The 252872-nt window shown below is 46.4% G+C and overlaps 1 protein-coding gene and 4 long non-coding RNA genes across 15 annotated transcripts; 3 read left to right on the top strand and 2 right to left on the bottom strand.

Annotated features, from left to right (window-relative positions):
• Positions 1 to 25984: 25984 nt before the first annotated feature.
• On the bottom strand, positions 25985 to 26249 carry LOC112425036 (large ribosomal subunit protein uL23-like). The gene is made up of 2 exons (XM_071095722.1): positions 26139 to 26249; positions 25985 to 26086 (listed from the first exon to the last, which is right to left on the bottom strand). Exons 1-2 carry the CDS (start codon positions 26247 to 26249, stop codon positions 25985 to 25987), a joined length of 213 nt encoding a protein of 70 aa, XP_070951823.1.
• A 37174-nt stretch (positions 26250 to 63423) lies between these two features.
• Positions 63424 to 160258, top strand: LOC105472629 (uncharacterized). 8 transcript variants are annotated; one of them, XR_011622836.1, is made up of 5 exons: positions 63424 to 71093; positions 72120 to 76504; positions 133055 to 133206; positions 133620 to 139733; positions 141996 to 151219. It is a non-coding gene; the product is annotated as an uncharacterized lncRNA (long non-coding RNA). The 8 variants fall into 8 exon arrangements; XR_011622832.1 differs by having other exon boundaries at positions 63425 to 72210; positions 73402 to 76504; XR_011622834.1 differs by having other exon boundaries at positions 63426 to 73592; positions 74064 to 76504.
• An 11074-nt stretch (positions 160259 to 171332) lies between these two features.
• Positions 171333 to 175003, top strand: LOC105472631 (uncharacterized). Its single transcript, XR_981680.3, has 3 exons — positions 171333 to 171742; positions 171886 to 172000; positions 173590 to 175003. It is a non-coding gene; the product is annotated as an uncharacterized lncRNA (long non-coding RNA).
• Positions 175004 to 182440: 7437 nt separating this feature from the next.
• LOC105472632 (uncharacterized) lies at positions 182441 to 220885 on the top strand. 4 transcript variants are annotated; one of them, XR_011622828.1, is made up of 4 exons: positions 182441 to 182598; positions 183813 to 183952; positions 184071 to 184210; positions 220010 to 220885. It is a non-coding gene; the product is annotated as an uncharacterized lncRNA (long non-coding RNA). The 4 variants fall into 4 exon arrangements; XR_011622829.1 differs by lacking the exon at positions 220010 to 220885 and adding an exon at positions 210629 to 210735; XR_011622830.1 differs by lacking the exon at positions 220010 to 220885 and adding an exon at positions 187408 to 187829.
• Positions 220886 to 236656: 15771 nt separating this feature from the next.
• On the bottom strand, positions 236657 to 240522 carry LOC139363006 (uncharacterized). Its single transcript, XR_011622827.1, has 2 exons — positions 239924 to 240522; positions 236657 to 239229 (listed from the first exon to the last, which is right to left on the bottom strand). It is a non-coding gene; the product is annotated as an uncharacterized lncRNA (long non-coding RNA).
• Positions 240523 to 252872: the final 12350 nt, after the last annotated feature.

Genomic DNA, 252872 nt, shown 5'->3' with positions numbered 1-252872 from the left:
TTGGGACGATTTGTGGTCATTTGAGTAGACACACACAGAACAGTGAAAATTCTGAGGTCCCCAATATGCATGTTCCCACCTGAGGTTGAAGCAGGCCATACTCTGCCCAGTTGTTTCAGCCTCATACGTAGATGGCCTGTTGCGGGAGATGGGAGGGAAGCTCCAGCTCTGGGCCAGTTGGACAGGGTTGAATCCTAACTCCGGCACCTGTTAGTGGGGCAGCTTCTGCTGAGTCACTTAACTCTTCTGAACCTCATTTTTTTTCTCTTGTAACATAAAATAGAATCTATTTGGGTGAGTTGTCTTAGGATTTAATCTTGACTCTATGTGAGATAGGTATATTCTGAATATATGCAAATATTTCCCCATGGAGCAGAGGTTCAGTGCTCCTAATTCAGTGTTTGTGGTGACTTCTACATGGTCACTACTATGAATAGTGAGAATCTACACTACCTGGCTTGGAAGTCTCCAGCCACAGAGACTCCTGTTGGGTGGACATCTCTCAGGGTGACGGTTCTGTTCTCTGAGGCCTCTGGGAGGCTGGGAGTTGTGTGGACAGCAGGATGGTGACGTGTCGAGGAGGAAGAACCATTGTACTGCAGGGCAAGCCTGGATATGAAGGTGTGGGGAGATTTCTGCAGTCAGGGAAGGATACATCCCGCATTCAGCACTTGCGGAGAGTGGGGAGGAAGATGCCGAGAGAGGGGGTGGGGGCTATACAGGATCCATGCTTCTGTGGTGTGGAGAGCAGTCCTTGGGGCTAACACGTCAACACATTGCAGGAGGGAAAGTCCAATCATATTTATAAGTTCCTCTTTCCTGGATTTAATATTGGGTTATTCTTTATTCTTTTTTTTTTTTTTTTTTTTTGAGACGGAGTCTCGCTGTGTCTCCCAGTCTGGAGTGCAGTGGCGTGATCTCGGCTCACTGCAAGCTCCGCCTCCCGGGTTCACGCCATTCTTCCGCTTCAGCCTCCCAAGTAGCTGAGACTACAGGCGCCCGCCACCACGCCCGGCTAGTTTTTTGTATTTTTAGTAGAGACGGGGTTTCACCATGTTAGCCAGGATCGTCTCGATCTCCTGACCTCGTGATCCACCCGCCTCGGCCTCCCAAAGTGCTGGGATTACAGGCTTGAGCCACCGCGCCCGGCCTATTCTTTATTCTTTACTTTTTGTTTTTTATAGACAGGGTCTCACTGCCACCCAAGCTGGAGTGCAGAGGTGCAATCATGTCTCACTGCAGCCTCGACCTCCTGAGCTAGAGCAATCCTGCCTCAGCCTCCCAAGTAGCTGAGACTACAGGCACATATCACTACACTTGGTTAATTTTTAAAATTTTTTGTAGAGAAGGGGGTCTTCCTATGTTACTCAGGATGGTCTGGAAACCCTGGCCTCATGTGAGCCTCCTGCCTCTGTACTGGGATTACAGGAGTAAGGCACTGCACCGGGTCTGGGTTATTTTTCAGACATGGTTTTATTTTTCATTTTCAATGACCATTTTTCCCTGCCTTTGGTTGCTTTGGAGCTTAAAAGCACAGTTCTTGGGATGCTGCCACTGCATTTACGTCATAGCACACAACCACTATCCTAATCCTTTCATTACCAGTGAGACATTTATTTTTCGAAGTCTTCCATCTCAGCGGAGTGGGATATATCATAGAACTTCTGGGGTGTGTGACTCTCCCTTCTTCCCTTTCCTGTCAGGGCCAGTGCAGAACCTTTGGGCTGGAGTTCAGTCTCATCACTGATCTTTCTGCAGCTCTGCTGGCTAGAGCTGAGGAGGGCAGGCAGTGGTGCAAAACCTTGTCCCCTTTCTGGTGTTATGGACTGAATTATGTCCCCCACCACACCCACTGTGACTGTATTTGAAGGAAAGGCCTGTAAGGAGGTAACGAAGGTTACATGAGGTCATAAGGGTGGGACCCTCATCCAACAGGACTGATATCCTTAGAAGAAGATGAAGAGACACCAGAGCTCTTTCTCTGCAGGCACACAGAGAAAACGCTATGTGAGGTCACAGGGAGAAGGTGCTGTCCACCCATGATGAGAGAGGCCTCACCATAAACCAGCCCTGTGGGCACCTCAATCCTGGAATTCTAGCCTCCAGAATTATGAGAAAATAATTTTCTGTTGTTTCAGCCACCCAGTGCTTGGAATTTCATTAGGTTAGCCCAAGCTGCCTGCTGCATTTAATAATGAAGAGTGAGATCAGGGCTCCTCCACTCTTGTGCCCTGGAGCAGGCTTCCCAGACCACCTCCTTAGCCTCCATGCAGCCGCTCCCACTTCCTAACAGGAATCAGATGTTCCTAGTTATGGGGCTTGAGTGGGCTCGATCCTGAGCAGTGAAAGCCAGTCTGCATATTGAATTCCTTGGGCCATGGTGATGAGTTCAGGAGTGAGCATATTGGTTCAACCAGAGGGAAGCCCAAGGCTTTTGTTCAATGGCCGAGGAAAGAGAAGTTCCCTCTCCTTGGATGTAAGTGAGGAAGCCTCTAGAGTCTAGAAGCTACTGACAGACCTCTCACTACCACAAGGGCTTGAGGACCAAGACAGCACAGTGAGACAGATCCAGTGGCACCCCAGAGCTACTGCTCTGAAGAATGTCATGAATATCTGGCCCAAGCTGCACAGGACTTTTCAGTTACTTGACAACATAACTCTTTCATTGCTTCCTGGGACCTGCCACTGAAAGCCTCCTAACTGGAACTCTTTCCTACCAACCGATGCTCCCACAGCAGGCACAGTGAGCGTACAGGAATAGAAAGCTGATTCCTGGTACTTTGCAGCTTGACTCCTTTTAGTGGCTTCCTGGTTTAGATGGAATAAAACCTGGGAGATCTACTTCTGGTACTGGTAGTATGAGAAAGTCAAGGGATTTCCTTTGGCAGAAAGTAAGTAAAAAATGGACAAAATGATTAAAGACAGTCATTTCAGGCCATTGGAAAATGATCAAAGACAAGGCAAAATTTGAGAAGAGTTTACTCATGAAACTGCTACAGCATTTGCTAAGAATGCTGATCTGTAAGCTTCCTGCCTGGAGGTATTCTGTGATTTTGGATATAATAAGAAATATATATTTAGTCTTCATCCCTGGGCTCCTGACACAGACCTCCTAAAACCTTTATGATTTCTTGAATAGTAAGCATGCTAGGAGCATCTTCTGTCCTAGCATTTCGTCTTTGACCCTAGTTCCTGACACAGAGCTCCTAAGTCCCTTCGATTTGCCTGGGTGATAGGAGCCTCTTTTGTTCTAATGAGGTGACTCTTGGTGGGCTCCTGGATAGCTTTAGGATTGGGAGTGGTCACCAGAAAGACCGAGCCATGATGAGAAGCTTTGAACTTTTAGCTTCAATCCCCATCCTTTGGGGAGGAGAGAGGGGTTGCAGATTGAGTTAATTGTTCATGCCTGTGTGATGAAGCTTCTATAAAAATATTAAAAAGATGGTATTTGGAGAGCTTCTTAGTTGGTGAACACATGGAGGTGCTGGGAGGGTGGTGCACCCATAGAGGGCACGGGTGCTCTGCACTGTTCCCCCACACTTTGCCTTTGGCATCTCTTCCATCTGGCTGTTCCTGACTTGTACCTTTCATAATAAACTGGTAAACATAGGCAAATGTTTCCTTTTTGTGAGCTTTGTGAACTGTTTTAGCAAATTAAGCCAAGGAAAGTGTTGTGGGAACCCCTGATTGATAGCTGGTTGGTCAGAAGTTTGGGCAGTTCAGACTTGTGACTGACATCTGAAATGGGGACAGTCTTGTGGGACGGAGCCCTAAAAGGGTCTATACTAACTCCAGGCTTCCCAAAATTCATGTCTTTCTCACAGGAAAAATGCATTCATTCCATCCCAGTAACCCCAAAAGTCTTAAATAATTCCAGCCTTAATTCAAAAGTCCGAAGTCCAAAGTCTCATCTAAATATCCTCTAAAGCAGATGTGGGTGAGACTCAAACTGTGATTCATCCTGAAGCACATGTGAGCCTATGAAATTCAACAAGTTATGTGTTCCCAAATACAATGGCAGGGCAGGCATAGGACAGACATTCCCACTCCAAAAGGGAGAAACAGGAAGAAAGGGATAACAAAGTCCTAAGTAAGTCCAAAACCTAACAAGGCAAACAACAAGTAGAAAATAGAATTTGTGGCCAGGCGCGGTGGCTCACACCTGTAATCTCAGCACTTTGGGAGGCCGAGGCGGGTGGATCACAAGGTCAACAGTTCAAGACCAGCCTGGCCTACATGGTGAAATCCTGTCTCTACTGAAAATACAAAAATTAGCCAGGCATGGTGGTGGGCGCCTGTAATCCCAGATACACGGGAGGCTGAGGCAGAAAATTGTTTGAACCTGGGAAGTGGAGGTTGCAGTGAGCCAAGATCGTGCCACTGCGCTCCAGCCTGGGCAACAGAGCAAAACACTGTCTCAAAAAAAAAAAAAAAATTCATGAGATAGAAATATGAATAGCTCTATACATTAAAAAATTGAATTCATATTTAAAAACTTTCCTGCAAAGAAAAGTTCAGGTTCAGATGGCTTTACTGGTGACTCCTGTCAAGCATAGCAAACATGTAAGGAACAACCAGTACTAAGTTCACCCAGAGTCTCTCAGAAAACAGGGGAAAGGAAAAATTCCCAACTCATTTTTTGTTAGTATTATCTTGAAAACAAAGTCAGACAAAGGCATCACAATAAAAGAAAACTACAACTCATTGTCCCTCTTGAACATTGCTATAGTCTGAATGTTCTTGTTTCTCCAAAGTTTGTGTTGAAATCTAATCCCCAATGTGTTGGTATGAAGAGATGGGGCCTTTGGGAGGTGACTAAGTCTTGAGATTAATGTCTCATCAAACAGGGTTGAGGGAGTGTTTTGCCCTTCTGCCATATGAGAATACATAGAAGACGCCATCTGTGAGGAATGGCTCCTCTCCAAACATGGAATCGGCTGGTGCCTTAGTCTTGAACTTTCCAGCCTCCAGAACTGTGAGCAATAAATTTCTGTTGTTTATAAATTCCCTAGTCTAAGGTATTTTGTTATAGCAGCTGAACAGACTAAGACAAATATGATAAAAAATTCTTAACAAAATATTAGCAACTTCAATCTAACAACATATGAAAAGTATAATATACAGTCACCAAGTGGTGTATATCCCAGAAATAAAATTAATGCAATACACCATATTAATAAAATAAAGGAGAAAAAACATGCAATCATCTTAATAGAGGCAGAGAATATATTTGATAAAATTCAACGTCTATTTATGACAAAAACCCTCAGCAAACAACCAATAGAAGATAAGTCCCTCAGAGGATTTGTAGATGATAAAAAGCATCTACAAAAAAGCTATGGCTAATACAAAACTTAAAGCCGAAAGGCTGAATGCTTTCCCCCTAAGATGAGTAACAAGACAAAGATGTCCACTGTTGCCACATCTGTGCAATATTGTACTAGATATCCTAGCCAGTGCAATAAGGAAAGAGAAATAAAGGACTTACACATTGGAAAGAAAGAAGTAAAATTATCTTATTAGTGGATAACATGATTATCTATGTAGAAATTCCTAATGTATCTACCAAACAGCTACCAGGACTAATGAGTGAATTTAGCCAGGTTATAGGATACAAGCTCAATATACACAAATTAATTGTATTTCTATGTATTGATAGTAAACACTCTTAAAATACAATAAAATCCATTTGCAGTAGCATTCAAACAAAAAATATTGAGGAATACATTTAACAAAAAGAAGTTCAAGATCTATGTTCTGAAATCTAAAACATGTTGATAAAAGAAATTTTAAAAGATCTAAATAAAATGGGGGATATATCATATTTATGAACTGGAATACTCAGTGTTATTAAGATGGCAGTCATCCTCAAATTTGTATGTAGATTCAGTATAATCCCAATACAAATCTCAGCAAGAATTCTTTAGAAATGATAAGTTGGTTCTAAAATTTATATGGAGAAGCAAAGAATAGCCAAAACAATTGCAAAAGAGAAAAACAAAGTCAGAGGATTTAAATTATCTGATTTTAAGGTTTACTCTAAACCTATTGTAAATAAGAAAGCATGGGATTGTCATAAGGGTAAACGTATAGATGAAAGGAACAGAATAGAACATCCAAAACTAGATCCATATATGGTCAATTGACTTTTGAAAAGGTGCCAAGGTAATTCAACAGGAAAAAGAATAATCTTTTCAATAAATGGTGCTGGAATAATAAAATATTCACATGGCAAAAATAAGCCTTTACCCATATCTCACACTATGCACAAGAATAAATTCAAAGTGGATTATGAAACTAAACAAATTGCCGGACACAGTGGCTCATGCCTGTGATCTCAGCACTTTGAGAGGCCGAGGCGGGTGGGTCACCTGAGGCCAGGAGTTTGAAACCAGCCTGGCCAACATGGTGAAACCCCCTCTCAATCAAAAATACAAAAATTATTTTTTTTTGTGGTGGTGCTCACCTGTAGTCCCTGCTACTCGGGGGCTGAGGCAGGAGAATCACTTGAACCCTGGAGGTGGAGGTTGCAGTGAGCTGTGATCACGCCACTGCATTCCAGCCTGGGTGACAGAGCAAGACTCCATCTCTAAATAAATAAATGAACTAAACAAATTATGCACAAGAGATACATCATAAACCTTTATGAAGAAAACATAGGATGAAAGCTATGATTTGGGGGATAAGATGAGTTTTTTTTTTTTTTTGACGTAAAAAGCATGTAGCCATAAAAAAGAACAAAATAATGTCCATTGCAGCAACATGGATGCAGGTAGAGGCCACTATCCTAAGTGAGTTCATGCGAAAAACAGAAAAACGGATACTGTATGTTCTCACTTATTAGTGGGAGCCAAATATTGGGTGCACACAGATGCAAAGATGGGAAAAATAAACACTGGGAATTCCAAAAGAGGAGGGGAGGGGGGGATATTTTGAAAAACTGCCTGTTGGATACTGTGTTCACTGCTTGGGCACTGGTATCATTAGAAGACCAAACCTCAGCAGCATGCAATGTATCTATGTAACAAACCTGCAAATGTAGCTCCTGGATCTAAAGTAAAAATAAAAAATAATGTAAAATAATGCAACAAAAAAACCACTGTAATCACCTTACAATAAAAAGTTAAGCTTTTTATAATTCAGTAAGAAAAATAACCCAGTAGAGTTGGAGAAATGATTTGAAGAGGCCCTTCACAAAACAAGATATGGGAATGTCCAGTAAACACATGAAAAAAAAATGTTCAACATCATTGGTCTTTAGAAAATGCAAATTACGACCACAAATGAGAAACTACTACAGACCTAGTAGAATAGCAACAATTAAAATGAATTAAAATATCAAGTTGTGACAAGAATTTGGGACGACTGGAACCCTCAAACATTGCTGCTAGGAATGCAAAATTGTCAGAAAAAAACAGTTTTGTAGTTTCTTACATAGTTAAACTTATCATATGACCCAGCAGTTCCACTTCTAGGTATCTATCCAAGAGAAATAAAAACATATATTCATAAAAAGACTTGTACATAAATGCATGTAGTAGCATTCCAAAAAGCAGAAACAATCCAAATGTCCATTAACTGGTGCATGAACAAACAAAATGTCGCATGTCCATATGATGGAATACTACTCAGCAATAGAAGGGGAAAAAATGCTGATACACACAACAACATGGATGAATCTAAACAGTTATTTTGCTGAGTAAAAGAGCCAGGCATAAAAACTACATGCTGTGTGAATTTATTTTATTAAATTCTAGAAAAGGCTGAATTAGAGAGGCAGAACAGACCTTTGTTTGCCTGGGGTCAGGTAGGGATCTGGACTGAATGCAAAAGAGCATGAAGGAAACTTTGAGGGTAGTTCAAACGTTCTAAAACTTGATTGTGTTGGTGGTTGCATGACAGCATACAGTTATCAAAACTCATTGAACTGTACACTTAAAGTGGGTAAACTTTTTTTAGCAAGTAGACTATACCTCAACAAAGCTGTTAAAACATAAATCTAACCTGGCCTACAGGGATCTATGTAACAGATCCTGTGTACTGCTTTCACCATCTTACCCCACTTCTTTCACACACCATGATCTGGCCATGCTGGTCTTCTGGTCGCTCTAACTCAGCAGCAGGCTCTTTACATTTCAGGGCCTTTGCCTAAGCTATTTCCCTTGCCTCAAAGCTTCTCTCACTCTACTGTTCACTAGCTCCCTACTGCCCTCCTTTCCTTCTCCCTCCTTCAGCTCTCAAGTGTTACTTCCTCAGAGATAACTTTTCTGATCCCCCTTTTATAGTGTTTCCTGGCTTCTTAAACTTTCCTTCACAGTTCGTATTGCCGTTTGTAATTAAATATTGACTTGTGCTTATGAATTCAGCAACAACTTATTAAACCCTTATTTTATGCCTTACACTGAGCAGAGGGCTGCAGATACAATTGTATGCAAAATAGATATGGCCTCCTGCTCCTCCTGGAGCCTGCAGTGGAATTATTTGTTCGGTGACTGTCCTCCCCTCCTTAGCCCGCTACTATACTACAAGTGCCTTAAGAACAGGGACTACTCTTGTCTTGGCTGCTGGCACCAGGTGATTGGCATTTCTTGGTAACTAGTATTTATTGAATAAATGTATGAAAAAGTGAACGAGAGTTACACAGAGGCTGCACAGAGTCAGAGTCTTGAGGATGAGGATTCTTCTTTGTTAGCTACCAGTGGCCATAGTCTGGGAATATGGGCCATTCCACAAGTGTGTTGGCAGATTTCAGTTTCTAGGAAGTGGGTAGTACATTAACCAAGTAGACCGACTGCTATAACAAAGTATCCTCAAATTTCAGGGCCTTGACACAATCCCCGTTATTCCTTGCTCATGTTCTGTTTCTGTGTGAGTTGGGGTGGGAGAGAAAAAGGGACACTCTGCTCCACACGGTCACTCAGGGACTAGGCTTTTTCTTTCTTTTTTTTTTTTTTTTTGTTTTGTTTTGTTTTTTTGAGACGGAGTCTCGCTCTGTCGCCCAGGCTGGAGTGCAGTGGCGCAATCTCGGCTCACTGCAAGCTCCGCCTCCCGGGTTCACACCATTCTCCTGCCTCAGCCTCCCGAGTAGCTGGGACTACAGGCGCCCGCCCCTGCGCCCGGCTAATTTTTTCTATTTTTAGTAGAGACGGGGTTTCACCATGGTCTCGATCTCCTGACCTTGTGATCCGCCCACCTCGGCCTCCCAAAGTGCTGGGATTACAGGCGTGAGCCACCACGCCCGGCCTCTAGGCTTTTTCATGTTTTAGCTCTTCCCTCCCCCAGATCTTCTGAGTTTTTTCTCTGCAGATGGGGAAGGAGCAAACAGAAGATTGTGCAGGAGGTTTTTATGGCTATTTTGCTGTTCATTAATCCACCCCGACTTGGTGGCTTAAAACAATAAATACTTAATGTTTCTCATAATTTTGTGGACTTCCTGGGTGATTGCCCTGGTTGGGCTGGCTGAGCTGAGGTTGGCTGGTCTAGAATGAATCTGCTCACTTATCCAGGGCTTCCCCAGAGATGGCTGGGCCTCTGTCCCTGTGCTTCTTCCTCCAGAATGCCAGCCTCCACTTGTTCACATGGAGGAGACTAATTCCAGCCACAGGAGAGGGCAAGCCCAAAGAAAAAAATTGGAAAATTTTTTCAATTTCTGCTTCTAAAATGGCCAAAACAAATCACATGGTTAAGCCAGGAACTGTGATTGGCCAAAACAAACAGGAACTGTGTGAGAGGAAACAGGAGGAGGAATTATGGAAGCCATTTTGCAAACAATCTGCCAAACACCCAAGCTGGGCAACACCGTACCTCACTTCCTCCCTCATTCCATTGGCCAGACATAGACACGTGCTCCCCCAGTGCAAAGGAGGATGGGAAACGCAGGCTTGTTCTATGCCCAGGAGGCAAAGGCAGTGGAGCTGATGGACTTGACAGTTCCTACCCCACTGGTACTTCTTTTTTTTTTTTTTTTTTTGAGACGGAGTCTCGCTCTGTCGCCCAGGCTGGAGTGCAGTGGCGCGATCTCGGCTCACTGCAAGCTCCGCCTCCCGGGTTCACGCCATTCTCCTGCCTCAGCCTCCCGAGTAGCTGGGACTACAGGCGCCCACAACCGCGCCCGGCTAATTTTTTGTATTTTTAGTAGAGACGGGGTTTCACCGTGGTCTCGATCTCCTGACCTTGTGATCCGCCCGCCTCGGCCTCCCAAAGTGCTGGGATTACAGGCATGAGCCACCGCGCCCGGCCCCCACTGGTACTTCTAAACAGTTTTTTTGTTGTTGTTTCTCGCCACATCCTGCAGTGGAGATATTAGACTCTACTTAGGATTTTAGAGTCCCTAGCTCTATCTGATTGCTTATTGTCCTCTCCATCCAGCAAATTGAATAATAACATCTCCTCCCCAAATGATGAAACAGTGTGTCTGACTCTCTCCTTTCTCCTGATTGGGGGAATCTTCACCAGAGCATTTCCTCTGGGCGGCTGTTCTTGGTGCTTGAGGAGACCCTTTGGGCACTGTGTGTGGTGTCTGCTGACAGCATCTGGTTCTCAGCATCTTCATGATCCTGCATTCACAATGAACAGCTCTCTCAGTACTATCTCATGTGCTTATCTGAGTCTTTTAGGCACATTCCTGGTCTTTCTCTGGTGCATTTGGAAGTTCCGTTTCTTAAACTTTTGGTGCTGGACACTAAAATGCAAGCATTTTATAAAGAAATCTAACCAAAGAGAACCACTGCTCAGGGCTACTCTTGTTTCTTTAGGCCCTTGGTGTGTTTTCCCTGATGGTGAGGAAGAACCGTGTTGCTCCTGCATAACTTACCATTCTGTCCCTGGGCACTGGGATGGGGAAGCAAATTGCCTTCAGGGGCTGGGCTGACAAACCACAAGCAAGGCTTACTGCTTTTACAGATCTGTTCTTAAGTTACCCCCAGGAGGTTAGGATCAGAAGCCAGCCTGACCTCTTCTATTCTTAGGTCCACAGCAAATTGATCTTCTCCTCTTCCCTACTATCTAAAAATATGTACTATCTAAAAAACTGTTAACACGCTGAATTGTGCCCTCTACAAAAAATTTGTATGTTGAAGTCTTGACCCCCCTAGTAGCTCAAACTGTAACAATATTTGGAGATATGTCTATAAAAGGGTGATTAAATTCAAATGAGGGCATTGGGGTAGGCCCTCACCCAGTATGACTGGGGTCCTTGTAAGAAGAGGAAGAAACACAGAGGGATGATCATGGAAACAACCAGCAAGGCTGTGGCCATCTGCCAGCCAAGGCATGAGTCCATTCTCACACTGCTGTAAAGAATTAGCTGAGACTGGGTAATTTATGAAGAAAAGAGGTTTGATTGACTCACAGTTCCACAGGCTGTATAGGAAGCATGACTGGGAGGCCTCAGGAAACGTACAATCCTGGCAGAAGGTGAAGGGGAAGCAAGCGTGTCTTACCATGGTGGAGCAGGAGAGAGAGAGAATGGGGAGGTGCCACACACTTTTAAATAATCAGATCTCATGAGAACACACTCACTATCATGAGACCAGCAAGGGGGAAATCTGGCCCCATGATCCAGTTATCTCCCACCAGGACCCCCCAATTGGAGATGAGATTTGGGTGGGGACACAGAGCCAAACCATATCAATATCACTATCAGCATTGTGGACAAAACCACTCAACAAGTCTCCAGGAAGTTCCAGACTTTCCCACATCTTTCTGCCTTCTTCTGAGCCCTCGACACTGTTCCAACCTCTGCCCGTTACCCAGTTCCAAAGTTGCTTCCACATTTTCAGGTATCTTTATAGCAGTACCCCACTCTCCTGGTACCAATTTTTTTTTTGGTATTAGTCCATTCTCACACTGCTATAAAGAACTAGCTGAGACTGGGTAATTTATGAAGAAAAGAGGTTTAATTGACTCACAGCCCCACAGGCTGTACAGGAAGCATGACTGGGAGGCCTCCAGAAACTTACAATCATGGTGGAGGGTGAAGGGGAAGCAAGCACGCTTACCACGGCAGAGCAGGAGAGAGAGACAGAATGGGGAGGTGCCACACACTTTTAAATGATCAACTATTGGGAGAACTCACTCACTATTATGAGACCAGCAAGGGGGAAGTCTGTCCCCATGATCCAATCACCTCCCACCGGGCCCCTCCTCCAATTCAACATGAGATTTAGGCAGGGACACAAATCCAAACCATATCATAAGGACAGAGGCCTCAGAGGACACCAGTCCTTCTAGCACCTTGATCTTCCCACCTGACCCAGTCATTCTCTGTCACACTTGCCCACTTTATCTTTCATTATAATCACCTCCTTGAATTCATTCTTTGTTTGCTTGTTTGTTGTCAGTCCCGCCCCTTACCCCAGGACAAAGGTTCACGAAAGTGGACACCCAGTCTGTGCCACTCGTCCTCAAGGCATTACTACCTGGAACAGTGACTGTGCCACTGCCTGGAATGATGCCTATACATGCTCAGTGCACAAGACATGCTGACTGCATCAATGACTCTTTGCTAAATGCAAAGAGAAGAGCCTTCTGCTTCATAGCTGGTAACCAGTTGTTTTTAAAGAAAGTCAAATCTTGCCATTGCTATAGTCCCTGAGAAGCAGATCCTGCCCTGGGCCAGCCCAGGAAGGCCGCACAGGCCATGGCTCTGATGAAGGATGCCATGCAGTCAGACTGTCCCCAAACTCTTCATCAATGAGCAAGTTTCTGTTTTTCAGCAGCTCCAAGCTGCAGTCCTCATGATAGCCAGCTGCAGAGCAGATGGCGGAGGCTGGAGCATCAAAGCACTGAGCGGGTAGGGTTCGACTCATGGAAGTGTGTTTGTGTGTGTGTGTGTGTGTGTGTGGGGTGGGCATGTGACATATGGAACAATGAAGAGAGAAACAAAAACATAGTTTAGGCACAATTACCTAATAAATCAGCTGTAACTTGGGTTGATGTCCAATCAGGGCTGTTTGCTTTATAAAAGTGTAAAAACAAATATTTGTCTTAACTCCATAATCCCGGCTAGGCATTGGCATCTCGTATGGAGGTCATTCTGGATACTACCCGTGTGATCTGGCAGCTCTTGATCTGCTTAATTTAATTAACATTGGGCTGTGCTTGCTTGGGATGAGTCAGATGCTTGCAATGAACCATGTGGTCTCTGAGACTGAGCTGTGCAGTACAGTAGCCATTGGTCATATGTGGCAATTATACTCAAATTACTTAGAATGAAAAGAAAATGTTAGTTCCTCCAGGCTCTTGCCATATTAATAGTACAAGTGCTTAGTAGCCCCACATGGCTTATTGGACAGTGAAGATACAGAACATTTCCAGGATTTCAGAAAGTTCTATTCGTTTTGGGACAGACAGCAGGCAAGGCTGGCAGAAATCCCTTCAGGCGTGTGGAACAGGTTGAGAGGGGAGTGGCCTGGGCTTGGAAAGATTCTGTAAGAGATGTCCTCACTCTCAGAAATGCTGGTTGGTTGTGTGCTCACTTTGTCATCAGCAAGTTGGGAAAAGCTCTGCTTTAATTGAGTTTCTACTATGGGCCAAGCTCTAGGCATTTTAGATACATTTAATACTCATAACAATTCTCCAAGCTAAGTATTACCTCCTTTTCATGATTGAGAAAACTGCAGATCAGGGAACTAATGTATCCATCACCAGCTAGTGAGTAATTGAGTCAGGATGTCAACTTGGATTTAGACAGTCCCGAGTCTTCCTGCCTTCCCGTGTCCCCAGGCTCTGGCAGAAAACCGAGAATGATGAGGATCCCTCTCTAGGCATTCCTGCCCTCCATCCCAAGAGATGTGTGAATCTCCTCCTACCTGGTTGGAAACCTGGAGGCTCTGAGGGGTCCATGCTGCTTTCCTGAGGGTTCTGGGTGTGAAACGTGGGCATTTTCCTGTATCTCCAGGCAGGTAGAAACAGACAAAGTCACCTATAGCATAATAGTACACAGCCACGTTTCAAGTAGAAAACCTTGAGCCAGCTCATCCAGCCCTGTGGTACTGCAGTTCCTCTAGATGAAGGGCTGTGCCCCTCCACCTGGGGCCACCTGCTGTGTCATTTTGGCTCACAAATATTATGGGGTTCTGCGGCTGGTGGCCACAGGCTGTGGTGACACCTGACCGTGGGTATGCATGGGAGACTTTGATGCCAGTGACTTGCAGGTAGTACTCAAATCCTGTTTTTTTTTTTTTTTTTGACCTCAGTTTTCCTACTCATAAAATGGGAATAGAAGTAGGTCACGCAGTGGCCTGATTTGCAGATTATATGTGAAGTCATTCTACATTTCAGTCAGTTTGTAAATTCTTTGCTAGAACTTTTATGGTATGTATGTCTCTTTAAGAAGACTTAATAAATAGGGATTTAAATTCTAATGTTACTAGAAACGTCTATGATTGATTTCTGGTGCTTTTCTGAGATTTGGGTAATTAATTACCATATGTTCCTGTCATGCGGATCCAGATCATCTTAATTAGGCACAGCCAGAAGAGCAGTAAGCACCAGACCCTTCAGGGGACCCCAGCAGAGAGATTTTAGGATTTAGAGACCGGAGGCCTTAGGTACAAAACAGATTCTGCTCTTTCACAAAGCACAAAACCTTTTAGCCATCTTGCAGAGGAGAATGTGGCTTGAGGCAGGAATCTCCAGAGTGTCCCACCCTCCCCAAGTCCCACTTACAGAAAAGAGCACAGATCATAAATAATATGGCTTGAATGGGTGTGGTGGCTCATGCCTGTAATCTCAGCACTTTGAGAGGCTGAGATGGGTGGATCACTTGAGGTCAGGAGTTCGAGACCAGCATGGGCAACATGGCAAAACCCCGTCTCTACTAAAAACACAAAAATTAGTCGAGTGTGGTGCCTGTAATCCCAGCTACTCGGGAGGTTGAGGCAGGAGAATAGCTTGAACCTGGGAAGCGGAGGTTGCAGTGAGCCGAGATCATGCCATTGCACTCCAGCCTGGGTGACAAGAGTGAAAAAATAAATAAATAAAAATAAATAATCTGTCTCAAAAATAAATAAACCCATATTGAATTGGATAAATGTTTGCTGAATATTAGGATTAAGACCCTGTGGGGACAGTGCCAATGATTACACATCCTAAACAGCACAAAAATGACCAACGCGAACTTCTTTTTTTTTTTTTTTGAGATGGAGTCTTGCTCTGTCGCCCAGGCTGGAGTGCAGTGGTGCGATCTCGGCTCACTGTAAGCTCTGCCTCCTGGGTTCACACCATTCTTCTGCCTCAGCCTCCCAAGTAGCTGGGACTATAGGCACCCACCACCACGCCTGGCTAATTTTTTGTATTTTTAGTAGAGATGGGGTTTCTCCATGTTAGCCAGGATGGTCTCGATCTCCTGACCTTGTAATCTGCCTGCTTTGGCCTCCCAAGTGCTGGGATTACAGGCATGAGCCACCGCACCTGGCCCAAACTTCTCTTTACAGATAGTCCTAAAACGTCACTGGAAATATTTTGAACAGCAGTCTTTTGTTACTGCAAAAATCCAGCAAGTCAATTATATGGACCGGGAGGGATTTACACTTTAACTCCCTTGCACATTTGCCGTTCACTTATTCGTGGGGAACAGTGAAAAAGCTGGGATGGAAGTCAGGCTTTCTTCACCACATCAGTGGCCCACATTTTCCCAAGTCCTGCTGTGAACTCCATCATGAATAGTTGAGGCCAATTTTCTTAAGTCACATTTCCCTTTACTTAGAATTGGTATTGTATACGCATGTTTCCTTCAGGAACGCAAGTGTGAAAGGGCTGCAAAATGTAGAAGTCGTTTATTACTGCAGAATGTCCCATCAAGCAGCTGTACTTAACTCAGGAAAGCGTTAAGTGAAGATCGGACACAAGGGGGCAGTATTGCTCAACAAAGGTTCTTCGCTGCTGCTCGTGAAGTTGGAGTTTTTAACCTGCCCTCTTCTAAATATATAAATTTATAAATAATGCTCTTTGCTCCTTTTTCTACAAAGACCCTTAAGCAATTAAAAACATATCAAAGAAATCAGTGTGCATGAGCTTTTTAGTGTGTCTGTTGATTGTTTTTTAAGTAAATATTTTTAAGGATTTTTTTTTTCCCTCCCAGTTTTTATGAGACTGGCTGGTTATTAGCAAAGATAAAAAACTGCTCCTTTTCCTGGAAGAGGCTGTTCTTTATCAGCAATGCTGGGACATTCAGCCCTGGAGATATTAATATTCCTAAGATTCAGGAGGTTCTGTTCTCTGAGGAGAAACTGATCTATGGGGAACCTATTGAATCAGGATCTCAAAATTGCCACCCGTTTCTTCTGGGTGGAAATTGTCACCACTTAACGGGGCCACTGAGTGGTTTCAGATCACGCTGCCAGTTTTTTTGTGTCCACACTGGTGTGCTCCACATTTAGGCCTCAGTGTTCTTGGCCCTGCCTCATCCTCCTCATGTTGCTCTGAGCCAGCCTCCTGTTGTGTTGTTGCGTTTATTAAAACCACAAGCGCGTGGATTTCTCCATTTTTTAAAGGTTTCTTATTAGAAGTTGTTGGAATGCTGAGTATTTTCCTGCTTCCACTGAGCTGTGTCTGCTGTGGGCCTCCCTTCAACAAGGCTTTCCTTCTTGTGTTCATGGCCGGACCCCCTGGTGTGGCCTCATTTCCAGATTCCCGCTCTCTCTCCCTCCCCAGAAATGGTTTCCATATGTGACCCCACGCACTCTGGCCAGGCACCTTTGGAGGGGCTGACCTCCCACCTCTCTTCTCTGCAATCATCAATTCACACCTCCTGGGCCTCCTTCCAGGCTGCAGAGCTGAGAGCTAAGAGCCCTCTCCAGGCAGCTTTTATCTGCAGCCTCTGCTGACTCAGGAGTGTGGGAGGTGATGGCCTCAGGGTTCTGTCTGGTGCTGTCCGTCTGATCTGCTGCGAGCTCTCTTCTTCCAGCCTAGGCCATGAGAGTTTCTGTGGATAGCTGGGAGCTAGATTCTAGGAGACTGGATGCTATCACAAAGAAAAGACCATTTGAGGCTGGGCGCTGTGGCTGAAGCCTGTAATCCTAGCACTTTGGAAGGCCAAGGAGTGTGGATCACTTGAGGTCAGGAGTTTGAGACCAGCCTGGGCAACACAGTGAGACCCCTTCTCTAAAAAGAAAAAGAAAAATGAAGAAAAAGAAACACTAAGGGGATTCCTATGTGGTGCCAGGTCCAGTGTGAAGCCCTAAGGCCCCACAGAGGGATGTGAGCAGCCTCCGCCTGCCCTCCAGGGCTGACCGTCACATAACTGACCTCGTTATGACTCAGTGAGCCAGGCCTGGCAGATGCCAGCGGCAGATGACTGATCCATCCTGCAGAGTTCAGGTTTCAGCTGAGAATTGAGCCCAGGGTCTCTTGGACTCATTGCACACACAGGACCTGAGTGGGGGCCATCCAGCCTGGGGCCAGCTGACTTCCAGGTCCATCAAACCCAAGTCCGTCCCAGGGCCACGAAGGCAATGTGGGGTGCACCAGAGGCAGTGGCATGCTCGTGGACTCAGGTGGTTTGTTTTCCAGATTTTCAACTTGGGAAGGAATTGGGATGTGTTCTGTGAGTTCACAATGGGCTGGAAGAGAAGTGGCAGGAAGGCACATGGTATCTGTTGGAAGTGCACGTGGTTGCAAGTACTGAAGAGGCAGAAACAAATAACATGAATAGTCATATATATAGGCATATATATTTTAAATTAATAGACTTTACTTTTTAGAGAAGATTTAGGTTCACAGCAAAATGGAGTGGAAGGTAGAGGTGTCCCAGCCCCTACACATGCACAGCCTCCGCCATTATCAACATCCTCCACCAGAGGGTACATTTGTTACAACGGATGAACCTGCATTGACGCATCACCATCACCCAGAGCCCAGAGTTTACACAGGGCTCACTCTTGGGGTTGTATGTTCTATGGGCTTGGACAAATGTATAATGACATGGATCCACCATTGTAGCATCATACGAAACAGTTTCACTGCCCTAAAAATCCTCTGTGCTCCCCGTTTATCCGTTCCTCCCCTTCACCCCTGACAACCACTGACTTTTCACTGTCTCCATAGTTTTGCCTTTTCCTGAATGTCACATGGTTGGACTTACACAGTGTGTAGCTTTTTCAGACTGGCCTCTTTCACTTAGCAGTGTGCATTTAAGGTTCCTCTACACCTCTTCGTGGCTCGACAGCTCATTTCTTTTCTAGCACTGAATAATTGAATAGTCATATTTGTCCAGAAGTCTGGAGTGGACGGTCCCGGGATGCTGCAGGGGCTCAACGAGGTTATCAAGGACCTGGTCCCACTGCTCTTTCCGTTCCACGCTCTCCATCGGGTCGCCTGATCCCCTCATAGCTGCAGAGGCAGCTGCACCTCCAGGAACCGAGACCTCCAAGACTGAGGCTGGAGGAAGGGGAAAGGTAGGGGAAAGGTGATGCCAGCCCAGGCTGACCCCTGTTGATGCAAAAGCAAGAGGTTTCCTAGAAGGCCCCTGCAGAGAGCGTCCACTTACATCTCACTAGCCAGACCTGGGTCATGTGGCCACCTCTGGACAGCACAGGGAAAACAAATGGCCACATCTGGTCTAGACCAATCATGGCTCACCACAATGCGGGGTAGGGGCGTCCTCTCCACTGCCTCGGAACACACTGGGGCTCTGTTAGTACAGAAGTGTGCGCGTGTACACGTGTGTATATGCGTATGTGAGTGTGTATGTGTGTGCGTGCGTGTATATGTGTGTATGTGCGTGTGCGCGCGTGTGTGTGTGTGCGCATGCGTGTGTGTGTGCGTGTGTGTGTGTGTTAGTGTGTATGTGTGTTAAGGGAGGAGACCACCCCTCATATTGTCTTATGCCCAATTTCGGCCTCCAAAGAAAGAAGAAGTAAAAACTAAAAGGCAGAAATGAAATCCACAAGCAGACAGCCCGGTGCCACACCCTGGGCCTGGTAGTTAAAGATCGACCCCTGACCTAATGGGTTCTGTTATCTATAGATTACAGACGTTGTATAGAAAAACACTGTGAAGATCCCTGTCCTGTTCTGCTTCATTCTAATTACCGGTGCATGCAGCCCCCAGTCACGTACCCCTGCTTGCTCAATCGATCACGACCCTCTCACGATCATGACCCGCTCACATGGACCCCCTTAGAGTTGTGAGCCTTTAAAAGGGACAGGAATTGCTCACCTGGGGAGCTCGGTTGTTGGAGACGTGAGTCTTGCCGAAGCTCCCGGCCGAATAAAGCCCTTCCTTAACTCTGAGGGTTTTTGTCTGCGGCTTGTCCTGCTACAGTGTGAGTGTGTTAGTGAATGTGCATGCATGTGTTAGTGTGTATGTGAATGTGTTAGTGTGCATGTGGGTTACTGAGTGTGCATGTGTGTACACGTGTGTTAGTGAATGTGTACATGTGTGTTAGTGTATACATGTGTTAGGTGTGCATGTGTGAATGTGTACATGTGAGCGTGTATGTGTGTTAGTGTACATGTTTGTATGTGAATGTATACGTGAGTCTGTGTGTGTGTTAGTTTGTACATATGTTAGTGCATGTTTGTATGTGTTAGTGAATGTATACATGTTTGTGTTAGTGAGTTTGTGTGTGTGACTGTGTGTGGGTGTGTGTGTATATGTGTACATGTGGGAGTGTCTGCGAGTGTGTACGTGTGTGTGCACGCTAGTGTGTGTTAATATGTGTGTATTGAACGAGTGCTGAGAAGTAATGGAAGGTGTCTGTCAGCCACAAAGTGCAATGCAAAGACCATTTTCACGGCGAGAAACTGAAGGAGCTAGTCAGGAAAGCGGAGCCCCCTTAGCGGAGGTGGGCGCTGTTACGCTGATGTAGAGGAGATTCAGGGGTCAGCCTGTGGGAGATAGGCCCTGCGAGAGTAATTATCACATGAATGGTACAGGTAAAGTTTGGAGAGGGAAGGAATCGCTGTTAGTTCAGAGAACTAACGGTGTTGGAGATATTGGACCCGGGCATTGGAGAATGGATAAAACTGTTTAAAAAGTAGCTGTTTTATTGTATGAGTGACAGATACTGCTCCTTGTCCTTTAATCTTTATTTGTTCCTTCTCTGTAGTTAACAGCAGCCACAGTTTTCGGCAACATAAGGGCTGCCTTTTCCATCTTCCCGTGCGGCTAGGAATGTCCCTGGGGAGGGAAGGAAAGCATTCAGGCACCTTTTGGACTGTGGCCCCCAGGTGAACAGGCCCCTTCCCTTTCCCCCTCCTATCTGCAGGCCTGCAGCCCAGCTGGCAGGACAGAGAGATAGGAGGGAACTGGACCTGTGCAGCTCTGCAAGAGAAAATAAAAGGTTTTCTTGTTTAAATCAGTATTATTTTGGATGTGTCTTTGTTAATATGAGCCTGTATTATAATTAAAGTCATAAGCTTGTAGTGTCTCCCGAGAGCTACTTTAATCATACTTATCTAAATCAAAGCTTACCTCGCCTTGCAGTGTTAAGGAGCAATTTACAGTTTCCTTTTTAAGAAGGCCTTTCCTGCACTGTGATCGGTTGATGGTCACTTTTGTCTTGGGTCTGAATCTTCCAGTTGCCCTCCAGCCTTGTGGACAGGCGCGGTGGGTATTACTTGGAAATGCCAACTGGTGCTTCCCTTTTTGTCCTGTAACCCTTCACTTGGGTAGGGTTGGGTTGTCTCAGGGAAGATGGGACAGCTGAAAGAGAATCAACTGGGGTCAGGTCTAGGCTTTCCATTTTCAGGGTGGTCAGAAGGAACAGCTGTGCACAGACACTGAGTGGGGAGGCAGATGTGAGGGACCCACTGCCAGCACATGCAGAGACAGTTCAGCCCTGTGGGGGCCTTGAATGGGGAGTGGGGGTGCCACGCCAGGATTGATAGCCATGAGGTCCCCTCAGAGGGGCAGGCATGGATATCAACCCCCTCGGTCCACCTCAGCCCCTCCCCAAGGTAAGGACGAGACAAGTCCCGTAAACCTCAGCTGCAGCTCGGCCAGTGGACTGAGCTTTGGCCTCTGCCATTGATGGGGTGAGGGGTCATGGTGGAAATTAAGCCATGCTATGGAGGAATGCACAGAGCTGAATTTCTCACACACCTGCATTCACTGACAGAGACTGGTGTCTGCTACACAGATACTTACGGAGATCTGTTATGAAGGGCCTGGCAAAACACTGGGTATTGCAGATTCGAAAAATGTGGCCAATACAGGGATGCGTGAGTCGGCCCCTCCCTTCTATCTGTTTTCTCTCTAGTCCAGTCACAAGGGCTCTAGGTGACCACACTGAAAGGTCTTGATGCTACTTGGTCATCTGAAGACTATTGGAATATTATCAGAAATGTAGAATCTGTAGAACTAAAATATGAGTTGCCTTTCCTGGTGGCAGTTTTGAAAGGGCATTTGTTTGTTTGTTTGTTTTGCCAGCAGCTACCCACTTTGCACAGAGTTCTTGGCCCAGAGTAGAGGGCACACTGAATATTTGCTGATGGAAAAGAAGAAACTCTGTGTTTCTTTGGGATTTCCCAATAATTTAGCCTTTGTTTGAGAGGCAGGTGATTGTAAGTAAATGGATCCTATTGGCACAATCATCGTTTTCTATTTGGAAGGAAACAGACAGCACCAGAGTGACCTCTGAGGGCAAACACCTGAGACCACAAAAACGTGTCCCCTGTAGAAGAAAGGTCGAAGAGAGCTGGAAAGAACTGTATCATTGACTATACATGAATAATGCTGATTTTGCATAAAAAAGCTTTCCATGAAATTTTATTGCTTATCTTAGAGCCGTACTAAGAATTGTAAACTAAAGGGTGAAAATAATTTGCTGAAATCCCACTTTTTTACCTTAAAAAGTCACTGATGAGCAAAACTGTGAACAAATAGCTTTCAAGCAAGTCAGCAGCAAAATAGTTTCTACAAACAAATTATCCTGGTAGTGAAGAAAATGTTCTGAAAAATGGGATGCTTGGCCATAATAATATGACTTATTTTAGGAGCCAACATGAATGGAATTTCACATAATCTTAGGGGAGGTCTTTCATGAAATGCCATAAATCATAACAAAATCCAGAAGCAGTAAAGGAAAATATTGATAAATTTGACTTCACACAAACTAAAAGCTTTTATAAGTCAAGAATTCCATAAGCAAATTTAAAATACCAACCACAAAATAACCATCAAATTAAAGTATAAACCCAATTTTCAACCTAGCACTTTTCTGAGCATTTTCCTTTGCTAAGAAAAATATTTGCAACACATTATGGTGGAAGCTGACAGCTAGATATCCACTGAAATCTATTTTCCTTCTTTAATTGTCATGGGATTCTAAGGAGGCCTACACAGCACTCTTGGGTGGCCCCCACAATCCCTAGTAGCTGGTGTTCATGTGCTTGTGTAGCCTCCTCCCCTTGAGTATGGGTAGGACATGTGACTTCTAATCAATAGTGCATGGAAAAGGTATCAGGATTGACATGATTATGTGTATGTAATTATATATATAGCATTGTCATATCCATTTTGCTGGATTTTCTCTCTCCCCATTGGCCTTGAGGAAACCCTACATGGCAAGGAACTGAGGGCTTCTAAGAGCTGAGGATACCAGGGCAAGGCTGATGGATAACAAGGCAAGACATTGAAGCCTCCAGTCCAACTGAGTTCTGCCAACCTGCCTGGACTTGAAAGTGTGTCCTTCCACAGTCAAACCTCAGATGAGACTACAGCCCAGCCAGTGCCTTGACTACCACCTTGCAAAGGACCCAGCTGAGCCAAACCAAACTCCTGACTCACAGACTCTGTGAGATAAGAAATGTTTAGTTTTAAGCCCTAAGTTATTAGTGGTAATATTGTTAGGCAGAATAGAGTAGATAGTTAATACACAGCCTAACTATACTGCATCTTTCAGCTGTCCTGGCAGTTAGATGTGGCCATATGACCAAATTCTAACCCATAGGATATGAACAGAGCAATGTGGGTCACTTCTGGGCTGGGAGTTTGAAAGAGTTGGCATGACTCTTGCCCATGTTCTTCCCCCTTCTCCATGGCTAGAACACAGGTGTGCCTGTACCCCAGTGTTGACATTGCAGAAGAGAACAACATCTTGAGTCACGGTGGAAAAATAAGATGGAAGGAACCTGAGTACCTGAATGTGATTTTAGTGTATCGTATGAGTGGCCATGTGCAGTAGAATGAGACATTCACCTCAGACTGTCATAGGTGAGAGATACAACCATTTATTAAATTTAAGACACTGAATTTTGTTGGCTCTTTTTGTTATAGCAGCTAGCCTAATAATTTCCATAAGAAATAAAACATACAATTCAAGAAGAAAAAGCAACAAAATAATAAAAACTGGGCAAAAGACAAAGATACTTCACTAGAAAATAAATATAAAAAGATGGAAAGTTGTTCCATCTTATTCTCCTCCCATCTCCTGGCTCCTAGAACATAAACTATATTATTCTTAAGAAAAGTAATATCTCTTTTCTCTGAGACATACTTTTTACCTATCTAAATGGCAATGTTAAAATGTTGATGGTTCCCCATGATGACATTGGTGTAAGGAAACTTTCCTTCTAACATACAATTCTGTTGGTAGAAATCTAATTATGTGTCACTTTTCCAGAAGACACACACACACATACAAAACAAGCAGAGTACTAGAATATATTTGGGATATATAGTAATGTCTATAGTCTGCCTACTCATGGAAATAAAAATATATAAGTATATATTTCTGAGTATATGCATAACCATTTTTTTCTGGAAGGAAATTGCAAGGAATTGTTAACCAGTGGGTAGAATGACTGGGGCTCAGGTGAAAATGTCTTCATTTTTCATTTAACGTCTCTCATGACTGCTTAAATTTTATTACAATTAATTTTTATTTAAAACACACAAGTGCATTATCTGGTGGTGGTTTGGATGATTCTACCTTTTCAGCCAGAGATTTTACTGCAAATAATTTATGCCAAGAATTTTACTGCTAAGAATTTATGTGTGTGTGTGTATACATGCAAACACACACACATCTGTACATAAAAAAAAAAATGTATACTCTACCATTTTCACAAAATCAACACAGTAGAAAGGAATTTAGGGCTTTAGCAGGGAACAGGTTGGAAAGGGATGGTACCTCTATATGATGGAATATGACTGAGCCATGAAAGAAATGAGGCAATTCTGTATGCACCCACATGGACAAATCAACAAGACAATAGGGAAAGAATGGTTTTTCAACAAATGGTGCTGGGAAAACTGGATCTCCACAAACGCAAGAATGGAGTTGGACCTTTTCTAACACCATATACAAAAACTAACTCAAATTGGATCAAAGACCTAAATGTAAAAGCTAAAAACTATAAAAGTCTTAGAAGAAAACAGGACAAAAGCTTCATGACATTGGATTTGGTGAGGATTTCTTGGATATGGCACAAAAGGCAAGAAAAACAAAAGAAGAAAATAGGCAAATTGGACTCAATGAGGGTGAGAAACTTTTGTGCTTCAAAAAGACACTTTCAGTAGAGCAGAAAGGCGACCCATAGAATGAGAGAAAATTTTTGCAAATCATGTATCTGAGACAGGATTAATATCCAGTATATATAGAGGACTAAAAATCAACAAAAAGACAGACAACCCAGTTGAAAAAGGGACAAAGGACTTGAATAGACATTTCTCTAAAGAAGATGTACAAATGGCCAGTAAGCACATGAAAAGATGTTCAACATCATTAATCACTAAGGAAATGCAAATCAAAACTATAATGAGATACCACCTCACACCCGTTAGGATGCCTCCTATAACAAAAACAGAAAATAACCAGTGTTGGTGAGGATGTGGAAAAATTGAAACTCTTGTGCATGGTTGATGGGAATGTAACTTGTTGGAGCTGCTGTGCCAAACAGTATGGCACTTTCTCAAAAAATTAGACATACAATTACCATATAATCAAGCAATTCCACTTCTAGATATAGATCCAAAAGAATTGGAAGCGGGGTCTTGAGATATTTGTACACCACATTTACAGCATTATTCACAACATCCAAAAAGTGGAAGCAACCCAAGTGTCCATCAGGGATGAATGGATAAGCGAAGTGTGCTACATATAACAATGGAATATTATCCAACCTCAAAAAGGAACATTCTGACACACGCTCCAATATGAACAAACCTTGAGGACATTAGGCTGAATGAAATAAGCCAGTCCCCAAAAGACAAACACTATGATTCCGCTTATATGAGGTATCTAGAGTAGTCAAATTCGTAGAGACTAAAAGAATGATGGTTGCCAGGGGCTGGAGGGAGAGATATATGGGAAGTTGTTGTTTAATGGGTACAGAGTTTCAATTTTGCAAGATGAAAAAAGTTCCAGAGATGGATAATGGTGATGGCTGTAAAAAGACGTGAATGTACTGAATACTGCTGAACTATACACTTAAAAATAGTTAAGAGGGTACATTTTATTTTATGTGCATTTTACCACAAGAAAAAAGGAAGAAAAAGCAACCAGCAAAACAATGTGTATGTAACACAACTATAATTTATCAAAATATATATTTTTGGTTGTATGTGTAAAGAATTTCTGAAAGAACACACAAAAAAACTGTTGACAGTAGGGTGATAGGGAAATCAGATGACAGGGAGACCTTTTTTATTGTATACCTTCTGATAGTGTTTGGAATTTTAGTTTATGATGTATGCATCTTTTTGAATTTAAAGCAAATTATTGATTACTTTTACTTTGATGTTGATTCCCTAAATTACTCTGGGGGCAACCAATGAGGATTGTACTGATTCCTTATGTTGGTTTCTGCTGAGATATTTTGAGTTGTTGGATTTTAGTTTCTTTTATCAAACTCTGTTTTCCAAAGGATAACACTTAATTCTTTAAGAAGAGAACAGTGAGACAAATTAAAAATTTAGTTGGATTGCATTTGAACAACTTGAATATATAAAACAGTAAAAGAGCCTTCAGCATTTCTTTTTTTTTTTTTTTTTAATAGTGAAAAGATATACATAGAATTAGCCAGCTGGACTCAGTTTAGATGATCCCAATTTTTTTGGCAACACCCAAAGCATTGTAATCAGGAGCTAGTTGAACATATGCCTTCTTCTCTCCATCAGACCGAATCAGGGTGTTGACCTTGATCACGTCAATGTCATAGAGCTTCTTCACATTCTATCAGGGTGTTGACCTTGATCACGTCAGTGTCATAGAGCTTCTTCACAACCTGTTTGATCTGGGGGTTGTTGGCTTGAACATCCACCATGAACACAAGTGTGTTGTTGTCTCCTATCTTTTTCATGGCTGACCCAGTGGTCAGTGGAAACTTGATGACAGCATGGTGGTCAAGCTTGTTTCTCCTGGGGGTGCTCTTCCAAGGACACTGCCTCCGGAGTTGCAGTGTCTTGGGCCGCCAGAAAGTGCGGGACATGCGGATCATCTTTTTTTGTGGCTGTGGACAACTTTCAAACTGCCTTCTTGGCCTTTAAAGCCTTCGCTTTGGGAACTTCCTTCTTCGCTTTCAGCACCATCTTGTGAAAAGGGTCAGCATTTCTTAAACAACAAATAGGGCAACAATCTAGAAAGCATTTGGTAAAAAAAAATATATATGTGTGTGTGTGTGTATATATATATATATATATATGATCAGTAATTTGTAGGGACTGTGCTTCTGTGATGTCTAGTAGAATCTAGGCTCTATGAAGGAAATGTGCAATACATCTATGCTGGGTAGTGAGTAGTTCCATAAACAATTTTCACAGCTAATGTCAATTATTGTAGATCATCTGGCTAGTTCATTTTGACTATGCCTTTAGTCATCAATGTAATAGTTAAAATAATTAAATTATCTATTTAGAGACAAGGAAGGATAAACAAGACATTACCTTTAGGGAAGAAAAGAATGAGTAGAAATGTATTTTTATCCCTTTGCGTGATCCAGCATAAAAACTCTGGATTTGAGTGCACTCACAGGTCCCTGGGGGAACAGTCGTTAGGTAGTAAGTGGTGGTCGCTGGAGAACGGAACAGCTTCCCGGGCTGAGAAGAAGATGCATCTAAAACCGGCGAAGTGCATGGTCTCACTCTTTGCCATTTTCATTAGGCAGCTTTGTTCTTTTAAAATACAAGATGAATGCATCTGCCTTAGAACAGAGTTCTCCTGTAATCGAATTTTTAAATTCTAAATCTTTAGCTGAAATGTCCAATTGTTTAAAAGTAGTAATAATTTACACCCACTGTTCCACCATTGAGATCTTAAGGCACAATATCTTGGCTTCATCGCTATTGTCGTTTGGAGGCGAATGCTCCTTCACTTGGGACTGCCCTTTGCACTGTAGGATGCTGCACAGAACCTCTGGCCTCTACCTGCCAGCTGCCAGTATATCCCCTTCCCCAGGTATGTCAAGCAAAAATGTCTCCAGATATTGCCAAATGTCCCCCATAGGGCAAAATTGTCCCTGGCTGAGAACTGCTGCTTCAGAGGGTGGGGACAGAGAGAGGGCAGGATGGAGGGGGCCATCCATACCTGCGATGCTACTGGGCCTGGGAGCAACATGGGTTCCCAGCTTCCTCCAGCCCCTTCCCTGCAAGGGGGAATGGCCCAGCTGAGGGGCTGGGATTTTCAGGGGTGTTATTTCAATGAGCTGGGGTGGGCAGGAGTTTTATGTGCACATATATGTTGGGTATAGATCAGGAGTGGGACTGCTATGCCGAGGGGCTGCGTATGCTCAACTTAAATAGATGTGGCCAGATAGTTTCCAGAAGTGATTGACCAGTTTGCACTCCGAGTAGAGGAGCAAAATTGCAAAGGGATACTGAGCACCTCAGGTCCTGGGGACCTGGCCAACAGCTCGGACAGGCAGCCCCAATCTCTCAAGTCCTCATGAGAAATATGAGTGCCTGCCTTGGACATTACGGGCTCATGGGACCCCCTCCTGTTTCATGAGGCCAATGGCTGGGCCTGCCTTTTCACTCAGAATTGAGAAATCATGCAACAGAGGAGCCTGTAGGTGGCACTGAATTCTGAGGCTTAGAGGACTCGGGCTATTCCCATCCATGCTGCAGGTTCATTGTGACTTGATGCTGGCCTGGTTGGCCAGCTGAGCCCTGCCTGCACTTGCGCTCAGAAATGGTGTGGGAGGGGTCTCAGGGGGTGGTGAAAGGCTCTTTCCTGACAAATGCATGTGTGTGTGTATGTGTCAGTGTGGTGTGTGTATGTGGTGTGTATGGCCTATGTGTGTGCATATATGTGTGCTGTGTGGGTGTGTGGCATGCATGTGTGTGAGTACCTGTGTTTTGGGGATGGGTGGGGAGGGGAGGGCATGGTGAGCTCCTAAAAAAGTTTTGGTCCCAGCTGGAGATTAGGAAGTCAAGCAGAAATTTTTTAGAAGATAACAGTTTACCTGCAGGACACATACACACAAATTAATTTTTTCAAGTACAAAATTCAAAGCCACAAAAAGGTACACAGTGTGAAAGCAAGTGACCCTTCCATCCTGCCACAGCCTCTATTTGTCCCTTTTCTGCAATGAAAATAGTGTAAGCACAGTGAAACAGAATATATATATCATCTCTCTATGATCACGATATGAAATTAATATATACATATGATATACAAATTATAATTATGATTAATGTATTATGTATATTATATATATATATATCATTTTATTTGGTATGTGGTGAGTGACAGAGTCTTACTTGGGCCCTCAGGAGTGACGTTTGCTACCTGGGCTCCTGTTGGTCTGCAGGCCCTTATGCTACAGAGTAGGTAGGCAGTAGCAGCGGCAGGACAAATGGCAGGAGGGAAGTTCTGGCAGGAGAAGGTGCCTCACCCCCATACACACTTAGATGCACTGATGTGCATGCGTGCACACGTGCAGACTCACACACACTCACACACATACTCTCTCTCTCTCTCGATCCTTTGGTGTTTATTCTATGATTGGTTATTAACAAATTTGGGTGGATTCCTTAAAAGGAATTCCCTTGTAGACTTGGGAGTCTCTATTTAGAGCTCTGTATACACGCAGGATGTGAGTTGAACAAGCTCTCCCAGGAGCACAGATCTGGAGTGTGTGTGTTTTAAAAGCTCGGCTACTATTTTTGGGAACGATGCTGAGGAAAGCGATCTTTGCAGGGAAGGGCAAGAGAGAAACTCCTCCTCCACCCCACTCCTTTGTTGACCACAACACTGAAGTGGTGCTAGCAGCATCCCTTGTGTAGTTCATGGAGGTGCATCACATCTTTTTGGCTGTAACTTTAGAGGAGTCTTAGGTTTCTCCAGCATCTTCAGTTTCAACAGATGGCTGACTGGAGTTCATTAAGAAATGTCCATGTGTGTTCAATTTGCTGGAAACACGTTGGTTCCATTTTCTTAAAATGGGACACGCAAGAGTGTTTGAAGATGATTCAGGTCTCTTCCCATCCGCAGTGAGACTTCCTGCTGGGGGACTGCACTCCCAGCCTTTCTCCAGCTTCTGTCACTGTCTCCAATGAGACTGATACCCCTAAGGACCTCGCAGATGTGTGACTTTCAGATGTAATGTTGTTTGAAGAGATGTCTGGGGGTCTCAGGAACCTCTTGAACTCGGTGGTACATCAAAGCCAAAGTGGTCCTGTTTCTGGTGGGATGGTGGTTGTATTTGAGGCCTGCAGAGCTGGGAGAGGGGCTTGACTCTGAGCTCCTCCACTTAAAAGCTTGAACCTCTGGGAAACTCAGTGACCCACCTTAAGCCACTCAGTCCTCTCCCTGACTATCATTTTATTAAAGTCTATCTCTCCCTTTAGATCTCGTAATATTTGCCTTATATATCTGGTGGTCCAATGTTGGATGCATATATGTTTAGAATTGTTGTAATTTCTTGCTGAATTGATCCCTTTATCATTATACAATGACTTTGTCTCTTTTTACTGTTTATGACTCAAAGTCTGTTTTATCAGATGTGAGTATAACTAATCCTGTTTGGTTTTGAGTTTCTGTTTGTGTGGGATATCTTTTTCATCACTTTACTTTCAGTCGACATGTGTCTAAATTTAGAGGTGAAATGAGTTTCATGTAAGCAGCATATAGTTGGATCATTTGAAAAATTCATTCAGTCAGTCTATATCTTTTAAGTGGAGTGGTTAATACATTTTCCTGTCATTTTATTGATTGCTGGTTGTTTGTATATCCATTGTTCCTTTCTCTCTTATTTATGATTGTGGTTTGGTAATTTTCTATAGTAGTAACATTTGAGTCTTCGCTCTTCCTTATTTGTATGTTTGCTTTTCCAATGGGTTTTTATATTTTTGTGTATTTTAATTATGATAGATACTGTCCTTTTGCTTCCAAATGTAGGACTGCCTTAAGCATTTCTTGTAGGAATGGTCTAGTGGTGATGAATTCCTTCAGCTTTTGCTTGTCTGGGAAATGCATTATTTCTCATTCATTTATAAAGAAAAACTTTACTGGGTATAGTATCATATCCTTGGTCCGCAGTTTCCTTTTCTTTCAGCTCTGCGAATATATTATTCCATTCTCTCCTGGTCTATAAAGTTTCTGCTGAGAAATCCACTGTTAGTCTGATGGAGGTTCCCTCATAAATGACTAGATGCTTTCCTCTTGTTTTTAGAATTCTTTTTGCCTTTGACTTTTGACAGTTTAATTATAATGTGACATAGAGAAGAGCTTTTTGCACTGTATTTATTTGGGGGTCACTGAGAGTCCTGTATCCAGATGTGTACATCTCTTGCTAAACTTGGGAAGTTTTTCAGCTCTTATTTTGTTAAATAAGTTTTCTATTCTTTTAGTTTTCTCTTTACCTTCTGGGACACCAAACATTAGAATATTTTGTCACTTTATAGTGTCCCATATGTCATATAAGCTTTGTTCATTTTCTTTCTTTTTTTTTTTTTTTTTGAGATGGAGTTTTGCTCTGTCACACAGGCTGGAGTGCAGTGGCGTGATCTCAGCTCACTGCAGCCTCCACCTCCCAGGTTCAAGCAATTCTCTGTCTCAGCCTCCCAAGTAGCTGGGATTACAGGCACCTACCACCATGCCTGGCTAATTTTTTTTTGTATTTTTAGTAGAGACAGTGTTTCACCATCTTGGCCAGGCTGATCTTGAACTCCTGACCTCATGATCCACCCACCTCAGCCTCCCAAAGTGCTGGGATTACAGGTATGAGCTACTGCTCCTGGCCTAGCTTTGTTCATTTTTATTCTTTTTTTTCTTATTTTTATCTGACTGGTTTATTTCAAAAGGCCTCTCTTCAAGTTCTGACATCCTTTTTCTGCTTTATCTAGTTTGTTGTTGAAGCTTTCAAATGTATTTTATATTTTATTTAATGCATTCCTTGGTACTAGAATTTTTATTTGGTCCTTTATTACGATACTCATTTCTTTGGTAATTTCTCTTTCGTATCTTGAATTTTGTTTCTGATTTCTTTGTACTATTTTTCTATATTCTCTTGTATCTCACTCTACTTCTTTAATATCATTATTTTGAATTTCTTTCCCTGAGATTTCATAAGTTCTTTTTGATTTGGATCTGTTGCTGGAGAATTATTGTGTTCCTTTGGTGGTGTTATATTTCCTTGCCTTTTCATGTTTCTTTCTCTCACATTGGTATCTGCACATCTAGTGTAACAGTCTCTTCTTCCAGTTTCTTGAATTTGCTTTCATGAGTGGGGCCTTTTTCCTGAAGATGTACCTGTAGTGTTGAGTAGGGCACTTTTGTTTTGATTGTGGGTACAGTAGCATAGTCTCTGTGTAATTTCTTTGGCCTTAAACAATGTCAGTGGTGTTTGATTTCCTCAGCGGCTTAGGGTGTGGTTATTAGTGGAGACTGTGGTCAAGTTTCGCTGGGGGCAGAGATGCCAGATTGGCCTGTCCTCAGGTCCCAGTGGTAGCAGCAGTGTGCCAAGTGTGCCTGTCCTTCAGCTTCAGGGATGTGTACGCTGGCACCAGTGTTAGCAGGTAAAAGAGGGCTGATTTTTGAAACTCCAGGCAGCTTACTCAGATACCAGTAGTGGTGGGCCAGGCATGTGGGCAGGTTCTTTGGCCCCTAGGCAACAAGCATGATGTGGGTGATGGCAGTAGCAGTGGCAGGACAAATCTCTGGCTCCCAAGCAGTTTGTGCTGGTGTTGGTGGTGGCTACAACATGCTAGGTGGGCCAGTTGCCAGGTCTGCAGGTGGCATGTGCAGGTGGGTGCCCACTGTGGTGGAAATGGCAGGTTGGATGGGCCTAACTTGAAGCCCCTCGGGGGAGGGCTCAGGTGTCAGTGGTGGGGACTAGGCTAGGCAGTCCTCAGTCCTCTGGATGGCATGCTTGGACACTGGGGGTGCAGAGCCAGGCTAGGTGGACCTGTCCTCAGGCCCCCAGTGGTGCTTGCAGGTGCTGGTTGTGGTGGCCAGGGGTGGGGTGATCCCCAGGCCCAAGATGTGCTGTAGCCCTGCTTCTGGGGAGGGCTCAGTAGCTTTCAGTGGCAGCAGCTGTATGCAGGTGGCTGAGGAGTGCACACTTTGCTTGTGCATTGGCACCTGTGACTGCTGTGGGCAGGGGAGTTTGCTTTTAAGGTGCATGAAAATGTGTGGCAGCATCATTGCAAGGGGCAGTGGGGTCTTTGCTACTGACTCACTTTAGCCCTGGGGCAGCTGTCAGTCGTGGTAGCATCTGTGGGCAGGGGATGTCAGTGGGGCTCCAGGGATGTGGAGAGGCAGGGGCTGTTGGGTCCACTGCAGTCTGGTGAGGGCTAGGCTCTTTTTGTGTGATACCCTGCGGTAGCTGCCTAGGATGGGGTGAGGTGGGACCTGGCATGAGTGCCCCTCTGGAGCAAAGCCATCACATGGTCTCTAGGCAGCATCCTAGGTAAGTCTTTGGGGCTGTGGGTGTCTAGGGCTTTTCCGTGGCTAGGATGCAGGAGTCTGCAGTGGAAGTGTGGACCTCCAGGGGTCACTCGCTCCCCCTTTCCCTACGCTGGGAGCCTCTCCAGGATCCCAGCTGACCCCTGTCAAGCAGGCTGCCTTGCTTTTCACTCCTTCCTGGCTTTAGGTGTTTCTTGTCTCTCTCTGTTGAATTCTAGTGTTCTCTTAGATGATCTGTTCAAAATGTGAGCATCTACGCACTACTTTGGGTCTTCGTTGTGGAGGGGGTGAGTCACAGAAGCCTGCAGTCAGCCTTGCTGAAGCCCCGCTGAGAACCTCATATTTTTGACTCCTTGCTAATTTTGACAATAAAACTTTCTTTTACTAACTTTATACTGATCCTTACTTATATCTTTTTGTTGGATTCGTTTTTTTTTTTTTTTTTCTTCTGCCAGAGGAAACTCTTTAAGAATTTTCTCAAATAGTGCTTTGTGGAACAAGTTCTTTGAAATCATCTATATATGAGGCTGGAGCTATTACTTTTTTTGTGTTAAATAATAATCTAACTAGATGCACTGTTCTAAGTTAAAATGCTTTTCTTTAAAATATTTAAGGTATGACTCCATAGTTTTCTGGTATCCTGTTGTTATCGCAAGGCCTGATAAAAATCTTATTTTTGTTCTTTCGTAGGTGTTGTGGGCTGAACCGGGTCCTCTAAAAGGATGTTGAAATCCTAATGCCTTTGGAACTAGGGTAATTGCAGTTGTAATTAGTTAAGAGATGAGGTCCTACTGGAGCAGGCTGGGTCCCTAATCCAACATATTGGTGTCCCTCTAAGAAGAGGGGAAGAGACACAGAGACACAAACACTCAGGGGGAAGGCTGCATGAGCAGGGAGGCAGCAACTGGGAGTGTTGTATCTACAAGTTGAGGACAGTGGCAAATCCAGAAGCTACGAGGGTCATAGAATGGAATCTCTCCTAGAGCTTTCCGAGGGAGCGTGGCCCTGCCGGCATCTTGATTTTGGACTCGTAGCCGCCAGAACCATGACAGAATACATTTCTGCTATTTTAAGTCACCCACGTGCAGTGCCACACTTGGTTCTGGCAGACCTAGGAGACGAATCCAGCAGGTCACCGACTTTTTCTCCTGGAAGATATAACATCTCATGTTTTTCTTTGCTCTTCCTTCCTGCTGCCTGGCTGGTGTGGGTTCAGCCTGTCCCGTTCAGTTCCCCATGAATCCTGTCAGTCTGAGGATTTATAAAGCATGTGACTTTTTCATTTTAGTTTTGGGAGACTTTCAGTCATTGTTTCTTGAGCGACATCTCACCTGTGCCCCTTTCCCGCTTTTCTTTCCCTTTAGGGAGCTGTTGCCGCCCCTCCTGTTCTCCACCTCACCTGACTGTTCTGCCCTTTCCACTTCTCCTTCCTTCCTGACCACGGGCCCCCAGTGCACTCTTTTTTTTTTGAGATGGAGTCTTCGTTGTCACCCAGGCTGGAGTGCAGTGGCTGCAGTGGCGCAATCTCAGCTCACTGTAACCTCCACCTCCCAGGTTCAAGCGAGTCTCCTGCCTTAGCCTCCCTAGTCGCTGGGATTATGGGTGCCACCACCATGCCCATTTTGTACTTTTAGTAGAGATGGGGTTTCACCATGTTGACCAGGCTGGTCTCAAACTCCTGACCTCAGATGATCCTTCCGCCTCGACCTCCCAAAGTGCTGGGATTACAGGGATGAGCCGCCAAGCCCGAACCCCCAGTGCACTCTTCAGTGGGTCTGTCGTGCTTCTTAGCCCATCCCTCCTGTGCTTCATTTCATCAATTCTGTTTCATATCTAGTATCAGCAAGTGTTTCTTCTTTCTGTTCGTTTTGGCTTTGTGTTTGCAAAGTCCTCTGTTACCGCACTGGGGCCGTTACTCGTGTTCACTGTGGATTTTCGCTGCCCCTAGCTTGGTTCTGTTTCCTCAGTAAAAGGTGATTCTGTGGCTCTTTCCTCTCACTAAGGACTGTGCTCCTCATCACCTCCCTACAGGCTTGACCATGATTCTGCTGGGATGATCGAGGGATGTAGCTGGAATTGTCTCACTGGGTATAGGGTAAAAGACTAGGCCTCATGTGGGGTCCCTCGGGTGAGTTTCAGGAAGACAGCAGGTTCTAGGGTGTACAGGGCCCACCAGCCCCTGTCCCCGAGTCCCCTTTCATTCCAGGCACTTCTCTCTGTGAGGAAGCCACCGTCCACCCATTTCCCTGGGTAGGGCCAGGGAGGGCAGCCTCTGCTCAGGGTCTACCAGGGCCTGGCTCCAGAGCTGCTGGGAGTCACCCTGGCCGGCACGGAAGCCCCTCCCCGTGGTGGGGCTGGCCCGGATGCTGGCCGAGGCCCCATCTGTGGGTGTGTGCAGAGGCTGTTTCCTCCTCCGCCGCCTCTTTTATGGGGTCCTGAGGACCCTGGGGTCCCTGCCCAGCCTGTGGTCTTTGACTGAGCAATGCGAGTGTAATGGGAACCAGGAGGTGTCTTCCAGGTCCCATCCAGGCCTGGTCTGTCCTGGCTACTCCTGGGGGAGAGAACGGGCCTTCCCAACCCCATCTGAGAGTCTGCTGGGGCCTCTGCATCCACACTGCCTTCCCTCCCTGCTATGCACACCACCGCCAGCAGTGTGGTTTGGATGTCATCTCCTGTAAATCTCGTATCGAATCGTAATCCCACTGCTGGAGGTGGGGCCTGGTGGGAGGTGGTTGGGTCATGTGGGCGGATTTCTCATGAGTGGTTTAGCGCCATCCCCTTGGCCCTGTCCTTGTGTCAGTGAGTGCTTGGGAGATCTGGTTGTTTAAAAGCGTGTGGCACCTCCCCTCCGTTCTCTGTCTCGCTCCTGTTCTGGCCATGTGACGTGCCTGCTCTCGCTTCGCCTTCTGCCCTGAGTGAAAGCACCCTGAGGCCTCCCAGAAGCTGAGCAGATGCCTGCGCCGTGTTTGTACAGCCCGCAGAACCCGGAACCAGTTAAACCTCTTTTCTTTGTAAATTACGCAGCCTTAGGTATTTCTTTACAGCAATGCAAGAATGGCCCAGTACACCCGGTGACACTCCTGGGCTCCTCAGAGCTATTTTGTCAGCCGATGAGGCTCGCAGGTCCGGCTGCTTCTGTTGTTGCTTGTTTTATCTCCATGGTGGGGGGCGGGTCCTGTCAGGGAGCTGGCAGCCTGTACTTGTTTTCCATTTTGTGTGGACATCACACAGCTCTTTGAACAAAGCAAGAGTCTCACTCATGGCTTCTTGTGTTCTGAGATGTACTGAGATCCTTAAGCAGCGTCCGTGTGGACGTGGCACAGCGAGAAGGCATTTGGACTCCTCTTCCGGGCCTTGTTTATTTTGTGGTGCTGAGGGGAGGGCAGGGCGAGAAGGGGGATGTTGTCTTTGACACGCAGCACAGGCCATGAGGCTGGCTCGTCCCACACTGTAGCGCTGGGACCAGGGCAGGGGAGGCCCTTTTATCTGTTGCTCCTGACTCCGTGGTTCTGTCCTAAGAGCAGCAGGGTGGGGACTGCTGAGGATTCAAGAAAAATCTGCGTTCAAAGCTCCAGGAAGGATCTGGGCTGTGTGAGGCCCAGCCAGGGGCTGTGTATTGAGAAACAAGGACCTTCAGGGACTGTCTGGTGGGGCGAGCTTTGCATGGTGAGGTCTTGGGGTGTGCTGGGGTTTTGATTGCCATCCAAAGTCTTCATGCATTTGAAGTTTTATAGCCCAGTAATCCGAGGGGGCTGTTTCCTCCCACACAGTCTGCCCATTTAGGGCTGCTGGGGGGAGCAGGCCTGCGGCAGAACGATGCCAGCCGCCTCCTCAGGGCCATGCATTACAAGGGAAAGGCTGAGCCGCCATCTGGGCACGATGCTTGGAAGGACTCCTTCTGCTCAGGGCTGCACTTCACTGTCCAAAATGAGCACCAGCCTTTCAGCATAACAGTGCACAGCCCAGGGTTCTGGCAGGTTCTGATTCTCACAAACCCCAGACCTTGTTCATGCCAAGTGAGCACTTCAAGATTTTTCCGTGGTGCCAACCAGGCCCTTGACCTTGCAGAGTGTGAGTCCCAGAAGCCGACGGGGTCACTGCATGTAGACCAGTGACTTCTCCTTGCAGACCACACGTGCAGGGCCCAGCACCTAGGCTGCAAACTCAAGGAGGCCCTCACATTCAGGGTGTGCACGTCTGCACTTCCCTGCTTCCTACACCTCACCCCTTCCCAGCCTAGACCATGTGCTGTCCACTCAGCATGCATTTATTGAGGGTCCATTCTGTGGCTGGCTATCTGCTGGGGTCACAGAGGTTGAGGAAACTCAGTTTCTGCCTCTGCATGACTTACAATTCACTTGGGGAGGCCATATGTCTACCAGTATGTTAGGGTGCTCCAGAGAAACAGAACAGATAGGATATCTCTCTCCTTTCTCTCTCTCTCTCTTTTAAGGAATTGGATCATGCAATTATGAGAGCTGGCAAGTCTGAATTCTTCAGGGCAGGCCCATTGGCTGGAGAGCCAGGGAAGAGTTGATGTCTAAAGACGATTGCCTGGCAGAATTCTGTCTTCCTCCAGGGACCTCCATCTTTTCTCTTATGACCTTCAATGGATTGAATGAGGCCCACTCTCATTATGGAGGGTAATGTAATTTGCTTTACTCAAAGCCTGTTGACTTAAACGTTAATCCCATCTAAAACATATCTTCATAGTAACATCTAGACTGGTGTTTGACCTAACAACTAGTCACCATGGCCTAGCCAAGTTGACGTATAAAATCAACCATTGCAACCAGTAACTACTAAAAAAACTCAAATAAATGCATGATTGCACTGGAAGTGTGCAGTGGCCCAAGGACCAGCGTCTGTGGGGACTGGGAAAAACTGCATGGAAGAGAAGATAACTTGGAGAAGGAGGAGGAGATGCCATTAGGCCTAAGGTGGTGTGTGGTGGGGAGGCGCTCCTGGCCTCTGTCCTTCATCCCCAGCCCTTGTCTTTGGCATGGGCCACCAAGAGAATTGGGGATAGGAAAGACCCTGGGTGGGCTGTTGTGTGTGAGGGGCCCAGAGGTCCTCGTGAGGCTGTGCTGTGCATGAAAAATCCACAGGGCCCAGAGGTCCTCGTGAGGCTGTGCTGTGCATGAAAAATCCACAGGGCCCAGAGGTCCTCGTGAGGCTGTGCTGTGCATGAAAAATCCACAGGGCCCAGAGGTCCTCGTGAGGTTGTGCTATGCATGAAAAATCCACAGGGCCCAGAGGTCCTCGTGAGGCTGTGCTATGCATGAAAAATCCACAGTCGGCTCCAGTGCTGGGCTTTTGAGCCTGGACCTGGAGGGTTGAGATCGCAGCATCTTGAGCCCGGGTCAAGCTCCTTGCAGGAGAAGCCCGGAGCTCTTCTGAGACATCCTCAGGAAACATGCAGTGCAGCCCTGCTGGAGGCCAGAGTTGGGGTAAGGCTCGTGGAAAGCTGCTGCAGCTCCCCACAAAGCCTGGCCATGTTCTAACAGCTCTGCTGCCTCCCCAGGGGCTGGAATGCACCACTCCCGGTGGGGGTGGAGACTTAGGAATAATATTCACGTTGATTGATGGCATAGTGGCCTGCGTGGGTGGCTCATTCCTGCTGCACTGTCCTCAGCGAGCAAGGCACCAGGGGGATCATCTCCAGATGCCCAAAACCAGGGAGATGGAAAACATATCCCTGGGCGAAGCGTGATGTGGGTTTCTCACTTCCCCTGGGAGTTGGCTGTGGGTCACACGATGTGTGCACAGAAAACACTCTGGCTGTCTGGGCAGGTCCGGCCGTGTTATTTGGAGGCCGTTCAATACCTTCACAGCGAGGTTTCATTTTCCACTCACGAAGGGCCCAGAGCTCCCCAGGCTGCAGGGTAACATATCTGCTGTCGTTGAAGGGACCAGACACTCACTGAACACTCAACCCTTGGGTGGAAACTACCTCACAGGCTGCGGGTGGAGCGCAGGGGCAGGCCCCAGCAGGAGGTCCCGTCCCAAGCATGGGGTTTAGAATGACAGCTCCCTGGCAGGGGGCTGCGCTGAGGTCGGCAAGCTTGACTGTGGCACTCACTGACTTGGAATGTCAACCCCCCAAGGGGGGCTGTGCCTCCCAACACACACAGGGGGGTCAGCAGTGTGGGCAGGGGAGGAGAGACCTGTGGAAATGACCACATGGCTGAGCTGGCCTGGTGTGTCTTGGGTTCAGGGTTCACTCGTGGGGGCTTCTGACATCTGCACTGTTTTTCCACCTGGGGGTGCCTTTGGCAGCTAAAAAAACACTACCTGAATGGTCTTCTCGTGTTCAGGTCTTATGGTTTGCAGAGGGCAGTTTAATCCGTGAAGCAATAGTGACTCATGAGAATGCATTCAATATCACTGAACGCATTCAATGTCCAAGCCCAACGTCTGGTCTCACCATGTCCTGGGTTAAGTGCAAACCTTGGGATGCAGGTGGTTAAGTGGTCTGTGATGGACCCCGTCTGTGCTGGAGGAATGTTTGCCTTATTCTGGGAACTTCTTGAATCTGCAATGACCCTTAATGATCCCCTACAGAAGAAATCATTGTTCCCCTGAGAGCTGTGTTCTACGGTCTTTGTGAATGACTTTCATTTTTGATGAATTGTAGCTGAGTATACAGAGTATTTGCCATGACATTTTCCTTGGAGTGGGGTAAACTTGTCCTAAGCCATCTCTGGTAGACTCATCTGTTCCTTCCTGTGCCTGTCATAGTGCGTCCAAGGTGGTTTATGTAAGTCTCTTACTGACTCTTAATGTCCCTCTCAGAAATTAGCCAGGTCAATATGACTGTTCTCAGGAGAACACTCTTTTATTTACCCCGGGCCCTTATCTAGAAATCTAAAGTAGCACAGAGTGGTTTCCTGTGTCCAGTTCAGCCCCCCAGTGCAGTGCCTGGCCTGGGTGCTACTGGCAGAATGCACTTCAGTTTCTGTAACCAGGCGTTCCTCTTTCAAGGAACACACTGAAATTCAGGGCACATTCTGGATCATTTTGAGAGAGGGAAAAAAAACTACCTGAATGAGGAGACCTGGTTTGAGTCCTGCTGCTGCTATAGAAGACCTCAGAGAAGTTAGTTTTTTGCCTTCCCTGTGCCTCAGTTTCCTCACTATAAAGGAGTGACCAGTGCCTGTACCATGAGGTCATTGTGAGAATTGGACAAAAGGATATATAAGAAATAATATCAACTGGTAGAAATGTTGTAAGGTTACTATTATTCTCATGGTCTTATCTCCTCTGATGGCACAACTTTTTTTTCTGGAAAACTTTTTCTTGGCTGGGTGTGGTGGCTCACGCCTGTAATCCCAGCACTTTGGGAGGCTAAGGTGGGTGGATCATTTGAGGTCAGGGGTTCGAGACCAGCCTGGCCAACATGGTGAAACCCCACTTCTACTAAAAATACAAAAATTAGCCGAGCATGGTGGTGGGTGGCTGTAATTCCAGCTACTTGGGAGGCTGAAGCAGGAGAATCACTTGAACCCGGGAGGCGGAGGTTGCAGTGAGCCGAGATGGCGCCATTGCACTCCAGCCTGGGCAACAGAGCGAGACTCTGTCTCAAAACAAAAAAAACAAAAACATTTTTCTTATGTTGAGCAGAAATCAGCTTCCTTATGTCTTATATGCATTAGACCTAGTTGTTAGCTTTGGAGCAGAAAAAGTAACTCCTAACTCTTATTCTGGACATTCTTCCAGATCCATGAGAGCTTTCCCGTCCATCCACATCACCTCTGTCCATACTAACGCCTGACCCCCTCTGCTATCCCAGTGCCATTTCAATGCCTGGCATTATCTGGGCTGCCCAGAAGAAAGGAGAATTCTCCAAGCAGATGTAGTATGTGCAGCTGTGTTCTTAGAGGCCTTTACTGTATATTTTCCCTGCCTGTTAAATTGTAGGATTCTGAATGGCGGAGCTCCTTTCTGTCATTTATCTTTTCTCTTGCATTCCAATGCCAGGTAAAATTATTTTTAATATTGGATAAATAAAACGTGTCATGGGCAATAATAATGATTCGCTTCAAGAGAGTGGTAAGTTGAAGCTAGTTTCTGAGAAAGGATTGTTGAATATTTGGAAATTTTGAGATCTGGTTGTTAAATGACTGAGAACTTCAAATTAGCCATGCTGGGAATATTTACACTTTGGAAATTGGCAAATGCTACAAATGAGGATTTTGTTTTTCCTCCCAGAGAGCTGGTTTGCCAGCACAGCACTGCTTTAAGATGAGAAAACCTCCTATCAATCATTCCTAGAGAAAAATGACATTGACTCTCCCCTACCCCTTGTTCAGAGGATAAAATTTAACTATGTTTTTTTTTTTTTTTTTGCTTCTTGGAATATTGTTTTCTCAAGAAAGAATAAAAAGTAACCCTGGGCTAAAGATGGGCAACTGGAAAGAATGATAATGTTTCCAGGCACATGGAACCCATCCTCCTCCTCCTTTTCTCAGGAAAGCTTTGGTTCAGCCAGAAAATCTGGCTGAGAAAAATGTAAGACTTTGCAGACACTCCTCAGAATTTTAAACCATAAGTTTTACTGTCATCATTTTAGACACTTATTTGCTTTAAAGAAACTGTGGAGCAAGAATGTGAAATTCAGTTAACATTTAGGTCTTTTTTTTAAAATTTTATTTTTAAAATAACTTGCCATTTGGGAAGGCGATAAAGAGTGTTAATCTCAATTGCTTGGCTGAATGTCTTAGCAAAGTTTTAACTCTGCCAGTTCCAAGATTAGGTGCAGTGTTTCTCAAGGCATAATTTATTTTTGAAATGCTCCTTGGGTTCTGAAATTTCAGCATGCCAATGCTAAACTATTCCTTGAGGGAGAACCACTCTCCCTGAAGAGTCTCCAAGGCCTAATGTTGCTGAGCTTGACTGATAGGCAAAACATCGACAGCCTTAATTTTTTCTTTTCAAAACATGTTTAACTTCAGTAAACCTTAAGCCAAGCCTCTTGCAGATGGCAGACAGCTTAATTGCTGTGGTAACCTTGTCTGACGTTTTTTGGAAAACTTTGGGTGTTATAATAATCCATCGAACCCAGAGAAAATAGATTTCAACCCACACAAAGACATGCATATGGCTCAGAATCTCAACTTGGCTGCTGAGGTTTTGTCCAAGCGTGTTTCTTTTTTTCCCTTCCCTTTCGAGCCTTTCTGGTACAGCTTGCAAGTCCAGCATGTATTGTTTGGACAGCAAATCAAGAGAGGCCCAAGATGAAATGAATCAGCATTACTGTTTCTTCCCCTAACCCATCTGCCTTCCCGGAAAGTCTGAGATGTGGATGGTAAGAACAGCTGACTGTATTAATGTATTATCTTTATTTTTTGGCCTGTTTTTGGCCCATTTTGAAAAGCTTTATTGATATATAATTGATACACACAAATCGTATATAATGTGTACATTTGGAAGAGTTTGGACAAATGCATGTAACCAAGGTATCATCACCACAATCAAGGTACTAAGCATATCTATCACCTCCAGAAATCTCTTTGTGGTGGTGTGTGTGTGTGTGTGTGTGTGTGTGTGAACACTTAACCTGAGGTCTGTCCTTTTAATATATGGTAAAGTGTGCAATACAGTATTGTTAACTCTAGGTTCTATGTTGTGGAGCAGGTCTCCAGAATATGTTCATCTTGTATAACTGAAACTTTTACCTGTTGGGGTTGCCTATTTTTGCAGTTGGGTTTTACATCCTTTTCTTATTTGTTTGCAAGATAGCTTTACATTTTCTGAATATGTCCTGTCTTAGATACATGAATTTCAAAATCTTCCAGTTTGTGGCTTCCCTTTTGTTTCTCTTAACAGCTTTTTTTATGTCTATATCATCTCTCTCTATTTATGTCTTCTTTGATTTTTCTCAGCAATGTTTATGAGTTTATTTAGGAGGTTTTACACATCTTTTATTAGATTTATTCCTAGACATTTGATAGTTTGCTTATTTTTAAATTTAACAGATGGTTTGTGCCTCTAGGTTAATGTACACTGTCAATCCTTGGGGCGGCACCAGTTGTGTACTGCATGCAATAATGCATTAGCGGTGCATTACAATAGGGCACTGGCTGTGTATCACAATTGCAATCTACATCTTCCTTGATCATGATCCATGTGCCAGGCACCCACAGACACGTTTTCTTGGGCAATGCATTTTTTCTTCCATATCCCTGTATAATATATAGGATATTTTCTGAATGAATGATTTCTGGTTCAACACAGAATTTGTAATTTTGGGGATATGAGAAAAAATTCATCACGAAAGCTGCAATTAGTTCTTGCAGCTAAGATCACTGCCATCTTAAGGGCAAAGTTAAAAGTAAAACTCAGTGGAGAGTATCCTTGTTTATGTCAATGACCATGGGCTATGAAGTTTGATGACTTTTTCTCAGCTGTGTTTATAAACACTGGCAAACACACTGTAGCATGGAGAGTAGCCAACTGAAACATGTTTGTACTTCAAATGGATTTATTTTCACCGTTCCCCACACATGTGACATGTGACACAGGACCTCCTGAAGGGTTCTGTTTAGACCAGAGCTTCTCAACTTTGAACAGACAGCAGCCACTGGAGAGCTCACAAGAATCTATAGTCCTGGGCCCCTTATCCAGAGGTGGACTGATCAGTATTCATGGGACCAGTTAATCTACTTTTTGAACATGTATCCCGAATGATTGTGAGGGAGGCAGTATGGGGACCGCACACTGTGAACTCCTGGCATTATTATGGAAGCTCAGTTTTGTCACATACTAGCTGTGTGACCTTGAGCAAGTCACTCTATTTCACTAAGCCCTAGTTTCTAAATTTTCAAGAGGTGACAATAGTGTATGAATTGGGTTGCTTTCAGCTGCAACTAACAGAAAACCTGATTTCATCTGGCTTCAACAATAACGGGACTTTACTGGTCTTGGCAATTTAGGAGCCCGATTTTAGAAGAACAGTAGATGTAGTAATCAGCATCGTGAGCACTAGAAGCATGGAGGCATAACGCCACGATGTACGCCTCTTGCTCACCGACAATTCAATGCAGCTAGCTGGGGTCCTCCTCCATTCCTGATGCAGAGATGCAGGTTCCTGCCCTCTTGTTTTCCCCATCTCAGCACCTGGCTACTAAGAGCATCGTGGGAGGGGGAGACCTGCCTTAGCCAAGAAGTGACACATACCACTGTCATTTACAATTTAGTGGCCAGACCTAGTCATATGGCTCCAATCTAACTGCAAGGACATCTGGTCTCCAGAACTGAGACAATAACCCACCCAATCTGGGGCACTTTGGTATGGCACCCCTAGTGGCTTAAGGCACGTGGCAAGCACATGGGATATTTGATGAGTACTAACTGCTTCTGCCAAGCTGAGCTTGAGGTATAATGGCACCAGGCTCTGGTTCTGTCTCTCTGTGGTTCTTTTGCCTCTGCCCTGCCCTGCATCATGAATTGGCTTTGTTGGATGAATTGGCTCAGGTTGGCTTCCCTCCTGGTTGCAAGAGGATGTCCAAGGGCATCCAGGCTTCACATCCTCCTATTAATATTTGGGGAGAGAGGTGGTGTTTCCTCCTCTATCCAAAACAGCTCTTGAGCTCTTGAGACTGACTTAGGACACACGCTGTCCACCCTGGATGCAGTTGGGGTCTATCTTTGGTGCTAAGGATAGGGCCAACCTCATCCTAATCAGAATGCAATGCTTGGGAAGGAAAGGAATGGATGTGGGGAGGCTGCAACAATCCCCACACCACATACCGACATCCCGGGGGTGGTCGTGAGCTCTAAAAAAGCAGATCCTGCCAAAGCACTTGGCTAGTGACTGGAAACTTGTAAGGTCTCAGTAAACATCAGCTGTGATGATGATTATTTAACGAGAAGTCTTGTTAGACATTGGGGCACAAACAAGATTGTCCTTAAACCTGAGTTGGTGAAGGTGATGCCAGCTGCTAGAAAACGTAGTTCCCACATTTGGGATCTTTCATGCTGAGAGGTGGAACTGAGAGAGTGGCTGAGGGACCCAGGGGCCCATGTCATTCATCCTGTGGTCCACTGTGGTGCCCCGGGCTCCCTTGCTTCCTGCTGGGTGGTGGAGGAAGGGAGGACGAAGGGTTCTATAGCAGCTTCTTATGGGCCAGTGTGGAGATGGCTTCCTTGCTTTCACCCCATTCCGTCAAGAGACACCTGCCCTCAACTTCCAGGAAGGCTGGGAGATGAAGTCCGGCCTGTGCCCAGGAAGTAGAGGGCAGAGTTTGAGGACACAAGGTAGCGGAGAGATTCTCTCTTGACTGCAGACCTGGAGCTTCCAAAGCCCCACCTTCACTCATTCAGCAAGGGCTTAGCGAGAGGATGAGCACGGCCCGCCTTTGGGGAGCTCCCGTTCTCAGCCCACCCCTGGTTAGGGCCCCCAGGGGAGCCGGGGCCTTGTTGGGCAGACACGGGTCTCCCCGCTACCTTGCACACCCCATGGGAACAGAAGAATCTATGGAAGGTGGCGCCTGCTGGGCGTAGGGGTAGGAGGAGCCAAGGAAGGAACCAGCTCATGCCAAGAGGTAGAGATTGGACCTTTGACCAGACTTGGGCCCGATATGAGCCAAGACAGCCCTGGAGCTGAAGCCTCAGGTTGGGGAAGGCCGTGAGTGGGGTCGTACCTCAGTGGGCAGGGTGGGCTATGAGGGAGTGCACGGCTGGAGCGGGCGCCCGAGGAGGCATTTATTAATGACTTCCATCCTCCATCCTGTTTCTCATCCAAGTGGTTTTGTGCTTCCACACCCCATGGCCGTTGGGTCACTAGATTGGGATTGATGGTGTGGACTCTAAATTAGTAGTTCCATATCCGTAGGCTCTAAGAAAAGCTTTTCTTTTTGTCGTGTATTTACTCACATGCTGTAGACAGCACCAGTTGAACACAGATGGAACCCCGAGGCTCCGAGCTTGCTGGACTTGCTTCGGCCTCCGCAGTACCTTGGTGCCAGGATTCTGAAGGAAAACCACGCCACCAACAGCACTTGCCCCTGGGGCTGGGTCTCCACGGGCAGCCCCACGTTCATCCTCTTTGTTTCTTAACCACCCATCTCTCGCTGCCTCCATCAAAGCCATGTGTAACCAGATGTCCTTTAATTCCTTAAATACTCTCAAGTATTTGTTCTCGTTCAGGAGAACCGTCCCTGCAGAAATCACTTCTCCCAGGGCACAGTGGTGGGTGTTGGCGACCTGCTTGCCTTCCCACTGCCTTCTCCAGGAAAGGCAAGGACGTGGAGTCCCTTCGCAGAAAACAGACTCTCCACGTAGGAGCAGGAAAAGGCTCATTTTCATTCGGAAGCTTTGGACTGAGAGCCAGGTAGAGTCCCAGGAACAAAGACTTAAGTAGCAAGAAACCAGATTTTAAAGCATAGAGGCAGCCTTTCTGGGGTTCAGGAGCCCAGAGGCATCTTCCAGCACCAGGCTGCCTTCCCTCTCTCTGCTTGGCCACCTCTGTGGAGTGGGTGCTTTCTAGGCATATCTTCTGCTGGTTGAAAGAAGGCTGCTGCTGCTCCATTCATCACCTCCACACTCAGCCTGTTTAGAGTCAGACCTATTTCTCCTCACCTGCCTCTCTTTATCAGGGAAGAAAACTTTTCTAGATATCACTGCCACTCCCCAGGTTTCTTCCAGCACACCCACCATGCTCACCCAATCCACACCCCCTCGACTCGACTCCCTGCGCGCTATACACAGGCCACGGTGGGCTCTTCCTCAGGCTCGCCCAGGTTCCCATCTGCTAGGTGCCTTCCTCTTCCTCTTCCGCCTTTTCTGAGCTGAAGGCTGGGACTCTCCTTGGGGCTTGCAATTTCCTCTACTCTATGCCGGGAAAGCAGGCTACAGGCCCGGATGCTCCAGGGCTCCAGGTATCTCTCTGGATGTTGTTAAAGGTTCTGCGCTCTAACCATCGAGGTGTGGGGAGGGGTCAGGTTTTCACTTGCTCCTGCTCTCCATTCTCCTGGGATTAGCCAAAACAGAGGCTGAGTTTCTAACATCCTTTGACCTTCTGGCGTCCTACCTGCGGCTGGGCCTTTCCCGTGGGAGGAAGTCCTCCTACCCCAGGGAAGAACCTCGCTGAGCTGGTGCTTCTCTGCTTGCTCTCAGTGTGCTAAGGAACTTAGAAAATTCTCCTCCTTGGTGAGAACTGGCTTTCACGTGACAGTCATGCCGAGATGCAAACAGATTCCCGCTTGACAGCCCCAGTTGAGGCAAGACTTCGTTATTAAGTAAAATAAGAGCGAGGCACGTAGAAGAGTGGCTGGCATGCAGGATCACTCGACACACAGTTGCTGCTGTCACTGTGATGATTATTAGTGAGCTAACTGAGCTTCAGGTCAGAATCAGTCCTGTCCTGAGGTCTGGACAAGAAGGGCCTCACCTTGGCCTCCCATGGGGCCAGGAGCCTGTGGGGCTCAGAGGACATACCCCACCCTCACTTCCCTTCTAGACTGTGCTCCTGGTACTTGGGACTCTGGAATTCCCATTCAAATGGTCCAAAGACAGCTTCTTCCCAGGATCCATCCTCCCAAGAGCGAACTTGCAGCTGGTTGTGCACTGTTAGGCCCAAGGGGTAGCCAAGGAGTGGCCAAAGGGTAGCAATGAAGCGGAGATGGCTGTGTGTGTGTGGAGAGCGTTTGGAGTCTGGCCATGTGAGCTGCACAACCACAGGTGCCTATTTCTTAGGAGGTGAGACAGAACTGGGCAGGGGGAAAAGAAAGGGAGAAAGGAGGGGTTGGGATGCCAGCTAGTGGACAGAGCCGCCTCGTCCCAAACCACCATATTCCAGCATTGTCTTGGGAGCCCAAGACCTCTAAATTCAAACCAGGTTTTCCAGGTTGTTATAAGGCATATTGATCCAGGCAGGCGGCTAGAACACAACTGGACAGCTTGTTAACTTGATGTATTACTTTTCAGTGTTTAGCCATGTGGTTTGTGGGCCTCCATTTTTATACGTGCCTTGGGCCTCACCAGTGCTAGGATGGGTCTGACCAGAAGGGTGTGTGTAACTTGCTGATATAGCACCTTAACCACTGACAAAGCAGTTTTTATTTATATTATCTCGTTCCATTCCCCCACTTAACTTTCAAAACAACCACAGACTGGGGTATTACTATTATTCCCAGCTGACAGCGTTGAGTGCTCTGAAGCTAATATACCATGTAATTCAATCGTGTAGTTTACATTTCTTTCCTGAAAGAAAAATGATCAAGACACTGTATACTTAAAAGCCAGTGTTCACTCAATGCTGTTTTTTTTTTTTTTTTTCTTCCATGCAGCAGACCCGTCCTTGCTTGTTCTAAGTAACACAGAGTGGCTTTGTTTCCCCAGGAGATATTTTCTCAAAGCTACCATTCTCCACGTGCCTCCCAGTGACCTTCTTTGAAAAGTGTCGCCTCCCAGTGAATACCTAATGCTTGGCACGAAAGCCACTACAGAGGTGTTTGAGCACTGTCCTTGTGCTCAGCACCATGCCAAATTCTGCCAAAAACGGAAAATTATAGGGCATGGTTCCTGCTTGCAGAGTAGTGAATAGAGCTGAGGAAATGTGTTAACAGTGAAGAAATACAGAATGACAATGCATATTTTAATGCTATGTTGTGTGGGAAGTCTAGAGCAGGGGTCGGCAAACTTTTCTGTAAAGAGCCAGATTGTAAATATTTTAGGCTTTGAGGGACAAACGGTCTCTGCTGCAAGCTACTCAGCTCTGCTGTTGTAGCTCAAAAATGACCACGGATGATACGTAAGTAAATGAGCATGGCTGTCGCTGTGGACTCAGTGTGTCCCCCTCAAATCCAGGTATTGAAGCCCTTTGAGAGGTAATTAGGTATAGATGAGATCATGCGGGTGGAGCTCCCCATGGTGGGATTAGTGACTTTGTAAGAAGATGAAGAGACCAGAGCTCTCTTTTTCATCATAGCAAGAAGGCAGCCACCTGCAAACCAGGAAGCAAGCTCTCACCAGAACCCCAACCATGCTGGCACCCTAGACTCAAATTTCCAACCTCTAGAACTGTAAGAAATAAATATTTGTTGTTTAAGTCACCTAGCTGATGGTATTTTGTTATATTAGCCTGAGCTGACGAAGACAGTATTCCAATAAAAATAAAGGGTCACTGAAATCTGAACTTTATATAATTTTCATCTGCCATGAAGTTTTGTTTTTCTTTTTAAATTTTTCCAACAATTTAAAAATGTTGCAAGTATTCTTAGCTTTCTGGCAATACAAAAACAAGTGGCAGGCTGACGTTAGCCTTTGGGCTATAGTTGTTGACCTGGGGTCTACAGCAATGTCTCCTGGATTGTTCAGCAGGGCAAAATTACTCATGAGCTATTAATAAGCATTCGGAGACAATAAGTCAGGGAATGGCTACGTCCTCTGCATCCTGGTGTGAGAGTCATATTGTGCAATAGCATATTAAAGGCCCTGAGGAGTCCCGCAGTAAGGAAACATGTTCAACATGTGCATGTTGTTTATTGCAGCATTTCCCAGACTTGGTCATGAGAATCCTCCTGCTCCTCCATCTTCCTTTCTTCTGCTGTCCCTTCCTCCCCCTCCTCTTAGACTTCTTTACTTTCATGGTCTTCTTCCCCTTCTTCTTTTTCCTCCTCCCTTTCTCTCTTCTTTCTCTTCTCCTTTTCCTCCTTCTTTCTGTTTCTCCTTTCCTCCTTTTCTCTCTTCCTCCTTCTCTTCCTTTTCTCTCACTTCTTTTCCTTCCTTCCTTCTTCCCTCCCTCCCTCCCTCCCTTTCTCTCCTTCCTTTTCTCCTTCCTCCCTTCCTCCCTCCTTCCCTCCCTTTTCCCCCCCTTCCTCCCTCCTGTTTTCCCTTTCTCTCTTTCCTTCTCTCTTTCCTTCTCTCCTTCCTTCCTTCCTTCTCTCCTTCCTTCCTTCCTTCCTTCCTTCCTTCCTTCCTTCCTTCCTTCCTTCCTTCCTTCCTTCCTTCCTTCCTTCCTTCCTTCCTCCCATCCATCTTTCTTTCCTTTCTCTTTTTCTTTCTTCATCCTCGCTTTCTGGCTTCTCCTTCTCCTTCTCTCTTCTCCTCCTCCTCTGCCACAGGATAGGTATTAACTTGTAGATTGGATATTCTGAAGAGCCCAGATTGGGAAACGTCCAGATGCACTAAAGCTGTTGCTAGCACAGTTTGGAAGTGGTGGGAATGAGGAAGGTTTATGGAAGAGCTGGAATTTAAATTTATACAACTTTCTTATGAGTTCAACTTCAGTTGGAGAGAAGTGATTTTTTTTTCCTTGATAAACAATCCTGCCCTCTTGAGGGACACATGTCCTCTGCTGTGTCCCTGGGAAGTTCCATCCCTGGAATGGAAGGGATCTTTGTGGGGAAAAGCTGCTACTGACTTGGATTTCAGGGTCTGTAACATGCCAGTGTGGACCACAGACTCTTGATCCCCAGTGCAGCCTGATCCTTTCCATCTCAGTCAATGGCCAGAAATGTATGATTCACCCTTGACTCCTCTCTTGCTTTTATACGTGCATCCAATTCATCAGCAAACCTTTTGAACTCCACCTTCAAAATAAATTCTGAATTAAACACTTCTTATCACCTCTAGCCCAGTCCACCTGCCCCACAATAATTAGCCCTCCAGCCCCCCAAGTGTTCCTAGACCAGAGGTCTTCAGAGTGTGGAGGTACAGAAACCATTAAACATTTTATTTATATTTACTCATTCCCCATCCTTCTATCTTTTAATAATGTGCACATTGTACATTTTCTGGGGTACATATTATATTATTAAAACAGAACATGTTTACAATTTATAATGTAGTGTTGAAGAGGGAAGCTTTTCCTCTGCCCTTTGACGATTCACTGATATGAACTAATAACAGATAGATTAACAGGAGGAAAGGCAGGCATATTTATTAACATGCGTAAGCATGGGAGCCATACAAAATATGAGGACCAATGGAAGGCCAGATGGTTGAAGCTTTGATATCCTCATCGTAGCAAGGAGGGAAGTGGGGAGCTGCAGGCAATTTTAGAGGGTAGTCAGTGATTTTTAGGGTGCACGAATGGGTCTGAAGACCAGACAATGGTTTGTAAATTATTTTCTTTGGATGCTGAATGGGACCAAAGGACAAACTAGCTTGGGGACAAGTTATAGGAAATTGAGGGGTGGAACTGAAGTGTGAGCAAAGGCCACCTTGTTATGTATGTACATATCCTCAAGTAATCTCTCAGAGCTGCCCTTAGAAGAATAGATGGAAAGTCTGTCCAGATGTAGAGACTTTGAGTCTCTTCTCTAGGGGTTAATCTTTCTTGGTTGTTCGATAAGATTCCTAGGGAGGGGGTTTAAGACAACTGAATTCCTTTTTTTTTTCTTTTTGAGACGGAGTCTCACTCTGTCGTTCAAGCTGCGGGGGCATGATCTTGGCTCACTGCAACCTCTACCTCCCAGGTTCGAACAATTCTCCTGCCTCAACCTCACAAGTAGCTGGGATTACAGAAATGCACCACCATGCCCAGCTAATTTTTGTAATTTTGGTAGAGACAGGGTTTCGCCATGTTGGCCAGGCTGGTCTCGAACTCCTGACCTCAAGTGTTCCACCTGCCTCGGCCTCCCAAAATGCTGGGGTTACAGGTGTGATCTACCGTGCCCTGCTGACAATTGAATTTCTTTTAGCAAGAAGTTTCCTCAATCGAATAAGAAAATTCCAGAGAGAGCCCCTCCCTGCATTTGGTTGTTGTGGGGAGGGGACAAATGTGGAGAGAAACAAGAGAAGGTTAGAAAGTCCATGGTTCTGCGGTAGTTTTTGAGGCTTTCCAATTTCCTTTAATTAAGATGTGCTCAGCATATAAAGCACCATACTTTGGGGTATTGTCCTCTGAGCCCCAGCAATAAATAATGTGTGTGTGCATGTGTGTGCATATGTGTGTGTGTGTGTGTGTGTGTGTGTAGAAGGAGGGGTGGAGAATTTGGGTTATTTTTGCAAGCTATTTGTTCTGCACACATAAAATAAAAGCCAGTCCTTCTCCTGAGAATAGCTAGAAAAGAAGAAAATATTAAAAATATCTGAAGGCACTAGACAGTTCACAAAGCAGTGAAGAATTTTAGGGACAAGATCTGGGAGAGAAATAAAATACGGAAAGGTGAGCCAGCATTTGTGACCACTTTCCCCTAGGTATCCTTTTTCCAGAAGAGGTGGCTGAGAGAGAGAGAGAGAAGCTAACAGAGCTGTTGATAGACAACAGGGATAGGAGAACAGACATGGGCATTCAGAGTCTGCAAGGAACTTGAGACCCAGAGTCCCCTCCCCCACAATTATCTCAGTATTTGGGTTGGGAAAACCACATGAGGGTACAGCCTAGGAGTAAATATTGACCTGAAATAGTCTGACCTTTGCAATACATTAAGCCTAGGTTTGAATTCGTTCAACCTCAGATTGGATTAAGGAGGTTAGGGATTGTTAGGGGCTGTAGATTTCAGACCTAAGTAAATGTAATTTCTCTCTGGAAAAGGTAACGTTCTTCCATATCTCCATGTATTTCATATACAATGTCTGGCACTCAACGAAAATAACCTGGTGCGTGAAGAGACAAGACAATGTTGAGAGAGAGACATATATCTAAATTTGTGGATTTAAAATAACCATGCTTAATATGGTCAAGGGAATAAATACAAATTGGGGATTTTGACAGAGAACTAGAAAGTATAAAACGGTATCAAAAGAAAATTTTAGAAAAGAAAAAATTACCGAATTCAGGCTCCGAAGTTTAATACAGATTAGACACGGCTGAGGAGAAAATTAGTGAACTGGAATAAGAAAAATATCTAGAAGAAGCACAGAGTGAAGAAATCAGAAAAGAGCCAGAGACATAAGAAAGCAAAGTAAAAGTCTAACAAGGAGAAGAAAGGAGAAAATGAGACAGAGGTCATATCTGAAGAGATAATAATGAAAAATTTTCCAAGACAGATGACAGGCTTTAAACCACTTATTCCAAAAGGACTCTGAACCCCAAGCAAGACAGATATGAGGAAAACCACACTTAAGTGCATTATAGTAAAGCTGCTATCCACCAGAGACAGATGGAAAACCTCATTAAAAAAAGATCAAATCCAATTTCCTGAGAATGGCTGGCAAAAACTACATGACCTGGCCTTATCTTCTCAGCTTCATTTCTCACCACCTGCTACCTTGTTTCTTTAACCTTCTTTATTGGATGCTCCTTGAACACAGCAAACTTATTTCCTGGTCAGGACTGCTGTTTCCTTGGTCTAGAAAAATCTTCCCAGATATTTATTTGGCTTCCTCCCTTGCTTCACTCAGATCTCTGCTCAAATTCAGGGTCCTCAGAAAGATTTCTTTGCTGACCCTCAACCTGCCTAGAGCTCTTATCTGTCTCCTTCCATGGCATTATTTTTCTTCCCTACCTGATGTGATATTCCATGTGTATTTATGCAGTGGTTCCCCAACCTTCTTGGCACCAGAGAGCAGTTTCATGGAAGACAATTTTTCCATGGCGCGGGGGATGGTTTTGGAATGATTCAAGGGAATTCCATTTCTTGTGCTCTTTATTTCTATTATTATTACATTTTAATATATAATAAAACAATTATACAACTCACCATAATGTAGAATCAGTGGGATCCCTGAGCTTGTTTTCCTGCAACGAGCTGGTCCCATGTGGGGGTAATGGAGACAGTAACAGCTGAAGTGTGCTGCTTATGTCCAGTCTACTTTGTGATCTCGTTTTGGTTGCTGTCACTGCAGAAAACTCTGCTTCACAAAGATAGAATGTTGGAAATGGAAGCAGGCTTTCCAGTGCTTTTCTGGCAACCACAGGATATTCTGCCTTGACTTTAATCCAGAATGTATGGAGATGGGAAGTTGTCTCAGACGTACTTTTATTGCCACTGGATGCAGCTGTACAGTTGAAGTTCACTTGCCACCATGAAGCCTGCAGCTTAATTGTCTCTTGCCACTCACTGAGAGGGTTTTGATACGAGTCTGAAAGCAGTTAACTTATTATGGTCACTGTGCAGTTAAATCTCTCGGCTCACAAGAATCTGTATTGGCAGCTGCTCCCCAGCACTAGCATCACTGCCTCAGCTCCATCTCAGATCATCAGGCATTAGATTCTCATAAGGAACGTGCAGCCTAGATCCTGCACATGCGCAGTTCACAGTGGGGTTTGCGCTCCTGTGAGAACCGAATGCTGCTGATCTGCCAGGAGGCTGAGCTTACGCAGTAATGCTCGCTTACCTGCTGCTCACCTCCTCCTGTGTGGCCCTGTTCCTACCAGGCCACAGACCAGTACCAGGCTGTGGCCCAGTGGGTGGGGACCCCTGTACTTATGTATTATTTGGTTTGTGTCACTAGCACGTGAGCTCCACGAGGGCAGGGACTTGGTGGAGGCCACTACTGTATTCAGAGCATCTAGCATAGTGCTAGGCAAAGATAAGCCCTCAATAAATCTTGCTGGATGCACCAATGAACAAAAGAATGAAAGAGGGAAAGCCTGGACTTGCTAGGTGCTCTAGGCAGGCAAAAGAATTCTATGTCATCCTGCACACTGAGACAGGGCACTTCCTTCCGATGGATCCACCGAGGGGCAGATGCATCCGCAGGTTACCAAGGAAAGCAGTTCTTTGCAGGTGGTAGAAGACTTGTTGCTTCCCCTCCCTATAAAAGCAACAAAGTGTAATGGCAAATTCTGAGAGCCTCTGAGAAAGTCAGGCACCTTTCCAGAAGGCCACCATTTGCTCTGGCTAGGATTACATGTTCTGTGAGTTTTGAGTCTAACTGAAAAATTTATCATAGCCAATTAATCTGTTTAAAAAGACCTAGTCAATGCATTAGATACCTTTTTTTTCCCCTAAGACAATTGAGATGAAACCTAAAAGAGATTAATAAAAAAAAATTTAAAGCCCTTTTATTTACTGAGCACTTAAAGATGAAGCCGTCTGTTACCATAATGATAGTCTTTAGGGAAAAGCCGTGAAGACGCCAACAAGTAAATATGCCCATAAAATGTCCACTGAGATCCTGAAAAACTGTTCCTTCATTCCTGTTTTCTCTTTTAGATACCCTTGGGTAACCTAGGAGTAAATGGCTGTTTGCTGGTGTTGTTTGATAAGTTCAGAGGTTAAGCGGCACTCAGGGTTCATGGTGCTAATATCTGATTTGTTAGATGAGAGTTTCCTGGAGACAGAGAGAGGAGGCCTTGGGTGCTGGGGCCAGATTTCCTCTTGGGATGACTTTTGACCCTGTCCTTTTCCTAGGGGTAACTGACACACAAAGCCTTCCTGTGTGGGGCTGGGTCAGTTTACACCAAGCATCATTAGCAGGGGCTGCTGCTGGAAACCCCAAGGACAATTTGGGGCGAATGTGTGCTGTGTTGGCTTCTAATCAGTGACTCTAGTCTCCATCATCTACCAGCATTGACAGATTTCTGAGAACCCAAGGTGGGAACAGCAATGTGAGGATGTTATAACATGGATCGAGAGTTAGGCTTTGTAGAGAAGACACGCCAAATTGGGACTTAAAAATTCTACGCCACACTGTGCCTGTGCTGGCCATCTGGCTGCCTCTCCCTGAGAAGCTCTCCTTTACCTCCATAGGACTTTGGGGAACCTTCAGGCTGTCGTCCTGCCTCTTTTGATCTTTCTCGCAGGTTGCAGATGGAGACAGGTTGTGTACTGGGGATCATTTTCACTTTGCAAATCAGTGTGCAGGAGATGGGACAGGAGCATAATGTCAGAGCCACTTTTAATTCCTGCACCCTGGCTTAGGTGAATGTGGAAGATCTCCAGACAGTGTTATATTAGATTTTCACCCCAGTTATGCGGGGACCATCCTGGAGCGGTTAGCACGGATGCTGTAATTAGGAGGAAAGATTGCTGGGTGTCCCTGATGGCTCTGTTCCCAGGCAAAGTGACCTGCTGGCCCCAGTGGAAAAGGGCTGACACTCTGCCTCTGATGAAAAACAGATGCAAATGAGACGCTGTGATTGCAGGAACGCTCCTTGATGGGAAGGGCTCTGCAAGGGAGGGCACCAAGGGCAAAAAGCAGGTTTTATTGGTTTTGTTTTTCAATAAGGGTGATTCCTTCATGGACACTTTGAAATGCTGACAATGACCTGCAGTCCATGGTTGGAGCAATGCCACGAGCAATCTCTGTGTGTGTGAGGCTTCCTCACTCGGCAGAAGAAGAGCAGCATCGGAGGGGGCTGACTTTGCGGAGGGGGCTGTCTTTGTGGAGGGGCTGACTTTGCGGAGGGGGCTGTCTTTGTGGAGGGGCTGACTTTGCGGAGGGGGCTGTCTTTGTGGAGGGGCTGTCTTTGTGGAGGGGGCTGACTTTGCTTTGGAACAAGTGTCTAATGGTGGCCATTGCGACGCGGGTCGTGTGTGGACTGGGGACCGCCACCGCCACCAGGGGACATAGCTTCCTGTCCTCAAAGGCACGCAGCCCACAGGCAGGACCAGGCCACCATTGCCAGGGAGGAAGGCGCCCTGTCACGTTCACTGCTTATGATGTGAGCCTTCTAAGTCTTGCTCAGTCCCCCTCAACGTTTACTTCCACTTCATTGCCCAGCTGTGTTTCTCACTTCCCTAATATCTTGCTAAGGCCAAAGGAAAAGGAACAAATTGTTTTTTTGCCAAAGGTCATCTTCTGAAAAAGCATGTGTGGCTTTCAAAGGCAGCAGGAGTTCTGGCCTCAGTGGAGGAATGAACTGATCTGATGAACTTTGAGTTGAAAGATACAGGCAGAGGAAACAGATTCTGTCGAGGCCTTGGGAAGTGGGACAGGCCTGGGTGTCGGGGAGGCAGTGCAGAGGTGATGGGAGGCAGGGGTCAGCAGGAGGGCCCCACGCAGGCCTGGGGCAGGGAGGCCGTGGGGAGGAAGAGGCTGAAGTTAGGAAATGGGAGAAAGGACCTACCTTGGCAGACTTCAGTTATCTTGGTGTTTGACATGATGGCATCGGTGCCCCCTTTTCTAACTGCTGCAGGGAGGGGATGAACTGATCCATGACAGCGGTCCCCGTTCTGATTGGAGCATGACATCCTCAGGCCAATACTTATCCTGACTTTTAAGCAATTCCTTTTCACAGCCCAGGGCCTCCATGGGGAGGGTGGGTGCAGCTCCCATGGCTTGTAAACAGGCTCGGAGGGTACGGGCTCCCAGCACTTACCCTGGGTGGGACTCACCCCCTTGGCCTGGTACGTGCAGCCTGAGGTCTGCCCATGGGCTCCTGTGCACCCTCTCCCACTCCCTCCTCCATGGTTCCCATGCTCCAGGGGCCCTGGGACTTTGTGGACACATGTGTCTCTCGCTGCCCCCCGGTGGAATGCCTGTTACCTGGAGGGATGAGTGGCTTTTGTGGTGGGATTCTCTTCCAGATTTTCAAGAATCTGAAAACAAAAGTTCACTTTCAAAGAACAGTAGGTGAAGGCTGTGTCAAAAAAGAAGTATCTGGGAGTTTCAGCTGTCACATCAGAAGCAGCAGGTGACCCGTACCCTGGTTGGTGAGACCTGGGTGGGCTTTGCTGCTGGCTGGACCTCTCTGGACCCCCTGGCATGGTCTCTGCTTGCCAGAAGCCTGGAGAGGAGCCCAAAGACTTCAAGTCAGCCGCTGTCTCCTCACCTTGTGGGCCACACACCCCTCGAGTTTCCTCCTCTGGGGAAAAGGATGAAAAGGCCTGTTTATAAACATTAATTGAACTGTTTGCCTATTTCCATTGACTGAATCATACTTTCCTTGGCTGATATTAGCTCATGGTGTTTATCTGGGCTTAAAATCCTTTGCAATTTAATATTATTCAATGTCACAACTTCTCTGTGGGTACTTTTCACCATGTGTCTCTTGAATCTCTCATTTTATCCACTGTCCTTCCCTTGCGGGTGGTTCTGTGCATTAAATTACCTCCCCTCTGAAGTTTGTGCCATAATTCGAGGGGACACATTTTTGTTGGCAGTCTCTGCATAGAGTAAGATTTTGAGGGCTCTTGACAAGCTCCAAGGGATTCGAATGTGGTTCTGCTGCTTGGAAAAGACAGTGACTTCTCTGGCAACCAAGGTCTGCAGTTACCTCTTTGCAGTTGGCTCAAACCTCAACACCCTCAGATCTGGCCAATGAAAGCTTTCAGGGTGGCTTTTCCAGGAGAGCAGGTCCCCTCCATTGCAAACTGTCCCATCTGGAGTGTGCTTTTGGCTCTTGTGCAGTGACCGGGCCTTGGGAAGCATCTGCTTTTGGGTGGGCCTCCTCCAGCCTTTTCCTGGGCCAAGGTTAGTCCTCAGCATGGCTGCAACCCATGTTTAGAGTTCTGACCTGGGCCGGAAAGCACGGTCAGTGCTTTATATGCATTTATCTCCTTAATCTCAGCAGCCCAGATGAGAAAACAGAGGAAATACTCAGGAAGGGGTGGGTCTGCCTGGCTCCCAGGCCTTCCTTCACCCTTCACCTCTTTGCTAGCCCACTGCTGCCCCTCACTCTGCCTGTTACTGCATCACACAAGAGATCCCTACATCCTGAGTTCATATACTGTTGGTTTTTAAAGAGAAGGACAGCAAGGAAAGTAGCAGTGGAAAATTACTTGCCAGAGAAGCTCTGGTGGTCAGAGTAGAAGTTCCCAGCTTTTGGATTGAAAAGAAGAATTGGGGGACATGGGAATAGTCAACATGAAATGTGCCTTTTCCAACAGAGAGCAAGAGGTTGGGAACATGTCCAAATGGGACAGATTTTAAAATACAGTTACTTTAAGCTCACAAAGACTCAGTGAGAATGGATTAGAGCTTGGCATCATTCTTGAAAAAGAAGGTAACTGACACCAGGAGGCTCGTTTGTGGTTCTGGGTGAAATTGTGATCTACTCCCTCGTAGGCTGTGTGGCCATGGAGTGTGGAATTCCATCAGCCAAAGCTCTCTGGGAAATTACTGTCTTATCTGCACCCACACTATGATTGTGTACACGGCCCTTGCACTGCTTCTGTTTGCATATCTAGGCCTGGGAAGAAATCTGTGTCATCATTTGCATCTGATGACTTGCATTTGTTTTTTTTTTTTTTTTTTTTTTTTTTTTGCTAAATATGTTCTTACTGATCTATTTTTGAATCATGTTGAGATGCTGTAAATGAATACATCAGATGTGGTCCTCTTCATAGGGAGGATCCATCATTCACGCCAAAGCCTTCGGAAAGTTCGGAATCCTACCAGGGGCAGAGAAAGCACAGGGCTAAGATGGTGGCACTGACCTCTTGTCAGTCGGCTGCGTTCCAGGCTGATGGGGACTTGGATGTCCTCCTTCTGCCATTGACTAGTGACTTCCTGTTCTTCAGCTTTCCATGTCCTTAGGATAAGCCTTGGGATTTCTTCCAGGTGACAAAGCCCCCAAGGGACCTCTTCCCTGTCTCTGTTATGTGCTGCCTGCCTCATGGGCATGTCTTTAGAGACTGGCTCTCATTCTGGGGACATGCTAGACAATAATGGGGGAGCAACAATGACAGGCCATGGCTTCCCAAATCTCATAGCAGGTACATGTCATCACCCAATGGAGCCAGCCTCTTATTCTTCACTTTTCATGTACTCATACTTGAACTGACGCACTTCTAATACCAGGAAAAAGGGAACTCATGTACTTAGTATCCCCAAAGAGGAAGTGAAACAAATGAACAAAACAATTCCATTCAAGAAAAAAACAGACACTGCTTCGAGAAATGACTTGCACCCACAGTTAGCCAGCCTTCTAAAATGAGAGCAGCACTCCGCCGGAACCTGGGAGAAGTACTTTTTAAGAATGAAATGGGGAAATAAGGAGTCATCCTGGGTTCCTTGGGGGTAGGGTTTGCCTTGTTCTTTGGGTTTGAAGATGACTCCCCAACAAACGGATTCTCTATACATGAGCTGTGGCCCGTGGTTGCATGGCCTACTCGCCAACGGGCTTTAAAGGGAAGCTGAGAAAAGTTAGCATATGAGTGATGTGCCTTGTGTGGGACTCAGATGAGGTCGTGACTTTGCTTATTCAGTTTAAACTAAGGCAGGCAACCTGCCATCTGTATTACTCTTGGCTCCTTCCAAAATGATTTTGTCCCTTCTAGTGGCCTCCTCCGCAGGACAGGGCCCCTCCCAGCTAGGGAAACAGGGCTTCCTAAATGGATGTTGGCCACTTTCTACACCTGGGCTATGCCATGTGGGGAATGAGGAGCAGTATCCCTTCATTCTCTCTATATGAGCACCTTCTTCCTCCTGAGGCTTTTCTTGGGGTTACAGGGAAAGGGGGCCGATTCATTTTGTGGCAGGTGTGGGGTGAAGGCAGCAGGCTACACCTGCTGGGAAGCCCCAACTGGCCGAGGGTCTATCCTGCCTCAGCTGGAGTTGGCTGCGGAGGATGCATGTGGTGGAAATCTTTGCAAAAGATACTGACTGCACGGAGCCACTGTCCAGTCACCGTCATCCCATAGTGACTGTTTTACAGAAGATGTGGCTGAAGATGTGTCTCTGCAGCCGGACAGCCCCTCGGTGACTGCGGTCTCCCCCAGGCCTGTGTGTGTGCTCAGCCAGGCCCGCAGAGGAAACGCAAGGCAGCCAGGAGGATGCGAAGGTGGGGAGAGGAGGTGAGGACGCACAGCCCGGCCTCTCGCTCTGTTCCTGGATGAGCTGTTCTTAACCACGGACAAATTCAAGGGTCCTTGTGCCTGGACAGGAACAAACTGCATCTTCCTTTTCACTGACCTCTAACGCATAACGGAATTTAGCATCTCTTTCCACTGTGGGGCGAGCATCAGACAGCAGTGGCAGCAGCTCCTGCCACATGGTCACGACAGAAACCCCAGATACTGGCACACAGTGTTACAGCTATCCAGAAATACTGCTATGCTCATCGCTGCTGCTTCCAAGTGCCCAGTTCACTAGACTTGCTGCTAGCTCTTGCTATTTAATATGTTAAAGTAGCCCATCTATTCTTATAACAGAAGCATAAGAACTGTTTTGATAATTCTGTATGTTTTAGTATCATTGGTTTCCTTCGGAAGTCTCCCCACCTCATGCTTTATTTAATGCATTTAAAAACATTCTTCTGAGAAGGAGAAGGAGTTCATAGCTTGCCACACAGACACAGAAGATTAGGAGTTTTTTTTTTTTTTTTTTTTTTGAGAGGGAATCTTGTGCTGTCCTCCAGGCTGGAGTGCAGTGGTGTAATCTCGGCCCACTGCAACCTCCACCTCCCGGGTTCAAGCGGTTCTCCTGCCTCAGCCTCCCGAGTAGCTGGGATTATAGGTGCCCATCACCACGCCTGGCTAATTTTTGTGTTTTAGTAAAGACGGGGTTTCATCATGTTTGTCAGGCTGGTCTCGAACTCCTGACCTCGTGATCCATCCACCTCAGCCTCCCAAAGTGCTGGGATTACAGGCGTGAGCCATTGTGCTGGCCTTTATTGCTTTTTTTTTTTTTAGACATTTGATTTTTCATTTTTTTAGAGATGGGATCTCACTCTGTTGCCCAGGGTGGAGTGCAGCATCTTGATCATAGCTCACTGCAGCTTTGACTTCCTGGGCTCAATCGATCTTCCTGCCTCAGCCTCCTGAGTAGCTGGTACTACAGGTGCTTGCCACCATGTCCAGCTACTTTTTTGCTGTCGTTTTGTAGAAATTGGGTCTTGCTATGTTGCCCAGGTGGGTCTCAACCTCCTGGCCTCAAGAGATCCTCCTGCCTTAGCCTCTCAGATAACAGATTATAGCCATGAGCCACTACACCTTGCTTAATTTTATTTAAATAAAGTTATTTTGTTTTGAAAGTCCTATTGTTTGCTCATTGTAGGAAATACAGATCAATTAAAAGGTAAAACATCCACATTACTCTCTGCACTCAAATACACTGCTAAGGATTTGGGGTAGATCTTTCCTAACTTGAGGGGCCTAGTATACGTAGTGTTTGTCGCCAATTTATTATGAGCATCTTCCCATGTTAAAGAGTTTCTGCTTTGCTGTTACTTCAAAATGACCTAGGCCATGTAATCCCAGCACTTTGGGAGGCCGAGACGGACGGATCACGAGATCAGGAGATCGAGACCATCCTGGCTAATGCAGTGAAACCCCGTCTCTACTAAAAAATACAAAAAAACTAGCCGGGCGAGGTGGCGGCGCCTGTAGTCCCAGCTACTTGGGAGGCTGAGGCAGGAGAATGGCGTGAACCCGGGAGGCGGAGCTTGCAGTGAGCCGAGATCGTGCCACTGCACTCCAGCCTGGGCGACAGAGCGAGACTCCGTCTCAAAAAAAAAAAAAAAAAAAAAAAAATTGTCCTAGGCTGGAGTGCTGTGGCACGATCTTGGCTCACTGCAAGCTCCACCTCCCGGGTTCAAACGATTCTCCTACCTCAGCCTCCCGAGTAGCTGGGACCACAGGCACATGCCACTATGCCTGGCTAATTTTTTGTATTTTTAGTAGAGACAGGGTTTCACTGTGTTAGTCAGGATGGTCTCAATCTCCTGACCTCGTGATCCACCCGCCTCAGCCTCCCAAAGTGTTGGGATTACAGGCGTGAGCCACCGCGCCCGGCCCAAATGACCTACTTTTTCAACGCAGGGAGTTAGCTCGCATCTCCAATGTATATGTTCAACCTCTTGTTGTTCATACAGTGCTCTTACTAAGTGGTATTTATCTTGTGTTCATGAGTCAATATTTATTGAGCCATGGAGAAGATTTGTTTTTTAATCTATAAATCAGGCTTTTGTTTCTTACTGGCAATACTAACTATGAGACATAGAAATTAAAAAATCAAAATTGAACCTTCAGAGTCATCAGAGTAATCAGGGTAGTTGCTCATTCATGAAATCACTCAACCGACACTTAGGAGCCAGCTGAATGCTAGGGAACTGCCCTGCCTTCCCCACCATGGGGCTGGTGGGAGGAGGAGCAGAGTGGGGAGTGGTCAGTGTCCAGGGGCTGGGCCTGAGAGAGGAGAGGGGACAGGGGAGTGTGACCATCTGAGTTGGGCTGTTTTTGAATTTATGAATCAACTTCCTAAAAAAGGCAGGGTGCAGAGAGTGTTGTGCTGAGTACAGAAGGTTCTAGAATCCAGGGGGCTTGGTCCTGGCTTTGTCTCTAATTAGTGCTAAGACCTTGGGCACAACATTGTCATGCATGGCCTTTAACTGAACACTTACTTGGTGACTGCTGTGCCTGTCATTTGGGTCCATTGCCTCATTTTGTCTTCCCCACAGCCCGGGAGGCCGGGGCACTGTTTTGCAGAGACGAAGCTGAGGCAGAGAGCACAGCCATTTCTTCAGTGACTTGATCTCGGCTCACTGTAACCTCCACCCGCCAGGTTCAGGCAATTCTCCTGCCTCAGCCTCCTAAGTAGCTGGGACTACAGGTGCCCACCACCACGCCTGCCTAATTTTTGTATTTTTAGTAGAGATGGGGTTTCACCATGTTGGCTAGGCTGGTCTCAAACCCCTGACCTCAGGTGATCCACCCGCCTCGGCCTCCCAAAGTGCTGGGATTACAGACGTGAGCCACCGCACCCTCCCAAACACAGACGTTTCTGAGCCTGAGATTTTCTTGTAAAATGGAGGGATTCTTCCTTTACTTATTTTGCTGGTGTGTTTTGGGGATCAAGTTAGCTACTCTGGGTAAAATACTGAAAAACAGCCTATTTCTTTTTTTTTTTTTTTTTTTTTTTTGAGACGGAGTCTCGCTCTGTCGCCCAGGCTGGAGTGCAGTGGCCGGATCTCAGCTCACTGCAAGCTCCGCCTCCCGGGTTCGGGCCATTCTCTTGTCTCAGCCTCCTGAGTAGCTGGGACTACAGGCGCCCGCCACCTCGCCCGGCTAGTTTTTTTTTGTATTTTTTAGTAGAGACGGGGTTTCACCGTGTTAGCCAGGATGGTCTCGATCTCCTGACCTAGTGATCCGCCCGTCTCGGCCTCCCAAAGTGCTGGGATTACAGGCTTGAGCCACCGCGCCCGGCCTAAACAGCCTATTTCAATATAGAATATGGGCAGTGCTTATTGAAGGGAACTAGATCTCGTTCCTGTTTTAAGTGAATGCATCTTTTCTTCATAGAAAAGTATCGTTCCCCCCCCAGGCTGCTGATGGAAAGTGCACCTTCTGGAGGTTTTCTTGCCCCCGGATGTTCACTGAGGACCCCAACTGTGGCCTTGGGGGCTCCTCCTTCCTCTTACCCTCAACCTGGGACTAAACAGCCCTGAGACGATGTGAGACACGTGCAAAGCCCTCTGTTCTAGGCCCGAGGGTGGCAAAGCAGTGAGCATCACCGGCTATAGACTGCCCGCTGGGAGGGAGCACTTCCCAGCCTCTAAGGCCCCTGCGTCCGGGGGTGCCACCCAGAACCAGGGACCCTGGCGCCAGCTGTGACCTGAGATAGGCCATGTTGGATCCTGGCTCTGACATTTACCATATATGTGAGTTTGGATGGGCCACTTAACCTTTTATATTTATTTTCCTCATTTGCAAAAAGGGAATAATAATAAAACAACAACTTCCTTTTTTTTTTTTTTTTTTTTAGAGATGGGGTCCTGTTTTGTTGTCCAGGCTACTGGAGTGCAGTGGCACCATCACCGCTCACTGCAGCCTCGAACTCATGCGCTTAAGTGATCCTTCCACCTCAGCCTCTTGAGTAGCTGGGACTATAGGCATGTGCCATCACATCTGGCTACTTTTTAATTTTTCAGAGATTGAGTCTCACTATGTAGTCCAGGCTGGTCTCGAACTCCTGGCTCCAGGACTACAGGGCCTAAACACAACTTACAAAATTGCCATAAGGATCAGGTAAAATAACATACATCAAGTACCTAGTGTATGAGTCTGCGAGGGCCCCCTAACAAAACACCATGGACTGGTGGCTTAAGCAATAGACGTTTGTTTCCTCCCAGTTCTGGAGGCTGGAGCCCTGGATCAAGGTGTGGGCAGGGTTGATTCCTCCTGAGGCCTCTCTCCTTGGCTTGTAGAAGGCCTCTTCTCCCTGAACCCTCACAGCATTATCCGCCTGTGTGTGTCTGTGTCCTAATCCCCTCTTCTTATAAGGACATCAGTCTTATTAGATTAGGGCCACCCAAATCCACCTGCTGAATGAGTTTCCTGGGACTGCTGTAACAAACCTGGGTGACTTAGAACAGGGGTCCCCAACCCCAGGCCATGGACCAGTACTGGACAAGAGGTGAGTGTAGGCAAGTGACCATTACCGCCTGAGCGCCACCTCCTGTCAGATCAGTGGTGGCATTAGATTCTTAAAGGAGCTTGAAGCTTATCGTGAACTGCGAGGGATCTAGGCGGTGTGCTCCTTATGAGAATCTAATGCCTGATGATCTGTCACTGTCTCCATCTCCCTAGGATGGGACTGCCTAGTTCCTGGAAAACAGGCTCAGGTCTCCCACTGATTCTTCGTTCTGGTGAGTTGTGTAATGATTTCATTACATATTACAGTGTAATAATAATAGAAATAAAGTGCATGATACACGTCATGCCCTTGAGTCATCCTAAAACCATCCCCTCTGTGTGTGGAAAAATTGTCTCCCGCAAAACTGGTCCCTGGTGCCAAAAAAGTTGAGGACCGCTGGCTTAGAACACAGAAATTTGCTCCCTCACAGTTCTGAAGGCCAAAGTCAAGGTGTGGGCAGGGTGGCCCCTGCTGGCAGCTACACAGGAGCATGTGTTCCAGGCCTCCCTCCTGTTCCTGGTGACCCCCATCCTTGGCCTTCCTTGTATGGAACCAGCATCACTCCAGTCTCTGCCTCTGTCTTCACACGGCCTTGTTTGCAGGGTCTCCTTTTCTGTCTCCTATGAGGACACAAGTCATTGGATTTAGGACCTGCCCTCGTCCAGGATGATCTCATCTAGAGATCTTTACCTTCACCCTTTTCTTGTTTAGAAAATAAAGTGCAGCTTGCTGCCAGTACTCATTTTTTACATAAACGTGCTCTTTGAGGCTGAAGCAAGTCTGATGGATTTTTAATGTGAAAATAAAATACAGAAACTGTTCTTGGAGTTATTTCTACACAGAACTAACATCAGAATCGTCTAAATCATCAGAATCATCTGTTTCAGAAGAATCGGATTCATCAAATGAATCTCTGGCCAATAATGGCTCAAGAACGATGTTAACATCACGTGTAGGAAGGCTGCATTTTCTAGGGTGTGACATTTTCAGCACCCGAGAGTTACTATAGTTTTGTAAATGGAAATACCACTACTAAAACCAGAATGCTATAAATGGAATGATGTGTTTTGTTTCCAAAGTCAATATACTAGAGCGATTTGAAAATAATAATAAAACCAAGGCATTTTGTAGCAAAATTATCTTCCAGTAAATGCTGCCGGGGAGCATTCTTGGGCAAGTGGGAAAAGGGTTACTGACATCTACAAAGACCCTTATTCCAGTCAAGTCACATTTGGAGGTTCTGGGTGGACATATCTTCTGGTGGGGGACACCATCCAACCCACGACACCCAGGCAGCTCCTACAAATGCTGACGTCAGGCTGCACCCAGGTCAATTACATTACATCCCTGGGGCTGGGATCCTGGCATGGAGCGTGTTTGAAGCTCTGGGTGATTCCCGAGTGCAGCCTGGAGTGCAGAGGCGAAGGGATATACCCATCCTGATACAGGCTCAGTGGAGACCCTCTTGGGGGAGGGGCTCAGTGTGCTTTGTACCCAGCCTTCCAGTCTTGTCTGGTTCTGATCAGATTGGGGTGGGATATGTGTGTCCTTTTCTGTAAATGAAGCACACGAGCGAGCAGTCGTGGCCACACCGTGCCCCAGCTTCAGTGTAATGTGTTATTTCTGGCTTTCCTACACCGAGACAGCCTTGACTTCAGCCAGGCGCTGTTTGTTGCAGCCGGGCAGGGCCGCTTTGTAATCCGAATCTCTGGTGCTCCCACGAAGGTCTGGAACAAAGCGCTTCTTCAGTCCTCGATGTATTCACAGTTTTCTCATAAGAAACCATGAAGTCAGTTTTGTTGGAGTTGTCAGCTGGGTTTCCAACAGAGTGCTTTTGATCCACAAAAGGGTTATTCAGTGCTCCCTTCAGTCTTAATTAGCTGCAGACCCTCCGGATGGCCGGCCCGGTGGGCCTGGAGAGCCCCTGTCTGGTTTCCATTCCGCCCGCAGGCTGCGCCCTCTGCGGCGATGCCCGCTGGCAGCAGACCCCCGGCGGCAGCTCTGTCCCTGCTGCCCCGGCTCAGACCCCAGCTGGCTCCTCGTGGGGTTGAATCAGAGAGAATTTGAGCCTCAGATGTCAACTTGGGGATCAGCTTCCCAGAGTGCTGTCTCCAGCTGTTGGTCCTGGATCTGGTTCACTTTTAAGGAAAGGGGTGAGAGCCTGGCTGGAGCCGTGCATGGGGAGGGGCTGGCCCTGCCTAAAGACAGGACAGGAGTGTCTGAGAGCACCCACCTGGCACCAGCATGAACTCCAATTTGGGCTTTGCCTTGGCCAGCTGTGGGGCCTGGGGCAACCTCTTGTCTGCCTGACTGTCCCCACCTGCAAGGTCATTATTGACAGCAGTACCTGTCTCGGGGCCAATTGCGTGGGATGTAGTTAGCTCCAGGGCCAGGAAAGGCTCCTCATCATCATTGTAACCGCATTGCAGCCGTGACTGTCTCTGAGAATCATGTTTAGTTTAAGAAGCACAGTTTGATCATCGAAGATCAATGTAAAGGAAATCCCATCATTTATTTGCACTTCTGGAAGTACATTAAAGGGGATCCAACTTATCCCCAGCACCTCTTCTCATTTCATTTCTCCTTCTTCCAGCATTCCAATTTTCCCACATTCTCTGACCGCATTCTTCTGCCCTACTTTCCAGTGCGTCTCTCCGGCCATGACTGAAGCTCTTCCTGTCTTCTCTTCCCAGTTCTCCTTCATCTCCAAACTCAAATGCCCCCCAACACAGGGCAGAGGCAGCGTCTTCCTGGGAGGGTGCAGGCAGGGCAGAAATCCAGGGTGCAGAGCCGATCCCTCCGGAGTGGGCCAGCGGAGAGCAGTGGCGGAGGTCAGCTGAAGGCTAACTTTTATTCTGATATTAATAATACGTAGTGATTAATTTGAACACAGGTCTGATGAAGCCTATTCCAAGGTCCTTCTCCCTGCTTTTTTTTTCTTTTTCTTTTTTTCTGAGACGGAGTCTCGCTCTGTTGTCCAGGCTGGAGTGCAGTGGCGTGATCTCGGCTCACTGCAACCTCTGTCTCCCTGGTTCAAGTGATTCTCCTGCCTAAGCCTCCTGAGTAGCTGGGAATTACATGTGTGCATCACCACGCCCGGCTAATTTTTGTATTTTTAGTACAGATGGGGTTTCACCATGTTGGCCAGGCTGGTCTCGAATTCCTGACCTCACACTTGAGCAGATTGGAAGGGCCTGTACTTTAGAGGCAGGTTAACTGTAGGGCAGCATAGTTCTCAAGGGGTGCTACTGCCTTCTTGTTTTTGTAAAGGATCCAAAGCCCACTCCTAGGCTGCTGGACAGATGCCCAGTTGATCTGGAACCATTCTAAGGGTGTGGGCACATCCAGAGACACTCATCCGCAGCAGTGGCCATGTGGTTTCTTGCTTTTGTGCTTGACCTCTATGCTGCCGTCCAACACTTACTGAGCACCTTCATGATCAAAACTCTCTGGGGTGCTGAGTAATTTGATGGAATGAAAATAAAACAATAAATATTGACCCTGCCCTGATCAGACTGTCATTTTTAGTGGGGAAATAAGACAAAGGTTCAAGAGAGCCCCAAAGTGCCAAATACTCATGGAAGGCAACGGCTTCTTCACCTTTGGAGAGCAGGTGGATCAGCCAGGGCTGGAAAGGGCTAGAGAAGTTTCCCGGATGAGGGGTGCTGAGCTGGTCTGGGAAGGGTGAGGGAAGAGTGGAATAGGACTGGAAAGGGGTGGCAAGGGCTTGGAGGGCTCCATGTGTTGTCTGTAAATGAGAAGGACTAGAACAGAAATGCAAACGTTCAAGCCAACTTAAAGGGGGCCCCTGGCTTTGTTCAGAGCCATCACTAGAATGAGCAGTTCATGTTCATATAGGAGCAGAGGCATATTTGTTCTGTGCTGTAAGCAAGTAGAGAAAGCACACCCCACATTGGACATTGCACTCGTGGGACTCTGAGGCGAAATGCATAAGGCACGGGGCAATTCCTTTGCAGCTGCAGAGAAAGATAGATTAAATTGGAGCTGTAAGGAGTTAGCCAGACTGAGGGCAAGGCCTGCTCTCTCCCCATACAGCAGCCTTCCCCGCAAATACAGGTACCCAAGGAGCTGTGTTCTGGCACCTGGGAGAGGGAGACAGCAGGCAGCTCCTTCTGGCCCAGGTGGGGTCTCCTGGGCAGTCAGTGGTGAGCAAAACTCATTCACTTCTCTTAGAAGCCAGGGAGAGCCCCAGTGCTGACTCAGCACCAAGTCCCACACTCTAAGCTGTGACCAGGACAAGTCCCTGGCCTTGGGAAGCTCACAGTCTACTCCAGTGGCTCTCACCTGGAGGGCGGGGCCCCGTCCCAAGTTTCTGACTCCGGAGGTCTGGGGTGGGGCCCCAGAATGTGCATGTCTAACAAGCACCCAGGTGACACAGGTGCTGCTTGTCTGGGGACTACACTTTGAAAATCACTCATCCAAAGTAGGATCTCAAACTTTAGATGCCTGAGAATCATCTGGCCTGGTTTCTGGAGATGCTGATTCATAGACTGGGGTAAATGGAAAGGCGTGGATTTTAACAAGTGTCTGGAGATTCTGATGCCCATCAGTATTCGGGAACCATGGGCATAGGGGGGTGCTTGTTGAACTGCAGCTCCCCAGAGTGGGAAGCTGGCTTCTGTAGCTGTGGGACAGGGTCTGGAACCTGTATCTTTAGCAAGCACCCCAGGTGTTGAGCATGTTAGAGACACTGGCCAGAAGGTGGAGAGAAGGTGGGAGTGGCAGCTCCTCCTTCACTGTGGAGGAAGTATCTGTTCTCTCTTTGTGAAGCCCTGGTTATCTCCTACCTCCCACTGCCAGGACTGGCCACACAGCAGTACAGCCACTAGCGTGGGTCCAGTAAGTGCCCAGCTGTCCATCATGTTGTACTTGGCACCCAGCAACCTGCCCACACCATTTAGCATTCTCAACTGTGGAAATACCCAGAAGATGTCAGGAAAATTTTGACCTTGCTCAAGCTCAACAGGGCTAGGTCCTGAACTTCACCATCCCCTGCCCCGCAACTTTCAGCTGCTGTTGACTCTTTTTTTTTTTTTTTTTTTTTTTTTTTTTGAGACGGAGTCTCGCTGTGTCTCCCAGGCTGGAGTGCAGTGGCGTGATCTCGGCTCACTGCAAGCTCCGCCTCCCAGGTTCACGCCATTCTCCCGCCTCAGCCTCCCAAGTAGCTGAGACTACAGGCGCCCGCCACCACACCCGGCTAGTTTTTTGTATTTTTAGTAGAGACGGGGTTTCACCATGTTAGCCAGGATAGTCTCGATCTCCTGACCTCGTGATCCACCCGCCTCGGCCTCCCAAAGTGCTGGGATTACAGGCTTGAGCCACCGTGCCCGGCCTGTTGACTCTTTTCTTGCTTGGAGACTCGGTGAGTCTCTGCAGCATTTTGTATCCTTACCTCCAATCTCCCAAGAAAGTAGAGATGCTATCCAAGGGCTGATGATATGCAGGTGGTCATTCAAATATGTGCACCTGAATACTCACCCATCTTGCACCAACAAGGTTTATATGCAACCTACTGCAGTGAGTCACGCCACTCCCACCCCTGCCCACCCCCACAAGCCCAGGAGACAGAGAGAGGCTAAACACCAGAGTTTTGAAACAGAGTGCAGTTTAAACAGGATCTTGCATCCTAAGCAAAAATGTTCCAGCTCCACCCCATGTAATACTGTGACGAGTAGTTTAGGGAGATTCCCTTCAAAGAAGTTCCAGAAGCTGGAGGGAAGTTTAAGAGGTCAGAAGACAGGGGAAGAGGACAAAGAGCTGTTTTTGCCAGAAAGTCCTTTTGTGGGGGGATCTTGACTGTAAAACAGAGAGGAAGGATAATTCAGTCTCATGCAGCAGGCATGGAGCCCATGAGCCCTTGTTGTCCTACACTGAACCAAGAGGGGAGGGTGGGGACTCAGGTGCCAACCCGGCTTGCACACACACTGGTGGGCTCTGTTTTTGAATCCGTAAAATGGGAGGAAAAGTGTCCTTCCTACTCCCTGCACGGGGAGATGAGAGGACTGGTGTGCATGAAGCTAGCTCCCCCGGCATCGCCAGGCCACCATCCAGGCCAGCCCAGTGACAGGGGCCAGGAGCCAGAACCCTCCCTCTCCAGGCCTTGGATTTTATTGGGAGACCCAGCTGGAGAAGAAGCAGGAGGACTGTAAGTGCAGCAGCGGGTCGGGAAATGGAAGTGGCGTACTACCTTTGGCATGCATTTTTGCAGATATTCTGGGGAAAGTGGACCGTCCCGCCTAGTGACCATTAGTTACTGCTATTGTTTACCTTTGCATGGCTTGTCATGGCACTGGGACAATGGGGGTGCGCAGCGCTTCAAGCTTATGAGAAGCCAAGGGACTCCCAGGACAATAAACAAGTGCATACTTGTCCTAATGATCATCGTCACAGGGTGTCCCATGAACCTAAGTTCATACCAAGGGGCTGGGCACGGGTGTGGAAGGCGGGGCCAGAGGGGCGGGGCCAGCACAAGGCGCGTGCGCAGTATATGCCCGCAGGTGCAAGGTATGCCCGCACCTGGAGCGGCAGCCCAGCCAGGTACCGGGACTTGGCGTCAGAAGACAGCTGCGAGGCTTCGCTCTGCCACCAGCAGATGGATTCAATGACTCTGAACAAAGCATTACATTCCTTTGCGTCTCAGCTTCTTTATTTAAGAAATGACAATATACCCAGCTTGCCAGCCTAGCAGTTGTGGGGTTCTAGTGCAATGGTTTGCATACCGTCCGTAAACTGTTATGTGAGAAAAAAAAATTACCGTCAGCCATTTCTGCTCCACAAAACGCTTTGAGTCAGTTTAGTTATTATAAAGTGTGAATATGGCGAAGATGCTGCTGGATGACCGAGGAGCAACCATCTCCCCGCAGCCTCTCTCAGAGTCTGCACCCATCTGGCCCACAGCCTTGGTTAGGGGTCTCCTGTGTGTGTCGGCCCCGTGAGCTGAGTTTTTGGTGAGGGCAGGGGGTTCCTTCCTCTTTGGGTGCCATGACCTCTATGGGCCCCTTAATAGGAGAATGCTTTTGAATGTATAAAATAAAACACTCTGGGTTACAAAGGAAATCAATTACACTGATACATATTTACCCAAATATTTGTTTTAATTTGTGCTCTTTAAAAAATTAATGTTTTCATAGATCTATCAACAGTTCTGATAACTACTCTCATTTCCATGTAGTGATGGGCACAAACGCTATTCTGAGACTCATGGAACAGATGTAGTGTCATATGAAAGTAGCTGTGATTTCTAAATGGTGACCAAGTGCCAGGTACTGTTCTTGCTTCTGTGACTTGTTGTGTATGTTCATGATGGAAGGAAATACTAATGTTCAGCTAGAGATTAGTGGGGAAAAAAAAAGTCGTTTTTTCTCTATGCAAGTTCCAGACTGCTGGAATTCTGTCCACAGACAGGACACTTTGGGGGTCTGTGATTAGACCCCTTGAATGAGAGCTTTCCTACTAGGAATGTCTGCCTGGCACCTGTCCTCTTGTTCTTCTCCTTCACTTTCTCCTTCTCCTTCTCCTTCACTTTCTCCTTCTCCTTCACTTTCTCCTTCTCCTTCACTTTCTCCTTCTTCTCCTCCTCCTCCTCCTTCTCTGCCTCCTTCTTCTCCTTCTTCTTCTCCTCCTTCTTATTCTCCTCCTCCTCCTCCTTTTTCTCCTCCTCCTCCTTGTCCTCATAGTCCTCCTCCTCCTCCTCCTTTTTTTTTTTTTTTCTGAGATGGGGTCTTACTCTGTTACCAGGCTGGAGTGCAGTGGCGCCATCTCGGCTCACTGCAACCTCTGCCTCCCAGGTTGGATCGATTCTCCTGCCTCGGCCTCCCAAGTAGCTGGGACTACGGGCATGCGCCACCATGCCCAGCTAATTTTTGTATTTTTAGTAGAGATGGGGTTTCAGCATGTTGGCCAGGATGGTCTCGATCTCTTGATGTCATGATCTGCTCACCTCGGCCTCCCAAAGTGCTGGGATTCCAGACGTGAGCCACCACACCTGGCCCTCCTTTCGGAGGGGGAAGGAGAGGGAGGGGCTGGTGCTGAGGGGCGGAGGCCTCGCCCTGACCTTCAGCGGGACATGGAGCCCTGGGGGTTTTGATGTACTTAGCTGGTAACCTAGAAGGATGCCACCCTTTTTGACTTGGGGAAAAATCGAACACTTCAAGAAAAGGAAGACATAGAGACCCAAACCACAGAGCTCCCAGCAGGATAAATGGACAGGGATTGAGAGGGGAGCCTCTCAACTGAGTGGGGCACCACCCTCACCAGACCCCGTTTTCCTAATCACACACAGGCTGGTGATGGCATCTGCCTAGGAGTCTGGGGCTCAGATATTTTGCTGTAACAACAGGCTGGTGACTAAAATTGCTTTTTATAATGTTATTTATTTTAAAAATAAACCTTAGGGGATCTCTTTGTAAGTGTTGTAAAATAAAGATTGTGTTCTCTGGGCTGATATTTCACAGGATTTGTTGCCGTTTATAACCCCCCGGGTGCTATCAGATGTGCTGAATGCTGGAAGAATCAATACTCTAATCTTTGGTTCCTGAGAATCCGACTCAGGTTCATGAAAAATCGGAACTTTCTCTGGTGCTAGCTTTGCTTATAACTTTGACGTAGGGGACCCGGAAGTTCTCATGGATGCAGAGAGACGTTGGTTGGTACCTATTAGAGACTTTCACATTTAAAATTGAGTTTTAATTGGAATTTAATTGTTACATTTAGAATTAATGTTATGCCCTGGCCTCTTCGGGAAATAAATGAACATCCCATTGCTCCCCCTGCCCTGCCCGCGCTCCCTGGCAGCACAGTGGGGCCACAGGATAGAACTGCCAGGGGCTCCAAGCAGTTTTCCCTCTCGGGCTCGCGGAGCCCTGGGAGCCACTCCTGAAGGGTGCTTTAGACAGTGGCTTCGATCTCCCCGACCGTAACTCACAGCGAGAAGCCCGTGTTCTATTGTGTGTGTGCATATACATATGTGTAAAACCAAGAACAATTTAACAAGATATGTATATATGTGTGAATATATGGATATATACATTGCGAATACATATATATAATAATAGGAAAGGTTTATCTGAATAATACTCTTTTTTTTCACCTTTTTTTTTTTGTTTTTTTGAGACAGAGTCTCACTATATTGGCCAGGCTGGTCTTGAACTCCTGTTCTCATCAAATCCTCCCACCTTGGCCTCAAAATGCTGGGATTACAGGCACGAGCCACCGCGCCCGACCAGTACTTACTCTTACCATACATTATGCACACTGCACGCTGACAGTGTTGATTCTAGTCTGTGTAAGTGTGCCTATATCCTTATGTAGATGACACGAGCAGGTCTACATATGTGCATATTACTGAAAAGGTTTAACACAATACAGTACTTCCCCTAGATGTGCTAAGCACTCTGACCTATTCTAGTTTCACGTTTATCCATTGCTGGCTGCAGACATTGGAATGGATTTTGTAACTGTTTCGTGGGTTGCGACTCCGCACAGACTGCAGCTTGAGAACAGGATCTTGCAGGCATGTGGGCAGGAAGAGGTGAAGCCTGTGATGCAGCCAAGTATTTCTTGGAGGCTCTTGCAGGGGTGGGGTTGGGGCGCCGCTTCTAGTGGCTTCTGCATTTGGATGCCTCAGTTGTGCTTCTTCCCCTTTTCTCCTGTCCCTGACCTCTGCCTGCCTCCATTTCCTCCAGACTTTATTTTTTTCTTTTAATTGAATCCGTAGCCCCTCCATGGCACTTATGAGCCATCTCTGCGGTGTTTCTGCACCTTCTTCTGTTTAGCCACAAGAGATTGGCCAGGTGGGAAGGCCTGCTGACTTAGTAATAGCTCGTGGCTCCGTGTGGCCACTACAGATGGCGTGTCTCATTCCATCCCACGGCCATCCTATGCAGTTGGTACTATTCTAACCTGGTTTTACAGTTGAGGAAACTCTGCCTCCTCTAAGAAATGACGTGCCCCAGGTCCCCCAGCTAAAGGGAAAAAGAGCAGCCTTCAAACCCAGACCTGCCAGGCCCCAAGGTCTGCGTTTTTCATCTCTGTGCTGTCCAGCCTCTCATTTGCCTTTTCTGGAGACGAGGTTATTTGTTTTTGTTTTTTGAGACAGGGTGTCACTCTGTTCTGTTGCCCAGGCTGGAGTGCAGTGGTACAGTCATGGCTCACTGCAGGCTTGACCCCCTGGGCTCAAGCAATCCTTCCTCCTTAGCCTTCTGAGTAGCTGCTGGTACCACAGGTTCACCCCACCATGCCCAGCTAAGTGTTTAAGTTTTTGTAGAGATCGGATCTCAGTGCACTGCCCAGGCTGCTCTTTAACTCCTGGGCTCAAGCAATCTGCCCGTTTCAGCCCCACAAAGTTCTGGGATTATAGGCCTGAGTCACCATGCCTGACTGAGACCATGGTTTAAACAAAAAGTTCTGATAATTTTCTTTCCTAATGTCTTCTTCTTAATGGGAAGCAGTTCCTTAGAATTCAGTTGTCAACTTTGCCCAAGTTTGGGAACATTTCAAGATGTCTTGGGTGTGAAATTGATTTCGTTCTGCTTTTTAGAAATACCAGGAGTGAGAAGAGCGGCAGTCAGTGTTTTTTTGTTGGTTTGCTTGCTATTTCCTCATTTTCTCACCTGTTCTCTGTGTACCTGTTTATGGTGGGGGTGCCTGTTGATATTTGACTGGTGGGAGGGAGGTGTGTAAGCATACTGGTGAGGTTTAGGTACTTCTGAGGAGCAAAGAACTGCCCAGCCATGGGGTAGGATGCCCTGTGTAGGTAGCGAGCACCCCATTACTAGAGGTATCCAAGCCAACTTGCCAAAGAAAGCCTCCAGGAATGCATCATTTTAAATACTTAAGATTTAGCATAGTGCCTGCACACAGTAAAGGCTCAGTAAATGCTTCTTGGGTGAATGAGCTTTTGAGCATGAGCGGCCCTTTTTCCCCTGATAAATCTCAGAAAGGGTGAATGTTAGAAAGGACACCAAGAGATTGGTCAAAGTACTCAACAAACTTTTATTCTCAAAAACCACCTGAAAGATGGCAGCCTGACTCTTACATCAACAGAGAGCACAATGCCACTGTTCATAGCAGAAGCACATCCCAAGATTTCATATATTTCATAATCAGCTTCAAAGGAAGTTCCTCAACTCTCTTCTGCCACAGGCTAGGTCCATCTCCTTTGCTCATCCTCACTGGCAATAGAAAGCTGGATTGGAGGAGGTGCCTCTCCTGTGAAATGGGGCGCTTGGAAGAGGCTGCATCCACTTGGGCTTGTCCTAGAGCTGGGGTTGGCAAACCACAGCCTGAGGCCCAAATCTGGCCCTTTGTCTGTTTTTGTCAATAAACTTTTATTGAAGAGCCATAAACTTTTTACGGATTGTCTGTGGTTGCTTCATGCTACAAAGGCAGAGTTGAGTAGTTGCATCAGAGACCATCTGGCTTGCAAAGCCTAAAATATTTACTATCTGCTTATTTACAGGAAAAGTTGGCTTTCCTTGGCCTCTAAAAAGATTCAGAATAAAGGCTGGAAAAACGAGAGGATATCATGATGAAGATGCACAGCAATTCCATTCCTAGGTAAATACCCAAGAGAGCCTAAAACAGCGCTCAATAAATAGTTCTACACAAATGTTTGTAGCAGCATTATTCATGATAGCTAAAAAGTAGAAGCAACCCAGATGTCCATTATTGGAGGCATGGATAAACAAAATGTGGTCTCTCCACATATTGGACCATTATTCAGTCATAAAAAAGAGTGGAAGACTGACACATGTTACAACCTGGATGAACCTCGAAAACATTATGTTAAGTCGAAGGCAGATACAAAAGGTCACATGTTGTACGATTCCATTTATATCAAATGCCCAGAATAGGGGCATTCAAAGAGACAGAAAGCAGATTAGTGGTTGCCAAGGGTCAGGGTGAGAGATGGGGGAGGGAGAATGGGGAGTCGCTGCTTAATGGGTATGGGACTTTCTTTTGGGGTGGTGGAATGTTCTGGAACTAGATTGGGGTGGTGGTTGCTCAACATTGTGAATGTACTGAATGCCACTGAATTGTTCATTTTAAAATGATTAATTTTATATTATGTTAATTTCATTTTAATTAAAAAGAATAATGGGGATGCTAAGTGGTATGATGACATCCCAGGGGGTCACCTACAGCCTGGGAGTCCTTAATGCACCAGCCACTTGTGACCCTCCATCCTCACTTTTATGCTGTATCTGTACATGATGCATTTATGATGGTTCTAAGCCCCTTATGGGAACACTGTATACATTTCCACCTCAGAGTATATTTCCATGAAGGAGGCAGGCAGAGTCTTATTATCCCTCTTTGGAATTTCTCCATCAGGTATGCCCCATCTGCTGCTGATAAACTTCCCCATTCCAGCCTTCACAGTGCTGGATTCCTGCACCTGCAGTAGTTCTTAGGTAAAAGACTTGTTTGCACAACATGTCAGTGTGAGGATGTGCATTCTTTTCTTGGCAGAGAGGGGTTGGGGGTTAGCAGGCAGGGCAGTCAGAGAATGGAATGGAAATGCATTAACAAACAGGGTCTTGTTACAGGGTTCTGAAAAGGACAGGATGGTGATGGCTTTGGGGAATGGTCAGAGAAAAAGTCCATGGTCAGAGAGAAGGGGGCAATTAATATGATGACAGGGGTCTTAGGTTGGGGAGGAGTGAATTTGTTGAAGCCATGGTTGCTGTGCTGTGCAGTTTTGGAGGCATGCTCACATCATGGCTATGCACATGGAGTTCTTGAGGTGGTATAGTGCACAGCCTGTGCAACTGTACATGGTGGTCTTGGGTTAAAATCTATTCACCAGGCCAATCAATTAGCTTATTTTTTTTTTTTTTGTCTCTTAGATGTTAGCATAATATAAACAACTTAAATGCTAGATACTACAATTTTGGTTACTGATGATAAAATGTGTTTTTCGATATATTTATTAACTGAAACCAAATTCTTGTTAATGTTGTTAAAACATTTCTGTTAAAGTTCTTAAGCGATCCTATAAAACACTGCAGTCTGTTAGTTTGGCCAATTTAGCATCTTGGTTATTTGGTCAAGTGGTATTAATTGAACAGATTTGTGGCCAGTGCCCTAGGCCCTGGGCAAAGCCGTTGTCTGGCAAACGTCGACAATTGAGATTCTAGATGTACTGCAGTTTGCACAAGCCTAACCCTTCTTGATCAAAGACAAATCAAAATCCCAAGGAGACAAACAGATCCAACGGGACTCCGCAATGAGAGAACCAAGAACAAGGTCAGGACTCCCTGTCTTCAAGGCTCATGTGTGTTTTTGGAGCATGCTGGGGCTATATAGAGACATCCTTGGATGGGTTTGGACCAAATCAGATCTCTGGCACATCAGACCTCCCGCCCACTGTGGCTATTCTGGGAGCCAGTGTGCTCCCCCTGGCCTTTTCACTGAAGCCAAAGTAACCATGACTCATGGGAATGGTGAGCTGCGCTGATGGATCATGGATCCTCCTTCAGAATCTAATAAACATCAGGGGCCCTCTCCCCAGACAAATGTACACATGATAGTGTGTTAGTTTCCCAGGGCTGTCAAAACAAAGTACCACAAACTGGGCGGCTTAAACAACAGAAATCTCAGCACTCAGTTCTGAGGCCAAAAGTCAGAGATCAAGCTGTTGGTGAAGTTGGTTCCTTCTGAGGGCTGCGAAGGAAGGCCCTGCCCCAGGACTCTCCTTGGCTTGCCGATGGTCTTCTCATTGTCTTCTCTCTATGCATATCTCTGTGCCCATGTTTTCCCTGCTTATGAGGACACTGGTTATATAGGATTAGGGCCCACCCTAATGACCTGACTTTACCTCGATGATCGTCTCTCCAAATAAGGTCACATTCCGAGATACTGGGCAATGTTAGAACTCTAACATATCTCTTTTTGGGGGACACAGTTGAATTCATAACAACCAACAATATAAATTTGCCTGCAATGTAGAGGACTCAGAGAGCCTAGTAGTTGCTTTTTTCCGTAATTCTTCCTTTCCTTCCAGCCCTTGCCATGGCTTTCCTGGGCTATTTTTTCCAACCCCATAGATATTAGACTTGGCCACATGACTTGCTTTGGCTATTGGCAAGTGAGCTTAGGTGATGTAGGCAGGTGGAGCCCATGCATATGCTTGTGTAGCTTGGCCTAGCTTCTTGGGCCCCTGCCATTTCCCATGAGAAAAACATGCCCCAAACAGATGCTGGTAGGTGAGCCTGGTCCCAGAATGAGAGACAGGTGGAGCCCACCTGAACCCGATCTGCAGCCCAGAGCAGAGCTGTGCCAGCCAATCTGCAAAAATGGAGTTGAGCAAGAAATACACGTTTGTTGTTCTAAGCCAGAAGAGTTGGGATTGTTACATAGCATTATCACAGCAACTGCTGACTAATACAGTGGATCGCGAGCCTCAGATTTAGAAAATTCCTGCTGTGCTGTGTAGGATAATTAATGGTTATAACTTTGGCATGCAAATTATAGGTTTCTATGAGATCATTATGGAGTTGAGCACTCTTATTTTGTAGATGAGGAAACCAAGATCTTGAGAGTTTCAGTGTCTTAGCCAAAGTCACAGAGCAGTGACTTTGAGCCAGAATTCAATGCTCCTTTCCTGATGCTCCTCGCATGGTGGCATCACTGAAGACATAGGTGAAGAACTGGGATGGAACTGGAAAGCCAAGTTTTGAAATTTCCTCCCCTAGGCATTGGCTTCATCACCCTTGTCAAGACCTTTAAAAGGGACATTAATGAGCAGCACGATGAATTTGAATCTCATCTTTTGGTTCTTCTCCCCTGGAGAAAGACCTGGGCAAAAAGTGGGTCAGCTAGAGGCATGTGGAATAGTGGATGGGTTCCAAACAGGGAGAGGACAAGGAAAGGGATAAGGGGAATTTGGAAGGAAAACCTTAGAGGAGGGGAAAGAAAGCTGAACCCTGTACATGAGAAGGGAGGAAAAAAGTGGAGATTAGAAAATAAATGTGGCTGATGGCAGAGAGATTTGGTTCCACACGAGCACACCTTTGGAATCAGCTACTGGTGGGAAATTAAATAGCCCCAAATCTGCTGCTTCATGGGGCTTCAGGCAAGTCTCCATCCAGCCTTCAAGTTGCTATGAGCAACAATTGTCCTTTAAAAACCACAGTCTTACAGAGCCAAAGACAGCAGATTCGACACTGGGTGTTGCCAAGGCCAAGTTGGAAGAGGATCCAGACAACAGCTCATACAGCACACACAGAATCAAAAACAATCTTTTGAACCAGCCAGACACTAATTAAATGAAAGCAGTGCTGGAAACAGCAGCACGTGGCAGAGGAGAGGTGCCAGGCCAAAGGGCTCTAGTCGCTTAGAAGTGAGTTCAGGAAAGAGTAGACCAAGGCATCTGTCACTTTTCAGTGATGGAAGCATTTGGTGCAGCAGCTTATGTGTTATGAGGTACACCTGTCCTTGGACCGGTGACAGCATTTGTGAGGCCCCGTGCAAAATAAAAATGCAGGACCCCGTGCTCAAAATGTATTAAGAATTTTAATACAGTGACTGCAGATTTTTGAATCAAGTGTGGGGTCCTGAGCACAAGGCCCTGTGTGGCTGCCTGGGTCATGCACCCCTGAAGCTTGCCTGTCTGTTATGAATAGTTTAGGGTTAGGGTGATTACATTCATTTCAGGTGGAACAGTTCAGTTGCGGGCATGCATTAAGATGATACTACATTTTGAACCACAAATTAGGCACATTGCAATAACAGAAATTTGTGACCTACGCAGGAAATGCAAGAATCAAGCTTTCTACTCCAATTAATTGTTCCTTGGAGCAATTAAGTTTCTGCTTCTCACTGTGGAAGCAGAAGTGAGCTGATGCCAAACAATGAACCCTGTCTTTTGGCCCAGCCTCATGGAAATTCTCCCAGCCCGCCTCGTGGCACCAAGCACATGTCTTTTCCAGGGAGTTTAGAGTATTTCAAAGATGCTTATTATTTAGGTTGCCAGATAAAATACGGGACATCCAGTTTCAACATGAATTTCAGATAAACAACAGAAAAGTTTTTAGTATAAGTATGTCCGAAGGACATTACTTATAGTAAATACTTATACTAAACACTTATAAATAGCGTACTAAATACTTGCACTAAAAATTATCTGTTGTTTATCTGAAATTCAACTTGAACTAGGCATCCTCTATGTGTATTTGTTAAATCTGGCAACCTATAGAATGCATTTTTAAGATGCTGAGACTACATATGGTCACCCCCAGATCACTGACGTGTACTAGGGGATCCAGGTGGGATGGTATGTGGGAATGATGGCAAAAAAAACCCCAAAAGTCATGGGAACTGTTAGAATTCAAGTCTGCATGAGTCCTGGGGATGCTGTAATAAAATGCCACCAACTGGGTGGCTGAAAACATGAGAGATTTATTCTCTTGCAGTTCTAGAGGAGAGAAGACCAAATCCAAGGTCTGCAGAGCCGTGGGGAGAGATCTGTTCCAGGCCTCTCTCCCAGCTTCTGGTAGCCCCAGTCATTCCTTGGCTGTGACAGCCTAAGTCCAATCTTCTCGTGGTTCTCAGTGTCTCCTCATGTCGTTCTTCCTTTGTATCTGTGTCCACATTCCCCCCTTTAACAAGGACATCAGTAATACTAGGTTAGAGCCCACTCTTTTAATACCCTCATTTTAACTCGATTACCTCTGTAAAGACCTTACTTCCAAAGTTTGGTCACATTCTGAGATATCAGGGGTTAGGGATTCAATACATCTTTTTGGGGGACACAATTTAAGCTATAACATTGTCCCAGGACTGTCCAGGGCTTTCCTATTCTTCAACTTCGTGGGATGGCCTGCATTTACTGAGCTGGAGAACCCGTATGTACCTGGTCTTTGTGTAATCAGTCTTAACTGAAGACAATTCAAAGAGGCGACAGCCACAGTGAACCAAGAGGTGTCAAATTCCAGAAGGGCATCTCATCAGAGGACACAGGCGTGGAGAGTTCCATGGCCATCCATGGAGTGTCTGTTCCACACTCCACCCATTGAGCTGCCATGTGGAAGTTTTCAAACAGAGCGGCAGACACGCAGCGTTACTCCTGCGGAGTAAATATTTCTGGCAATGCTCGCTTCATGAGAGCAGCCCACACATTTTGCACAAATGTTACACAAGCAGCCTGTGGCTTTGGAAATCATGGATGGAAATTATTTGCAAATTCTTTTGGAGCCTTATAACAAATGTTTGCTTCGGTCTTGAAGTGTTAAGCAAACAACTCCTCTACTTCAAAAATGTCTGCTAATGAGAAAGACATTTCAGCTGAAAGAAAAGAAGTGATCATTAGGGAAAAAAATGGACTGGATTATGTTGATCAAGCAAAAGATCAACTTGGGACTCTAACCACATTTGTTGCTTTTATCAGAAATTGGAGTGATAGTCGATCTTCAGATAATATTATGTTGAATGGACTTAATAGTCATTTTAACAAGGACGGGCCTCTCTTATCTGGAATTGGCTATGTAAAATCAAAAGCCACCAAGATACTATTCAAAGGAAGCCTTGGCCATTGTGTGGGACAGGTTATCTGGCTTTGATCAGCCCTTTCTCTTGCTACTTCCTAGTGTGAAGAGGTGGATGGATAAGACCTTTTTGGCAGGCTGGTAAATTGTGTATATTTCGAAGGAGAAGGCAAGCATATAAAACTATTTCTAAGAGCACTTTCGAGAATTTTAGCTTTAAAGCTTGCAGAGTCTTGTAGATCAGTGCTGATCAATAGAAATATGGGGTGTTTTTATAATGGAAAGTTTTCTTTTAGTCACTTGTTAAAAACTAAAAAAAAATAGTGAACTTCCAGCTTCATTCATGTCTTTTGACTAACACAGGAACAGAAAACCAAACACACTGCATGTTCTCACTTTTAAGTGGGAGTTGAACAATGAGAACACATGGACACAGGAAAGGGAACATCACACACCGGGGCCTGTTGGAGGTGGGGGAGGGCAAGAGCTGAAAACCTAGATGATGGGCTGATAGATGCAGCAAACCACCATGGCACGTGTATACCTATGTGACAAACCTGCATGTTCTGCACAGGTATCCCAGTATTTAAAGTTAAAAAATAAATAGTGAAGTTAATTTTGATACCATAGCTAATTTAACCCAACGTATCCATAATATCTCATCATATATTTGATATAAAAATGATTAGTGAACGATTTTATCTTCTTTGTCTCATTCTATCTTTGAAATCTTGTGTGTATTTTTTTTAAATTACACTTTAAGTTCTGGGATACATGTGCAGAACGTGCAGGTTTGTTAAATAGGTATACACGTGCCATAGTTGTTTGCTGCACACATCAACCCGTCATCTGCATTAGGTATTTCTCCTAATGCGAACCCTCCCCTAGTCCCCTATCCCCTAACAGGCCCTGGTATGTGATGTTCCCTTCCCTGTGTCCATGTGTTCTCATTGTTCAACTGCCACTTAGGAGTGAGAACCTGCAGTGTTTGGTTTTCTGTTCCTGTGTTAGTTTGCTGAGAATGATGGTTTCCAGCTTCATCCATGTCCCTGCAAAGGATATGAACTCAACCTTTTTTTATGGCTGCATAGTATTCCATGGTGTATATGTGCCACATTTTCTTTATCCAGTCTATCGTTGATGGGCATTTGGGTTGGTTCCCAGTATTTGCTATTGTGAACAGTGCTGCAGTAAACATACATGTGCATGTGTCTTTATAGTATACTGATTTCTAATCCTTTGGTTATATACCTAGTTATGGGATTGCTGGGTCAAATGGTATTTCTGGTTCTAGATCCTTGAGGAATCACCACACTGTCTTCCACAGTGGTTGAACTAATTTACATTCCCACTAACAGTGTAAAAGCGTTTCTATTTCTCCACACCCTCTCCAGCATCTGTTGTTTCCTGACTTTTTAATGATGGCCATTCAAACTGGCGTGAGATGATACCTCATTGTGGTTTTGATTTGCATTTCTCTAACGATCAGTGATGATGAGCTTTTTTTCATGTTTGTTGCCTGCCTAAATTTCTTCTTTTGAGAAGTGTCTGTTCATATCCTTTGCCCACTTTTTGATGTTTTTTTTTTCATGTAAATTTGTTTAACTTCTTTGTAGATTCTGGATATCATCCCTTTGTCAAATGGTAGATTGCAAAAATTTTCTCCCATTCTGTAGGTTGCCTGTTCACTCTGATGATAGTTTCTTTTGCTCTGTGGAAACTTTTTAGTTTAATTAGATCCCGTTTGTCAATTTTGGCTTTTGTTGCCATTGCTTTTGGTGTTTTAATCATGAAGGCTTTGCCCATGCCTATGTCCTGAATGGTATTGCCTAGGTTTTCTTCTAGGGTTTTTATGGTTTTAGTTCTTACATTTATGTCTTTAATCCATCTTGGGTTAATTTTTGTATAAGGTGTAAGGAAGGGGTCCACTTTCAGTTTTCTGCATATGGCTAGCCAGTTTTCCCAACACCATTTATTAAATCGGGAATCCTATCCCCATTGCTTGTTTTTGTCAGGTTTGTCAAAGGTCAGGTGGTTGTAGATGTGTGGCATTATTTCTGAGGCCTCTGTTCTGTTCCTTTGGTCCGTATACCTGTTTTGGTACCAGTACCATGCTGTTTTGGTTACTGTAGCCTTGTAGTATAGTTTGAAGTCAGGTAGTGTGATGCCTCCTCAAGCTTTGTTCTGTTTGTTTAGGATTGTCTTCATTATACAGGCTCTTTTTTGGTTCCATATGAAATTTAAAGTAGTTTTTTTTCCTAATTCTGTGAAGAAAGTCAGTGGTAGCTTGATGGAGATAGCATTAAATCTATAAATTACTTTGGGCAGTATGGCCGTTTTCATGATATTGATTCTTCCTATCCATGAGCATGGAATGTTTTTCCATTTGTTTGTGTCCTCTCTTATTTCCTTGCGAAGTGGTTTGTAGTTCTCCTTGAAAGAGATCCTTCACGTCCCTTGTAAGTTGTATTCCTAGGTATTTTATTCCTCTTGTAGCAATTGTGAATGGAAGTTCACTCATGATTTGATTCTCTGTTTGTCTATTATTGGTGTATAGGAATGCTTATGATTTTTGTACATTGATGTTGTATCCTGAGACTTTGCTGAAGTTGCTTATCAGCTTAAGGAGATTTTGGGCTGAGAAGATGAGGTGTTCTAAATATACAATCATGTCATCTGCAAACAGAGACAATTTGACTTCCTCTCTCCCTATTTTAATATTCTTTATTTCTTTCTCTTGCCTGATTGCCCTGGCCAGAACTTCCAATACTATGTTGAATAGGAGTGGTGAGAGAGGGCATCCTTGTCTTTTGCTGGTTTTCTTTTTTTTTTTTTTTTTGAGATGGAATCTCGCTCTGTCGCCCGGGCTGGAGTGCAGTGGCCGGATCTCAGCTCACTGCAAGCTCCGCCTCCCAGGTTTACGCCATTCTCCTGCCTCAGCCTCCCGAGTAGCTGGGACTACAGGCGCCCGCCACCTCGCCCGGCTAGTTTTTTGTATTTTTTTAGTAGAGACGGGGTTTCACCGTGTTAGCCAGATGATCTCGATCTCCTGACCTCGTGATCTGCCCGTCTCGGCCTCCCAAAGTGCTGGGATTACAGGCTTGAGCCACCACGCCTGGCTGTCTTTTGCTGGTTTTCAAAGGGAATGCTTTCAGCTTTTGCCCATTCAGTATGATATTGGCTGTGAGTTTGTCATAAATAGCTCTTATTATTTTGAGATACGTCCATCAATACCTAGTTTATTGAGAGTTTTTAGCGTGAAGGGTGTTGAATTTTATCAAAGACCTTTTCTGCATCTATTGAGATAATCATGTGGTTTTTGTCATTGGTTCTGTTTATGTGATGGATTACCTTTGTTGATTTGCATATGTTGAACCAACCTTGCATCCCAGGGATGAAGCTGACTTGATCTTGGTGGATAAGCGTTTTGATGTGCTGCTGGATTCAGTTTGCCAGTATTTTATTGAGGATTTTTGCATCAAAGTTCATCAGGGATATTGGCCTGAAATTTTCTTTTTCTTTTTTTTTTTGTTGGTGTCTCTGCCAGGTTTTGATATCAGGATGATGATGACCTCATAAAATGAGTTAGGGAAGAGTCCTTCTTTATTGTTTGGAATAGTTTCAGAATCTTGTGTGTATTTTATACTCGCAGCATATTTTAATTATAACTTGCAGCATTTCAGGGGCTCAACAGCCACAGTAGGTAGTGGCCATCGTATTGGGCAGCTCAGCTCTAAATCTTTGCTACTTAAAGTGTGGACCAGCAGCATCTGCATCAACTGGGGGCTATTAACATGCAGAATGTCAGGCCGTGCCAGACCTGCTGAATCTGCATCTGGATTTTAATCCGGTGAGAGGCTGTGATCTAGGGAGCTTCTTTTCAGACCTTTCAGCCTGACGAAGGATGCATCCATTCCATCTGGGTGCACTCTGGGAGACGGTGGGTTATTTAAGTTCTTCTACTTTCCCAAAGAGTGATTTCCTGAAGCTTTCCTGCCTTTATGGGTAAGTTTAGATTCCCTTATACGGGACTCCTATAAATGGCAGTTCCATCCTGTGAAATCTACATGGAGGTCAGTCTGTGCATTGCACCTCTGGCTCATTTGCCTGCTGATGCAGGGGTAGATGCGGTCACGGCAGACACACCTGTGGTTAAAGAAGGACGCCTGGTAAGGAGGAGGGTGGGTTAATGCAGCCTCCGCCTCCTTAGGTGTCTGAGTGGAGCACTGGGCCTGTGTGTGTGGGTGCCCCTCGCTGAGGCTGGCCAGCGTAACTGGAGCGGGGTCCAGGCAAGGGTGGCCTCACTCCTCGCCAAGTCCTCTTGGTGTCTCTATTTTCCCATTGATAAAAATGGAGCTTACAGCCCCAGAGGGTGGTTTGTTGAGTTTGGAGAAGACATTTGAGAGCCACCAGGGAGTGAAGGAATGAAGTACAAATGCTGGAAACCACACATATGTGCAGATGCGATATGGAGATGTTGGAGTGATAATCTTCAGGCAGGAAATCCAAGAAATTCCCAAGTTAAGATTTTACCAGAAAGGTCAAATCATCCTCAGGGAGGATAGCAAGAAGAGGGAAAAGAAAATAAAACAAAACCACCAAGAAATCTAAGAGATTAGGGACAGAACTATCCAGCCAGATCTCCCAGTGTGCCAATGACTCCATGGGAGAGGAAAAGGCCTGATGATGGCTGTATTAATATTCTGAATGCTTCTGGAACTTTCTAGGCTTGTGGGTTATATAGGATTTGCTCAGATCTCTCTCTGCATTTCTTTCATATGATTTTAAAGAAAGGTTCCTAAGAGGACACTGGCATAAAAATTCCTTTTACACAAACACTCCACTGGAAAGCAAGGCTCTGCTTATGGGAGGTGCTGGGGCTTTGGGCCTCTGAGGAAATGTCTGCTGAGAGAGCCCCCAACCTGGCATGCTGTACCCTGCTGAGGGACTAACGGTCTGCTTTCCTGTGGAGAAAGGCAGGAGAGGAGTGCGTGTACTCCTCTGGATCACGTCTTGCAACAGAACAAAAACAGTAAAGTGCCCAAGTTGTCTCTGGCACGGAAGTTTCTAGAACAGTGATTACTTAGAGATAGTCATTTACCAAGCTGTGCTCCTTTGGGGACATCTGAGGAGTCAAATATGTGAGATTATTAGACTCTTTTCCTTCCTTTGGTCATACGGAGTGGAAGCATAAATGTATCAATCCTTTGCTTATGGCGCCTTAGAAATGGAGTGGCACACTTGCCACCTTACACCAGATGTGACTTTTAGGTGCTAAGAGGCACCCTGGGGTGGTGCCAGCTCTCTCTGAAAGGATGTTACCTAAACATATCACTCAAGACTCAAGACTCGAGAGTATTATTTCAAATGGCTCATAGTTCACCAACTCTTAAAAACTGAAGTAACTATCTGTTTTTCCTAATTCGCCACGTCATACATGCCCATTGTATTAACAGAAAGTTGGAAAATTAGTGTAAAGAATGACATTTATCCGTAATAATCCCACCACCCAAAATAGCCACTGCAAACATTTGGACATTGAACATATTTATTTGCATAGCTTGGATCTTACTATATTGATATTTTTTCCTGCCTTTTCCCACTTAATATTGTATCATATGCATTTTCTATATTACTGAAAATTATTTGTCAGCATGGTTTTTAAAAAACTTCTTACGAAAAATTTAAAAACCTATACCAAGTTAGAGAGCCGTTTATCATGAAGCGAATGTACTGACCGCTTAGCCTCAAAAATTATCAATTTAGCCAATCTTGTTTTTTCTAACCTCTTTAATCTCTGCCTTTCCCCAATTGTTTTGAAGCAGTTTCCAAGAAGCATATAATTTTATCTCTAAATATTTCAGCGTGTATCTGAAAGATAAGGAATAGACAAAGAACTTAAAAACAAATAACCACTATGCCGTTATCTCATGTACAAACAATCTTTTAAAATATCAGCAAATACCTAGTCAGTGCTTACAGTTCCTCAATTGTCTTAAAATTTTTTTTGGATGATTTGTTTGAATTGGAATCCAAACAAGGTTAGTCTGTTTAAATTGGTTCGTAAGTCCCTCTATGGTTGTATGGTAATTTATTAATTGAAAAAATCAGTGCATCTGCCTTGTAACTTCCTATAGTGCCATGCTTTTGTCCAACATGTTTCTCTATGCTTTGCTTTTCCTAAACTTTAGTAGTTAGAGCTAGAGGTTTGATCAGATTCAAGTTTAAATTCTTCAGTGTTAAGATGACTTCATAGACATTGTTGGGCTCTTCCATCAGGAAGTATTTAATGCCAGCATCTCTCGGGTTTTCTTGTAATTTCCATTGCCTGGATCCATGAATTCATTAGGAGTTTCAAAATGTGACATTAGATAATCCCTTCTTTGTTTACTAATTGGAATCCTTTCCCCCGTCAATTCTTTTGTTATCCTGCAGTTTGTATTGTGAAGGCAAAGATTAGTAAATGCCTGATCTTTTCTCTTTAGCAATTTCAAAGTAACGATGTGGTTCATGACCATCTTCCAGTTGTGAGCAGTGAGCTTTTTAATATTATTATGAACCTATGGATTCGGCCTATTGTAGTTATTATTCTTATTATTCTTACTGATGCTTAAATTATATCTTTTTTTTTTTTTGAGACAGAGTCTGCCTCTGTTGTCCAGGCTATAGTGCAGTGGCACGATCTAGGCTCATTTCAACCTCTGCCTCCCGGGATCAAGTGATTCTTTTGCCTCAGCCTCCCAAGTAGCTGGAATTACAGGTGTGCTCCATTATGCCTGGGTAATTTTTGTATTTGTAGTAGAGACGGGGGTTTCACCATTTTGGTCAGGCTAGTCTCAAACTCCTGGCCTCAAGTGATCCACCTGCCTCAACCTATTGAAGTGCTGGGATTACACGTATGAGTCACGGTGTCTGGCCTTTATTTTTGATGAATAGGATTTTATTCAGATGAACTCCTGATTTCTTTTGGCATGCCCCTAGTAATGTTTGGTAGCTTCTTTGATTTCTGAATGGCACAATTTTAGATTCATTGTGTGTATTTTCAGTTCGGATCTGGAATCAGCCATTCCTGCAGGCAGCCGCAGTTCTTTTTGTTAGGAAATGGTATTTAGAGACCACAGTGCAGCACGACAGTGCTCATTGCTGCTGGGTTGATGCTATATTTCTAGGCCTTTTCAGGGGACAGTATCTTCTTAAAGATGGTTTATATTTCCTTTGAGGTCAAATGCATCATGAACTCATACTGGATAGATGATTTTGTGAGCCAGGCAATTGAGCAGGGACTGGTGGGGTGATTCTTCTGTTTCAGGAGTCCTGGACAGAAGTCACTTAATTATATTCAGCTGTGAATGGGTTGGTTTAGAGTATTTGAGTGGCTGGTGACTTCCATGTCTGGTGACTTGAAGTGGATGCCAGAAGGTGAGCCCTAGCTGAGGCTCAGGCCGAGCACCTGCAGAGTGCTTGGACCTCTCACCTGGCCTCAGGGCTCCTAGAGAGTGTGTTCAAAGGGGCCAGGTAGAAGCTGCAAGAGTTCTAATGGCCTACCCTGACAAGTCTCAGAATGTCACTTCACTTCTACCATGTTCTTTCTTCTTTTTTCTTTTTAAGAGACAGGGTCAGGCTGAAGTGCAGTGGCATAGCTCACTACAGCCTGGAACTCCTTGGCTCAAACAATTCTCCTACCTCAGCCTCCCGAGTAGTTGTGACTATAGAGTTGCCTTTAATGCCTACCTATTTTCTTTTCTTTTCTTTTTTTTTTTATTTTAGCAAAGATGGGATCTTGGTACATGGTGCAGGATGGTCTCAAACTCCTAGCCTTGGGTGATCCTCCTGCCTTGGCTTCCCAAAGTGCTGGGATTACAGGAGTGAGCCACAGCACCCAGCAAAGAAGTAGCAAAGAATATATATATATATATATATATATACACATATATATATGTATATATTTATATATATATATAAATATATATATATATATATTTTTTTTTTAGAGACAGGGTCTGTAAATCATCCAGACTGGAGTGCAGTGGCACAATCATAGTTCACTGTAGCCTCTAACTCCTGGGCTCATGTGATCCTCCCACCTCAGCCTCCTTAGCAGCTGGGACTACAAGTGTCTACTGTCACGGCTGCCTAATTTAAAATGTTTTTTGTATAGAGAGGGTCTCACTATGTTGCCCAGCTTGTCTTAAACTCCTGACCTCAGGTGATCCTCCAAAACGGAGATCATTTGATCCATAAGGAAAGTGACAAGGAACTCTCTTTGGCATAAGTCCCCAAAACAGAGTTCACAGACGCTGAATTCTCAGTATCCATGAGGAGGGTCGATATTTCCAGGGTCTCATCTTGCTGATAATCTAAGCCTCCTCAACTATGCAGCATTTTGTGGTATTTTTCCACAAGCAAGAGTGGTCACTTTTATAATTTATAAAACTTTATAACTTATATAACTTTAATAACTTGCTAAAAATAACAGCAATTATAATGCTTGAATCTGGGACATTTCTCAGTGCATGAGAGGAGCTTGCAAGAATTAAGAGAAGATTAAGCATGATCGTAGGTGGTGGCTGTGTCCTGGCGTTTCTGTCTATGTGACTTCTGTGTCATTGATCTATGTGTATGTATTTGTGTGTGTGTGTGTGTGTGTGTGTGTGTGTGTGTGAGAGAGAGAGACAAACTTGAGATCCACATACTGAAACTGTTTGAGTTAGTCAGCATAGGCTAACCTCTGTAACACACAACCCCAATTTTTCAGTGGCTCAGTACAATGGAGTTTCTTTCTTACTCATGTAAAGTCCAGGTGATGGCGGAAACTTGCGGGGGAGAAAGTCTACTCCACAGTGTCATTCAGGGACCCAGGCTCCTGCCTTATGGTGGTTCCATTCTCCAGGGCCTTTCCATCTCCTCCATTCAGCAGGTGGATGTGGGAGGAGAGTGCGTGCATGAAGGACCACACAGAAGCCTTTTTTTTTGAGATGGAGTTTCACTCTTGTTGCCCAGGCTGGAGTGCAGTGGCACAATCTCCGCTCACCACAACCTCCGCATCCCAGGTTTAAGCAATTCTCCTGCCTTAGCCTCCTGAGTAGCTGGGATTACAGGCATGCACCACCATGCTGGCTAATGTTTTTGTATTTTTAGTAGAGACAGGGTTTCTCCATGTTGAGGCTGCTGTTGAACTCCTGACCCCAGGTGATCCGCCCACCTCAGCCTCCCCAAGTGCTGGGATTACAGGCGTGAGCCACTGCGCCCGGCCCACACAGAAGCTTTTTGTGAGCCAGATCAGGAAGGGGCATAAGTTCCTTCTGCACCTATTCCATTGGCCAGAATGGTCACACCCTCACCCATCTGCAAAAGACACTGGGAAATTTGGTCTGGCCATGTGTCTAGGAAGCAGAGGAGCAGGTGACAAGAACAGATGTGAACACAAGACATTCTGTGTCATCCTGGCCAACCTGAGAATGGGTGTAGCAAATGATCCCAGAAATGGCAAATCAGCTTTCCATAGAATCAGAGGATAGTAAGTTAGCATCTGCTATGTTTCCTTGGGATTGCATTGCTTTTCAACTCAGTGAGAAGGTGTGTAAAATTAATATTTTGTTCTTAAAGTCTTTCCCAGTGTTTAGGCAGACTCCATAGACCAAATTTAACTTGTTTATATAAAGGCCTTAAGATACACACTTTTAAAAAGCACTGTGAAGAATTGTGAGCTGTCTGAGGTTTTACCTTACTTGCAAACTAACAAGTGGGCCTGCCATAGTTTCATGGATTCTGGCAGAAGAGTCCCAGGTCAGAGATTTCACCTGTCTTGTTCACTGTTGTCTACATAGTGCCTGGAAAACACTGCCTGGCACACAGAACCCTCAATCAGTATTTATGAATGAGTGAATAGGTAAATGCTAGCTATTATTATTTTTCTTTCTTTTTTTTTTTTTTTTTTTGAGATGGAGTCTCGCTCTGTCGCCTGGCTAGAGTGCAATGGCATGATCTTGGCTCACTGTAACCTCTGCCTCCCAGGGTTCAAGCGATTCTCCTGCCTTAGCCGCCCGAGTAGCTGGGATTACAGGTGCCTGCCACCACACCTGGCTAATTTTTTGTATTTTTAGTAGAGATGGGGTTTCACTGTGTTGGCCAGGCTCGTCTGAAACTCCTGACCTCAAGTCATCCACCCACCTCAGCCTCCCAAAGGGCCAGGATTACAGGTGTAAGCCACTGCGCCCAGCCAATGCTAGCTATTGTTATGACCCACTCTCATCAGGTCCCTTTCTCTCCCTGTATCCCCTGTCTCACATCTTTATTCTCAGTTGCCTAAATCAAAAATTAAGGGCTACTGTCAACTCTCTCTACCATGTGAAAGCCATCACATGCATGAAAACACCTACCACCTGAAAATGATTCTTGCATGTGCCAGCTCATGTTGACATGATTCTGTCGTTGCTGGCTTTGAAGGAGGAGGAAGGAGCCATGGAATGCAGGCAGCCTTGTCTAGAAAACCAGTCAAGGTAAAGAAACAGATTCTCCCCTGGAAGTTCCAGAAGGAACCAGCCCTGCTGACCCTTCAATTTTAGCCCAGGGTTTCCCATTGCAGATATCTGGCCTCCAGAACTGCAAGATAATCCATCTGTGTTGTTGTAAGCCACTGTGTTTGTGGGAACTTGTTATGGCAGCAGCAGGAAGGCAATATACCTGACAAGGAGAGAGGGCGCTCACCAGGAGCCCTCCCTCCTGGTGGCAACTGGCTAGTGCTGCTGGCCATGCTCCTGAAGCATTTTGTTTGTAAGATGAGCACAGAGGGGAGAGGAGTGTCCAGTGGCGGGGTATGGGCAGGGATTGCAGAGTCTCTGAGGAGGTTTCCAGGCGAGGCTGGAAAAGGAGCGAGGAGGGAGTGTATGGGCTCCTCCTTCATCTTACTGTGTCTTCAACACGTTTGTTCCTAGGGGCATGGGGGCAGGAGGGAAAGGAGTGGTTAAAATTAGCACACAGGTGCACCATGGCTCCATAACACCAAACTCCTCTCTATGTTGTGAGAAGAGAATTTTGCTTTCCTTTGCAGGAATTCTGTGACTTTCCAATTTGCCTCACATTGGTGCAGTTAAGATCCAGGAAGCTTACATGAGCTTGATTTTCTATATTCTGGTTGTTGTGAGAGTGGCGTTTTCTCTTTCCATGTCCTTTTTAATATTCTTGTCGTCTGCCACTTGTTCCTCTCTCCTGGTTTTCCAGTGGAACTTGGAACTTAATGAGGAGGAAAAAAATTGCAGATAAGACTTCAAAGGCGAATGTTCTAAGTTTCTAAAAGGAGAATACTGAAAAGGAAAAATGTTCCAAGCAGCATCTCAAAGGGAAGGAAGAGAAAAAAAGTGAGAGCAAATTAAAAATGGGATTAGGCAATAGGCGTGAATGGTCAGGGGTGAGATGGGAAGTAAAGAGAAGAAAGTGAAGGGGTCCCAAAGAAAAGCATAGCACCTGCCGGTGATCCTGTCTCCCAAAGAAGGGGACATGGGTGGAAGTACAACAAGGAAAGAGAGGCTGGGTATTGCCCAAAATGTTAAAAAGATCTAAGAAGGGAGGCATGCTTGACAAACGACGATTGTTTGATTTTTCTCTTCTGATCTTTTCTATTAGATGTCTTTCCTCAAAGCTCCATCACGTCAGAGGGAACAAATGGCTTTCAGAATTAATGCACTTTCTTTCACAAACTCTTTGAATAGTAATGCCGTTAATATAGAGATTGCAGAGTCTGGGAGCACAGATTCCATTTTCTTTCACCTGTGGCATCTTGGTGCTCTTTTCTTCCTTGTGAATTTGTATACAGTAAATTTTTCACCTGATTCCAGATACAAAGATGATCCTGATGATTGAGAGGAACAGTATTGAATGATTTGTGCAGGTATCTGTGAAAAATGCAGAATGCTTTGTTTTCCCCAACATTATGGAATTTGTATGTCCTTGTTGGGTGATTTTGTGGATTTTTCAGTAATCATTCTCTCTGCAACTGCTTAGATGTTGGAAAATGTCTCTTGATATTGGCAGGTAGCTGTGCCTCTGAGCTGACAAATCGTCTCAATACAAAGGTGTTGCTAAAGACATGTAGACACATTCTCTTGCACGTAGACACGTTCTCTGGTGCCTTTCCTTTCTGGTTAGAGCTTTGATTTGCAGCTGTTTCTCAGTCACGTTTCTGTTGGGTTAATTATGCTTTGTTAATTTGTTAAAGTTTCGTGTTTGCTGTCATGTGTAATCATAACATTGTAATAAAAGCCAATAATTTGTAGGTGATGGCAGATGGTGAGGACCCAAATGAATGCCAAAAGAAAGAAATGAATTTATAGATCACATCACAATATTTTTGTCTTCAAAGTTCCTTCCTGTTTCTTCTGTAAAATCCTTGCGTGTGTGTTGGGGGTGTGAGTGGAGGACATGAGCCTTTGAGGTAATTTTTCTCCAGGAAGTCCTTATGATGCCAGCTCTCCATGACAACTATTGAAAACACACTGAGATGTTTTCCAAAACAACCAACACAATAATAATAACGAAATTACTGGAAGCAAGGGTAGAGAGCGGTCAAGGCAATTAAGAAGTTTCTGAGCAGCAGATCAGTCATTTCAGTCATGTTAGAAATTGTCATTGTCTTGAATTCCTTTGACGACAAATCTCTCTGGATCCTTGGTTTTTTTTTTTTGTTTTTTGTTTTTTTGTTTTTTGTTTTTTGTTTTTTGTTTTTTCTTTTTTTTTGAGACGGAGTCTTGCTCTGTCGCCCAGGCTGGAGTGCAGTGGCTGGATCTCAGCTCACTGCAAGCTCCGCCTCCTGGGTTTACGCCATTCTCCTGCCTCAGCCTCCCGAGTAGCTGGGACTACAGGCGCCGCCACCTCGCCTGGCTAGTTTTTTGTATTTTTTAGTAGAGATGGGGTTTCACCGTGTTAGCCAAGATGGTCTTGATCTCCTGACCTCGTGATCCGCCCGTCTCGGCCTCCCAAAGTGCTGGGATTACAGGCTTGAGCCACCGCGCCCGGCCCACTCTCTGGATCCTTTGTAAGTCCTTTGGAGTGAGTGTCTTGGAAAAAACAAGTGTCATTTCTCGTTTCTCTTGGGGAAGAGGAAGATGGAATATTTTTTCCCACTCTTGAGCAGTGTGTGATTTTGCCAGATTCCCTTGTGTGAACCTTGGGAGCAGATGGCATTGATGTGACAAATTCCACATGGTTCTGCAAATCATTTGGAATCCTGGGAAATTTTTCTGAATTGACTGGAAGATGAGGACTGTGCCACTTCCCAGGGAAGTAAATACTTGATAATGAATGGAGTTTCCACCATGGTATACAGCTATTTCATGCCAGTTGCCCACCTAGAGAGGGCAGACCAACCTGTGCATGTCTAAGCTGGGAATATTGACCAGCCTCAGCCCTTGGGGTGGCTGAGCTCTCTGAGACCTGCCCACAGCCGGTGTAGCTGTGTCCCACAACTGGAACTTCAAGTCAGCATTTAGCTACGGTTACGCTGGAGTGGCATCCAAATGAAGATCTCCCCTGGGGCTCTTGTTCCGACTGCCATTATGAGAGTAATTCACTAATCTGGAAAGCAGAGGCCCTTCCAATGGGGAAAATGACATTGGAATGGGTCTTTGTATGGATTCTGGCTACTGTCACTGCACACTTGCGGGCTCTTTGGAGAGGACAACCCCACTCATGGGCCTCTGGTTACAAAGACGTAGCCAACCCCAGGTCTTGCTGTCTCCACCCCAGAGATCTGGGTATCTGAAGATGGGAGAGGAAGAAGGAGTTTGTCCCTTTCTTCCTTGACCCTCCAGGGCCTGATTTTTCCTTGAGGAGTGAAATCATGGTCTCCCCTTCTCCATAACCTCTAGCACCATGAAATGGTCACATGTTCCAGTTCATCATCGGAGTTTTGAGAATCTCAAAGTCTTTGAGAAAGATCCTCTAATTCACTGGAGTCTTCCCTGGAGTTTTCTTGAGGCCCTCAATTTAATAAGAGCGGAGCCAGCAGTTAAGCCATGTTTGCATAGATTCATAGAAACATTGGAAGCTCCCTGATCCAAGACTCTGCCTCCAGGGCCTTTTCCGTGCAGCACTTACTCCTTCTTGTGCCAAGCCAGGGTTAGTGAAATCTTCACGAGCAGTCCCGGAAACCTACAGCTATTATAACTCCCTCAGTGCAAGGAACTCCAGACCCAAAGAGCGTGCTGCCATTCCTGCCGTTCCTGACAGGGCGACATTCCCAGCTTCAGCATGTGCATGTGGGTCTGCCCTCTCTAGGTGAGCAACTGTCATGAAATAACTGTGTACCGTGGTGGAAATCCCATTCATTATCAAGTATCTACTTCCCTGGGAAGTGGCACAGCCCTCATCTTCCAGGTATCACCTTCTCACTGATGAGTCCATAGCAGGGATTGGTGAACTTTCTCTATAAAGAGCCAGACAGTGGATATTTTAGGTTTTGCTGGCTATCTAGGCAAGTATTCACTTCTGCCATTCTAGCCTGAGAACAGTTATGGACTATATATAAGTGAATGGGTGTGATCGTGTGCCAATAAAACTTTATTTAAAAAAACAGGTAGGGGGCCAGATTTGGCTTGTGGGCTCTAGTTTGCTGACTCCCTGGCTATAGTAGCTCTCATTCCATAAAAGAGGAAAGGGCATGAATTACTTTTCTTATGATCTTAGCTTATTGACTATAAAGGCATAGTTCTATCACACTGTGGTAAGAACAGAACAGGCAGAGGAATGTCGGACAGATGGAGGGATATAGCTAGTGGAGCACAAAGGAGGGCCCCTCACCTGCCCAAATGGGGGCTAAGTTCAGGTGAAGAGACTTCTAGGTGGAGAGGGTGTGGGGGCTTCTCAGGTGTAGAGGTGATTAAGGTGGGTTTTGAGGATAATATGAGTTCCATATCAAAACCAGAAGAGTGGTCAAGGGAAATTCACACAGCATGTGCAAAGGCGCTGGGATGCGGCAGAGCTGGGGTGTGGGGGACCCTGCATGTTCTCTGGAGTGTAACTGCTTGGTCAGGGGGGCTAGCCTTAGCAGCAGAGGGGGCTGGGAAAGGCGGCCAAGACCAAGTCTGAGTGGTCTCATATCTTAGGCAAAGGAATTTGGGTTGAGAATTTTTAAGCAGGTGGCAGACATGATCAGAACTGGGAGGGTGGTGAGAAGAGGAGACCTGAAGTGGGTGGGATTTGGCGTGTGGGAACCGATGCTTGGCCTTGGCCTGAGGACCTTTAGGTGAGCTCTGAGTTCTCTGCAAGCTTGGTCCAGGGCTCTGGTTCATAATTCCTTCAAGTCTTCCAAGTTCAGCCTTTCATGTCTGCGTTACCTTGGGTCACTTAGCGGGTTCCGCACCCTGTGTGTGTCTCAGCTGCTTCATCTAAACCGTGCACCCGTGCACCTTATCCAACAACAGAGAAGCATTTCTGATGCCGTGGCTGGTTCTGTATGTCAAGGTGTCCAGACTGCAATACCCAGTTGTTTAATCAAACCCTGGTCTAGGCATTGCTGTGAAGGCATTGGGTCGATGTGGCTAACAGCTACAGTCGGTTGACTTTAAAGGAGGTTATCCTTGATAATTTGGGTGGGCCTCATCCAAAGAGTGGAAAGGCCTTAAGAGGCAAACTGAGGTTTCCTTGTGGAAGAAGAAATTCCATCTGCTGACTGCAGCGTTAGCTCCTGCCTGGGAGTGCCCAGCCCGCTGGCCTGCCCTGCAGAGTTCAGACTTGCTTGGCCTGGGCCCACAATCATGTAAACCAAGTCCTTGAAATTAGTCTTTCTCTTCTCTGTCTCTACATACATTTTATACACACACACACACACACACACTCTTAATATATATTTATAAAATATACATTATATATTTATATACATAATAGTAATATATATTCATATAAAAAAGTAATCCATAGATATACATATTTAATATATATTTATAAACATAATAGTAATATATATTCATGTGTATGTGTGTGTATGTATGTGTGTTTATATGTGTGTATGTATGTATTTGTATGATGTGTATGTATGATCAGAATGTGTATATGTACACACACATATATTTATAAAGTATATATTATATATTTATATACATAATAGTAATAGATATATTTGTATGTACGTATGGTTATGTGTGTATGTATATATGTGTATGTGTGTGTGTGATGTGTGTACACATGATCAGAATGTGTGTATATACACACATTTAATATGTATTTATAAAACATACTTTATATATTTATATACATATAGTAATATACATATTTGTGTGTATGTATGTGTGTTTATGTGTGTGCGTGTACATATGTGTTGTGTGTGTATGTGTGCATATATATATGATGTGTATATACATGATCAGAATGTGTGTATACACACACACACACACACACACACACGAAACTGATCTGTTTTTCTGGTAGAACCTGACTGATACACATAGTAAAGGTAAACTTGATGATACATTTCATTAATAAAGTGAAAATTTAATAGTATGTTTCCCACTATGAAGGTAGGAAAAAAATAATCATTCTTTAATGGAGGAGGTTGGTCTATTTTTGCTTCTTCTGCCTTCATCCCCGAGGGTCATTAAGAGACACCAAGGCTTCTGTTGACACAAATTCTTTGGAATGTGTAGCTGTCCCTCCCCACCCCTCGAGTTTTGGATGGGCCTGGACTGCATGTTCAGCCATGATTCCCAGGGATGAATCAAAGACTCAAGGCATTGTGGGTGATTGTCTGACTCCAGCTCTGCAGGCAGGATTATTCCTTGTTCTCCATACCCTAGCAGGGCTTTGGGGAAGATCCAGTGATGTGTTTAGGCATTATTCACCCTTGCTAATGGATAAGTCATCTTGCACAGATGACAGAGCTGGTCTGGGGAAGTAACTTCATGGGCTCAGAAGAAAGTTATGAGCCATGTCAAGTCCGAGCCTTAAAGTAAATTGCCCGGTTGGCTTTCAGGCTTGATGCCAGGCAGGGGACAGCATAGGCAATAGGCGCCGGGTCTTTTCACAGACGTTCTGTTGAGCCGCCTCAACACCAGCTTGTAGGAACAAAGTCCAACAAGTGTTTCTCTAAGTTCTCACAGGCAGAATCCACTGTGCAGTTTGGCTGACAGCCTAGGGGACCGGAAGAGGATTTCTGTGAACCAAGGTGGCAGAGGACAGGAAGAGCAGCCACTGGCTCGGTTCAGAGGCCCTGAACAGAGGGAGCCTTCTGTTGCCTGTTATCATGGCCAAGAGCACAACTTAAAAGAGAATGGAGGAGATATAGGAGACCTGGACCAGGGGCCTTGGTTCCAGGAAGAAGAAACATTCATAAATTTTAGTTGCTGTTGCAGGATTTAGGCTCCAAACTTGAAGTAGAGTGGAAGATTAGTCCAGATAGTTGAGCCCATTGGAACCAAGAGCTGGTTCCAATGAAGTCCACGTCAATATTATAAAATTAACAACTGCACCACTGTCATCACATGCTGCCAGAGGCTGGGCCCAGTGGTCTCTCCTCTGCAGCCCCCACATAGTGTTTAAGGCCAAGCACTGAAGGAGGCTGTGGATTCATGCTGAGAGGAAAGAAGAGAATGAACGTTTTCCTGGAAGAGATCAACCCTAACCCACTGGTGCTCACAGCGGCCCTATACTTGTTCCAGTTGCTAAACCTCTGCCTAGGGTTGCCAGATTTAGCAGATGAAAATACAGGATGCCAGAAAAAAATGGTGCTGGCACAATCAGACACCCACATGCAAAAGCATGAAGTTGGGCCTGTTCCCTACACTGTATACCAAAATCAATCATTGGCCTAAGTGTAAGAGCTAAAACTATAAAACTCTTAGAAGAAGACATAGGAGTAAATCTTCATAACCTTGGGTCATGAAAAGCCTTCTTAGCTATGACACCAAAAGCACAAACAACAACAATAAGAGGCCAGGTGTGGTGGCTCATCCCTGTATTCCCAGCACTTTGGGAGGCTGAGGTGGGTGGATCACTTGAGGTCAGGAGTTCGAGACCAGCCTGGCCAACATGGCAAAACCCCGTCTCTACTAAAAATACAAACATTAGCTGGGCACGATGGCATGCCTGTAATCCCAGCTACTTGGAAGGCTGAGGCAGGAGAATCTCTTGAACCTGGGAGGCTGAGGTTGCTGGAGTGTGCCTTTGCACTCCAGCCTGGGCAACAGAGCGAGACTGTGTCTCAAAACAACAACAACAACAACAATAACAACAGCAACAACAACAAGAAATAGATAAATTGGACTTTATCAAAATTAAAGAGTTTTGCGTTTCAAAGGAGACCATCAAGATAGTGAGAAGACAGCCCACAGAATGGGAGGAAAGATTTGCAAGTCATGTATCTGATAAGGTCTAGTATCCAGAACATATAAAGAACCCTTAAAAATCAATAACAGAAAGATGAACAACTCAATTAAGAAACAAGCAAGGGATCTGAATAGATTTTTTTTTTTTTTTTCAAAAAAGATACACAGGCCAGGTGTGGTGGCTCATGCCTATAATCTGAGCACTTTGGGAGGCCAAGGCAGGTGGATCACCTGAGGTTAGGAGTTCAAGACCAGGCTGACCAACCATGGCAAAACCTGGTCTCTACTAAAAATACAAAAAAATTAGCTGGGCATGATGGTGCGTGCCTGTACTCCCAGTTACTCAGGATGCTGAGGCAGGAGAATCGCTTGAACCTGGGAGGTGGAGGTTGCAGTGAGCTGAGATCGTGCCACTGCACTCCAGCCTGGGTGACAGAGCAAGACTATGTCTGAAGTTAAAAAAAAAAAAAAAAGGAAGATACATAAATGGCCAATAAGCACATGAAAAGATGTTCATTAGCCGTTAGGAAAATGTAAATCAAAATCACAATGAGATACCACTTCACACCATCAGGATGTCTATCATAAAAAAACCGGAAACCAATAAATGTAGTGAGGATGTGAAGAAATGAGAACTCTTGTACATTGCTAATGAGAATATATATATATGTGTGTGTGTGTGTGTATATATATATTTATGTGTGTGTGGATATATATTTGAGATGGAGTCTCTCTCACCCAGGCTGGAGTGCAAGCTCCGCCTCCCAGGTTCACGCCATTCTCCTGCTGCCTCAGCCTCCCGAGTAGCTGGGACTACAGACGCCCACCACCATGCCCGGCTAATTTTTTTGTATTTTAGTAGAGACGGGGTTTCACTGTGTTAGCCAGGATGGTCTCAATCTCCTGACCTCGTGATCCGCCCGCCTTGGCCTCCCAAAGTGCTGGGATTATAGGCGTGAGCCAACGCATCTGGCTGAATATATATATCTTTTTAAAAAGTGCAGCTGCTGTGGGAAACAGTTTGTAAATTTCTCAAAATGTTAAACATAGAGTTACCATATGACTCGGCAATTGTATTCGTGTGTGTGTGTGTGTGTGTGTGTGTGTGTGTGTGTGTATATATATATATACCCAAGAGAAATGAAAACATATGTCTACAAAAACTTAAACACAAATGTTTACAACAGATATAATAGCCAAAAAAGTGGAGACAACCCAAACGTGCATCAACTGATGATTGGATAAATAAAATCTGTTGTATCCATACAGTGGAATATTATTTGGCAGTAAAAAAGAATGAAGTACTGATACATATTACAACATGGATGAACCTTGAAAAAACAAGCTAAATCAAAGAAACCACTCCTGAAGACCACATGTTGTGTGCTTTCATTTATACAAAATGTCCAGAATAGGCCAATCTATAGAGACAGAAAGTAGATTAGTGGATGTCAGGGCCTGGGGCTGGGGCTGGCATAGGGAGTGGGGAGGGCCTACTAATGGGTGTGGATTCCTTTGGAGCTGATGAAAATGTACTGAAATTGATTGTGGCGATGGTTGCACAACCTTGTGAATATATTAAAAAGCATTGAATTGTACACTTTAAATGGGAGGGTTGGATAGTATGTAAATTATAACTCAGTAAAACTGTAAAAATATAGGATGACTCATTAAATTAAATTTCAGATAACCAATGACTAATTTTTTATGGGTATATTTCTTGCAATATTTGGGACATACTTATACTAAAAAATTAGTCATTGTTTATCTATAATTCAACTTTAACTGGGTGTCCTGTATTTTATCAGGCAACCTCATGCATGTTGGCTGCGTGTGAGAACGATTTTAAGAATCATCCCGCCGGGCGCGGTGGCTCAAGCCTGTAATCCCAGCACTTTGGGAGGCCGAGGCGGGCGGATCACAAGGTCAGGAGATCGAGACCACAGTGAAACCCCGTCTCTACTAAAAATACAAAAAATTAGCCGGGCGCGGTGGCGGGCGCCTGTAGTCCCAGCTACTCGGGAGGCTGAGGCAGGAGAATGGCGGGAACCCGGGAGGCGGAGCTTGCAGTGAGCCGAGATCGCGCCACTGCACTCCAGCCTGGGCAACAGCGTGAGACTCCGTCTCAAAAAAAAAAAAAGAATCATCCCTTCCAGGGCTCCTATCTTTTTATCCCTTTAGGACATTTACTATCAGAGGCTGAATCACGGCTGTGGCTCCTGAGCTCAGAGGCCTTGTTGTGGCTCCTGTTCTCTGAAAGCCCCACCTCGAAGAGTTTCCCTAGTAACCTCCAAGCAACTCGTCAACCAGCCTGCAGGCCAGGGAGGTTTTTTGCAGAACAGTCAATGACAGGACTTATAGGCTACAGAGAAACAACTGGATTCTTTTCTGCATGTTGTCCCATGAGATGAGCTCTTCTTCCATGGCACCTTGATCGAAATCAAGGCAGGTTCCTTAGTTCCTCTGGTGACTTTCTCATCGTCAAAAATGCTCTGGGCATTTCATTCTCCATAAAGCCTCTCTCTGCTCAGTAATTAGTATGTCCAGCCCCATCTACTCATGAAAACTCCTCACCTCACTCAAAGTGGAAGATTCTTTTCTTCCAGGAACAGCTGCAGACAGAAAATATGCCTTGGGAATGGGTGGTTGGTTCTTGTTTTTTTTACTTAGGATAGCTCTGATAAGGTTTGGCTGTGTCCCCACCCAAATCTCATCTTGAATTGTAGCTCCCATAATTACTGTGTGTTGTGGGAGGGACCTGATGGGAGGTAATTGAATCATGGGGGCAGGTCTTTCCCATTTTTTGCTGTTCTTGTGATAGTGAATACGTCTCATGAAACATGATGGTTTTATAAATGGGAGTTCCCCTGCACAAGTCCTCTTGTTTGCCGCCATGTAAGACATGCCTTTGCTTCTCCTTTGCTTTCTGCCATGATTTTGAGACCTTCCAAGCCATGTGGAATTGTGAGTTCATTTAACTTCTTTCTTTTATAAATTACTCAGTCTCAGGTATGTCTTATATTAGCAGCATGAAAACAGACTAATATAAGCTCCTTCCTCCTCTCCCCTCCCCCTACCTGTCTCCAGGGAAGGGAGGGGCCAGGAGAGGAAGGAATAAAGGAGCAGGACCGTTCCTTCTTTCTGGTACCAGTATGGCACTGTCCTTGGAGGCTGTTTAAACAGATAGATACTTTCTCATGTTTTGCACAAATTCATGAGAATTTTTGTATTCCACCTCATACTCTAGTTGTTTGTTCTTAATATGTGTGTATTGATCACCAATTAACACTCTTCTTCCCTCCATCGGGATTCCACCCCTACCCCTAGATCTTCAAGTTGAATTCCTGCTCCAAGTATCAATGGCACAGTCATCCTGGCTCATCCCAGGGGTGGGTAGGAATTGTCCAGTTAGGGGAACATTGAGCTTGCTCTTGGGATGCATGATCCCTAGAGAGTCATTCTTGTGGCCTGGTGGCCCAGGGTGCATGGAGGTCTTTTGCTGTTGGGTGCCAGTCTACATCACATGTACACACACACACACACACACACACACACTCTTTATAGAGTGCAATGCTGTTATCTGATGTTTGCATTGCACTGAGCCTGCTGATAACCTCCAGGGAAAAATGCTGTTCCCTGCTCATGGAGGTCCCAAAAATATTGCCTGGCAATGGCTTCTCTGGGACATTCAGGAAGTGGGTTGGCACTGTGTCATCTGACCTTCCCTCCTTGAAATGCACGCTTGCTCAGGAAGAGAAGACTCAGATGTCCTTCCCAGCTGCCAGGGCCTGAGGCATTCTGCAGAGAATTGTTCTGGAGCATTTCCTGGAATAGTCACCTCCTCAGATGAGTATCTGCGGAAGGGAGTATCCCTCAGATGAGTATCCCCTCAGAGGGGCTGCGGAAGAGGCACAAAATCAGCATTGCTACCACTGAGACCGAAGGGTGAATGTCTAGGAACCAGCATGATCAGAGACACCACACAAATGCAGGGGAGAGCCCTGGGGCCGAGGTCAGGGGTAGGCACTATCAGGAGTGGCGGGGATGTGGGCAGGCATGGGTCCACTGCTGTGCACAGCCATGTCATTCACAGCAGTCGAGAGGTGGAGGCAACCCAAGTTTACTTTGACAGATGAATGGAGAAGCAAGATGTGATCTATCCACATAATGGAATATGATTCAGCCTTGAAAAAGAAGGAAATGCTGACACATGCTAAAACATGCATGAACCTTGAGGACATTATGATAAGTGAAATAAACCAATCATAGAAAACCAAACATGATTCCACTTATATGAGGTTCCTAGAACAGTCAAATCCATAGAAATAGAAAGTAGAATGGTGGGTGCCAGGGGCTGGGGGGAAAGGGGAGTGGTTAATGGATACAAGTTTCAGTTTGGGATGAATAAAAAGTTCTGTGGATGGATGGTGGTGATGGCTGCCCATCAGCCTGAATGTGTTTAATGCTACTGAACCGTGCACTTAAAATACTTAAGATATAAATTTTACGTTAAGTATAATTTACCACAATACAAAAGGTAAAATAAAAAGTAGGAAAAAACCTTGAAAATATTAATAAAAAAGACAGTGTGAGGCACAACCTCCTCACCCCACACATGGAAAGTTCTGGAAGCTGGACTGCACTGTGTCCGTCTGTTCCAAGGCCCACAGGCAGGACTGCTCTTCTTTGTTGTCTTTCATTTTTCAAAACCTAGCTCAGATTTCCCTTCCCTCTGAAAGCATCTTTGGGTCTCTTGACTGGGAGCTGCTGCCTTTTGTATGTTCTCATGGCTCCTTGTTTCTCCAGGGTGAAGTCTGCTATGTTTCATTTACTTGTTTGTCCTCCTGCCTCCCCCATGAGACCCAGGGACCCTCCGAAGCAGGCTGGGTCTTGTTCACCTTTGTGTGTGGCTCCATGCTCTGCATAGAACTGAGTGCACCTGTCATATCGGTGCTGCTTCCTGGGTTCCTCTTGAACCGTATCTAAAAATCAGGCCCTTTGGGAGGCCGAGGTGGGTGGATCTTGAGGTCAGGAGTTGGAGACCATCCTGGCCAACATGGTGAAATTCCGTCTCTACTAAAAATACAAAAAATAGCTGGGCGTGGTGGCGGGTGCTGGTAATCCCAGCTCCTTGGGAGGCTGAGGCAGGAGAATCATTTGAACCCAGGAGGCCGAGGTTGCAGTGAGCCGAGATCATGCCATTGCACTCCAGCCTAGGTGACAGGGCGAGACTCCATCTGAAAAAAAAAAAAAAAATCAGGCCCTGCCTATCTGTGAATCCCAGGAGCTTTTGCATGAAATCACATGGCTGTGTGAAGTCCCACCGCTTGCATTTCAAATTTTCTCCCGTGGTGAGAACCCCCATGACTGTGATGAACTGAGAAAAATGATTTCTGCTTTGCAAGAGAACCAATACATTAGAAGATTATGTCTTTCACAGCTGGGAGCGAGTCTTATTTTCCTCTTGTTCCTATCTTTCATTGATTTGAAGTCTCAATATTCTTTTGGGAATATTTTAAGTCTACAGTGTTCTGAATGTGGAATAGATTTACTGGGCACGGCTGGCACTGTGGGGGTTAGCCTAGCGAAGGAATATTGCAAGTTGTTCTTCGTCCTTCCAAATGTATCTGTCCTGATCACATCAGTATCCTATCGATCACGTTAAAACGAAGAATTTCTGTCCAAGATAGGGAATCTTAGATAAAGGGAAGAGGCAAGTGTCAGACTGGGAGAAAATATTTGTAATATCTAAAACTGATAGAGGATTGAAAGAGAGGTTCAGTGGCACCAAGAATTCTTGGAAATCAAGCAAACAATTGGCTCTATCTTCCTAACTTGGATTCCTGCATCTGAGTGTTTCCAATATCTCTTTTTCATAAATAAGAAAAAGTTAAACAAAAAAGTTTGAACGAAAAACTATTTAGGTCAGTGAAGACCTGAGTCTCAGTTTACGATGTTGTGACTGAAAATACCTAAAATATTAATGTCACTTTTGCACATTGATATATTGGTGCAGAGAGGTAGCATGAAGTGGTAAAAGACCATGTTATGGATTGAACGTTTGTGCCCCACAAATGCATTTGTTAAACCCCCAATAACCACTGTGGCTCTATTTGGAGCCTCTAAGGAGGTACTTACAGTTAAACAAGGTCTTAAGTGTGAGACCCTAATCTTTTAGGATTAGTATCTTTAGGAGAAGAGATGCCATTGTGAATAATATTCACAGTAGCTAAGATACAGAAACAACCCAAGTGTTTGTCAATGGATGAAGGGATACAGAAACATCATATATATATGTATATATATGTATGTATATATGTATATATATTATATACATTTGATTTTTTTGAGTTCCATGTATAAGTAAGATCGTGCAATATTCTCTCTGTGTCTGGCTTATCAGGCTCATCCATGTTGTGGCAAATTGTAAGATCTTGTTCTTTTTTAGGGCTGAATAATATTCCATTATATATTATATATATAGTTATATACATAGTTATATATAGTTAGTTATATATAGTTATATATATAGTGATATATATAGTTACATATAGTTTTTTATATATGTATATTTATGGGTTGTGTGTTCCAGCCAGGCCAGCTCAACATAGATGGAGACAGAGACAGTGCATACCCGAGTACGTGTCCAGGCACTGGGACTCTGAGGCTGTAACCTCAGGAACCATCGGAGATGATGGAAAGGGCCTGGTATTGCCACAGTCCACATGGAGTTGGGAGTTTAGGCCCAATTCATCTAGGCCTGAGGGGAGGGGGGAACTCCACCTGACATCTGGCTACAGCTTTAATAGTGAGAGTCTCTGACAGTGGGTCTGACTTTGTCTCAGTTGAATTTAAAGAAGTCAAGGTGTCACCATTTTCCCCAGCAAAGGCTGGGCTCCAAGTCACACAAGAATGTCTTTTTGAAGCCCGTGCTGGAAGGAAATTAGGCCAATGACCTTTGGGAGGCTTCTGGAGGTGTGAGGTGTGCCTCCGTGTTCACTGTTCGTGTCTCAGCACTTCCAGGAGTGTCTCCATTGAGGCTTGAATGGGAACTTAGGCCAGCAATGAGACCACAGGATGAAGTGCGCAGAACGCTCACCCAGGTCCCAGTGACTGCAGGCGCCGGTTATTGAAACACAGATGTGTTTCACACACTTCCCAGGTGACACCCATTCCTAACACGTATGAACCTGCATTCGTTTTTATTGGAAACTATGGACCCAAATGAGCTCAAAGATGGTGGTGTTCAGTGGGACTGTTCATGGTAAGACAACAATGTTCTTCCAGGTGGTCTGAATGGAACAGCTCTGTTAAAGTATCCTCTCTGGTGCCACCAGCCAGAAGTGCGAATATCATCTTCACTAGTGCCATCCGCCACTGGAATTTTGAATATACCCACTGTATTAGGGATCTCCAGGGAAAGAGGACAAATTCTCTGTGTGTGTGTGTGCACGTGTGTGTGTGTATAAATATTTATTATAAGGAGTTGGCTCATGTGGTTATGGAGGTTTGCAGCAGGCAAGCTGGAGACCCAGGGGAACAAAGGATGTGGTTCCAGCCGGAGTCTGAAGGCTGGACACAACTGGTGCTCCAGCTCGAAGACAGCCAGCAGAGAAGAGTTCCTCCATATTCTTGCAAAGTCAGCCTTTCTGTTCTATGCAGGCCTTTGGCTGATGGGATGAGGCCCACTGGCATGACGGAGCCGTTTGCTTTACTCAGTCTACTGAATCCAACGTTCATCTCATTCAAAACATCCGCACAGACACAGCTAGAATCATGTTTAACCAAATATCTGAACTCCCCATGGCCCAGGCACGTTGACATGTGAAGCTAGCCACCACACCTGCAGAGCAGTCCCCAGAGGTACCGGCTCAAAACCATGACCCTCTGCCTGTCATGACTGCTGAGGAAATGCCTAGATTTTATAATTGGCTACTGCTCTGTTTGTCTTGTAATTAAAAAATGCTTCATTAGAAACTTTGACTTCAGCTGGACCAAAGACCTAAAAGTGAAAGGTAAAATCACACATTCAGTAGGAAAAAATGTAGAATGATATGTTTGGTCCTAGGAATGGGAAAGGATCAGTGAACAAAATGCAAAAGATATTGTAAAACATGTTGTTAAAATGTTGTTGTCCATCTGACAAAGTTAGGGAAAGATGATGGATTTGGAGAGGGTGTCAACTTGCAGAAGGCTATGTCCATAACTAAAACCAATCAAGAATATCTGAGAAATACCTAAACATTGATAAAAGAAAACAGGAATTCTAATGGGAAAATGGGTGAAGGATATAAATGGTAATTTACAAGAGAGGTAACCTTCTCCAAATACCCAAGCGTGTGAGGAGAGTCTCATTAGGAATGAGAGAGGTGCAAAGCCAAGAAGAAGATATCAAATCCATTAGGCCACACAAGAAAGCCATCTGTACTCGGCATTGGTGGGTGAGTGGATAGAGCAGCCCCCAGGCCTTGCTTTGGGGGTACAGATGGGGCAGAAGACAGAGAGCACATGGTGACACTTAATCCAAGTTGGCACAGGCTCTCCATTCTGCAGCTGTGGTGCTGCTGGGCAGGGATTCAGTGTTTGGGACATGGGTGAGGATGTGTGTGTGGTGTGAAGGGTGGTCCTGGGAAGCTGCACACACTTGGGTGCCCAGTGCTGGGGGTAGTGGTGGGTGATGTGGGGAGGCTCTTTGTAGAGCAGTGAACGGGAAGACAGGTGGGCCAGATGTGCTGGGCAATCCCTGCTGGTTGTGCACATTCCATTCACATGCACCGCTCTCTCCTCTTCCCCATCTATCCCCACACCTCTTTCCATTTGTCTGTTTTCCTCACTGGTGAGCAAGGCACCCAGAATAACCTGCCATTTACTTTCAGAGAGTTTTCCTCTATTTGACTTAGTTGTGCTATTCAATAATAATCAATGGAAAGGTCTTCCTGCCTTCCTTACCCCGTCCCGTCCCATGCCATGCATGGAACTCCCACCCCGTGCAGGCACTGTGCTGTGAGCTAGGGAAGTGAAGAAGGGAAGAGTGACCTGAGGAAGCAGGCTCACTGACCCCCTGGCACTTCACAGTCACGAGCTGGTCATCAGCATGCCTTCATTTCCTGTAGAGGCGGTGGTTCTCCACTTTTTGTTTTTGGGACCCCTTTACATTTTCAAAAATTATTGAAGACACCAAAGAGCTTTGTGTGTCTGTGTGTGTGTGTGTATTATGGTAAGCTGAGCATGTGCTTTTTACTGTATTAGAAAGTGGAATTGAGGCATTTAAAAACATTTATTAATTCATTTAACATAATAGACTTATTACATGTTGATATAAATAACATTTTTATTAAAAAAACCCTAAAATTTTAAGGACAAAATGGTCTAATAAGAAGAGCAGTAAGCTCGGGCACGGTGGTTCACGCCTGTAATCCCAGCACTTTGGGAGGCCGAGACAGGCGGATCACAAGGTCAGGAGATCGAGACCATCCTGGCTAACATGGTGAAACCCCGTCTCTACTAAAAAATACAAAAAACTAGCCGGGCGAGGTAGCGGGCACCTGTAGTCCCAGCTACTCGGGAGGCTGAGGCAGGAGAATGGCGTGAACCCGGGAGACGGAGCTTGCAGTGAGCTGAGATCCGGTCACTGTACTCCAGCCTGGGTGACAGAGCGAGACTCCATCTCAAAAAAAAAAAAAAAAAAAAAAAAGTATTATTTTACATTTTTCAAGTCTCTTTAACAGCTGGCTTAGTGGAAGATGGCTGGGTTCTCATATCTGCCTCTGTACTCAATCTATTGCACTACCACACATCACAAAGCTTCTGGAAAACTCCACTGCACACTGAGAGAGTAAGGGTGGAAAGGGTAGATGACATCTTAGTACGATCATAAAAATCATTTTGATCTTACGGGGGCCCTGAAAGGGTCTGGGGACTCCCAGGGGTCCCTGGCCTGACCACACTTTGAGAACCATGGGTGTTGGCCTTTCTGAAGGTTTGACGTAGTGCCTCAATTCTAGAAGCCACTCAGTGCTTGATTCTAGAAGCAACATCTAGTGCTATGGTGAGGCCTGGGGCTGAAGTCTGGCTGTGACCTTGGAGCATTAGTCTAGAAATTGGGGACTGAGGGAAACTGAGGTGGGCTACAGGCATTGGACTTTCCTTTTAGTGTTTCTTTGTGTCTTTTGAGGGATTTTTTAGTGCTGTTTTTACTGACTATAGGAAGTAGGATATGGGTGGTGTATTATCGGAAGCTATCATTTCCTGAGCACTTCCTCCCGGATAGGCATGTTGCTTGTGCTGTCTGTGGCTAAAATTAGTTTATTCTTTGGAATTTGCTGTCTCTTAACGTAACAAAGGGTTTGGAGTAAAAATAATAGAGTATTAGTGGAAATTTAAAGGTGCTGGCGGGCCCTTTAATTGTTCTGGTAACATTGATCTTACTTTAATCTGTGGTGCCCCTCCATGCTTGTATATTGGGAACAAGGGGTTTCATGTGCTTAGACTGGAGGCAAATTCTCAGAAACATTTCTGGCAGAAGTCAGGTGGAGAGGGGAACGTCTTTAGCTCCATCTAAAGTGTAAGAGGGAGTACAGATGTGTGCTGCCTGAAGAAGATCTGCTTTTACAACTGAGACACAGCCTTTGAGGGTCCTCCCGCATGTGATCTGTCTACCATTTCCAAGCCCTCCTCTGGCACCGTGCTAGTTGCTAGTGAACAGATACCATTTGACACATAGATTTGCATCGTTTTATAATCGCGAAGTGTTGGCAACCACGTAATTGTCCCCTAAGAAAAGACTAGTTAAGTATGTTGTGGGATGTCTATATAAATGGAATATAATGGGGCTGAAACAAACAAGCATGCATTTTCTTGTACCAATGGGGAAAAATTTCCAAGAGGTAGTGTTAAATCAAGAATGAAGACACGGAGCACGTTTTATAGAGTACCAGTCTTTGTGGTGGGGGTGGGAGTATACCTTTGCTTGTATATGTATAGTAACCTTTGAAGACTATAAAACCTCCTATTAAGAATGGAAACTCATAGGCCATGGTGGGAATAGCATGACTGTGAGAGAGGAAAGGGAAGGAATTGCTCATATGTTCACCTTCTTATACTTTTTGATACCATGTAGATGCATTACCCATTCAAACATTAAATATGCTTAAAAGTAATAGAAAAGCAAAATAAAATCCAGATGGCAAGCAACTCAAATCCTTTTAACTAACGTCCCTTCACTTTTCTAGACAGGGAATAGCCCCACTGTGAACCGGGGCAGTCCTGCCCCTGGGGTTAATGACTTTTCAGTTTTAACAAATGTCACCCTTAATGACCACGTAACCATGATAAATGCAGAAAGGCACCAACCCGGGTCCTCACTAGTTGGCTCAGCAAAGCAAACCTGTATTGAGCCACGGTTCGTCTCTTTAGCTTGGTTTTTCGCAGGGAGACATAGAGACCAAGTCTTTAGAAACTTGTTGGATAGAGGGTGGGATTTTAGAATTGTAATAGTTGTCTTTGGACAGGTTTCCTGTGCTGTGAACATGCCTTGAGAGAGTGCCTGAGTGTGCAAATCTATCAGGTTGGAGCCCGAGGCACCCCTAAAGGAGCTCCTACAAGAAGGAGGTGCTGTTTAGCTTCTGAGGGGTGGCATGGTTGGCTTACTTCTCTGGGGAGGCTCTGAAGAAACAAAGGGTGAAGATTGGACAGTAGTGGCTTTTTAAATGCAGGTGAGGAGTGTATATGGGCTTTGTAGATAGCGCAAGCATAAGAGGAAAGAAAAGGGTTGTGTACTGACAGAAAAGCATCACTTTCAAAATGTTTCAGAAGCACATGTTTCTCATTCTATTACATAGACATGTGTCAAAGTTTCAGTTTAGTTAACGAGACAAAAGTTGGAAACGTTACTTCATGCATTTTCCTTTCCTCAAATATGGTAGCCCCCTTTATCCATGGGGATCTGTTCTAAGACCCCCGGGGGATCCCTGAGACCTCGGAGAGTACTGGACCCTATACATTGTATTTTTTTTCCTATATGCACATAGCTATGATAAAGTTTCATTTGTCAATTAGGCACAATAAGAGATTGACAATAATAAATAATGAAATAGAAGGATTATAACAATATACTGTACTGAAGGTTATGTAAATATGATCTCTGTATACTGTACTAAAGGTTATATAAATATGATCTCTCCCTCTCTCTCTCAAAATATCTTAATATTTTTGGACTACAGTTAGTTGATGGCGGGTAACTGAAACCTCAGAAAGTGAAGCTGAGGATAAGACGGAACGATTGTGTTAACAATGATGTTAACAATTTTAAGAAATTGGTGGAAGTAGGCAAAGTTTATGTGGGTCATTTCTGTATTATTTTTGCTACTCTTACAGTAAATTTGAAATTATTTCAAAATGCCAACTTGAAAAAAGTTACCTAAAAGAACAATAATAATGATACGGAGGATTTTATTTACAAAGCTGGGTTCTTAAGAGAGAAAAGCTTCCTTTTCGTATTGGGAGCCAGCCTTCTAGGCTGGGCATTGCAGGCACTTCTCTAGAAGAATGTGAAGCCCAGGGGCTTTGGCTACCACGGCCCAGCCAAGACAGAAGTTCTGCAGAGCAGGACATGCCATTTGCACCTTTCAGAGGAGTCGGGATGTTGTCAGAGACAGGCCCCAGAGCCAGGCCTCCCGTTCAGACATCACAGATTCTCCATAAAGCAGAGAGGATGCAGGAAATGATGTAGGAATCATTTCCCAATGAGTCAACCTGCAGACTGAAAGTGGGGCAGCTAGAGAGGAAACCAGGGCATAGATGAATGTCCTCAGGAGGCCCCTCCAGGCCCCTGGCTGAGGTTGAGACCCTGGAACGTGGACAGGACAGAAGGACCGAGGTAGAAGGGCCTGATCCTTGCCCACCTGGAACCAGGAGGGGGCGCCATCTTGAGAACCCTGCACCAGAAGGAGAGACCCTGGGTTGGCCTAGGAAGAGCGGGCCTGGGGCGGGCAGAGGGCTTCAAGGTGGCCTGACTTGCTGAGTAAATGAATGTTAGCCTTTCCGATCACCATTCGATGTTGGCATTGACTCTCCTTGCTGTACTGGGAATCTTTTCTTCCCAGTGTATATACCACATGCTCCCTAGAGCATTTCATGTTCCTTAGTGAACTGGAGCCAAGGGAGGCCCCAGTGAGCTTGTTCAACCTCTGATCTGTAGGTGACAACTCAGTCCCCAAATGCCCTCCTATTGTTCTTTGTGCAGATCTTAGAGGAGCTGTCCCCTGCTCCCGGCCCCCTGCCCCATAGGAGTGAGCAGGCTGGGAGGACACCATCCAGTGACAAAGGGCTGAGATCCATGTCTTGTGGCTTTCTTTGCTCTTGTTGGCTCCCAGAGGCTAGGTTAGCTCTGAAGTAAGGGCACCTCTTATGGTGGCTTGGGGTTACTCGTGGATGGCTTTATCCTTCTTTGAGGTGTGTGGTTGTGAAAGGACCCTGCATGGCCGGTAAGATCAGTTCCTCTTCTTTGCCTGTGCTGGGTGGGGCATAGCTCACCATACTAGATCCCACGCAATGGGGAGCCTGGGAGTGGGCGTGATGGGAGGATGCTTTCCACCAAGAACTCTCTGCAGTGTTTCTTTTTTTCTTTTCTTTTTTTTTTTTGAGATGGAGTCTTGCTCAGTCACCCAGGCTGGAGTGCAGTGGCATGATCTCAGCTCACTGCAACCTCTGCTTCCTGGGTTTAGTGACAAGTACTCTTCCATCTTGCTGTAGAAGAGCTGATTGATTCTACAAGCCACACGGGGAATGTGCAGGGAAATATAGTAGATACGATCACTATTGCCATGCTTGTCATTAAACTTAATAGAACAAAAACTAGAAAGCATTAGCTTTCAAAGCTGGATGTCAGTTGGATAAAGTTAAATGAAGGGTGGCTGAGGAGGAAGATGGAGAGTTCATGTAGATTCTGAAAGGGTTTTCTGGTCCTTTCCAATTCTTTAGGAGTTTGTTTATTATTACATTCATTGATTGAACAGATATTGATTAGCCATGTGACCTGCCAGGCTCATCAAGACAAAGAAGTTGCTCTCAAAGCCCTTCGGTCCCAGTGCGGGGAGACAGCTGATAAAAATAAGCACAGTTAGGCAGAAATGACAGCACGTGCCAGCAGCGGTACCTGCACGAGGACAAAGAAGTGGCAGAGACTGGCAGGAAGACGTGGGGCTATTGGGATGGAAGGGGTGTGACAGGCTTCGATGTTCAATAGGACAGTGGACTTGGGTCCTAGGGCTGCCCTGATAAAGCACCACACACTGTGTGACTTAAACCAACAGAAATCTATCCTCTCGCACTGTCAGGTTGGGAAAGAAGGAGACCTGGAAATTGAAAATCAAGTTGCTGGCAGGGCTGCATTCCCTCTGGAGGCTCTAGGGAAGATCCTTCCCTACCTCCTCCACCTTCGAGTGACTCCAGGCTTCCCTGGCTTGTGGCCCCATTACCCCAGTCTCTTTCCCCATCTTCACATGGCCTTGTCTCTGTATCTCTGTGTGTATTCTCCTCTTTTTATAAGAACACCGATCATTGGATTTAAGGCTCACCCTAAAACTAGGATATCTCATCACAAAGTCTTTAACTTAATTACATCTGCAAAGACCCTATTTCAAATAAAGTCACAATGACAGTCTCCCCATGGACATGAATACTGGGGAGGACATGATTCAACCCACTGCAGGTGGTCAGGGTAGGTCCTGGGGGGAAAAGAAGGTGGAACATGAGCTTAGAGGAGGTGTCGGGAAGCCAAACAGCTCCCCGCAGTAGGTGAGTTCCAGGGCAAAGGAGCAGCTAGGACAAAGCCCCTGAGCTGGGACAATGAGGCCACCATGATGGGGGTAGGAGGCATGGATGGAAGAGGGAAGATGTGGGCGAGGCATCACACAGGGTCTCGGAGACCATGGTGAGGCCCCTGCAGTTAGCGCTGAGTGATATGGCAGCCACGCAGGAGGCTGAGGAGAAGACAGACGCCACTTGACCTTAGGAGACTGTTGGGAAGCTGGTTCAGGAATCCAGGAGCAAGCAGAGTGGGAGGATAATAAGTGGTTGGCTCCTGGGCTTACTTTGAAGGAAGGGCCAGCAGGACTTCCTGACCAATTGGAAGAGGGGAAGGAGAGAGTGAGAGCTAGAAGAGAATGGACAGGCACTCCAGGGCTTTTGGCTGGCGCAGCCAAAAGGATGGTGTCACTGGGGATGGGGAGGTCTTTGCAGGCAGCAAGTTGAGTATGAAGAGCAGGAGTTTAGTCTTGGGCGAAGGGAGTATGAGATGCTGAGGCTGAGGTGTGGAGTTGGCTGTTGCACATGCACGTTGGGAATCTGGGAGAGAGGTCTGGGCTGGAGGCACAAATTGGTGGGTGGATGACTTTTTTCATGATTGACTTTTCCTAGATGTTGGGGTTTTTGGCTTACAGATGGGAAAGAGAGTGGGGAAAGGAGACAGAAAAAGATAGTGAAGAAGGTAAGGAGTTAGACAATTTCATACTGGGGCCCCCACTGGGTGTTATTGGTGGAGGCAAAGTGAAGATGAGAAAGAAGGAGCCCTGGAATCAGACTGACCTGAGCCTCTGTTTCCACTGCTGCGAAATGGGGATAATAATAATCATGATGATGATGACGATGACTCAACCATCAAAACAAGACAATAACAGCTGCCAACCTTTGTGACACTCAGGATGCGCCCCACTCTGAGTACTTCATGGATGTGCTCTCATTTAACCCTGACAATAGCTGTGAGGCAGGTTGGTAATTCGTTCTGTGTGGGAGCTGTGTAGTCTGAAGCACAGAGAGGTTGAGTCTCCTACCTGAGGTCACACAGCTGGTGGGAGATGGTGCTGATTCACTTAGGCCTGAGCTCTTTGTCCTGCCTCCACCTATGCTGCTTCTCCACTGTGTGCTTGGCACATCTTTAAATACTCAAAAGGTACCCATATGTAAAATCGGGGCTTACAACTTGGGAGTACTGAGAATTATAAATAAAGGAGTCTTTCACCTTCTGTCATGAGACCTGGGTCAGCCAGCCACAGGGGCGGCCCCCCGGCTTTCCCCATCTCCCCCGGAGTTCCAGGTTATATGTGAAGCTGGGAGCGACGAGGGTGAATTTCAGGCCAGGAGATTATAAAGAGGCCTCTCTTCTGCTGTTACCTAAATGCTCCAGTGGACCAGCCTGGGGGCACTTCTCTTCATATCCTGTTACCTTGAAGAATAATCCCCTTTATTCTTGTTTTCCTGACTTGCCCATCTCTCTCTGGGTTTTAATCTTTTTTTGTGGAGAATGGTATCATCTAATATTTATTAAGTAATTAAATGTTGAACAAAGCTGGGGCATTTCTTCCAAGCGGCCTGGCTGGAAGGCAGGTTTGGGGGCTCACTTTCCCTTGGCTCTGTGTCACTGGGGGTCCCAGGGCTGTGCACTGCCTGATCGGGAGGCGGCAGCCCTGGCTGTCACACCTGGCTATGGGCAGAAGGCCTGGAGGCGGGGACAGGAGAGGGTGCAGACGTGAGGTATGGCAGGCACCGTCAACGCTGGGCAGACAGCAGATTCGACCTTTGTGTGTGTGATGATTTCCCAACCAGGAACCGGCTTTGAAGAGCCACGTCACACACATGATCACACACTGCCCTGTGAGTGATCCATTTTGGACATGAAACTGATCAAACAGTTGGAGCAGACAACTATGACCCCAAGTCAACCCCGAGAATGTCGCCTGGGGCTGGAGAGGGACACGCCTCCCATGCTGGGATGCACCAGACATTGACCAGCTATTTCCAACCTACAGGCCGGTGAAGGTATTAAAATTGATGTAAAAATATTCACGTGTCTCTATCCCTAACATGCAGACAAGGCATGAAGGGGCCCCATTCCCAGGCGTCTCCCCGAGGCCCTCTACACGAACAGCGCTGCTCCCTCCGCTCCACTTCTCTTTCAAAAACAAAGCGAGCTGCCAAACCAAACAGCAGCCACAAACCCCACACTTTCTTCTTCTGAGTAGAAAATCATAAAGTCACTGTGGAGCAAATGGAAGTTCAGAAAAGTATCAAGGAGAAAATAACCGCCTTCAGCTGTTCTGCCACTGGTAACCTTTTGGCCAACTGCCTGCTCGATATTTTTTCTAATATGTTCTCATGGTCACATTAGATTTTGAAAAAAGTGATTGTAACTAAAATTATTTTCGTGGAAACAGTTTCAATGGACCCTGTTCATCATGTGAGATCATATCATAATTGATAGAGCCAATTTGCTACTGTTGGATATTGAGATTGTTTCCATTTTTTTGCACAATTATGCTGCAGTGAACATTGTAAATAAATAAATCTTGGTGCATATCTCAGATCTGTTGGTGTGGATAGTGACTCTCCAATATCCTGCCAAAGGGTATCCCCCAAAGAGAAGCTTTGAGGTTTTCAATCTTTTTCTTAGAATTTTAGGAGAATGTAGCTTTCTTCTTGAAAGTGATCTAATTTGTTGTAATGTTAAAATAACATCTTCAATTACTAATCCGTTAAATGAGTCGTTAATTTAGCCCTACCTGCAGAGGCTTTCAGTACAATGGATGTCCAGGGAGATGAGCCCTGGGGACCCTGAGGCCTCACCTGCTACTTCTCGTGTTATGCCTCAGGGGTGACCGGATGAGAAACAGGTCTTCCCAGAGGGTTGCAGAAACGGAATTGCTGGGTTAACGGTGGGAACTTTTTAAAGATTCTTGGTGTATATGGCTCTTCTATATAACAATTTCACAAGTATAAAAGTCATCACTTACAAGTAAAAGTTTTCATCTTCTATACTCTTGTGTTATAAAAACAGTTACAAAAAGGATAAATACTGATCTATTTTTAGAGTTAAGACATTTCTAGATATAGAAGCAAAAAGAACAGCATAAAAAAAGAATTTGACTACATATCTAAAGATGACGTTAAAATGAAAAGGTAAATAATAAACCAGAAATTTCTATTTGCTATATATGCTATATATTTGTATCACATGTGTATATAAATGTGTACGTAAGCATCAATGTCTTAAAAAAGAACAACTTAACGAACCGCAAACATCCAGTGGAAAAATGGGCAATGAACATAATTACCGATAACTATAAGAATGAATAGAAATGATTAATATATACCTGTGAAAAACAGCCAACCTCACTAGCAATCAAAGAAGTGTTAATTAATCAAAAATGCCACTGTCACCTAATATAATTGGTAAGCTTTAAAGACGATCATGAGGGTCAGCAAGGGCACAGGGAAGCATCACGCTTCCTCATTGCTGCCTGAGCAAATGAATTCCGTCCTGTGTCCTGCCCCAGCCCAGGGACTACGTAGCTACACACCTTGGCTTCCATTCTACTCTGACCCCCCCTCACGCCCAGGTAGAAAAGATTTCCTTTATTTAAACCCCGTAACACTGTCTGTGGGTCTCTTGTAGTAGGTGGTACAAACGATCTTACTTGATAATATCAATACTCAAAATAAATATCGTTTCCTAATAATTTATTTTATTTTATTTATTATTTTATTTTATTTTATTTTAGAGACGGAGTGAGTGCAATGGCTCTGTCTTGGCTCACTGCAACCTCTGCCTCCTGGGTTCAAGCGATTCTCTTGCCTCAGCCTCCCAAGTAGCTGGAACTACAGGCACCCACCACCCTGCCTGGCTAATTTTTGTATTTTTAGTAGAGACGGGGTTTCGCCATGTTGGCCAGGCTGGTCTTGAACTCCTGACCTCAGGTGATCCACCCTCCTTGGCCTCCCAAACTGTTGGGATTACAGGCATGAGCCACCGCGCCCGGCCTGGTTTTCTAATAATTTAGACGTAAATGGTGCTACGTCATTGGATCTATTTAGCACTATGTGCCAGGCACTGTCCCGGGCACTGAGATACTGCAGTGGACAAAACCAGACCTGGTCCCTGCTCTCGCGGAGCTGACGTGCTGTGTGGGAGACAGACTCTAAACAACCACATATGTTAGTGAACAAATGTATGAGTTCAGGATGAGTGGTGCCAAGAGAAAAGGAAGAAGGCCAGACAGGAGAGCAGTGGGCCAGGGGAGGGAGGCATTTTAGCCCAGCATGTGAGAGAAGGTGGCTTCTGAGATGAGGCCTGATGGAGTGAGGGAGCCGTGAGAAGACCCAGAGAAGATGCTTCCAGCAAAGGGAATGGCTTGTGCCAAGGCCCCGCATCAGCGGTGTATTCGTGCAGTTCAGGGTTCAGCCAGGAAGCCAGCATGGCTGAAGAGTGTGGGGGCAGAACAGTGGAGGTAGGAGGTGCCAGGGAAGTGGCCAGGCGTGAGAGCACACTGGGAGAACCTCATAGGTCATGGTGAGGCTTTAGGGTGAGATAGGGGAGCCTCTGGTCTGGTGGGTTTTAGGCTAAGTGATGTCATGTTCTGACTTGCTTAAAAAAAAATTGGTGCTCATGCCTGCAATCCAAGCACTTTGGGAGGTTGAGGTGGGAGGATCGTTTAAGGACAGGAGTTTGAGAGCAACCTGGGCAACATAGAGAGACCCCGTCTCTACAAAGAATAAAATAATTAGCCAGGCATGGTGGCGTACGCCTGTGGTCCCAGCTACTCAGGGGGCTGACGTGGGAGAATCGCTGGAGCGCAGGAGGTCAGTGCTGCCATGAGCTGTGATCACGCCACTGCACTCCAGCCTGGGCAGCAAAGTCAGACCCTGTCTCAAAAAAGTAATAAAAATTGGTATAAAAGGCACATAAGATAAAATTCACCATTTTAGTGATGTTAGAGTGTTGAATTCAGTAGATTCACAATGTTGTGCAGCCATCACCACTTTCTAATTCCGGAACACTTTCATCACCCCCAAAGCAGGCTCACTTTCATCAACCCGAAAAGAGACTCAGTCTATGAGGAGTCATGCCGCATCCTCCCTCCCCCCAGCCCCTGACAACCACTTTCTGTGTCTGTGGATTCGCCTATTCTGGTATTTCATATATATGGAATCCTACAAGCCTTTTGTGATAGTTGCTTTCCCTCAGCAGAATGTTTTCAGTTCATCCATGTCGGAGCGTGGGCCAGCACTTCTTCCCTTGCCATGGCCAAGGAATAGTTCATCACGTGGATAGACAGCAGTTTATTTCTCCATGCATCAGGTGATGGACATTTGGGTGGTTCCCACCTGATTCACTTCGTGAAAGAATCTCTCTGGGCCCTGTGTGGAAGCTCAAAAGAGCAGAGCTGAGAGACCAGGGAGGATGTAGCTGCAGGAATCCCAGGGATGCAGGTGAGGGCTGGAGGCAATTGCCCTGCACGTGAGTGATGGGAGATGCTGGAGGGGCCGCCAGCGAGGTGTGGGTCTGGAGCCAGCAGAGCATATTTTCTGTTGGTCCTTCCTCCACGAGGATGTACTCTTTAGGAGCCGAGCGATGATGACCTGTGGATGAGCAGCCTGGGATGCCCCTGTCCCCAGCCTCTTCAACCTGAAGCAAGTTTGCGTTCTGTGCTCTCTTTCTTTGGAACAAGGATTGACTCCTAAGTGGCATCTGGAGAAGGCCGAGCTTCCTGCGGGGACCTGAAGAGGGTATTAATAGCAACTTTCCTCTCTGGGGTGCGGGACCAGCAGGTCAGGACAATGGGCCCCAGCCAGGAACGGATCCAGAAGTGACACCGGCTGCCGCTGAGTGGAGCCCACCAGGCCGGCTCTCCTCTCGGCCACAGCAGGGATTGCTTTCTGCATACTCCTGAGAAAAAAACTGCATAGAACAATTTCTGCAAGTAAGGGCCATCCACTGGGTTATTTTAAACCAAAGAGCTGAAGCCTTCTTCAGTAGACATAAGAAAATTGATTAGAGTCTGAGCTTTGAGGGCCCTGAAAGCACTTTATGTCAACGTCCTTCCTGCGATAGTGCTTCTGTATTTTAATAGTAAAGCCTGCATGAGTTTACTAAGAAGGAAAACCTTAAGTGTTTTGCAGGTAAAATGCCTGTCATCCAGGCAATGAACTTAGCAGTATGGTTTGGCAATTACTGTCCTCAAGGCTCCTTTCTTTTATTATCTCCTTAAAAAAATTTGTTAAAGATTTTTTCTTATTTCAAATGGTGCACAATCTTATACAAGATTTTAAAAATTACGAAATTAACTAGCAAAAAGTTAAAATCCTTCCTGATGCAGATGGCAAGGGGCTATGGCTTCCTTCCTGTGTGCACCAACATTCTTATTGGTACGTTATGTTTGTATCAGCTGCTTTGGAATCTGAGGCTGATTGGTTCCATCTGCATTTCTGTTTGACTTTCAGCTCTGAGATCACCCTAATTATAGCTCACTATCTAGAAAAAGCGCAGAGACTGCTACAGAAGCTGCAGGCTTGTAGTTGATAATACAACCTAGTAACATACTGAGCTGGTCTGGAACCACTCACACAGACCCCTCTAGTCACTGAGAGCCCAGGGCTGATGGAGCAAATAGAAGATACCACAACGCAAGGAAGGCTCCTAAAAGAAGTCTTAGACAAGGAGTCTGCATCTGCCAAACTCCATTTTTCTGGAATCCCAGCTGAATGGTGACCTATTCATGCTTCCACATTGCATTCTAACACCCAGAGCTGCCCCAGTTCTAATCTGTGATTCACAGTTACCCTGGTCGTCATGCGTATGGATGGCCTTGCCCATAGACACATCCATTCTCTCTTCCAGGCTGGCAGGTTTTCTCCAGGTTTGTTCACTTTTTTTGTAATTATTTCCGCATTTGCTCCCAGAAGGTTTTTAGAAACCGAAACAGAGTCATCAAATTGCTCACAATGGGCAAATCTTGCCCTAAAGTCAAAGCTCTGAAGCACTGCACTAAAGCACTCTTGGAACACCCATGGATTCCCAAGGAAAGGAATGGATGAAGTTGTGAGCAACAGAGGTGGTGGCCCTGAGGGCGGGTGCCCAGGGGAGGAGGCAGCCATTTCCTTTGTCTTTCCTCCATTCTTCCTGGATGCAGTTCTATGCCCAGGTTTTCTCTGTCGGGTGAACTCTCTGCCCAAGGAGGGGGCTGCAGCTCTCCCTGACCCAGTGCAGGCAGCTCACCATTCCTCTGCCAACAGGGCCTGGCAGCAAAAGCTGCTCACACAGCCAAGGAGGGCATCTTTGTAGGGTTCTGAGATGGAGGCCGTATTTCTTAGAGCAAATCCCCTTGCTCTGTCTCTTCCAGAAGCCATGATGACCCTGTTGAATCCAGCCATTCTGCAAGTGCCTCCATTTTGACTTTAGGGATGGAAGTCCTTCCAGGCATGCCAAGAGGGAAGGTGACATGGCAGGTGCACTGGCTTTGAAGTTGCCATGGTGGTTGCAATCCTGCATCTGTCTCTTCCTAATGGGGTGACCTCAGGCAAGTTGCTTGGCCTCCCTGAACCCCAGTTTTCTAGTGTGCAAGATGGGGGCCATATTGCCTTGGGGCTGACTTTGAAGACTGAGAGAAGTATTTTTTTTTTTTTTCTTATTTGAGACAAAGGCCTTTCTCTGTCACCCAAACTGGATGGCAGTGGTGCAATCACAGCTCACTGCAGCCTCAACCTCTTGGGCTCAAGGGATCCTCTCACTTCAGCCTCCTGAGTAGCTGGGACTGCAGGCTTGAGCACCATGCCTGGGTAATTTCGTAGAGTTGGAGTCTCACTGTATTACCCAGTCTAGAGGAAGATAAATTCTAAGCGTAGTACAGCGCCTGGCTTATATGAAGAACTCAGTAATCAGTGATATTTACTTTATGTATTTATAGTTCCTAACATGGGTGTTTAGTCAGCCTCCGTTTTGTCACATCTTCCAACTGTTCAGATATCCTACTTGTCTGCCTCCTCCTCCATGAACCCTCCCCCAATCCTCAATGATTTCCATCTCCTCTGTTGTCAGTTTGCCCCATTCCATAGCACTCCAATGAGCTCTCCACATTCCTGCCACTAGGACTCTGTGAGTGTTTCTTGTGCATTAACCTTGTTTCATTAAGAAGGGGGAGGTGGGCTCAGAAGTGGTTCAGTGGTAGTTTAAGATGCTAGGTAAGAGCACAGATTCTGCAGCCACACTGCCTGGGTTCAAATCCTGACCGGGCCACTTAACACCCATGCGATTTAGTTTCCTTGTCTGTAAAATGGATTCAATAACAGTTCCTCTCTCATAGAGCTGTGAAAAAGGATTAAGTGAGATCCATTTAGATCCATGCCTGAGCTTATATGTGCCGTGTAAGTGTTAGCTATTATTATGCCCACCTGTATAATTTTGATAAGTTGGCGTATCTTTGTGAACCTCAGTTTTCTCATCTGCAAACCAGTAGTAATAAAGTGTAATCCTCTGGGCCGTGGAATTAGATGAAGTGCTGAACATGTGGGCACAGTGCTGGGTGCATGGTAAGCACTCAGTCTTGGTAGTGGTTGTTTCTGTCAGTTCCTGGGGACAGGAGCTCTGTCTTGGTCAAGCTGGGAATATATTTTCCAGAGTCTCCTTTTTTGGGGAGTTCTGATAGAACTTGGCTCATTTAACAAACAAAATAACAGAACGTCTATTTAAAGTTGAATTGCAGATCAATCATAGCAAATTTTTAGTGTAAGCATATCCCACATATTGCATAGGACATACTTATGCCTAAAAAATTATCCACTGTTGATCTGCAATTCAAATTTAGTGGGACATCCTGTATTTTACATGACAACCCCTCAAGAGGAACTAGTGTGAGTCTCAGAGAATCAATGGATGGAGGCAGAGGTGCTGATGGATCCCAGTGTGTCTTCCCTCTCCTCTGCTCTGGCCCTGCTGTGGCTCCCCTGGGGTCCTGCCTCCAAAGGTGGACATACTGGGATTGTTGAATCCTGGCATGCTCTGTGCAAATCCCTCAACAATTGTCCAGAGTCTGCCCCCTCTCAGCAACCCCACAGCTATTGCCCTTGTCCCTGCCTCACTCTGGGTACCATCCTCCAGCTGTTCTCTACACAGCACCCAGAGAGATCCCTTTAAAGGTGACACTGCTGGTTGGTTGCGGTGGCTCATACATGTAATCCCAGCACTTTGGGAAGCCGAGGCTGGAGGGTCAACTGAAGTCAGGAGTTTGAGACTGGCCTGGCCAACATGGTGAAACCCTGTCTCTACTAAAAATACAAAAATTAGCCAGGCATGGTGGCGTGAAGCTGTGGTCCTAGCTACTTGGGAGGCTGAGGCAGGGGAATCACTTGAACCCAGGAGTCGGAGGTTGCAGGGAGCTGAGATCATGCCACTGCACTCCAGCCTGGGTGACAAAGCAAGACTCTATTAAAAAAAAAAAAAAAGTGACATTGCCTTCTCAAAACTCTGCAGTGGCCCCCTTCTCACGAAGAATAAAATCTAGAGTCTGGACCTTTGCTTCCAGGCCCTGAGTGTTCTGGCCCTGGCCTCCCTCTGGCCTCTTTCCTCCTCTCTCTTGCTCACTTGCTCTGCCCCAGATGCACCTGCTTCTTGATGTTCCTGGAAGCACCTGCTGGTCCCTTTTGGATGACACATTCTGTCCCCTGAGTATAGGAATGCTTGCTCCCCCTCAATTCACAGCATCTTTGTGCAAACGTCCCATCCCCGAGAGCTTGACCCTGGGCTGGGTTCCCCTCTCACCTTGTCTTTTCCTCTGGGCGATCATCGCCTCCCGACACTCCCAGCACTTTTCTGTTTGTGGAGTGTCCCCTTCACAATCCCAGGAGCCCATGAGGGCAGGGACTCCGAGCTGTCCTCTGCTCCATCCTGGCCACAGCTACACGTCTCCCTGGATGGACGCCCCACAGGCCAGTGTGGAATGAATGGGTCACATAGTGGTGACGAGATGGGGAGGCTCTGCAGGTTCCCATGCTATAGAACTTGGCAAATGAGTGAAATTGTGCCAGGAAACAATTATTGGAGTTCTTGTAGCAGCTCAAAGCCTTAAGGTTGAGCCTGAGGTAGGTAATGTTGAACCAAGCTTCTGGAAGTTTCTGCCAATGACACCCATGTCCAGTGGTTGGACTCACTTTGACTTTGTGCTCTTCATAACGTGAATTCTTCCTTCTCTTCCTCTTCCTGTTGTCAGTAGTACTGATTGGTCACTGGGCTTGCTTAAGCATTTAAAAGGACAATGATGGAAATGCAGCCTTGCCCTGTAATAACATGAAGGGCAAAAGGTTTCATTAGAATGCCATAGAGTTCTCTGGGGGGTGGGGGGGTTGTATCCTTAGGCCATTGCTACTGTTTGTATGTTCGTCCCTTCCAACTCTCATGCTGAAATTCGATCCCCAATGTTGGAGGTGGGGCCTGATGGGAGGTGTTGGGTCATGGGGGTGGATCCTCATGAATGACTTAGCACCATCCCCTTGGTGATGAGTGAGTTCTCACTCAGTTCACATGAGATCTGATTGTTTAAAAGAGTCTGGGACCTCCTGTTTTCTTTCATGCTCTGGCTCTTGAGTGTGATGTGCATATCCTACCCCCTTGCTTTCCACCATGAGTGAAAGCTCCCTGCGGCCTCCCCAGAAGCTGAGCAGATGCTGGCACCACGCTTCCTGTACAGCCTGCAGAACTGTGAGCTAAATAAACCTCTTTTAAAAAAAATTATCCAGCCCCAGGTATTTCTTTATGGCAATGCAAAAATGGCCTAACACTTTCATTTCAGCTGTGTCAGTACCCCAGATGCCCTCAGAGGTAGAAGGGACATATGTTTTGCCCAATGTGCACTTAGAAAACTAAGTGCAGGCTGAGTGTGGTGGCTCACACCTGTAATCCCAGCGCTTTGGGAGGCCGAGGTGGGCGGACCACCCCACCAACCTGCCTGGCCAACATGGTGAAACCCTGTCTCTATTAAAAATACAAAAAAATTAACCAGGCATAGTGGTGCATGCCTGTAACCCCAGCTACTCGGAAAGCTGAGGCAGGAGAATCATTTTGCATCCGGGAGGTGGAGGAAGTTGCAGTGAGCCGAAAGCATGCCACTGCACTCCAGCCTGGGTGACAGAGTGAGACTCCGTCTCAAAAAAACAAAGCAAAACAAAACAAAACAAAAGAACAACTGAGTGCAGAGGTTAATGCCTTCCCAAATCCTATAGTTGCTGAGTATAAGCTGAAGCTCACCTTTTCCCCTTTCTTTTTAATTTTAAAATATTTAAATGCAAATATACACTTAAATAATTAATATTAAGAAAAAAATAAATATTAAATACAAAGAAGTTTAAGATAAAAAATATAATGAGAAAAATTGTCCATAATCTCCCATCTCCCCCACAGCGATTTCTTTCATCTCGCCGCCCCGGCCTCATTATTCACATGACGTGTTTTCACATCATCATCACCATAGGTATCGCTTAAGATGGTTAGAAATATATTGTCACCTCATCCCATTGTCTCTCAATAATAGTTTTCAGTGACCGCATAATAGTCCAACAAATGAAAGCTCCAGATGATGTATCTTCAGGCTATTTCTCTATATTTTTAAACAATAATGCTTATTTTATAAACATTTTTGAGCTGTAAAATTTTTCTTTCTTTTGAGCCCAAGCGTTAGGATTCTGTTGTGGGTCAAATTGTGTCCCTCAGAAAGATGTGTTTAAGTTCCAGCCCCTGGTGTTTGGAAATGGGCCCTTATTTGGAGATAGGGTCTTTGCAGATGTCACCAAGTTGAGGTGGTCATTAGGGGGCATCCCAATCTAATATGGCTTGTCCTTATAAGTAGAGGAAAATGTGACGTGGAGACAGACACGCATGGATTGTGACGACGAAGGCAGAGATTGGAGTGATGCTGAGATAGGGTCTTTGCAGATGTGGTCAAGTAAAGAGGAGGTTATTAGGGTGGGATCCCAGTGTAATATGGCTGGTCCTTATAGGTAGAGGAAGATGTGATTTGGAGACATAGACACGCATGGAGTGTGACAATGGAGGCAGAGGTTGGAGCGATGCAGCTGCCAGCCGAGGAGTGCCAAGGGTTGATCATCACCATCGGAAGCTAGAGGAGGCAAGGGGGGCTCTATCTGGAGTTTCAGAGGGACAGCAGTCTTGATTTTGGACTTCTTGTCTCCAGAAAGGTGAGACAATATGTTACCATTCTTTTAAGCCTCCTGGTTCGTGGTACTTTGTTGTGGCAGCCCCAGGCACTCTGAGTCTGATATTCTGTCAGGTACACAACGTAATTTCGCCTCTCCTGATCACATCACACCGATTCCAGGACGAAGCAGGCTGTCCCAGGCAGGGGTCAAGCCAGGCTTGAGAAGATGGGCCGGGCTGGGCCTCAGGCTCACATGGGCTTCTGCGGGCCATGGCCTTGGCGATCCTCCAGCCTGGGCTAATGCAGTCTCCTATGGAGGAATGGCATCCAGGCCTTCACCCCTCCAGGTCAGCTGTGGCTGCCAGCCAAGGTGACCGCGTGGGCAGCCTCACATTCCTTCTCAGGTTTTGGCCCCATGTCCTTGGCACTCAGGTCTGGAGTTCAGCCCAAGTGTTGAGACTCAGGTATGCAGCTCAGGGTGGCCTTAATTAACCCTCCCATGGACCGGGGCACTGCCTGCGCCTCATTCACTCTGGGCTGCTGGTTTTGTTCCTGACGCTGCAGCCTGACACTGTGGGCGGGTGTGCGGTTTGTGATGGAAGGCCCCCTCTGAATCGAGGAAGCCTTGACCTTGGGAGGGGCCTGCCTTTTTGCTGGGCTTGCCTTTCTCTGGGCAGCGTTTCAGTACGGCCGATTCCCCTGGGACTGAGTTCACACCAGCCATGACGGCTTCCCGGCTGCTTCACGTTCTCTATGTTTGCAGCTGTCCTTTGGTGGCAGAAAAAGATGATTTTTCTTCCCCCCACTCCCATTCCCTTTTGTTAGTTTCTCTCCCTGAACTACATTTTGAGCTAAGTGAAGGTCGCAGGTTGGCCTTTAGAGGGAGTAAATCCTCTGATAGCATCAGGTATCGGAGAGGCGGAAATGAGGCGTTAGGCCCTGGAGAGCAGGTGCCACCAGCTTGCCTCCCACTGGGAAAGACATTTCTGTATCTTTGGCCCATGAATTATATTCTCTTCTCAAGCAGCTCCAAATGAGCATTGAGGGCTTTATCTATCTCGCATGTGCATGATTGACTGGGATGCAGGACGGTGGCCCTGGGTGGGGTCTTGGCTCACCTGCTCACCAGCTGGGTGACTCGGCCTCACTGCCACCCAACACTCACCCAGCCCCCTCCTGAGGCACTGGGGAGATTAGGGGTGGAGACAAGGGTAAGAGAGTGAGCATGCAGGTGCCCGGGGAAGCAGTGTCTGAAGGCACACAGTTTGTCCTTGCCATCTCTTTGATTTTACAGTTGACACCAATAATCTTCATTTTCCCTCCAAATGGAAGGGTTTCCCGCGGCTGGCCAGCCCGCCGTGCTGCAGACTGCGTTTCTCTTCTGTGAGTGCCACATGAGAGACACTCAGTGGATGCCGACAGGCAAGTTGGAAGGTACAAGGCAGTCCTGGGGTTATGTTTTTGGAGGCATTTTAAAGGGTAGATGGCTTCCTTTCTGCTCTGTGCCTGTCCCCAGCTCAGCCCTCCCCAGGGGGCCCCAGGCCTGTCCCCTTTCCTCCTCCCTTCCTCCCCACAGCTTGTGTTCAGGGCTCCCTCCCGGAGCACCTCACCCCCTTTGCACCCACGTCCAGCTCCTACCGCGCTTCTCTCCTGAAGGGTTCTGTCAATGGGGTGGCCCACCACCTTGCTCCCCATGTCCACCAGCCCTGCCTGCCCACCCAGCCTTCCTCAGTCCCAGTCTGCCTGGATTTCCCTGTAGAGCCAAAAGCCAGAACAAGTTGAGGCCACTGCTATTGCCCAACACACACCGTTGTCCCCAGCTCCACCCCAGAACAGCCCAAATTCCCCAGATTGCTGTGAAGAGAGTCAGCCTGTGCTCAGAGGCATTGAGCAATGTGGAGCCTCCCAGGGTCCCTGCCCCTGCACCCGAAAACAGCCAAGAGGCCTGAGCATCCGGGCTCAGATCGGAAGGCGTTTCAGGGAGGACAGCTCTTTCCTTTTGGTGTGTAGTCGGAAAATGTTGTTGGTGGGCAAAGGTCCCTCCACATTGCCCATCCTTCGGGGGGTTTCAGCTTGAGCTCACGATGTGGTTGCTGTTTTGTTTAGGGTGTGGGAGTCAAAGGCTGGAGGGTGGCGTTTGCAGGATGGTGCGAACCTTTCACCTCTGAGTTGAAGGGAAGAGGGAAGCAGCTGCCCTCGCAGCAGGAAACAGAGTCCGGCCTCGAGCTGACACCTCCGGCTGGCTTGGGAGGATGTCACCAGGCAGTTGCTATGTCTTTGATGTTGGGGCTGCCTTTTCTCCTCTCCCTGTCCACCAGACAGCTGGGTGGGCTGAGAAGGAGGCGCCCAGCACACACGTCCGTTTCCTGGAAAGGCGTGGCCACAAAGGTCACACCATGGACTCTAAGCAGGGGCCGCGGGGGCTCCTGAGCCCTTCTGGATGGAGACCTGGGATTTGGTCCCATGTTGCATCCCCAGACTTTGGTGGATATTCCCAACCGCTCTGAGTGAATTCCAGGGAGGCATCCCCTGAAGCAGGAGTCCCACCCCGATGACATGCTTGTCAATTCACCACAAACCCAAGCACAGGTGGCCCAGGAGAAGAGGGCTGCCGAGTGAACATCCTGCATGCATTTAAAGAGTTAATAAGGGAGGACCAAGGAGCCTGATGTAAAACAGAATAGGACAGTCTTTTAAACTATCTTTTTTAAGAAAAATTAAAATACCTTTAAAAATCTTTAAAACATATATCTTTTTTTCTTATAAAAGATTAAATGATTGTTGTAGGAAATCTGGAAATGACAGAAAAGTATAGAAAACATGAAAAATCATCTTGAATCACACAAGAAACTGCGAACCCTTGTTAACATTATGGTCTAGTCTTGATACACACACACACAAACACACACCAGCACGCGTGTTTTCACACTAGACCGAGACCGTCCTACAGATACAGCACATATCTTTCTTAATTTCCCTTAAAATTCCATAACAAGCATTTTGCCATGTCTTCGAAACATGAATTTTTACAACCACATATCATTCTTTGAAACAGCTAAGCAATGTATTTAACAAACTCCTTCTAGATGATGTATAGCATTTAATTTAAACCAATGAAAATGTAGACGTGTGCCTTATGGAATAAAATAAGAAACCTGCCACCCTGAGCCTCAGTTTTCCCCATCTCAAAAGTGGGAGAACTCTGCCTTCGCTCAGGTGGCTGGTGTGCTCTTTAATTAAGATTTACGAGGCCGGGCGCGGTGGCTCAAGCCTGTAATCCCAGCACTTTGGGAGGCCGAGACGGGGGGATCACGAGGTCAGGAGATCGAGACCATCCTGGCTAACACGGTGAAACCCCGTCTCTACTAAAAAATACAAAAAACTAGCCGGGCGAGGTGGCGACGCCTGTAGTCCCAGCTACTTGGGAGGCTGAGGCAGGAGAATGGCGTAAACCTGGGAGGCGGAGCTTGCAGTGAGCTGAGATCAGGCCACTGCACCCCAGCCTGGGCGACAGAGTGAGACTCTGTCTCAAAAAAAAAAAAAAAAAAAAAAAAGATTTAGGAAAGGCCTTGCAATTTGTGGGTGAAGGATTGCTACCTCAGTCAAAGGTTTTGCATAGTCATCCTTAGTTGTTATAATGTGCTCATTATGGGCAATTAGCACATTTCAGGACAACAGAGAGGAATTTATTTGGGAGTTGATCTGTGTCATTGTCCTGTGTGAGCCAGGGTGCTGGAGGTTCAGGAGGCCTGTGTTGGCTCCTGACTGGAGAGACAAAAATCAGCCAGTAGCATCCAGCCCTCAATGGGCCAAGATAATCGCTGATGCTGGGCTGATCCTGAGGGCGGGAGGGAGAAATGCCGACTGGCAGGGCAGGGAGACTGGGTCTTTCATGGGTGCCAAGTGCCAGCTCTCCATTTTCCTTTGCCTTCCTGATTTTAATCTTCTGGAATACATATATGATTCACCAGGATTTCTATCTTCATATTGGTTCATTGAGTGTTTGCACAGATTGTCTTAATGGCCCGTGAGCTATGGTGTTTGTCTTTGGACTCCCCAGAAGTTTTCACATATGACCTTTTTTTTCCTTTGAGGTGGGGTTTCACTCTGTAACCCAGGCTGGAGTGCAGTGGTGTGATCACAGCTCACTGCAGCCTCGACCTCCTGGGCTCAAGCAATCCTCCTGTCTCAGCCTCCTGAGTAGCTGGAACCACAGGAGTACACCGCCATGCGTGGCTAATTTTTGTATTTTTTGTAGAGACAGGGTCTTGCCGTGTTGCCCAGGCTGGTCTCAAATTCCTAAACTCAAACGATCCACCCACCTGGGCCTCCCAAAGTGCTGGGATTGCAGGTGTGAGTTGCCCCACCCAGCCGTGATTAATCTGGGCTCTCAACACCCTAAAATGGGAGAAGGAGGTGGCATAGAGTCTGTATGGCTGATGAATTGTATGTATGTTTGTTGCAATTTGAAGAAATATGGTTAAAAGTCCATCTGCAGAGAGATTATGACCATCGCTTCTGTCTGACCAAGGTCTGTTTTCCTGATCGGTGAGTACAGTTATGTAAAAGGTAAAGGGATAGACTGTTTGCAGTGCTGATACTCCTGGGCTCAAGTGAGCCACCTGTCTCTGCCTCCCAAAGTGCTGGGATTACAGGTGTGAGCCACTGCGCCTGGCTCCTAGCACTCTTCACTGTGGAGGTACAGGTTAGTGGGGGAAGAATTGTTTAGTGCATTCTTGTGTCAACCCCTAGTTCTCAGCTAGTCTGGGGAAAGATTTACATCCAGGAAGCTGAGGGTTCAGATTGTTGACTGGTCCAGATGTAGGCTGCAGAAGATAGCCAAGGAGGCATCCCCCATAGACAATTTCCATGGCATCTAGGAATGGCTCATTCCAAGGCTAGGAGGACCCACTGAGTTACTGTCAGACTTTGGAAAAAAATAAATTGGTATGGTTTCAAACCTCCAGGAAAAAAGGGAAGGGAGGATGGAGGGCATCCCACATCCTCTGTCTCGATCGAGATAAAATACTTGAACTTTTGACCCCATTGCACAGTTTTAACTGGTCCAAGTGCTTCTGCAGATTTTGAGCTGAGTGATACAAGCACAGCGCTACTCAGATTTGAACTACTGAGATCTTTTCTATTTCTCACCTCTAGGTGTATTTGTGAATACATGTATTTGTGAATACATGCGGACATGCCTTCATTTTACCAGAACATCTCAGATTGAGATGTTGAATGCACCATAGTTATTATTATTATTATTATCATCTCTGGAGACAGTGGGCTAACAGAAAACTCAAATCTACAGGAGTTTCTCATCTCCTTTTCTAGGTCAGGTGCCTCAGCGTGGATTCCCAGGACTTTATAAGATGATGCACTGAAGGATTTCAGCAAGAAAATTCTGGAGTGTCAACTGATACGTTTTTCAGTCTCACCTTGCTCACTGTTTGAGTATTGTCACATACACATGCGTATTATTAGAGGTGAATGCATGAAGTTTTTGTTACTGAGAGAGTGGCCCTAGACCAGATGCCAGTGAACTGTAGCCCATGGCCCAAATCTAGCCTGCTGCCTCTTTTCATATGGCTCACAAGCTAGTCCTAGTATTATATTTTAATAGTGTGGGAAAACATCAAAAGAAGAACAAATTTTGTGGCACATGAAAATGATATGTTTAAATTTTAGTATCCATAAACGTGGTTTCATTAGAACACACTTCTGTGGTTTGAATGTCCCCTCCAAAACTCATGTTGAAACTTAGTTCCCAGCGTCACTATATTGAGAGATAGGGCCTTTAACAGGTGATTGGGGTATGGGAAATCTGCCCTCATGAATGGATTAATCTATTCATGGGTTAATGGATTAATGCATTAATGGATTGGTGGGTTATCAACAGCTTTGTAAGAAAAGGAAGGGAGACCTGAGCCCTCTCACCACGGGTTGCCCTGCACCACCACAGGACTCTGCAGAGGGTCCCCGCCAGCAAGAGGATCTTCACCAGATGTGGCCTCTTGACGTGAGACTTCTCAGCCTCCATAACTGTAAGAAATAAATTCCTTTTCCTTATAAATGACCCAGTTTTAGGCATTCTGTTTTAAGCAACAGAAAATGAACTAAGACAATGCTCATGCCCATTCACTACATATTATCCACGGCTGTTGCCTGCATTTTGATGGCAGAGTTGAGCAGTTGCAACAAAGACCAAATGGGCCAGTAAAAGCTGAAAATATTTACTATCTGGCTCTTACGGAAAACACTCGCCAACCCCTGCCCTAATCATTGGCTTCATTTCCTGGGACGATAGTTTTGTACTTATCCAACTTTGTGGATAGCATTTCTTTTTTTTTTTTTTTTTTTTTTGAGAGGGAGTCTCGCTCAGTCGCCCAGCCGGGAATGCAGTGGCACTATCTCGGCTCACTGCAACCTCCGCCTCCCAGGTTGAAGCAATTCTCTGCTCAGCTTGCCGAGTAGCTGGAATTACAGGCGCTCACTACCATGCCCTGCTAATTTTTGTACTTTTAGTAGAACGGGGTTTTACCATCTTGGCCAGGCTGGTCTTGAACTCCTGACCTTGTGATCCACCCACCTCAGCCTCCGAAAGTGCTGGAATTACAGGCGTGAGCCACTGTGCCTTAATAAACTTTCTCAAATAACTTACATATATATTGAATGAGTACCGCCCCCCTCAATAATTTTACCTGGGATTGGGGAGGAGGCATTAGAAGAAGGCCAGGAAAAACATCTTGAAGCCAGCAGACTGTGAAAAGTCAAGAAGCTGCACGAAGAGTTGATTTGGAGGGCTATGAATGAGCTTGAGGGCAGGCCATGCGTGTCCTCTTTAATCTGCTGCTGTCTTTGTTTGGATGTTGATACTGTAGTCAGCCGGTGGTTACAGCGTCACCTGCAGCCTCATGTTAGTGTCATGCTGCCTTGTACTACACTTACTGAGCGCTTCCTTCCCCGGGAACCCACAGATCTATGCTCAAATTTATTTCTCCCCTTAACATTGCTGGGAGACGTTCTTTCATGGGATACAATCTCCTGTGATCAATTCACTTTTTAGGTGCTTTTTTAAATGAAATTTTAAAAAGAGACAAACCCTCGTCAGAAATGGGAGAACCTTCCAGCAAAGCCCAGGTGGCTGTTCACAGGTATTTGCTGTTTTTTGTTTGTCTGTTTTTGACAGAGTCTTGTTCTGTTGCCCAGGCTGGAGTACAATGGTGCGATGACTCACTGCAACCTCTGCCTCCCGGGTTCAAGTGATTTGCCTGCCTCAGCCTCCTGAGTAGCTGGGATTACAGGGGTGCACCACCTCGCCTGGCTAATTTTTGTATTTTTAGTAGAGACAGGGTTTCACCATGTTGGTCAGGCTGGTCTCGAACTCCTGACCTCATGATTCTGCCTGTCTGCGCCTCCGAAAGTACTGGGATAACAGGTGTGAGCCACTGTACCCAGCCTATTTGCTGTTTGAATGTAAGTGAATAACTGGGTCCGGCCCCATTTATTGATTCCAAAGCTGAACCTTACTTGTCTGACTCTTATTTGATCAGCTATTCTGCTATTTTGTGTAGGAAGATTTAGATTCCAGGAACCCTGGTTATCTCAAAGTTTTGATGAGCATGACAGGCTTCTGCCAGCAGGTAAGACGTTCGTCTTACTTAACAAGATTTTTTTTTTTGGTGGATGTCCAAAATAGAAGTTCTTGAGAACCCAGGTGAGAGGGGGCATGTGGGTTTAGGCAACTGGTCAGCCACCCAAAACAAGATCCAGTAAAGGCATGACAGACAGAGGCTCTGGTGCAGGAAGTAGCTTATTCCAGATGTTAGGAGGAAACAAAAGAAGTGGCTGGGTTGTGAATCTGTGTAATTTACCAGTGGATACTACGGTTGGATGACAAGTAGAAAACCTCAGAGTGCTGAGTAAGAAAAGAAATGGTTCTGATGAAGGCGGCCTAACTCAGAGAAGGTGGAAGATTTTATTCTGGGAGGAAGAATAGACTTAGTAACATGTGGTGGACTTTACTAGCTCGGAAGTCCTCTGGAGTTGTGAGTCAACTGCTTATTAATACAGTGTTATGTAATGACAGAAGGATGCACAAAGTAAACTTTCCAGAAAAGCAAAAACCACAAAAGTGGGCAGAACCTTAATTTCCCCTTTGTTTGCATATTAGTGGAGGCTCACGTGATTTCTTTTAAGGCTGGTACAGTCCCTCCACTGGCATCCAAGAAACGGAAATCTCCCAATGTTAGTAATCCCATCAGAAGATTCGGTTTTCTTGGAAAACATGCCTGGTGGCCTACTGGGGGCCTCCAGGCCACACACCTCCACTGCTTGAAGCTGTCTCTCTCAGGGTGCATGGGTGACATTGTGTTCAGATGGATGCTTTGAATCCAGGGCCCCAGCCCCCAGCTGCTGAGATGTGACACCAGTACTGTGATTGCCTGAAAAAGATAATTGGCTCATCCTTCTCTCAATATGAAAAGTTTAAAAAATATGTGAAATGATCATGCTAGAGAAATAAATTCAGTAAGTCCAAATCCAAAATAATCTAATCTGATTATTATTTTCAGTTTTGAATATTTATAGAAGTCTTAAAATACTGCCAATCATGGTGCTCACATGATTTTTGCACATAGACTGCCTCACAATGAATGAAGTGAACGGCTCCTTCTTTCACTAGGGGCACAAAGTCACAACCTGGCTTGTCCCTGGGATTTGCCTGCTGTGTATTCCCTCCTTGTCTTCATGAGAGGGGTCCAGGCAGAGCATCCTGCCTGGATTCCCACGTCTGTACAGTGCCAGGAACCTGATAGTGGAGGGCTGTGATGTGGTTTGGCTGTGTCCTCCTCCAAATCTCACCTTGAATTGTAGCTCCCATAATTCCCGTGTGTTGTGGGAGGGACCCAGTGGGAGATAATTGAATTATGGGCACAGTTTCCCCCATACTGTCTTCATGGTAATGAATAAGTCTCATGAGATCTCATGGTTTTACAAGGGGAAACCAGGCCGGGTGCGGTGGCTCACGCCTGTAATCCCAGTACTTTGGGAGGCCGAGGTGGGCGGATCACAAGGTCAGGAGATTGAGACCATCCTAGCTAACACGGTGAAACCCCATCTCTACTAAAAAAAAATACAAAAAAAAAAAAAATTTTGCTGGTGTGGTGGCAGGCGCCTGTAGTCCCAGCTACTCGGGTGGCCGAGGCAGGAGAATGGTGTGAACCCGGGAGGTGGAGTTTGCAGTGAGCTGAGATCGTGCCACTCACTGCACTCCAGACTGGGCAACAGAGCGAGACTCCATCCCAAAAAAAACAAAGGGGGGAAACCCCTTTCACTTGGTTCTCATTCTTTCCTGCCTGCCGCCATGTAAGATGTGACTTGCCTTCTGCCATGATTGTGAGGCCTCCCCAGCCACGTGGAACTGTGAGTCCGTTAAACCTCTTTTCTGGTTCTCCTGGTTCTCAGGCCTTTGGACTCAGATGGGACTGTACCCTCAGCTCTCCTGGGTCTCCAGCTTGCTGACTGCAGATCTTGGAACTTCTTTGCCTCCATAATCACACAAGCCAATTCCTTGTAATACATCTCTATCTATCTATGTCCCCTATGGTTAAGTTTCCTGGGGAATCCTGAAGGATACACCCCCTTCCTCTCCCTCAGCACAGAGTTGTTCTGTGTATTTGGATAAGCCTCCACAGCTTCCCTCAGGACAGGGCATCCATCACCATCTCCCACCCGGACAGCAGCAGACACTGCCCCTGTGGCTTCCTGGTGCCATCCTTGGCTCCTTCCCGTCCATTCTCCAGCGGCTGCCAGAGTGAGCTTGAAGAACCTGTGACATGTCCTTCAGACGTTCTACTTCCTGTTCCAGAAGGACAGCCCCTCATACTTTCCCGCGGGCCACACGCCACCCCTTCCTCAGCGCCCCAGGCTGGCATCCTCTCCCTGCATTCAGCCTTCTTTTCCGAGGTAGCGCTGATACCAGATGTCGCTAAATAGCAACGTGCAGAACTGTTCAGTTTCTCTCTAGTAGAGGAGATCATAAGCCTCATGAGATCCCAGAGTCTCTGGCTTCTTCAGAACCCCCCAGCACCCACCCCAGGGCAGGGCCACACAGAGTTGTGGGGTGCCCAAGTGGTGGATGAACATGGAATGCAAAGGCTGAGGGTGCATTGACCAGGAGCACGGGGGGCAGCAACTTGTGGAACAGCCGCAGCACAGATGAAGTGGCCAGGCTCCTAGGGAAGCCTGACTAGGGAGCTGGAGGGAGGCCCGGGGATGGCGGGAGAGAGGGAGAGGGTGTGTGTGGTCATGGCCTGGGAGGCCAGCAGACCAGAGCTGGGAGGGCTTTGCACATCTCTCTGGAGCTTGGTCCATCCTGGAAGCCATGGGGAGCAAGGATTGAAACTGGGAGCGGGCTCTGGCTGTTGGAGGTAAAGCTGCTGGTGCCACTGAGCCTTAACACTCAGGAAAGTGGTCCTGGCTGGAAGGTCAGGGAGCCAACGGAAGCCAGTGCCTGATCCGGGTTGGGTTTTCTCAACTGTCCCCCAGGAAGCGGCTGCATCGGGAATGAGGGCACAGAAGCTGGCTAGGATGGCTTCTCATTCCAGTAGGGCCTCTCAGGAGCCCTGACAGCCAGCCTCTTGGTCTGACTAATTCAGAAGAATATTCTTGTTTTACAGGAGTGGGGCAAGCTTTCCTTATCTTAGAGGTCAGCAGTGGAGATGCACTGTTTTATTTATAGAATCAATATGTTTTCACAGCAACAAGAATGACTTGAATCCTGCCAGCATGTTGGCATTGTTTGTGCAAAGGTACGTCTGTCTGTCGGCATTTTAGGTGATCCAGCTTCCTCTCCAAATCCCTGCCTCCCACCTCAAAACACATTGCAAGCTCCACGGAGCAAGTGTCTTTTCGTTAGTGGAGGCGCTGGCCTGACAGGGCTGAGGCGGAACACACAGCCAGTGCCTTGGGCCAGCGTCAGCCTTGGCTCTGGGGGCTGTATTTCCAGCTGACTCTTGGCTGGCCAGGAGGGGAGTGAGCCAGGTGCTGGAGGCTATGAAGAGGAAGCTGTGTTCAGAGAGGTTCAGCTGTTGCCCACTCAAGCAGCCCTGAACAAACACCCTTTTCTGACCTCCAGCTGCTAGTAAGAAAGTGCAGGGAGGACAGAACAAAAGCTGAGGTCGGACCGTTTCTTCCCCCACAGCTCTGCAGTCTCTTCCCTTTTGGGGAATGTGGGCCCTGCCCACTTACCGCCCACTTACCTAAGTCCCACTGCCACTCCACTGCCTGCACAAAAGCAGGTGAGAAGCTCCTCCCCACAAAGAGCCTTTCCCCAGGCCCTGCTGAGGTGACCCCCCCACACCTTCACCTCCCAGGACACAGACTGCTTGGATCATGGATTCCCAGTGTTTTGGAATGAGGGTCCTTTGTAATGTCAACACTTCTTAAAGATTCAAGGGATCGGTTGGTATTTGTTAGTTGAGAAAATAACTATTGTCAAGTAGGTGTTATAAATAAATTATTGACCCTTTTAAGGCAATTGGGGTTTGCTAGTCTCAATAGCACCTACATATTTATTGCAAAACAGTCCATCAATTTGTTCAGATTTCAGACAATGCTTGTTGGACACCTGAGTTCCTAGACACCTTGTTGTAATTCTGTGCTTTCTCACCCCCGGTCTGTGGCTCCCCCAAGATGGGGATTACTGAAGTGACTGAATGATGCATTATGGTCCTGAATTCAGTGCTGGGTGAACATGTCTTGTCTTCCCAGGGAGTTTAAAAGGCCTCTTGGAGGGCTGGGACGATGGCTGGTGGCCCCATGCCTTGTGCGGAAGTGGACACGAGGCAGGCATATTGCTACCGATGACCCCACAGCAGAACCAGAGGGGTTTTATCCCAGAGGCTGTTTTAGGACAGACAAATCTGCAATGAAAGCTACACTGTAATCACACGAGAAGAAACTGTCACTCAAGAGGCCAAGGTGGTGGCACAATAAGGCCATTTATTCAAAGGTATATTTTGTTAGGGAAAAACAGTCAAGGCTGTGGAAATGGTTAGGGCTCGAGCACCAGTTCCATACACAGGGAGCGGCTGGACACTAATCGCGTTTGAGCATCACAGAAGAAACAGTGGAAACTCACCCTTTGTAAAAGCAGAAGAGACACAGATGGGAGCAGGGTTGGGGGGATGGGAGCAGGGTCGGGGGGACGGGAGCAGGGTCGGGGGGACGGGAGCAGGGTTGGGGGGACGGGAGCAGGGTCAGGGGGCCGAGAGCAGCTGAAAACAAAAGCAACAGGGTGGCAGAGGAAGAAAAAGAAAAAGAGACAGGTTTCCACCAGCACGGTTTGGCTTCTCTGCCTCGGAGGAACCAGAAACAGGCTCAAACAGCTTACAGCAGAAATCCTCTCTGAGGTGACAAGGCGGGAAAAGTCGTGACTTCCTTAGAAAAAGCTGATCTATTAGCATTGGAGTTATTCGTGTTAAAGATGCTCCTCCAAAGAAGAGAATTATGTGACTCATTATCCATTAGAATTCAAAAATTCTTTCGTTCACATCGGGTCAGGCCTCTAGTTCTTGCTTTTTGGGAACCGCGAGAGCTTTTGAAGCAGAGCCAAGTGCTTGTGGACATGTGACCTAAGCCCTGTCCTCTCCATCTGTCACTCAGGGCCTGTGGCTTTTCTAAGTGAAAAGTACAATATGGTAGACCTCAGGGTTGCCCTGGTTCTGCTGCAGCCGGCTGGAGGACCCTGTACCATTTCCCTGTGAGACCCGTGGGCCTTAGTATGTTCATCTGTGAAATGGGGGAGTGGACTGCATTGCGTCTGAAGTCCCTTGAGGTTTAGGTGTCTATCCTGTTCTAGAAAGTGTTCCAGATAATTTTTCTTTGGGGACCAGGCGACGTGAGCTCCAGCTCTAACTCTGTCCCAATCAGCTGTGTGACCTTGGGCAAGTTGCTTAACTTCTCTAGGCCTCAGTTTTATCATCTGTGAAATGAAGTTAATAGAGTGTTTGTTGTTGTTGTTGTTGTTTTTAGTTTGTTATTTTAAATCTTATCAGTTGTTGGGAGGATTAAATGAATTTGTGCAGTGCCTGGTGTCTGGTACCTGCTCAGCGAATGATGCAAACCCTGTGAATAATAGTTGCTCCATCACACAGCAGCCCCAGGAGTCGTGCTGAAATCTCTCTTGGGATCTGAGGCATCATATAATTGGCCAAAGGAACCCATTACAAAGTGAAATAGGTGGCAGGTGAAAATATGTGCAGAAACGCCCTGGGTTCAATTAAAAATATGTGGTAAGAGATGCTAGAATTCCAGGTTCTAGCATAACAATTTGAATATTCATTAGATTGCAACAGCGGTTCTCAGGTTTAGTTTGTGTCGGAATTCCCTGGAGGGCGTGTTAAAACATGGATTTCAGAGTTCTGATTCAGAAAATCTGGGTGAGGCCCAGGAGTTTGCATTTCTAACAAGCTCCCAGGTGATGCTGACACTGCTGGCCCTGAGAGCACACCTTGAGGACTACTGGATTACCCATTGGATTCTAACGCTGCTTTTTTTCTCTCTTCCAAATTTGAGTAATGCTTAGATCCCATTTAAAGGGGAAAAAACAATGGATTCTCTCTCATTTGTAAAACACTGTGTTAGTCTTATTCTACAAAACTGTCTTTTAACTGTGAATTTATGAAAGAATAATTTTTAAAATTTATATTGTCAACTGAATGGAAATATAACATGGAAACATTTTTCTAGAAAGTTCACACCATGTGGAATACAACCTAAGAAACATTATTCTAAAACAGAAACATTCGTGTTCTCTCTATACCTGTAAGGGTAACGAGGAAGTAAATGCAGGAAGGGGATTGTGAGTGGCCAGATTTGGATTTTGAGTCCTTTTCTGCCTGGGATCCCCCTCTGTGAGGGGCTGTGGGCTGTGCACGGCTCTCTGGACCCTGTTCCTTTGCTGGAAGAAGATTCAGTGTGAGGCTCTGAGTCTTTGCCATCAGCTGCTGGGAAATACAGGACCTTCTGCAGGCAGGGTCAGGCTGTCAGGGTTCTTGGCTGAGGAAAGAGGAAGCTGGAAGCTGGGCGGGACAGGGTGGGAGGTGCCAGGGCTTTGGCGTGAGTTTTCCTGTTATTCTATTCTGTTGGCTAGTTCCTAAATTTAGTTTAGGTTAAAAAAAGAAATGTTTCTTGAGCAGTCCCCTGGGGCAGCTAGCTGTGCCGTGGAGATGCACACTGCTTGCACTGACTCGATATTCTTTTTTTTCATCAGGGGTCATCTTGCTGGAGGGCAGAAGGATTCCTTGGAGCCTGGGGGCCAGCAGGACAGAGGAAACAAAGTACATGGCCGATGATGTCTTTCGACCACAGAAAGGGCTGGAAGAAGCAGGGGACCCACTGTTTGAATAAACCCAGTGGAAAAACAGAAGCCCCATTTCATACTTGACTCAGCTCTTCAAGTTTAAATCTTGAATCTCCTCAACTACATGGAACAGTGTTTCTCCCAAGTCATCTGACACCCACTCTGTTCTCTGGATCATTCCTTCCTAGAGAACCTTGCTCTTGGAGGGCTGTGATCTGCTCTCACCCACTTGCCTTTCTGATCCACTGAGTGCATCTCAACAGTCATTTGGGGCGTTCTGATCACTCATGACCAGGAAGGGTTGGGTGGTTCGTGGAACTTGGGAAGCACTCTCACTGTGGTGGTCCCTATCGGTGGTCATGGGGTTGCCACATTGAGCCACGTTTCTGCCCTCATCTCTCTATATGTTACCGTGGAATCTCTGACTGAGGACCCGTGGACTCACCCAATGTGATAAAGTCCTGAAGCCCAGCCAGGACTTCCGACCCCAGCTGCAGGGCTTTCCGATATACAGACGCATAGAACTTGAGAGGAAATCGACTTAGAAACCTGAAGCTGGAAAACTGGTTGCTTGACATTCTGTGCAAGGCTGAATATCTGAGGAACGAGGGCTGTGTAACTTTGGGAACATGTCTTTTCCGGCCTATGTAGACCCCAGGAAACTTTGCAGTTCTTCCCCAAGTATGGATGGAGTCAAACTTGATGTCCTTTCATCCCCCCATCCCATCCCCTAATCTATATCCTTTGGAAATTTTAGAGTGCCAGGCCTCACATAAATACACTGAAAACAATTTAAGTCATTTATGTTCCACTAAGCCAAGAGTTCTTAGTGGTGGAAGAAGATGGGGTCTTACATGAATGAAAGGGTCTTGGCTATTTGCATGGATATCAACAGAAGGACTAGATGCTTGCACTAAAAGAAAAAGCTGAGAGACGGGGGCAGGAAGTGGGGAGCTGGGACCCAAGCCCCACCTTCCTGAGTCTGCCTGTCACCAGGAAGGCTGGAGATGCCAGACGCTGTCCTGATGCTCCTCTGGGTGGTGTCTCCACCTGCTTGTTTTCAGGAGAGGCCTGGCAGAGGAGGTACAGGACATTGCTAAGTGGATTGAATAATGTTCCCCCAAATTCATGTCTAACCAGAACCTCAGAATGTGACTTTATTTAGAAGCAGGGTCTTCGCAGATGTGAAGTCAAGATAAGGTCATAGTGAATTAGAGTGACCCCAAATCCAATGCCTGCTCTCCTTCTAGGAAGGGGAGACACAGGAAGAAGGCTGCGTGAAGCTGGAGGCAGAGACGGGGGCGGTGCAGCCATGGCCAGGGAATGGTGGCTGGGACAGGCAGGGAAGGTTCCTCCCTGAGCCTTCAGGGGAGCGTGGCCCTTCCACCGCCTTGTTGCCAGACTTCTGCCCTCCAGAATTATGAGACGATAAATTTCTGTTGTTTTAAGAACAAAAGAATTAACACCTAGTTTGTGGTCGTTTTTATGGCAGCCCGAGGAAATGCATACAGCTGAGGAGACCTTCTTCCAGGGACCTGCCTCTGAAAGCATAAAAGCAAGTGCCTTCCAGCTTCTGGCAGGGCGGTGGCCCCAGCCTTGGTGCTCCCCCTACCCTCCCACCCCCACCCTGCCACTCCGCTCTCTCCCTCCTCACTGCTTCCTGCTCAAGGCTCTGTGGCTGCCGGCAAGGCTCTGTGGGGAAGGGGTTCAAGAGGAGGCCTGGCGTCGGCTCATGGTCCATTCTGGACAGACAGCTTGGCTTGCTGCGGTGGTCCTTTTCCTCTTTGTGAGCATGTGCTGGAGAGATAAAGGCGAGGGAGGAAGTGGAGGAGGCTGGGGCTGCAGAGCCGAGGAAACCGATGGAAACCCTCTGAGAAGCAGCAACCCAGCGGGTGTGAAGGTTGGCCTCACTGCCGCGGACAGGACTCTACGGAGGGGGCTGGAGTGGGAGAACTTCGTCGTCACAGCTCTGCCCCTCACTCATTATGTGACCCAAGCAGGACACACTTCCCAGCTGCCTCAGTCTCCTCATCTGAGGAATGGGCTGATTCACACAGTATCACATGCTAGGGTGTGCTGAGGATGTCACACACATATCCCTGGCAAGGCTGCTGGGAGGACCGAGCGAGTGAGCAGGTGCAAGACCATTGTCTCCCCGGGTCAGTGCTGTAAACAGTAGCTGCTAGAGGATTACAGTGATACTGTCGTTTCCTTAGTAACAGACGTCGCTGTTTGGGAAATTCCTATAGCCAACGGCCAAGCTCCTGGCATTTAATGCTGGTGTCTCCAAAGATTGGTTCATCTCTCGAGGGCTTGTTTTTCATAAGGGCACACTCTTGCCCCCACAGCATGCAGGCTGACGTCACACGCCGCCCTGAATCACACCGTGGTACCACCTGTTTCCCTGACGTAAAGCTAGGAGAGGAATGATGTGACCATCCCAAATGTTCCAGTCACCCTGACGTTTAACCCTGGCTTCTAAGAAGGCTCCAGATGTTTCTTGTGGTTAGAGCTCCCAGAAAATGACTCCTTCCTCTATGAGACATTATCTGATGACAAGAAGATTCTGAGCGATGTGAGGGAGTGAGAATATTTTCATAATATCTGCCATTAGAATGACTTAGAAATGGAAGGCCCAGGTTGAGAAATTAGGATCCCATGCACGCTGCACTCTTGTGAGGAGGTGCGGAAGTTACCTCTTCCCTTGGAAATTCTCTTTCTTAGAACTCGGGTGTTTATCAACCACCTAACTGGCTGCTTGAAGGATGGTCACCTTTTTCTGTATTGGTTTGCAAAGAAAGGAAGTTGCAAAAGGTCACGAAGCAACTCCATATCCTTTGGAAATGTTAGCGTGCCGGGCCTCATGTAGATAAACTGAAAACAATTCAAGTCTTTTATGTTGTACTAAGTCAAGAGTTCTTTAGCAGTGGAAGAAGATGGGGTCTTGCATGAATGGAAGGGTCTTGGCTATTTGCATTGGTATTGAGGGAAGGACTAGATGCTTGCACTAAACGAAAAAGCTGAGGGATGGGAACAGGAAGTGGGGAGCAAATCTGAGACTGAATAAATGTGAATAACAGAGCTAAGATTGTTGAGCAGGTACTAGGAGCTGGGTCAGCTTTTATTCCCAAGAAATCTTAGTTATTCTGCCTCCTCCTAGATAGGGAATGTGTTGCTTACCTTTGCGTCCACACCTGGCTCATACCAACCATGCAACCAATAATTGTTCATCAGAGGAAGGTTGTCAAAGGCTCGAACAACCCTTCAGTAACTCTTTCAGGGAAGCCACCCACCCATTTCATCTTATCTGCTTGGCTTTCAGTGTTTATCATGTCAGTGACTCTTTGTCCCAGACCGGAGGTTGATTTCGGTCACCTGCCAGGGTCATTAGAGCGGTGATGTCATCACACATCTGGCCCAGCTGGTTGGGACTGGGACTTCGATGCTGTGTCTGTGACCAGGCTTGTTAGGCTTAGCAGAGAGCTGGCATCCTGGCCACCGGCCGGGGTCAGGGTTTCCCAGCAGGGTGTCTCCTTCCTGGAAACACCCTCTTCTCCCAGCCTTTGGTCTCCTCTCCTGCGTCTGGCGCCCAGAACCTCCCTGGGCCTCCTCTATCCCTCCAACCACCTGCCTGGATTAGCTAGCTTCCAGATTCAGCAAGGAGAGGGGTGAGGGGCTGGAAGGCAGGGCCCGGCCTGGGGTCTTCTGATGCCCTATGCTGTGGCTTGGCTCCTTGTAGCTGCTGCTCTGTCTCTGGGCTGGATCAGTGGGAGGTGGAGGCTCTGGAAGGATGCACGGCGGCTCCAGGGTTCTACCTGGCAACAGCGTGAGTCTAGCTCATCGTTATCAAAGGAAATACTTACAGGTCAGAGGTACAGTTCCTTATGGCTTGATTTGGGCCATGACATCTCCCAGAAAGCGTCTTCTGAGGTGAGAGATTTTGGCAACCTCCAGGGCAACAGGTTTCCTCTTTGCACCTCATGACCATCTTTCCTGGCTTAGAAATGAATGTCAGCCCCGGTCAATGTACACTGTGTGTCATTTAAGAATTACTAATATATGGGTAGAATTACACTAACATGTCCTCACCGCGATGGTTCCTTCTGGGTTCCATAAGGGATACAAAGGTGAACTGAGCACACATCTTGTCTTCAAGAACTCTGGCGTAGCAGGGATACAAGTGCACACGTGTGTATGCAGACACATACACACGCACACGCTGTATTAGGTCTGCTGCTGCTCTAACAACTGATCACAAACACGGTGGCTTAAAACAATGCAAACTTACTATCTTACACTCCTGGTGGCCAGCCGCCTGACCCAGGTCTCCTGGGTCTAACGTGAAGGTGGCGGCATTGCTCTCCTTTCTGGAGATTCTGTTCTCCTGTGCTTTCCGGCTTCTTCTGGCCCCGGGCTGGTGGCCCCTTCCTCTGTTTCTGACCCTTCCGTTCTTACACCTGTCCGTCCCACATCGGGGAAAGGATCCCCACTTTAAGGGCTCGTGTGATGAGATTGGGCTCACCTGGATAGTCCAGAAGAATTTTCTCGTCTCAACCTTGATCACACCTGCAAAGTCCCTTTTGCCATGGAAAGTAACATACTCATGGGTTTCGGGGATTGGGAAATGGCCCTATTTTGCCATATTTTGCTGGGGGCGGGGAGGATATTATTCTGCCTACCATAAACATGTACACACAAATAGTAACAATAAGTATAAATTTATGTTTATATATGTATAAACAATTACTATAATACAACATAGATGAGTGATTCGGAGTTTATTGGAGCTCCTGCCTGGGGATGTACTCCAGATCTGGGTTGGAGTCGGGGGGCAGTGTTGTGTAGGGGATGAGTTTGCAAAAGCATACATTCAATAACAATGAAGTATGACATACATTGCTATGTCATACCTTCATATCTGTCAATCATCTATCTACCTATTTTTATTTTGTGTATTTTTTTTTTTTTTTTTTTTTTTAGTGACAGGGTTTCAATCTGCAGTGGCACCATCTCTGCAACCTTGAACTCCTGGGCTCAAGCGATCCTCCTGCTGTAGCATCCGGAGTAGCCAGGACTATAAGCACACGCCACCACATTCAGCTAATTCTTAATTTTTAAAGGTTTTTGGTAGAGACAGGAATCTATCTGTGTTTTCAGTGTTACTCATAAGAAGTCATAGCTGAGAAACAGTGACTGCTCTGTGGGCACCAGGGAAGAAAGAGGTACTTTTAATGCTTGGGAGTTGGAAAGTCTTAAAGAGGAGAGTCCTTGGAGGATGTGAAGCTGGGCATCCAAGGATGGGAGGGTTTCGCAGATGGGAGGTCAGTCTGGGTAGGAAAAGACATCACAGGCAGGTAAGAGGATCCCTGAGTCTGTCAGTCAGATTGCAGGTGGGGGCTTTATAAGGAGCAGGTAACTGGCAAGTCACGGAGGTCAGGGCCCCTCCCTGCCAAGGGTGTAGGCCCAGGCAGCTTTCAGAGATGCAGAGCAGGACAGGGACCCAGGACTGTCCGAGGAGCACAGCACAGCAGTGGCAGAGATGGGGTGGCTGGTGGGTGTGGGGAGGACTCAGCCCTGCTGGGGGGGCACGAAGGTGGGGATGGAGGTGGGTGGGCACCAAGGCTGGTCCTGAGGCAGTGGAGGGTGGGTGGGTCCCTTCCAGAAACAACCATCACGGGGCATCTTGATCCAATCGCAGATCAGCAGGCTCAGCGCCACCCTGGACTCATTGGAAATGCAGATTCTCAGGCCCTGCCTGGCCCTCCTGAATCAGAAATGCTGGGGAGGGGCCCCGACATCTGTGTTCTCACAAGCCCCAGGGGATTTTGTGGCGCTCAAGTTGCAGAGCCACTGCCCTATTGCGTTTTCCTCCCTCCCAGTCACCTCTTCCTTCTCCTGAGCTTGTCCTCCCCAGTGGTGGTCAAGGCTGGGTCTCCATGCGTCTCACACTCAGCTGTCTTCCCATTGTGACAGGTCATGGTGAGCCTCTACGGCTTCTGAGAAGTCACCCAGATGACTCAAAGTTAAATCACCTGCTTTGCAGCAGAGCCAGGGGGTGGTGGGGGCATCAGTCCTTGACAACAGGAAGGGCTGTTAAACAAAGGCTGGTGGCCAGGAGTTCCCCTACTTCCCAAGAGTTCGAGGAAATAGCTTCCTTGCAGTGTCAGGGATTCAGGGCGAGGAAACAGGACTCCCTTCTAGCGTGTGATGTCAACACAGGAGTAACAATGGACTTCCCACCTCCAATGTCCCTAAAAGCGGGCGCTCATCCACTGCGACCCTGTTTCAGGGTGGGGACATGGACAGGTGGCTTCATGCAGCCCTGCACCCTTCCAAGGATCTCGTAGTTCCATTCCTGTCTGGAATATTTCAGGAAGAACCTTATAAGATAGAGAATGAGGGTCTTCTTGTAAACCTCACTCACGCTACAGCAGAAACCTACGGGGAGGCCAAATAAACTGGGGGCTCTGTGGATTGCACGTCTCCCCCCGCTTGTCCAAGTAAGGGACAGTTTCACTCCTGGGTGGTGCCGCCTGGTGCCAAGGGTGAGCTGGGCCAGGAAGGTAACAATGATGGGACGAGAATAGGGAAATGAAGCTGATTTTCTGTAGAAAGTGTATCACCTATCAGGTCTTTCACTTTATTTTCTAATTTGCAAAGATACCTCTGATTTTCCTGCTGTCAGCCATCGATATCTTTCTCAGATGTTCTTTTTCCAGCGTGAGAGAACCAAGGGCATTTGAGGCAAATACTGAACTCATGAACAGAGAGGAAGGTATGGTGGTGCCTGATCTGCCAGGGCCTGAGCAGACGGACCTCGGCACAGTGGGGGAGACTGGGTTGTGGGCAGAAACAGCAGAAGGTGGATAAGGACGAGGGTCTCTGGGTTGGATGCTGGTTCCACCACTTACCTGCATGTCATCCCCAGCGAGAGAGAGAGCAGGAGGGAATGAGGCTGCCTCTGCCTCCCAGGCCCATCCCCACCTGAAACCACTGTCCCCTGTGACTCGACACAGGCAGCCTCCCTGGCCTATCCCTGCTCTGATGGGAAGACTTGGTGCAAAAAGGGGTGCTGGCTCCTGATTTTTTTTTTTAAGCGAACTTAAAAAAAACATGGTAAAATATCTAACATAAAATTTACCATTTTATCCCTTTTTGAGTGTACAATTCAGCGGCACTAAAGACATTCATACTACTGCATAGCTACCACCATTATCCATCTCCAGAACTTTTTTTTTTATCTTGCAGAACTGAAACTCTGTACCCACGACACACCAACTCCCTCCCTCCCTCCTCCTCTCATCTCCTGGTAACCACGGTTCCATTTTCCGTCTCTATGATTTGATTATTCTCAGTAACTCATATAAATGGAATTATACAGTATTGGTCCTTTTGTATCTGGCTTATTTCATTTAGCATAATATCCTCAAGGTTCATCTGTGTTGCAGCATGAGTCAGAACTTCGTTTCTTTTTAAGGCTGAATAATATTTCATTCCATGCATGTATCACATTTTACTCATCTATTGATGGACATTTGGGTTGTCTCTACCTTTTGGCTATTGTGAATAATGAACATTGTTGTGCAAATATCTGTTCGAGTCTTTGTTTTCAGTTTTCTAATGTAGATATCCACAAGTGGAATTGCTGTATGATGTAGTAATTCCATGTTTAATTTTTCAAGGAATTACCGTGCCACAGACACCGTACCACTTTATATTCCTACCAGCAATGCATGAGTGTTCTGATGTTTCCAAATCCTTGACAACGCTTCTTCTTTTCTCTCTTTCTTTTAAAAAAATATTTGGTATCCTATCCTGTACATAGCAGTGGGCAAAGATTTTATGACAAAGACACCAAAAGCAATCGCAGCAAAAGCAAAAGTTGATAAGTGGGATCTAATTAAAACTAAGAGCCTCTGCACAGCAAAAGAAACTATCAACAGAGTAAACAGACAACCTACAGAATGAGAAAATATTTGCGAACTATGCATCTGACAAAGGTCTAATATCCAGGACCTATAAGGAATTTAAACAAATATACAGAAGAAAAACAACCCCATTAAAAAGTGGGGCAAAGGACATGAACAGACACTTCTCAAAAGAAGACATACATGCGGCCAATAAGCATATGAACAAAAGCTCAACATCACTGATCACTAGAGAAATGCAAATCCAAACCACAATGAGATCCCATTTCACACCAGTCAGAGAGGCTATGACTAAAAAGTAAAAAAAATTAATAACAGATGCTGGCAAGGTTGCAGAGAAAAGGGAACTCCTATACTCTTTTGGTGAGAGTGTAAATTAGTTCAACCATTGTAAAAAGCAATATGGCGATTCCTCAAAGAGCTAAAAACAGAACTACCATTGGACCCAGCAATCCCATTACTGGGTATATACCCAGAGGAATATAAATCATTCTACCTTAAAGACACATGCACATAAATGTTCACTGCAGCACTGTTCACAATAGCAAACACATGGAATCAACCTAAACGCCCATTAATGACAGATTGGATAAAGAAAATGTGGTGCATATACACATGCAATACTATGCAGCTATATAAAAGGATGAGATCATGTCCTTTGTGGGAACATGGATGGAGCTAGAGGCTATTATCCTTAGCAAACTGACACAGGAACAGAAAACCAAGTACCACGTGTGCTCACTTATAAGTGGGAGGTAAATGATGAGAACTCATGAACACAGAAGGAAACAACAGACACTGGGGTCTACTTGAGGGTGGAGGATGGGAGGAAGGAGGAGCAGAAAAGATAACTATTGGGTACTGGGCTTAATATCTGGGTGATGAAATAATCTATACAACAAATCCCCATGACACAGCAGTTTATTTATGTAACAGACCTCCACAGGTACCCCCGAACCTAAAATACAAGTTTGTTTTTTTTTTTTTTTTAAAGAAAGGAATGGAAAAAAAAAAACCCACTAGGTATCCTGATGGTTGAAAAGTGGTAGTAAATGGTGGTTTTGCTTTGCGTTTCCCTAATGGTTAGTGATGTTGAAGGTCTTCTCAGGTCCTCACCGGCTGTCTGTATGCCTTCTTTGGAGACACATCTATTCAAGTCCTTCGCCCATTTTTGAGGCTGGCCTCTGATTTTAGTTCCAGATGCAAGACCGGCTAGTTGAGCCAAAAGATCCCAGTTTCCTTTAAATTTTTTTTCTTTTTAACTTTTACTTTGAGATGAAGCCACTTACTCCTGTAACTGGCTGGACGATGTTATGCTTAGACAAAGATGTTTCTGCAGTGTGAGTGAATGGCAGTCCACTGTAACTCTGTCTCTGTAGGGATGGAGGCATTCAGCTATTGGTTTCATTGCCTCCCACATACACCCACAGAGACTACAAGTTGCTTTAGCCAATGCCTCCCCCTTGCAACTGGAGCAAAAGGAAGATTTCGTAGGCTTGGAAAGCAAGTGGTTGCAACTGCTGAAGTACACGGCTGTGGTGATCAAGACAGAACGGCCAAGGCAGAGGGAGGAGGCTGGATGTCTGCTGTAGGCCTAAGTCTTGGCTTTGAGAACAATACGGAAGAAAATCTTCAACCGCTTTGTTCTCACTCCCGGCCAGTAGGCACGTATTCATGCTGTTTGTTGTCAGGAAGATTTTGGGAACATTCTATGGTTGCTTAAATGAGTCGAAGCATATTTTAAAACTGGACATTATGGTGTGGGATACTGACCGTGAGGGAGGCTTGTGTGGGGTGGCCGGGACAGGGAGTACATGGGAACTTTCTGTGCTTTTTTGCTTGGTTTTGCTGTGAACTTAAAACTGCTTTAAAAATAAAGTCTATTAAAAAAGAAAGGGCTTTGATACCAAAATAGCAAAAATATAAAGATTGTATCATAAATTAACGAGTAATATTAAAACATATCTTTGGAGAGGTGTGACTTTCATCAATAAGGCTTTATTGTCAAAGCTAGATTAATATTTATATGTATTGCTCAGCCTTGCATTCTGAGAGTTAGATATCTGTCTATTATATATAGTAATTGAATAAAGCCCCGTATCACAGGTCATTCGTTTGTGTACGTGTCCATACATGCATGCGCACACACACAACACACACGCACACACAGTCACGCGTGTCCTGCACACAGGACTGGAGAGTCATGAGGGCTTCAAGGCAACAAGTGCTTGTTGAATGTGGACTGTGGCATGGATAAGGTTGTTGCGTGTTTTCTGACTGTGAAATCTGCCCTTACTTTTCCTTAACTAAGTGTATTTTGCTTTGATGAGCATCCTGCCTTCCACTGCCCCAACCACCGGGGTTGCCTGGGCCCCGCATCTTCCTACGTACATGGCCTCTCTTCAAGTTCTTAACCTCTGCAACTCTTATCATAAGATCATGCCCCACTTCTTGAAATGATGTTGGCCTCTGGGACACCATTTTTTTCTTGATTTCCTTTTTATTCCTCTGATTCTTCCTGTCTGATCCCCCTGTATTGGTCGGATGGCCCACTAAGATGCGGCAATTTAAGAGTAGAGTTACTATTTAACTCTACTATTTAAGAGTAAAGGTACTATTACAAAGCTGGGGGCAGGATTTAGGTTGTTGCAACATCCCAGGTCTAGAAACAGTGGGGAGCCCTTACCAGTGCTCTGTCTCAAGGGCCGGGGGAGGCAGCAGTTATCATCAACAGAACCTGGGGAGAGAGCTGGATGGAGCAGGTGCATCTCCTAAGAGCTGCTGTTACCTCAGGGTAGAGGGATGCGGCCTGCCTGAAGCAAGCAAGCAGGGAGGGGCCTGGAATAAACAGCCTCCTCCTTCCTCGCCATGTCTTCATGTGCTCCCGCTTCATGGGGCCGGGAGTCATAAATGCATTTTGTGGGTCGGTGTCCTGGGGCAAAGGGCAGAGAGGAAAAGCAGGAAGGGTGGGTCTGTGGGTCCACACAGAAAGTGTCCGGCTTGCACCACACCTGTTATGGGCTGAATCGTGTCCCCCAAAATCCATAGGCTGAAGTCTCAAACCTCAGCACCTCCGAATGTGACTGAATTTGGAGATAGGGCCTTCCCAGATGTAATTAAGATAAAAGAAGGTCATGGGGTGGGCCTTAATCCAATCCGACTGGTGTCCCTATAAGAAGAGATTAGGACACACAAAGAGGGAAGACGGTCTGAAGACCTGGGGAGGAGAAGAGACCACCTGTAAGCCAAGGAGAGAGGCCTCAGGAGAAACCAGTCTCGCGGGCACCTTGATCTCAGACTCAGCCTGCAGAGTGTGAAAAACTAAATGTGTATTGTTCAAGCCGCCCAGTCTGCGGACTTGGTGATGGCAGCCCTAGTGGATGAATCCACTGCTTAAGTTTGCAGCCACCCCCTACGCTTTCTTCACTCACCTTGCTTCGTTCTTCTGCTGCATGTATTACCGCTGGCTGTGCCCAGTGCTACATTCCTGTCTTTCGTCTGTCTCCCGAGGCTGTTCCCTTCCAGTCAGCCTCCTGTGGGTGTGCAGTCCCATCCTTCCTGCCGCAGGCCCGGTGACGAGAACAGCACCTCACACACAAAAGGTGCTTGGCCATGGCAGGCATTTGTTGAAGGAAAGAAAGTTTTCCAAATCTCTCCTTTCTAATGTTCTTCTCTGGTTTCTTCTCTGCTCACCTCTTAACCCCAAGTACCCGAGATGCCACTCGCTGACCTTGACCTCTCTAGACTAGTTCCTCCTCCTGGTTCCTCACTTGGGTGAACAGCTTCGCAACCCAACCGCTGCCTGCAGCCAGGGACCCAGAATCAACCCCTCTCTCCCACGCCGTGCACATCCTCTACCACGTCCGTGCCGTCTGCACTGCTGTGGCCTCATCTCCGCTACACGTGGGGATATTATCCACTCACTGCTTGGACCCAGCGTCAGGCTGAGGTCATGTGGCGAGGTCAGGTATTCTGAGAGTTAATGCGTCCCCATTTTTGAGTGCCCCTTGGGGGTGGACCATTCCAGGAGGGGCTTATAGGAAGTGTGAGGGACGCACAGTGGGGGATGCGTGTGTGAGGGAGAGAGGGAGGGAGGGGGGGAGACAGAGAGACACACAGAGAGACAGAGACACAGAGACAGAGAGAGACAGAAAGACAGAGACAGGGAAACACAGGCAGAGAAAGACAGAGCTACAGAGAGAGACAGACACACACAAAGAGAGACAGAGACAGAGCACTGAGACAGGTCGGCAGAGACAGAGCTAGAGAGAGCGTGCACGGTGCACATGTATATAAAGCCTGTTGGGCGTCTTTTCTTTTCACATAGTGTGATGCAGTCCTGTCAATTACTAGGATATTGGCATTTGTGATCAATGTGTCGTCTGGAATTTTTTCCTGGAAAAAGGAGGAAACACAGCCATCTGCCCAGAGCCATCCAGAATGTGTCCCAGAGGCCTGTCTGTGTGTACGCACACTCAGAAGCCTGGGGGCCTTTCCTTGTCTAAATGCAGCTCCCCCGCTGTGCCCCACCCCTGCACAGGACCGAGGCCTGTGTCGACTTCAGCAGAGCTAGGATGAGGACAGGCCCGGGGCAGGGAACTGGACGAAGGGAGTTGGAGGCCTTCTCTTGGGAACAGGTGGACCATTGCCCTGCATGGGGACAGGGACAGCACTGGTGGAGGAAGGAAGTCTTGAGCTGGCTTCAGCCTTGACCCTCAGCAGCTGGCCCCGGGGGCTCTCGGTCTCTGGACACCAGGGCCTTGGGTTCCTTGGACGAGGTGAGCATGAGCCTGTGCGGTAAGTGTTCATGTTTGTGCATGTGTGTGTCTGTATGAAAGAGAGAGCGAGAATATGAGAACACGCCTGTCCTGACGCACAGAGTTGGTGAAATAAAATCAAAGACCCAATGAAAAAACTCTTGAAAAGGTAAGAGGTCTGCCCAGAGCCAAGGCTTGTTGCCGATCCCGGGATTAGCTGACCTCTGGGCATTTGGAGTCCGCAGCCGTCTGGACATGATTTGGGGACAAGTGGAGGCCAAGAACTGAATATCAGAGAGAGTTGCAGAGAGAAGGAATGTGGACAATGGCGGGTTGCCAGGGATCACTAATGCACACGGATGTTTTGTTTCATTTTTTAGAAACTTCGGGAAAGGGAAATAAGGGGGAGAAAATGTAGAATATGTTGCATTTCAGAACTTAGGATGCTAATAACAAATTGCAAAACTACTGAAGCTTATTATGGGGGTTCATTAGTATGTGAACTTAAATGCAGCAATCCTGTCCCTTGCCTCCATTCATTTATTCATTTAACTGTTTAATAAGTAGATGTTGAATGCCTATGATTGATTGATTGATTAATTCAGCCAATCACAGATATTATCACCCTCTTGCTGTATACAGAGCATTGTGCTAGAGTTGATATAATGTCTGACATGTTTGAGGAATAATTTCATTCTGGAAATTATTCTTTTCACCTCTTCAGCATCCTAGGAGAACTCCAAATAAACCTTAGCATCTTACTTCAATATTTTTACATCACTTGTTTAAAATTTCTTAAAACCAAACCGGGTTTATTTATGTCAAAGTATACGCAAAATGTATGTGCACGAGAGATGCCATCTGCAAATACAAAAGTCTGTAAACCAGGTCCCTGCCCATGACGGGGTGACACAGGGTGGAAAGCGTGTACAGGCTTGCATTCTTATAAATGCGGATGAAATGCACATTCAAGAGTGGTTTGGAAATGATTATTTCCTCCATTTGTTGGCCAAATGTCCCAAATCCTTATCTTGGCTTCTTCCTTCTTTTGTTTGGAAAGCCCCACATTGTCCTTGTCAACTTCCTCACTCATGCTGTTCTCTGGAATGAATTGTTCCACCTCTCCCTGGGCTATTCACTGCAACCAAAGACATCCTAGCAATGTGATGTATTTTTCCCCTCTCCGAAGTCAAATAGATGTTTTCTATCCAGTGGGCCAGGTTGTACAGGAGCTTGTCTTCACCCCCACAGGCCACAGGCTGGAGCCTTCCTGGAGCAGAGGCTATACTGGCTGTCTTTTGACAAAGGTGACTGGCTGGGTCCTGGCACTTCTTTGGTTCGGAGTTCAGGGAGCTGTGTGTCTGGCTGCTGACGTAGCACAATGTTCCCATCTTGGCCCTCTCCTTTCAGGGGAGCAAGTTCCCCTGATGATGGAAGGAAAGAGGCCCCAGAGAGGAGAGGGCAGAGACAAATGATACGGCAGATCAGATGAGGCTTCCAAGACAGAAGGAGGCTTTCAGGTGCTACAGGAGTCTCCGCTGGGCTCAGTGCCGCTGAAGCCTCACTGAGGGGTGGATGGAGAACCTTGGAGGCCAATCTTCTCATCCGTGGACATCCTTAGGGGCAGAATACCATGGGTGGGGGTTATGGGATTTGAAGACTCCTGGCCATTGGGGGCCAGAGGGCTTGCAACCTGCAGAGAACCCCTAGGGTCATTCCCTTCTCAGTAGATAGCCCTGAACTGCTCACAGGGTCCTTGGTGGCCTAGCCCTTCCCAACCTCTGCAGCCCCCTCTGAAGCCCTCCTCATCTCCTCCTGCTGTTTTCCACAACCCTCCTGAACTTCTCCAGCCACTGGAGCTGCTGCGGCTCACCTCTGGGTGAACAGCACACACGCTCTTCACTCTGCCAAGACACATTTCCTCCTCCGTTCAGTAGCATCCGGACCCCCCGGCAGGCTTCAGTGCCCGTGCTACTGCTCCCTCCAGCATCCAGATGTCATGGCCAGTGGACAGCTGTTAAATATAAGAACCCTGCTCATCCAGGGCCAGGTGCTGAGTGAGGAGGAGAAACACAGGGATAAGGAAAGGAAGAAACGTGCACCAGAACAAGGATCTCCTGGGGCTGGGCTCTGGGAGCCGGGAAGTCAGCACATGGTGTGGCAAATGCTCCGATACATGGGACTCCGGGGTTCTTTGAGAGCCTGGAGGAGTAGTGCAGGGTACCTGGCTCAGAGGAGGGTGGCTGCAGTCAGAGAGGGCTGCCTGGAGGAGGTGATCCCAAAGCCCTGAACGGCTCATTCCAGTGACTATTCTTCTTATTGCCTCGTGCTGCCCACTTGACCTCTGGATGAACGGAGCTGTGGTTGTGAGCTGGTGTCCAGGAGCCAGGGGTGGGCTTGGTGCACCCAGGACCCCAGGGATGGGGCGTGTTGCCTAAGGCACCCAGGCCAGTGGGAGCCCCGTGGCCTCTGGCTGTCTTTGTAATGGTTTGTTGGGACTGTCATGGCAAAGGACCACAGACTGGAGGTTTAAACAGCAGGAGTTTATTTTTCACAGTTCACAGACGTTTTCTCAACGTCACAAGTTCAAGGTCAAGGCACCTGTGGGTTTGCTTTCTCCTGAGTCCCCTCCTCAGCTTGCAGAGGCCCCTCCTCTGTGCATCCTGGGGTCTCTGTGTCTTTCTATAAGGACATCAGTCAGATTGGATTAAGGCCCCAGAAACGGCCTCGTCTTAATCACCTCTTTAATCATCTGCTTCCAAATACAGTCACCCCTAACTGGGAGTTAGGCTTCAACATATTAATTTTGTGGGGGGCATAGTATTGCCCATGACAGTAGGTGAGCCACACGATATTTGCATAATTTGTGTAACTTTTACCAACCTCTACAGAGTATGTAAACTGCACCTGAAACATTTTAAAATGTGAATATGTCTGCTGTTGCTTTTCTTTGCTGGTTCTTGAGTTCCCCCTGGTCACCCACTGGGTTTCCTAACCCCAGCTTCCCCCAGCAGGTGCATCCCAGCACAGAAGGGTGGCACAGAGGCAGCCTCAGAAGGCTCTGTCGCTACCAGGTCACCAGGACCTCTGGACCACAGCTGGGTCGCGCTGTTTTCCAGTTTGTTAAACTAGGACTCTGGGGAACATCCTGTGAATTGGTTTAATTTTTATTTTCATAGAGGATTTTCGAGGTCAGCGTGACTGCTGTCACTGTAAGTGTGGGCTGTGCTTTCCCACAAGAAGCATCCTGCATCTGTGGGAAGGTGGGGACTTCCCAGTCTGGGGGCCTGAGGGTCCCTTCCAGGGACCTGCAGTGACCGAGCCACCTGGGTCTTGTCCTCATTAAGGAAAGCATGCTGCAGGTAATGGTGGACAAGCGGCACTTTGTTGCCGCCTTCCCCTCAAGGGACTCAGGGCTATTCAAAGGCAGCTCCCTTTGATTGCCCCACCCCCACGTTAGGGGACTGTCCCTAGCTTTTCATTCCGTGGTTTTGCTTCCCAGGCAGTGACTGTTCTAAGGAACCTATTGGTCCACAGCCCCACTTTTGCCCCCAAAAGAAACAGGGCTGGAATGGCTCCGTACAGCCCTCCTGCAAGGCCCTTGACTGAATCCGATACAGAGACCTTTATAGGCACTAATTATACCCAAGGACTCCATGCTGTGTTTTATAGGCAAGTCTTCCCCGCTCTGTTTAACGTCCTAGCAGAAACCTCATAACAAATTCACATTTATATGGGCCCGTTAATCTTCAAAGCGTTTCACTGACTCGAGTCCATTCCCGTGACCCTCGTGGGCAGTAATAAGCCTTTCAGGATTCCTATCCTTTTCCCTTCTCCTTCTATTTCTTTGTAGATAAAGAAAAAACAAACCCAGAGAAACGTGTCGTGCTCTGTGCGAGCCCCCGCATCAGAGTTGCGGGTGGGTTTGGCTGGGCAGTGTTCCAGGCGTCTGGTTCCATGCTCTGACCAACACACGCCTCCCCTCAAAGCTGCTGTGGAAAGGCTCAAAGCCATGTTTCATTCCCAAAGCCTTTGACTAACTGAACAAGCTGCTTTTCATTAAGCACGCACACACGCCTGTACACGCACGTGCATCCATTCATGCACGCACCTCTCTCAAACTGGGTAAGAGGTGTCTCTGTGAGGAGTGGGGGACAGAGGGAGTTGGAATTCTCTGCAGAGCCCATGCCAGCTGAGCAGGGTGTGGACTGGCCGCTGGGTTCAGCGTGTGTTGACCAGGGGCCAGCCCCCTTCCCGCTCTAGTCCAGCTCAGATGTCAGTTGACAGCTTGTGTGTGCGGAGCCAGGCTGAGTTATAGAGCCTCATACTTTATTTCTAAATCTGCAATTCCACCCGCGTTTTTGTCAGTTAATTACATACAGAGCCCCTGTATTTGCAGGAAAATATGTGAGAGGAGTTCTTTCTTTGTGGGTGTGGACGAGGCAGCTCTCTCTCCTGCGAGGCGCGTCCAGCTCCTTGAGGAGTACGGTGGCGGGGAAGGGGGCAGCGCTGTCACGGAGTCAGATCTGAAGCACGTCCACGGAGCGGTTTCCTTTGGGAATTACCTGGTATACATTTGAAATTCCATGTTGGCCCCCATCTGCTACTCTTTCAGAACTAAAAACAGAATCTGAAGTTCCCCAAGTGACTGAACAGACCCCTTCTTGGCCAGGGGGACCCCAGAGAAACCTGAAAACTGAGTTCCCAGCCATGACGGGACGGGCAACCGGACATGCCTCGTCACAGTCCCTCCCTTTTGTGGTTTAGACGACAATGACTGGCAGTCATGCTAAAATAGAGACCACGAGACCAACAGCACAGACTCTTGATGGCAATAAGACACCAAATTATAAGCAGCACCTGAGGCCACGCCAGGCAAGAGTCGAGCCGTGCACTCTACACTTAGCGAACGGACTCTGCGCTCACGCCACAGCGTCTTCTTTTTTCCAGCAACTAAACACGCACTGGCTCCGAGGTGAGCAAGACTGAGGCGACTGCAGCTCATCCACCTGCAGACACCGGCCGACCCCGTTCCACAGCCGTGACTATAGCTTTGATTGGACAAGAGGCTGATTTCGGTCTCCTGATAAGAACCCACCAACCAGAGACCCGGTTCAGGCCGGTTTACAGAAGTTGCACACTTGTACGCCTTTGACTCCCTGCTTCCCCTTTTGACGTGTAGGGACTCATTGTAATGCCTTTAAATGTGAAGCCTCCACCCCAAAGTGAACATGGGACCCAGGTATGTTCAGTGGGCCTGGCTCAGGACTCTCTTTGTGAATATTCATAGCTCCTCCTGGAACCTGAATATGTATGTTTGGCCAATTCAGTTCAGCATGAGGCTGCTTCCCCAACGCTCCCTCCTTCCAGATGCCTGCCAGCTGTTTCTGCCAGAGGCTGTCTCCCAGCCTGTCAGAAAGGCCACCCTGCAGGCTGTAATCCTTTAGAGGAAATAAAGATCCCCTTTGCAAATGTATAGACCTTGTGATTTTTTCCATTCACATCCTTGTATCTTGTAATGCCCTGTCCCCATGGGGGTTACATAGAGAGCCCTCAGCCTCTTGGGCAGATGGAGCCAGGACTGAGGGTGGGGGTGGTGGAGGATCAGGAGACTCACTTTAAGGACTTTCTGGTGCCAGCAGCGTAGGCTTGCCGGATGAAATACAGGACAGCCGGCAACATGAACTTTCATAATTTTTACAGTTTAAGTGTGTTCCAAATATTGCATGGGACATGCTTATCCTGAAGAATTATTCATTGTTTATCTGAAATTCAAATTTAACAGAGGTGTCCTGTATTTTTATTTGCTAAATCTGGTGACCCTTCACTGGGGAGATGCTTTTAAACAGCCTCAACTTAGAAATCCTTCTCTTCCTGCCAAAAGCGCTAGGGTCTATATATGGGTGCATGGAAACACGAAATTATTGTCGCAAGACTGAAGCGCATGTAAGACTTCTAGTAACCACCAGCTGTGGCAGGGGCCTGTGCGTGGGATACCTTGGCAGGGAGGGAGCTGCCTTAATTTTCAACCTCGGACAGAAAAGCGCATCCGTTAGACACAGCAGAAAGCAGACCTACATGTATGGTTAATGAGGACTATGCATTTGACTGTCGTGGGTTAAACTGTGTCCCCGTGAGAGATACATTGAAGTCCTAACCCCTGCTGCTACGGCATTTGGCTTTATTTGGAAACAGGATCACTGCCGATGCAGTTAGCTGAGATGAACTCATACTCCTGTCTGGTGGGCCCTTATTCCAGTATGACTGGTGATGTCACAAGAAGAGGAGGACAGACACAGAGACACACTCCAGAGGGAGAAGGCCATGTGACAGTCAGGGGCTGCTGGAAGCAGCGGAATCTAAAGGCAAGGGAGGAAACAGATCCTCCCTCCCAGTCCTTGGAGAGAACCAACCCTGCCGACACCTTGATTTCACAATTATGGTTTCCAGAACGATGAGAGAACAAATTCCTGTTGTTTTAAGCCTCCCGTTTGTGGTGCTCTGTTATGGCAGCCCCAGGGACTAATGCAGTCACCATCACTTGATTGCAGACAAAAGGACTGAGGGTTCTCTGCAATTAACTTCAAGTTCTGAATGGAAAGAGGCTTCAGAGCCTGAAGAAAGAGGCAATGCCAGCACTCTTTGGAGTGGGATCCGCAGAAGCAGAGACAGTCCATGGGATGAGCAAACCCAGAACCCAAACCCCCCGGATCAGGCCAGACCCAGAACGGGGCTACCTTGCACACCCGTCACAGGCTTGGGGACACTAGAACTGCATTGTCGGATATTTCGGACTTCACATGTGTGTGTTTGTGTGTGTGTAGCTGAAGCCATAGGATTTGCTTGCCGCACTCTGAACGATGCTGTGTAGATAAAGCTATATTATCTATTTGCTACACTCTGAATAATGCCTTCCTCAGTGATGATCATAATCAAGTGAGCTTTGGATTGTCATTATGAAGTCTCAAATTAAAACAATTGCTTGAGATACTGTCAGCAAGGCAACTAGATCGGGGATTGCAGCTGCTGATGCCAGTGTAGTATTTAGGTAAGAGGATGCCTCCACCCTCTTAGAGCATGTGGCTTGCACATCCCTTCTTTCAGCGCAGGAAAGGTTGGAGTGTCCACTCCCTATTCCCAACCCATCAGTTATTGTATGGTCCAAAATGCATAGTAATTTTAATGTGATCCAAGATGCATACAAAAACATTTTAAAAACAGATGTGTTACGCATTGCTTAGAATAATGCACCGTCCACTTCATCAACAAGCGAGAACTAACTCTATCATTGACTTCATCCACAAATAATAGAGGTGATGAGCTTGAGGTCAAAGCTCCCAAGTCAGACAGCATGGGTTTATTCATCACCCACTATGTGCAAATCCTGGATGTCACCAGGCTCTGCTCACTTGGTGTCTTGGCCACTCTGGGTGATATTTACACAAGGCTTGGTGGCTTTGAGATGGGTTGCAAACAAGAGAGATCAGTTGTTGGACCTTTGCTTATAGCTTGGGGTTGGACATCCTCTATCCCTCGATACCTCCTTGCACCCATAAGCTGTTATCTTTGAAGGAAACTTTTTCCCTGAGTCTGGTTTCTTGTCTTCAGGTTCTAACCACATGGTTTTGGATCCTTGTCCCTATGGTTGTGATCCTCCCCGTCCTTGGCTCTAGTGCTCTTTTTTTTTTTTTTCCCCTATTTCTTTCCTCTACCTGTGCACATCACCTCTTTGAAGAGTTCACCTCCTCCAGGAAGCCTCCCTGGAATCACCCTTTTGCCTTCCGTTCTCCTCGTTTATACAGTCTATCTGATTATATCCTAATTGGATTATCGCGGTGTGCTGATTTCACCAAAACCCTCTACCGTCTCTAGTCCGGAGTACTCAATTTCATGTGAAGTTCAGTGATGTGCTCCTCCCTCCTCCTCTTGCACGCATGAGCAGGTACTCAACACTTTCTGGTCCAGCTACACGTGACATGAGGCCACTCACGCTCTTTTTAATTAACCCTTATGACAATCATGTGCGTTATGGAGAAAATTAACGGAGGAAGAATTCCAGAGTCACCCGAAGCAGTTGCACTGCTTATCACCCGGTGTTTGAGCCTATTTCCCCCTGTAATTAGATTACACGTGACGCAGCACCAGCTAGTTGTCTGTGCCACCCACCGGGGAACTCCAGCTCTATCTGTGAACACCCGGGCCTTCTCGCCGCAGGACAGATGTTGGGTGAGGCTTGCCTCCCACGCAAACATCTGCTCTGTTGTTCCGAGCTAGTCACGAGAGCCAGCCGGCTTAGACAAGCAGGGGATGAATTCCTGGGCGAGATGCTGGATCCTGCCAAGTTTCTGAGCACCAGGCTTGGACCTCTTGAACAGTTCCATGCATCTTCCATGATCGGCCAGTGCCTCTGCTTCTGCATTCAGAAACCCGAGTTCACTTCTGGTGGCCTCAAGCCAAAATGAGTCTAAGAACCAGGAGTCTCTTGACATTGACACTGATAAACTTTGACATGGAAACATTTTTATTTTTGGCAACCATCCTTTTTGTTTTTTTTGTCTTTCCTCAAACACATGCGTGGACGATGTGAGAACTGGTACCTGGAAACTGAGAGACTGCCGTGTGTGTATCGGGCTCCTAGCTCTATCCATAACTGTCTTCTGGGGCTTCCTAGGCAACCTGGGTTTTGACCCTGCTGCCTCCTGGTCTAAGAACTCTGCCCTGTGGCCTGGCAGGAGGCCTGGCCCAGCCAGGGACCGCGGGGGCAGCCTGTGGTGGCGGTTGATTTTTTTTAAGCACATAATAATTTGCAGATGTTGGCAGTTACCAGCGAAGCCAGAGCAAAGCTGCAAATGCCAAACCGCAAAAATATATCATTTTAACCGTCTGATTCCTGGAAATGAGACAGCGTCACAGTAAAACAATTCACAAAGACGAATATGCCTGCTGCCTTTGGGCAGCCTACTGCTGCCAATTTGGTGGAGATTATCGGCCATTTATCAATTGTGTTGCTCTACAGAGAAAGAGAGAAATCGCTTTGCTTCTATTTGTGCCGCAGGAAGATCACCTGTCTTCCTCAAGTGACAGTGCATCTTTAAAACACTCCAATTGCACAGAGCTCATCTCAAAAGTGATGCAACAGCATTGGTGTAGGTTTCTATTGTCCATGCCAGTGGCTCTTACCTGTTCTGTGTCATGAACCCCTGTGGCAGCCTGGGGAAGCCTATGGACCCTTTCTCAGAATTCAGACTTCAAATGCATGAAATAAAGTACATGGGCTTCCCAAGGAAACCAGCATGTTAAAATACAGCTAACAAAATGTAACAAAGCGTAACAATCCCCACCCCCAACCCCCAAACTGTGATATGATAGTGCATGTGCTTTTTAATTAATAGCTTAAGACAAGACTGAGCTGTCCACCTTATAACTACCATCATTACAAAGCAGAGATAAGGATGAAAGTTATTGACGATACCTGCAACAGCTGCAATGCAGTATGAAAATATCCGTGATTTCGACAATCACAGGTGTGTCCCCCACGGTGTGTTTCGTTGCTGTGCTCCTAATGGAAGAAAAGGCCAATTAGTAGTTAGAAGTCAGGGAAAATAAAAACGGAATTTCTTTCCTATCTAAGTTCACAGACCTCCTCCTGACTCCTCACCCAGGTTAAGACCCCGTGTTCGGTGATACAGTGGTGGCAGCTCCAGGCATGCACTGGCCCTGCCCTGCCCCAGACAACCTCGTGTGCAGAGTCCAGCCTGGTCCTGGCAACTCGGGTGGTGCTGTAGCTCTGGTCATTTCCAGGTCCTGTTTTACCTTCCCTCAACTCTGCTCGCTGAACCAGGTCCTCATGATGAGGCTAAGGAATGTAACCCCTTTCAAACTTTTACGCTGTTGGTGGGAGTGTAAATTAGTTCAGCCATTGTGGAAGACAGTGTGGAGATTCCTCAAAGACCTAAAGACAGAAATACCATTCAACCCAGCAATCTCATTACTTGGTATATACTCAAAGGAATATAAATCATTCTATTATAAAGACGCATGTCAGTGAATGTTCATTGCAGCACCATTCACAATAGCAAACACAGCATCAACCTAAGTGCCCATCAATGGTAGACTGGATAAAGAAAATGTGGTGCATACACAGCATGGAATACTATGCAGCCATAAAAGTGAATGAGATCATGTCTTTTGCAGGGACATGGATGGAGCTGGAGGCCATTATCCTTCGCACACTAGCGCAGAAACAGAAAACCAAACACCACAGGTTCTCACTTATAAGTGGGAGCTAAATAATGAGAACACATGGACACATAGAGGGGAACAACACACACTGGGGCCTTTTGGAGGGTGGGAGGAAAAAGAGGATCAGGAAAAACAACGAATGGGTTCTAGGCTTAATACCTGGGTGAGGAAATCATCTGTACAACAAACCCCCACGACACAAGTTTGCCTATATAATAAACCCGCACTTGTACTCTTGAACTTAAAAGTTACAAATAAAGAAATTTAACTCCTTTCAAGGAGTCAAACACAATGGAATGTTGAGGTTCTCTTTTTTTTTTTTTTGAGACGGAGTTTTGCCCTGTCGCCCAGGCTGGAGTGCAGAGGCGCGATCTCGGCTCACTGCAACCTCTTGAGGTTCTTTTTAGATGGACCTATCCTCATATAATGGGTCCATTCCATTCTAAATATTTTCCCAAAGAAGCAAGACACCAAATAAGGAAGTCTGGTTTTCAGCGAAGGGAACTCACGGCACCTGTCTTAGCTTCCTAGGGCTGCCATAACGAATTATTAATAGCACAAGCTAGGAGGCTTGGACAGCTGAAAGGGATTTTTGAACAGTGCTGGAGTCCAGAGTTTGAAACCAACGAGTCAGCAGAGCCATGTTCCCTCCGAAGCTTCTAGGGAGAATTCGTTCATGGCTCCCCCTCACTCTGGTGGCTCCAAGCGTGCCTTGGTGTCCCCAGGCCTGTAGGTGCATCATTCCAATCTTGTCCCTTACTTCACCTGACATTCTCTGTATCTCCCCGTGTATCCTCTCTTCTCGAAAGCACCCAGTCATTGCATGGAGGGCCCACCCTCAATCCAGGATGATTTCATCTCAAGACCTTTAATCACATCTGCAAAAACCCTATTTCAAAACGAGGTCATATTCACAGGTACCATGGGTTAGGACTTAAACATATCCTTTTTGAGGACACAAGCCAGCCTGCTACAATGCCTGAGTTAGGAAGAGCCTGAAGGAGCGTGGAAACCAGGGGGATGACAGAAGCTGAAGCTGGCCTAATCTAGCCCCCAAACCTTGGGTTCCATCAGAACAACACAGCCTTGTTTTCCTGAGAATTCACACTGTGCCCCACACGGAGCGTGGGGCTCCCTCTAAGTCGTCTCAGTGAATTCCCACAACCACACGTGGACAGCACAGGGCTGCTGTATTTGAATCCAGACAGCCTCCTGCCCAGCGCTCCCGTGAGCTGCCTATCATTGTTCTTCTCGCTCCATCCAGGAAGCTAGCCACAAAGAACGTGTGGTTATTCAGATTTAAAATAATTAAAGTTGCCATGCGCGGTGGCGGAAGCCTGTAATCCTAGCACTTTGGGAGGCCAAGGCAGGTGGATTGCCTGAGCTCAGGAGTTTGAGACCAGCCTGGGCAACATGGCGAAACCCCGTCTCTACTAAAAAATACAAAAAACTAGCCGGCCGAGGTGGCGGGCGCCTGTAGTCCCAGCTACTCGGGAGGCTGAGGCAGGAGAATGGCGTAAACCCGGGAGGCGGAGCTTGCAGTGAGCTGAGATGCGGCCACTGCACTCCAGCCTGGGCGACAGAGCGAGACTCCGTCTCAAAAAAAAAAAAAAAAAAAAAAAATTATATATAAAAAATTAGCCGGGTGTGGTGGCTTGTGCGGTGATGCGCACCTTTAGTCCCAGCTACTCTGGAGGCTGAGGCACGAGAATCGCTTAAACCCGGGAGGTGGAGGTTTGAGTAAGCCAAGATCGTGCCACTGTACTCCAGCCTGAGGCACAGAGCAAGACTCTGTCTCGAAACTAATAAAATAAAATAAAATAAAGTTAAATAAAATTTAAAATCCAATTCCTCCATTGCCATTGGGGTGAGGGGCTACCATTCGCAGCATAGCACGGAGGGGGTGCATCATGAACATCAGCACAGGAAGCTCCACCGGGCGGCGCTGCTCTAGACCAATGTTCACGTGTTTTGTATAATTACACCTGCATTAATTGCAGAACAGCTAACCAGAATCCTCAGTTAACTCAACTTTTTTTTTTTTTTTTTTTTTTTTTTGGACAAATAATTTTGTGGAGAAAGAAGCAAAGGAGAGGCAGACAAGTGGACAAAGGAATTTAGAAAATGCAGCCGCATTCCAATGAACACCAGGGAGCAGCCGACTATAGCACCATCTCGGGGTCTTGTGGAATTGCCATAGAAACGTGACTCCCAGGTACACACCTGTAATCCGAACTACTCAGGAGGCTGAGGCAGGAGAATTCCTTGAACCCAAGAGGCGGGCTTGCAGTGAGCTGATATCGCGCCACTGCACTCCAGCCTGGTGACAGAGTGAGACCCTGTCTCAAAAGAAAAAAAAAAAGAGAGAGAGAAATGTGACCCCCAGGTACAGACCTCCGCATTCGAACAAGCAAGATAAAATTATATACACTCTACTGCCCTTGCTAAGGCAAGAAGATAGACTGTGATTTTCTCCACTGATGTGCAGAGATTGCAATGGCTTCCTTGAACCAGCTGGGAAAATGAGCTTATACTCTTCATTTTTGAGCATTGCACTTGATTAACTGTGTTCAAAGACTGGGGGAAGGGCAATTGCTGGCCATTGAACCCCAATTCCTTCATTTCCTCATGGTTGGGGGATTTCTTGAACATTGATCTGTGTTTTATGATGATGCTAGTGAAAAAAATTTCCAAAGGGAGGTTGACTCTCACGTTCCAACCATGACAGCCTGAGCAAGGCTTGTTAGGGAGTGGGTGCTGGGGGAAACTGGCTGGGCACACTTGGTTCCTCAACAGGGAGCTGCTGGAAGAACAGGGCGTGGAGAGGGGCTACAGAAGGCACCAGTAGGCGGAGGGATTCACTGTGGCTGGCATGCATTGAAAAGAGAGACAGTGTTGGCTCTGTCCCAGGGTTGCTTAGCACTTTTGATTGGGGCTGGGGCTTGGCAGGTACACAGGTGACTTCCATAACCTGTGCCCTTTTAGGTGAGGCAGGTTTAAGCTGTAGGCAAATCTCAGAGGCCATAGTAATCACCTGTGTGCATACCTTGGTCCAGACAAGAATCACCCACTCTGTGTTCTTACTGACAGCTGGGGAAACTGAGGAAGCCCGTGATCAAGGTCCAGAACGCACCCACAGGAAAGCGTGGGAGTCACAGGATGAGAGTGCGCTGAAGTCCATCCCTGGGCTACTGTCCTCAGGGGCACCAGAGCCACAAGGCAGCTGGAGGCCTGCGGGGCCATTCTAGGTACCTTCCCCTGCCCTTTGTGCCTTGGGTTCCCTGGTTGGCTTTCTCACCAAGTTGCTGCTTTGGAATTTATATTGTGGCATAAGCCAAACTGCAGTGGCAGGTGGCCTTTTTTTAAGGGAGGGCTCGATGGATGCTCCCATCTCTCCCATGAAGGGCTGGGGACCCCGGGGTCTGGGGACATCCTTCTCCACACCTGTCATCCTGACTCATTCATGAAAGAGTGACTTCAATGCCTCTCTGTCGAGTTGTACCGTTTTCCTGAAAACATGGGGACATGCCCGGGTCACTCAGCATGCCTGGTTCCTCTAGCCTGGCATGGCAGAGACCATTGGAGGCTGAGTGTATGTGTGCGGGAGATGGGGAGGTGCTGTCAGATTCCTTCTGAAAACACCCCCACACTCCAAGAAGTCCTGGGAAGTCTTTAGGGAAGAAGAGGCAGCAGTGAACCAAGTTGAGATTTGCCAAAATGCCAATAAATCATTTTGGGGATGGCGGAGAGGCAGGAACCCTGAACGTATAAAACCGCCCCTTGCACCCACCCAGATCAGCCGGCCCTCTGAGGTCACCTGGCTAAATCCACAAACAGAGCCTGGGGTGGGGTGGGGAAATGCTTTCTTCAGCCTCTTGGGGGCTCAGTGCAGGCAGCCCTGTCCCCTGACCCAGTGGGGCATCTTCCATCACCCAGGTGCCCAGACACATGGACAATGGGCAGAGGCACCCCCCCGCGCCCTGGGACAAGGCCTGAGTATCCTTTCCCATCCACATTCTGCACTCAGTATGGTTCCCTGCACCAAGGTGCATCCATGTCCCATAGGCTGACGCTGGGATGTGCTTGTCTAATCCAGCAGGAAAAGCTCACAGGTGACCTTGCCTATGCATTTTCAGCCTGTGTCTGCTGAAGCCCATCAGGAAACAGAGAAAAAAAATTGGCATTTGCTTCTCGATTCCCTTTTAATTGTTTTTCTATTCTTCCTGCATGGCTTCAGTAACTTAGGGATCTGCAAATGTTCACTGGGGATGCTGGGGTGGGGAGGTGGGAGGAACCAGCTCTCTTGAAATCTAGGAAGGCTTCTTGCAGGAGGTGAAACGTTTTTCTTTATAATGGCTAATTGCCAAGGGAAAGGAGACACGCCACAATTAGCTGAAGGAATGTGGTGTGAGGGAACACAGGAAGGAATAAAGAGCTGATTGCAAAGGTTGGCGAGCGGATTATCTGAAGCCCACTGAGGGCTGCTCCCAGGGATGGGTGGACGGTGCCTCAGGAATGGCCCCACTGGAGGCCACCCTTCTGGTTATGAAATGCAGTTTTGAAAAGATAATTATACCATAGTGCTGCTTACATGTATTTCAAGAACTTGTAAACCTGCTCACTCACTGACTGTGGGGTCAGGGTCACTGCAGACACAAGTAACAGGTCCTTTTTTTTTTTTTTTTCCCCAGAAACTTTATTAGTCACATATATGGTCTTGCCTGCCTCTCTTCCTGGTTTACTTTGGTTTTGCTGCCTCTGCAGTTGTTGGTAGCTGGGATGGTTTCACCACTGAAAGACGTCAAAGGGTGGTCCTGGGAGAGGTGGCTGTGTCCCCTGGGCACCACATTCCCCAGAGGGAGCTGTCACAGGTGATAGGCATGCTGCTTGAAGAAGTCAGTGCTAGCTCACAAGTGTTAGCATTCTACTTGATTCATCTGAGGAACTTTCAGACATGCAGATTCCCTGCGACTCAAAATCATAATGAGATACTATCTCACACCGGTCAGCATGGCTAAAACAACAGATGCTGGCGAGGCTGGGGAGAAAGGAGGAGGCTTATACACTGTTGGCGGAAGTGTAAATTTGTTCAGCCACTGAGGAAAGCAACTTGGAGATTACTCAAAGAACTTGACATGGATACTAGGCTTAATACCTGAGTAATGAAATCATCTGTACAACAAACCCCCATGACACAAGTTTACCTATGTAACAAACCTGCTCATGTACCCCTGAACTTAAAAGTTAAATAAAAAACTAAACAAAAGCCATGTTTTCCAATATATTTCAGATTTTCAAAAAAGAGAAGAGAGTATAATGGGATTGTTTGTAACACAAAGGATCAATGCTTGAGTGGATGGATACCCGTTTTTCATGATGTGGTTACTGCGCATTGTGTGTTGGTACCAAAATATCTCATGTACCCCATAAATATATACACCTACTATGTACCCACAAAAATTAAAAATAAAAAAAAAAGAACGTAAGACAGAGTTACCATTTGACCTAGAAATCCCATGACTGGGTATATGCCCAAAAGAAAATAAATAATTCTACCAAAAAGACACACACTCATATGTTCATCAGCACTATTCATAATAGTAAAGGCAGGGACTCAACCTAGGTGCCTATCCATGGTGGACTGAATAAAGAAAATGTGCTACATACACACCATGGAATATGACATAGCAATAGAAAAGAACAAAATCATATCCTTTGCAGCAACATGGATGTAGCTGGAGGCCAATAGGCTAAGGGAATGAAATGCAGGAACAGAAAACCAAATACCACATGTTCTCACTTATAAATGGGAGCTAAACAACGGGTATTCATGGACCTAAAAATGGCAACAATAGAAACTGGGGACTCCAAAGGGAGAGAGGGAGAGACAGGGACAAGGGTTGAAAACCTAACTGTTGGGTGCTAATGCCCAGTATCTGGGTGACAGGATCATTCCTATCCTAAATCTCAGTGTCATGCAACATATCTACATAACAAACCTGAACATGTACCCCCGGAATCGAAAATAAAAACTGAAATTATTTTTTAAAATGCAGATTTTTGCCTCTGTCCCAGGTTTGGTAGGCCTGGGAACCTGCATTCTAATGAGCACCTCCAGGTGAACTCCAGGTTGGAGAACCCTGCTGAGGGTCAGGAAAGCAAGCTTTCTCCATGTGACACTGTCCCAGAGGGCACAGTAGCACTCCTGTGCTTTTTTTTTTTTAGTTAATCTCATTTATTAATATAGATGTACATTATTCTAAATAAAATATAAAAATAGAACCAACCCAAATGTCCATCAATGATAGATTAAGAAAATGTGGCACATATATACCATGGAATACTATGCAGCCATGAAAAGGATGAGTTCATGTCCTTTGTAGGGACATGGATGAAGCTGGAAACTATCATTCTGAGCAAACTATCTTAAGGACAGAAAACCAAACACCACATGTTCTCACTCCTGTGCTTTTGATACTAAGTGCCAATATTTCAATTTTTCTCAAAAGAGGGCCAGTCCTGATAAATATTCTACCTAGAGAATGTTCTTTTAAGGGCTAAAGGAAATGCAAAAGCCTAAATACAAAGCAAGTGCCCCTGCCACTCCTAACAGCCACAATCCCCACGGAAACATTCACTTTCATTAGATGGAGAGGAGTTTCTCTTACTTCGTTCCTCGAACCACTGTTTATGGGGGCACTTCCGATTACCAGACACAGGTGACAAAAAGGTGAATGAGACTGGACCCCATGCCTGCTTCCTGGAGCCCACATTCCACGGAATGAGATCGTTATCTTGAAACGCTGATTGCTTTGCTTTCTTTTTCTGCACTTCTTACCTGTCTCTTCAACTGGGGCATCCATTGTCTTGCAGGAAAAGGAACACTAAAAGTTTAATTTGACTCACAGTTCATGGTCTTGAATGCGGGGCTTCCGAATGCAAGGCAGTGCGTTCAGCGCCTAAGCAAAGCATCTAGTTCTCAGGACCTGTAAGTATTAAACCCATATGGAATGAGTCTTAAAGTTATGAAGGCTGTCTTTGTAGCCCTTGAAACCAACTCCACCTTTTTAAACCAATCCAGACCTGACTCTGGTGCTGTCCATCGGAAAGACCACACGACTAGGATGTCACCTTTAATTTACATCATGGTGGCTTCACCCCTCTTCAGTGCCTCCACAGAACCTTCTAGCATACAGGCACCCTCCAGTCTAACTTGGATAACTCTTGGGATAAACACCTCTGTTTTTTACAGTCAGAACCGTGGTGGTTTCTTAATTGTAGAGCCAAAGCCGTGGCCTTGGTTCAGGTCGGCCACATCCTGTGGAATGAAACACTCTGCACGGATGAGGAAGGGGCCCATCCCAGCTCCCTGGCAGCCCCGATCTGCTGGAGAGGCAGCGTGGGGGTGGGTAGGGCTGACAACATGCTTCCCCTCCCCCAAGTGTGGGTGCAGCACCAACCAGTCTGATGAAGTCTCATCAGACCCACCACACCCACCTCTGAGCTCTTCTTTAGGCTGGTTCCTTTACCTGGAGAGCCCTTCCTGCCATGTCTACCTCCTGCACGAATCCCATGCATTCATCAAAGTCTAGCTGAGACACTTCCACGACACTTTCCCAATCACGCCTTTAAACCCCCACTGCACCATTGTCGTGCCTACGTTGTTTTCAGGTTGGGGTTGCCATGGTGATTTTCCTACTTTACTTGTGGGCCCTCCTTTCCTTAGTTACCCCAGAGCATCTGTGTCTGACCCTGAGCTGGGGAAAATGCCCAGTAAAAGGACTTATCTGTGCCCCTGCAGTTGCCTTAGACTCAGCCCCACAAGACGCTGTCTTAGACTGCAGGGCTGAGAGTAGAGTGTAGGGAGTCTATGCTCAACTGTGCTGGCTCACACTGGGCTGCTGACATGGTGATACAGTGAGAGAAGCAAAAATTACCCTTCACATTGTGAACTGCCCACATTGCCAAGCATAGAGACAACACAACAATGTTCCTAAAAGCTTCCATTTTCCAAATGCTCCCAGTGCACAAGGCAGTTTATAAAAACTATATAATTCGACTCTCACATTAACCCTGCACTGCTCATTCAATCATCACCACCATTTCACAGTTACGAAAACCAAGGTTTGGGAAGGTCGCATGTCTTGCCTGAGGTCTCGTACTGCTCATTAGGGTCAAGGCCAGAGTCTCAACTCAGGTCCTGCTTCCCAAACCCATGCTTCACCCTAAATTCCCTAAAACTACGTTGTAAAAAAAAAAGCGATCATATAGTTTATGTAAAAAATGGTATCAAGTGGGTTTTCTTTCATTATCTCATGCGAAAGAAGAGGGAGATTTTAGAAATGACTTTACATAATTGTAATAGTAATGACGTCTTGTTCAAATCCCTGCTTCTCATCTGGCTGCTCATTGGAATTGCCTGGAGAGTTGGTTCAAACCAGACTCTGATTCTGCACATCTGGGATAACCCCTGCTTCCAAGCGATTTCCATGGGCTGCCAGGTTTGGGTCCTCCAGTGCAGGTTGCCATTTGGCCCAGAGAGCCGACCTGACCAAGCTGAGGCTTTATTCTTTTTAGGAGACCACTAGCTGAGGGTCCGTGACTGTTGGGACTTGAGACCCTTCTCATCTCCCCCAAGACTCAGTGGGATGGGGCTGCTGTCCCAGAGCTGACTCCAACATGCCGGCCTTTTGGAAATTTGCCTGGAGGCTGCACTGAAGGTAGGTCCCTCTTCCCTCCCCTCATCATTGATTGCTTTAACTTAAAAACACTTTTTTGGGGGAATCTCGTATGTTACAATCTATTAAATATTTCCTTCCTCTCTCCTTCCCTGGGTGGAGTAAATGTATATGGGAAAGAGAATGCCAGAGCAGGAGTAAGGAACTCTGGATTTGCTAAGACATCCGGATCTACAGCAGGCCCATGGTACCCTGATGTACCCAGGACTAAAGACCCCTGGATGTGCATTTGAATTAATGCCTTTGCACAGTTCTCGTGGTTTACACGGCCTCAGAAAAGCAGATTTTGAACACTCCATTTCTTCTTGTGTAAATGGCACAGCATGTCCACCCTGCCCAACTCACTGGGTTACTTGGCACAAGAAAACCATAAAAGTGCTTTGAGAAATATGAGGCCTATTGCAATGGAAGGTGGGATTGGGAGCCACATGGCTGAATGGGACTGGCATGGGCTTGGGGTACAGGTGGGGTAACCCAGTCCTCTGGTTTGCCTGGGACAGTCATTGTTCATACTAGTGACCATTCAACTCTCAAAACTGAAAAGGACGTGGCTAACTAAGCCCCAATCCTTGGAATTCTGGTCCAATCTCGCTACATCTTGGTTTCCTACTCTGAAATATGCAGGTCATATCCATGCATTTAGAGACAGATTGTGAATGTCAAAAGAAATTCCAACTGAGAGCTCCACGTAAACTGGAAATAAAAATCACACAGTGGGTGTCGTCGTTATCATGAAGTCTAGGTGGTGTGAAACCAGGCAGCAGTATTTTGTGTGCCCTCTGGAATCCGGTTCTTTACCAAGGGCTGTCCCTTCCTTCTTTCGGATTCCTCCTTCCTCTGGCCCAAGAGACCACTTGCTTTCTTTCCCTGAGCCCCAGTTAGCTTTTCTGAAAAACAGAAGAATTGGAGTCTGAATTTCCAAGATGCCTCCCGGTGGTAACATTCTATGGTTTCATGATTCTAAAGAATGTTTGGCCTGCTGGTATTGGTTGGTTGTTTTCTTAAGAACAAAGAAAGCCAGACAACCTAAACATGAAATACAACCCCCGCAATGAATTACATGGGCTTTGAAAAAGGCATTAAGCAAGAATGATTATGTCTAATATTGGGCCTTCTGGCCTTCCCAGGGCCTGGGACCTGGCATCAGATGTCTGAACTTGATATACACCTGCAGGTAGAGTTACGGCTGTTAATCTGCCAAGCCCGTTGTTCAAGCTGTCTGAAAGCATTCGATAAATTTCTCTTAGAAGCCATGTGTTATATGATTCTTTGTTTTCCCAAACAATATTACTGATGTTTCATTTTAACTTACTTCAGCTCCTTGGCCTTGTGCAGCGGGCTTTTTGTTTGGATTTGCTTTGCTTTTGTAGAGTTTCCATGCACTCTCTGGTGATGTCTCCCGGCAGTTACATTAACATTGTATTATGTATTTGGGGGAACATCTTGAGTTTCTTGCATTGTATAATGCGATTATCGAAGGGACATCTGGCTAGAAGATTTACAGATGGGATATGAGGGTGCAGGCTTCTCAGAACTTTGGCTCCAGGTAAGAAATAATAGAAATGAGAAAGAGAGAGAGAGAGAGAGAGAGAGGAAGATTGACTCTTTACCTCTTTAATCCCAGGTTAATCAACTTTGGGCAGCATGCCAGTCTAGGCTGGCACCCAGATGAGGGTGGGCTTATGACCCAGGCAGGTGGTCCAACTCCTGGCCATTCCGGAGCCCAGGCTCTGTCCTCCAGAGAGGACCAGTCACCCTGGGTTCCCAGAAGGCCCACACAGGAGGCTGGCCAGGAATCCAGTGGTCAGATTGTTTTTGTTTTTCATCTGCGTCGCTGCCTAGCTCATGGCTGACGGATTGTAGCTGCAAATCCCTACCAGTTCTCCCTGTTTGGGGCAGATGAAGTCTGCTTTGCAAAATACAACGGAACAGACAGACCTGCCTGGGCCTCCTTTCTCCATACGACTTCTGCCTCGATTGGTATTTCTTTGATGCTCTATCCCATGGCCAGTCTGGACCCTCACATCACAAATGGAGCCCACACATCGAGCCCTCTCTGAATGTTGTGCGAGTTCATTCATTTGTTCTTTCGTGCATCTGTTCACAGATGTCAACTGTGGTAACTCGGCTTCTTAAACTCTAGGCTGCATCAAACCCACTCTACTGGTCACAGGAAGTCCAGTTCCTCTGAATTCCTGCTTTGGCTGAGTTGGTTCTGTTTAGGGACCATCTCATCACCTGCACACATGCACAATCTCCATTTCTTTCTGTGCCTACTGAGACATGGAGTTCATTATAAATACACTCCATTATAAAACACTCACACACAAGGCACACAAAGCATTGTGTGTGTGTGTGCAGATTTGGCCAGTGGCTTGGGGACCTGGAGCATTTATGCTCCAGCAACACCAACAACTTTGGGAAATGTATTTCTGTGCTTAAAAGCATCCTTCACAGGCCATTTGCTGGGTTCCAGCCTCCCAACTCCCTTCACGGTTTTCAGCTCTCTGCCCCCTTGTCTCTCCTGCCTCTCTACTTTGCTCTTTTCCTTTCCTCAAATTCTGTTTTTGTTAGTTTGTTTTGTTTCATTTTTTGAGATGGGGTCTCTCTCTGTTTCCTAGGTTGGAGTATGGTGGTGTGATCACGGCTCACTGCAGCCCTGAACTCCTGGGGCTCACATGATCCTCCCACCTCAGCCTCTCAAGTAGCTGGGACCACAGGTGCATACCACTGAGCCCAGCTAATTTTTGTATTTTTTGTATAAATGGGGTTTTGTCATGTTGCCCAGGCTGATCTTGAACTCCTGGACTCAAGTGATCCTCCCATCTAGACCTTTCAACATGTTGGGATTACAGGCATGAGCCACTGTGGCAGGCCCCTTTCTCAAATTCTTAAGATAATTCCTAATGCCACAATTCAGTGATTTCTTTTATATTGATCCATGTCCTCATATTCTTAATTTCCACCCCAAGCAGCTGTATTGAGATATTAAAGTCATAGATATTTATCTTGCTAATATTTGTGAAGCATCCACTCTTAGGAGAGGGAAGATGACCAGGCCCATCCTCTGTGCTCAAGGTGCCTTCCGTCTCAGATGACAGTGCTTAATCATGGGACTTATGTGCATCCGAGGTGTCAAGACGGGGATGGAGCGGGGGCATCCAAAGTTTTAGTCAGAATGTCAGGGAAAGCTCTGTTAGAGGAAAGAGCCTTTCAGTAGACCTAACAGAGGTTGCAAACATAGAAACGGAGAGTGGGGAAGGGAGAGGGCCCCCACGTGGGGTTCACAGTCATCAGAGCCTCGGAGGCAATGCCATAGATACCAGAAGGTGAGCGGATTCTGGGAATGGAAAGAATGGAGACATTTGCAGCTTCTGGTCTGGCATGTGAAGAGCTCGGACATCATCACTCCTATACACACAGTAAGAAAAGAGCCCGACCAAATCCCAAAGCAGCAATTCTTAGATCTGTCAGGGAGTTGAGGTCACAGAGCAAACCGCTGACCCCAAAACTGGAGAGGCAGACAGGTAAATGCAGAATATCACAACTTATGGGAGCAACAGTCTCTGTGGGAAGCAGCACTGGGTTCCATTTACCCTGTGCAACATATCTGGTTTTGAATAAAATATTACAAGGGGATCTAAAAGATTAAAAAAAAAAAGCAGTTAGAAGAGACAGAGCAAGCATCAGAATCTGACTCAGATGTGGCAGAGAGGTTGGAATGATCAGATGGGGAGTTTCAAATAACTGTCACTACCGGGCTAAGGGCTCTAATGGACAAAGTGAAAGGGGTGGGAAGCCCTGAAGACAAGGCTGGGGCATAAAATGCAGGCTGGGGCCTTGCGGAGGGGCGCGAGTGCAGGTGGGCGGAAACACACCTGTTCCTGCCTCACGCCTCTCTGGGGAGGCTGTGCTCACCCTTCCCAGCAGGACAACCTCCTCTTCTCTGTCCTCACGTGCTGTTGGAGACTGGCTGGGTCTGGGCCCTTCTAAGCCACTGAACTCTCTCTGGGTTCCTCTCCCAGCAGCCCCAACACTCGGGTTAACAAGGACAACACCAACAACAACACAGCAAGGGCCTACTGGGCTTGCCTCTGTGTAAGGGCAGGATTGAGCTGGAGTCCAGCTTCCCAGAGTTAAGGGCAGGAAAGGGGGCTTGGTGATCACAGCATGACAGAAGCAATGACTTTGTATTGTTTTAGCAGACAGATGTGAGAACACATCATCCTTCCTTTTTCCTTCCTTCCTTCCTTCAATCACCTAGCATTTACCGACAGGCTATGCTGACGTAAGCTGCTCACTCTCTTAGCAGCCGTGATGAGCACTGCCCGTCAATGAAGGCAATATTAGGAAGATGGTGGCTGGGCCCATAAGGGGGTGTAGATGGGTGCTGTGGGGAGACTAGAGGGCTCAGTGGGAAGAGAAGTCAGGTGGGCCTTGGGTAGGGCCACCAAGGGTAGACCTTGCAGGAAGGCCGGTTCTCTCTTCTTGGAGGGGATGCTGGTTTTGCCTTCCCAGACCTCTTGCCCTCCTTTCTGATGTCAGACCTTGCCTCCCCTGACCATGAGTGTAGGTGGCATAAGACAGCTGGCCATTGTTAGTGATGTGGATTCAGGCACAGCGATACCACCAGACATAAGGCAAAGCAATCAGCAGCGATGCTTGCAATTTCTCCTCTCAGATTCTCTCTGATTCAACCTTCTGCTCGGACATTACAACACAGGATTTAATGGACCCCTAATCCTTGAAGTGGGAGCTTTTCAAATCCAGCCCACAAACACTTCTGCATGCCCACCACCCTGCATAAGGCGTGGGCTGCGTCCCTATGCACGAGGTTTTGGTCATCCACAAAAAAGTGACGGGGGCGCTTGACATCGCTATCATCTCCATTAGACATAAGAGTTCAGTTTCCATTAGAAGAAAGTTAGTCACAACAAACACGCCCTTGCAAAGGTGTAAGCCCAGACCCTGACACTCAGAATGTCCTCAAAGGGGGGATGAATGTCAGCACTGCGAGGTGGACCCATAGTGTGGGGCTGGGTGGGGGCTTCAGGTAGAGAGACTACATGGTGAGCCCAGAAAGCAGCTTTGGGTTCAGTGTGCACACGAGCCCACGTAGCAGGTGCAGGAGGCTTCGCTCCATTTATGTGTAAAGTAAGGACACTCCTTGGGCAGGACAGAATCTTTGAGATTTAGCATTTCTGCATTTCTGTTTGCAAACAGGCCTGGGCTGATCTGGATGTTGCTTTACCTGATCCAGGAAAAGACGGTGGCAAAACTGTTGAGAGGAATGAATCAGAAATTGGCAGAATAGATGACACAAAAATCCAAGATCAAAGCTCTGATGCTATCACCCTTTGGATGATCCTCCACGAGAGAGGAATGGAGGACATTACTATGAATGATTTAAGAGATACATGGTTCTGAAATTGACACGGCCTCTTTTGTTCAAACAGAATGAACTTCTCAGGGCCATCGTCCATCACCAGCCCTAACTAGGAACTTCCAAGCTTGGGCACAGGGTCTGTTTGTTGAACGCTGTGTTCGGGCTTTGTTTTGCCATGCCTGTCTGCATGAATGGAGGTCAAGGCTGACCCCGTATGAAGCCTACGCTGTGAAGACATCCAGGAGAGCCTTACCTGGTCTCCCAGGAAGTGACAGGAGTTTAGAATGGAGGAGAAGGTGCTAGTGCGCTTCCTTTTTAGTTTTGAAAAAGGCGTGTGGGCTGGGCATTGGTCTAGAACCTGGTCCCGGGCTGCCCGGGGCTGCTGCTGTGGCCGTCTGACCTCCTATAAGCCGTAGGACTTTCCTAAACCTCAGTGCAATCATCGACCAAAGGGATAGTAACTGTGGCCCTAGCCTATGTCATTGGGTTTTTACCGGAATAGAATAATGCTGGGCTTACTATTTGGTTAGATGGTTGGGGATATTTTTGTCAACAGCTCAGCTTTACTTTTTTCTCACTGGAGTGACCTCACGCTTGCGAATGGCTTTGGAGGTGGTATTCTCGGTAAACCGAACAGGATCTGTAGGACTGAGCCAGTTGTATTTGCACTGTGTTGGCTCCTGGCTGCCTGTGGGGGTGGCTGTGTCTGGCTTCTGCGAGCCCTGCCCTCCTCTCCACCCAGCCTGAGGTCTGAGGCTGTTAAACCACAACAATTAGAGGGCTAGTTTTATGGGGAGGCTCAGATTGTTCACTCACTTCGCCTGGGTAATTACAGTGAAGTGGAAGCTGGCGGTCGGCTCTCGTAAGAGTTTGGATTTCCAGAATCAACCATGGGACTTTCTCCCTGCAGATGTGGACCTTCCTGGAGCCCAGAGGTCCCCCCAGACAACCCAGTACCTCTCGAATGTTCTCTGATCTGTATCTGACACCACCTCCACATGACTTCACAATACTGGGCTTAACGATGTCATGGTCTGCCCAGGATTCGGAAGATATTTTGATAATCACAAAACACGAACTAGGGTGCTTAGAGTTATAGTCCTCAAAGTGGCCACATCCAAGCTAAAATGCTTTCAGGGATAATGAGAACCACCTCTCCTGATTCTCAGTCTTGCCGTCTCAGGGCAGGGGAGACATTGCCATCACGATTCACATGGGAAGATGTCTGAGGTGCTTTCATCCTTCTCCCAGGGCAATGGTTTTCTGTAGAGGCCTTGATCAGGTAACAGGATATCCTGGTTATTTAATAAATTTCATGGAACTTCCCACCACACATTCCAAAGCAAACCAAAGCCACTAAAACACGAGAAATGATTGTATGCCATAGGAAAGGCGGCTGTCACGAAGTCAAGTCCCAGAGAGGCGATTTCTACCAAGAAGGTAGGAAGAGCACTGGGTTTCTTCTTATCAGGGGGATGAACCCCCCTTACCCCTGTCCTGTCCCTGACACCTGGGCCGTGAATGAGGTGCAGTCATGGCGGAGGCTGAGTCGTAGGAAGGCAGAGAGCTGAGCGGCAGTGTAGGTTCTGACATTTCCCAAAAGGAGAGACTCGGGGATGCAATCTAGTTGGAAGAAATGATTAAGTTTACGTATCACGTTGGCAAATTCTTACTTAGCTTTGATAAAAGAAAATTTTCAGCTGAATTAAATTTAAAGGAGTTTAATTGAGCAATGAACGATTTGCAAATCGGGCAGCCCCCAGAGTCACAGCAGAGACTACCATGCAGCCACGTGGTGGAAGAAGATTTACAGACAAAGAAAGGGAAATGATACACAGAAATTGGAAGTGACGTACAGGACAGCTGGATTGGTCGCAGTATGGCGGTTGCCTTATTTGAACACAGCCTGAAGACTCAGCAGTGTATGAGTGGTTGAAGTACAGCCGCTGGGCTTGGCCAAGACTCAGCCTGTTACAGATACATTCTCCTAGGTTTTCAATCTTGCCTACCTATTAAGCTAGGTTGCAGTTCGTCCACAAGAACTCAAATATAGAAGTATGGAGTCCTGGCTGGGCGCAGTGGCTCATGCCTGTAATCACTTTGGGAGGCCAAGGTGGGTGGATCACCTGAGGTCAGGAGTTCGAGACCAGCTTGGCCAACTTGTGAAACCTCGTCTCTACTAAAAATACAAAAATTAGCTGGGCATGGTGGTGTGTGCCTGTAATCCCAGCTACCTGGGAGGCTGAGGCAGTAGAATCACTGGAACCTGGGAGGCGGAGGCTGCAGTGAGCCGAGATTGTACCACTGGATTCCAGTCTGGGTAACAGAGCAAGACTCCATCTTAAAAAAAAAAAAAAAAAAAAAAAGTACAGACTCCTTCTCAGGCCGTATTTAGTTCACTTTAACAGCTGTTTTGTTTCAGATTAAATAAATGAGTAAGATGCTTTAATCCACATTTTCATAGGATTGAGAATATCAACTCTTTATCAAACAATGTTATTTTCATCACCTCAAGGGGTGGCTTTGAGGATGCTGATGGAAATGAAGGCAGGAACTAACATGTCCCCAAGCTTCCTTGGCTGGATAGCTGGAGGTAGCCTCCCACTTCTCTCCTGAAGCTGGCGAATGGCACACCTCAGACAGCTGCCCTTGTGTCTCTCAACCTGTCCCTTTGCAAGGACACGCTGTCAATCACAATCCCTTACTTCCTATGTTTTCTGACCTCCCTCCATACTCCATGAAAGGAGTCTGGATTTTTATCCAAGTTCTATCACTTGACAGCTGTGGGTGACCTTGAACAAGTCACTGATGCTCTCTCAGCCTCAGGTTCCTTATTTATAAAATGGGAATCAGAACACTCCCTACCTAATAGGGTAATGATCAGATTAAATAAGACAATATTCGGAAAGCAGCTGCCACAGCGCCTGGCATATTTAAAATATTCTCACTATTGCTGTCGTCATCATCATCACAGCAGCAGTAGTAGTAGGTATTCGTATGTGTTTTTGCAGCAGAGGCTAGAGTCTCAGAGGGTCTTTAACATGCTCAGAGGTATTAAAGCATTGCCATCTTTGCTGGAGAAAAGGACTGATCTTTTGTGTTTTGTTATCTAGTTAAGTTCAAAAATGCCTACCTGAGATCTGGGGGGGTGGGCGGTGCACCCTTTTAAACTCTGAGAAATGCAAATTAATTATGACAGCAAAAAGACTACCATCCTAGTCAGAGTGAGCTAGGCTTATTGTGCTGTAACAAACAACCCTAAAATCTTAGTGCCATAATATGCAACAGCTGATTTCTTGCTCGCTGCAAGCTCATCACAGGTCAGCAGTGGCGGAGTCTGCGCTCTACCCCGTGCAGGGACCCTGGCTCTGCTCTCCGGAAGTTTGCTGGTTGCCATGGGGGAGAAGAGTGAGACTGGGGAAAGGCTCAGGGGCGTTTCACTGCCTCAGCCTGGAGGCGCAGGTCAGTTCCGCTTGCATTTCATTGGCCAGTACTGGTCACATGGGCTGAGAATTCCAGGTTCCTATCGCTCCGGGAAGGAGCCTGAAACTGGCCGCCTCTGAGCTCAGTTCATCCTTAGCACATCCGCAAAGGGCACAGCAAAGACTTTAGGCAGCACCAGAGGCCACGTGGCCAGAGGTTTTGTTTAGAGTAGGAGCTGACAAACATTTTCTTAAGGGGCCAGAGGGTAAATATTTTAGGCTCTGAAGGCCATGTGGTCCCTGACACAACAACTCAGCTCTAGAAAGGAGCCTAGGCAATATGTAAACAACCGGACCTGGCTGAGTGCCAGTGAAACCTCATTTGCAGAAACTGGTGGGCCCTGCAGACCCTGGTTTACAGCAGCCCAGAGCATCCCTTAGAAAACCAAAATCGTATTTTTAATAAAAACATCATATTCCAAGTGATATCCCTCAATTTGCCAGATGAATAGGGCTGCTGTGAGTAGATGAGGATAATGTGAGGGGTATTCAAATGACCACAGTTACCATCTCAGTGACAGATGTGAACCCAAAAGTATCGGGGACATGTCTCAGTCAATTTAGAAAGTTTTATTTTGCCAAGGTTAAGGACGTGCCCGTGACACAGCCTCAGGAGGTCCTGAGGACACGTGCCCAAGGTGGTCAGGCACAGCTTGCTTTCATACATTGTAGGGAGACATGAGACATCAATCAATATTTGCAAGATGTACATTGGTTCTGTCTGAAAGGGCCGCCAACTCAAAGTTGGTGGCAGAGGCAGAGTGATTTCCAGGTCATAAGCACATGTAAACATTTTCCAATTGGCAATTGGTCGAAAGAGTTACTATCAATAGAAAGGAATGTCTGAGTTACGATGCAAGGTTGTAGAGACCAAGGTTTCATCATGCAGAGGAAGCCTCAAGGTAGCAGGCTTCAGAAACAAGATATTGTACATGTGTCTTATCAGACTTAAGGTCTGTGTTGATGTTGGGGTGATGAGGCATGTCTGACCCCCGCTTCCCGTCCTGACCTAAACTAGATTTTCAGGTTAACTCTGGAAGGCCCTTGGCCAAGAGGTGGGGTCCATTAAGATAGCTGTGGGGCATTAGAATTTTATTTTTGGTTTATACAATGATGACTAGCTTCTATTCTTGCCCCATAGATTCTTAAAGTACTTCCGTTATTCCAATGACTTTTTTTTTTTTTTTTTTTTAGAAAAAGAAGTAAACGATCTCACTGTTTTGGAACTCTGAGTTTCTAATTTGAAACAGCAGAACGGGATATTTAAGAGCAGAGGAGAAAAGTTAGCAACTGCTGAGTCTTCTTTAGCATAATTCATTTAACATATAACCCAGGTAGCCCTTATTTTCACATATTTTAAGTGTTCTAGAAATGCCTTTGGAAGCTTCTTCAAAGAGAAGCCAAACTTAGAAATTCCTTTTCTCTCTCTCTTCTTCCATAAATACCCCAAAGCGGCCACTGCACCAAGTGCTGTTCTAGGCGTGAGGATGTCAGAAGAGAGGCCCAGTGACAAGGTCGATGTTTCCATGGAGGTCACAATTCAGGCAATAAGTGCACAAACAAACAAGTAAACGCAGCACATTTAAATACCAGTGAGTGCAATAGAAAACAACTCAGTGAGAGGGAGGGTGGTGTAAGAGTGGATGGCGTCCATGAGGAAAGCAGCATCTGTTTCTAAATGTGAGGCTGCCAGTGTCCACCTGCAGAAAAGGCCGTCCTTCTGGCTAAGTTGAGCAGAACAGGATTTAATGCAGGGTATTAGGTGCTTTCAGAATCCCTCAGAAGGCTAGGCCTCCGCAGCAGCTCCCCAAATCACACCCCAGTGGGCTGCCGGGAACTGTGCTCACAGCTGCTGTCAGGAAAGTCAGGAACCACTAGCTGGGGTAGTAGCCACCAGCTCAAGAATGTGTGACAGGGCGGGGCACAGTGGTTCACACCTGTAATCCCAGCACTTTAGGAGGCTGAGACAGGCAGATCACGAGGTCAAGAGATCGAGACCATCCTGGCCAACATGGTGAAACCCTGTCTCTATTAAAAACAAAAATTAGCTGGGTGTGGTGGCACACGCCTGTAGTCCCTGCTACTTGGGAGGTTGAGGCAGGAGAATTACTTGAACCTGGGAGGCAGAGGTTGCAGTGAGCCGAGATTGCACCACTATACTCCAGCCTGGTGACTGAGCGAGACTGGCTCAAAATAAAAAAAAAAATGTGTGATAGGCCAGGCACAGCAGCTCATGTCTGTAATCCCAGCACTTTGAGAGGCCAAGGTGGGAGGATAGGAGGATCACTTGAGCCCAGGAGTTTGAGACCAGCCTGGTCAACATAGTGAGACTCCATCTCTCTCCACACACACACACACACACACACACACACACACACACACACGAACGTGTTACAGGCTGGATCCAGGGGTCTGGGAGCAGTCTGCCCGTAACCATGGGAACTGCCTCATGACACTCACAAAATGAAGACTCTCGACACTGTTGTAGGAACCCGCAGTGCTGCCACAGCTGGGCCACCCAAGAGCAACAGCCAAGAAGCAGCAACAGAGCCGCCTGCTTCCACTGACCTCCACCATCCAAACCTCACGCAAGTGCATTGAGTTGGGGGGCCTACTCTTCTAGAAGAGTCCTCGCAGGGGATCAGAAAATACAATGGTAGCTTTCCCAGCATATCAGCTCCCTAGAGCTGCCATAACAGACTGGGTGGCTTAAACAACAGACATTTGGCCTGGTGTGGTGGCTCACACCTGTAATCCCAGCACTATGGGAGGCCGAGGCGGGCGGATCATGAAGTCAAGAGATTGAGACTATCGTGGCCAGTGTGGCGAAACCCCGGCTCTACTAAATATACAAAAAAATTAGCTGCGTGTGGTGGCACATGCCTATAGTCCCAGCTACTCGGAGGCTGAGGCAGGAGAATCGCTTGAACCTGGGAAGCGGAGGTTGCAGTGAGTCGAGATCGCACCGCTGTACTCCAGCCTGGTGACAGAGTGAGACTGCATCTCAAACAACAACCACCACCACCACAACAACAACAAAACAGACATTTTTTGTCTCATCATTCTGGAGGGTGGAAGTATAAGATCAGAGTGTCAGCTGGGTTAGTTTTCCTGAGGCTGTGAAGGAGAATCTCCTCCAGGCCTTTTCCCAGCTTCTGCTGGGTTGCCGGCCATCTATGGTGCTCCTTGGCTTGTAGACACATTGCTCTGATTCCTGCCTTTGTCTTCACAGGGTGTTCTCCCTGTGTTCGTGTCCATGTCTAAGTTTCCCTTTTTTATAAGCACACCAGCATGCTGAATTAAAGCCCACCCTAATGACCTCATCTCAACTAATTACATCTGCAGTGACTCCATGTCCAAATACGGTTTCATTCTAAGGTACTTGATGTTAGGACTTCGGCATGTGAAACCTGGGGAGACATGACATCCAGCTTCCTCAAGGCAGTCGGAAGTGGCCTTGGAGGAGGATAGAATGGCTGGTGATTAAAGTCAACACACTCCACCGCAGGCCAGAAGGGTGGGGCCTGGAGGTGGATTCAGCAGAGGGAACCGCTGGGGCCAGAGGCCTAAAGAAGACCCAGTGTCATAAGAAGAACTGAAGAGAAAACTTTGGGCATAGGGAGGATGAACTAAGCAGATGAGGAGTGAGATGGGGTTGGAGAGGGAGCTAGGGCCATAGGATGAGGGCTGTGAGGCCACTTAAGCCTCGAATTTAACTGCATATGTGCTGGGAAGCCAGTGGGGGCTTCTGAGCTGGAACTGATGGGACTGGGTGTACCTTCTGGGGAGGTCAGTGGCTGCTGCATGGGCCAGGGGCTACAGCGGGCCCAGCAGGAAATGGGAAGGTTGTTCAGGCAGCTGCTGTAGGTGTTCCCAGGGGAGACTATGGTGTCTTGGACCAGGGGGAGCAATAGGGCAGAGAGAGGGGGATGGATCTGGGGCGTTTTGGTGACAGCTGTTTAGACTTGCAGTGGGTAAGCACACAGGCCCACGCAGATATGGTCATTGTTGAAGCTGGGCTGATGGCATCTGCAGACACCCTAGAGCTTTTTAGCTGACGTTTGAATACTGGGATGACACCTACAGTGCAGGTGGGCAGATTTCTGTCTGACTTCTAGTGACCATACTTCTCGAATCCCAGATCAGGGCTCACTCTTGTGAGATGTCTCAGCTTTGTGCTGGCCAATGCAGTGGGAGAGGAAGTAGACAGAGTAATATTCCCAAAGCTGTAAATGTGTCACCTGACACAGCAGAAGGAACTTTGCAGACGTGATTGTGTGAAGGATCTTGAGGCGGGTAGATGGTCTTGGGTGATCTGTGTGGGCCCAGTGTAATCACAGACTTTATGAGGGGAACTTGGGCAGAAAAGGTGATGTGACGATGGAAGGTGGAGAAAACTTGGTTTTGCTGCTGCCTTTAAAGATGGACAAAGGGGCCATGAGCCAAGGAACGTGGGCAGCCTCTGGAAGCTGGAAAGGCAAAGGAACGATTCACCCTTAAAGCCTCCAGAAAGAACCAGCTCTGCCAACACCTTAATTTTAGCCCAGCGAGGCTGATTTTTGAGCTTCCAGCCTCCAGAGCTGTAGGATAGTAACTTTTTTTTTTTTTTTTTTTTTTTTTGAGACGGAGCCTTGCTCTGTTGCCCAGGCTGGAGTGCAGTGGTGCGATCTTGGCTCACTGCAACCTCCTCCTCCCAGGTTCAAGTGATTCTTCTGCCTCAGCCTCCTGAGTAGCTGGGACTACAGGCGCGTGTCACCACGCCTGGCTAATTTTTGTGTTTTTATTAGAGATGGGGTTTCACCATGTTGGCCAGGCTGGCCTCTAACTCCTGACTTCGTAATCTGCCCACCTTGGCCTCCCAAAGTTCTGGGATCACAGACATGAGCCACCACGCCCAGTCATGTGTGGTTTTAAGCTGCTAACTTGTAGTGGTTTTCAGGAAACTAATACGGGTAGAGAAAAGGGAGGTAATAGAAGTCAATTCACCAAGAAACAGTAAAATGAATCGAGAGATTTTGCAGGGGCCCATGTGCTTCTTGCATGTGCCAGTCATCTTGGTCAGTGACAGGTGTCAGGGAGAATGGTGGGCAGGTTGGGTTGCGATCTCTGCCTGGAAGAACTTCATTGTGAGTTTCCCAGTGAGAGAGAGACAAAGAACTAAGCCAATCATGCACCACTGGATGATTTATTGTTTTTTTGTTTTTTCTCTCTAGATAAACAGAATATAATTATAGAAGCAGGCATGTGTTAGCCTAAGCTTTTGTTAATCACACCCAAGTTATATTTTCTTCAGCTTGCAAGCTCCGTTGCCACTCCTCATTAGAAAGGAGTACATCTGAGTTGTACTTCTAGGCAGGTAGGTGCAAGGCCTTTATGTCTGAGGTATTGTGTTTCTAGCGAACTCTAATCTGCCTTCCCTGCGTGATGGAGAGCTGGAAATGGAGCGAGAAGGGGAAAGGTGCAAGCCAATGGGGAAAGTTCTTATTGTCACAACAGGAGGAAACATCAGCTTAGACCTGGCTCATTCTTTGGGATAGAATAACACTGGTAATAGTTGAGTTTAAATTTCAGTATAATTGAGTTTCAGCCTAGCTCTGTGTGGTTGGAAAAATGTAATGAAGTTGCTGTGTATAAACTGGTCCATTGAGTTTTACTTTAAAATCTTCTTTAAACATATTTAGCAATTTAAAAATGTATTTGGAACATATCTGTGACCTGTCTGTGTACATTTCAGATTGAATGAAAAGGGTCACCCTTCCTGTCAAAGTTTCAAGATTCCTGGTAAACGCTGACATCCTCACTTTTTTTTTCCCCTCCAGTTGATTTTTTTCTTAGATAAGCCATTCTCTAGTTGAGAAGGAAGACTTTGTTTTGTCTTCGTGTGCAGAATCCCTTGGCCTTTGTTTGGCATTGAGTCGGGCTCTCCTCTCTGAGTGACGAGGCTGTGTCCCTCAGAAGACCAGGGCCTCGGGCAAATCTGAGCCCACTTAGGCATCAGACAAATGCTGTGGGTTAGGTGTAATTATCAGCATGTAAAGCGCATACAACACTTATTGGTCCTCACCCAAGGTATTTTGAGAGCCACTAATTTGTTTAATATCACTGGAGACTGTTTTAGAGCAAGCATTTCAACAGACTTGAATTTCCTTTGGAAAGAAAGTGGAGTAATATGGTTTTCTGGAGGGATTTATCGTTCTTGTTGAGATATTTGAAGACCCACGTCAGGCCTTATACTCTCCAGGAAGTTCTCCAGGAAGGTAGGACCCCACAATAAAGAGCTGTTGGTCCACAGTGAACCCTGAGCTGGGACTTTCTCCACGACTCACCACCTCACTCTCAGCCTCAAGTTACTCATTAAAGGTCTTCGCTGGCTGTCTGGTTGGGCCACATGCCTTGCTGGTCACTCACATGACATCCTCAATCTCCTATTGCAATTGGAGTGGCTTAAAACAACACCCATGGATCATCTCACAGTTCTGTAGGAGAAACCCGGGCGCGGTGGGCTCAGGGTCTTGCATGTCTGGAATCAAGCTCTCAGAAGGGCTGTGTTCTCTTTTGGAGGCTGTATGCATTTCCCGTGCTGCTGTAACAAAGTGCCACAGCTGGGTGGCTTCAAACAAAGGACATTACTTCTCTCCCAGTTCTGGAGGCTGGATGTCTGAAGCTAAGGTGTGGGCAGGGCCCTGCTCCCTCTAAAGAAGAGTCCCTTCCTTGCCTCTTCCAGCTTCTGGTGGCTCCAGGCATTGCTTGGTTTGTGGCTGCATCACTGCATTCTCGGCCTTCACATGGCCTTCCCTCTGTGTCTGTGTCTTCTCTGCTCTTATAAGGACGCTTGTCATTGACTTTAGGACCCATTGTGTAATCCAGGGTGATCTCATTTTGAGATCTCAAACTTAGTTACATCTGTCAACTCTCTTTCCAAATAAGGGTCCAAGGGTTAGGACAGGGATGGTCTTTTGGGGGCAACCATTCAACCCACTCCAGCTGCCTTGCTTGGGGGAGCTACTGTTAAAAACTCTCTACTGAAAGCCTCGCAGGGGTTTTACCAAGACATCTTATCATACTCATTTTAACATGAGTCATGCCTGAAATAACTGCAGTGTAGAAAAGCAGCATCTTGAGAAACATAACAAAGAATTATGTTCTGTTCAGTGGAAAACGGCTCAGGGCAGTGGTGCAAAACCCAGGTTAATCATCTCCGAGGTTAACTTAAGTAGCACCTCCTAGGATGTTTGCTTTGGAAGGGGTTGCACTTGAGGGTTGAGCTTAAATTGCTTCTTCATCTCTGATGATCACTCCATTGCTTGTTTAAAAGGCATCACTACTCAGTCAAGCTAGCTGGAATGGGTTGAATTGTGGCCACCCCAAAAGATACGCCCACAACCTAACCCTTGGACTCCGTTTGAAGTTTGGGAGTAGGAAGGAAACCTTTCTTCCATGTTGAGCTGTTGTGATTTCTAGTTTTACTCTGATAAGCCCTGTATAATAAGCCGCTGAAGACTCTGAGACTTACCGTCTACTCATTCCTAATCATGATCTGAAGAACAGACTGTCTTTAGAAAAAACAAGAGTTGGTTTATAATTTGTGCTTCTACATATTGTCCTCCCACCTGGGAGCAAGGGGGCTTGGCCAGCAGACAGGACTGGTGTGTGTACTTATGACGGGCATAGGAGAAGAGGCAGGTGGCAATCCATAGCTCCTGTATCAGTTTGAATCCTTCGTCACGTGTCCCTTCCTGTTGGTAAACACAGATAACAGCCTAATCCTGGGGCTGCTGCGAATGACACTGCCACAGCTCTGGGCACCTGCCAGCCAAGGACAGATGGCGACCACTGCCACCCACAGGCTGTCCCAGGGAGAATTTATGGTGAGACTCCTGGGGTCCGGGAACATCCATCCATGGGCTGATGTTGAGGGTATGCACCACCTGGAGGAATCGTAGAGTCTTTCTATCAGTAACATCCCCATTGACACCTAGCTAGATCCTGGCCTCTGCTCCCACTCCACCATGTCCGTCCCCTGCTCCACCATCCTACACCCCAACGATGTCAACATTCCTCTCCCTGCTCCCCCTTGGCCTCAAAGTGTGTCTGGCAAAAAGCAAGTCCAGTCATGACTTTCCTCTGCACAGAGCAGTGACTGTCAGCCCACTGACAGGCAAAGTCAAGGTGCTCCTGGTGGCCGTCTGGCTTCAGTGTACCTGCCTCACCTCTCACCTGCTCATCCTCATTTACTCCATGTCCGCAGCCACATGGCTCCCAGGCTCAAGCTGCCCCTACTTCCCCCTAGGCCCTTCCCACTCCCTCTGCCTGGAAGGACCATTTTCCCCCCAAGTAACCACAGAGCTCCCTCTGCACCTTCCGTCCCTGTTTGCTCTAAGATCACCTTTCCAACAAGGCAGCCCCTCCTCCTGCCCCTCCCCAACTGGCTTTACCCCATAACGCTTAGAGTTTCCTCGTCAGTTTCCTCTCTGTCTCCACCTGTAGAGTGGAAACTCTAGGGAAGAAGGGATTTTTTGGGTTTTATTTTGTATTTGGCAGCTACTTCCTCAGTGCCTACAGTGGTGCCCTGTGCTCCGTAAGCCTGGAGGAATTTTTGTTGAATGAATGAATGAGTGCAGGAAAGAATTAAAAGCAGCATTTGCTAAGTGTCCTGTCAACCCATCTGTTCCGAAATGGCTTTGTCATTTCTGTCTGAAATGAGTCACCTGCTTAGGGGCCTCACGATTCTTCTTTTCTCCTCGCCCACAGAATTTATTTTTTAATGATGAAAGGCTGGATCGTTTGAAATCACTGTGGGATGTGTGCTTTTCTAGCCCCAAGGGTGGTGCTGACCATGTAATTTTCCATGCACCAGTTTAAGAAGGCAGTAGATTTCCACCAAGAAAGAGGAAGGAGCTGGCGGCCAAGTCAGGAGTGGTATTTTACTGGGGAAAAACAGGGGCGGTTGATATACAAAGCAATCTGCAGGCTTGGTGCTGACACCATAGCCTTCCAGCGACCAGGTGCAGAAACTCAATATAGAAAGCTCCAAAAACGGAACGTTTATTACCTATTACCTGAGAAGTATGCACTTTCAATTTACCCTGCCCCAAAATGGATTTCTGGGAAAGCAGCCTTATCTCTAGTGTGGCTTGGTAGCAACAGCTCTGCTTAGTGTCATTATCTGGAGTGCAGCTGTCTACACTCACCTTTTAAAAAGGTGCTTATAACAAACAAGCAGTCTAATTTATTAAGCAAGCTGGCTTGGGCTGGGGAGGAAGGCAGGTGCTTTCATTCAGCTTGCTCACAGGGTATTGTTCTCACAGAGCTTCCCACTTGTTTGTTTTTTATTCCCTTCATTTCCCTGCTTAAGAGAGCTGTTTGCCCGGCACGCCGATTTACAGAACGGGGAGTGATCTGGATTTATCTGTGGGTTCACTGGCCTTCCACAGGGCTTATGGATGGTCTCAGTTTGAGCTGCATCACACGCTGCCTGATGAAATTGACAATATTCGGCCAAACACCAGCTGCGTGTGGTTCAACCTAAGGGTAATTTACAGTGAAAGGCAAAGTTACAGATTTCAAAGCAAAAGACCCAAATTCACATCTGATCACCTGCTGACTGGCTACGTAACCTTGGGAATGTTCCTTGGTTTCTCTGATCATTCCTGGTCCTCATCTGTAAAACAGTTCAGTTAATAGCCAGCTAGGAAGCCATGATGGGAAGCACTTGCAGCTAGTTATATAAAGCACTCAGCACAGTGCCTGGCGCAAAGGAAGCTTTCAGTAAGTGGTAGCTGGTGCTTATTTGTGGCCACGGCTGATTGAGACTGGAAGCTGCAGGGACTCCGGTGCGCGATGGTAGATGCTCCGTGAATGCTGGCAAGAAGAGTGAGCATGGGGTGAGCTGAGAACTCAGAACTATGCTTCTTAGATGCCTGCTTTGTGTATAGTTTTGCCCTGTCCTAAAGCCCAACATGCACCCATGTTTTGCGTCATTGTTCCTGTTGTATATGTTACTTATCACTCGTCATGAGCTTGTTTATATCCATCCACAGTCAGGGGTTCTCCTCCTCCCTCCTCTGCAGGCAAATCCATGTCTGGCTCTCCGGTGAAGAGGGTGGGGTGGGTGGTGGACCAGGAGGTCCTGATGGGGTTGGCCTCACCTTGCCCTGGGCATTCTGCAGCCTATGGCCTCCCCACAGCCACTTTGCCTTTTATCTCTGGTTTCCCCAGGCCTAGAACAGGATCTGGCTTTTGTAGGCAGAATCAAATACACAATTTGCAGGGCCCACAGTACAAAAGGAAAATGCAGGACTCCTTGTTCAAAAATTAAGAATTTCAAGATGGCAGCCACTGAGCATTAAACCACAAGCAGGGCCTTCTGAGGGCGCCCCCTGTGGCACGACCTGCAGGTGTCTGTGATTCCAGCCCTGTTGATAGGCAAGAAATGTTTCTCGAGTTAAACTAAATAAAAGTTAATTCAATGCACACAGATGCCCGGGTGCTCCCAATGTATCCTGTTGTTTTGCAGCAGCATGAGTAAGTGTCAGGCTGAGGGACATGAGTCACTGATGTGACCTGAGCACTTGGCTCGCTGGGTGATGCTCAGCTCTGGCGTGGGTGTGATAGAGCCTCTAGAACATGTCTGTGCTTGGGCTCCATCCCAAGAGATTCTAATTTGAGTTGATTGGGTCCACAATACGAGGTGGTTTTTTCTGTCCTCAGCAACGATGACAGAATCATGGCAAACATGTTTTTCTTTTTAGTATTAATTTCCATTGTGGTAAAATACACATAACATAAAATGTTCCAACTTAACCATTTTTACAGAGAGTTCTATGATACTAGGTACATTCACATTGCTGTGCAACCATCCCCACTGTCCATCTCCAGGCCTGTTTCTGTCTTGCAAAAGTGAAATTCTCTATGCATGAAACCCTAACTCCCCATACCCTACAGCCCCTGGAAGGACACCATTCTACTTTCTGTCTATGGATTTCATTCCTCCAGGTGCCTCGTGTTAGTTGAAATCATACAGTATTTGCCTTTTTGTGACTTGGCATTATGCCGTCAAGGACTATCTGTGGTGTGACCTGTGTCAGAAGCTCATTCCTTTTTGAGGCTGAATAATATTGCATTGTATGTGGAGACCACATTTTGTTGATCTATTCACCTGTTTGCTTCCACCTTTTGACTATTTTGGGCAAACGTATCCTTTTTACAGTAGTGTGGTTTGATTGCCAGCCCCATTCACAGATAGGAAAGTCGAGGTAAGAGAGTGTGAGTAGCTTGTCCACACAAGCAGAGAAGTCTCCCGATTCTGAACGGTCTGCTTCCTGCCCCTCGCTCTCTCCATCTTTCCACACTTCCTTTACTCCTGCAGAAGGGTGCTTGTTTTTTGCACTGAGATAAGCAGCAACTATTTACCTAACGACTGGCTGAGTAGTTTTCCTCCCTTTCATACCCAATGGATCAGCTGCTGCTGGTAGAAAATTGGATACACACAGGTGTCCCCTTATTGGAGTCTTGCGTACACAATACCTGTGGGCAGCTGGTTGCTTCGGTGGCAGGGCTCGCTCAGCAGGTGAAGAGGTCGCAGCCCCTTGTGTGTTTGAGTGTGTACATTTTGAAGAAACTGACCTGTTTTGTGGCCAAAAGAATGGAAATTTCTCTTTATTCAGTATGTGAAGAGGGGATTGGCTCTGTACGATCAACCTATTTGTCTTTTTTATTTGATATGAAAGACGTAGGACATTAGTTTTTCCAAAAGTGTTGAGACTGAAAGACAATCTTTTTTCTAAATCTACAAATGTGAGAAAGTAGACAAAGAAAAGGCGGGGGTTCAGGTTTTCTAATGCGTCATTTAAAAAGAAATCTGACTGTTTTGGACTTTCTTGGATGTGCTGCTCCTTTGATGACTATGATGAGGACCTAATTGGGGAATGGAAATCTCTGGGATGAATTTTAAAAAATGTGTGTGTTTTATTGGCATATTTCTGAAGTCCTTAAAGTACTTCTGTAAAAACAATCTCTATGAAAGATCAAGTTCTACAACAGGGTAAACTGAGTTTTAAGTAATCGAGCATGATCCTGTAATTGACGAGGTCATTGGTCTCTTTGGTATTGCCTTCACTGGTCATTTTCTTTTTTTCTTTTATCTTTTTTTTGAGATGGAGTCTCGCTCTGTTGCACAGGCTGAAGTGCAATGGCACAATCTTGGCTCACTGCAACCTCGGCCTCCCAGGTTCAAGCGATTTTCCTGCCTCAGCCGCCTGAGTAGCTGGAATTACAGACACCTGCCACCACGCCTGGCTAATTTTTGTATTTTTAAGTAGAGACAGGGTTTCACCATGTTGGTCAGGCTGGTCTCAAACTCCTGACCTCAGGTGATCCACCCACCATGGCCTCCCAAAGTGCTGGGATTACAAGCGTGAGCCATCCTGCCCGGCTTAGTGGTTGTTTTCTGCTCAAAGGTGGGGAGAGGGATGTCCATTCCCCTCCTGGGCTATACTCTTGGGCCAGGACTTTGTCCACATATTTAGTGGCTCCAGCTGGGGCAAGGTGGTGTTGACAAGGCTTGTTGTGTCTTTGCATATTCATGGTGACTTCGCTGCTGTGAACATCACCAGCCAGGGGATCTAATGCGCCGTTTAGACCTTTTGGTGTTGTTGAATGACACTGTCATCATGTCAGCTGTGTAGCGACTGTGACATCACCAGTCATGTCAGCCAAAATGGATGCCAGACGAAGTCACCCATTTGGCTCTGCAGGCCTCTGCCCACGTATTTAATCTGTCATAGATTTGCTAAACTCCTGTCCTCAAAGATCTTACCGTCAACCCGAGTCAGCAAGATACCCGTGAAACACACTGTGTGCCATGTGGGCTTATAATTAGATTATCATAAGGCTGGAAATGACAGGAGGAAGTGGAAGGCCTGTCAGTGGTCAGGGAACACCTTGTGGGGAAGGAGGACAGAGTGCTGAGATCTGAGGTGGGAAGATTTGGAAGGGAAAGGAAACCAGAGGGGGCTTTCCCAGCCAGGGAACTGGCATCTCCGTAAGTGGAGAGGTGGGGCCAAGCCCAGGCTCTCATGCAACGTTGGGGTTCAGTAGAAGCTGGAGCAGGTACTCGGTGACCTGGGGTCCAGCTTAGCCATGAGCTTGCTGAGTGAGCCTAGCCAAGTCACTGGATCTTTTGTGGCCTGGTCCTTCATCTATAACACTGGAGCATGGAGGTATAGACCCAAAGGAACTGTAGACAGAAACTCAAGTGCTTACACACTAATGCTCAGAGACACAGTAATTCACAGTAGCCAGAAGGTGGTGGAAAGAACCCCAATGTCCATCAGTGGAGAGACGAATATCTCCCTACAACAGATTATTATTCAGCCGTAAAAAGGAATACATCCTGATATGTGCTACAGTGTGGATGAACCTTGAAAACATTATGCTAAGTGAAAGAAGACAGATCGAAAAAGGCACATATTGTCTGATTCCACTGATACGAAATACTAGAATAGGTAAACCTGTACCCACAGAAAGCAAATTGGTGGTGTCCTGGGGTAAAGGGAGGAGGAAATGGGGATTGATTGCTTAATGGGTTTGGGGATTACTGGGGGGTGATGAAAATGTTTTGCAACTGGATAGAGGTGGTGGTCACACAATGTTGTGAATGTACTGAATCTTTTAAATGCTTAATTTTATGTTCACCTCGGTTTTTAAAAAATGGGGCATTGTATTAAATCCAAGCATTTCAGCTTTCCTCTATGGGTCCTGAGGAATTCTGGGGAGAGGCCCCTACAGGGCGGGAGAAAGGTTTTACCTACCCCGTCCTCTCTCCTTCGATGAGCACAGCTCTACTTTAAGTGTGTGATACCCTGGGAAGGCAGTAAGATTTCATGGGAAGAAAAACTTCCCGAGGACTTTCCTTTTTTAAAAATGATGAAAGGTGAGCTCCGCTTTCTGGTGTCTTTGCTGGATGGGAAATTCTATCATTTCTTTGGGAATCGGCCAAGTGTCATTTTTCAGCATCACTTAGACCTCTTTGGGCTGTGGCCCTTCTAAAACAGGCTTCTATAACCTCGTGTGGCAGATGAAAATGGAAAGCACCCCTGGCTCTTGCCATTTTATTTGTCTTTGGAGAAATTTTGGCCAGGGGAGTTTCTAGGCACGTGGGACTTAGGTTCCAATGGGAAGGCTGTGGACAGATGGGATGAATTCCCCTTTGCCTCCTCCCACCCTCAGCCTGCTGAATCAGAGTCTGCATTGTCACGAGATTTCCCAGGTGATGGTCACAGTGTTAAAGTTTGAAAAATGCTGGTAACTAGGCAAGTTCAAAGGCCTGAAGGTCAGTACCTGACTACACTTCCTCATGGCAAAAAGAAGAAAAACAAAGACAACAACAACAAAAAAACATCTTGCAGAATCTAGCAGAATTTAGGAATAGATGCTGCCTTCAGCCCAGTCCTGAACACAGGGGAATCAATCACTCCATGAAAAATTGGGTAAATCTCACTCTAACATCTTTAGGGCTTCATAGGATCTCTAGGAGTTGCCCTGGATGTAAGTTTCAACCCTGGGGAAAGTTCCCATTTCACTTTAGATTCAGAGTTGAAATCCAACTTTTGGGTCTAAAGATACTCAACTGGGTTTCTCTTAAACAAACATAATTAGGAAATTGAAAAATATACACACACGAACTTATACATAGAGATATTTAACTAGTTGATGTTTCTGGATGGTCTTTAAAAGGCTCTTTACAGCTGTGTGTAGATAACACTCATGGGCAATGTACTCTAACTGTCCCATAAACCAGGAAGGCAGGGCATGTTGCACAATACATCACCCCATCACTTGACCGTAGTAAAATGACTACTTCCTTGATGAATGTGTACCAGTTCTTTCATATGTTATTTGAGTAAATGATAAAAGTGGCAATTATGTTTTAATAGGATATGTTTCCAAATCTTTTTTTAAACCATTGCCAACATATACAATGAACAGTCTGTATATTTACATGCTCCAAGGTGGAGTCTAGGTTATTTTATGGTAAACATATGGAAACTTGCTGTACTTAGGAAGTTTTTTCTCCTGCCAATGAAGTTTTTCATTAACCAAAGCTTTTGTTTTGGTTGATCCATTCCTGTTCTATGAATCAGAAATAATAGGCATGTTATGATAAAATATCCCCTCTTTAACGCAAACAGAAAGGCTAAAACACTGGGATGATATCTCTGAGACTGTTTGAGTGTTGTATTAGTATGTTCTCACATCTTTAATAAAGACGTACCCAAGACTGGGTAATTTATAAAGGAAAGAGGTTTAATTGACCACAGTTCTGCAGGGCTGGAGAGGCCTCAGGAAACTTACAATCATGGCAGAAGGGGAAGCAAACGTGTCCTTCTTCACATGGCAGCAGCAAGGAGAAATGCCGAGCAAAGGGAGAAAAAGCCCCTTGTAAAGTCAACATATCTTATGAGAACAGCAGCATGGGGGTAACCACCCCCATGATTCAATTACCTCCCACTGGATCCCTCCCATGAGGGGACTATGGGAACTACAAGTCAAGATGAGATTTGGGTGGGGACACAGCCAAACCATATCAAGTGTTTAAAAAGAAAGCCAAAGGTAAAAAGAAATGTTTCTGAGATCCTAAGCACATTCACCTTTCTGAATCATCCTGCATTTCTGGAACACAAATGAGCTAATTAAAAATTGCTGGTATTATTCAGATTACAATGAGAAGTTTTTCCTTCCATTATCTCTAAGCTTTTGATCATTTGCACTTTTTGAGTTTTCTTTGCTGTAGCTTGAGTTGTTTCATATATAGCAAATTTTCATAATAAATACAAAACGATTATTCTTCAGCTTAAAATGTGAAACTAAGAAGAATTGCTTATAATCAGAAGCTTTTCAATGGATACTGATAGTTAATAACACATGGTTCAAAATCAAAGAACCATCTCATGTATCTGACACCTGTCACCTATGCTCTTTCAATGAATCAGTACTACTTTTTGAGCATGTATGCTATCAGCCTTGAGTCAGATCTTACAAAGGTGTTGAAAATGCAAAGGTCATTGAGAGTTTCACCAATCTTACCATCTAAATGCTTTCTCTGAAGCAAAGGAAATGAGCCGTACATTCTGTGTTGAATCAGTGGTGTGGATGAGGCCCTGCTCTATCGTTCAGAACAAGCACAGAGCACTGATGCTTGGGGGTGATGATGCAACGAAGCCCATCCTTCATGCTAAAGTCAATAAGGCATTTTTTCCCCCAGAAGCCAAATATATCTTGAGATTCCATTTTGAAATAAGGGCTGCTCTTGTTTCTGTTCTTCATGTTCATGCTGAGGAGATGCAAATACTGGATTAAAGGGCATCTCACTCAATTAATAGAAATTCAATAAAATCAAGACCATTTTGGTCCATAGATACTAGGCCTTCATAGAGTCAACTAATACTATCTAGATATTTGTTGAAACGTTCAAGACTTACTCAGGTGCAAGTGACAAAAACTGAGCTCAGACTGGCTTAAGAAAAAGGGGAAGGCAGAAGGGAAGGAGGGACTTTGGGTCCAGCTGGATCCAGAGTCTCAGATGATATCATCGAGATGACTGTCTCAGCTCTAGCTGCCTCTGCTTAACTTCAGTTTCACAGATTTTCTTCATATGGCTTCAAGATGGTCCCTAGTAGCTTCTGTGACTACATACATAGTAGGACCTCCAGACCAAGTATGACCTCTTACCTTAAGCTCCGTTTCAGTTCCCCCGAAGAGCTCTGATTGGGCCAGCTCTGGGCCAATCACAGTGTGGGTGGGACTGGGGTGGGACAATTTCATAGGCTTGAGTGACTACCCACTCCTAGGGTGAGTGAAGTGGATCACATGGTCATGACATCCAGTGGAGAGACCTGTGTAGAAGGGAGGGAGAGCAGTTTGGGAAGGAAAGGAGGCAGGACAGGTAACACATGTCAGAATTGTATTATTGTTTGATGAAGAGGCAGTATTGCAGAGTAAATATCGAAAACTCAGCGTAACCTGGGAGTAAAATGGTTGATATGGGCTTCTATCCTGGCTATACCACTTACTAGCGATATGACCTTCAGCAAGTTACTTAACTTTTGTGTCTCACTCTCCTTCCTCGAGGTGAAGGTAACAATAGTACCCCACCTCATTGGATTGCTTTGAGAATGAAATAAGCTACTTCATACAAAACCCTTGGATTAGCGCCTGGCATATGGAAATGTTATGTAGTTGAGTGGCTTCTGCCTGGTGTTGTTTAAGCCACATATTTTTGATATGAAACAGTCCCTTTAGTGGGGAAATAAGTATCCACCCATTGATTCATTCATTGATTCATCAAATATTAAGTACCAGTGAAGGGTCAAGTACTTGCCTACCATTGGGGATGCAGCAGTGACCTCGACCCAGAGAGGTCACTCTGCCCTCAAGGAGCTCATAATTATAGAGGCAGAAGGTACTGAAGAAAGGAGATTATAATGAAACGTGGGAAGTGCTGCGAGGGGTGTGTCACCTGTACCACCTGCATCTCAGGGCAGCCATGGCTCCAGTCCGAGGTCTCCAACTGAGCATGTCTCTAGTGGCACTCCCTCTTGTTATCTGCCTCTCTCTCCCCCAAGTTTCCCACCTTTTCTTTTGAGATCCTGTGTCCCTTCATCAACAAACACCACCCCTACTGCAGATAGAGGAGGTTCCAGCCCTGCCTCCTTTCTTTGTGTCTTATGAACATGGGTGCTTCACCTGGAGATGGAGACGTAGCTGGTTCCGGGTTTGTGGCAGTGAGTCTCAGTGGGGGAGGGTGTGTGTATAATTTTACCCCCCAGGGGAAATTTGGCACCTTCTGCAGACAGTTTTGGTTGTCACACTGAGGGGTGCTCCTGGCATCTTTTAGGTAGAGGACAGGGATGCTGCTCAGCCTCCTACAGTGCCCAAGACAGCTCCCTCAACAAAGACCTGTGCAGTCCTAAATGCCGTGGACACTCTTCAGGGTAGAGGGCTTGCAGAGGGGGCTTGTGGAGGGGAGGGACTGGAGATGAAGCCCCATAGGTCTTGCATTGTGGAAAATGGAGAAGACAGACTTTTGCTCGAGCCTGGCTATAGGCACCCAATGTGTCCATGTAGAGGGGACATGCCTGTCGTGGCCTCTCCAGAAGTGTGGGGAGATGCAGGGAGGCGACACCAGCACCAACCCCCCTTGGCCAGGCTCTCTTGCAGCTCTCCCCTTCCTACTGAGTTGCCAGCACTTATGAAACCATCATTACAGGTATTTTTGTTTTCCAGAAACAGAACTACCACTTTTCTGCACCCTAATGTGAGAGGCAGAATTTGCTATATTTCCCCCAGATCTTCTATAGAGTGGAATTTTTGGGTGAGCACATGACTGCCTAGAAGCAATCACTGTGTTTTCCTGCTTCCCCTGAAACTGGGTGAAGACACGTAGTTGGTTTTGTCCAATGAGGTGACAGCAACAAACCCCACTGTAGATGCGGATGTGGATGTGGTGGCTGGGTGACATCTTGGACTGTGAGACAAGGACCTCACCTTAGAGGTGGCCAAGTGGCAGAATGAAGAAGCCAGGTCCCGCAGGTTCAGTGAAGAGGAGCTGGATCATTTCTGCCACACTTTGCAGGGAAAAGGAAACCCAGTCCCGTGGTGTTTAAGCCACTGTGATTTGGTGTCTATGATACTTGCGGCCAGCCTGATCCTAACTGGTAAAATAGGTAAATTCATTCTTGGACTTTCAGACTTTTACCTTGTAAAAGTTTTGGGGGCTAAAGTAGAGGGCTGCCTGAATAGTGACTGGAGACTGGTGGCCCTCCTGGCAGGCTGCCTCCGAGAGCATGTCCCATGGTACAGACACCTAGGAAGGAGAGGGATCATGTGTTGTGTACGCGCTTCCACATAGTCCCCAAGATGTATGCGCTTCCACACAGTCCCCAAGATGTATGCGCTTCCACACAGTCCCCAAGATGTATGCGCTTCCACATAGTCCCCAAGATGTATGCGCTTCCACATAGTCCCCAAGATGTATGCGCTTCCACATAGTCCCCAAGATGTATGTGCTTTCACATATGCCTCTGGTGCTCCTGCCCTACAGGAGTGCTTGGTGCACCCTACTAGACCCCTGCCTTATCCCAGTGCCCCTTCCTTCTCTTTTCCTTCTGAGGTCATTCTTCCCTACCCCTGGGGACAGGGCTGCCCTGATACCTTGTGGTCCCAGCAGATCCTCCCCACAGAGAAGAAATGGTCTCAGAGGGCAAGGACTCTGGAAAGGAAAATCTCTTGAATCACTCCCGAGAACATTACTGGCCTGTATCGTGTATCTCTCATGTGCAGGGAGCTGCCTGAGAACACTGCAGGGGTGTCGCACTGATGCCCAGAACCCCTCAATAAAAAGGGAAAGCAGAACATCATGATAAACCTGACTCATAGGTGACGGGGGGCGGGTGTTCTAAGTGTAAGTGACAAGAAGTTAGAGGCACAGAAAAAGCAAAACAAGGGAGGAACAATGTCGGGGGATCTCATGGCACTCCTGCCTAGGTGCCTCCCAGCACTTCATAAGCAGGGTTCTTTTCTGACCTGCTAACTCATCCGAGGGGGTGCGCATTTCCATCGTGGTCCCGGCAGGCTCACGCCCTGGCCTCCTTTCCTGGGGGGTGGCTGAGCTGGGGCAGAGGATGCAGAGGAGCACAGAGCCAGTGCTGGGCCATCTGTACTCCTTCTCAGGGTGTCTGGTTTTCTCACAGTTCTGGGAGGAGAAGAGAGACAAGGAAGAGCGCTTTGTTTTCGAATCTAAAGAGACCTTCAGCATTCTTTGATTCCCAGCACTCTTCCTATCTGTAGCCTTTTCTACCCACGCTCTGCCTCTTCCCTTCCACTGGTGGGCCCCACTGGACAGAGCAGGCTTGGGAGGTGCTCTGTCCCTGGTCTGCCTCCTGGGACACTCCTGGCCAGGTACTGCCTCTTCCTGGTGCACCTGCCCTACAGGAGTGCTTGGTTCACCCTACTAGACCCCTGCCTTATTCCAGCTCCCCTTCTTCCTCGTTTCCTTCTGAGGTCATTCTTCCCTACCCCTGGGACAGGGATGTACTGATACCTTGTCCCAGCACATCCTCCCCACAGAGAAGAAGAAATGGTCTCAGAGGGTGAGGACTGTTCTGCAGACATAGTCGGCAGATGGAAGAGCTGGGACTTAAACCCAAGTTCCAAGGTGCGTGCTCCCTTCTCTCTCTTCTCTCTCTCTGCACCACAATTCTCTTGTCCATAAACATTCGAGTAATATAGAAAGTTTAGACCAATATGGGATGGTCAAACTTGAAGATGGTTTAATTATTTTTAATGGAGAATAGAGGTTTCTGTAATGACAGTATCATCAAATGCTATGATTAAGTGCTGAATCATAGTTGTTTAAAATACATTTCTTTATCGAGCCAATTAGCAACGCTTAAATGACCCCAGTGTCCTACTTGAATGACCAAGAGGTTCCATACGCAAAGTTCCAGAGCAGGAGAATTAGACTGATGTACTCAATAAATTATTCTTTAAGAGGAAAATCCATTTTCCAAAATGTATACCTAAGAAGTGAGACATGAAAATCAGCCTGAATGATGAAATGTTTTTTCACATTGTTGGAAAAATGCAAGTCTCAGGAGTTGGCTTCAACACTGCAGCCAGCGTTTCCGCAGGGCTGAGGACTGGGCTGGCGGACGGGGCTGCCCACAGGCCTCAGTGGTGACAGTGCCAGAGCTGCGCGCACTCTGCCTGGGCTGAGTGGATGCATTACCTTGCTCTCTAGAAATAATGGGAATTATCCACTTAATCCTTGGCACACAGCACGGATGATATATCAATTAATGAGTAATTAGGAAGATTTTTCCAGAACATTAGGTTCTGGGAGAAAGTCTCATTTGAGAAAGAGGTTTGCATGTCTTCTCTTTTCTTCCTGTGGTTTTCAGCTCAGCGGGCATCCAGCGGGTCTGGGTTTGTTTACAATGACTCCAGGGCTGTTCCATTCACTGATTTGGTTCAAGCAGCGTGTGTAAATCATGCTGCGCTGACCCTGGTCATCCCAGAACCTGTGTAAATAAAATGGGGGCCTTGCCCTCCCGCTGTGAGACAGACTTGCATGGGATTCCTTCAGTGCAGAATTCTGGAATGCTGATGAACATCAGCTAAGCCAGGGAAGGAAAGGGGAGCCCACAGCAGGAAGGGAGAGAAATGGCTCTGCCTCAGTTTCTTTCTTTTTTTCTTTTCTTTCTTTTTTTTTTTTTTTTTTGAGATGGAGTCTGACTCTGTCGCCCAGACTGGAGTGCAGTGGTGCAATCTTGGTTCACTGTAACCTCCGCCTCCCAGGTTCAAGCGATTCTCCTGCCTCAGCCTCCTGCACAGCTGGGATTACAGGTGCCTGCCACCACGCATGGCTAATTTTTGTATTTTAGTAGAGATGGGGTTTCACCATGTTGGTCAGGCTGGTCTTGAACTTCTAACCTCAGGTGATCCACCTGCCTCGGCCTCCCAAAGTACTAGGATTACAGACCTGAACCATCACACCAGGCCCCCTACCTCGGTTTCTTTGCTTCACTTCCTGTAGCAGGGACAATGGGATCCCACCATGTTCCGCAGAAGATTCTTCGCTGGGAAGACAAGAGGTGGGTGGAGGAGGATGGAGGAGCCCAGAGGGCCCTGCCCAGCAGTGAGGCACCCCTAGAGGGGAAGCAGAAGAGGAAAAGTTGAAAGTGGTTCCAGGTTTCCGACACTGGGAAAGAAAGCGATAGAGACGGGTAACCGCTGAGTGGCCAGTTCCCGGTGGGCCGGCACTCACTGTGGCCTAGAGCACGCCCTGGTCCAGGTCTGCTCCAAACCCATCCACAGAGTACCGTGATGTGCAGGCTGTGGTCTGGGCACCAGGATGCAGTCGTGACAGACAAATCCCCGCTCTCACAGAGTTGATGACGTAGGAGGTGACGTTTCTGCCGAGGCACTGCCAGCATTTTGGGCTGGATCGTGCTTTGTGGCAGGGCCCTCCTGTGCACTGTAGGATGTGAAGCAGCGTCCCTGGCCTCCACTCACCAGATGCCAGGGTCCTCCTCCAATTGTGACAATCAAAAATGACCCCAGGTACTGCCCACTGTCCCCCTGGGGAAGTGAGGAGTGTTGTCACCACCAATTGAGAATCTGTTTAGTAGAAAAGCCAGGTGATAAATAATATGTCAGTGAATAGACACATGCTGGATGACAAGGAGAAGTAAAGCAGGGGAGGGTGGAGAGGGCACTGATGAGGTGACAGTGGGTCTCACTGAGAGGTGATACGGGAATAGAGTCCTGAGGAGGGGAGAAGAGGAGTAGTGCAAAGCCAGGGGCCCATCTGCTGGATAAGTGGGCAGGAGGAGACCTCGGGGAGGAGGTGGAGACACGGGCAAGCTGCGAGGGCCTTTGCAGAGGGTGTGGAAGTGGGACCCCGAGTGCGCTGGGGTCACAGTGGGCCGAGGCGGATGGCTCCCTCCCACCACTGTCCTCTGACACAGGCCTGTGGGCCCAAAGGCCCGCTCGGCTCAGCTGGTTTCTCTGCTGTGGCTCTCACAGACCGCAGTCCTGGAGTTGACCAGCTGGGCTTTCATCAGGAAGCTCCGGGAAATCCACTTCTAAACCATTCCAGGCCATTGGCAGCCTCCGGTTCCCTGTGGCTGCATGGCTGAGGCCCTGTTTCCTTCCTGGCTGTCAGAGCTGGGAGCCATCCCGAGCTCCTGAGGCCTCTCTGGTCCTTGCACGTGGCCCCTGCACCGCAGAGCCACAAGGACCCAGGGAATCCTTCTCAGGCTTGGAGTGTCTCCCACCTTCCTTTTGCCTCCAGCCTGAGGAATTTCTCTGCTTTTACGGCCTCATGAGATCAGATTGGGCCCACCCAGTGAATCCCGGACGATCGCCCTTTCAAAAAAGGAGATGAAGAGATTGCCTTCATCAATTGGCAGAGTCTTTTTTGCTGTGTAGCAAAGCGCATTCATGGGTTCCGGGGATTAGGACGTGGACATCTTTGGGGACTATTCTGCCTACCAAAGTCTGAAACAAAAGACGTGGTGTTATTTTTCTGAGCATGATGCTTTTATTTAACTTATTTATTTTTAGTTTTAATTTTTATTAGAGACAGAGTCTTGCTCTGTTGCTCAGGCTGGAGTGCAAGAGCATAATCACAGCTCACTGCAGCCTCCATCTACCAGGTTCAAGCGATCCTCCCACCTCAGCCTTTCAGGTGGCCTGGGACCACAGATGTGTACCACCACACCCACCTAGTTTTTTTGTAGAGAAAGGGTGTCATTATGTTGCCGAGGCTGGTCTCAAACTTTTGGGCTCTAGTAATCCTCCCACCTCGGCCTCCCAGAGTGCTGGGATGAGTGGCCTGAGCCACCACACCAGGCCAGCGTGATGCTTTTATACAGGGAACCCTGTGTTGAGCTTGACAAGGGCAGATCCTTTGCATCGACCTTCATTGATGCCACACATGGGCATGGTGAGGCGGGTGTTGACAGCGGTAAATCCTGACTGAGCACACATGCTACATGCAAGGCATGGGAATGACGGTCCCCACATAGTTCTTGGAGATGGGGACCACTTTTAGCCTGAGTTTTTTAATGCGGGAAGCCAGACTCACAAAGACAAGCCTCTCTCATCCGAGAGTGGGAGACCCGGGGCTCAGTGCACGCCCGCCTGTGCTCTAAACCAAGATGTTCTGTGAGATTCTTCTCTCCCACAGCAGCCCCCGCGCGTTTCATTCATGCTCACCTAAAAGGAAACAAGAGGAACCACCAGCTTGTGCTCCTCTAGTGGGAATGTGCTTTACGGGGAGCCCTGGGAGAGGTGTGGGCTGAGTAGGGAGAAATGAAACAGAGGTGACAAGAGCCCACTCTGGGCGCTTAGGGAAATACGGCGTGTCATGTGCAAGATGAAATGGAATGAGTGTTTCCTAGCAACCAGACTGCTAAGGGACAGGTGTATGTAGGTGGGGGGAAGCTGTGTGTGGAAGGTTGTGCTGGGTTCTCAGTGCTTGGAGGACTAAGAGCGCACTATCTTGTCAGTCCTGTGTCAACGAGACTCTCACAGGTAGCTCATGAGACGTGCACCTAGTTAGGGTAGAGAAGTGCCTTCAAAGGGCATTGATGTAAATATCCTCCCAACCCCCCTGGAGCACAGCAGATAGTCAATGTGCAGACAGCGTTGTCTCTAGCTTCCATGTCTACGAAGTTTTATCTGATTCTATTTATACAAAGTTCTAGAAAACGGAAGTCAGATCTCCCATGTTGCTTCGGGCCAGGAGTGGGAACGATTGCAAAGGAACGTAGAAAACTTTTTGGGGTAATGGGACAATTCTATATTGTTGTGATGGTCATGTATGTTTACCTTTGTCAAAGCTCGGGCTGTGCAAATAAAAATGGATGCATTTTATTGTGTGTTAGTTCATAGCAGGAATGATTTTTTAGAAAGGAATGCCACAGGCTTTGCTTGGGAGAAGGAAGCATTGCAGGATTGAGTTGAATTCAGATCTCGCTGAGCCAGGGCCAAGTCACTTGGACTCCACATTCCTGCTTTTCCATCATCAGAATGAAGTGGTAGCTTAGACCCAATTCCAAAGGGCTGTGCAGATGGGCTCACTGGTCAATATGTGGCTCTCAGAACTAACCACCGAGTGGGCGAGAATGCTGAGCGGCAGCCTTGCTTGCAAATGAAGGACTGGTCGGGGCAGGTGGCTGTTAAGTAGCCACCCAAGTCGAGATGGCTGATTAGATGCTGCTCCCGTACTTTCATCTGATGTTGATTTGGGATCTGCACAACAGCTGTCCTTTGAAGGATGAAAAATAAGCAAAGTTAGGAAAGTGTGAGTTTCCTCTTTGCCTCGCATTAATGGACGGGTGATGAGGCACACAGAGGGTGTCCTGAGGAGCCCAGGGCAGGATCTCACTGATCTCCTTGAACTCTTGGATGCCTGCTTCCCCACCTGGACAATTGCCCTGGCAAGTTAGAGGTGATAGGGTTCATGCCTGTATTAGTCCATTTTCATGCTGCTGATAAAGACATACCAAAGACTGGGCAATATACATAAGAAAGAGGTTTAATGGACTTACAGTTCCATATGGCTGGGGAGGCCTCACAATCATGGAAGGCAAGGAGGAGAAAGTTATGTCTTACATGGAGGGCAGCAGGCAAAGAGAGAGAAGCAAAAGTGGAAACCCCTTATAGAACCATCGGATCTTGTGAGACTTATTCACTACCATGAGAACAGTCATGAGAACAGTATGGGGGAAACTGCCCCCATCATTCAATTATCTCCCACCATGTGGGAATTATGGGAGCTCCAAGATGAGATTTGGGTGGGGACACAGAGCTAAACCATATCAGTGCCCTCATTCAGACCACTTAGGCTTGAATCCTACCATTAGCTGTTGAAGACTAGGGGGAGCCAGAAGTAGGAAGGCCAGTGTGACAAGCCTCCCAAAATACCCACAGTGGGTGGACTTAGGGGCTGAATGCTGGCTCTACCAATTACTTGCTGTAGGAACTTCTCACAAGTTTCTGTACCCTCTGTTCTTCAGTTCTTCATCTAAAAATCTACAACAATAATAGTACCTACCTCTTGGTATTGTTATAAGGGTGTATTAGTCCATTTTCACACTGCTATAAAATACCTGAGACTGGGTAATTTATAAAGGAAAAAGGTTTAATTGACTCACAGTTTTGCATGGCTGGGAAGGCCTCAGGAAACTTACAATCATTGCGTAAGGCAAAGAGGCATGTCTTACATGGCGGCAGGCAAGAGAGAGAGAATGCGTGTACAGGAGGAACTGTCAAACACTTATAAAATCATCAGATCTTGTGAGAACTCACTGTCATGAGAACAGCACTGGGGAAAGCCACCCCCATGATCCAATCACCTTCCACCAGGTCCCACCCTCAACATGTGAGGATTATGGGGATTACAATTCGAGATGAGCTTTGGGTGGGGACACAGACTGAAACCATATCAAAGGGTTATATACGATAATGTTTTGAAGCACTTAGAACAGTGCCTGGCACATAGGAAGAACTATCTGCACATTTGTCAAATAAACAAATGATGGAACGAATTAATGGATGCAAAACTCTTGGCACTGGTTCTGGACCTTTGTGTGTGTCCGTTTATGTTAAAGAGTGGTATTCCTGCTTCAGTGTCTACTTTGGTAGAATGAATTGAAACAGGCCTAGATTTTAAATAACAAGCATAAGGGCTTCTGTGCTCTGTAATGAGCCTTGTATTATCTCTCTCATGCCTTGGGTCTTTTTATTATTATTAATTAATTAATTTATTTATTTTGAGACGGAGTCTCCCTCTTGTTGCCCAGGCTGGAGTGCAATGGTGCGATCTTGGCTCACTGACTGCAACCTCCACCTCCCAGGGAAAATTATTCTCTTGCCTCAACCTCCTGAGTAGCTGGGATTACAGGCAGGCATCACTGTGCCCGGCTAATTTTGTATTTTTAGTGGAGACAGGATTTCTCCATGTTGGCCAGGCTGGTCTCAAACTCCCAACCTCAGGTGATCTGCCCCCCTCAGCCTCCCAAAGTGCTGGGATCATGGGTATGAGTCACTGCGCCCAGCCCTTGATTTTTAAAGTATACTTTTTCCCATTAGAAATTCCAGGCCAGCTTCCCAAGTTCTCATTTCCACATGTCATATCGGCATCACTTTTGAGGGCTTCAATAGAAAACAAATAGAGACAAATAAATGATGAAATCCTCAATTTTCATGGCAAACAAATGATCCATACCTACAGGTAGATATAGATACCTGTATATCTATATCTTCTATGAATATCTTCAGAATGTTGTATCTATCTGATTGATTGATATAGATATCCTTTTTATTGAAAGGCCAATGACTAACACCTGTGAATGGCAAAAACACCAGTAATAATGGATCGTATTAATAATACTAGATTTTTTTCTTTCTGGAGACATTTATGCACCCGGACCTCTTTGGCAGTCTGTGAAACCTTTGGGCCACTTTTCAGAATCAGATTTTTGAATGTACAAAATAAAACACACAGGTTACAAAGGAAACCACTTATATGAATGTTAAGATACCATTATAAAACAATGAATGAGGTAGCAACACATGTGCTATTAATATACCATAACCAGATCTCTAACAGGCCTCAGAGGTGGGACTAATAACATGGGAATTTTGAAGCAGTGATGGGCAGAAGTGGTGGACAGGCATAATATGGTATCCAATGATTTTTGCTGATGTCAAAGTCACAAGGATGCTAACATACCACTGTGGTTGTTGCCTAGGTACCTATTGAAAGGAAATGCTACATTTCAGTTAAAGGCTGGTGAAAATAAAAATGTGATTTTTACCCTTTCAGTTCCTGGATCCAGGTTCAGAGGCCCCTGCCTGTGTCATTAGGGCCCTTTTCATTCCCTCCCCCTTCCCTTCTTTCCTTTCTCCTTCCTGCCTGCTTCTGGAGTGAAAACCAGGAAGGCAGGACTGTCTCCCCAGCACCAGAGTCCCTTAATCTAAAAGATCCAGAATCAATTCTCCCTAGCCATGCCTAATAATGCATTGATTTTTGCAATGATCTGAATATTTATGTCCCCATAAAATTCATATGCTGAAATCCACACCCCCAGGGTGATGGTATTAGGAGTTGGAGCCTTTTGGAGATGACTAGGTGGTGAGGGGAGAACCCTCACCACTGGGATTAGTGATCCCATGAAAGAGACCCCAGAGAAACCCCTCTCCCCTTCCCATGTGAAGTTAGGGTGAGCAGAGGCCATCGGAGGGAAAGCCGCCCTCACCAGAACTGACTCGGCCAGCACCTTAATCTCAGACTTCCAGCCTCGAGAACTGCAGAAAATCCATTTCTGTTGTTCGTAAGCCACCTACTTGATGGTATTTTGTGATAGCAGCCTGAACAGGCTAAGGCATTTTCATCTCAAAGACATTATAATTTCCATGAAGTTAATGTGTCTCCGCAGATGAAGGAAGCTAACGCCTTGCGAAGGAGGTGGCTTGCGGCTGTTGCCTTAGAATCTCATCAAGTGTTACTTGGGTATAAATTTCCTATGGCCCAAATTGTGAGAAATGGCCAGTGTGGGTTCACAAACTGCCTCTGAGAGCGGCACATGTAGTCCCAAGGGTTTACAAACGCTTGTTCCCAGCAGCAATGATGAAGACCCCCACACCAAAGCCAAGTTAATTAAAGTGCTTGATTTAATCATCTGTGGTGTTGCTGAGGGAGATGAAGGTGATGCTGAATGCAGGAGCCTGGGTAAGGCAGGAAGCGGAGAGTCATGTTACCATGGCAACAGTGTCCCTGGCCTGCAGTGTGAATGAAACTCTTGCTCTGAAGACCTCCATGGTTTAAAGTGCCATCGATGTGAATATGACATCTATTTGTTGCAACAAATCTAAATGGAACCTACTGGGGAGGGACAGAGACCCAGAGACCCAGAGGGAGACACTGACACGGAGAGAGTGATAGAGAGATGGAGAGAGACAAAGACACAGAGACAGAAAGAGGAGGGGAGAGGGATGGAGAGAGACAAAGTCAGAGATAGATGGAGGGGGAAGAAGGGAGGAGGGAGAGAGAGAGAGGAGAAAAACAGAGAGACGGTTGACAGATTAGGAGAGGTGCTGCTGGTGCTGCTGGTGGTGCTAGGAAAAGGCATGTTTCTCTTTGGACAGACATGCTGCCAGTGCTGGCAGTAGGCTGACTCTGTGTCTCTCTCCCTGTGCTGAGCCTGGCACCAGATTTGGCAGAACCAGACAGAGCAAAAGCTGCTTCCAGCCCACAGCACCCAAGGCTGGCCTCCTCTTTCATCGCAGGGCTGCTACGTACAGTCGCACAGGCTGTGCCCTGCACCAAGCACCCGGAAGAGGACACAAGAGCCTGCCTGTGCTCCTTGAAGTATCCCTGAGCCCTGATGAGCAGCTGTGTCTACCTAGAGAGAGGGGAGCCTCTGCTCACATGAGCAAAGCAACAGGGCGACTGCAGGGGCCCGTTGCCTCCCACAGTCTCTATTTTGCAATAAGGTGGGTGGGAGGCTCTTCCAAATGTATTTACATGCAGCAGTGACCTCCTATCCTTACCTCCTTACCTTTGATGAAGACAGTAAAGACCAACTCCCTGACAGACAGATAGAAATGCACGGCGATTGGAAGAGAGTCTTGGCACCTGTGTAGACTTGAGGCGTGTCCTTGATGTTCTTGTCTTGGGGTTGGTGTAAGAAGCCTGTGGTTTCTTCACGGGAGAGGAATGTCAGCTCTGCCGTCATGAGCTGACTGCGCGGACAGGAGTCTCTACCCCACAGAGCCTCAGTGCACTCATCGGTACAATGGGGTGGCTTGGAATCACCAATTCATAGCAAAGGTTGTTGTGAGGATTCAGAGATGCATCATGTGAAGTGTGTGTGTGTACGTGTGTGTGTGTGTGCAGAGCCCTGACACCTCAGGGCAGGTCACTTTGACCACACACAGCTGTGCATGAGACTGCCATGGGTGCACTCATGGGACTGGCTTCGGCCTGAGCCTTGGCACCATCAGAGTGGGTGCTACAAGGTGCTGTCCAGAGATGAGAAAACCTGGATTTGCTGAAATTGCTGCTGCCTCAGGCTGACCTGACCCTGCTCCCAGGAACAGGTGTTTGCCCTTTCCTTCCTCCTGCGGGTGTCTGGTCTCCCTCTTGCACAGGCAGTGCCAGCCTGATGGTGGAAGCACAGATCCAACACTCTGATTGGCAGGACCTCTGATGCCACACATGCCTTGGGAACTCGTGTCCGCGTGGGAGAGTCAGGCTGACATGGGCTCCTGCAGCAGGTCAGACAAGCCCAAGTTCAGGGCCTGCTCTGCCAGCCATGTGACCAGAGTTAAATTCACCTGCCTTGAGTCCCTGCTTCCTCATCTGTGAAATATAGAACAAAACAACCTTGATACCAGGTCAAGGCAAGACAGAGAAACTATGTGGGGGTGGAAGTTCCTCCCACAGCTTCTAAGAAATGATCATTCCATGTTAATATGTTGGTTGCATGTCAATCTATGTGATGGGTTATGGCTGTGCAGTGGGGAGGAGCTTGTCCTTCTCTGAGGCTCGGTTTCCTCTGTGGTCCAAGGACTGGAGGGGTCTTGGACACTGCGAGCCCTAACAGAGTTGAAAACATTAATCCCCGAAAGTGGCAGGCACCATGATAACCTTTTAGAAAAATACGAAAAAACTAAAACTAAAGAGTGTGTTTTTAGGAATAACTACCCAGGATAAAACTACAGTGTTAAAAAAAAAAAAAAAAAAAAAAGCCAAACACAGGTTCAGCCCAAGTGGTGCCTCTACAGGAAGAGGGAGCCGTAAGCGGGTGTGAATTGGTGCTGAGGCTCGGGACACATGGTGCTGGTGACCTCACTGGGCTGAGAGTATGCAGATGTGTGGGGATGTGTACATACTTAGATGTGCTTCCAATAAGAAGAGGGTGGTAATCTATTTCTGTGAACCTGACATTGGAGAGAGAGAGAGAGAGAGGGAGAGAAACATAGAGACAGAGACAGAAAGACAGAGGGAGGAGAGAGAGAGAGACAGAGACAGAGAGAGAAACATAGAGACAGAGAGACAGGGGGAGGAGAGAGAGAGAAACAGCGTTTGGAGCTGTTTTTTTCCAAGCAGTCTTTCAGGAGCGGCCTGCGTCTCACCTGTGGTTCCATGGAAAGGAGCGCTGTCCCCATACACAACTGTTGAGATGTATGTAAACAAAGGTCTGTGCGTGCTAAGCAGAGTTTGGAGGACGGGTCCTGGAGACTGTGCATTTTAATTGGGTAGTAAGAGAACGTAAGTAGCGGCTCAAATGTTTCAGCAAGATTTCAAAAGAAATACGATTTACAAAAATATCATTTGGTGGCTCTGTGGTCCAAAGCTGCTTAGTTTTTCAGAGGAGTGAACTCATTTATTTAGTAAAAGGAACAGAAAGGAATATTCCGGCGCATGAGGCAGGTGCTTGCCTGGAGCTTTGCTGGGTGTTTTTCAGGGGGCGCCTCACTTCAACCTGGCAGCAAACTCCACGAAAGCTTAGACCTCATTGTGTACAGTGGTCAAGAGTGCTGGGGCCCGACAGTGAGCGCTATGGAGGGCATGAAGTTCGGGGAGACCTCCCACTGTGGGGGCACCATCAAATGGTAGGCACTTAGGAAGACCAGCATGGCAGTTTCATGTAAAATGAAACACATACCACTCCCATGACCCAAAAATTCCACTCGTAGAAGGGTTTGCCCAAGAGAAATGAAAACATGTGTGCACCAAAAGACCTGCCCAAGAGGGTTTACAGCAGGTTGATGCCTCGTAGCCAAAAACTGGATCCCAAGAGTTAGTTCACAGGCAAACGATAGCAATCTGTGGAATATTCAAACCATGGATAGGAGAAAAGGAGCAATGTACTATTTTATTTATATGATATTCAAGAACAGGCAGGACTGATGGATGGTGATGGGAATCAGGACAGTGGCTGTCTCGGGACAGGGACTGGATCCACTAGAAAGGGGCAGGGGGGAGTTTTCTTGGGGGAATGATCTGTTCTATATCTTGATTCAGGTGGTGCTACGCACGTGCTTAAATTTGTCAAATCGTATTGTGAATTTCACTTAATGAAACTTTGCCTTATTAAGAATGTTTTAAATGGTAAAATTCTTTATTAATAAGTACAGGTTCTGAAGACAGACGGCCTGGGTTTAAGTCCTTTCTCCTCCATCTGTAGGAGTTTGCTGTGGCTGTCCTAGCAAATGACCACAAACCTGATGCCTTCAAACAACACAGCTTCATTCTGTTATGGGGCTGGAGAGCGGAAATTTGAAGTTAGAGTTGCTGGGTTAAAGGCAAGGCATTGGCAGGGCTGTCCCACTCTGGAGGGTCTAGCGGAGAATCTGTTCTTGTATTTTCTGGCCCAGGGTGGCTGCCAGCATTCCCTGGCCCATGGCCCCTCCCTCCATCTTTAAAGCAACAGCGTAGCATCCTGCTCCTTGGTAACAGCCCTTCTGCTGCTGTAGCATATCTTCCTCTGAGTTCTTCTATAAGGCCTCTTGTCATTGCATTTAGGACATACCAGGACAATCTCTTCATCTGAAAAATCCTTAAACCCAGCCTGGTGCGGTGGCTCGCACCTGTAATCCCAGCCCTTTGGGAGGCCGAGATGGGTGGTTCACCTGAGGTCAGGAGTTCAAGCCCAGCCTGGCCAACATAGTGAAACCCCATCTCTACTAAAAATATAAAAATTAGCCAGGTATGATGGTGGGCACCTGTAATCCCCACTACTCGGGAGGCTGAGGTGGCAGAATCGCTTGAACCCGGGAGGCAGAGGCTGCAGTGAGCTGAGACCATGCCACTGCACTCTGGCCTGGGCGAGAGCATGAGACTCTGTCTCAAAAGAAAAAAAAAATCCTTAAACCCATAATTTCTGAAAAGCCTCTAGCCATAAAAGAGACTTCTGGCCCTGGGATAGTCACATTTAACCTTAATCAGCTCTTCAATGGCCCCGTCTCCAAATACAGTCACAGTCTGAGCTACTGGGGGATAGGGCTTCAAGAGATGAGTTTGTTTTTGTTTTTCTGAGACAGAGCCTCTCTCTGTCACCCAGACTGGAGTACAGTGGCGCAATCTCGGTTCACCGCAACCTCCGCCACCCGGGTTAAGTTATTCTCCTGCCTTAGTCTCCCGAGTAGCTAGGATTACAGGCGTGCGCCACTACCACCTGGCTAATTTTTGTATTTTTAGTAGAGATGGGGTTTCAACATGTTGGCCAGGCTGGTTTTGAACTTCTAACCTGAGATGATCCACCCGCCTCAGCCTCCCAAAGTGCTGGGATTATAAGCATGAGTTTTGAGGGGAACACAGTCCAACTCATAACACAATCTGTAGCAAAACAAATCCAGAAGGGAAGGACAAGGTAAACAGGGAAAGGTGGGAAAAGACATGGCGGCTCCTGAGGGTGTGTCTGCTCATGTGAACATAAGCTCAGGGACGTTCCCTCCACATGAATTAACCGTGAATAGAGGGAAGTAGGGAAATGGAGTCTGGGCACAGGAAGGATGGAGGATGTGAGTGACAGCACTTAGGTCACTGCCTGGCAGAGGCAGCTAACAAAGGGGAGGTCATGAAAGCCGTGTGTGTGGGTGGAGGGGGGCTGAAGAAGGAGGGCCGGGCCCTGCATCTTCTGGTCTTTTCCATCCATCATTTGAGGGTGTAGACACCAGGACTTGGCTCATACCTGATACCATCCCACGTTTACACGAAGTGGTGGGTCTCAAACTGTAGAGTCTGGATTGACCTCTCACCATTGCCTGGAAATGTGTTAGCAATGCAGAATCCCAGGCCCTACCCAGACCCATGGAATCAAACTGTGGGGCGAGGAACAACGGGTGTTGCACCAAGCCCGTCAGGTGATTCTGATGCCCCTGAAAGTTTGAGAACTGCTGCTGTAATTATGTTGAACTGAACTTAAACCGAGTGGCCCTGCACAGACCCTGGATACAGAAGAAGGCTGCTGTAACACCAGGTCGTGGGGGGAATTTTCATGTGATCTTCGGAACAAGGATACTCTGCTTGGATCCCAGCCCAGACACCCTGCACCTATAGGATGGGGACCTTGGCCCTGACCTTATGATGGTGAGAACCAGACATTCTATGGGACACTCATAGCAGACAGTCAGGCATGACTAGAGACCTAACAGCATCTTCTTTCCTTCCTCCTTGGGCCCTGCCCCTTGTAGGCAATGTGTATGGCATTATTTTGCTTTTGTTTTGCATTCTTCAACATGGTCCATCCTACTTTAAGAGAACTTGGAGGGAGGGAAGGTTGGGGAGGACATAGCTCATTTCCCAGGACCCCTTTTGGAACTAGTCAAATTCCCAGAGGGCCTTAGTGGTTCTTACTTGGATTTCCAGTCCAAATCGGGCTTAGGCTGAAACCTCAGAAGCAGACAGAAACAGCAGAAGAGATGTATTAAGTATAGAGATAATGCCAGGCATGGTGGCTCATGCCTGTAATCCCAGCACTTTGGGAGGGTGAGGTGGGCGTATCACTTGAGGTCAGGAGTTTGAGACCAGCCTGGCCAACATGGTGAAACCCATGTCTACTAAAAAAACACAAAAAATTAGCCAGGCATGGTGGCGTGTGCCTGTAATTCCAGCTACTTGGGAGGTTAAGGCAGGAGAATCGCTTGAACCCGGGAGGCAGAAGTTGCAGTGAGTTGAGATCATGCCTCTGCACTCCAGCGTGGGTGACAGAGTGAGACTGTCTCAGGAAAAAAAAAAAAAAAAAAGAGATAGGCACTTACTTTGAGTTAAAGTGACCTAAAGGGGCATTTTAGGGTGGAACTCAGTGTGTGAGTTTCCTGGAGCTGCCATAACAATCACAAACCTGGTGGCTTCAAACAACAGAAATGGGGCTGAGCACAGTGGCTCATGCCTGTAATCCCAGCACTTTGGGAGGCCAAGGCAGGTGGATCACTTGAGCTCAGGAGTTTGAGACCAGCCTAGCCAACATAGAGAAACCCCATCTCAACAGAAAATACAAAAATTAGTTGGGCATGGTGGCGGTGATTGCCTGTAATCCCAGCTTCTCAGGAGATTGAGGTGGGAGGATTGCTTGAGCCCAGGAGGTCCAGGCTGCAGTAAGCTGTGATCACACCACTGTATTTCAGCTTGGGTGATAGAGTGAGACCCTGTCTCCAAAAAGAAAAGAAAAAAACAAACCAAAAAGAAAACAGAAATGTATTCTCTCACAGTCCTGGAGGCCAGAAGTCTGCATCAGCTGATTCCTTCTTGGGGACTCGGGGAAGAACCCTTCTTGCCTCTTCCTGGTTTCTGGTGGTTGCCAAGGATCCTTGGGGTTCCGGGGCTTGCAGTAAATGCCTCCCATCCCCATGACATCCTCCCTGTGTGTCTTTCCATCATCTTACCTCTGTGCTTGTGTCCACATTTCCCCCTTAGGAGGACACAGCCTTTGGATTTAAGGCACACCCTACTCTGGCATGACCCCATCTTCTTATATCTACAAAGACCCTCTTTCCAAATAAAGTCACATTCCCAGGTACCAGGGATTGGGACTGTAACATATCTTTTCAGGGGACACAATTCAAGCCACCACACTCAGCATTTATGTAGCAGTGCCAGGAATGATGGCGGCTCTTTGAGCAGGCTCTGCTCTGCAGCGGCAGGTGGGTGGGCAGCGGGATCTGCCCAGTGGCGAGTTTCTCAGAAAGCATTTGTTCCTCCGAGGAGGGGGACTTCACTCTGGAGAAACTGGCTGGACTCTCAAACCCTTGAGAGGTAATGGCAGCTTCTCAGGACTTGCAAAATACAGAAAATTAGGAAATATCTTAGGTTGTTTGAACCAACTATTGCCTATTTAACTTCACAGAATGGAATAAAGAAAAAGGAGAAGCAGAAGTTAGATCTTAATGACTTTTTTTTTTTTTTTTTTTTTTTTTTTTGCTTGAAGGCAATTTAATTAGAGATGGGTGGGAGCAATAATGAGAGTGGTCTGAAAATAAATGTGGTAACTGTCCCCTGCATCTGGATGGAATATACTGAAAGGAAGTCATATATGTTTAATGATGTGTTTGTTAGCATTCGAGTTCCTTGTGACTAGCTGGGGGCCATTCCTTTAAAAGCATGCTTTTAGGGGGAAAAATCTGCTCTTGGAGAAAGAAAATGAACGAATCCAAACCTCCACAAACACTTTGTATATTGCACTCTGCTGCACTTTGGCTAAAGTGATGGTGAAGCGGGTGACCTCACTTCCCCCAAGCAATATCTTGCTCAACTTCAGAAGGAGGAGTGGGGTCAGTCTGGGGGATATTGCTGCATCTGGAGTTTTCTGAGTTTCTGGCTGCTTGAACATTGCTTGTCTGTTTCCTTTAATAGAGTGGGTTACTGCTGTCTCAAGGCAAAGGCTCTATCCCCAATACCCGCCTTGCCATTTTGACTTTTAACTGTTTAATCCAAAGCTATCTTCAAAAATATAAACAGTCTTGGGAAAATATCAGGGCAGGCCTTGCAGGCATGGCCCAGGAGAGCATCTACAACAACCCAGTTTCTTGGGGTGCCTCCTGATCCACAGGTTGCCAAGTTGAGTTGCATTCTGTGATTTAACTGCTCTATCCACCACTGACAAGTCATGCTCTCCAGGCAGGCTGTCAGTCAGCAAAGTGTCCTGGCAGAAGAACTCTGTCTTAAGGCATCAGGTAGCCTGAACAATGCCCCCTCTCTTCCCCCCAGAAAAGCCTGTGTCCAAATCCCTGTGAATATGTTACTCTACACAGCTGATGTGATTCAATAAGGTCTCTTGTGATGGGAAATTGTACTAGATTATCTGAGTGGGCCCTGAAGCATAGCAGAATAATATGCCTCTCCAATATAAGCCATGTTGGCAACAAGATTATTTTAAGCTGAAGGCAATTAAGTAGATATAAGAAAAGCTCCCTGCCTTCCCCGTTTGTCTAAAAGCAGAACCTAAATCTGTAAAGGTATCCCCCTCCTTTCTCTACCAGGAAGGGAAGATGTTAATCACCAGAGACAACTCTAGACCCTTATCAGCCTGTGATGGCACTAGGGGAATCAACAAACCTTATTAAATAGCCCTTATCTACCATTAGTTTTTCCATATATTTGTCTTCCCACAATGTGTCCTCCCCTTGAAACTCAAAGTCCTTTTTTCTTGTCTTGTCACTTCTCTACAAAATTTATTGTTCTTTTGTTAAAATTCTATGTACACCCAAGTTCTATCCACCCCTCTGAGTTACTCACCCCTGAGTGCTCTCATGCACAGTCAAGATGCACACATTAGTAAACTTCTGTCTGCTTTTCTCTTGTTAATCTGTCCTTCATCAGTGCCTTAGTCCATTTTCTGCTGCTATAACAGAATGCCACAGACAAGATAATTTATTTCAAAAAAGAGAGATTGATTTAGCTCACAGTTCTGGAGGCTGGGAAGTCCAAGTGCTTGGCACTTGCATCTGGCCAGAGTGGGCCCATGACAGAAGGCAGAAGTGAGCATGTGAGACAGGCAGAGGAAATCAGGCTGAACTCATTCTTTTCATCAGGATCCCACTTCTGCAATAACTAACCCACTCCCACAATAATGACATTAATCTATTAATCACCTCTTCAAGGCCCCACCTTCTGATACATTATATTACATTACATTGGCAATTAAGTTTCAACATGAGTTTTGGAAAGAGACATTCAAACCATTAGCAATTAGTTTCATTTACAGGGCAATAGCGGGAGAAGCTAGGAGGGTGAGAGTAGACGTTTTTTCCTCCTTTATGGCCCCCAAATTTTGTGTTTTTAAAGCCACGAAGTCTATGGTAATTTATTACAGCAGCTGCAAGGAAACTAACACAAAGGATATTGGAAACTAGAAAATGACTGATCAATCCATCCTGTCACCCTCTTGGGAAGCATGAGGAAAAGACTAACCAAGAATTGGCAAGGGCAGAGCAGCAGGGTGCAAGAGGAAGCCAGACGTGGGAGCCATGTGGCCACAGACTTGTGACTAGCAGAAGCCATATGTCACAGGAACAGAGAAAAGAGCCACCATCTTCGAGGAGCAATGAAGATGGTGCCCCTGGCCCACAGCATTGGTTCCTCCCTACATGCTCACACCTCTGTGCAGCATGGCTAGCCGCTGGCGGGAAAGGTTCCACCCATCAGACATCCCAGTCAAACACTTGGGCCCAAGTGTGAGTGAGCTTCAGACTCTCCTCAGTGGACAGGGCTGCTGGTGCCAGAGGGGACTGGGACTGTGTTGTACAACTTTTCCATCCTTATCACCCCCCAGAAAGAAAGACTAATCAATTTAAACTTAATTTAATTTCCTCACAACAAAGGAAATTCAATACTAAAGAGTAAGAATGTGCTGTAGAGGATGAAGAGTTAAAGGGCCACAAACCATTACAACGTCTAAGATTTGTTGACCCCTTAAGAACCAGTTTTATGCCCTTTGGAAACAGCCTCACCCCCATTAAGGATGTGGGGTGCAGGGAAGGTGAGGCCGCCAGTGAAGACCTAAGTACACACAGCAGGTGTTGGCTGCAGACAGCCAGCTGGGCTGGCCCATGGCCTGCTGCAGTAGAATCTTTTCTGTTCACATAAAAACATGACTGTGTTGGGAGGTCCAGTTTTTTCTCCACCTCAAATGTATACAAGTGTAGCTGCTACAATTAAATCAAAATCATTCTTCTATAACAGTTGATGATACTCGGGCCTCATCAGACTTTTCTCTTATTCTTTGGACTCTGCCATTTTTGATGTGGGAAATTTTTTTATTTCCTTTTGGACTTTCCATCATCCCATAAATGTCCCCCGCCTCGCTCTCTCTTTCTCCCCACCCCACCCCCTAGCTGAAGCGGGAGGAAGAGGGGTCTTTGTCACTTCTCTTCACTCTCCCAATCTGCAAAGTACTTGAATTAACCGTGAACTAGTGACTTAGAATCTTAAAGTGTCAAAGCTTCTCTGGCTGGGCTCTCTCTGTTTATCGAAAAGCCTATTTTTCCTGGAAGCTTCAGAGGGCAGGTAAAAAGAGGGGGGAACAAGTTCAGAAGTAAAAACCCACAATGCCAGGAAGTCCTTACAGCTTTAAGCTTCACATTTAATCACTTCCCACAAGGAGGAGCAGGCTGGGTGTGCTCCAGCCTCCGGAAGCTCCAGCAGCCCCAGAGATGAGGGTGGTCTGCTCCCCACACTCCCTGCCCCAGCCCATCCTGGACCTTCTCCTGACACACAGCAAACCACACTTAGCTGTCCATGATGAATCGGAGCCTCTGCCAGACAGCCGGCCAAGCCGACGCTAACCCACCCCACAGCCTGAAATAGAAACTTGCTTGTTTTCCAGTGTGTGACAAAGAGGGAAGGTATTTAATTTTGAAAAGAGCTGAGCCAGCTTTATTGTGGGTCATTTTTTTCTGGGGCAAAATCCTCTCTAGTTTTCTCCCCAGGCTCATCTTCCTTCTGATCTATGGATTGGCATTTTGGACGGGATGGTTTTCTGGTGTGGGGGGCTGTCACCGGTGCTGCAGGATGTTAGCAGCACCCCTGCCCCTACCTGCCAGATGCCAGCAGCACCCCTGCCCCATTCGTGCCAACCAAAAATGCCTCCAGAAATTGCCAGTGTCCCCTGGGGGAAACAGCAGCCCGCTGTTGAGAAGAACTGGTCTAATTAAACAGCAGAGGAAACAGATTAGTTAGGAAGAATGGGCTGGTGTCCTGGCTCTGCCTCCCCTGCTGGGAATACAGCAGGCTGAGATGTGTGCCTGGTGTCTGATGATGCCGGATGTGAATGGAGGGACTGCCAAAGAAGGCAGCAGCCTCTTCAGTGGTGTGCAAGGAGGGCAGTGGTGCGTGGTAGATTTTATTTATTTAATTTTACTCTTTTGTGACAGACAGGGACTCTACTTTGCCCAGGCTGGCCTTGAACTCCTGGCCTTGAGCCATCCTTCCATCTTAGCCTCCTAAGTAGCTGGCATTACAGGCACATGCCAACACCCCTGGCTTCTTCACTGGGTTTTGAATCAGATAAGTTTTTCCATCGGTTCCCTGAGTGGTTTAGAAGCCCACGCTTGGGGCTGCAGATGAGACCAGAGAGTGTCCTCAGAAGACAGTTGAGACCATCTTCTTGCTTCCCTGTGATGCCCTGTGTTCACACGGAGCATCCCTCCTTCCTTCCCCTGCAGCTGCAAAACACCAGCTGCTCCTTGAATGCTCCTGACCACCTACCCCAGGGCCTTTGCATGTGTTCCCCACACAAAGCTTTCCCCCTGTATTTTCACTTACCTGGCTCCTTTTCCTCACTGAGGCCTTAGCTTGGCACTCCCCGAAGTGGGGGTTCAGGGGGGTTCAGTTGCTCTGCAGCCCATGACCCACCTGGTGTTCTTTATAGCACCATGTGCTGTGATGGGAAAGCTGGGTTTCTTGCCTGAGGACTGTAGGTCTCAAGGTCCTCAGCACCATGAGAGCAGAGTCTTGTTTGCTGCCAATTCCCAACCTTGAGAACACAGAGCAGAAACTCAATGAACTGTTATTGAATGAATGAAGGAATGAATGATGCAGCCTGTAGTCCCCCTGAAGGATGTGAGTCCAAAGATCAGAGGGGCCCCTTTCAGCCCATTGTTTCTCCCACAACCCTTTGGGCAGGACTGGCTCCCATTAAAAGGCAGACAATTCTCGGGACTCATCGCCCCTTTCTTGGGATTGGTGGAGCGTTGTCTGAGAGGGCAGTGGGCCTCGGCTGCAGGCAAGGGGTTGGGTGACACCATCAGCAGTGGATCTTCAGGAGGGGATATGGAGGCCCCAGCTGGCAGCTTCACTGGCGCCGTCCCTGCTTGTGTCCTCTCATCTTGCTCTTTACAGCCAAGGGAGTTTCCAAAGGTGAGGGAAGTGCTAACACCAGCCCCCGCCCTCCATTCCAGAGCAAGAGACGCCCACCCAAGGGCACCAACCTTCGCCTGCCTTCCATGACCACAAATGGGGGCTTTGTGGAGAGAAGCTCTTCTGTGGCTTATCTTAGGACCTCCGGAAGAAATCTCTTCCTTCTTTCTGCCCAGACTATAGAGAGAGGGCAGAAAAGGAGTGGAGGTGGGGAAGGTGAATAGTGGAGTTGAAGATAGCCATGCCTAAGTGACATTTCCACCCCATTAGAGGTGTCATCACTGGTGTAATATGGTGCCCAGCCTTGTGTCTCAAGTGGGGGTGGCTCAGCCCTGCTAAACTTCACTGCCTTTCCTCTGGTGTGCATTGTGTTATATGGCGTCTCCCCCAGGTCTGGCCAAAAAGAGAGCTTCCTAATGAGGCATCCTGGAAACTGATGGGAACTGTGTTCTTATCCATCTTCCCCACCTCTTGTGCCCCATCAACTCAGAGTGGCCCAGAAGCCCAAAGCTGAGAGGACGAAGCTCAATGGGGTAAGTTAACATCACTCCAGATCCGCCCCAGTGAAGACAGGGAGAATTGCCTACACGTGAAAAAATGTGACAAACTTATTTGTAAAGCTTATCTGACAGTTTTGTCTATATTTGATACATTCATTCCTCCACAATCTCTGCTTTACCAAAATCCATGTGGGTGCATCATAAAGAGAGATGTTTGATGACCAAGTTGTTCTGGGCAAGTCAAGGTAAACAGATGATAATTACTTTACAGGGATTATTTTTGCAATGTAATGGCTGGTCACTCCCTCGACTGTGTATATCTCTTAACATGTAATTCAGAAACATGGCCTGTGCCTTAGGGAGAGCATGAAGATACACATGAGATGGGCATTCATTACCTGTTTAGTCATGCCAGAGACTCTAAAAAATGACGTTCTTGAAGATCTTTATTCTTGGTGCTTTATTTTTCATTTGAAACTCAAACAGCAGAATACTTCTTTTGAGGTTTGAGTTTAGGCAATTCCTTTTCAAAAGAATACATACACATGGCCAACAAGCATATGAAAAAAAAGCTACACATCACCAATTATTAGAGAAATGCACATCAAAACCACAATGAGATACCATCGCACATCAGTCAGAATGGCTATTACTAAAAAGTCAAAAAATAACAGATGCTGGTGAGGTTATGGAGAGAAAGGAATGCTTCTACACTTTTGGTGGGAGTGTAAATTGGGCCAGCCACTGCGGAAAGCAGCGTGGTGATTCCTTGAAGAGCTAAAAACAGAACAGCCATTCAACTCAGCAATCTCAATACAGGCATATACCCAAAGAAATAGAAATCATTCTGTCATAAAGACATGCACACATATGTTCATTGCAGCACTATTCACCATAGCAGAGATACGGAATCAACGTAAATGCCCATCAGTAATTGACTGGATAAAACATGTGATACACATACACCATGGAATACTATGCAGCCATAAAAAAGAATGAGATCACATTATTTGTAGGAACGTAGATGAAGCTGGAGGCCATTATCCTTAGCAAACTAATACAGGAACAGAAAACCAAATTGTTCTCACTTATAACTGGGAGCTAAATGATAAGAACGCTTAGACACATAGAGGGGAACAACATACACTGGGGCCTACTTGAGGGTGGAGGGTGGGAGGAAGGAGAGGATCAGAAAAAATAACTAATGGGTACTAGGCTTAATACCTGGGTGATGAAACAATCTGTACAATAAACATTTGTAACGCAAGTTTACCTATATAACAAACCTGCACATGTACCCCTGAACTTACATTAAAAAAAAAAGTTTAGTGCAGTTCATTGTTCTTGAAGAGGCATACATGAAGTCGTTTCTCATGACCACTACTGCTTCAAGGGTGTTATCAAAAGTACCGAACAACAAAACGCTCCTTAAAAACTTGGGCTTGCCATGCAATTAAAAATGAAAGAGTGGTTTTTAGATTAGGATTAATTTTATGACCAAATAGAGGGTCAAGCTACTTTGAACATGCTGCAGTTGACAGTTTATTACACAAGAACAAAGGCGCCGGTGCGTAAAACTTAGGTAACAGCTACAATAACTGAAAACAAATCTCAGGGGCCACCACATTTCTACAGTTGGGACTTTTTTCCCAAGAAGGGAGGCTGCACCTGCCCCCTGCCAAGACAGTCTTGCGTGGCCCTAAGAAAACCACCTAACTCAGTTGGAACGGTACCAGTTTTGTGATTAAAGTAGGGCTTGGGTCCAGCCAAACATTCGTTTGGAAGAATGAGTAACTAGGCTGTTTCAGGAGCAGCAGTGTTGGTAAGATCAAAACCAGGGCGGGGAAGAAGCCCCGGGCCACTCGTATTTCTAAAAGTGTCTTCCCAGAGTCCTCAAGGTATATTCCTGCTGGGAACAAGTATCAGAATTTTATTCCTTTTTAAGGCTGAATACTATTCCATGTTTTTGTTATTCATTCATCAGTCATTGGACATTTGGGTAAAAACAGAACTTTTTATCTTACTAGCTCGTATATGAACAAGCTCAAGTCTTGTTCATATATGAGCTAGTAATATTTTAAAAAGTCAGTTTCTTCTTTAGAATAAGAGCATTTTAAGCAACTTCACTGACGAAAATTGCCCAACCTCTTTAATCGTGTGGGGAAGAATAGATGATAAAATACAAAAGTCAGTGGGCAACAGCATGTATTTAAATCACAGCAAACATGTAAATAGGAGTATCATTCCTCCCCTACTCCTCCACCTCAGGTTTTTTTTGTTGCTGTTCTGGAAAAATATTCGGGGTACAAAGATTGCATTTCAAAAATAGAATTTATGAGCCTAATCATCTTAACAGGGAACATAAATGCCAAAACAGCCTCTGTGAGTCATTTCTTGGATTCTGAAAGGAATTCATTTCAAACAGGAGTTTTCTCATCTTTGAGGTTTGTTTTAAGAAGTTCCAAAAGCAAATAGCAAAATAACAAAACGCCTGGAGCTGCAGATCTCGAAGCACCCTTCAAAATAGCAGCCCTGGTGTCAGACATCTAGGGCTGGCTCTGGGCTGGAGGGGTCTGCATTCCTCTCCTAGGTCTGTGGACCATGAGAAGATCATTCCATTTAAGAAACCATGATGCTAAGGAAGGGGTGGGGGTTCTGGGGAATGGGAGCATGAGAAAGAAAACCAAAGGATCTTTGAGATTTTTAAAAGCAATGACTGTATTTTGGAAAGGAATCCCACACAGGAGCACCAAGGTGATTCTGCTGACTTCTCTTTTTAAACGTTCTGTGTTTACTCAACTGTCCATGCCTGAATTGTCTCCCTAGCTCATTTTTTGCACCCCCTGTTTCTGGGGAACAAAACCTCCTGGTCAAGAATCATCAAGCCCCTGGCTACACTACCACAAACACTCCAGTAAATCAGGTGAATGCCCACCCGGGGCTCCAGAGCCTACACACACAGAACATTTGTACTTTGGTGACTTCCACCTTGAAGATCTACATGGGCCAAGAGTGATGCTGACATTAGCTGCTGCTTTCTCCATGATCAAGTGGGTTCAGTGATCAAATAAGTTAGGAGCCTGGGCAACATAGTGAGACCCCATTACTACAAATAATACAAAAATTAGCTAGGTGTGGTGGCGTGTGCCTCTAGCCCCAGTTACTTGGGAGGCTGAGGAAGGAGGATCACTGGAGCCCAGGAAGCAGAGGTTGCAGTGAGCTGAGATTGTGCCACTGCACACCAGCCTGGGTGCTAGAGTAAGACCCTGTCTCAAAAAACGAACACACACACACACACACAAACAGACACAAAAAAATGGAAATACTGGGCTAACCAATGACAAATAAGTATATCTATTGCACGCATTACCAAAAATTTAATGTGTATTGGGAGTCTTCAGGGGATGAATAAGAGATGACACATTTTCCAAATGTATTTAACAATCAAATGCTCTTAGTAAGAAGCATCTCCCTGGAACAGTGTCCTCCGAACACACTTAGAAAAGCCCAGTTTAGACACCTGTTAAATTCAGCAATTTAATATGGCGGCCAACACATTGTAGGCCATCAACACAATATTAATAGTGTTCCAGGGACCACATATTTTGTGCACCAATAACCCAAGTCTCTCTTTCCTACTCCACTCTCAGGGTCTCCCCATTCTGTAATCCCAGCTTGGTCTTGATTTTTGGTACAGGGAAAGGAGAGAGAGGGTCCTAGGAAGGAAGAAACTGGTGGGATTTTCCATGGGAAGGTTTGAGAACTACTGCTGCATCAAGAGGGAGAGAGAAAGCAAGAGGGTGTCCCAGGAGAATGTGGCAGAATTTGTTTGGAGAAAAGAGTATGAGAACTGAAATGTGAGATGCAGAAAGAAGGACGAAGAAGAAAGGTGGGAAGAAGTCGAGCTGGGTGTGGGATGGAATCTTCCTCTGGCCTTTCTGAGCACCTTCAGTGGTGGCTTAATTTGCCCTTTGCTTTCCTCTTTGGCTGCTGCGTGTTTGGATTTTGAATCAGCTACTGTGCCATGGCTGACTTCAGGGTGCCAGCAAACCAACCTGACTTAATGCAGGTTCGTGGGTAATAATGCCAACCATTTACCATATTCTTGTCATTATTCACCCATAGATCTTCTCATTTGCTATCCCTAGGAGGGAATATTGAAATTGGAACCATAGCACTTGGGTATATCTGGTTGGAAAAGACAGTTCAACAGATGGCTGGTCACCTTGATTGAGTAGAATGCCACTGGAAGACCCCAAATCTCTAAACCATAGTGAAGAATTGCCCAAGGGAAGCAAAACCCAATCAATTCAAGGGGTTCCCCTTTCCAGGGTCTTGGACAGTGAGGTGAGTGTGTGTTTCTAGCAGGTGAAGCTGACGCATGGCATCCAGGAGGTCTCTGCTCAACTCGAAGAAACTGAATGAGTGCATTTTGTTTCCTGCTTATAATTTCCACTTAAAGCACCTCTGTAGTTGACCTCAAGGCCTGCTTTGATATCAATCTCCAAAGCACAAAAGGAATCATTTTGCACTTTTTTTCTTCAGGGGACTTACAAATGAGGGATCTGATAAGCACAGTTGATGATTAAACCTAATAAGCTGGCTGCCGGAGTGCTTTGATTTACTTTGACAAAGGTTCTTTGAGCTTGGTTGAAAACCTGAATCAGTTTGTTTGTTTTTGTTTGTCTCTGGCTTTTCTGTTGAAGACCTTGATTTAAGTCTTAAAAGCAGTATTTTTTTTTTTTTTTTTAACCAGAAAGTTCTGCAGGTTGAGAGGACTGTCCTTGGTATACCCTGCTGAGTGGTCTGAATGGAGTCCTCTGTGATCACCAGCCACCCTGGGGAGCTACTGAGTGATGGTGCCAGCCAAGGACATTTAGGGAAATGGTTTATGTATGATGTAACTTTCTTTTTATTTTATTTTATTTTATTTTATTTTTATTTTTTTTAAAATTTATTTATTATTATTATACTTTAAGTTGTAGGGTACATGTGCATAACGTGCAGGTTTGTTACATATGTATACTTGTGCCATGTTGGTGTGCTGCACCCATCAACTCGTCATTTACATCAGGTATAACTCCCAATGCACTCCCTCCCCCCTCCCCCCTCCCCATGATAGGCCCCTGTGTGTGATGTTCCCCTTCCTGAGTCCAAGTGATCTCATTGTTCAGTTCCCACCTATGAGTGAGAACATGCGGTGTTTGGTTTTCTGTTCTTGTGATAGTTTGCTAAGAATGATGGTTTCCAGCTGCATCCATGTCCCTACAAAGGACACAAACTCATCCTTTTTGATGGCTGCATAGTATTCCATGGTGTATATGTGCCACATTTTCTTAATCCAATCTGTCACTGATGGACATTTGGGTTGATTCCAAGTCTTTGCTATTGTGAATAGTGCTGCAATAAACATACGTGTGCATGTGTCTTTATAGCAGCATAATTTATAATCCTTTGGGTATATACCCAGTAATGGGATGGCTGGGTCATATGGTACATCTAGTTCTAGATCCTTGAGGAATCACCATACTGTTTTCCATAATGGTTGAACTAGTTTACAATCCCACCAACAGTGTAAAAGTGTTCCTATTTCTCCACATCCTCTCCAGCACCTGTTGTTTCCTGACTTTTTAATGATTGCCATTCTAACTGGTGTGAGATGGTATCTAATTGTGGTTTTGATTTGCATTTCTCTGATGGCCAGTGATGATGAGCATTTTTTCATGTGTCTGTTGGCTGTATGAATGTCTTCTTTTGAGAAATGTCTGTTCATATCCTTTGCCCACTTTTTGATGGGGTTGTTTGTTTTTTTCTTGTAAATTTGTTTGAGTTCTTTGTAGGTTCTGGATATTAGCCCTTTGTCAGATGAGTAGATTGCAAAAATTTTCTCCCATTCTGTAGGTTGCCTGTTCACTCTGATGGTAGTTTCTTTTGCTGTGCAGAAGCTCTTTAGTTTAATGAGATCCCATTTGTCAGTTTTGGCTTTTGCTGCCGTTGCTTTTGGTGTTTTAGACATGAAGTCTTTGCCCATGCCTATGTTCTGAATGGTACTACCTAGGCTTTCCTCTAGGATTTTTATGGTATTAGGTCTAACATTTAAGTCTCTAATCCATCTTGAATTAATTTTCGTATAAGGAGTAAGGAAAGGATCCAGTTTCAGCTTTCTACTTATGGCTAGCCAATTTTCCCAGCACCATTTATTAAATAGGGAATCCTTTCCCCATTTCTTGTTTCTCTCAGGTTTGTCAAAGATCAGATGGCTGTAGATGTGTGGTATTATTTCTGAGGACTCTGTTCTGTTCCATTGGTCTATATCTCTGTTTTGGTACCAGTACCATGCTGTTTTGGTTACTGTAGCCTTGTAGTATAGTTTGAAGTCAGGTAGCGTGATGCCTCCAGCTTTGTTCTTTTGACTTAGGATTGTCTTGGAGATGCGGGCTCTTTTTTGGTTCCATATGAACTTTAAAGCAGTTTTTTCCAATTCCAATTTTTGAGACGGAGTCTCGCTCTGTCGCCCGGGCTGGAGTGCAGTGGCGTGATCTCGGCTCACTGCAAGCTCCGCCTCCCGGGTTTACGCCATTCTCCTGCCTCAGCCTCCCGAGTAGCTGGGACTACAGGCACCCGCCACCTCGCCTGGCTAGTTTTTTTTTTTTGTATTTTTTAGTAGAGACAGGGTTTCAGTGTGTTAGCCAAGATGGTCTCGATCTCCTGACCTCGTGATCCGCCCGTCTCGGCCTCCCAAAGTGCTGGGATTACAGGCTTGAGCCACCGCGCCCGGCCGTATGATGTAACTTTCAATACTTGTATTATTTTCTAATTGTGAATTAGAATAGGTTAAAAAAATAAAGGGGTGCAGGAGAGGAAGAGGAGCCTTGAGGTGAAGCCACAGTCAGTTTTGCCTCTCAGTTTAGGTTGGATTTGGGTCCCTGGGCAAGACTGGCACCTTCATGTGCATATCAAACAGCCAGCGTTGACGTCTCTGATTCTTCTTCCATTATTTACTCATTGGTTCATTCACTTCACAAAGTTGTCTGGTGCCACGTTCAGCAGCAGCTCAGAGACTCATTTGGGAGCTTTTGGAGTAACCTTTATGGGCCACCCCCCGCCCCCAACCCCAGAGACTGACTCAACCAGCCCAAATGCTTTTCAAATTCAAAGTCTAACTTTCTTTTGTGATTTAGACACGGCTAGGAAAAAAAATCAACCCGTATAGAAATATTTTATTGTGGAAAACAAGAGTTCTCTGCCCTTGTCACCCCACCCCAGGTTAGCTTCACAGAAATCACCATTTTAAATTAAATCTTGTAACTATTTCTGCTTTTAGTTCTGATGGCAATCCACCCCAGGTTGCTAAGTAATGTATGTATACCGCTTCAAAAATACCCATTTTTGGCATTATTGGTAGATTTCTGCCATGAGAAATGAAGATTTGTTCCCTCCTCCCTCCTGCTAATATACTGCTTAGGCTATTGCTATTTTGATCTCTTAGGCGGCTGTTTTATAAGTTTAAATAACAAGCCTTTATTTGAAGCTTCTTAAAGTGTTTCTTAGACCCTCAGGTTGAAAGAGAATAATGTTAGGCCAGGCGCAGTGGCTCACGCCTGTAATCTCAGCACTTTGGGAGGCCGAGATAGGTGGATTACCTGAGGTCAGGAGTTCCAGACCAGCCTGACTAACATGGAGAAACCCTGTCTCTACTAAAAATACAAAATTAGCTGGGCATGGTGCTGCATGCCTGTAATCCCAGCTACTCAGGAGGCTGAGGTGGAAGAATCACTTGAACCCAGGAGGTGGAGGTTGCGGTGAGCTGAGATCTCACAATTGCACTCCTGGGCAACAAGAGTGAAACTCCATCTCAAAAAAAAAAGAAAGAAAGAAAAAAGAAAAAAAGAATAATATTAATGCCCCTTTCTCCCCCTCACCCCCGTGGTGCAGGCCGGCTGGGGCTCCGGGTCAACTCTCCCTGCTCTCCTCTGTAGAAGCCAGACACTTTCCCTCTCTCCCCTCACCTAGAGTAACCAGTTTAGGACCAGTCACATACTGGACTATGGATCTTCAGAATCTGGTCTTTGGCAATTTGGAAAGGCCTGGAATATGCCTTTTTAGCAGATGACTGTGATGCAGGTGGTCTGAGAATGCACTCTAAATCTTGTAAGACAGGTGACGTGAAATGGCGGTTCTAGTCTATGCAAGGGCAGCATGAACACAGAAAGTGGAAATGGGGGACCAATTCTGCAGCCAAGAGACATTAAAGCTCAAAGCTATAATCAGAAGCTAGAATTCATTCATTCAACAAATGTTGACTGAGCAAGCTCTTACTGTGTGTAATGCCTTTTTTATTATAGTTTTTGCACCCCCTGCCCACCCCTTTTCAGGTGCTTTGCCAGATTTCTAACTCCAGGGTTATTTATTCAGTGTATTGTTTCAAGAAAAGGAAGGTCTTCACAAATAGGTGCAACGGGCCACAGCCTGCCTAGGCAGACGCTTGCAAGCACCTCTGATAAAGAAGCCAAAAAACATGGGAGGACATTTGTTTCTTTCAGATTTTCATCTACAGATGGGGAAGAGATAAGGGTAGCTCCATTCTAAGTTCTTTGTGTTTGGTTAAAATAGGCTCAGTTATTTCCTTCCTTCCTTCCTTCCTTCCTTCCTTCCTTCCTTCCTTCCTTCCCTCCCTCCCTCCCTCCCTCCCTCCCTCCTTCCTTCCTTCCCCTTCCTCCCATCCTTCCTCCCTCCCATCCTTCCTCCCTCCCTCCTTCCTTCTCTCCTTCCTTCCCTCCCTCCTTCCTTTCTTCCTTCCTTCCTTTCCTTCCTTCCCTCCCTCCCTCTTTCCTTCCTTCCCTCCTTCCTTCCTTCCCTCCCTCCCTCCTTCCTTCCTTTCCTCCTTCCTTCCCTCCTTCTTTCCTTCCTTCCCCTCCCTCCCATCCTTTCTCCCTCCCTCCCATCCTTTCTCCCTCCATCCCATCCTTCCTCTCTTCCTCCCTTCCTTCCTCTCTTCCTCCCTTCCTTTCTTCCTACCTTCCTCCCATCCTTCTCCCTTTCTCCTTCCATCCCTCTCTTCCCCCTTTTTCTTTTATCAATCCTTATTTCTAACTAAAAGACCAATAAAACAAAACAAACAAAAAACCCCATAAATTTCAATAACCTTATAGGCATGCCTTCAATTAGCTCAATAAGTAACCAGATCATCATTTGATTTTTCTAAGGTACATAGAATTGTATTGTGGAAAAACAAATCCAAGGGCAAAGAGAATGCCTACTGTGGCTCAGTGTTTGGCAGCAGCATCTCATTTAATCTTTACAGCAAACCTACCAGGGAGCTGCCATTACTATTGTTTGTTTAGAGATGGGGACAGGAGTCTAGAAGGGGTTAATCAGCCTGAGGTCCTTTGGTGGATAGATGACAGAAGCAGATTTGAACTCCTGGGCTCTTGATACTACAGTCGGCTGCCACTGATTAAAAATACCAATTCACACCTTTTAACAAGAATGCAAGATTGACTTGGCTGTGCAAAATGTGCATTTACCTTGTGCCAATAAAGAGTTCACCTAAGTCGTCCAACCTAGCATTTAAGTCACTTGACCTAAATACAATGCGCCCACTTCAACTGTCCTTGAAAACGACATGTCTACCCTGAGTTTGTGCCTGGTACTACAATGTCCATAGCAGCATTTAGGAAATGGTTTTAGTTACAAATCTCAGTTTTAGGAAAAATGAAGATGGATAAGCTTTCCAATGAAGGGCTCAGGACAAAGTTGAGGGTCCTGCTCGTTCTCTCTTCTGAAGTTGTTCCCTTCTGAGGGTGTATTTCTTATAGCTGCTTCTGTTTCTCTGTGTCTTTTTGGCTTCAGATTTTTAAAATCTTCTCTTTAATCCCTGAAAACAAAAGGTGAGGGTATGTCTCTGTGCTCGTAGCATGTGTCCAAATAATCACCGAGACGAGCAGCTTGCTCAAGCTATGAGTGAAGAAGTCAGGCTGGTCTGTGTTGCCCTTGGCTTTGGGTTGGACAGTTCCTCTTTTAAACCTCTTCCTAGGTGTTGGGATCCCAGGCAGCGATGGGGTCAGAGAAAGCTGCCTCTAAGAGTCAGGTTCTTCTCCACATTCAGACAATGAGTGAAGCAAATCTTTCTAGTTCTAAAGGCCAAGCTTTCAGAAACCAAGCTGTGCTGTATGTGAGCCCTTTCACCATGGGAGGAATGCCTGCTTCCAAATAGGGGTTTGAGGAGGAAAGAGATTCAGCTCCGGACCAGCCATTTTTTTGGGAGGAAATAGATATATATAAAAAATATATAATATATAAATATGTATATGCATGTGTATACATATGTGTACACACACACATACACATATAGAAATACAGGACATCAAAGCTCTTTCATTTGGGAAGAACTTTCCCTTTGCCATTCCATTAGCATAAAAACAAGCTCCCTGTTGGCAGGTGAGTTCATACTGTGTGTGAACTTTGAGATACAAAAGGATTCATCCGTGTGATGCATTACAGAGATCTTGCCTGGGAGTGAGGACTGTTGATATTGTAAAAACGCATCACTCCTAGAAGGGAGGAATGAAGGAACTCGGTCCAAGGGCCTCTCTGAGACCCCTTCTCCCTTCTCTGTCAGCACAGGAAAAAGAGGGTGGAGGGGCTGCTGCCCCAGAAAGGCTGGACCCACCCTTCCTCACAAGCACGCCTGCTGCCTGTTCAGCTTGGCTCTCTGGGTGACAGGCAGAAGGTAACATGATGCCACCAGCCACCCACCCTCTCTTCCTCCTTCCTTAACCCTTCAGCATCTGGAGAGCTGGTCCTTGACTTCCGACCTCACTTGACATCTTCCCTGAGACAGAAGCAGGTTCCTTGGCTGGGTCATCTGGGACACAGTGGCCCTCGCCCCTCCTTGAATTTGCCCTGTGCCCTGAGGTGAGCGTTGACCTCTCCTCTCTGACAGGGAGAACCAAGCTGCCGCCCCAGCTGCCTCAGAGGTGTGGGCGGCTTAATGAGTCAATGCTGGTGAAGTTCTTTGAAGACACACAGTGCTCTGTGAAAGCTGGCTCCCATCTTGCTAACAGTGGCGCTCCCTGAGCTCTGGCCCTTCTGGTAGAGAGTGGGCTCCCGCAGTCCTTCTTCTTTATGGATGCCTCATTGGCTCCACGATGCAAACAGCTCTTCTCACTTACATTCTCCATGGGCGAGAACGCATGAGGAGAGACAGAGATGGGGAGAGAGAGAGAGGGGTGTGTGGTATGTGTTTTTTGTGTTGTATGTTGTGTGTGTTGTATGGTTCCTGTGTTGTGTGTGTTGTGTGTGGCGTATGTTGTGTTGTATGTGGTGTATGTTGTGTATGGTTTGTGTGTTGTATGTTTTGTGGTGTGCATGGTTTGTTGTATTATCTGTAGTGTGTGTTGTGTTATATATTGTATGTTGTGTTGTCTGTAGTGTGTTGTGTGTGTTGTGTTTTGTGTTATATGTGTTGTGTATTGTGTGTAGTATATTGTGTGCTGTTTGTAGTGTGTGTTGTATATTGTGTGGTCAGTTGTGTGTGTTGTATGTATTGTATGTTGTTTGTGTTGTATGTGTTGTGTGTTGTCTGTTGTGTGTATGTGTTGTGTGTTTGTGTTGTATGTGTTGTGTGTGTTGTCTGTTGTGTGTTGTGTGTATGTGTTGTGTGTGTTGTATGTGTTGTGTGTTGTCTGTTGTGTGTATGTGTTGTGTTTGTGTTGTATGTGTTGTGTGTGTTGTCTGTTGTGTGTATGTGTTGTGTGTTTGTGTTGTATGTGTTGTATGTGTTGTGTGTTTTTGTTGTCTGTTGTGTTTGTGTTGGATGTGTTGTGTGTTGTCTGTTGTGTGTATGTGTTGTGTGTATGTGTTTGTGTTGTATGTGTTGTGTGTTGTCTGTTGTATGTTGTGTGTATGTGTTGTGTGTGTTGTATGTGTTGTGTGTTTGTGTTGTCTGTTGTGTGTGTTGTATGTGTTGTGTGTTGTCTGTTGTGTGTGTGTTGTGTGTATGTGTTGTGTGTGTTGTATGTGTTGTGTGTGTTGTCTGTTGTGTGTTGTGTGTATGTGTTGTGTGTGTCGTATGTGTTGTGTGTTGTCTGTTGTGTATATGTGTTGTGTGTATGTGTTGTGTTTGTGTTGTATGTGTTGTGTGTGTTGTATGTGTTGTGTGTGTTGTCTGTTGTATGTTGTGTGTATGTGCTGTGTGTTGTGCGCGGTGCATGTTTGCCCTCCCTGGCAGCAGGGCTACCTGGCTGCTGTGCTCACTGCCCTGGGCGGTGGGCGGAGCGGTCCCTGGTGGGCGGGGACAGGGCTCTCCCGCAGGTGACTCTTGCGCAGCCTGAACTTTTGTTCTGGGAACGCCACCCACGCTCCCTGGCAGGCCGCCAGAGCCAGAGCCGCACGCCCACGCGGGAATCAGTCAGGCCGACATGAAAGCAATGCGCTTCCAACTGGCAGAGGATTTAATTTTTTTTTTTTTCTGAAACAGCCCCAGTCGCTTCTCTTCTCCACGGTGATTTCTGCATACTTTATTGGAACCCCCTCCCCATCGCTGTCCAGTTTCTGGCTCCTCTTCCTGCCCGCGCTCTGAGGCCAGCTGGGGTCCCCCCAGGTGACTGCTTATCGCTGGACCCTGACGCTGTGCCGCACCCGAATTCCTCCGAATGGAGCCTTGGCCAGAGCAAGGCGTGCCGTGTAGAGGAGTGGATCTGAGCCTGGCAGGAGATCGCTAAGACCTTTGCCCTTCACACAAACACGGAAACACGGGGCGGGTGCTGAAGAGCCAAGCAAGTGTCCCCCATTTCCTTCCAAGGCAGAGCAGTAGCCCAGGGAGGCCCAGTTCCCATCGCGGCTCCAGGTAAAGGGCGGAAGAGTGGGGGAGGTCCCAGGACCGCAGCCCAGGGGACACTCAGAATGCGCTAGGAAGGACATGGCAGGCAGGCCCTGTAGGTGGAAAAGCAACCCCCAGCTGCCCAGAGAGTGGCCCCTCCAGGCCCTCCCCGCCGTATGCAAAGCTCTTCAGCTGGGAGCAGAGGAAAGGGTTTGTTCTTGACCTCCTTCGTTTCCCTTCTTCTCCACTGTCCACGAGTGAGCTGGAAGACAGACTGATGTTGTTGTTAAAAATGAAGGTATAATTCACATGCCATAAAATTCACCATTTTAACCATTTTAAGGTGTACAATTCAGTGGTTTTGAGTGTGTTACATTGTTGGGCAACCATCATCATGGTCTAATTCCAGAACATTTGTCACTCCAAAAAGAAATCTTGTACCCATTAGCAGTCACTCCCCATGTCCCTCTACCCCCCAGACCCTGGCACCCACGAAGGTGCTTTCTGTGTTTGGAGGGATCTGCCTATTGTGGCAAATCCTCTAAATGGAATAATGCAATATGTGGTCTTCTGCCACTGGCTTATTTCACTGACCATAATTTTTCAAGGTTCACCCACGTTGTAGCATGCGTCAGTGCTGCATTCCTTTTCATGGCTGGACCGTATTTCATTGTATGTCTGGACCACATTGTTTCTCTAGTCGTCAGTTGATTACTTGCTTTTCAGGGCCCACTTAGCCTTTCTTCCCAAGGGCAGGGGCTCTGTTGTCCTCTGTTTTGGAATCTTCCAGCAGACTGGATGCAGTGTACCAGTGGTTTCCTTGCTGGGCAAATAACCGAAGGGTCCTTGGGTATGGGAATCTCTGAGTCCTTTGGCTCTACTGCAGACTAGATCACTGTATAATCTTTTAGCAGCCCCTTTACCTCACCTGGCCTCAGTTTCTTCATCTGAAATATGAAGGGCTTGAAGCAGATGGTCTCTAACACTTCTCCTGGCCCAACACTTTAAGATGTTTCAGCAAAGCTGTGAACAAGCAGCCTTCTGTGACCTTTCTGAACAAGGCAGAGGGAAGCAAGCTGTAGGCTGACATGGTTAGGTGATTCCATAACAAAATTGCTCTGTAAACAATAATCTGGATCAATCAACAGAAGGCATTTGCAACAGGTTCCCAGATGACAGAAAACTATAGGAATGATGGGGCAGATTAAAACAGAGAAATGTAACAGGGACAAATGTAAAAGTCGGACATTTTGCTCCAAAGCTCAACAAAACAGCTACCTGCTTGGGGGCAGGGGTGGATGTGTCCAGGCAGTGTCCTTTATAAGAGTTTTGGTTGACTCCAAATGAACCTCATTATGAGTCACCATAGGGACAGGCTGCCAAAAGGCCAATGTGACTTTAGACTAAATCAATAGAGGTCTACTGGCTGAAACAAGGGAGGTGACATTATTGAATCCACCCCTGGTGTATGTAGCTGCTACATTCTGAGAAGGAGGCCCCCAGTAGGAAAAGCTAGAGGGAGGATGGATGAGACATGAAGAGTTCCAGAACCATGGTTTGGTAGTAGGAGGGGATCAGGGTCTGGGTCTTTAAAAGACAGGACAGAGAGAGCTGTTCACATCTGTGAAGGAACATGGCATGAGAAGGGGAGTGGACTTCCACCATGAGGACCTGCAGGATGACTGGGGCTGGAAGGTGGTCAGTTGGGACCCAGGACCAGGGAGAACTTCGCAGCAACAAAAGTCACAGAAAATGGAAAACCCTCCTGGTGAAGAACACAGACAGATACGGGGGACACGGGGCTCCACTCATGAGGGGCGTGACCGGGGAGACCAAATCACAACTTCGAGAGTCGTTTTCATCTTTGAAATAAAATGAACCGGGCTTAGATGGGATGGGGCAGGGAGATGAGGAGGGACCAATCACAGAATAGTCGTAGGTACGAGGGGTCAGCCTTCACTGGGTCCTGCCAGCGAAAGAATGGCTGCCCCTGTCCCAGTTTAGGGTTTAAATGCAAACTCTAAGTGTTTAGTACCTGAAACTCCCAGAGGTAAATGACTTTCTGAGGCAATTGTGCACTAATCTGAGGCAATCAGCTATCTCTAAATCCACCTAAGCCCTCATTTGAATCAGATCGGTGATTCACAGCAATTTGATGTCACTTTGAAAGCTGGTTTGTTGCCAAAACACCAGCCTGGTGCCCTTGATGACAGCCAGGCACAGGGCTGGGTTCTGCCTGGAATTGAAGAGGCTGGTGGGTGGGGGTGTCTTTTGCACCTTAACAATTTTGACAGGAGGGAAGGGAGCCCTGTGGCTGCTTTTTGGTCTTAAGTCAAAAGGTCTTTGGTCTTCGGTCACCTAATTTAGCACAGATGCCTCTTTCTTCATCTGGGTAAGCCTTGGGCTTTCTTCCGCAGGTGAAGTGTGCGGCCAGTGAGTCAGATGACCTGCCCCTTCTGGAGGTGGCTGGTGCCATTCTCAATGTCAGTGGTCGCTTCTTACAGATCCCGATGGATTCAGGCCTCAGGTGGCCAAACAGGGCATCCCATGGCCCTGGCCAGGTTCTGTAGAGGCAAATGCTCAAAAGGGAGTGTCTCTGACACCATTGTCCATGCTCCTCCCTGCCTTGCTTGATGTCAACAGAAGACAGGACCCAGCGGGGCCTGAGCGACAAGTGTGGCTGCTTATAGGAAGCAGGGCTTGCTCTGGGAGAACTGCGTCTCAAAGGACTGACACCTACAGGAATTATATGCTGTCGTCTCTGGAAGTCTGCGGATGCCTGGTCCTTAGGGTGAAAAGCAGCCGGGGAAGCTGGAGCCACACATTCCAAAGGGCTTGACGGACAAAAGCACCCTGAAGTTAGGAAACAAAAGACAGGCGGAGGAGGAAGCATCCAGCAACCCCCTTGTAATCTCAGAAGACTGACTCACACCTGTGCCGGCCACAGGGCTGCCACGGTACATGGCTCAAGGAAGCCCAGGCTCTCCTGGGAGGTTCTAGCCATTGTTGAGCCCCTGAAGGAAATGTGTCAGGCCTGCCCTGCCTCGTTTTCTTGGTTTAGCAGGCTGGAGCTAGCTGTAAATGCTGGTCAATTCCAGTTGCCAGACACAGGCCTCACCGTGATTGTAGCAGCAGCCTGGGTGATCTCAGAGCCCCATCCCCTCATCTGTCACGGGAGAACTTGGCCCTGGAGCACACTCCAGATATCTCGCTCAGAATGCAGCTCCCATGGGCGTCCAACACACAGTTCATGTTCCTGACTGTCGGCTTTGGGACACTGTGTTGGCTTTGGGACACTCTGTTGGCTTTGGGACACTCTGTTGGCTTTGGGACACTTCCAGGATGTTCCTGCAAGCTACTCACTGTGGCCCTCAGCATCTGACCTGTCCAGAACTGCTGGTCTGCAGCGGGGCCTGTTCTTGGGGGTTCCTGGGGACCCCCACCCCAGGGACCACCCAGTGGCTGAGGGAGGGAGAATTGCTCATGAACTGTGGATGATGCCAGCACAATGTCAGATGTCATCACCCCGCATGACCTAGGTACTCACCTAAACATCAGCACAGAATTTTGGGTGAGGGGGTCTTTCTGGCCACCCTTTCACTCCTCAGAAACTTCTACTGCTTGGTGCTCCTTCCTCAACTTGTCCCAGAAACGGTGGCGTCAACTAAAGGGAAAGTGGGAAGACAGGTGCCTTCTGCAGGGATCTGGCGTTGGAACCTCCGGCCGGAATGTTGAAGCGCTGCTGTCACAATCACCTCATTCTGTCCCAGGACTTCCTCTTCAGCCTTCTCCAAGTCCGTTTCTGAGCTTTGTACTCTGTTCCCACTTCCCATAGCCTTTTTCCTACTGCTGAGATAGGAGAACCGCCAGGAATGTAAACTCAATCTTCTCCTCCTTTGGGGACTATGCTGCCTGCTACCAACAGCAGTCATCCCAGGACGTGGGATTTTCAGTGCTGAAACCAGGACAGTGATTCTGAAACTCTTTTTGATCCCAGGTTTCTCTGAAAATCTGAAGACCACGGGCCCTGTCTCCAGCACAGCCTCCATAAGCACAGATACACGCCATTGTGCATGCAATTCCAGGGGTGCTGGGATTCCCTTCCCAATCAAAGAGAGGACTTAGGGACCCATGGACCTGTCCGGAGACCTAGGCTGAAGATGGTAGCACGTAGGGAGGTGAGGGTGATGTCATGGTTAGTTGCGTAAGCTCTGGAAGCAGACTGGCCATGCTGCCTAGCCAAGCGCTCCCACTGTACGGCTGAGAACCCCTGGACAAGTTTCCTAGCCTCCCCAAGCCTCCCTTTCTGCATCTATAAAATGGGAATCACATCTGTTTCGTGGGGCATAAAAGACTTAATAATGACACATAGTGTGAAATACAGTCTCTGGCAGAACGACGACACGCACTCGCCTGTTCAAAATATGCATTGAGCTGCCATGTGCCAAGGCCTGTCTTGGGCTAGAGATCCCTTTGGGAACAAGACAGAGTCCTTGCCTTCTGAGTGCTTACATTTTAGTGGGTTAAGGCTGTGGGGGCCACAGGCTCTTGACCTCTGAAGTTTTGCTGAGGGGCGTAAGGCAGATTGATTAATGGGAGAAAAGGCATAAAACTTATTTAATGTGTTCATGCAGGAGCCTTCAAAATGAAGCCCCAACTTCCCAATGAGTTACAGAAACTTATGTACCATTTTGGGGTTACAGAATGTATGGGGCCTTGGATTCTGGTAAAACAGGTTACGGGAATGGGAAGAAGAGGAATTCTATTGAGGGGCAATAAATGATTGTTAGGGAGAATGACTGGATGGGAGAACAGAAATAACCTTGTAATGTCAGGTCACATCTTGGTCTTCTTTTCTGCCATAGATAAGATAAGTGGGAAGGAGAAGAAAGAATAATTGCTCTCCTTGGAAGGTCTGGATCTTAGATAAAGAAACTTCAGCTTCTTTGGGAAAGACGGGGTGTTTGGGGGAAGGTCAGAGAGACCTTAAGGCTTCCTGAATTCGGCATGTTAAAACCCTCTATGTTGGGGTATTGGTTTCTGAGTCTCAACAAGGCTAAATAAATAGTCGTTGTTGTGATTACTTGTTATTTGTTGGTGGTAGTTTGATTTGGAACTTACGACGACATTCACTTTCAGGTCCTACTTAACGGCCCGTTTCCCATCAGCATGATCCTCTGCAGGGCCAACGATGGGGAACATTTTGATAAAAGGGAGAAGGCGCCTTTCACCCTTTATCAAAACACTGTAGTAGCCTCAGTGCTTAAGTGTCATCATTTTTGTTCTCGCCGACATTTTAAAAAACCAATTTGAGCACCCATCCTCACATTTCTAATGAAGAGTTTTCACTTCTTTCTCTCAATAAATTATTTAGTCCTCCTGTGGACTGTTGCTGAACTGTGATTTTACAACCAAACCATTCTTCTTTGTCATGAGTTGGCAAGGAGACCTTACATGGGACCAGTGTAGACAGGAGTAGACAGGAGACCTGTGTTACTGAGGCACCAAATAAACGTTCCAGCCACCATTCATGCCATTTCAGTTTAGAGTCTCAATTTTCTGCATCTTTATGCATATTCTGGTTCAGTTTTTCTGCACAACCCCTGAAGGGAATGTGGTCACCTGGGAGAACAACTCCCAGATCCCAGTTTTGAGTGTGGGAGCTCCAGAAGCCAGCAGGCAGGCGGGGCTGGCCCAGTGACAGGAGGGCTGCTGGAAAGGGCTTTGGCTTCCAGGCCTGGGCCCCGCCTTTGCTGACGTGGGAGCCCTGGAGCAGGGCTGCTGACGTGTGCACCGCCTGGGCTGGCTGTTTACTAGACTGTTTGTTAAGGGCTGTACTTCCAGTAAAACCTGAGAACACACCGTGACATCCTCATTTACAGCACGGAGTGTGTCACTCGGGCAGCACGTGGGCCAAGAAAGGGAGAGTCTAGGAAAGGTGAGATTAGCTGACTGTCGGGTAAATCACCTGACACGAAGAACCGGGAGTTAATTGATCACCGTCAGAGGGCTGCCCTGGAGCACACAGCAGGCTGCACTTGGGAAAAGTCCATTTGAACAAGAATTTCTTCTTGAGAAGGTCCCAGTAGCCAAGGGACCTTGATTTAGGAGTAGGAACTGGTCTCAGGTCGCTGACTGCCAGGGTGGCCTGGGCAAATCATTTCTGCTCTTGGAGGCTCAGGGTCCCCGCCCATGCAGTGAGGGCGTGCATGCACTGATGCCTTCATGACTGGCAGCACAGCACCATGTTAGGCACGGGGGCTCCAGGGCCTCATCCTTTGTCTTCCTGGCTGTGGGGAAGTAGAAAAGGCCTTACTCTGCTAAGATGCGTCTTCCCAAGTAAGCGGGGCATTTGTGTACCCGGGACTGCTCAGGGCTACGGTGGGGTTTTGTGTGATGAGGCACATAGATAGCAGAATGGCAGAGGTGGCCAGGCGCGGTGGCTCATGCCTGTAATCCCAGCACTTTGGGAGGCCGAGGTGGGCGGGTCACTAGGTCAGGAGATCGAGACCATCCTGGCTAACATGGTGAAACCCCGTCTCTACTAAACATACAAAAAATTAGCCGGGTGTCGTGGCAGGCACCTGTAGTCCCAGCTACTCAGGAGGCTGAGGCAGGAGAACGGCAGGAGCCCGGGAGGCGGAGCTTGCAGTGAGCCGAGATCACGCCACTGCACTCCAGCCTGGGTGACAGAGCGAGACTCCATCCCCCACCCCCGCCAAAAAACAAAGAGAATGGCAGACGCCTAGGGAGGGCCAGCACAGAAGCTCTTAGTGTTATAGGCCACTAGTGAGCATTTGTTGGGTGCTTTGTGGATAACCAGAGCTGTGTGCGGGGCAGGGGCCTTCTGCGGCGCCTTCCTTCAAACCTGTGGTCTCATAGCAAAAGGCCACTGGCTGTCTTCCTCCCTCCTGATGGAAGTTACCCAAATCCATTTTGCTAAGTCTCCAAAACATAATCACTTTTTATTTGAAAGCATTTCCCTAAGGGAAAGATCAAGCTGTCCATTTGGGATGAAAGAGAACAACAATAATAACAATAAATTTCTCTCTACCCAGTACTGTGGACTTGCAGCATTTTCCAGTATGTTATCGCGTGGAGATGCCGCTGACATCCCCATAGTGGGGGAGGACAAGAAAACTGAGGCTCAGGGAGGTTGCCAAAGGCCACGTGGATAATAAGGGGCAGAGAGGTTGCTAAAGGACTATAGCTGGTTCTAAATCCAGCGTCTTTTCAAAGCAAAACAATATAGCTTATAGCTGACTCTTCAAAACCTGAAACAAACACAAGAGGTTTGTGAGTTGTCTTCCCACTCTCCCGTGTGGCTGCTTGAGAAGCGGTAAAGCCAAACAGGATAGCTGTGCTTTCTCTGGGAGGTGGGGTATGTGTGTGCTTATGACCATGGCCGCCCCCACATACCCACACGTGTGGAGAACATCATGGTGCCCTGCATTTGCATATTAAAAGGCTGGGATGACAGGGCCAGTTTTTTTCTGCAGGCTACGTGAGTGACATGCCTGGTCAAACCAATCCCCTGAGGCCTGTGCAAATCAGACATCACCTCCTCCAGCCTATTCATATAAGCAGCCATTTTTCCGTGGCACATGGGGTCTCCTCTCTTGGCTTCGGAGCTCCCCATTCCTCTGTGTCTGTACATGGGAGCCTCTTCCTTCTTTCTTCTCCCATCTTTCTTGCCTATTAAACTCTCTGCTCCTTAAAACCACTCCATGTATGTCCAGGTCATTTTATCTAATTTGACTGGAGACGAAGAACCCTGGTCTTCCTCTGCTCATCAGAGCTGTATCACCTGCAAGGGCCAGGATCCAGCACTAGGGCTGCCCTTTATGTTCGTGCACCCTCCTCTAGGAAGACCCTCCCCAGCTGTAAAGGGATCTATCTATCGATCGATCGATCGATCGATCGATCGATCGAGAGAGGTTTATTATAAGGAATTGACTCATGTGATTATGGAGGCTGAGAAGTTCCGCAGTCTGCTGTCTGCGAGCTGGAGACCCAGGAAGGCTGCTGGTGCAGTTCCAGTTTGATTCTGAAGGCCTGAGAACCAGAACTGATGGTGTGAGTTCTAGTCCAAGTCCACAGGACTGAAACCGAGAACCAAAGGTGTAAGGCAGTTTGAGCGCAGGAGAACCCAATAACCCAGCTCAAGCAATTAGGCAGAGAGAAAGAATTTTCTCTCCCTCTACTTTTTCTGTTGTTGTTGATCTACTGAGGCCTTCAATGGATTGAAGGAGTTCCACTCATTAAGTCAATTAACTTCTGAAGTCTATTATTGTCATTGCCTCCCCAGGTAGGGAAAACAAGAAGCCTGGGGACGCGGCTTACAGTGAAGTGTGCCTGGTCCTTTTTTTTTTTTTTGAGACGGAGTCTCGCTCACTTGCCCAGGCTGGAGTGCAGTGGCACGATCTCGGCTCACTACAAGCTCCGCCTCCCGGGTTCTCGCCATTCTCCTGCCTCAGCCTCCTGAGTAGCTGGGACTACAGGTCCCCACTGCCATGCCCAGCTAAGTTTTTGCATTTTTAGTAGAGATGGGGTTTCACCGTGTTAGCCAGGATGATCTCAATCTCCTGACCTAGTGACCTGCCCACCTCGGCCTCCCAAAGTGCTGGGATTACAGGCGTGAGCCACCACGCCCGGCCGCCTGGTCCTTTTTTATTCTCTTGGCCAAGCTCCTTCCCTCTGCCAAGGTGCAGGTGGTCCAGGTGTCTGCTTCCAGATGTTTAGGTGGTGGAAGGCACAGAAGGAAAGACTGCTTAGAGGGACTCTTACTCCTGTTCCTACCTGTACCTTCTGGAGAGCTCTTCCCTCTGTACATTCACCTCAGCTCAACATCGGAATCCCTGCTCTTTCACTGCACACACACTGACCACCCTCTGCAGGCTGGTGGTCCTAGGGGGTTTCATGCACTGCGCTGTCTCCAGCAGAGGAGGTCCTGCTACAACGCCGGCACTGTTAGCCCTTTCTGGGCTGTGCTCTGTGAGTCCTTGAGAGGACAATAAATCGCTGTCAAAGTTGTGGAATGATCCCATTCAATTCTCATCAAGGAACAGAGAAGACATAAAATTCAGCAAATGGAGGAGGGAAATTTGCTCATTAAAGGTATTTGTGATGAGTGGAGTAGACAAAAAAACAAAACAAACAAACAAAAAAAACAAACACAAACAGCTGAGCTTTAACTGGAAATTACCAAGCAAAAAAGGACAGGACAGCACCATGTGAGCAGGAGGCCGGTGGCACAGCGGGCTTTGCCCCGACGCGCACACGGGTAACAGGACCTCAGGAGGGAAGAGGTCGCCGGGACAAGTCCCATCAGGCTGCGGGGAGTCCTTCCCGGACAGATGCTGCTGGCTCCTGGAACTGACTTGCCTCCTCACGCACAGGTAGGCAGCTTATCTCGGGTTTTGTTTTGGCTTCAAAATCTTTTAATCTCCCAGGATTGTTTGAGTGGATCAGCCCCTATTTTTATTCTTGGATAGAGAAGTGAATCAGAAATGCAGCCAACTTCATTGGACTTGTGGAGGCCTGTCCCCGAGCACTAAATTCCTTGCAGCTTCAAGCAAGTTGACAGAGCTGAGACTGAAATAAAAAACACCAACAGGATTGGACCTGCTCCTGACCGTGGAGTTTGGTGCATAGTAGGCATTCAGCAAGTATTTGTTGAAAACAAGTATCAAGGAATACTATTAATTCCAAATTGCTTTCTCTGTGCAGTGCGGACTGCACAGAGTGGAATGCAAGGCAGTGTCAGCCAACAGATTGTTTTCTGAATTGGCAGGGTCCTCTGCCTGTAATTTTACCAAAGAAAAATATTTGTGGGTGTGGCTACACGCAGTGGCACTTTCTAGGCTTCATGCAGGTTTGAAAACCTTCGTTTTCCTTTCCTTATACATGGCCACTACATTTACCCTCCACCTTCTTTCTGAGGGAAGCCCCAGGAAATGTAGGTGCCCTGTGGAGCCTACAGGCCCTTTCAGTGTTCCTGATGCTTATGAAAATCCACTCTGGATTTTGTGGGAATGGGAGTTTGGATTGTCCTGAATGCCTTAGTCTGGGAGCTGGGGAGTTTCTGGAAAACAGCAGGTTGTTTTGTGGTGAGATTGTTTTGAATTAAGCTGTCAATACCTCCCCACAATGAAGGTTAGAGGGTTAGAATGCTGGTAAGAAAAGATCAGGGGTAATGTGTTCTAAGTGGGGACAAAGACACAGTGACTGGCATTCTGGGTACCTGGGGCAATGTATTGAGCTTGACATGATCCCAGGGGTCCTGCGGGGAATGGTCTCAAAGAGGGGTTGGCTATGATTATGGTGAAACGCAAGCCTACTGGGTTCCCCTTGATTAATGGTCCTACCCAAACCAAAGGTAGCCACTTTGTGGGTTGACTGATGACCTACAAGGGGCCATGGGGTAAGAGCCCTAAGCATGGACCGTGGTAATTAGCAAGTATGGTCACATTCTTTCTCCTGGAGACACGAATGGAGTCAGTTGGTACAAGAGGAGAAAAAAGAAGATGCCTAGAGAGGAGCAGAAATCAACAGACAGTAGGGGATCCATGCCAATGGGAGTGCCATAGTGAAGATCCAAGAATTCCTGATGTTAATGGGCAACAAGCTAACATGGAGCCCAGAGTCAGCTTCAGTCCTAAACAACCTCCCAAGTCTGTCCTCTATGGAGCCTGTACTACATTAGGTTCTGTCCTACCCCTATATAACTTATTACTAGATGGCTCCTTCAATAAATCATAAAACCCCAGTTCTTAAGATGACATGAATGTGCCTATTCCTTTCAAATGAGATGAACCAATGTATTTACCATACATGAAAAACTAATGCCAATGACCTAATCCCATGTGACTTTTCTGATTGATTAGAGTCCATGTTCACTAAAGAGTCACTCAAAAGGTTTCTAATCTATTTCCTTACTTGTTGGCTGGGTAAGTGTTACATTAGGGAAATAGAAGAAAAAGGTGATTAGAGGATAGAGCTGGGGCCGTTGGCCTTGTGTAGATACAACTATTCACAGATTTCATAGGATAGGAAAATGTAGGGTTAAGGGTTGCTTTCCAAATTGTTTCCCCCGTTTGCCATTGTAGCTTTTCCAGACCACTTAATTTGATTTTCAGTGTTCAAAATCTTACTTATAAATCTCCCTTGAGTGGAGAGTTGGGTAGGTGGCAGGAAGAGATGAAGAGAGAATGTTCACAATGCTAATATCATGGTTATACAGTTGACGCTTGAACAACACAGGTTTAAACTCTGTGGGTCCACTTCTGGGCAGATTTTTTTTCACCTCTGCCACTCTTGAGACAGCAAGTCTAACTCCTTCTCCTCCTCCTCTTCCTCAGCCCACTCAACATGAAGATGACAAGGATGAAGACCTTTATGATGATCCACTCCCACTTACTGAATAGTAAGTACGTTTTCTCTTCCTTATGATTTTCTTAATAGTATTTTCTGTCCTCTAGTTTACTTTATTGTAAGAATACAGTGTATAATATAGATGACATACAAAATACATATCAATTGATTGTTCATGTTATTGGTAAGACTACTTGTAGGCTATTAGTAGTTAAGTTTGAAAGAGTCAAAAGTCGTATATGGATTTTTGATTGTGTATGGGGTCAGCACCCCTTACCTCGGCATTGTTCAAGGGTCAGCTGTATTTATCTAGAGAAGCATAGAAAATAATACATTTGTTCACTTGATAGACATTTGTTGAAATACCTGCTGTGTGACAGGTCAAGTCGTACGTGCTTAAGAGAAGTTAATAAAACGAGTAAAGACACCTGCCATAGAGCACTTACATTGTAGCAGGAGGAGCAGGCAATAAACTAAAAATAAAAGATAATAATATAACAGATAATACATATAACACAATAAGGCAATAAACACAAAAAGATTAAAAAAGTCACAGTATGTCAAAGGTGATGAGTGCACTGGAAAGAAAGGAGGGCAGAGAAAGGAAGGAAGGCATAGGCCATGCTTGTGAGAGGACAGATTGCAATTTTAAATAGGAATGGTCAAGGTTGGCCCTTCTAAGAGAATGACCTTTATGAGAAAGTGTGCAAGAGGTAAAGGAATCAGTCATTGGGGTATCTGGGAAAGGTGGTTCAGGTAAGTGGAACAGTCACTACAAAGGTGTTAAGGCAGGAGCATCTGACATGTTCAAGAAAGAGCAAGGAGGCCAGTGCAGTTGGAGTCTTAAGGGAGGGAGAAAGTAGGAGGCTGGGGCAAAGGAGGAATGTGGGGGACAGACCATATAACATCTTGGGAAGAATGAGAAAAATCAAAGATTCCCTTGAACCTGAGCAAAAAACCAAAAGCAAAAACAAAAGCCATAATAAGGATATTGGTATTTGATTAATTTAATTCCTTATTGAATTAGTGATTCTCATCTTAAATTGATTAATTTAATTCCTTATTGAATTAGTAATTTAATTCCTTATTGAATTAGTAATGTGGGGAAGGAAACTATATATCATACCCCCTACCCCTGCCACCAACCAGGGAACATCTTTATACCATTCCCCTCCTTTTAGCACCACTGCCTTATGGAGTCACCTGTGCTAATGGGCAGATACTTACTGTGCTCCTTGCAAATATTAGGGCAGGGAAAATGTTGAAGACCAATGTAAACACATCAGGATTAACTGAAATAATTATTGCCTAATATGTGTGTCTTCATCCATTTGGGCTGCTATAGCATAATACCTTAGATTAGGTAATTTATAAACAACAGAAATTTATTGCTTACAGTCCTGGAGGTTGGGAAGTCCAAGATCAAGGCAGATTTGTGTCTGGCAAGGGCTTGTTCTCTGCCTTGTTGCTGTGTCCTCACATGGCAAAAGGGCAAGGAGGCCCCCTCAGGCCTCTTTTATAAGGGCACTAATCCCATTCATGAGGGCAGAGCCTTCAAGAGCAAATCACCTCCAAAAGGCCCCACTTCTTAATACTATCACTCTGGGCATTGCATTAGTTCATTTCCACCTGCTGATAAAGATATACCCGAGACTGAGTAATTTATAAGGAAAAAGAGGTTTAATGGACTCACAGTTCCACGTGGCTGGGGAGGCCTCACAATCATGGTGGAGGGCGAAAGGCATGTCTTACATGGCAGCAGGCAGGAGAGAATGAGAGCCAAGCAAAAGGGGTTTCCCCTTATAAAACCATCCTATCTTGTGAGACTTTTTCACTACCACAAGAACAGTCTGGGGAAACTGCCCTCATGATTCAGTTATCTCCCAATGGGTCCCTCCCACATGTGGGAATTATGGGAACTATAATTCAAGATGAGATTTGGGTAGGGACACAGCCAAACTATATCAGGCATTAAGTTCCAACATACGAATTTTGGGAAGACACCAACATTTGGATCATAGCAATGTGCAAACCCTTTTCTAAGGCAATTTTACATTTTTGTCATTTATATTCCTACAAGGTATCCTGAGCAGAACTACACCAGATACATGGTAGAGTTTTGTTTAAAGGTTCTTAAGGGGTGTGTCTTAATGTAGTTACTAAATATCCCAGTAGGGCTTTCCATGTGTTGGTTTCAAATCAAAGAACCAATTTAAACTCCGTCCCTTTTGGACGGGACCAGACTCATACGAGGAGTGGTGACTATACGAGTTAATGTGGTTTTACTACTCAGGAGGTGAGATTTGGCTATCATTTTAGACCTCATTTAAAATATTCTCTGTAACTTCCTTCTAGTGTTTCTAATATTCTATCTGGTACAGTAGTTACATTTTTTGGATTTAAAATCCCCCCCTTTGAGCCTTTGTAAGCTAGTGTAGAGGTTCATGATATGTGATGAGTTACAATTTTTCTGAGGCCCAACTTTGAGTCTCAGGCACTAAAGGAATGGGCCCCAGAGGTGGGTTCCTGTTTTCACCCAGCACCTGGCCTCACTGTGGCTTCATCATCCCACGATCATCCCAACCTCCTCCCTTTCTTGCCAAAGTGAACATTTTATTGTGAAGTCCTGTTCTATGGTGATATTAACAAATTTGAGGATTTTTGTAGTATTTGCAATGCAAACTCACAACTGTCAAATGTCTACTATTTCTATTTTTACCTTTTCTGAGTATTAAAAAATGAAGTGTAACTTAAGTATAACAAAATGCACAGATCTTACACGCTTAGTTTGATAAGTTTAGACAATTGTATACCTGTGTAACCATCATCCCAATCAAGATTCAGAACACATCCACCACCCTAGAACTTCCTCTTCTGTCCCTTTCCAGTGAATTGTTGATCCACCCCCACAATCTTGGAGGCAGTCACTTTTTGACTTCTATCACCACAGCTTTAATCTCATAGAACAGGTTTGCCTGTTCTAGAGTTTCAAACAAATGAATTCTTCCAACATGTATTCTTTGTGTGTGTGACTTCTGTCTCTCAAAGTGGAGTTTTTGAGATGTGCCCATGTTGTTGCACCTATTAGTAACTTGTTCTATTTGATTGTTCAGTAGTATTCTACTGTATGACTATACCACAGTTTGTTTACCCATCCTCCTGTTGATGGACATTTGTCTTTGTGGGGAAGGAGGCTATTGTAAATAAAGCAGCTATAAACATTCTTGCATACGCTTTCTGTAGACACAGGTTTTCATTTCTTTTGGGTAAGTATTCATACCTAGAAATGGAATTGCTGGGCCATAGGGTAGCTTTAAGAGAATTGCCAAACAGATTTTCAACATGGTTGTACCATTACTCTCCCCCTAGTAACATAAGATAGTTCTGGTTTCTCTGCATCTTGGCCAACATTTGGCGTTGTCAATCATTTTTATTTGAGCTACTCTAGTGGGTGTGAAATGGCATCTTGCTGTAGTTTTAATTTCCGTTTCTCTGATGACTAATGGTGCTGAGCAACCTGTCATGTGCTTACTGACCATTCCTACATGTTCTTCTGTTAAAAGTCTGTTCAAGTCTTTTGCCCATGTTTAAAATCAGGTTATTTCATTGCTCTTGTTAATTGGTAAGAGTTCTATTATTTATTTTTGTACTTGTCCTTTTTCCTGGTTACCTTCTAAATTCCTTGAGATATTTTATCAGTTCTCTCTACAGTGTCTACCACAGTGCTTTGTAAATAGCAAGTGCTTAATAAACACTTATTGGATTATCAGCATAAAGTAGTAGCCCTGCCTGTACAGTGGAACAACCTGTTGATTTTATTAACAGAATTCAGTAAAGTTGGGGCATTCAATTTTTGGATTGGCAGCATCTCTTAGTTTTCACTTTTTGAATTGGACATTACTCTTTTCCAGTATGTGACCTTTTGCAAACATCCAGGCTGTTCATTTCTAAATGCTTTAAGCCAATCTGGCATATAGTACTTGATTTTGGAAACTGTCATAAACTTTATAGTTAATTTTTATAAGACTTACTTAGGAAGATCTGAAGTTTTCATGATAGGTGGTCTCTTAGAGAAGTTAAAATATTTATTGTCTTAAAAATAGAATGTTCTGTACCATCACCTTCTGTTTTCCTCCTCTTCTGAAATTTATGAGACATTTCTTAACCAAGAACCAGAGCCCAAGGGGCAGACAGAAGAAATATAAATACTTTTATTTGAAGATAAAGATGGTGAGCGTCGACAAAGAGAATATCTGAGGCTTTTTAAACCTTGTCTCCTTTCCAATTTTGTCAGCCAGAAGCATTATAAATGTATGCTCCACTTTGAAAGAACACCTGCAATGATGTCATCTTTATGTTCTTAAATTAGTTCTAGGCAGACTGGCCAGCTTGGGTAAGCCAGAGAAACGTTTCCATTCTCATCCATTTGAACTTTGCCTCAGACCTATGGCTCCTGTGTGCTAACCCCAGGTTTTAGAAAAGCTCTCATCCCCACGGTGATTCAGAAATCTTGAAAATCATATGTCGCCAGTGAATGTATTGGTTAATTTTTATCTCAAGTCAACTCAACAAATTAAAATTCTTTTCTGATCTGATCTCAAAAGTATACTTGCTTGTTGTAGATAATATAGCATGAATACATACAGAAAACAAGGTTGATCTAAAAATTGATCTCACAAAACTACTATTAAAATCTCATAGGTTTACTTGCCATTATTTTTGTTTTTATTTTCTGACATTATATTTAACTTGTAGTCAAAGAAAAGAATCATAGTGAATATATTCATGGATACTGGGCTTTGTTTATGTATTTATTTTTTTCCAGAGTGATTTTCACTCACTTACAGATTTTTACCGGCTGTGTAGCATTTCATTTTGTTCTGTTTGTCGATTATGTTTGTATTGTGTCTCAATAGTTTTTTTCTTCATGTTCCGAGTAAGAATGAAATCTTTTTCACCAATGAGAGTATATTTTTGTTTGCTTCATGTTGGTATATGGAGAAGCAATGGACTGTTGTACATTTATTATCATTTTTAAATCTGGTCCCTTTACTGTGTTTTTTAAAAATTCAAAGTGCTTAGAATTGATTCCCTTGGGTGTTTAGGTTATCCAGTCATATCGT

Source organism: Macaca nemestrina, chromosome 4 (genome assembly GCF_043159975.1).
Source record: "Macaca nemestrina isolate mMacNem1 chromosome 4, mMacNem.hap1, whole genome shotgun sequence".
Lineage (NCBI taxonomy): Eukaryota > Metazoa > Chordata > Mammalia > Primates > Cercopithecidae > Macaca > Macaca nemestrina.
Note: the sequence above shows the minus strand (reverse complement) of the source record. Positions and strands in the feature narration are given on the sequence as shown.

Bases quoted from the DNA above. Each gene is read 5' to 3' on its own strand.
- LOC112425036 (XM_071095722.1), bottom strand. From the start codon at position 26,249: ATGAAAAAGATAGGAGACAACAACACACTTGTGTTCATGGTGGATGTT. The intron at 26,087-26,138 runs GTCAACACCCTG...GACGTGATCAAG, and splicing joins ATGACACTGACGTGATCAAG to GTCAACACCCTGATTCGGTC.